Source organism: Phocoena sinus, chromosome 17, assembly GCF_008692025.1.
Source record: "Phocoena sinus isolate mPhoSin1 chromosome 17, mPhoSin1.pri, whole genome shotgun sequence".
NCBI lineage: Eukaryota > Metazoa > Chordata > Mammalia > Artiodactyla > Phocoenidae > Phocoena > Phocoena sinus.
In genome coordinates this window covers 46,097,047-46,385,404 of record NC_045779.1, presented here as the reverse complement: position 1 = coordinate 46,385,404, position 288,358 = coordinate 46,097,047, and the positions used below count along the sequence as shown (strand labels likewise).

Sequence of the window (288,358 nt, the reverse complement as noted above, 5' to 3'; positions counted from 1 at the left end):
GTAAGATGAATTCTTTTGAGTTCTCAAAAGAGGCGCAAATAAATACTAATTCAGAAACATAATCTTGTAGATTAATGCTTCCCAACAAGGTTCTGTGGAACTTGAACATTCTGAAAGATGTTAATGGGTATTTCCCCAAAGCAGATTCCACAGTCAAGCACATCTGGGAAACTTAGGTTAAACGAAGCTAATCGGGTCTCTTCACTTTAAGTGTTCTCAGAGCATATAATAAATAGTCTAATGTAAGATGGTATGCGCAGCATTTCCCAAACATCTTTGGTCTTGAACTGCTCTTTGCCAAATGCCATTTTGCAAAACATAGAGCTCTGAACATTGACGACAGTTACTTTCTTCTCTCAGGACGTCCTTCATAATCCATCCCTACCTGTGCTCCAGGTCTCAACTCTTCCATGAAGCCCCTCTGCAGCCCACAATAATCTCTATTCTGATCTTATTGCTGCAACTCTCTGGCCTTTGGACAAAGGCCAATAAGCAATAAGACCAGAATACTTTACTGTTGCTGCAAAATGCTTATTACTACAGCAGTCAGATCAGATACAGCAGGCAAACTTTACTGATGCTTCTGCACAGACTGCTTTCTTATGGACGGGTGTGACATTTTATTTTATCTATATCTAGATATTGGTTAAGTTGAATAAATTACATGAACGTTCCTTTCAGCCAATCATTTCACAGCATCTATTCAAATCGGGTTAATCTTTACAGTCTGCCTCTCTTCCTGAGAGGTGAAGGTGGATGAGTCATATTTACAAAGCATCCCAACAGTCACAGAAAAGAAGCTTTCTTCACAAAGTTTTGATGCTTTACAGGCAAGCACTCTGTCTTGAAGGATAAGAAGAATCTTGCAGGCAAAGAGTAGGAGATGATCATGACATATTGGTAAATGTGTAAAACCGGCACGCCAGGAAGGGGAAAAGCACTGATGTGAAGCATTTGCTAATTTCCATGGTGTAAATTCTCCTGCTGCAGCAGAATTCAAGGTACCAACGTGATGTCACTGAACAGAGTTGGGACTAGATGTGCATGAGCTAGTAAGAGCCAGATCCAGCCAGCACACCACTGGAGGCACCAGATGAAAGCAAGAGCACAGGCAAAGGCATGGAGTCTGGAAATGTCTGGTGATTAGTTGGCTATTGTGTGGAGTGTGAGACAGTAAAATCGAGCAGGACCCTGTGAGGTCTTCCTGAGGACAGACTCTCTCCCCCCACTCCCCACCCACTCTTCCCCCTCTGCCTCTTGTTTGTAGAAAAGCTTTAGCCTCCCAGGCCTTCCCTGAGTTCCAAAAAGAAAAATTTAATCAGAGAAGTAAAAAAAAATACAGAAACAAAAGAAAACGGTCAAGCAAGACAAAATAATAATAGTTTAGCCATAAAATAGTCAAGGACCTTTAGTTCCTTTTCAAGGGCTGTAGATAACATCCTGAGCCATATCCTTGAGCTGTTCGGCAAATTCTAAACTCCCCACCAGGTGGAAGAAGTTAACTGCGTGCTGCCCACCAGTGCGAGACCCCAGACTGGTTGGAAGTAGAAGGTTGATGATTGAGATTCCTGAAACATCACCCTGTTACTTCACCATCAACCAGAGAACTGTGCACGAGCTGATCACACACCCTGTGACCCTCTCCCTCACACTGTCTTTTAAAACCTTTCCCTGAAATCCACTGGGGAGTTTGGGTCATTTGAACATGAGCTGCCTGTTTTCCTGCTTGGCCCTGCAATAAACACTGTACTTCCCTTCACCACGACCCCAGTGTCAGTAGATTGGCATTTCTGCGCATCAGGTGAGTGGACCCAAGTTTGGTTCAGTAAAAATAAGGGCTGGAATATAGATGGAAATGGAGAAGCTTGCACCATCTAAACCAGGTAATTCCCAAAGAGAAGACAGGTGTAGCCTGGGATAGTTAAAACAGATCATGAAAGAAGAATTTGGAAAACAGTTTAGGAAGAGATTGCAAATAGCATTGAAAACTTTTGCAATTTTCTCTTTTATACAGTTGATAGTGATCTAAACCGTCCAGATCTTAGAAGAATAACTCTAGTGGCAGTATGGAGGAATTACTGCAGGACAGGGAGACTGGGAGTAAGGCAACTGGTTGACAAAATTTCAAAATAATCTTGAAAAGAGATCTAAACTGCCAATGCTTGGCATCTTTGAGCCACAACGCAGCCATTTCAGTACTACTCATGTATATTCTACCTGAAGGGGTTGTTTAACTCAGGTCTCTGGAAAACAACAAAAGGAAATAAAATAATTTTTAAAACTACTAAATATAAACTATACAATATAGTTCATAGCTTAATCAAACGCAACTGTGTGTATATGTTTTTACATATTATGAATTCTTTTATGAATACCCTGCTCTTCCACAGCAGGGAATACACTGTAGTTTATCTGCTTTTGCTTATCTTCTTATGGCTAATTCTTATTGCCTCTTCCTGAGTACCACACTGGTCCCATTAAGCTCTCAAATTTGTTCTATATTTGCTTGATGTTCAATTATACAAGAGCTCACCCCCTTTAACTACAGCAAAGTTTGTTTCTGCAGCTGCAGTGCCCCTGCTGCTTGTTATGCTGAGCCAGGTTTCCTTGGCATTAGTGCTGGAGCTGAACTCAACACCTACCCTGGAGATGTCACACTTTCTCAGGCCTCCTGGACTAAGCCACATGGCCCAGGAGCTGATGGCCCTGGGTCTATGTCAGCTGACTGGTTGGAAGGCTCCCTGATGAGTTCTAGTTCCCTTGTCAATAGTGGTCCATGAGATGGTGACATAACTGCAGCGTCTGTGCTTTTGCCACAGGCTATTATGATTGTTTTCTAGGCACAAATATTTACCCCCATGGGTGGTCCTGTGATCTATAAAGGGAGGTGTGAGTGTGACAATGTCTGCAGAATCTCATACCAACTGTCTCTGTCTCTCTCGAGCTCTTATTCTTTCCTGTTCTTCCTATATTTGGCATCAGAAGGAAGCATTTGTTACCAGGGCTGGGACCACCATTGCCCAGCTCCTTTAACTCTTGTACCACCAGCAGGTGGGGACAGCAGCAGCAGCAGGAGAGCACGGGAGGTGAGGGAGGGGTGGGAAAGTCCGCTGCTGCTTCTCATACCCGCTCAACCAAATCCTTGGAGCCAAGAAGGCAATCTGCTCACTTCCTCCCAAACATGCTGGTATTAATGCCGACACACGTCTCCGGCCACACTGGAATGTGCTGGTTAAGAGTGTGGGCCCTAGAGTCCCACTACCTGATTCAAACCTTGCTCTATCACCTGCCAACAGGATAACCTCAGTAGGCTTGCCAGATTTAGCAAGAACAAACAAATGCAAACAGGACACCTAATTTAACTTGTCAGGTAAATGATGAATAACTTTCAGTATAGGTATGTCCCATGCAATATATATACTAACCTATTTTTTGTTATTTATCAAATTTAACTGTATTTTATCTGGCAACCCTAGACTTCAGGCAAGTTACTTAACTTCTCTGTGCTCAAATTCTCTTACCCGGAACTTGAGAATAATGGAACTGTCCACCAGAAAGCATTGTCTTGAGGATTAAATGAGATAATATATGTAAAATGTTAGGAACCTGCTTGTTGGCACACACTAATAAATGTTATGTGGCTGGGACTTGTTGGCACACACTAATAAGTGTTATGTGGCTGGGACTTCCCTGGTGGCGCAGTGGTTAAGAATCCACCTGCCAATACAGGGGACACGGGTTCAAGCCCTGGTCCGGGAAGATCCCACATGCCACGGAGCAACTAAGCCCGTGCGCCACAACTACTGAGCCTGCGCTCTAGAGCCCGTGAGGCCACAACTACTGAGCCCGCGTGCCACAACTACTGAAGACTGCATGCCTAGAGCCCGTGCTCTGCAACCAGAGAAGCCACCACAAGGAGAAGCCCGCACACCACAACAAAGAGTAGCCCCTGGTCGCCGCGACTAGAGAAAGCCCGCGTGCAGCAGTGAAGACACAACACAGCCCCCAAAATAAACAAATTTATATTAAAAAAATGTTATGTGGCTATTAGTCAATATATTATGATGGAGTGCATGGACTCGGGAGCCATACAGACCAAGTTCAAGGTGAACTTGGGCAAGTTATATAATTTCTTTGTGTCTCAGTCTCATCATCTACAGAATGGGGATAATTATGGTTCTTACCTTATGCTGTTGAGAGGAGTAAATAAGACAATACATGGCAATCATTTAGCACAATTCCTGGCTCACAGCAAATATAACAAATAGTAGTCTCTGTAATAAATAGTCATAAGAACACCCTCCCCCGTCAATCTGTCAGCCCTCTTTGCTGTGCAGTGTCTCCATCCTATTCCAGTGGGCACTGATTTCTCTTCCTCTGAATTTCTGTAGTCCTTGCTGATTTTACCCCAAACGGAACCCTCAACTATACCCTGCCTTGCACTGTTTGCTAACTATTCCATTTATGGACGCCGTATTTCATTGGTCAGAGCCTGGAAACCTTTTCTTCCAGCCCCTCCCTTGGGTGCTGGGCACCATTTTTAGTACATATCTGTTTTTTGTTTATTTTTGGTTTTGTTTTTGTTTTAGCTGCACCGCATGACATGCAGGATCTTGATTCCCTGACCAGGGATCAACCCCATGCCCCCTGCAGTGGAAGCTTGGAGTCTTAACCACTGGACCACCAGGGAAATCCCCAGTACATATCTGTTGACTGATTAACTTTTTAGTGCCATCGTCATGGATGTGAGGCCCAAGAGGAAGAGTCCTATCTGCAATATCCAATGACCTACTTCCTAAAATCGACAGGCAGAGAGGGGAAGTCCTGTTTAAAATGTCAGTGCACTTTCCCCGCCCACGGAACCCTGGAGAAGGATGCAAAGTGGCAGGGCTGCCATTGTCCTGAGCATGCTCAAGCAAGGGGCTGAGGTGCTTACCTTCTCTGAGTGTCTGTCTAGGTCTCTGGATCCTTCTCTCAAATCCTGCAGATGGGGCTTGAGACATGAAGATGTTCAGCACGTGGTTACTGAATAAATCAACCATTATGCATTGGAAACACAGCTCTAGACCTTAGCAAGGCACAAAGTCAGGAGTTTTCCATACATCCCAAACAGGATAACAATAGTAAACCCTGTATACCAGTGATTCTCAGCTTTGACTGAATATTATAATCACCTGGGGAGATTTAAAAGCTGCCAAGGTTCTGGCTTAGTTGATCTGGATGGGGTGGGGCTGGATGTCTGGAGTTTCAAAAGCTCCCCAAGTGATTCTAATGCACAGCTGTGGCCAAGAAACTCTGCTTATACTGCTTTAAATGGAAACTAATGACTTGCCTGATACGCAATTTTTGCAAAGTACAGAATATTTCTAAATTGCCTACAGGTTGACACCTAAACACATACTTTTTTTTTTTGCTTCTGGACAGTAGATAAAACAACTCTAAAATGACTTGATGTTCTTCCAAATTACTGTATAATTAGTTATCACTGAACGAAGTTCTTGTAAAGCTTTGCCAGTAGCCTATTCCTATATCCTGTTTGGCGAGCAAACTGGGAGCCAATTTTCCATTGTGGGGTAAACTCTGGTTTGTGGGAACTGATTACTAAAATCACCTGGTGGCCCATGAAGGCAGGAGCAGGGATCACGAAACTACAGACTGTTAGAGCTGGAGGGGACGTGGGAACAGAGCTTTCCTAACTTCAATGTGCACAAAAATCAACTGGGGTCTTGTTAATGCCCAGATGCTGACTCAGTGGGGGGACCTGGGATCTGCGGTGCTAACAAGCCCTCAGCTGGTCCCAGGACCACATTTTGATAGCAAGACCTTGGAGTAAATCTGCCTTACAGAGCTTTTAAAAATTTCCAGTGCCTAAGTCCCACCCCAGATCTAGTGAATTAGAGTCCTAGGGTTGGGGTGTAGGGCTAAGCATCAGCATTTTTTCAAAGTTCCCTAACTGATTCTTTCTTTCTTCTTTTTTTTTTTGATGTCCCTGAATTTTTTTAAGTGTTTTTTTAAATTGAAGAATAGTTGATTTACAATGCTGTGTTAGTTTCAGGAATACAGCAAAGTGATTCAGTTATACATACATATATATCTTTTTTTTTCAGATTCTTTTACCTTATAGGTTATTACAATATATTGAGTATTTTTCCCTCCCCAACTGATTCGACGGGCAGTTAAGGGGAGCATGATACCTGACTCCAAAATATTCCACTTTGGCATGTGGATTATTTTGAGCTGAAGGGATTCAAGACCAAGCTGACTCAAGAAAAACTTTTATCTCTCCCTTAACTACTTAAAAGTATTCAGATAGGAGTCCTGGCTCAGAGAGAGCTATTACCAGAGATAACTTTTATCTAAATGACTGACCTAGCTCTATGGCAGGCAAACATCTAATTACCAAATATCTGCTCTTCTTATCATCCTGTGAATTCATCCTCCTCCCCTTTGAAGCCACAGGCCCCTATCCCATTCCTTAGCTCAAGATGGCATACAAACCTCAACTGTCCGGCTTGTCTTTGGGTCTCACACTCTTATAGGGCTCCCCTACATATGTAATTACATTTGTTTTTCTCCTATTAACCTATCGTATGTCAATTTAATTAATATAGACCAGCCAAGAGAACCTAGAGGGGTAGAGGAAAATTTTTCCTCCCTACAGCAGCCAAGACTGAGAACCACCCATCTGGCAGCTGAGGAAACTGAGGTCCAGAGAGATGGAGTGAAAGAGGCAGCTGAAAGTCCCACCTTTTAAAACAGCACCCAGGATTCTGCCTATAAAAACCTTCTTCCTCAATTCTACAGAGACAGGAAGTAGATTAGTGGTTGCCAGCGGCGAGAGAGAGAAGGGAAGTGAGGGGTGACTGCTAATGGACACAAGGTTGCTTTTGGGGGTGATAAAAATGTTATAAAGTTGTATAGTAGTGATGGTTGCACAACTCTGTAAATATACGAAATGCCACTGGGTGGTACACTCTAAAGCGTGAATTTTATGGTATGTGAATTATATCTCAACAAAGCTATATAAAATTTTTTTAAATTTCTGCTTCTCCTCACCCTATCGTTTTCCTTCATCTGATTAAAGAGATTCTAAGAGCAGTTGATGGGGGTGGGGGAAGGAGAGGGTGCACAGGTGTGTATAAATCGACTCCTGATTGGTTGCCAGCTAACTCAGGGGTGTTTCCAGTTGCGCTTCCTTATCCCTTAAAAGCCACCTTCCTTCCCATATTCCATTAACTGCCATAGTTTCATGGTATCCTGGGGTCTCCGTTCTGTACGGGCTTTCAGTTGCAGGGTGAAATTTGGGGTTAAGTCATAAATGGTTCAATCACTGTTAGGTCACCTGCATCTCAAAGGCGACCCCCTACACTTAGGGACAGAAGATTTTTCTCCTATGCAAATTGGGACTATAATAAAATAATTTCCTTGAGATGGCTTTTCTCTTCAGAGACAAGGAAATAGGAAGTGAAACTTTTTTCCGTAGAACCCATCACTATCATCGTAATATATTTAAGGTTCACACATATTTATATTTCAGAAGATTAAGTAGATCTCAATAATAAATAGGTTTAAGGTGATAAACGCTCAGCAACCTGTAGGTAATTGGCAGGCAAAAGTGTTTAAAAGGATATATCCGGGCTTCCCTGGTGGCGCAGTGGTTGGGAGTCTGCCTGCCGTTGCAGGGGACACGGGTTCGTGCCCCGGTCCGGGAAGATCCCACATGCCGCGGAGCGGCTGGGCCCGTGAGCCATGGCCGCTGAGCCTGTGCGTCTGGAGCCTGTGCTCCGCAATGGGAGAGGCCACAATAGTGAGAGGCCCGTGTACCGCAAAAAAAAAAAAAAAAAAAAAGAATGAATTATATTGACTTGGAAAGACTTTCATGTTGGTTGTTGCTGAATGAGATCTAGAGAGGTGAATATAATTTCATTTTTAAAATATCATGAACATTTTCCAGTACAAATATGTAAATATATCTATATCAGATTTCATGAGCACTGAGAAATAAGTGATAACACAAAACTGTTAACACTGATTTGTGGGGAAATAGGGAGGGGATAAACTTGATTCTTATATCCAAAATGAAGCAAGAGTCATAATGGAATTTTTTGAAGATAGATGTTATTTTTTTAAATGGTAGCTTACAAAAAATCTTTACTTTTTTCTTTTGGCCACGCCGTGGCATGTGGGATCTTAGCTCCCCGACCAGGGATCGAACCCATGCCCACCCCCTAACAGTGGAAGTGCGGAGTCTTAACCACTGGACCACCAGGAGAGTCCCGAAAGGCACTTTTTTCCTGCATTGGAAAGTCACATTTGTGTTTGGGTAAAGGATCTACATAATTAGATTCATTACTGCTCCTGGAGTTTTTAGAGTTACTCACTGCTATTTACATTTATATTTGAGAAAATCAGATCTTCTGTGATTATACGTGGTTTTCTCTCCCACGTCTCATGATCACATTCCTTGGGGCTAGTGGAAGAGGATTAATCCAAACCATGAGGTGCTCTTGAGACACTGCCAGCTCCTAACATTGGCCCTAGCACCAGGCCCTGATATACCCTTTTTATTTTTTAGGAGAATCCTCAATTTGTGAAAAGACTAGATGGGAAGCAGGACACCTCCTGCCACTACAGAAGCTGGAGGGTGGACATGTGACCCAAATCAGCCAATCAGATGCTTATTTCAGGATGACATCTCAAAGGACTGACACAATAGTGCAGGGACATTATTCAATATGGCAGCAGCAGGGTTGAGAGTCCACGGGGTGGTGAAAATAGGTTTTGGTATCTGCAGCAGCAACCCAGCACTTCAGGTTTTTCCTGTGGTGTGGCCTCAGCATGTTTTTCCTGCCGCTCGGCTCTCGTGGCTATTTCCTGAGCCTGATTCTCTAGCCCTCCAGTTGATTTTGTGAACACAATATTCTTCCAGTACATTCCAGTAAAGAAGTTATCGAGAGTCTGTTTCTGTAGTAGACACTGTGATGGGCTCTCTAATTTCCCTTTCAAGTCTGAAGGATTTATTTTGTCAGCTGTTGAGTGGGTTGCTGGCAGCCCGTGCTCAGCTGTCAGCCTGCCTCAGAACTGCCTCAGCTGAAGAGAGTCTCATAACCCAAGGTCACACCCCTTTCACTGGGGCAGTCTGAATCCAGAGATTGGTCAACATAGGGCAGAAAGACCTGGCCCCTCGTCCCGACTCAAGTGGGATTGCCAGATAAAATACACAATGCTCAGATAATTTCAGATAAACAATGAATAATTTTTTCAGTATAAGTATGTTGCAAGTACTGTAGGAGCCACACTTATATTAAAAAAATATATTCACTGTTTATCTGAAATTCAAGTTTAACTAGCCATCCTCTATTATTATATGCTAAATATGGCAACACTAAACTCAGGGCAAGTCTGAAGGACCATCCCAGCCTCAGAGCACTCTGTGGGGTTGGCTGAGGATTACACTGAGACTGCATTTCAGCCCAGCTCCTCCCCCTGCCCCCTCCTGCTTCCATCTCTTCTCTTCCTTAGGTGGTGATCCCAAGACCACTTCCTGATACAGCTGCTGCAAGATGATCTCTGTCTCAGAGTCTCCCCTCAGGCAACCCAAGCTGTCACAGTTTCTCTTCCTTGCAGTAGGGTCACCAACTGTCCTGTTTGCCCAGGACTGAGGGAGGTCCTGAGATGAGTTGATCACCCTAGGTTTGGAATTCTAACAGATATAACTGTCAATAGCTTGGGCGACCAGAAAGTGTCACTGCTCCTTCCCCTTTGAGGTGCCTAACAGTCTATGGGCCTGGGCTTTTGCCTTATTGTCTGAGCCCAGTGCTCCCATGCCCTGTCAGGACCAAACGTTTGTTCTGAATCCAAGCCTGTTCCACCGAGGCCCTGAGGTCCTGCGTGAGATCATATCCTGTGCTGCTAGAACCCGAAGCTGTTACTTCCTGACTTGGGCAATTGTCTGGCAGCTAGGCTTTCCTTGCTCTAACTGCAGGATTGGTCCATCCATCCCCTGCCACACCACTATTACATGCCTCCAACTGCACTTGAGATTTCTATTATTAATAGCTCAGATGTTCAGACTTCCCTGGTGGTGCACTGGTTAAGAATCTGCCTGCTAATGCAGGGGACAAGGGTTCGATCCCTGGTCTGGGAAGATCCCACATGCCACGGAGCAGCTAAGCCCATGTGCCACAACTACTGAGCCCGCGCGCCTAGAGCCCATGAGCCACAACTACTGAGCCTGCGTGCTGCAACTACTGAAGCCTGCACGTCTAGAGCCTGTGCTCCGCAACTAGAGAAGCCACCACAATGAGGATCCCACGCAACGCAAGGAAGAGAAGTCCCCGCTCACCACAACTAGAGAAAGCCTGTGTGCAGCAAGGAAGACCCAATGCAGCCAATAAATAAATAAATCTTTTTAAAAAAATAGCTCAGATGTTTTCTCCAGGGCCAGTCTCTCTCTTTCCAGAGCTGACTTTTTTCTCTCTTTTGATAGCCCATGTTTCTGAAGCCATATGCCTAAGCATCCCTCTCTATTGATCGGAAACCTAAGAGCAAGCTGAAAAAGCATATAGATTCATGTTGTTTCCAATAATATTAATTGAACATTCCCTATATGCCACACTGTACCAGGAACTTCATTCATTCATTCACTCATTTGAAAAATGTAATGATTACCAGCCATGTGGCCGGTACTATGCAAATGACATTAGGGATATAACAGTAAACAGGAAGATGAGGTATCTGCTCTGGGGCTTCCTTTCTAGCGTGGGATGCAGTCAATAAGCAAGTGCAGCCAGTACTATCCCAGCCTTGCTCCCTGGGATCCCTTACAGTATTTCTGGGTGCCTCTGCCCTGGCTCCTGTGTGCATTCGCTGTGATGGTCACGCCTGCCACTCTCCAGCAGCCTGCTCTTGGGCAACTGGAGGGAGTTAAAAGTGATTGGGAGTTGACCCCGCCCCTAGTCACCCTTAGCCAATGACTGATTGGAGCAGGAATGCGAACATGCTGCTCATTTGCTTCAAGGTGGGATAAGCTCAGAGGCAGGATTTGCACTGCAGAACTCCCCTATAGGACCAGGTTGAGGCTGGGACTCTCCCTTATTTGAAATTTTTGGGACTTTACCTTATGGAATCTCACCTTTATTTGCCTTCTTCCCCATCCCCGTTCTGCTTCCCCCACACCCTTACTCATTTCCCCTGGGAGAATTTCCTAAATCACTGCACTTGAATCCTCTTCTCAGGATCTATTCCAAGTGAGCCTGATCTAAGAAAGCAAGTAAGTAAATAAGTAATGATAAGCTGTGATCAGTCTATGAGGAAAGGAGTACTGTTCTAGAGAAAAATGGAGGGACTTATTCTAGACAAGAAGACAGGACAGGCCACCCAAAGAGGGGACATTCCAGCCAAGAAGGAACCAGATACGTGAAAAACAAGGGAACGTGTATTTCAGGCAGAGGGAAGGGCAAGAACAGAGTTCTTAAGGAGTGAAAGAACTTGGCACTGACCACGTTCTAGGAATTGTCCAAAGACTAGTGGGGATGGATGGCAAGGAGCAAGGGGGACGGGGCACAGGAAGGCAGAGGCCAACTCACATGCTGCCTTGTAGGCCATGATAAGGACTTTGGAGTTTACTGTAAGTGACATGGATACCGCTGGAGGGTCTTCAGCTGCGGTGTGATACATGTGATTACCTTTTAACTTTTTTTTTTTGTGGCTTGTGGGATCTTAGTCCCAACCAGGGATGGAACCCGTGCCCCCTACCCTGGAAGCATGGAGTCCTAACCACTGGACCACCAGGGAATTAACCCGAATAACATTTTAAAACAATTGCTCTGGCTATCTGGTATAGATGATGGGTGGAAGTCAGAAAAGCAGTTGGGAGACTATAGCAACAGTCCAGTACTCAAATGAGAGCTGGTGTCGACTGGGACTAAGGAGGAGGTAGAAGTGGAGACAGAAAGGGTATATTTTGGAGGCAGAATTCTTTAAGATTTTTTTTTTTTGACATGGACCAATTTTAAAGTCTGTATTGAATTTGTTACAATATTGCTTCTGCTTTATGTTTTGGTTTTTTGGCCTCGAGGCATGTGGGATCTTAGCTTCCCAACCAGGGATTGAACCCACACCCCCTGCATTGGAAGGCAAAGTCTTAACCACTGGACCACCAGGGAAGTCCTTTGGAAGCAGAATTGACAGGGCCTGTTGATGGGTATTAGCAAGAAGGATTGGTTAAGAACAACCCTCAGGTTTCTGTCTTAATAATCGAGTGAATGGTGATGTCTTTCATTAAGATAAGGATCACTGGGAAAGAATCAGGATGTGGGGACAGAGAATCCCACACATGATCTAATTCTCGCAAAAGCCCTTTAACCAATGTGGAAACTGAGGCAGGGAGAAGTAGCTGTCTCCAGTTTACAGCTAGTACATAGTAGTGGAGGACTTGAAACCCTGATCTGAACACTGGCCATGGTAACTCTGGGCTGTCACAGCAGGCCACCAGAGTCTTATTTGCATAGGAGGCCCTCTGTCCCCAGAGAGTAAGACTACAGGAGGGCTCATGCTAGATGCTGAGGTTACGAGATGCAGGAGGGACTCCCCTGGTGGTCTAGTGGTTAAGATGCCGTGCTCCCAAAGCAGGGGGCCTGGATTCCATCCCTGGTCAGGGAACTAGATCCCACATGCTGCAACTGAAAATCACACACGTGGCAACAAAGGTCCCACATGCCACAACTAAGACCCAGCACAGCCATATAAATAAATACATACATAAATAAATATATATTTTTTAAAAATAAAAGAGATGGGGGAGATGAATCTACCCTAATGCCTCAAAAGACTGATCAGGGACCTCACCTTGAAAGGTTTTTTAACTCCTATCAAAGGCTTGGCTGAAAGAGCATCAAATAAAATCACCTATTATTTGGGACAGAAAAGTGATGCCTCTTCCCAGTGTCAGGGGCAGCTATGGGGCTGGAGGGGTTGCAGGCAGGCCTGGCTGGGATTCCAGTGGACCTCTCCTCGGCCATCAGCTTTAGCATTACAAGGTCCTTCCTCGCTCCACCCCATGCAGCTCTCGCTCCAGCCAGGATCAGCTACCTACTGCTTTCTGAAGGCAGCAAGCTCCTTCATGCCTTTGTCAAATGGATCACTGGTCCCTCTATGGGGTGCTGGGAATGCGGTTCCTTCCCAAACCTATACCTGGTGGTAACACCTCCTTCACCTCTAGGATTTAGCTCTAAAATTAGCTTCCTTGTGAAGTTGTCTCCACTTCCCCAGGCTGTGTTAGTCACCTGTCTGTGTTCCCGCAGTGTCCTGTCGAGGCCTGTGCTATGGATTTAACTATCCGCATTTTGCAGGCGGGGAAAATCTGAGCCTATATAACAACTGAACAGAGGGGAGAGGGGTGGGGCTGGAGGTGGGCACTAGAAAATTCTGTATCACTTGAGCCACATGGGGAAAGAGAGTTTCCAGATGACCCCACCAGGCCCGGCTGGGCGAGGATGGGGATCCAGGAATGATGGCAGAAAAAGTGGAATTAGGGAAGGCCTGTTGGAGAGGCTGTGACATGGGTTATTTTATGCTCTTTCTAAAACCTTTTCCCACAGCGGTCCACAAATTGAAATTATTCCTTGTTGTGTCTTTTCTCTGGAACTTCTAAGAGGACTGTGGACGTGAGCACTTCAGGAAGACCCTAAGTGTGGCTCTTCACCAAAGTGAGCCCAATTCATCCTGTCTGCACACAGCACTGTGCAAAGCAAATTAAAGAGAACTATCCCCTGCTTTATATGTCGCGAGTTCTTGCCAACATTTGCATTAATAGAATCTCCCATTTATGCAGCACCTTGTAATTCACAAGCTGCCAAATTGTTTCATTTCAACTTTCACAAGAAGTCAGGGTAATTCTGCTGTAAACTCATGTTACACGTGAGGAAATTGAGGCTCCCATAGTTCAGGTACCCCAACAGGAGGTCACAGAGCCAGGACTAGAACCCAGGTGCCACCAATTATAAGTCCAGGACTTACCTAAAGAATGACCAACATATGTTCCCTGGGCTTCCCTGGTGGCACAGTGGTTGAGAATCTGCCTGCCAATGCAGGGGACACGGGTTTGAGACCTGGTCTGGGAGGACCCCACATGCCACGTAGCAACTGGGCCCGTGAGCCATAACTACTGAGCCTGCGCGTCTGGAGCCTGTGCTCCGCGACAAGAGAGGCCGCGATAGTGAGAGGCCTGCGCACCGCGATGAAGAGTGGCCCCCGCTCGCCGCAACTAGAGAAAGCCCTCGCACAGAAACGAAGACCCAACATAGCCAAAAATAAATTACTTAATTAATTAATAAAAATTAAAAAAACCCATACGCTCCCTGAGGAAAGGTCTTGCTTCCACTCTTCCAAAAGCCTGAGAAAATTCTAACTGCTTGACCTTCAGAACTCAGGAAGACCTTTTTGACTGTGGTTTGTGTCCTGGCCAAAGAAAGCATTATTACAGGGCTTTGTGATGACAGGGGCAGTTTGCAGCAGGCCCTAACCAAACCAGGAAGAGCTCCATCATAGGTTGATAAATAACCCTGCTTCCATAAAAAAGAGATGATTCCAGAGAAAATAAACACTCAGCAAATTGCTCCTTGTAGTAGGAATGTTCCAGTGTGTGGGTATAATAAGGAGCATTTCATAAGGAAGGAAGAGAATGCTGTTGGGGGATAGGAATAGGAGATATTGTGAAAAAGAACTGAGAAGAAATACCAAAGAGCAAAAAACAGGATTGAACCATTGGCAAAAAGAAAAGGATGTAGAATGTGGTCCAACAGACAGGCCTTGAAATGTCAAAGATAAACATTTATTTAACAATCTGAAAGTAAAAATGAAAGAAATGTGAGGTTCTGGATTGAATCAATATGTACTGAATCCCACAGGGTGATTGTGCCATGACAAAAGAGAAAATGACAAGAGAGAAAAAAGACCATGATAGTTATATTTACTGAGTTCTTTGTTATATGTCAAGTGCTGGCCTAAGCCTTTAAAGATATAACCTCATTTAAAAAAGATATGATCCCATTTAAGGGCACAATGACCCTTTAATTTTGCAATTGTACAGATGAGAAGCTAAGGCACAGACAATTTATCTACCTTACCCAAAGTCACTTAGCTGGTTGATGCTGAAGGTAGGATATGAACGTGAGGATCCTGAGCTGATGCTCTTAACTCTATGCCCTATCATTTGGTATAGGTGGCCTGCCTTGACAACTCAAGGTTTACAAGGTTAGTATTCAGATTAATCTTTAAATCCAATGAATTCTACAAATTGATCCTAGCAAATGTGTGTGGGGAGAGGGGGTGGAGGGGGTGGAGAGAACTCTCTGAAGAAGGAAGTGATAAAACACAACTTAAACTAGGTTAAGCTAAAAGGGAGATTTTTGGCAGTCAACTGAGATTGGCTCCCAGAATGAAGGATGAATTTGACAACTAAGCTGTGGGGCTCAGGAAACAGAGAGTCTCTGAGATTTTAGGTCCTGGAATCAAGGATTTGAAAGGTCTCAGGACTCTTCACCTTCCACCCTGTTTCTCTCCTTGGGTTGATATCATTTCTCCCATTGCAGGAAGTTTCCTTTATGGGGTTGAGGTTGGCCTCTGGTAGCCCTGTGCTCCCAGCCTAGCAAGAAACTCCACAAGTGGAGAAGAAAAAGCCCTCTTCTTTACCTCTTGTTCCCAAGGTAAAAAAAGTTCCCAGGGAAGAACCACGATTGGCCCAGCTTGGGTCATGCATTCAACCCTGGGCCAATCACTGTGGCCTAGGGGCAGGGTTCTATGATTGTCAGCTCCCACCCACTAGGGTCAGATGGGGCTTTGGTGGAGCTTTTCTCAGAAGAAGGGAGCTGCTATTCTGGAGAGTTAAAACAATAAATGTCCATGTGAAATTGGACTACTGCTAAGAAAATTACAAACATCAGAAGAGATGCAAAAACAGCCAAGATCAAACAATTTGATAGCAAGGATAAAATACTCAATAAACTTTGGAAACACTATATAATGAAAGCAGGATTTAGGTATGACGAGCAGAGATTTATCTAACAAAGTAGAGGGTCTAAAAAGCAATTTAAGAGATGAATTAAGATGCCAGCTCTGAGGAATTCCCTGGTGGCACAGTGGTTAAGAATCTGCCTGCCCATGCAGGGGACACAGGTTTGAGCCCTGGTTCAGGAAGATCCCACATGCTGCAGAGCAACTAAGCCCATGCACCACAACTACTGAGCCTGCACACCACAACTACTGAGCCTGCATGCCACAACTACTGAAGCCCACGCACCTAGAGCCCGTGCTCCACAAGAGAAGCCACCGCAATGAGAAGCCTGCGCACCGCAATGAACAGTAGCCCCCACTCACCGCAACTAGAGAAAGCCCGTGTGCAGCAACAAAGACCCAGCGCAGCCAAAAATAAAATGAATAAATAAATAAAAGCAATCATTAAAAAAAAAAAGGGAACAATTCTTTTTTAAAAAATTTATTTTATTTATTTATTTTTGATTGTGTTGGGTCTTCGTTGCTGCACACGGGCTTTCTCTAGCTGAGGTGAGCAGGGGCTACTCTTTGTTGCAGTGCGCGGGCTTCTCTTGTTGTGGAGCACGGGCTCTAGGCACGAGGGCTTCAGTAGTTGTGGCACATGGGCTCAGTAGTTGTGGCTCGTGGGTTCTAGAGCGCAGGCTCAGTAGTTGTGGGCTCAGCACATAGGCTTAGCTGCTCCGTGGCATGTGGGATCTTCCCGGACCAGAGCTCGAACCCGTGTCCCCTGCACTGGCAGGCAGATTCTTAACCACTGCGCCACCAGGGAAGCCCGGGAACAACCCTTTAAAAAAAAAAAAGAAAAAGATGCCAGTTCTGAAACCTTGAAATAGTTCTATTATTAAGGTAAATGCATTCTGGGAAAGTTGATTAATGCAGGATCATGCTCCTAGTTTGTGCCCACTAAATTATTAATTCATTTTGATGACAGGTTTTATTTGAAATTATTGCCTGTAACACTTACATATTTATAACATATTTTTAGCAGAATAATTTGCATATGTAAAGTTACGCATAAGTGCAACCAATAGCAGTTTATTACAGAGTCATTGGGCTTATATTTACTCATTCATGTATGCATTTATTCATTCATCTGCTAGTGACTAATTGAGTGGATACTTTATTTCAAGGACCCTGTTGGGCACACCTGGTTTCTGTCTTCAAGGTGCTTAGAGTACAGGGGAGGAGACGGAGCTGTAGGTAAATTGTGCCTGGATAGGTGTAGAGTGGACACTGGTGCACTGGCAGGTCCCCCTTCAAGACTGAGACACTTTGCTCCCATGTATAGGGAGTGTGTTAATGTTAAAGGTTCATAGATGAGTCCACCCTTGGGAATTGCCCTTGACTGTTGGGAGCTGCTTCCTCCAAGGTTATGTCCTCTAAGGCTGGGGCAGTCCACATCCCATGACTGGGCAATGACTGGTCATTGAGAGGGTACAATGGCCAGCCTCCTTGCCACCACTGGAGCTGGCACTGAAGGGTTGCCCCAGCCCTCAGGTCCTGGTGGGATCAGCTGAGGCCTCTGCTGCAATTGCATCACAGTGCAAGTCCTTACTTTGCCCAGTCTTGCTTTGCTCACTTCCCTAGAGGCATTGCTCCTGAGAACACTCTGTAAAAAACTCTACGTGCAGGTCTCCATTTCTGATCTCTTTTACAGGGAATCCACCTAAGACAAGGTGTAACTTAGAAAACTCTAATCAGGAAAAGTCATGCTCACAAAGTTGCCAGAGCCTGCTTTCCAGTTAGAAGACACCAGTCACCTTGGAGCAAGTCTTTGTTTGGAGAAGAATCACCTGGATGGTTTCTCCACTTTGTGTAAATGTAGGAAAGAAGGTACCCTTTGTTCTGGAGAAAGAAAGTTATAGAATATTCTTTGTAGCATGAGAAAACCTGGCCCTCTCAAGTGTCATGGTGTATAGGGCCGGTTTGCTGGGGAGAAAGGATATTTTGCATAGGAGACCAGGAGCCTCCTGGGAAGGGAGGCATAGAGAATTGGACCCTCTCCCTTGTGAGGTTCAATGTTATTATAACCTCTCTGATAAATGGGATGGTCCCTACTGAGGTCCCCTGGTGAGAGAGGAGGAAAAGGCTTCAGCGAGGAACTTACCAGGAGCAAAGGGGGAGTCCCTGGGAAGCCCCTCATGTCCCAGCCAGCCTGGTGGGGAGGGTAGGCTTTGAGAGAAAGAGAGAACACAAGATTGTAAGTTAAAGAGCCAGAGAAACATTTTAACTGAGGACAACACTGAAGGAATGAAGTCATCTTTTCTCAGAGGACTGCTTGGCCAATGAGGAATATTAACTTGCAAGACCATCATCTCAAACACTGTTTTACAAAGCCAACTTTCACTAGCAACCCTGTAGGGTAGTAACAGAATCAGCCACATGGAAAATAGGGGCATACCAGGACACTGATGAGGATTTCCTGTTGCCTTTCTCAAATGTGGGTGACCGGAGTTCCCAGTAACTGGCTAAGGGAGGCTGTGGGCAATTTAACACTCAGGAGAGACGTGATTGTATTGGTACTTTAATCTGGTGAAAGGGGCCGTGCAGGGCACAAAAAATTCCCAAACATTATGAGTTGTACTTTAAGGAGGAATGACTACTGTCAGGGAGGAAGCCTTCCCAGAGGTGAGCTAAGCGAGGTATTGCAGGCTGAGCGAGAGTCCGAAGGGAGATGATGAGATGCGGACATTGGTCAGAAGAGCATCTGAGACTTCCCAGGACAAAAGCACCAAGGAGAGAAGGCACACTGTCTCCTGTAAACAACCTGCGTAGATCTGGAGCCCAGGAGGCACTAAAGGAGAAACTGCAGGTTGGGTGAGACAGTCAAAGGCCCTAGAAGCCAGGATAAGACATTGAAACTTGCGCAGGTTACCAAATCTTGTCGAGAAGAGCTGGAATTCCTGATTTTTATCAGACAGACCCAGAGTTTTTTCAGTTGGCAATTATTCCAAATTAAAAAAAAAAAAAAACAACAACCATTGTGGGAGCTAAAACAAAACATCCTTAGAGGAGGCCACGGGCCTTTAGTTTGTAACTTCTGCTAAACTGAAGGGAGCTTTTAGACAGAAAATTGGAGAGATCAGACTGGCATATTAAAAGTTCACTCTTGGCAGTATGATTAGAGAGAGTAAGAGACTTGACAGGAAGACTGGTTAACCCAACAACAAATATTTTGAGACTTCTGTGTATGGCGAGAGCTAGAGTCACAACAGTGGGTTGTGGACCTGAGCTTGGTGTGGGAGACAAATCTCAGCAGCAAATACACAAACGTGTAATTAGGCACAGTTACAAATGTGTGATTATTCCAGGGAAGAAAAGGGGAGGGCCTAAATCGTGGGGAAATATGGAAGAGAACACATCAAAGAGATATTTGGAAAGTTTGGTAACAACTTTAGACAGGGAAAAGAGAAAAAGGGAGTTTCAAGGTCTTACTTGGGTGAGTGGGTAGATGCTATTTTAGAAAGAAGCATAAAAACGATCACGGGGAACTTTGCCACTACTGAGAGTTCTATAAACAGAGTAAGTATGGTTTAGACAGACGGGGCAAAAGAATGAGAGCTAAGACCTATATTTTAATTTTTATCCTGAGGCTTCCAAAATGTCATATTTGCTTCTTTCTGAAGATAATACCTGCCCTGCTTATCTCACAAAGCACTTGGATTAGTCTGGGTTCTCCAGAGAAACAAAACCAGTAAGAGTATAGAGAGAGAGAGGAGAGATTCATTGATTTAGTTAGTATAAGGAACTGGCTCATTCAATTATGGAGGCTGACCAGTCCTCAGATCTGCAGTCGGCAAGCTGAGGACCCAGGACAGCGGATGGTGTATTTCTAGTCCCAAAGCCAGCAGGTTCAAAGCCCAAGAAGAGGTGATGTTCAAGTCCAAATGCAGGGGAAAAACTGGCGTTCCATGTCCAAGGCAGTCAGGGAGAGGAGTTCCCTCTTAGTTGAGGGAGAGTCAGCCTTTTTGTTCTATCCAGGCCTTCAAGTGTTAATTTCAACCAGAGACACCCCCACAGAAGCACCCAGAATAACGTTTGACTACATGTCTAGGCACCCTCTGACCTAGTCAAGTTGACACATAAATTAACCGTCACAGAACCTTTGAGTATAAAATGAAATACTTGAAAAGAAACTACCTTAGGTAAGTCAAGGGCCATACATATATAATATAGTAAGTAGAGAAAATGTCTATAATGTATATGTTGCATATTCTCTGTTTGCCCCTCCTGCCCTATGCCTGGCAGGCTGGTCTCCGTCTACTGTAGTATCTGGACTCCCTGACGCTCTGGTTTCTGGTTGGGAGGTACCGCAATAGGTTGAGAGTAAGAGGAAAGAAAGACTGGGTGGGCAGGGCATTTATTTCCCCATTCCCTCTTTGTCCCACTTGTGACTTAGCCCACGCTGGCATCTCCTCTTCCTTTGACTGCAGCTTCCTCCCCTACCCCATCAGGCCTAGGGGTGCTAACAGCTTCTCTCCGCTTGAATCTCTGGGTGCTTCTCCATCCCTTATGGGGCTCTTACCCCTGCCAAAGAGCAAGCATCTAGGTGCTGTATTGATAATGTTAACATTAAATTCATATCTAAGCTCTCAGAGGAAATTCTTGTCAATTCTATTTCTAATCTCAAATCAATTTCTTGCCATCTTTTTTCATTTAACTTAATAATGACGGCTTTAACATGAGCATGTGTTTGACTCTCAAGAAACTGTCATATGTACAGGGAAGAGTGAGCTGCCCACTGAAGGGAATGCATGACGCTTAGGGATGGAGGGAGAGCTGTTTCTGGATCCAGGTGATATTCAAAGACAGCAAAGCAACGGAGAACTGTACTCATTTGAATAATCAGAACTTCTTCAACCACTGGGTCACTTCTTCCTTGGGGTAAGGGCTGAGTACAGGCCCTACCTCAAGGAAGGGCCTTTCCTTCCTTACGGTGACATTCTTGGGCTGCTCCAGCCATAGCATGTGGTCAGGGTCTCAGCCGGCTCCTTTAGGGCCTTGAGGACCACCTTGCGCATGTGCGCCTGATCCCGAGGACAGGCAGCTGCGTGCGGGAGGTGGCAGGAGGTGTGACAAGCCTGAGCTACCGAGGCGCCCACTGGCCAGGAGAACTGAGCCTGTGACAGATCGATAGATCCGTCTGTGACACCAAGTATGGCACCAGGAACTGCAGCTCTGCGCCGAAGGGTGCTGTCTTCTTGCCCTGTTTCTTGCCACCTTCACTGCCAGTGCCCTAGCTCGTGCCACCATCCTCTCCTCACTGGGTGACTGCACTGGCCTCCTAACTGGACTTGATGCTCCTGTGCTGGGTATTTCCCTTGATCTTCGGGATACCCTTCTGAGCTCTTCTCTACGATATGGGGTTGGGATAATGCAAACGAAATCTCCCCACCTCCCAGCTAGCTGGCTTCCTGTTAGGTTCTGCAATGTGAGGCATTAAAAGGAGAAAGAAAAGTGGAGGGAAAGGAGAAGGGACTTCTTTCCTGTTTTTCACTTCCTGCTTTTCGGCATTGCTCCAGTAGCACCATATAACTGGCCCCAGCTCCCAGAGACTTTGAGTGCTCCCAGCATGCCCCAGCTGCCAACAGTCAACAGTCAGGCCCCACTCCCTCACCTATGGAGCTGCTGCCCCGGCAGGGCGGGCGGGGAGGTTCCCTTGGTGGAAGCCCGATAGCCAGCACTTCCTCCTCAGAGGTCTGAGCAGGGCAAGCCTTCCTTCAAAGATCCAAGCACCAGCCCCCTGGGCCCCTCTGCCAAGCTCCTAGTACGGGTAATACCACCTGTTCTCCAGCCTTAGGAGGCAGGAGTTTCTTCTTGCAAGTATTAATCCCTGGGTTACTACCTTCTTCCTTTTTTTCTTTTCCTTCTCCTCTTTCAGCCTTCTAATGCCTGTGAAAGCAATTCTTTATAGTAAAGCCCCTCTATTTGAAGTAACTTGTTTGATTTCTGTTTCTGGCTGGTCGCTGGCTGATACTCCCCTTCTTATCTATTTTCCACTTAGCAGCCAGTTATCTTTTGAAAATGTGCTTCAGAATGCATCACACCCCTGCTGTACTAGTCAAGATGCTTGCTTCCAAACCACAGAAACCAGCACTGGTTGACATTTAAACAGAAGAAGAATTTACTGAAAGTGACTGTGGAACTCAGAGCATCAAGAACAAGGCTTGCACAGTGAAGCTCCTGGAACGGTTTGTTGAGGATGCGGCCCCTGATTCCTTTTCACAGGACACTTACGGGCATCCAGGTGCCAGTAGACATTGGTCACCATGTGCTGGACTCTGCTGCCCTTGCACACTCATCCCCATGCACTCCTGACTGTACCACTGTCACCTTAATAATTTCTAGTTGACCTTGCATCTTTGAGACATGCCCTCACGCTTCAAAGTCCCAGGTAGGAGCATCAGCTGGCCTTGTGTATGCCACAGAAGAGGAGAGAAAATACTTTCTCTTGCCTTCGATTTCTATAAGCCTTGGAACTAGGACCCTGCCTCCCATTAGTTTTGTGATTCCCCAAAATAAGAAGGGCTTTTGAATGCTGGCCAGCCAGTGACAAATGTCTGCCATACTGCCTAAAACCCTCCAATAGCTTCCCCTATCTCTTAGAGTAAAATCCCCAAATCTGGCTTTCACGCCATCAAACTTTCTGACCTCACCTCATGTCACTCTCCTTTGCTTCATGTACCAGTCCCATGGAGTTTCTGTCTGTCCCTTGAACATGCCACACTCATTCCGACCCCAAGGAATCACTGTTCCCTCAGCCTGGAAGACCCTTTCCTGCTCTTCTCAAGGAACTTCCTTCTCACTTCCGAGTCTCGGCTCAAATATCTCTTCCTCAGTGAAACCTTCCTAAAAGAGCCTCCACCGCACACATCTTTCCTTTGTAGAGTTTGTTTGTACCTGATATTTTCTTGTGTGTTTATCTGCCTCCTCTCTCCTTGTCTGTCAATTGCTGCAGTATCCCAGCACCTGGGAGAGCATCTGGCTCAGAGCAGGTGCTGAATGTTTGTTGAATGGATGGATGGACGGATGGCCCAATTTTGTTTACTATAGGATTCTACCTGATTAAAAAAAAAGCAAAACAATTTTGTGATGGAAGAAACAGCAAATAGGATTACATGAAAGCTTTTTAAAATAATTAACTTTTTGACATTTCTTATGGAGGTTTTACTAAGGAGTTAGGGCTCTGAGGTGAGCCCTAAGGAGGCTGTTTTGATCTTCTGGAGAAGCTGTAGGTTTCCTTCTAATGGCTGCCAGCTGGGAGTCCTCCATTTTGTGAATTAAAGCAGAAGGTAAAGTTTAGGTAAGGAAAACCACAAAGCACACCACATCTTACTGAGCATGAAAGAAGCCATATAGTATAATTGTTATAGTCTTGGGTGTAAGATAGACCTGAGTTTTACTCTCACGTCTGATTCCTATTAGCTGTGTGTTTGCTGGCTCTGCCACTTCTAGCTGTGTGACCTTGGCCAAGTCACTGAACTTCTCTTTGCTTCAACCCTATATCATAGGGTTGTTGTGAGGATTGAAATGGGTCAATATATACAAACCACTTAGAAGAGTGTCTGGCATTTAGTTAGCTTTGATAAAGCATACTATAAGCATAAGCTATTATTATAGCTAGAATCGTGTTTGTCTGTGACAAAAGAAATTTTAACAAGATAGAAGTTTATTTATCTTTCATATAAGTCAGAGATAGGCAGCCCAGGGTGGGTACAGCAGTTCTGCGGTCATCAGAGAACAAAGTTCCTTCTTTCTCCACCACCATCTAATACATGCTTTATATCTTCAAAGTCCAAGATGGCTATTGAAGTTCCTGTCACCACATCTGCATTTCAGGCATCAGGAAGAAGGAATGGAGAAGGACCTTATGGCAGAGTCAACACTCTTTACAGAATCTTCCCCAAAGGCCCACATAGTACTCCATTTGCATCTCATTGACCAGAATGTAGGCACATGATCACACCTAGCTGCAAGGGGCACTGGGAAGTGCAGCTTTTTCACTGGATGCATTACCACCCCAAATAAAGTTGGCATTGTGTTACTAAAGAAAGGGAAAATGGATATTGCACCTTGTGCAAATTATTTAACTTCTCCAAATTTTAGTTTTGTCATTTGTAAAATGGGAACAATGGTTCATACCTCATACAACTCTCTGGAAGTTTATATGAAATAAAGTCTAAAAACTTCTAGCACAGTGCCCAACGCATACTAAATAAAGATTAGCTGTTATGAGAAGGAAAAAATATATCTCTGAATACTTTTAAAAATAAGCTAGATAAAACCAAATGGCAACAAAAAGAAGAAAAAAATACCTCTGCCAAAAAAGTACTGATTAACTTCAGAAAGAAACCTACTCCACCTGCAGGTTTCTTCCACCTTTTCATGGCTTTGGCCCTCTTTATCTCAACTGATTCTCAGCTGACAAAGTTCCAGTTTTAAATATCGCACCACGCTGCTTTGCTACTAACAAAGGGCCACTGTGTCTGGGTGGGGACATCCCAAACTCACTCTCCTAAATCTTTCTGGTTTCACCCACCGTCCAACTTCTGTCCATCTGCGTCCAGTATTCTAGACCAGTGGATTGCGAACCTGGCTGATCCTAAATATCATTCACTTGCAGAGTTCTGTAAAAATACAGACTCTCGGTCCCCACCCCAGCAATCAATCCAAAAAACTTCTATATATCTGCCTCACCTGTGTCAAACTGACCCTGGGTTTTTTGGACTAAATGACTCAGCAACTTGAACATTTACATAATACAAGTGAATGTAGTTTGAAACATAAACATGGTTTGAATGCTACTAGGAGCCAGGCACTGTTCTAAGCACTTTGCAGGGACTAACTCATGTAGGTACTATTATTCCCCTTTATACAATCAGGAAACAGTCACAGAGAGGATAAGCAACTTGCTCAAGGTCACACAGCTAATAAATGGGGGAACTGGGAGTGGGGATTCAAGCCCAGGCACTCTGGCTTCTGAGAGTCTGTGCACTTAACCTTTATCCTCCACCACCCTGCCATCTCCCAGGTTCGTATTAAACAGTCATGGCACTTCAATACATATTATTTAAAAATTTGAACAGACTTCCTCCTAGCATCTATCAGTAAATTGCAAGAAATTCTAATTCATGATCATTTATCCTCCCAAGCAAGTGGGTCACAGATAAGCCTGATATAACAGTATTTCGAGGCAGCCATCCATCAAAAATGGTGTTGACAGGGCTTCCCTGGTGGCACAGTGGTTAAGAATCTGCCTGCCAATGCAGGGGACACAGGTTCCAGCCCTGGTCCGGGAAGATCCCACATGCTGTGGAGCAGCTGAGCCTGTGGGCCACAACTACTGAGCCTGCACTCTAGGGCCTGCAAGCCACAACTACTGAAGCCCATGCACCTAGAGCCCGTGCTCCACAACAAGAGAAACTACCACAATGAGAAACCCGCGCACTGCAATGAAGAGTAGCCCCTGCTCGCCACAACTAGAGAAAGCCCACGCACAGCAACAAAGACCCAACACAGCCAAAAATAAATAAATAAAAATTTTTTAAAAATGTTCTTGACAATGTTCACTGCAGCTCTATTTACAATAGCCAGGACATGGAAGTAAGCTAAGTGTCCATTGACAGATGAATGGATAAAGAAGATGTGGCACATATATACAATGGAATATTACTCAGCCATAAAAAGAAACGAAATTGAGTTATTTGTAGTAAGGTGGATGGACCTAGAGGCTGTCATACAGAGTGAAGTAAGTCAGAAAGAGAAAAACAAATACCCATGCTAACACGTATATATGGAATCTAAAAAAAAAAAGTTCTGAAGAACCTAGGGGCAGGACAGGAATAAAGACGCAGATGTAGAGAATGGACTTGAGGATACAGGGAGGGGGAAGGGTAAGCTGGGACAAAGTGAGAGAGTGGCATGGACAAATATACACTACCAAACGTAAAATAGCTAGCTAGTGGGAAGCAGCCGCATAGCACAGGGAGATCAGCTCAGTGCTTTGTGTCCACCTAGAGGGGTGGTACAGGGAGGGTGGGAGGGAGACGCAAGAGGGAGGGGATATGGGGATAGATGTATACATATAGCTGATTCACTTTGTCATACAGCAGAAACTAACACACCATTGTAAAGCAATTATACTCCAATAAAGATGTTTTTTTAAAAAATGGTGTTGAAACTATATTTTTATATGGTATATGTTCACTATGACCGATAATCTTTATGTGAAGAAATATATCCACACACATATATATACACATATTGCATATGACTATAGAAAGTCTGGGAGAAAACACAGCCAGGTGTGACAGTTAATTCTGCGTGGTAACATCACTCTTTAATTTATCTGAAATAAGCATTTGAATTTTATTTAATAGAAAAATTGTGAAAATTTACATATTTGGAAGCAAAAGCTATGGAAGACAATGACTATATCCCGTCTGTTTTCTCAGAGAGTCTTACGAGCTCTTCATTTTAACATTCCTCCTATAAGACCCTTTAAAAGGAAATCTGATGGAAGTATGGGATTACAGGTGTGTTTGCATGGTGGTGGAGCTATTGGTTTCAGAGTCTAGCAGATACAGGTTTAAATCCCAGCTGTAAAGCTTCCTGGCAGAGACACAGATATAAGACAGGTCACCGATTGGTCCATCCTCACTCAGGCATCTGTGTAAAGGTCCAGGGGCCGAGGCATTTCGCAGAGCTGAGCACATATATACAGCGGGTGATATAAGGTAGCAGCTGTGCCGAGCAAGCGGCTGTCATCATCAGAACATAACTCAGAATTGTTAAATGCCAATCACAAACCCAGCACCTTTTTTGGCTCATAATAAAGATTGTAAATAAATTACTACTTAGAGTTGAGAATCCACTTTTGTGAAGAGATCCGAGGAAAGGGAAAGGTCAGGTTGCCCTCGGGTATCCAGCCGAAGTTGGTTTAAGGTATTGTTTCCAGTTCAATGCATGTATGTTACGTGGGACAGGCAATCCCTCTAAGCCTTGGCCTACCAGCTTCTGAACTTTCTGTTTTCCAAAACACAGATTTCTGTGTGGTCATATCCTGTTGTTCCTTTCTGCTGCCTCTGTGGTCGGCTGCTTCCATCGTACCCCTGGCCATGCCCACCTCTTGTGCATCACTGGAGACTCCTAAGCCCTTCCCTCCTCACTCTGCTTCCATCTGGCTGCCTTCCCTCCAGCACTGCTAAACCTGCTGTCTCAGAGGTTAGGGTGACATCCTTATTGCCATATCCAGGGTTCAGCCTAATCTTTCTGGACCTTCTTGATTCATTGTCACTCTCGCCATGGGTCCAGGTACCTTCCTTTTAGTCTACAAACATGCTCCAATCTCCGGTAGCCTTAAAAAATAATAAGAAAATGGGGCTTCCCTGGTGGCACAGTGGTTGAGAGCCGATGCAGGGGACACAGGCTCGTGCCCCAGCCCAGGAAGATCCCACATGCCGCGGAGCGGCTGGGCCCGTGAGCCATGGCCACTGATCCTGCGCGTCTGGAGCCTGTGCTCTGCAACAGGAGAGGCCACAACAGTGAGAGGCCCACGTACCGCAAAAAAAAAAACAAAAAACAAACAAAAAAACATATTACTAAAAATCTTCCAGATACATGTTAACTATTTTTTAAAAACATATTTATTTATTTATTTGGCTGCGCCGGGTCTTAGTTGTGGCATGTGGGATCTTTTAGTTGTGGCATGCAGGATCTAGTTCCCTGACCAGAGATCAAACCCTGGCCCCCTGCACTGGGAACATGGACGGAGTCTTAGCCACTGGACCATCAGGGAAGTCCCAACTATTTGCTTTTATGCTAGAAAAATGAGAAAGAAAAAATGTGTTTTCAAAACCTTAGGAGAAATTCTGAACATTCTCTGCAGGCTGATACAGATTCCCACAGGCACCGTTTATTATCTACTTGTGGGCATCTCCTTTGCAAGCTGACTATTACTTTCAAGCACAGAACCCAAAGAATGTCTGCATTTTTGGTATCTTTGTGATCATTGCTTTTGCCTCTGACATTAGTAATTATTAAGAGAGATTCACCATTCCTAGAACCAGTTATTGCCTAAAAAGTAAGAGGCACTGAGCAGTAGTACCAATAATTAAGTTTTAAAGAATCAGAATCTTCTTCTTTCTTTTTAAATAGATAATGTATTCATATAGTCCAACATTCAAAAGATCAAAGAGTGTACAATAAAAATTTTTCTTCTGCTTTGTCCTTTAAGAGATCTTCTGTTTATACAAAAGAATACATACACATATGCATTTTTTCCTACTGCCTGCTTTTTTCTAGATCCCACTATACACCCTATCTTGCACCTAGCTTTTTTCACCTAACAATCTATTTTCACCTAAAAATCAATACATAAAGAAAATTTCTCACTTTATTTGTTACATTATATAGACATACCACAATTTATTTAACCACTTCCCTACTCATGGACGTATAGGTTGCTTCCAATATTTTGAAATTCAAACAGTGTTGTAAGGAATAACCTTACTTACGTCATTTTGCACATGTGCCAGAATATCTGTAGCATAAATTCCTAGAAGTGGATTAGCTGAGCCAAAGGGTATGTTCACTTGTGATTTTGTTAGCTATGGCCAATGTTCTTTCTAGGGAGGTTGTTGTAGCAATTTGCCCTCCCACCAGCTTCCTTGCATCACCACCAACAGTGTCAGCTGACTTTCTAGGCTTTGCCAATTTGGAACGTGACGAGTAACATCTCTATGGATTCAAGCTTGCATTTTTCTTATCATGAGTATGGTTGCACTTTTTTTTTTTGTCCTCAGTGCTATTTATGCATTCCTCTCTCTCCGTACAAAATAATGATAACAACAACAATAATGATAGCAAACACTTATGGAGTGGCTTACATCTCCCACGTATATTACAGACATCTCATTCATGCCTCTCAGCAGTTCTGTGTTGTAGGGACTGTTACGATCCCCAAATTACAAATGGGGAGACTGAGGCTTGGAGAGTGGAAGGGGCTGGCCCCAGAGTCTCATAGCAGCAAGCAGCAGGGCCAGGGCTTGAACCCAGGCTTCTCTGACCACAAAGCCCCTGTTCTTAAACACAAGGCAGCTTCACCTACTACCCAACAAACACAACAAAAGTAGAGACCTTGGGGTACTGACTCTCAGATTACCTCCCTGAGATTCCAGAGAAGTCAGAGATGAGGCACTGACTGGAGCCTCCCGGAAATGCAGCCACGAGAGCTGAGTAAGTGGGCAACTGCGTGGACACTAGTTCACAAATAGCAACCTCAGGCCTACAGGTAAGGAAGAAGTGAAGTTCATCCAGTCAGCAAATACTTACTGAACATCTACTGTGTGCCTGGCAGTGTTCCAGGCACTCAGACACAGCAGCGAACAAAACAAACCAGGTCCCTGTTCTTATAAAACTTACGTCAGACAATAAATAAACAAGAAAAAAAAATGGATAGTAATAAGTACTATGCGGTGAGTTAAAACCGTGTGATTTGGTAAAGAGGGGCTATCTTGGATTGGTCAGTTGGTGAAGGCTTCTCTAAAGGAAGTGCCAGTTACACTGAGAAATAACTGGTATGGGGGAAGCAGCTATTGAAGTTCAGGGGAAGAGCATTTCAGACAGAGGAACAGCCAGTGCAAAGGTGCCAGGTTGGGAGCAAGCTGGTGTATCTGCAGACGGGAGAGCCTAGAGGCAGGGAGAGGCGAGGCTCTGGCAGAGGTGAGGGTGACAGGTGTGACCAGACCTCACCTCAGGGCTCTCTGAATCAGGAAAGAAAACTTGGGTTATACTGTGTCCAGTGGGAAGCTATGAGAGGTTTAAACTGGTGGGTGGATGGGGGCTGGGGAGAGGAGGGTGTGTATGTGTGTGACATAATCTGATTTAATTGTTTTTGAAAACAATCACTCTAGCTGCTAGGAGGAGAGCAGATTATGGTGCGGCGAGATAGTAAGGATGGAGACCAGTTGGAGGCTATTGAGGGAGCTTGGACCAGAGATCACAAAGCCTTAGACCACATTAGTACTACTCAAATTTATTTTTTTAAAAAAATGGTTAAGATGGTACATTTATTTTATTTTAATTAATTTTGGGGGGCGCACCGTGCAGCTTGTGGGATCTTAGTTCCCAGGCCAGGGATTGAACCAGGGGCCACGTCAGTGAAAGCGTTGAGCCCTAACCACCGGACCGCCAAGGAAGTCCCAGTACCACTCAAATTTTAGAGGGCATCAGAATTCTCTGGAGGGTCCCATCCTCAGAGTTTCTGATTCCGGAGAAGGCTCCAAGATTTTTGCATTTCTAACAAGCTCCCAGGTGACACTGATGCTGCTGGTCTGCCAATGGCACATTGAGTAGCATTGGACTAGACTGGAGATGGAAGAAGTGGATAGATTTCAGTATATTTTGGAAGCAGAGTCAACAGGATTTACTGATGGATTGATTGCGTCTGGGGGACAAGTGAAAGAGAAGAATCAAGATGACTTGGGGTTTTGGTTAAGCAACGGAGGAAACAATTACAGGCATATACTGAGAGTAGAAAATAGAAGGAGGGGCAGATGGAAGGGGAGAAAAACAAGAGTTCTGTTTTCGGCATGTGAAGTTTGAGAAGCCTGTGAGGCATCCAAACGTTTCCACCAGGTGGTGAGTTCTGGTGTTGGAGCGAAAGGTGAGGACTGGGGAGACCTCAGCATAAAGATGAAATTTAAAGTGATGGGACTGGATGAGATGGGCCAGGGAGAGATCGGACTTGGGGAAGAGAAGGAGCAGGGAACTTAGCTCTGGGCATCCAACACCTAGAGATCAGGAAAAGCAGAGGGATCAGTGGGCAGGAGGACAACCCAGAGACTTAACGTCGTTCACGCCAGGGGCAGAAAGCCTTTTAGGAATAACGGAATGGTCAGCAATGGGGTTGGAAGCAAGGTGTGGTGTGAGAGATCCAGAGAACAGAGGAGAGCACCCTCTGGGCAAAGAAAAGAACCAGCAAAAGTGACTGAGGAACTTCAGAATCTGTAGCTCTTTGTATCCTCAGATGGATCCTTCGAGAGTTGTGATTAACAATCAACTCAAAGCTAAAGGCCCCATGCTTTTATTTTTGGGAAAGTAGAGAAGTGAAGAACCGTCAGATATATTACAGCTGTCTCTCCAGCCAGCCTCCTGTCCTGGAGGGGTGGTGCCTTTGAGGAGGGAAAGAAACAGACTGAGTTCCGGGAACTGGGCCTGGAAAGGAGAATATAAGTAGGAAGATGTCTTGGGATTCAAATATGACCATAGATGGCTTCTCAAACAGACAGGCTGTACCATTCTGGAAACTTCTCTACTTCCACCTCAAAGAAACAAGCATCCCTTCTCCCATCCGAGAGCGGTTCTTCAGCCAGTGTTTGTGAGCCCCGGCTCCAGTGGCTGTCCCCTCCCTCGTCTGTATTTTGATGGCTTCCTCTAGCCTGGCTCCTTCCCCTCAGACTACAATAATGCCACTCCAACCTAAAAGAAAGCTCTGTTCCTCCACCCTTCCTCCCCTGCAGCTACTGCTTTCATTGCTTTTACCCCAAACTTCCTACACCAATGCTCATGCTTCCTCACTTTCTTTCTCGTCTGCAGCCACTGGAATTTGGCTTGGGTCCCTGCCACTGTCTCCAAAGCCATGGCCACGTCCTAGTCATCCAACCTAGGGCCTGCTCCCCCAGGCCCTTACCTCAGGCCATCTCCCTGCTGCATTCGCACAATGGCCACACACTCCTTCTGGAAACTCTGGCATCCTCCTCTCGCCAGCCCACACAGTGCTCTCCCTTCCCTCAGTGTGGCCTCGGGGGGCCACTACTCTGCGTTCTGTAACTGGTGGCCTCATCTCCTTCCCTGCCCTCTCCCGGATGATCTCCTCCAGACCCTTCCACCATCACCTGGCTGTGATCTGATGACTGATGACAACTTACACTGATATTTCCAGCTGCCCATGTGAGATTTTCTTCAGGCATGTCAAAGATGTCCAAAACAAAACCTAGATCCACAGTTTGCACTTAATAAATGGATATTAAGTACACGTTTACTGAACAAACTGTTTTCTCCTTGCCCACTCCTGCCTCCTACATGTTAAAGAAAGAACAATAAACAACAAACCAAACACAGATACGTCTTCCTCTTCTGTCTGGACTAGTGGAATCACCTCACACCCTCCTCTCTCATACATCTAATTGCTCACATGATCTTGATTCTATCTCCAAAATGTTTCTGGGATCATTCCTCTTTTCTCCTTTCCGTTCCTACTATATTGCAATTATCCTCTTCTCAGCTGCCTAACAGTAGCCTAACTCAGTGGTTCTCAAAGCTGGCTACACATTAGAATCACCTGGGAGATTTTGAAAATCCTCACACCCAGCCTCCACCCCAGATTAATTCAATCGGAATGTCTGAAGGTGAAGCTGGAGCACTGGTATTTCTAAAAAGCTCTAAAGATAATCATAACATGCAGTCAGATAAGAGAACCACAGATAGTTTCCTTCGCCAGTATCCAGTATTTCCCTCCCTACCACCACCCCCCAATCAGATCTGATCTTAACATTCTTCTGCTGTAAAACTTCAGATGACTTCCTATGTCTTACAGCAGGATTCTTAACTTGGAATCCAGTTTTAAAGGATCTGTAAACCCCATTAAATTATATGCAAAATCTCGTATGTATGGAGAAGACTCCTCCGTTCTCAAAGGACTGTGATTCAAGAAAGGTAAAGGACTATTAGCTGGGTAGTAGTTAATAGTGATTCAACACTTACTGTGTGCCAGGCACTGTGCTAAGCACTTTACATATACCAGCTTGTTAACATTCAAAACTAACCCGTCAGTATGAGCATTACCCCCATTTTACAGATGATGGTTAAGTAACGTCCCCAAGTCAACAAACCCTTGGAGTCTGGACTTACTTGCAACCGGAGCTACTCTTTACCACCTCCCTGGTTTGCAGGACCAACCCACACCCTTTAGTGGAGCAAAAAAGTCCTCCTCTATCTGCCTAATTAGAGGCACCCCTTGTCCCCCAGCAGGCTCCAGCCGCCCACTCCTCTCCACTCTCTCGCCCATGCCTCTGTCCCCCTTCGGGCTGTAACCACTCCCTGGAGTGTCCTCCCTGCACTTCCCTGCCATGTAGAATCCTAGTCACACTTCAGGGCACAGTACAAATGTCCCCTGCAATTCTCTGAAACCCTCTCTCCTCTCTGACACTTTCCTAGAAGACACTGATTATGGTGCTTTCAGCATCGGATGATAGATAGTGGTGTTCACGTCTCTCCCCTGCCAGGCAGTTCTTTGGGGGAAAGGACTGCTTCTTGTCCACCTGCAGCTCCCCAACATCTTGCAGTGCCCTGGCCCACGGCCGGGGGGGGGGGTTCAATGAACATTTGCTGAAAAATAACACAATTTAAGTGTCCTTTCTACTTACTAGGGAGTACCCAGGTTCTAAATACAGGGAGTAGGCCTTTGTCTTGTGAGAATGACGTTGGGGAGGTTCTTATGTTGCCAGGATGTCCCTACCGATCTCATCGGGTTATTGTTAAGATTAGATGAAATAATTCTTTAGAAGCACTTGCATTGTTAAACACACTATGAAAAAGAAGGCCTGATTATTAACTAATTCTCTGCTCACGTCCAGGGGCTAACGGACCATTATGAATGCCAGGAAATACAGATTTAACAGCCACCAGCTATATGCCTTAAAAAAAATGTCTGTCATCACATTGGCATCTCCTGCTCCGAAAAAAACAATTTCCTCATTGCTGTGGCATTCTGCACAGCTGAAAGAGCCACACCAGTAATGCCCGATTGAATTAATACTTACTATAAATTAGTTTTATAAAACATGTCTCAAGTGTCTTGAGAGGTTCAAACAAAATTGCTTTTTACAGGGGTGAGAGAAAAAGGCATCAGAAGTGCAGTTCTGCATATGTGGACTGTTATGAAGTTTCCTGATTTTGGTGGTATCCTACTGAGGGAACCCTAAAATAGAGCACTTGGGAATGAATGAGATAAAATTGGTCTTTTAATGAAAATTATCAAATTGTGTCAAATTCATGAGGTTTGATCCTAATTTTGAATGTTCTCATACTTTCTAAGCACTCTTAAAGGTTACCCTAGCTTGCCCCACTTGCTAATGAAAGACTGGGATATTTCATTTGTGGGGAGTGATTTCCAAGCCCAATTCTACAGGCTGGTGGCAGAGAAAATTGTTAAACTGATGTTAGCATAATATACCAAGCATAATAAAGTGTGAGTCATTTGGCAACTCACCAAAAAAAGAAAGAAAGAAAGAAAGAGGAAAGAAAATTAAAAATTTTAAAGTCTACAAGGAAAGGATGAAAGGAGACCTCACCTGAGTCCCCATCAATGGACAGCTATATCTAAAGACTTTATACTGTGTCTATAAGTCTGTGCTCACATGCATGTACTCAAAGTAGAATATTAAAAGAAAGCCTCAAACTGTAGGCAAGGATCGGAAAGACCCTACCAACTCCTGACCTCATCTAATTCTCCTTAGACAAGAGTATGATGAATGTAATAGTTAAGAGTTCTGGCTTGGATGAACCGGTTTGCAGGGCAGAAATAGAGACACAGATGTAGAGAACAAACGTATGGACACCAAGGGGGGAAAGCGGGGGAAGGGGTGGTGGTGGTGGGATGAACTGGGAGATTGGGATTGACATGTATACACTGATGTATATAAAATTAATGACTAATAAGGACCTGCTGTATAAAAAAATTAAATTAAATAAAATTCAAAAATTCAAAAAAATAAAATTAAAAAGATCATTATTACTGGAAATAATAAAATTTTTTAAAATAAATTTATTTGTTTATCTTTGGCTGTGTTGGGTCTTCATTGCTACATGCAGGCTTTCTCTAGTTGTGGCGAGCAGGGGCTTCTCTTGTTGCGGAGCACGAGCTCTAGGCATGCGAGCTTCAGTAGTTGTGGCACGTGGGCTCAGTAGTTGTGGCTTGCAGGCTCTAGAGCGCAGGCTCAGTAGTTGTGGTGCACAGGCTTAGTTGCTCTGTGGCATGTGGGATCTATCCTGGGCCAGGGCTCGAACCTGTGTCCCCTGCATTGGCAGGCAGATTCTTAACCACTGTGCCACCAGGGAAGCCCTCCACTTCTACTTCTGATGGCAGTAGAGATCTCTATTTTTCCTGTAGTAACCATTCTCCCTTTCTTCCCTGAATTTTTAATGGACATGTGGCCAAGGTGAAGACTACATTTCCTAGCGTCCTTTGCAATAAGGTATAGCTATGTGGCCACATTCTGGCCAATGGACTGTGAACATAACTTCCAAGTCATCCCCTTAAAAGGGGCAGGTTTCCCCTCCATTTACTTTCTTCCTCTGTTGAAATACAGAAGTAACATTGCTCCTTGCTCCATCTTTGACATGGAGGAATAGGGTACCCCCTCTGATAAGGCAGAGCAACATGAAAGAGGCCTGATCCCCAACAAGGTTGAGCTACCTTATCAGCCCCAGCCAGCTCAGGATGAGACTGACATGAGAGAGAATTAAACATCTCTCTTGTCTAAGTCATTGTTACTTTGGGCTTTGTAGTAGCAAAATTGATATCCTACTAGAGTAACTGTGATTAAAAAGCAAGTTACTTGGGGCTTCCCTGATGGCGCAGTGGTTAGGAATCCACCTGCCGGTGCAGGGGACACGGGTTCGAGCCCTGGTCCGGGAAGATCCCACATGCTGTGGAGCAACTAAGCCCGTGCACCACAACTGCTGAGCCTGTGCTCTAGAGCCCGCGAGCCACAACTACTGAGCCCGTGCGCCACAACTACTGAAGCCCACGTGCCTAGAGCCCATGCTCTGCAACAAACGAGGCCACCGCAATGAGAGGGCTGCACGCACTGCAGCAAAGAGCAGCCCCTGCTCCCTGCAACTAGAGAATGCCCGCGGGCAGTAACGAAGACCCAATGCAGCCAATAAATAAATAAATAAATAAAATACGTTTTTTAAAAAAAGCAAGTTACTTAACCTCTATGGACTTCAGTTTTCTCATCTGTAAAATATGGAAAATACAATGACAATAAGAAAAACAATAATAAAAATACCTTCCTCATAGGGATAGGGCATGTCAATTGATTAGATGAGTTTCTGGCTCATGGTGAGTACTCATAATTGTTAGCTATTATTACTAAAGTAAAATTATCGAATGCCTATTATATGCACGGCATGATCGTAGCCTCTGGTAGTTGTAAGTTCATCCTCTATACAGCCTTCCTCTTCTCATTGGTATATGAATATCTTTGTTCAACTACTAAACACTATTATAATTATATTTGGTGTGTATCAATTGTATCCCCTAAGTATCACATGGTATATTTTTTTAAACAGCTATCCTGTGTAGATTTCAGAGTATGACTTTCATTAGTTAAGATCCAGAAGCAGCTTAAAGTTAATCATGAAGGGTGGTATGTATAGACTCGAGGGAATTCAGTGATAGGCAGCTTTGAGATTCCATTAAAATCAGGATTTATGTTTATAATAGGAAGCTGAGAGGTCACACGGATAAGCTCAATATATTCAGAGCTGATTTCCTCTCCCAGGCCCTCCCCAAACTCAATCCTCCTCCTTTATTATTACAATCCACCTTACCCACCAAAAAGAACTCAGCCCTAAGCACTGAAATCAAAAACCTGTATGTGTCCCCAAGCCCTCGGGGCTGAGCTGCTTCTGGTGTGTGAAGTGATGCAATGCTCCTCCCAAAGGCACTCATGTTTGCAACCTGCAAAGAACTTTCTGGAAGGAAACAGTGAGACCTAGGGCCTCTCTTTATAATATAAAAGTTAATATAATATCCCGGCTGGACTTGGGCTGAGGTTGGCTGGCGGGAAAGAACAGAAGTGTCCCCCAGGGGGCTCAGGGTCAGAGTGGGGTTCTGTTCTGGAGAGCTGACTCTGGGAGCAGTACCAGAGCTGGTGCCCTGTGGTCCAGCCACTTGACTCCATGGGTGAGCCCAGGGAAAATGGCTAAGAGTGTGAGTCCTCTTGGCTGTGGAGTGGTCACATCTAAGCATCTCACAGGGCATCGCCCTCCTCAGCCTGAGACTGGGAGCCTCAGCGATGCCTCATTTTCTACTGTGTTCAGGGTCTGGCCTAGACTGCTGTGGCTAGCTGGCATTCGTGCCTCAGTTACTGCAGTAGGTCCAGGGATGGATGGAGCCTCCTGAGGAGATGAGGCCTCCCCACTAGATGACTTTCTGCTTGGGGCCCTTATACCTTTAGCCACTGCAGAGGAGAAGGGCTTATCAGTAGACATAATGGTAACCAGGACTGACTCCTTAAGACCCAATGAGCTCCCCTGGGGTTTTGTAAACGTATTCTAAGAAGGACCCCCAAAAAGGAAAGGAAATAAAAGGAGGAAGGGAAGAATGTATCATCATATTTGCCTGAATGCACATTTTTAAATATCTCTGGAAGGATACATAAGAAACTAGAAACAGTGGTTACCCTTTGCAGGTCCGGGTGGGAATTGAGCAGATGGGAGAGAAGTGAGAGGAACACTCTTCACTGTCTTCCTATCCTGTCTTGAATTTTGAAGCATCTGTGAAACTGAAGTCAAAAAATAAAATAGAATAAATTAAAATAATAGTAAAGTAAAACGAGGTCTTCAGATAATGTAGGGAGGCTGAGCAAGGATGCCTAGAGAAGAGAAAGGAGGGGGGAAGCAGCTACAGACCCCACTCCCATTGCAAGTCTGGGGTTCCCACAGCTTTGTCACAAGAAGGGGGCGTGGGAGGACCGGCTGTCTTTCAGCTCTGCAGAGCCAAAAAGAGAGGTGACCTCATTTTGGACCTCGAGCTAGTAAAATAGCTACAATTATTATCTTGTCTCTGCTGCCTCTGAAATGGCCCTTGCGTCTGGGCTTTCTTCATCTCTCACCTTGGTTTCTCTGACAACCTTCCAGCTGGCTTCCTTGTGCCAAGTTTCTAATCCCTCAAATCCAACCACCAATCTTTAAATTTTTTTGCGGAAACGAAAACCTGATTGTGCCCCTCCAGGAGCCCTCCGTGGTTAACATCCTCCCGCAGTTGCCCATGGAGCACATGATAACACCTAAATTCCTTCTATATTCTTGCAGGATCTTGCCACTCTCCCACTCGCCCTGCTCTACCCACACCTGGCTGCTTGTGGATTTCTGGATGGCCCATCATGTCATGCTTTGTGGCTTTCCATATGCCGTCCCTTCCCCCTGAAGTCCCTCTTTGTGTTTTGTCGCCCTGGAAAACTCCATTCTTCCGTCAGGATTTGGTTGAAATGTCATCCTGTCTCTGTGACCCACGATGGCCCCTCTTCTTGCCCCCAATCCTGACCCCGGTCACCCCAGAACACATTGAACACATGACTATTAACATTTACTTTAATCTATTTGAATTATTTCTACATTTTTATCAGACTCTCAGCCTCCTGAGAGCAGGAGTTATGCCTTATTCTTCTTTGTATTTCCAGTAGATGGAAGAAACTGGGGTTATAAATGGATGAAAGTTTTGTTCTGAATTAAATCCTCAGGATTGGCCACAGAGAACAACTGTTAAGGTACCCTGAGGTTAAGCTTGCCTTCCAGAATTCTGTAAAGTTGGCTCTGTCCCTGTCTAAATGATGAAGCTTAAACACTGCAATTGGCTCTGTCCCTGACTAAACAATGATTGGAGTTTAAACTCTAACCAAATAAATCCTTAGCTCACTTTTTTTTTTAATGCTTAAGTATTGAAGGAGATGTGGCCTTATATCAAGGAACAGAGTGGTTTTATGTACTGTGTGAATGCTCTGAAAGTCAGGACATGTCTCATTCCTTAGTAACAGCACAGTGATACTGTAGCAACAGGTAGGGTCCAATAGCAACCATGTGCGGACAGATTCACTTTGGGGGAACTCCAAGGAGTAGACTAGTGGTGTTTTCAGTTCCAGCTTGGAGAGCCAAGTGTGGTTCTCACATGGTACTCCTCTCTGTAGCGTAGTTATGGTGACTGTCAATGGAATTATAAACTGCTGAGATGAAACCCCACAGAACTTTTTATATACTTTTTTTTTGGTGATTTTTTTAAATGGTACTAAAATATACATAACAAAATTTATCATTTTAACCATTTAAAAGGTATAGTTCAATGGCGTTAAGTACATTTGCAATGTTGTGTAACCACTATCCATTTCCAGAACTTGTTCATCACCCCAAACAGAAACTCTGTCCTCATTGAACTTTCCATTCATCTCCCCCTCCAGCTCCCAATAACCTTCATTCTACTTTCTGTCTCTATGAATTGGCCGATGCTAGGTACCTCATACAGGTAGAATCATATAATATTTGTCCTTTTGTGTTTGACTTATTTCACTTAGCATAACGTTTCCAATGTTCATCCATGTTTTATCATGTGTCAGAACTTCATTCCTTTTTATGGCTGAATAATATTCCATCATATGGGTATACCACAATTTGTTCATCCATTCATGCATTGATAGACATTGTTTCCACGTTTTAGCTATTGTGAACAATGCTGCTATGAAAATGGTGTACAAGTATTTGAGTCCTTGCTGTCAATTCTTTGGGGTATATACCTAGAAGTGCAATTGCTGTACAATATGGTAATTCTATGTTTACCTTTTTGAGGAGCTGCCAAACTATTTCCCACAGCAGCTGCACCAGTTTACATTCCCACAAACAATGCACAAGTGTTCTTTCTTTCTTTCTTTTTTTTTTTTTTTTTGCGGTATGCGGGCCTCTCACTGTTGTGGCCTCTCCTGTTGCGGAGCACAGGCTCTGGACGCGCAGGCTCAGCGGCCATGGCTCACGGGCCCAGCCGCTCTGCAGCGTGTGGGATCTTCCTGGACCGGGACACGAACCCATGTCCCCTGCATTGGCAGGCGGACTCTCAACCACTGCGCCACCAGGGAAGCCCAAGTGTTCTTTCTTTATATCCTTGCCAAGGCTTGTTATTTTTTTTTTTTTTTTTTTTTTGGTTATAGCCATCCTAATGGGTTTGGTAGTTTTGATTTGCATTTCCCTAATGACGGGTGATGCTGAGCACCTTTTCATGTGCTCATTGGCTCCTTGCATATCTTTTTTGAAGAAATATCTATTCAAATCCTTTGCTCATTTTTTTAATTGGGTGTTTATTTTTTTCTTGTTGAGTTGTAGGAGTCCCTTATACATTCTGGATATTAATCCCTTTCAGATATATGATATGCAAATATCTTTGTAAAATTTTAAGATTTCATCCAAAAGAAAGTAGTAGTGTTATACTTAGTAGCCATCAAAGTGGTGATGCCCAGGCTTTCCAATGCTAAAATGAAAGCTCTGTTACCAGCCGGGCAATACATTTCCCTCCTGTCAGCACCTCAGAAATGGGGGCAAGCAACCAACAGCAACAGGTGGCGAGAATGAGAGCTCAGCAAGGTCAGGGTGGGAGGGGAAGGATGACCGGAGCTGGAGTCTTGTTTTAGGAACTCAGAGGGTCAAGGGAACAACCTGGGTTCTCCCTCCCTGTGCCCCCTGCTGCCATGGATGTTGACTGGGAAGTCTCTTCTGACTCCTTCTAGAGCCTAGTCAGAAACATCCCTTACTGAATTTGCCACCTGGAGGCACCCCCCTCCCCTGCCTCACCTCCCCACCTTGTTCCCCAGTCAGGAGTCATGCAGTTATTTTAGGCCAAGCTTTCTTTTCACTTTGTTTCTGGGGCCTCATTCATTCAAGGCTGACAATGGAGCTGGTAATGAGACAGCTGAAAGTCCCTGTCTCCCCCAAATAGAGTTGCAGTTAAGAACAAGGACTCAGGTGTCAGGTGTAGTATCATTTTTTTTTTGGCTGCACTGTGTGGATTGCAGAATCTTAGTTCTCCGACCAGGGATTGAACCCCAGGTCATGGCAGTGAAAGTGCCAAGTCATAACCACTGAAATGCCAGGGAATTCCCAGTAGCAGCATGTTTGAGCTCAGTTTTTGAAGAAACTGGCTGCATTTGAATCCTGGATCCTCTGTTTACGAGCCCTGTGATCTTGGGAAATCACATCTCTGTGCCTCATTTTTTTCATCTGGCAAAGGGGGATAATAATAGGATCTACATCAGAGGGCCAAGGTGAGGATTAAATGACAAAGTTCCTGGAATGTGCTTAGACCAGGGATGGCACATTGTGAGGGCTTAATAAGCATTAATTATTATTATCTTCACTCCCTTCAAGGTTCCTCTTAAGCTCTGGAATTGGCACTTTCCTGTGAGTGACACTAAATGTTGTTCCTCCTGTGAATTTCTGCTCTGCACCTGTCCCGGAGGGCTGACTGCATGTTCTACGAATAGGTGATGATGCTGCCAAAGGGGTCCGGGACTCACCACCGATGACAGTAGAAACTGAGTCACAGTGCCCAGGTACAAAGCGAAAGAGGGTGTCCCAGGGAAGGTGAATCACTCAGCGCCGCCCTCTGCAGAGCATCCACAACACTCTGTGACATTTTCCTTGACCACCGACGATAACACCGTCCTCACCTGGGAACCTGATATAATTTCAGTGTGCTAGCCCAGAGCCAGTTACGGCAGCAGCAACCCAGCCACGAATAGGTCTGGCATGCCCGGGAAGAGATATTTGAATGGATACCCTGACTCAGCCCAGAATCACTATGGCAGAGCAGCTAAGAGTGTGGGTACTGGGCTCAGGCGGCCTAGATTCTTACCTGGGCTCTGCTATTCATCAGCTGGGTAACGTGGGCAAGTAGCTTAACCTCTCTGGACCCCAAGTGTTATTATCTGTAAAATGGGGATTAGGGTACTAATCACTTCATGTTCTTTTATGAGGATAAAAAGAGTCAATACATGTACAGGACTTAGAACAGTGTCTGGTGTATAGTAAGCACTCTCTTAAAAATGTATGTGATGCTCTGAATTCATCAACCACTAAATGCACAGTAATGGAAGAAAAATGGAACTATCAAAGAGAGACAGATGGAGAGGGTGACCCCAGATCCACCAAGCAGCATGTCTGGCTGTGCGGTGAGGGAGAAGATAGCGTGGTGCCACGCCTTGGTGCTGGCACTCAGTGGAGAGGTTGGCCCTCACTATTACAGGGAGACACCTGAACAGCTGGGTACAGGGAGGAAGCCGAGGTTAGGAAGGATAGAGAAGCCTCACAGGGGCTCTTTAGGGGCTAGGTATTGGGAGGTACCCCCGGATGGGGCATTCATTCCATTCAAAACATCTTGGAAGAAGACCAGTTTATATTTGCATATGACTTAAGCAACATCAACTTCATTGTTTCCACCAGCCTTTAGCTGGGAGATGACATTAACACAAATTCAGAAACTCTTCTCTGGCTCTCCACACCTCTGCCACTTCCAAACTGGGTTAGCATAAGGCAGTGGCCAAGGGTGCTGCCTTTTATGCTCCTCAACAGGCGCACGGGGTCTGCTCTTCTTGCCTCCACTTGGTGTCCCAGGAACACCTCCTCTTGGCCCCGTGCTTTCCAGCTACTGGACTGCCACTTCTCAGGTCTCAGACCCCTTCTGGTTTTGACACTTTGGCAATGACTGCCTTCCTGGCTCAACTGGCATCTCCTGGCACCCACCCTTGTTAAATCTATCTGCCTGAAGCAGCAGTACACCCTGATGCTGCAAAGCTCAGGGCTTGAGAATCAGGTGAGAGTTCAAAGTTGCTTTCAGTTCCTACTGGCCATGTGAGTTTCTACTGGCCACGTGGCAAACGACTCCATTTCTCAGAGCCTTAGTTTCCCCGTCAGCAAAATGGGAATCACCAGCACCTTCCAGCACTGTGGTGAGGTTTACAGGAAATAAAGAAGTGTTTAGTGCATACCTGGCAGAGTGAGTGCTGGATAAATGCGAGCTCTTCTTAGCAGGCCTTGGATGGCACATCTAGGCCCTGTTTTATTTTTGTTGTTGTTTTGCGGTACGCGGGCCTCTCACTGTTGTGGGCTCTCCCGTTGGAGAGCACAGGCTCCGGACGCGCAGGCTCAGCGGCCATGGCTCACAGGCCCAGCCACTCCGCCGGCATGTGGGATCTCCCCGGACCGGGGCACGCACCCGCGTCCCCTGCATCAGCAGGTGGACTCTCAACCACTGCGCCACCAGGGAAGCCCTGCAGCTGCTCTTTTGAATCCCCACTCCTCCTTCTTCCTTTCTGCCAAGCACCAGGTTTTAGGATTAGGGTAATTACTAAGGTGTTGACAACTGGGTGGGGCACAGGTACATTTGGAATTACAAATCAGTTTGGGACAGACTACTTCAGCAATGAAGATTGTGGGGAGCCATTGGCCCCAGGCAACTAATTGCTGCTGTCTTGGGAAGTAAGTTGAGTTGGGGCCCCAAACACTGGGCTCTGTTTCTGGCAGCGGAAGTGCGCTGACCTGGGCAAGAACTCTAAAGGAACCCACCCACAGGAAGGGGCGGATCCGGTCCCTTTCTGTTCTCCACGTTCCAGCTGGATTACTTGCGAGGGCTGGGGACACCTGAGCCAGAAGCCGGAGGTACTAGGATTTGTTATTTGGCACCAGGGGAACCAGACCTTAACTGACTGTTGTACCCACTCTTGCAGGGCAAAACAAAACAAAATCCACCACCACCACCCCAGGAGTCTTTGGCCCACACTGAGCACGGCTACTCTGACAAGGGATGCTGGTATTTGGTGACCTTTGACAGCACTGGAATGAGCTCTACTTGTCTTCCAGGCAGAAACAAAATAGAGCTTGGGTCCTCTAGCCCAAAGGGAAACAGTCTGTATCTCTTTGAGGTCAACCTTCTCCCTTTTTGCCTAGCACAAAAGGGTCAAAGGTGCCCACGCTTATCGCTCAGCCAAATACAGCTTTTCTTTTCCGAAAGCAAGCTTTCAGAACTGGCCACTCTCCACTTGTTACAGGTGAACCAGATCATTCTTCCTGGAGTCCCCTGGGGCTACTGCCCTTGGGGCCCAAGAGCCCCCAGAGGTCCTTCCCACCAGGAAGTATCAAGCTCTGGCCTCCCAGTTTCCTGAAAGTTGGTGTAACGTGGCCGTGTGCACTACATCACACTTCCTGTGTGAAATGCAAACTGGAGCTTTCTGTTGCATGGGAGGAGGCAGAGGAAAAGGAAAATTCCCTGTAGCATTTCTAAGTGGGGCTGTAATTATATACACAGATGTATTATATCCTCTAAAAACAAAACTTGTGACTTTTTTTTTTTTTTTGCTTCCGGTTAACCTTCCCTGAAAAATCTCCTAAGAGAGTCCTTGATACTGGTTTCCCCTCTTTCCCTTTCCCTCATCTTTCCTTAGTGCCTTCTCCTTTGCTCCCCTCCACAGACAGTTTTGGAGGCTGGCAAATCATCCCTATCAGGCAATTGCAGAGATCGGATATGGAAGTAAAGATGGTTGGACATACAAACATTGCCACAGCTTCAAATTTCCCACAGTATTTTCTATCAGCCAATGCCTCTCTATGGGAACAGCAAGAGAAATCTGAGCCACTGGCTTATGACTCTTTTCAGGTCTTTAATCCTCAAGCCCACCAGCTCTCTGCAGGTCTCTTGGGGCAATCTCAGAAGCAGCCCATTTGACCCACGCCTCTCTGCTCTGTCCCTCCCACAGTGGTCCAGCAGGACCTGGAGTGACCTAGAGTGCTGACATCAGGACTGGAGCAGTTACAACACTATGGATAAGGATGAGTATACAAGGGCCCTGGGCTGGCAGGTCCCTAATGACCAGGCAGCACACAGCTGAGCCCAAGAGAACTGGAAAAGGAACAAAAACATGAATCCAGAATCTCCCCATCCACAAGTCCTTAGGCATGTGAAATAAAATTTATATTTTAAGGCAAGACAAGAAAAATCTAAACATAAAAATTCTTCTCTGGGGAATTTCCTGTCGGTCCAGTGGATAGGACTCTGCGAGTCCACTGCAGGGGCCATGGGTTCAATCCCTGGTGGGGGAACTGCGATCCCGCATGCCACGCAGTGAGGCAAAAAAAAAAAAAAATTCATCTCTGCCCTTTGGTCTCCCCTTCTCCTCACTGTGCATTGTGTATCTGCATTATACTTCAACCAGACCTCCCGCATGAGCAGCAATACCTGCTCAGCCATAAAGAGCTACAAGACAACTCCTTAAAAGATAACATTCTTTCTTGATCTTATAAGGGGTCACATGACCCACCACGATGCTGCTTAGATCTGGATTACGTAAACTGTCAATAATACGTCATTTATGTACAGCCCTCTGTCTCAAAAAACTTATATAACTGTGCCTTGACTTCTAACCGGCGGAACAGTTCTCAGAGCTTTCTGATGTGCTCTTCCCACGTTATAATCCTCAAATTTGGCTCCAATAAAGTTTTCCATTTCTTTCTTAGATCGACTGATTAATTTTTCATCGACAGGTACCTTCTTTAAGAGGTGGGTGAGTAGAAACTTCTCTCCATAGAGGGGCTGGGCTGCATCTGAGGGGCTCCCTGCCTCGAGGGGAGACTCAAGAATCCTCTTGGCATGCAGGGAAGCAAGACCTAGAATTTCCCTGGGGCTTCTCCTGAGTCACTCATTCTGCCTCAGCTTTGGCATTGGAGGGGAGGCACCAGAATGGTGTGAAACCCCTCCCTCGCCTCCACGTATCTGCCCCTACCCAAGAAGGAGAAAGCTTTCTTTCTCTTACCTATGGGAACCTTGGACATAAGTGGTTTTAATTTATCTGTTTTCTTTTTCTGTGAGTGCTGGGAGCCACAAAAAACAAAACAAAACCAGGAGGTTTGTTGTTATTACTATGGAGAATTTTTTTTTTTTTTTTTTACAGTTAAACAAAGGCAGAGAAGAACCTCTCCAAACTTTTTGCTCAGAGGACTAAACTTGAACTTCCATCCTTGAAGGATTCTTGGAATACTGTTCAGGTAAGCACAGAATCCCCACTTACCCCACAGGGTTTTTAAACTTTACTGCCCAGCCCCTCCATGCATGCCAAATAGATGCTGTGTCCCAACCCAAGAAGCTGAAATGCTCATGAAGCTTAATCAAAAATTTATCTGAGGGCTTCCCTGGTGGCGCAGTGGTTGGGAGTCCGCCTACAGATGCAGGGGACATGGGTTTGTGCCCCGGTCCGGGAAGATCCCACATGCCGCGGAGTGGCTGGGCCCGTGAGCCATGGCCGCTGAGCCTGCGCGTCCGGAGCCTGTGCTCCGCAACGGGAGAGGCCACAACAGTGAGAGGCCCGCGTACCGCAAAAAAGAAAGTTATCTGAGAAGAAACAGAAAGAGTAGCAAGGCCTCAGAGGGCTATGATAAATCACACCAACAGCAGCTCACACTGTTTTGCATGCAGGCACTGTGCCCACGCTGCTATCCAGGTTATCCCACTTGACTACCACCACACACTAGGAAGGAAGCATTCTGTTTAGCCTATTTTACAATTCTGGAGAATCAGAGGCAGGGTAAGAAAGCAGCCCAACGCTCTGTTCCTAGAGTCACACAGCCAGGTTCAAATCCTGACTCCATCAGTACCTGGCAGTGTGACCTTGGGCAAACTAGCTAACTATCCCTTGCCTCAGTCTCCTCATCTGCAGAAGGGGGATAATAATAGTACCCAGAGTTGCTTCGAAGAGTAAGTGAGGGGGGCTTCCCTGGCGGCACAGTGGTTAAGAATCTGCCTGCCAATGCAGGGGACACAGGTTCGAGCCCTGGTCTGGGAAGATTCCCACATGCTGTGGAGCAACTAAGCCCGTGCACAACTACTGAGCCTGCACACCACAACTACTGAGACCGTGTGCCACAACTACTGAGCCTGCACTCTAGAGCCTGCGAGCCACAACTACTGAAGCCTGAGCACCTAGAGCCCGTGCTCCGCAACAAGAGAAGCCACTGCAATGAGAAGCCCGCGCACCACAACGAAGAGTAGCCCCCGCTCCCCGCACCTAGAGAAAACCCGCGTGCAGCAACAAAGAACCAAAGCAGCCAAAAGTAAATAAATAAATTTTATTTAAAAAAAAAAGAAGAAGAGTAAGTGAGGTAAGAGACACAAAGTGCTTAGGGCAGTGTTTGCACACAGTAAATACACAGTAAATAATGTTTTATCATTATGGCCTTGTTCGTTCAGGCCAGAATTAGACCCAAGTTATCTGGCCATCAAGGCCTCTCGCTCCTGACCGTGCAGGTACCTTCTAGGAAGCAAGAAGCCAGGGCCCGCTGACAAAGCCCCAGGGCATAGCCTGACTTGTCCAGCTTCAGGCGCCTCCTGCTCAGGCAGGTCCAGGTCTCCCCTTTCACGCGAAGGTGGAGCCACAGCTCAGACACATCTGATGTCAGCAGTGAACCTCAACACACAGGCAAAACCTGCGAGTGCCCATCTTTCCCCTCAGTGGCCAGCTTGTGACGCAAAACCCTGCTCCAAGAACTGATTTTGGGAGTCCTTCGCTGTACCTTTCACCCTGGTGTCCTGCCAAGCCCTGTGCTTGAGGCGGCCTCATTCTCCAGCTCTGGCCTCTCAGGCACCACTCTTTTCCATGAACAATTCAATGAGTTCTTTCTTCAGCCCAGCCATGCGTCAGCGAGGCCCGACACGGGCTTGGCTCACCATCTCCAATCAGTGGGATTGCTGGACTCCAATCACCAGTAAGGGTGGCCCCCTCTCTGCTGGGGCTGCTCTTTCCTGGGTGTTCCCTTGGCTGTTACCCTCACCCTGGTAACTATTCTTTATTTATTTATTTTTTTTGCGGTACGCGGGCCTCTCACTGTGTGGCCTCTCCCGTTGCGGAGCACAGGCCCCGGACGCGCAGGCTCAGCGGCCATGGCTCACGGGCCCAGCCGCTCCGCAGCATGTGGGATCTTCCCGGACCGGGGCACGAACCCGTGTCCCCCGCATCAGCAGGCGGACTCTCAACCACTGCGCCACCAGGGAAGCCCTGGTAACTATTCTTGAGGGATTTCTGTGATTGCTTTTAAAGCAATCTCTCCTCCCCCTCCTCCATCCCCACACCCCACTGTCAGGTTGGGCTTCCCTGATCTCAGGGAAATAGACCTAGAATTCAAGCTCATGTTGCTGCTTCATGGAGAGGCTCAAGGGACACCAAGGAAAACCCAGCCTTTCATGGTGGTTGTGAGGCCTGGAGATATTTATGCAAACTGTTTAGCACATGCCCAGCAAATTATAGACTTTCATTAAATAACCTAGATGCTATTGTTATTATTCGCTGTGCAATCAACCTAAAAGCAGTCCCACTAAAACGGAGCGGGAAGACTGCAACTGTACCTCCCAGAGTGTTGCCCTCTTACTGTGATGGACTTTTCCTTCTCTAGGCTGCCTCTGAAGTTCAATGCCAGTTGGGTTCCCCTACAGGAACTTCTTGTCATGGGAGGGGAAACATACAGGTGATTTGTTCTACAACTTGTTTAGGGTCATCCTTTCTTAGAAAATAAGGCAAATAAATTGAATGGGTGAGAGGAAGCACTACGTGTTTGGGAAGCGTCTATGACATTGTTGGTTGCAGAAAGTAGGGGTGAGGTAGAGAGGGGGCAGAGCAAATATGAAAAATGGGAAGGGTGTTCCAAGGGCGCCTTCATCTGCTTTGCAGTACTGTGTAGGACCAAGATGACAGCTCCATTCCCTCTTTCATCCTCGGAAAGTCCTATGAGGTGGGATATTATTACCCCATTTTCACTTGAGAACACTGAGGGGAGTGGTCAGATAACTTACCTGAGGTTCAACAGCTGTTGAGAAGCAGCATTGAGTACTGAGATTCACCCCAGGTCAGCCTGAGCCAGAGCTTACGTGCATCCTTCCCAGATTGCTGTCTTCTCCATAGTGGTCCTGGGGTAGGGAAAGCAAGAAAGATCTGGAGTGAAGTAGCCTGATTTCCATTTCCTGACCCAAGCTACAAGAGGTGGGACAGCACTGCACTCACCCCCAGCACGGGGCCTGGCTACGGTAGGCTCCCAGCAAACACTGAGTGGGGCAAACAATGAGAACTGAGTTCAGGTGAACTCTAGCCAGGCCACGGAAAAAGGGCAGACAAATACCCATACTAGAAGTGCCATTTGCATCTTTTCTAAATGCTCTTTATTTGCTTCTCCCACAAGGATCTTGAATCAGGAACCCAGAGAAAAATGCAGTTATATAGTTTGTTTGGGAACCATTACTTTTCATTTATTTATTTATTTTAAATAGACAAAATAACAGTGCCCATGAGATGCCTATAAAAACGGCGTTGACCTAAATAATGTATATGTAATTTACAATGATTTCTCTTTCATTCTAAGATTCTTAGAATTAATACTTACATTTGGGGGCTGGAAAGGATCTTGGCATTTTTCTGATCAAAAAACCCCATTTCTCAGATGGGAAAGTTGACACAATATCATGCGGCTTGTCTAAGGCCAGCCTCCATGGAGCAGCAGAGCTGGTTAAAAGGCCAGGGCACTTCCTACAGGTCACACGTTTTTAAATTGTGGAGAAGAAGCCACCAGCAGGTAGTAAAATTAATTTTATAAATTACAACCAACTTTTATCTTTATTTTTTAAGATATTTTTTAATAGATTTCATTTTTTAGAGCAGTTTTAGGTTAACACAAAAATTGCACAGAAGGGACATTTTTAATTGATGAACTGATATTGATACACGATAATTAACTAAAGTCCATTGTTTATGTTAGGGTTCACTGTTCGTGATACTCTATGGGTTTTGACAGATGCATGTCATGTGTCCATCATTACCATATCATACAGAATAGTCTTGCTGCCCTAGAAATGTCCTGTGCTCCACCTATTCATCTCTCCCCCACTCCTCCTGGACCTGTAATTCAATTTTTTATACACAAGATAGAATAGAATAAAAAAATCATAGTGCATACCTCATGGTATGGATATTAGTTCATGAAACTTTTAGATATTTGTAAATACATGTGTATTTGGGTTAAAATGTAAAATATATTTTTTACTGTGGATTGAAGAGAAGAAATGTTTGAGAAACACTGCTCTAAGCTATCTTTTACTTAAAATTCTAGGGAATAAATCCAGAAAATGAATACACAGATGGAACATTTCTTATATGAAACCGAAGCAAGAAAAACACATAACCAAGAGACATTACCAAAATAAACAAGCATAAAAAATACTCTGAAGAGTGAGTACAAAGAGGTCAGAAAATTACTGTTTTTCCCCAAATCAGTTTTGATTTTAGTTTTCACTGGGCCTGCAAATCATTCAGATTTGAAGACTTTAAAGTTCTCAGAATATAAGCTACAGTTAAGTGTGTAGTGGGGAAGGGGTAGGAGCAAGGGCTGCCTCCTTGCAAACTGATTCTGTTCAAAGTTTCCAAAACTGTTAGGTCCGTATGGTAATCAACAAAGAAAAATTTCTTTTCCAGAGGGTTTTTGAGGTTTGTTTGGCTCTACAGCTTCACATTTCTTCCTTTTTCATCAGAAAAATCACAGAACAGGGATGCCGTTGTATTTAACTTCATGTAATATCAGGTGTCTGAAGATTTCTAAAAAATTTGAATTTATGCCTGAGTTAGATTCTTCTATTTTTAAAAATCTCCTTTCCATGTATATCGATGCTTCATGTGTCCAGGAGACATGTGGAATCTAGATATACCAGGGTGTCTAAGAGAAAATCCTGATTTCAAACTCAGAATCGCATTGGCTCATTATGTGGCCTGCAGGTAGACTAGGGTTTGAGTCCCAGGTTCTACTAGTGATCCCTGCGTGAGCTTGAAAAGGAATTCTCTCCTAGGGTTCTTTTTTAAAAATTTTTTATATATATATTTATTTATTTATTTGGCTGCGCCGGGTCTTAGTTGTGGTATGCAGGATCTTTTTAGTTGTGGCATGCGGGATCTAGTTCCCTGACCAGGGATTGAACCCAGGCCCCTTGCCTTGGGAGCACAGAGTCTTAACCACTGGACCACCAGGGAAATCCCAGGATTCTTTTTTAAGAGTGACATATAAAAATTCCATAGTAAATGATGCTAAGATTATATTAAGTGCTTCTCCTTGTATGAGTAATGTGCTGGGCTAAGCCCTTCGCATGTGCTTCTAATCCCATCAAGAATCCTATGACACAGAAATTATTGTACTCATTTAACAGTTGAATAAACTTAATCTCAGAAAGCTTAAGGAGCATGCCCAACACCACCCAGAAAGATAGTGGTTAAGCTAGATTGGAACCCATGCCTGAAAGAGCATGGGCCTATCCTTCTGTGTGCCCCCAGGGCCTAATACAGTGCTCCGTAGAACATGCTCAGTAGATGTTTCCTGAAGGGATGACTGATGGATAAGCAAAAGCTCAGCAAAGATTTGGGGGTGGGATAAGTAAGATACTACTACTAGTACTGCAATAATAATATATTATGCAATATAATAACATAATATACTACCACTACTTCTATATCTGTCATTCATTGAACACTTATTTGTGACAGGCACTATGTTAAAGGCTTTACATGCATTCTATTATGTACAGAATGTACCTACAGGAATTAACATAGCATATGATGTCAATGTTACTAACATTATTACATATGACTATAATGGGAGCTATCAACATTATAGCAAAAGAGCTGAAAGTTATGATCTCTTCCAACACACACACTTGGTGCTTCTCTTGGAGCAGTATTGAACAGGTCCAACTGAGGGTCAGCTCTTTCAGCAGTGAACCAACCCCAAACCTGGTTTCTCCTTCTGTCTCTTTTTCAGGTGGGTGCAATTATAACACGCTGTGTTGGTTAATCCCTACATCATATAAGGAGGCGCTTTTTGGTGTGAGGGAGGAAGGGGGTTGCGTTTTTGTGCTCGCGCCTAGTTTGCATAAGGTACTCTTCTCGTTTGGGCTGAAATGAGAAAGAAGCCATGTGGTCTGATGGTGGCAGCTGGGAGGAGAAGGTGGTGACTCCGCAGGATTCTGCGTGGAACAGTGCAGGGCAGCTCTGGGGAGCAGCACGATTGGCCTCCCCCTAAGCCATGTGTGGGCTGCGAGCTCTGAGCAGAATCAGCCTGTCAGGCAGCCCTGGCAGGTAGGAAGGAGAGGAAGAAAGTTGCCTGTGGTGGGACCTGGTCAGGTTGTGTCAGTGGCCTTGGGGACACCATGAGCAAGTTCTGGGACACAGGACTGTGTGGCATCATGCTAGTACTGAAAGTTCTTTGCAACCCAAGATAGCATATTTTTTTTTTTTTTTTTTTTTTTTTTTTTGCGGTACGCAGGCCTCTTACTGCTGTGGCCCCTCCCATCGCGGAGCACAGGCTCCAGACGCGCAGGCTCAGCGACCATGGTTCACGGGCCCAGCCGCTCCGCATCATGCGGGATCCTCCCGGACCGGGGCACGAACCCGTGTCCCCTGCATCGGCAGGTGGACTCCCTACCACTGTGCCACCAGGGAAGCCCAAGATAGCATATTTTTAAAGTGGGAAAGTACCAGGTATTGCTCACAGGTCTAGGTAAGGTCTTGAGCCTGTAGCCTTGAAATTAAACTTCAGGCAGGAATATTATGCATATTTTTAGAAATATAGCATTTTATCATAACCGGAGGTCTTCAATCTAGTGGTCCTACTATTGAACTCAGTATCAATATATTTTGAAACAGGACTTATATAAATAGAATATGAAGTCACTGTTACCTCTAACGACTTGAAAGTTTTTCAACAAAAATTCTCATGGAAGAGATCTTAGAGTGTATTCATTCATTCATTCATTCAAGCTACAGTTTATTATCCTTTTAAAAAAATATTTACATTCTCTGAGGTAGGCTGATGGTGACCTGAGTATACAGAGATCTTGGGAAGTCTGTAAAATATGAATAAAATTTCTTTGCCATATTCTAAGAACTTAAAAAAAAATTCATGTGAGATAATGTATGGAAAGTAATTAGTAAGTGGTAAAACATGATATGAAATTATTGTGTTTTACCTATTAAAGAAACGAGACATGGAGTGAGCAAAAATTTTGCTGAAAGTCATCATTAGCTAGTAAAGGAGGGACAAAGATGAAGTATAAATTCAGGTAACTGGACACATTACATGCTGGAGTTGATTCAGCAAAACAGTTTCCGGGCTTCGCTGGTGGCGCAGTGGTTGAGAGTCCGCCTGCTGATGCGGGGCACGCGGGTTTGTGCCCTGGTCCGGGAGAGTCCCGCGTGCCGCGGAGCGGCTGGGCCCGTGGGCCGTGGCCGGTGGGCCTATGCGTCCGGAGCCTGTGCCCCGCGGCGGGAGAGGCCGCAGCGGTGGGGGGCCCGCGTACCGCTAAAAACAAACAAACAAACAAAAAAAAACAGTTTCCTTTTTGTAGCCAGGATGTGCGTGACTGTAAGAAACATCAGTCCAACTAAGGTAAAACGGGGTACTTACTGAGAGTACACAGAGATCTCACAGGATCCAAGGACAGAAAACGAAGTGTTGCTGGGCTCCATTCAAATTGGCCAGAGAACTGGGGAGCCCTCAGGAGCAGGGTGACTCTTCCCTGTGTCAATCTGTCTCTGCTTCTGCGCCAGCCTTTCCTCCATTTTGCCTCCCTTTCTCTGCTTCTTCACCCTGCCAGAGGCACAGCTTGGCCGTTCCTCCTGGACTTACACCATGGCTGGTAAGCTCCAGGACCCACCCTCAATTGACTACACACACTGAAGTCCTTCAGAGAGGAAGGAACTAGCCTGGCTCTTCTGAGAAAACCTGGGCCACTCAAGTCGTTTCTGAGCAAATGATTGGTTCTTGCTGGGTCAGGTGTGTGCTCACCCCTGGTCCAATCAGCTGTGCGTTTCCCCACCCCCATCACCTCCACCGCCCATCCCTAGAAGTCACATTACCTTACACTGTCTTGTGTAGCTATATCTTCCAGAGAGCTGTGGCTGGCAAGGGTGCTAAATTGCCAGGCTGGATGTTATCACATAAAGAGAGAAGCTATTTATAGGGAGACTGTACTTGGAAAGCCTTTATGATGTATTTCATTTATGAAATCTAAGCCCCAAATTTCCTGGTCAAAAAAATTCAATTCAAGGGAACTCCCTGGCAGTCCAGTGGCTAGGACTCCATGCTTCCACGCTGAGGGCCCAGGGTTCAATTCCTGGTCAGGGAACTAATATCCCACAAGCCTTGAAGCACGGCCAAAATAAAAAAAATCAATTCAATTTAATAAATATTGTGTTGGGCTCTGAAGATAAGACATATATGCCCATAAGATATGTCCACAAATATTATAATACAAGACAATTCTATGAAAGTTTCTTAGAAAACTTTTAAGAAACTGGGGCTTCCCTGGTGGCACAGTGGTTAAGAATCTGCCTGCCAATGCAGGGGACAGGGCTTCGAGCCCTGGTCCAGGAAGATCCCACATGCCGTGGAGCAACTAAGCCCGTGAGCCACAGCTACTGAGCCTGAGCTCTAGAGCCCACGAGCCACAACTACTGAGACCACGCTCCACAACTACTGAAGCCTGCGTGCCTAGAGCCCGTGCTCGGCAACAAGAGAAGCCACTGCAACGAGAAGCCTGCGCACCGCAACAAAGAGTAGCCCCCGCTCGCTGCAACTAGAGAAAGCCTGTGCTCAGCAACGCAGACCCGATGCAGCCAAAAATAAATAAATAAATGAATACATTTTTTTAAAAAAGAAAACTTTTAAGAAACTTACAAAATTACATGAAAGCTTTATAAAGGATTGTAAGGGTTAAGAACAGGCCTCCCTAAGGTGTGCTAATTTGGCATGTGGATTATTTTGTGCTAAAGGCAATGGAGACCCTGTATGCTCAAGAGAAACTACTGCCCCTCCCTTAACTACCTGGAAGAGTTAAAATTGGGGATTTTTCCCAGAAAAAGTTATTACCAGAAATAAATTTTATCTAAGCAGCGCCATCTATATGGCAGAGTAAACATCTAATTCCCAGCCATCTGCTCTTCTTATTCTGAAATTGCCTTCCTGTCCTTGGAAATTCCAGGCCCCGATCCCATTCCTTAGCTCAGGATGGCATATATGCCTCATTTTATCTTTCTGTCTCTGAACCTCTCATGTATGTAGGGTTTCCATATGCACAGATTAAAATTTGATTTTCTCCTGTTCATCAGTCTTACATCAATTTCATTCTTAGACCAGCCAGAAGAACCTAGAAGGGTAGAGGTAAGCTTTTCTTCCTCCCAGACAGCTTTTTTTTAAATACATAAATTTATTTTATTTATTTATTTACTGGCTGCGTTGGGTCTTCGTTGCTGTGCATGGTCTTTCTCTAGTTGCGGCGAGCGGGGGCCGCTCTTCATTGAGGTGCGCCGGCTTCTCATTGCCGTGGCTTCTCTTGTTGCAGAGCATGGGCTCTAGGCACGCGGGCTTCAGTAGTTGTGGCACACAGGCTCAGTAGTTGTGGCGCACAGGCTTAGTTGCTCCGTGGCATGTGAGATCCTCCCGGACCAGGGCTTGAACCGATATCGCCTACATTGGCAGGCAGACTCTTAACCACTGTGCCACCAGGGAAGCCCCCAGACAATTTTAAATCTCCTGGGGGAGTCAGAAAACTTTCACTGAGTAAATGCACTTTGAGATACATCTTGAAGTGTTCATTAAATTTTTATAGAGTGACCAGGAGGACATATGTGAAGCAGTGGGAAAAGGATAAGCAAAAACTTGGAGAAGGGAAACTATGTGTGTGCTCTGTGACAGCAAAAACTACAATGTGGCTAAAGAGCAGGGTGCAGGAGGGAGAAAAAGAAACCAGCACGAATTGACTGGTCTCAAGTATATGCTGGACATTTTCAGATGTCACCTCATTTAATCGTTTCAGCAATCCTTGAGGTGGTGTCTATTGCCCCTATTTTACCAAGTGCACAAAGGCCGAAGCCATTCCCTCCATTGTACCGTGGTGAGGATGAGGTGGAGAGGATGCAGAGAGCAGAGGGAGGGAGGTTGCCTGCCAGGTAACGAGCCCACACTCGACTCCGGAGGCACTGGGAGGGAAGTCATGCAAGAATTCAGAGCCAAAAATGGCCTGATTGCCTCTGAATTTTAGAAAAATAATGCTGGTGGTAATGGAAGAATTAAACAGAGTATTCTTTCTCTCTCCTTCATTCATTTAATTCAAAATATATATTGAAAACTTCCTTTGGGACAAGACTGTGGTGTACCAGACCTGTGGGAAAAAATGTCTGGGGCAAGATACAGCTCCAAATCTCACGAAGTTTACAGTTTCTGTGTGTGTGCATATAATGCATAGCTCATATATACTATTTTATTTTATTTTATTTTATTTGGCTGTGCAACGTGGCTTGCAGGATCTTAGTTCCCTGACCAGGGGTTGAACCCGGGACCCCGCAGTGAAAGCACTGTATCCTAACCACTGGACCTCTGGGGAATTCCCATTTGAGCTAATTTTTCTTTGTTTGTTTGGGTTTATTTTTGGCCAAAGAATTTTTATTACTTTTATGTACAGAAAATGCAATAGTGTACACTCACCTGGCCAGTTTGGTAGGCAGCTCTTTGGCCTTTGCCTTTTCCAGCTTGGCAATGTGAGCCCCTGATTTTGGACCAAGGATGTTGCTTCCCCAGTGAAGGCAGAGGTTGTCATATCATCATCGTAATCAGTCCTGATGGCTCCCACTAGCTTAGCCAGAGCCCCTTTGTCTTCCGAGTTGACTTGTGTGAAGGCAATGGTGGTGCAGGTCTTCCTGTGGACCACATGTCCCGCCTGGCCATCCCCTTGATGATGCAGTAGGGATCCCCCATCTTACAGCACAGGGCAGGCAGGAAGACCACCAGCTCAATGGGATCCATGTCATGTACAATTACCACCAGCTGAGCCTTCTTGTTCTCCACCAAGGTGGGGACAGTATTAACCCGTGCTTGAAGGACAGGTGGCCTCTTGGTGGGGACATCCCCTTTGCCCTCAGCTTTCTTCTCAGCTCAGGCCAGCAACCTCTGCTTCTTCTCTTGCTTCATCTCTGGTCTGTACTTGTGGGCCAGCTTAAGCAGGTGAGTAGCTGTTTGGCGGTCCAAGGCCTGGGTGAATTGGTTAAAAGCAGGAGGCACTTTCAGCTGCTTATAGAGGATTTGCCACTGCAGCTGGATATAGCGGGGCCATTTGACGAAGTAGGTGAGGTCCCTTTTGGGCTGGATGTCCTTTCCAATGCCAAAATTCTTGGGCCTTTTTTCAAACAGGAGATTGATCACCTTCTTGGCCTGCTGCTTCTTCACGGCAGCAGAGGCTGGGGCCACCTTCTTCCCCTGGGCCTTCTTTCCCTTCGGCATCTTGAACGGCTGGCAGAGAGAACTTGAGCTGATTTTTATATATGACGTAAAGTAAGGTCCAACTTCATTCTTTGCATGTGGCTATACAGCTTTCCCAGCACTGTTTGTTAAAAAGACTGTCTTTTCCTCATTGAACGGTCTTAGCACCTTTGTTAAAAAGCGTTTGACCGTATATTCAGGGTTTATTTCTGGGCTCTCTATTAGCTTCCATTGGTCTATATGTCTGTCCTATGACAGTACCATATTGTTTTGATTACTACACCTTTGTAGTAAGTTTTGAAATTAAGAAGTGTGAGTCTTCCGATTTTGTTCTTTTTCAAGGCTGTTTTGGCTCTTCTCTTGAGATTCCATTTGAATTTTAGGACGGGTTTTTCTATTTCTGCAAAAAAAGCCATTGAGATTTTGATAGCAATCACGTTTGAATCTGCAGATTGGGTAGTATTTACACAACATTTTGAATGCACTAAATGTCACAGAATTTATACTTTAAAATGGTTAATTATACATTTTGTGAATTTCAGCTTGATTTAAAAAAAAAAAATTGGGCAATTTTACCTGAAGAGCAGGTATGGGGATGGCATGAGGCTGCTGGAAGGTAAAGGAGGTTGCGATCAGAGGGAGGAATGTTGGGATTGAAGACCCCAATACTGAATAGTTTAGGGCAGGTGAGGGCCCCTGGAGTTGAGCAGTAAAAATGGCTAAGGTGACCCAAACCTTATCTCCAAAGACACTGACTTCACAAGGAGATTCAAGACTGCAACTTCAGAAGGATACATCTCCAGTTAGGGATGGTGGCCATCACTGGAGTGGGGTGGGGATAGCTGAGATTATAGGGGAATTTTATTACTATAGTATCTTTATAAGGAGAAAGAAAAATGAAAGTTGTTTTAAAGCTATAATACAGGAACTTTACTTTAGGAAAGGAGGACAATGACCTAAGTGCCTTTTTTTTTAATCGTCGTGGGAGTGGCAGCAAGGTGTCAGATGATACAGGCATGGATAGGGCGTGGGCAGGCCAGCTGACTTAATCTCCTATTTATTTTCAGAGTAATGGTCTGGCAGTAATATTGTGGAGCTGGGAAATGGCCAATCCTGCCTTCCAACCCTGAAGTATGTGAGGCTTGTTAGAGTAAACATCCCTCAATTCAAGATGATAGCCAGGTTTCAGTTAAGGCAAGGAATGGGAGACAGACTGGGGGTGTGGAAGGATTTGTTCACCATGAAATGGGGGTTCCAGAGAAAAGTGTGAGAAGGAAAGGAGCAGCTGGGGAATGCGTGTGGGAAGGCACAGGGCAGTTTGGGGACCAGTGTACAGGATAAGATGGATGACCAGAGGCATTCACATTTTGGCACTTATATGGAATGGGAATAGGGTAGTTCAGTGAGTCACAGTGGCCTTAAAGGCCCAGAAAGACCTGTGATGTCAAGTTGAGTAACAGTGGGACAGGCCTCCTGGGATTCAAACAGGATACTGGACTTCAGCTGGGACTTCGGACAGTAGAATTTGGGTAGACAATAAAACAACTGTACAAAGTTCCTGAGGCAGACACAATCATGGATAACTCGAGGGCCCACGAGCAAACCAGACAAACCGAAGCTGAAGGTTTGTATGGGGGTTTAGAAGGCTGGCTCCCAAGGGTGGGGCTGGGGTCTGAAGAGCCTTATAAGCCAGCAGAGGAGTCAAGACATGCTTTGTGGGCGGACTCTGGGAGGCTTCACGCCAAGGAGTACTTCCCAGAACTTCTGCTGCCAGTGTCCTTGTCCCCACAGTGAGCCACAGCCACCCCCCGCCTCTGCAGGAGACCCTCCAACACTGGCAGCCGTATGGCTGACAGGGTCTTGGTGCTCTGGCCAGGTGTCAGGCCTAAGCCTCTGAGGTGGGAGAGCCGAGTGCAGGACATTGGTCCACCAGAGACCTCCCGGCTCCATGTAAGATCAAATGGTGAAAGCTCTCCCATAGATCTCCATCTCAGTGCTAAGACCCAGCTCCACTCAACAACCAGCAAGCTACAGTGCTGGACACCCTATGCCAAATAACTAGCAAGACAGGAACACAACCCCACCCATTAGCAGAGAGGCTGCCTAAAATCATAATAAGGTCATCGACAGCCCAAATCACACCACCGGACGTGGTACTGCCCACCAGAAAGACAAGATCCAGCCTTATCCTCCAGAACACAGGCACTAGTCCCCTCCACCAGGAAGCCTACACAACCCACTGAATCAGCTTTAGCCACTGGGGGTAGACACCAAAAACAATGGGAACTACGAACCTGCAGCCTGTGAAAAGGAGACCCCAAACACAGTAAGTTAAGGAAAATGAGAAGACAAAGAAACACACAGCAGATGAAGGAGGAAGGTAAAAACCCACCAGACCAAACAAATGAAGAGAAAATAGGCAGTCTACTTTTGACCATCTAGAGGGGTGGGGTAGGGAGGGTGGGAGGGAGACACAAGAGGGAGGGGATATGGGGATATGTGTATATGTATAGCTGATTCACTTTGTTATAAAGCAGAAACTAACACACCACTGTAAAGCAATTATATTCCAATAAAGATGTTTAAAAAAAAGATATGATTTGTAAGTAACAAAGCTTCATTATGGGTTTTTACCAGTGGAAGGACATTCCACTGGTAAAACAGCATTTAAGGAAGATTAGTATGAGAAACATCCATGCTAAGTGGATTGGGGCAGGAAAAATTGGGCTTGCCACAGATTTTGCAACTATCCAAACATGATGTGGTATAGGATTGGACTAGGGAGGAGGAAAAATGATAATTTCAAAATAAAAACAAACAGAACTCGGTTTATATGTGGGAGAGATAAAGAAAAGAAGGGATTAAAATTTTTCAAAAATTTGAACCTGGCTGAGAGTTATATCAAGCATGGGCAGGGGAGACCTGAAAGAGAAGGACCAGTTTAGGGGGAAGGAGTGGACAGTGATGAATTGAGTTTGGGACCTAGATTCATTTGAATCTTACAGCTAAGTGAGACTTTGCATCTAACCATGTGGAACAACTAAGTATCATGTTATATAGATAAAGAAATCTTGAATTTGAGATAACACAGGACATCCTAGAAGAGATGTCCTAGAGGCAGTTGGCCATTCAGAGCTGTACTTTAACGACAGATCAAAACTAGTGATATCCATTTTGGAGTCACAGGAATCGTCTTGTCAAATAACTGTAGGAATGGATGAATTATCCAAGGGACAGGAAACAGTGAGAAGAGGAGAAAAGCCATAGGAGGAGACAGCAGAGAATTGAATCAAGAGGCAGAAAAGAGACAGGAATTTTGGCTTTGCTATTTGTTAGCTATAGGAACTTGACAATTTATTGACCTTCTCTGGGTCTCAAACTGCAGTCATATCAAGGCTTTCCAGAGTCGGGGTGGGGTGTGGTTGGGGAATTTGCTTCCAAGCTTTGAGTGAGCTTGGAAGCAGCCTCCGCTCCCTGGCTGTTGGCTGGAGACATTGGTATCTAACCATGTAAGCTTCTCCATAAGGGCACTTAGAACATGGCAGCTGTCTTCTCTCTGAAAGTGAGTGAATGAGAGAGGGCCCGGTCTCATACAACCAAATCTCAGAGGTAACATCTCATCACTTTTGCCAAATTCTATTCATTAGAAACAAGTCAAGGGGAAAGGGTTACATAAGGGTGTGAATACTAGGGGGCAGGATTATTGGAGGCCATTTTAGCAACTGCCTGCCATAATATCTAACAGTTATATTCTTAGACACTCATACTCATTACTTTTGTAGCTAGTTCACTTAAATTGGCAATTTAATAAATATTGAATCCACTGAGGTGGACACAGGCACAGGTGGGGCACAAAGAAGGCAATTTTACTTAGAGGGAAATTATGCTTGCACTGATTTTTTTTTTTTTTTTTTTGGCTGTGTTGGTCTTAATTGCCTCACATGGGATCTTTCCTTTCGGTGCGTGGGCTCCAGAGCAGGTGGGCTCTGTAGTTGCGGTGCGTGGGCTCAGTAGACCTGTGGCACGTGGGATCTTAGTTCCCTGACCAGGGATGGAACCCGAGTCCCCTGCATTGGAAGGCAGATTCTTAACCACTGGACCACCAAGGAAGTCCCGCTTGCACTGATTCTTAACGGATAAAAAGGAGTTTATCAGGAGACAAGATGGCCAAGTTAAAAGTTTATCCAACGATTATAATTTGGACTGTGGAGTTCTTAGGAACTGATTTTAAAGTTGAGTGGAAATATGGCAGGCATGAAGAAAATATTTCCTAATTTGAGAAGTCTCCAATCTTATCAAAATGTGAAACATTGAGCGATTCACAGGATTTTATCATTTGGTTTCAAATATATCTTTAGAAATCCTAATAGTTTAACACAATCTACAAGATCTTGAAACCCATTTTACTAAATTAGCACTCCTAAGTTTCATCTGTTTTCTAAAAATATTTTATGAGCACACTGATCAACTAAAAACTTGCATGAAATAATTCAGAAATTTAAGATTACAATTTAGAATGTACTTAGGAAAAACACAAAGGCTATTCTCCCATTTTCAGTGCTATTACTCTAGTACGATAAAGCTGAAATTCTAGTTTTATTTTTCATTGTTGATTTTACTAATTCTGTGGGCTTTGTAGGCCCCCATAGTTGACACACATTCTAGAACCTTCTTGCTTTCCTCACCCATACATTCAGTATTCTGGATGCGTAGGATTATGAGTATGGCTGAACTTCAAGTAAGCTGGTTTGGCAGTTTCCCAAAGTGTCAAAAATGACAGAACAGGGCTTCCCTGGTGGCGCAGTGGTTGAGAGTCCACCTGCCAATGCAGGGGACACGAGTTCGTGCCCTGGTCTGGGAAGATCCCACATGCCGCGGAGCGGCTGGGCCCGTGAGCCATGACCGCTGAGCCTGCGCGTCCGGAGCCTGTGCTCCACAACGGGAGAGGCCACAACAGTGAGAGGCCCGCGTACCACCAAAAAAAAAAAAAAAAAGACAGAACATTAAGGAGCTTCTCTAAGGGCTTCTCTCCTCATGACTAGGGCTATCACTGTAGAATGGGTAGTCCCATTTCTTCCCTGTAAGTCTGAATTACTCTTTGGGGCTGTCTGATCACTCAGGCTTTGGCCCAGTCTAATCTAACTCCCCCAGATCTAAGCAACCAGAAGGCATAACAAGAAGTGACGGGAGGCCCTGAGTAATGCCAGCTCATCACATTTGGAAGAATATTGATTTTGATTTTCTGACCATTGTTCTCTAACAACTAAAAGGTTTGGTTCATCATTTTACTGTGGTATTAGCAACCAAATGTTGGATCCCAGTGCTTGATGGTCATGTAACTCTGCTGCCAGTGGGTACGGTGCCTGGGAAGTAAGAGGCATGCCACAACACAGACCCTCTGTGTTAAATCATCTCCCACTCAAGGGCTGCTGCTGGCAGCTGGAAATTTGACTTAGGAATCAAATATGTTGTTAAGCACCATTGTTTTTGTGTACAAAGAACAATGACTGAGACTTTTTTCTTTTAAAGCATTCTTAATGTTATACTATTATAGTGTCCCTCATTTTCTATTTCTTCACTTTCTTTGAAAAGCAAACACTCTTTTCTTGGTAATTAGGCACACAAGTAAACATAAAACACCCCAGTTTTTCTTGGATAGCTTATCTCCATTTTTATGACTACCATTTAAAATTAAAACAAACAAACAAACAAACAAGCACTATTCAGTTCTCTCAAATTAGAGGCATTTTCTTTTCTTGCTTTTTCTTTTTCCTTTTTTTTTTTCCTACTGTAGGCTATTGATTTCCTTGGGGAGGAGGAGGAATCAATAATAGCTAATCACAGATAAAATGCATCCTAATTTTAGTATGAGTAAATAATGCATTATAAAGAAATAGAACTTCACATGTTAATATGCAATCATCACATTTAAAGTTAAAATAGTGCTAAATTTTGCTGGTTTTTAAAAAATAATATTTAATGAGTAGTAATGAATATGTTTCACCTTTACTTTGTGACTAAGTAAGGAAAGTGTCTAAGAGGTCCCTCTTCTCCAACATCCTCCCAGGGCAGAAATCCCCTCTGTATCTCTGAGTGAGTCCAGTGACAAGATATTGATAGCTTTCTGCTCCACAAGACATCCTAGGGCACTGCCAGTTACTATGCTGTTAGGAAGTAATCAGAGGTCTATGTGCAAGGCACTGTGCTGAATGTTCCATCAGATTAAAAAAATAAGAATAAAATCCTTGCCATAAAGAAGCTTTGTGAACTTTTCACAAAGTTCAGACAATAATTACAATAACATAAGACAAGAAATTAAAGGGGCTATAGAAAGGCACAAACCAAACCTTGTGGAAACTCAAGGGGAGGAATGAGATAGCACATCTAGCCAAGGAAACCCACTGGTCCTAGCTCTGCTGTCTGGACTGACACTGTAGTTTCTCTTGTCTACTTGTAGAGCTTGACATAGTCTATAGACGAGTCCAAAGAGGCAATATAGTTGAGGGGCTTGAAGCTGGGTCTTGGGCATTAGACATCTTTGGACATGAATCTGGACCTTTTCTTTTTTAGCTGGGTGACCTTGAGCAAGTTACATAACCTCACTGTACTTCTGTTTTTTCATTTGTAAAATGGGCATAGTAAGACCTACCTGACAAGCTTACTGAAGAATTAAATAATAATATAAGGGGCTTTAGCATTAGTGCCTGGCACTTGGTGTATAAAAACTCGTAGCTTTTGCTTTTACCTCTTTTTTATTTTCCCTGTTTTTTTCTCCCCAATTTATCTCTAATATTTTTATCACTCCTAATAATATGTTGTTTCTAGATCTCCTCACCTTTATGGCTATCCTCCTCCAAACTATCTCGTTTTCATTCTCCTGTACAATGTGCTACCTAGAACTTTACAACAATAAAAATTTCCCCCCAAAATGTTAACTTTTCCTGTTGGTTGGTTTCTGACCAAAACAGTAAACCAAACCACTACTTCCCTTCTAACCTGTACTTCTATTAATGCATTAATTTATTGAATGTTCAAAATTATTGCATTCAAGTTTTTTTTGTTTTGGTTTTGTTTTTTAGCAATTCCATACATGCCTTATCAGTTCATGGCAAGCTTGTGGCCAACTACCTTCTCTAGGTACTATTTAGATAATTAATGAACAATAGGTCTCTCCTGTCTTGTACTTGTGCTATTGATTTTTTTTTGGCTGGTCAGACGGTTTGTGGGGTCTTAGTTCCCCTAACAGGGATTGAACCAGGACCATGGCAGTGAAAGCACTAACCACTAGACCGCCCGAGAATTCCCGTGCAATTGATTTTTTTAACCTAAGTGAAGGTCTTTTCCTTTCACTCTCTTGTGTAGGCTTTGATTCTTAGTAGCAAGTAACAGAAAGCTAGTTGGAACTAAAAACTTAAGAAAGACAAATTTTTCTGTTGGCATAACTGAAGAGCAAGAAAAATGGGACAACTAGAATGCTGACTATCCCTTCTTCATCATGAGCAGTGGCTTCATTTTCTCACATTGCTTTCTACTGGGACCCTTATGGCAGCGGCTCCTGGCTCATTACTGTCATGACTTGAGCCATAGAAAAAATGATTCCCTCGAGAAAAAATGATTCCCTCGTCCATTCCTCCTCCCTCCAACCAAGGTCTGAATCAAATATATGCCAATCGTTATTGAGCTGCCTCTGCCCCCAAGAGAGGGTGAGAAGTTGTCAACCCTTAAACTGGTTACTTTGTCCCAGCAAGGCAGAAGGTTGAGAAGGTAGCAGTTCCTAGCAGAACTCAGGGTATGGCAGGGGAGATGTTCTCCCAAAGGGATGAGGAGTACATTTTCTAAAAGCAATGGAGGGGAATTCCCTGGCGGTCCACTGGTTAGGACTCTGAGCTTCCACTGCCAGGGTCACAGTTTCGATCCTTGGTCAGGGAACTAGTATCCTGCATGCTGCGTGGCCAAAAAAATTAAATAAATAAATAAATAAAAACAATGGAGGTGGCTTAGAATTAAGTGATTTAGACAAGTAGGACCTAGATGAAATGAAGATTCTCAAACTACTGTTGTTACAGACGGTTGAATGACCCAAAAATATTACTTTTGTGAAATCAAGTCATTTATGTTTCTTCTCCCTATTTAAGTAAAGAAGGAACTAATCTTTTATTGTCTTTACTGCATGGTCTTTCCTCCTTTTAGTTAGTATTAGGTAAAGCAAATTTAGATTGATATAAATGTTTATCCAAGAACTTTCAAAACTTCAAGTTAAATGACAAAGTAACAAAAAATTCTCATTAAATAAAATGTAGCCCACAGTTACTTATTAATAATCATTTAGGTGCTCAGATGACAGCACCTAGGCTAGGTTATTTATTTTAAAAAATAGAGTAAATCATAATTCAGACTGGACAAGAATAGATTTCAGAGCTCCGATCTTCTATATGCCCTGAACCAAAAAGTTTAGGATGTCTGCCAGGAAGTTGTTTTGAGACAGAGAGATACAAGCTTATCTTGCTATGTACTACCCAACAAACAAAACACTTATCAGATAATGCCTGACAGCAAAGTGAAAATGAGATTAATTTTCCAAGGATTTCCTAACTTCCAAGGATTAGAGAAAGATATGAGGGAGTAAACTCATGGGTCACGTCCATTGATTATTCTAGTCATGTATGTTACATTTCTTTTTTAAATTTTTATTTATTTATTTAATTATTGGCCAAGCTGTGTGGCATGTGGGATCTTAGTTCCCTGACCAGGGATCGAACTCATGCCCCCTGCAGTGGAAGCTTGGAGTCCTAATCACTGGAGCACCAGGGAATACTTGTATGTTACATTTAATTTGTAAAACTGGATTATTGCTTTGCCCTTTTACAGAGGTTTCAAAAACAGTCTTCTTAAATTAACAGTGAGTAATTTGTTATTTCTTGAAGTAATAAAAGACGTCAGTGTATTGCTTATGACGTGCTTATCTTAGAAACCATCCAAATCACTTGGGAGATATGCTGACCCATATCTAATGACATACGCAACAATTGCAATGAAAATAGAAAAAAATTCTTTTCCCTCAAACTGGGTTTGTATCTGGGCTCTCTCACCCTTTGCCTGCCAGGCATACCATTCTATAGTTCAAATTGTCCTGTGGACAAAGATATGGGTGATGGACATGAGCGATTTCAAATCAGTGCTGGGATGCAGGACACCTGGACTGGAATGCCACATAACCCCTGCTGACCTGATCCCTACATCTTGTGAGAAAAAGAAATTAAATATGACAATAAAAAGTCTCCTTCCAAATTAAGTGATTCCTCATCTGAGGTGAAAATCAACCTAGGTAAAGGAATTACAACTCTAAAAGATTATAACAACAGATTCTTAGCAAATAAAGGATAGCACCTTATATCAATTCTGTTCAAAGAGAGAATGGTGTATAATCTGAACTCTGTGCTCAGCAAAGTAATTTACAGAGCAAGTGAGTAATAACTCATTTTTACCTGTCCGTAAAAGACATAGCACCAGATTCTTGATAAGCAAGTTAGCTTTTTCGAATATTATCAGTGCACAAAAAGATGTGGTAGACAACTGAAATATCATAACATATTAAAGTGTGAATGTTTTAACTATTCGAAATCTATATATTTTGCTTTTCTACATAATAAGGCATACTCTAAGAATGTACCTTAGCAATAGAAATTCTTATTAAGCTCTCTTTAAACATTCCCATTAAATTAGGATTTTCACTCTCAGTTATCACTGGACTCTTTATTTTGTCACATTTATATATGTGACTACAAGATATTTCTATTACAGGCTAGTAATTTTAGGTTTACCTATTGTTTTTTGAGTGACTTGTCTTTATCAACAATCTAATTCACTCAGTCTTTTATATCTACTGGCACAAAGGCAAACAACTTTGAATCAACAGACCAGTATGATCTAAGTGTGAATGGTATTATATCATTTTATCTTAAGGCTCTCTACTTAATGATAATACTTTCTCTGGCACAACCTGTGTTTTTGTGTATGTGTAACCTGACTTGGCAAAAAAACCCCAAACCTCAAACCCGAAACACAATTAAATATCCTGTTCTCATTAGGCAGCTATCATTCTGTTAAAGTTACATACTATGTTGTCTAGTTCATTGAAATACAGTTTTTAAGGCTCTATTGTATTCATTAAAAGCTAGCATTATTTAGATTTGAATACACAAATACTAATTGTGAGGGCACATAGTTTGAATGATAAATTGTTCAGTTGCTTCATTGTATAAATGATGTTGGATTAGGGTCTAATCCAGTTGAAAGGGTGGACATTCACTGACTTCACTTCAGCTGCTCCCCACTGGAACCTCTGCCATGTGTCTGTGCCTCCCACTCCACTGAAATTCAGTTAAAGGTCACACATAACTTGTTTTCAGGCCCTTATCATTCTCCTTACTGGATCCTTATAATAGCTTTCCAAGTGTTCTCCCTGCCACACATGTATAGTCCTTTTTCTTCTCACCCCTACACTCTCCCCTTTTCTAAAATTCAAATCACTCCCATGATTGAAACGTTTTTGTGTTAAAAATCCAGACTTCTTAACCTGAGTTTGGAGTTGACCAATGACTTGCCATTTTCCTAAATCAGAACCCCTTTTCAGCCGTTTCAGGGATATGACATCCTGATCATTCGTTCTATCTTGAAACACCTTCCTTGAATGGCTTGACATCGTACTACTGTGATTCTCCTCCAACTCCTCTGGCTGGTCCTCTTTACTGGCCTATCTTCTCTCTGGCATTTCTCTAAGTCCTGTGCTTATATCCCTTTTCCTGTAGACCTTAACATTTCCTTAATTATCATGTCTGTAGGAGAGGCTCCTCAATTCACAGCCAAAAGGGCTCCAGATCTCCCTATTTCCAGGGGCTTTTGGACCTTTTTTTTTTTGCGGTACGCGGCCCTCTCACTGCCGTGGCCTCTCCCGCCGCGGTGCACAGGCTCCGGACGCACAGGCCCAGCGGCCATGGCCCATGGGCCCAGCCGCTCTGCAGCATGTGGGATCTTCCCGGACCGGGGCACGAACCCGTGTCCCCTGCATCGGCAGGCGGACTCTCAACCACTGCGCCACCAGGGAAGCCCTGGACCATTTTTACACGGATATCTCATCAACAGCTCAAACTATGCTCAAGGAAGGCTCATAGTCTTCCCTCCGAACTAGGTCATTCTATTTCTATCTCTGTTCATGATTCCAGAATTCTCCCTGTTGATTAGTTTCATATCTCCAAATCATTTGACAACTTCTTTCCCTTGACATTCAAGATTACCTCTACACTTTATTTGACTTTTCCCTCCCATCTATTCTGAACCTCCTGATACTCTTCTTAACTGCTATAAGAGTATCCTTCACTGTTTCCCTCTTCCACATTTTCTGTTTTCAATTCCACTGATGCCAGAGTAATCTTTTAAAAATATCTTTGAGTATATCATGCCCCTGATTAAATGGTTCCAGAATGAAGTCCAAGCTCTGATCCCTTCTTGATCTCACCCTAACCCACCTTTTCCATCTCATTTGCAACACGATGCCCTAAGTTGGAGTCACAAAGGTCACTCACAGTTCTCTGAACTGGCCCATTTCTGTGCCTTCTCTCACATAGTTCCCTTGCCTGGAATATCGGCTCTCAAAATCACTTATTTCCCATGTCTGGAATGTCTGCTATCAAAATTTATCTCTACCTTTCCCCACCAGCCTTTCTCTCACTTAGCTGCAATCATTTCCCACTTCCACTAGGTTCCATGCAACATTTTATCTATCTGTCAACAATTTAGTTATTTTGTGTAGTTGTTTTATTTCCCCTGCTAGATTGTAAGCAAGATTTCAAGTGGGGTATTCATTTCTAGCCCTCCTCCCTCCACCAGGGAGGGGGTCTAGTAAAGTGCTGTGCTTATAAATGTTCTGAAGCGAAAAGAATTTTTATGGAATTAAAGAGAAAATCAAGAGGCAGCAGAGTGAAATACGGAGATATGAAAACAGGAAAAGAGTCCACAGCTCCTGATTTCTACCTAATACTTTCATCCCAGAGCCTACATTTCAGCGTTGCTACCGTGAACGTTCTCTCTCTTACTTTCGTACCTCATGATTTAGTAATCAACCACAGTGCAGCTCACAAAGTAAACAGACGGTCGGCAAGTACCAGAGGAAAAAAGTCTGGGTCTTTATGTCAAAGATTTTGGAGGGGTGTGTCAGTACATATTGAGTCTCAGTTGCAAGGCAATAGCACGGGAGGACTCAGGGTTTCTGATGAGTAGCGCGAAGACATGTTAAAAAGATGAGAATAAACTAAAAGACATGCAGGTCGTCCTAGGTTCGCCAGTAAAAATAAGTTTGTTATGGAGTAGTAAAATTCAAATGACCGCGCAACGAGACGTAGGGGGTTAAAGTAATGTGCCCTTGTAACGTCGGTAATGCCCTCTCCGACACTGGTCCTTCATTAATAAGGACTGGGTCTGACTGCACCAACTCTTTTAAAAAGGAAGACATAAATGCCACTCCTTAAAATAAAAAAAAATTCCTACTGCACCACACTGCAACGTGCGAGCATGGGGACATTTCCACGCGGTCACGAGCCTCTGCAACCACCCGAACACTGGGCCGAGCCTTCCTGGCCATTAGGAACTCGCTCCCAAAAAGGAGCGCTGCATCCCGCGGGGACTGGAGCTTCACCCTGGGAGGGCAGTCCCCAGGCGCAGCCTACAGAGCCCTCCAAAGCGGAGGCTCTCGATGGGGGGAGTCTCCGGGGTGGCTGGCACGGACCTCTCTTTCACCCTTTCCAGGCAGTGCTCGCGTCGCGCAGCCCACGGCCCCGGACTGCGCTCGGCGCTGCGGCCGCCCGGCCCAGTTCCTAAAGCGCCCGGGCCCGCCTCGGGCGTGAGCGCAGGCGCCCAGGCGGCAGGGGCGCGGGCGATGCAGCGTTCTGCCGGAGCCACTCCCTTATCCCCCGCCCGCCCACGTCCGCGCGACGGTCTTCCACGGGCGGGGAAGCTGCCGAGGGCGGGAAGCTACCGGACGACCGGCACCTGCATCGCGGGGTCGCCCGGCCCCACCCCCTTTCTCTCCCTCCGCGCCGTACCCCTTTCTCTTCCGCCCCCTCCCTTCTCTCCGGGCTGCAGCCCCGCTCCGCCCGGCTCCCGCGGCGACCCTGCCGCTGCGACGTCACTAGACCCCGCCCCCTTTATATAAATAATGGCGTTTCTGGCGCCGCCTTCTCACACTCTCTGGCTCTTCGCTCGATTGGAGTGTTTCGTTTTTTCGCCTTCTCTGCTCTTCTCATCCTTTCTCGCTCTCTGCTCTGCGGTGTGACGAGGCTGAATCCTCTCCGCACCCAGCCCTCGCCTTTCTTCTTCTGCCCGCGCTGTTGTTCTATTTCTCTCCTTCGGCCGCCGCCGCCACTGCTGCACAGCTGGTGTCGGTGCCGCGCTTTTCCCCCCACGTCGTCCCCGCAGCCTATGGCCCAGGCCGCCTTGGGTATTTCTGCTCAAGGTAACCACATCCCTCTTTAAAAATTCCGCCTAAAAAGAGAAGACGCTTTACCCGACTCTTTGGGCCGTTATCTCACGTGAGTACCGACCCGAGGGGCGCGGCCGGGGCCGGGGCGCGGGGCGGCCTTGGGGTGCTGCCGGGTGCCTCCGGCTGGGCCCCGCCGCCCGGCCGGCGTCCCCGCAGCGCCCCGCGGCCGGCCGCCTCGAACATGGCGGATGGCGGCGTGTGTGGCGGCTGCCGGTGCTTTCCGCGGTGGCGGCGGCGCGGCGGACTGGGGCGGCGGGAGGCCGCTGGCCGCCGGGCCGAGCCCGAGCAGCTGCTGTTGGGGCGAGGGGGCGTGTGTGTGGGGGCGCGCGCGGGGGTCTCGCCGCCGGGGGTCGGCGGCGCCTCCGGGCGGCGTGCGGCCCCCACCCCGCTCCCGTGGTGCATTGCTGTTTCCGGGGAGGGGGACTGGTTGCAGTCCTGAGGGGCCTTGGTCCCGCCGCCCGACCCTGAGCGGCGCCGCGCCTTAGCCTCCGGGAGCCTGGCGGGAGCGCGACCGGTTGCAACCGCCGCGGCCTTAGGTTATGAATGGAGCGGGGCGGGCCCGGCGCCGGCCTCCTGTGACAGCTGCCGGAGGAGGACGGGTGCTCGAGGGTGCGGGGAGTGCGGCCCCCCTCTGCTGGAGGAAAGTTGACGCCGCAAGGGGCCAGGCGGCGGGGAAGCCCCGGTGTCAGGTAGCGAGCGAGAGGCCTTTGGCCTCTTCTGGAAGCCTCGGGGCTGCTGCTCCGCCCCCTGCGGCGCTCCTGATTGGGCCGAGTCGCCTTCACTCACCCCAGCCACCTCCTGGAGCCCGAGGATTAGTCACCATGGCTTCGTTTTCCCGGCCGCGCCACGATTCCAGGGCAGAGAGAGGGAGAGCGGTAGGCTTGGGTGGCTTATCAAGCACTGTTTTGGCAGTTAATGATGCTGTTTTAACCCTTCCCCAGTGTATATCCTGAACGTGTGTTTCTTAGGCTAAGCTGCTGGTTCGGCGACCTGAAACGGTCGGGAACAGTTTACGGCCCCATGATGTTTCAGCAGATTTAACTGGCTTTTGTGGTTGCCTCGTGGATACATTAAGATGTTTTGTGTCCCGTCTGGTTTCCACCGTTGAACCCCCTGCTTGGATGGGAACCGGAGAACACTTCAGGATGTGTGATCAAGGAAAGGTTGATGTGGACGAGCCTGGCAGAAATACAGCTAATGATTATAGGGCAAGGCTCTAACAATCCTTTGATTTCTTTTGCAACCATAGGAGAGTACAGATGCTGGTTATGAAGGCAAATAAGCCCAGAAGAGTTAGAAGGAAAGATAGGCTCCTGATGATTATAGGTGATATGGTAGGTGCTGGAATCAAGTAATAATCAGTGCCGTCCCTCCTGCCACCCAGGTTTAACTTATAAATTGTCAAACATACAGAGGGAATGAAAGAATTGTACCCTCACCTACGTTCAAGTAAACACTTAACATTTTCCTTTATTTGCCATTCCACTGTGCATTCATCAGTCTTATTTTTCTTTGTATTTCAAAGTAAGTTGGAGACACCAGAACACTTCACCACCCCTCCAACTTCAGTATGCACATATCATTAAGTAGAGTTTAATAGGGTAAAATTCACAAAACAGCGGAATGCACAAATCTTAAGTATATCATTTGACGAGTTTTGACAGAAATACAGCTGTGTAATCCAAACCTTTAACAAAGATGAGAACATTGCCATCAAACCCAGAAAATTCTCTTTTGCCCCTTCAAACTCCATCCCTCACTACCCACAGAGGCAACCACTGTTCTGACTTTTTACTAACCATATAGATTAGTTATTATGTAAACCTATTCTAGAACTTCCATAGGCATATATAATGTATGCATTGTATTTTGTGAAAGGCTTCTTTAACTCAGAATGTTTTTGATATTCATCCATTCATCAGTAAATTGTTACTTTTAACTGCCGAGTAGTAGTCCATTATATGAATACCTTGCCTGATTTTTTTTTAAACAACTTTATTTTGGAATAATTTTAGATTTATGGAAAAGTTACAAAGATAACATGGAGTAACTTTGTACTTCTCACCTAGTTTACCTTATTATAAGAGGTATCCATAGTACATTTGTCAAAATTAAGAAACTGACTTTGATACATTACTGCCACTTAAACTCCAGACTTTCTTTGGATTTCACCAGTTTGTAATGTGCTTTCTGTCTAGGGGCCAATCCAAGATACCACACTACATTTAGTTGTCATGTCTTCCCCAGTCATCTCTGATTTGTGACAGTTTCTCATGTCTTTGACAGTCTAGAGAAGTACTGGCCAGATAACCCAGTAAAGTGTCCCCAATTTGGGTTTGTTTGATATTTTTCTCATGATTGGACTAGGGCTTGGGGTTTTTGGAAAGAATACCCAGAACAACTTGAAAAGTCATTGGTAAAGGCAATGTAAGTTGTTCAGAGAAATACTGATAGTTCGGGGGATACTAAGTTTCTGGGTAGTTACTGTCAAAGTGATGGGAGGTTTTTGGTGATTTATTGGCCAGTTGCTGACTCGGTTAACTCTAGTTTTCCCTGTGCTGTCTGCCAAGATAGTGTAGCAACGGACATTCTCTTCAAACAGTTAAGGAATTTGATTGCAGTGTTGTACACGATCCAACTGATAGAAACACCATTCTAAATGTGAAAAATTTACCTTTCCCTATACCTTCTATTTTTCCATATCTTTATTTTTTTTTTATTTTTATTTTTTTTAAAGGTAGATGCTATAGGGCCAGAGTCCTGAACACTTTTATTTTTATTTATTTATTTTTTGTGGTACGCGGGCCTCTCACTGTTGTGGCCTCTCCCGTGGTGGAGCACAGGCTCCGGACGTGCAGGCTCAGCGGCCATGGCTCACGGGCCCAGCCGCTCCGCGGCATGTGGGATCTTCCCGGACCGGGGCACGAACCTTCGTCCCCTGCATCGGCAGGCGGACTCTCAACCACTGCGCCACCAGGGAAGCCCCATATCTTTATTTTTTTATAAATTTATTTATTTATTTTTGGCTGTGTTGGGTCGTCGTCACTGCGCACGGGCTTCTCAGTGCGGTGGCTTCTCTTCTTGTGGAGCACGGACTCTAGGCGTGCAGGCTTCAGTAGTTGTGGCAGGCGGGCTCAGTAGTTGTGGCTCGCGGGCTCTAGAGCGCAGGCTCAGTAGTTACGGTGCACGGGCCTAGTTGCTCTGCGGCAGGTGGGATCTTCCCGGGCCAAACTCACGTCCCCTGCGCTGGTAGGCAGACTCCCAACCACTGAGCCACCAGGGAAACCTTCCATATTTTTATTTAACCTCCTCTTATGGTTTATCTTGACTGTACGGATGAACATTCAGTTCATCCTGTATGTAAATGGCCCTGTACCCCTTTTATTTATATTAAAGGGTACCTTTCAAAGTTTAGAGTCTTCATTTCCTACTAGTATCTTTTTCATTAGGTGGAAATATTTTGAGATCCTGCTGAAGAACATTCTTGAATGTCTGAAGTGTAATGTTCTCAACATTTCACAGTACTGCTCCTGGGTTGCATTAAGCAGCAAAATAGCTATTGATCTATAGCGGGTCGGGGTGGGGGGGGGAATGGATGAAAATGTCTCAGCCAGGATAATTATCCTATTCCTTAGAACAGTTAAGAGTAAACTCTGTCTCTGTCTCTAGCGTGAGTCGGCTTTTAATTTACTTTTAAAATTACCTTGGTTTGGGAAGAATTGGAACATTTGTTTTGGAGTACTTAGTTGGAATCTAACGTGATGATATAGTCACTGTTGCATATTAGTATGGATTTTTGCCTCATTGTCCATAAGTGTCATTGAGCATGTGAGCAGGATACCCCTAGTAGATTGAAAGAACATTTTACCTCCCCTAAGGGTGCCTCTATGCTTAAGATGTGTCTAGAGTGCTTCTGAAATCTCAGATTCTTCTAATTCCTAAATTTCATTATTTTTCTGGTTCCCTTCTTACCACCTATCTTCTAGCAGATACTGTCAGGTTGTATTACTTTAAGGTAGCAATCACTGAGTTACGAATAGAAGTATAGATGTAGCTGTTTAGGTTAGAGGTGATAAGTCTATCCTGTCAAATCATAATAGGTAAAAACCATTTCTAAAACTTATTTAGCATTTTGTAGCGTGCCAAGCACGTTCACATTCATATGTTGTTCTTAGTGATAGTTGAGTGACTTAGGTTGGGAATGAGGAGGAGGTAAACCTTAAGAGGTTACTTGTCGGATACGTAAGGCAAGTCTCAAAAGTTATTTCACATGTGTACTTAGTGTATTAGCTAAGTCACAAAATGTTTTTCTTTTGGATATGTAGTAGGATTTTATACTTAAGCAAAGAAGAACTTAAAATTTGGAGAGTAGAAAAAGGCTTGTGGGTAGTTTCACACTATTAGATATACATATAAAATCTTGCACACAGACCAGGTTAGTGAGGGCACTTGGACATCTTAAAATTTGAGGCCACTTAGAAGTTTGGGTTTTGGAGGACAAATAAAAGCAAAAATGAAATTTGGTGAAGGCTGGAAATTGAGTAGGTAGATAGAGTAACTTGATAAGATGACCATGACCTCAAATTCTGTCAGTTCTGTACTCTAGCAGCTTGGAAATGCTTACTACATAAAAAAGTACTTGGTACTGTGATAAACCCTTTGAAAACATCATTTTGTGTAATGTGCTTTAATGAAACACTTCAAACTAAAACTTCTTCCCGCACTTAATCTTTACATCAGTTTAACCTTCTTGAAGCGCCACCTAACATTTTTTACCACTGGACTTATATATTTTTATTTTCTTCTTTAGGGCGAACTTTCTGACCAAGTATACAACTACCCAGAGGGCCTAGGAGAAGTGCTGTATAGAGAGCAGTTCGACTTCAACGCTGAGCCACCTTGGGAACCTAGCTGATGATAGGGGGGTTCCATCTCCTAACTTGTCCATGTAAGTATTTTCACATCTGCAGAGTGTGAGGGAGGGTCTTGTAAAGTAGAAGTAAAGGAGAGTTCTTGTTGCTCAGTCTTTTTCAAAACTTGAAATTGTATTTACCACTTAACACCCCACCCCGCCCCCCACCTTTTTTTTTGGCCCAACTGGGTGGCTTGAGGGATCTCAGCTCCCCCACCAGGGCTTGAACCCAGGCCATGGCAGTGAGAGAGCCTGAAATCATAACCACTAGGCCACCAGGGAACTCCCCCACTTCCCTTAAAGTTGATTCAGTTGTATGCATTGTTTACTAGTGGCTGGATCCTTATTTACTATATCTAAGTACATACTGCAGGGTAAGTTTTAGGAAATCTTACTATTCCAGATTTTAATATAAGTTGGAGAGGTGGTTTTTTGTTTGTGTTTTAATGAGGTGTGGGTAGTAGTTTAGCACACCATTCAATCATTTAACTTGTTAGATTCAAGTATTTGGAGTATTCAAGTATTCAATACTTGAATTCTAGTATTCAGGCAAAAAATTCTGCTCTCCATTCCACTCAAACCTCTACCACAGAGCATGAGATATAAGAGGTGAATCTTAGTTCTTATTTTTCTAGTTATGAGCATCTTGCCAAACACAATGTAATTTCTAAGAGTTTATGTTCTTTTTCACAAAATGACTTTGTATAATACTCACCTGGTAGAAAAACTGGTTGTTTTTAGAGGTATTACTGAGAGATGATACATGTTTATCTCTCAACCGGCTACCTTCCCAAGATATTTTCAGGGATAGTTTTTGACTATACTTGATTATCTGTGTATGGATTTAACTTTGAATTTAAACCTCTGTGCCCAATGCAGTTCCACAGTAAACTGTTGTTCGAACTTGTGCTGCTAGATTTGTGTGGTTCATTTAAAATTTTTTATTATTGGTAGATTTCTTGCAATTGAAATTTGGGTTTTGGTGTTGAGGTTTGGATGTCTTTAAGTGGGCTAGAGACTTGGAGGGAGTAACATTAGAAAATTTCAGGAAAGAGATCTAATTGGAGGGTGTATGTTAAAGCAGACCTTTTCAACACATTTACTGTTAACCTCAAATTACAATTTTAGACTTCTTTTTTTAAGTCTAAAGAGAAAGGGGGGAAACAGTTTAAATAATATGAATTCTTGAAAGTTCTGCTGACTTGGAACCCAGGCTGGAGGGTTTCCTGTACTCCCATACTGGCTTTCTCCTAGCTGTGTGAATTTGAGCATATTGCTTGTTTTTTAAATCACAGCTGTAAAATAAAGTTGAACTAGAACAGTTCCTTTAACTGTAAATTGATACAATGATTTATCTTTTTTTGAGGGTTTTAATCGCCCTTTGTTAATGCAGTGTGTGTGGTCTTTGGAACAGTAGCATTAGCATAACCTAGAATAGAACTGCAGACTCTCAGCTCCACCCAAACCTGAATCAGAAATCTGCATTTTAACCAAGTGGCTTGTATGCATATTAAAGAGAAGTACAGTTGCCACCAGTTCACTGCCAAGCCAGTTATCTCTTTAATTTTTGTTAGTCATCTATTCTCCTTCCAGCATATCTGATGTTTTCTCCCAAGTTGGCTTAGAGATATAAAACTTTTCTGAGTGGGGTGTAGTTGACTCCATAGTTGAGAGGGGAATAGATTCTAAGTTGGAAGTTTCATAACAAGGTTCATGTTTTAAGCGCGACCATATTAAAGGATAAGATTTTTATTTCAAGTCTCTTTTTTTTTTTTTTTTTTTTTTTTTTGCGGTACGCGGGCCTCTCACTGTTGTGGCCTCTCCCGTTGCGGAGCACAGGCTCCGGATGTGCAGGCTCAGCGGCCATGGCTCACGGGCCCAGGCGCTCCGCAGCATGTGGGATCTTCCCAGACTGGGGCATGAACCCGCGTCCCCTGCATCGGCAGGCGGCCTCTCAACCACTGCGCCACCAGGGAAGCCCCAAGTCTCTTTAATGGAAACCTAACTTTGCATTATATTTTATATTTCTACTGGTGTTTCCTCTTAGACTTGAGAAACATATTAGCTCATACATTTATAAATGATTCTGCCAACTCAGGGAAAAGTCTTTAAGGTAAATAATATTGTAGAACTCAAAAAGTCTATAATTTCCGTGTCTTTTTTTGATTGTGGAGGCGTAGTGTATATAGGCACAGATAGAAAATGCTAACACTTCATTCTGAAGGTTCCGGCAGCCAAAGTGACTGACTTATTTATTATGCCCAGGTACAGTGTATATTATGTTAAGTGAAACTTTAGTTCTTGGTGCTTTGCTATAAAGCTACAGCCACAATCCCTTATTCATGTAATTCCAAAATCTAAAAGTTAAAAAAAAATTATATAGCTTCCTTGATGTGACCTAACCTGATTTGGGAACAAAAAGTTGACCTGAATCTGAGCTAATTTGAGGCTACTTTTATTTTGACTTATCCCGTTTAGTGCTAATATTCCTAATTCTGCTGCCTCCTGGAGAGCGTTAAATAATATATTAAACTTATATGTACTAAATTGCCATTCTAAAATCTGAGAAATTTTGAATCCAAAAAGATATCTTGCCCCAAAGGTTTCTTGACTAGAATTAGTAAAGGTGGCAAGAGAAATTGTACATTCCAGAAATGTCCTTAGATATCAATATCTGTTTGCAATACTAGACATTGAAATCCTGGTATTTCCTGTGGAGCAACAATACTGTTTGGAAAATTAGAAGTTAAAGGATTTAACACACTGGCCTTCATGGAAAACACTTAGCACATAGCACTACAAAATGTATAATTCCATGACCCATGTTATGCTTCCAGCACTCCAGTAGGATTTCTGTGCAGGTGGTCTAAGCTCTAGGATTTGGCTTCAGAGTTAGGTTTTCAAATCCAGGTAACCATCTGAATTTTTAGGTAGTTCATTTCATTAAGTATATTGAAACTATAAGCTGCTTGCATAGTAAAATTTTTTCTTTGGATATGTGTGCGGTGTAATGTGTGAGCACTGTAAAGATATCGTCACAAATGCTTAAGCTTAATAATATCTCAGATTACTGAAGGGCTCTAATTGTGGAAAAGTTTTTGTGTACGTTTTAAATTTCTTAGGCTCTGTGCTGCAGTAGTATTTTCAGTGGGCTATATTTTCAAGTTATTTTAGCTAGAGCTCCAATTATAATTAATAGATCAGCCTAATGGAAAAATTTTAAAGGCTGTTTCAGGAAACTAAATTCTCTTGTAACCAGCTGCTTTTATTAGCAGATCTAGTGATGATGTCAGATTGAGTTAATTATTAACATATAACTTTTAATGTTTTGTTTCTAAGAATAGAAAAGGGATTCAATTAATTGATTTGTCTAAATGGACAAATTTTGTCTAAAATTTTAAATATTTAAATTACCAATATTTGGTAATTTAAAGATTGTGTGATGTAAGCAAATTCACAGAACTTTTATTAATGGTTTTTGGTGCTCTTTGACCACGAAGACAAATAAAACTATCATTGAAAATACACAGATTTAGGGACCAGTTTTTAAAGTATGTGTATCCCCTTGGCATGCAAAAAGTAGTATTTAGTGGTGCCTCATTGCTTGTGTAAAGTAGCAAAAAAGCATTCTATTGAAGTCCAATGGGAATAATAGGATGTTAATGGATAAAACGGTTTGGGGGACATGGTATTCTTTCTTCAGGCAAATTTAGGCTCTTCTGGGCGGCCAAATAGATTAGAAAGCAGTGTAGACCATTTTTAAAGGGAATAAAATTGTTCTTGCATTTATTACAGAAGATAGTGAGCTGAGAAAGTTAATAGTCACTACCAATCTGTGTATTCCATTACACTCCCTTTGGTCTTAAATTCAGAGTTTTTGAGTTTGGGGTTTTTCTTCTCTGCCCTCAAAAAAGCATTTAGAGACACTTAATTCTTCTGATTAGGAGTAAATAAGATATTGTGTAAACTGTACGTCATAAGCTATAAAATCTAGGTAAGTGGTAGGCTGCAGGTTTAGGCTGGCTATTATTCAGACCGGCCTAAGGAGGCCGTTGCAAGTGCAATGCTGTCGTGTTGGTAAGGCCTAGAAGACACAGATGCTTTTGTCCTTCACCTCCATTCCAGGGCCATCCATGCACACTGAAGCAGTTTGTCACAACCTAACCGAAACAAAGATTTGGCCATCCTTTTTTCTAATCTAGGGAATAATGTGAAGAACATGATGGCATAAGTAGAAAATATTTGTGCAGCGTACTGAGTTGCAAGGATTAGGCTGATGAAGTTCAGCCTGCCCAAACCATACCCAGCCACCATGAGGTCTTAAATGCCTGTAACTGAGTGAGTTGCAGCAGGAGTCAAGATGATAAAACCCTTTTGGGATGCTCTGCTCTAAACTTTTCCACCTTTCTTCATTATCTTATGTAAGCACACATTTCATTTCTCTAGGATTTACTTGGTGTGGAGTTTTGACCTTTCTTTCCTTTACTGTCTAGTTTTGTAAACGTGTGAATTGATCTTTGTTACCTTGAGCAAAATTATTTGGGGGTACGATGGTTTTCTTGTTTTTTTATCTGTGATGTGTGTGGACTTGATCCTTAGAAGTTTAAAATTTTTTATGAAGACAGCATTCTCTAGAACTGCTCTGTTCAGTACAGTAGCCACTAGCCAGGTAGCTATATAAATTTAAAGAATTCCAATCAAATAACATTAAAAATTCAGCTGTTCAGTTGCTTGGGCACATTTTGAATGCTTGGGAATTATATGTGGCTAATGGCTATTGTTTTGGACATTGACAAAGAATGTTTCAATCATCATAGAAAGTTCTGTTGGACAGCATCACTCTAGGATAATTGTTACTGTGAATGTGAATGGTATTAGCCATATTAATCTTAAAATATCTATTAATAAGAATCATAAGAATTACACATTCTCTTCTTTCTCCTTAGGTTTGTCTAATAAACTGTTCTTGACTGTAGGGGCTTTTCAGTTTTATATTCTAGTTGAATTCTTTAGTTGCCCAGCATGTTCTTAAGATCCAGCTCCCTGCTATACTTCATGTGCTCATACAGACTGAACTTAATATTAGGTTTACGTTGAATATATGACTTCAGATTATTTTTGATCTATTTCTTTCTTTTGGCGGGGGGTGGCTTGTGGGATCTTTGTTCCCCAACCAGGAACGAACCCTGGCCCCCTGCAGTGGAGGCATGGAGTCCTAACCACTGGACCGCCCGGGAATTCCCTATTTTTTGTTTTTTACTGCAAAGATACTGTGGTGCCCAGTTTATAAAGAGCTCCTAAATAAGTATAGTCTCTCCTTAGTTCATCATCTAGGTTCAGCACGGTTGGCATGTTATATTTGGCATGACCAAGAGTAGGATGGGATATCCTAGTATGTTGAACATGGATACTATAGCAAAATAAATAAAACTCAAAATGAGAGAGATTTGCTATCCCGAATTCATGAAGAGCTCTTATAGGTCAATAAGAAAAAGCAAAAAACATGTAGGGAAATGAGCAAAAGGCTTAAAAACAATTTTTTTTTTTTTTTGCGGTACGCAGGCCTCTCACTGTTGTGGCCTCTACCGTTGCGGAGCACAGGCTCTGGACGCGCAGGCTCAGCGGCCATGGCCCATGGGCCCAGCCGTTCCACAGCACGTGGGATCCTCCCGGACCGGGGCACGAACCCATGTCCCCTGCATCGGCCGGCGGACTCCCAACCACTGCACCACCAGGGAAGCCCTTAAAAACAATTTTTCACTAATAGCAGTTTCACTCCCAGGTATGTGGCCCTAGACTGTAGCACACTGCTTGGTTCTTCATTTGTGGATCAGCTAGTTTGCAGACCACAACTTGAGCAGTGTTCCCCTTGGGTACATAAATAACAGCAAGAAATTATATTATGGTGTTTATAAACAATATAGCAAAAAAATGGGACAACCTATAGGTCCTCTTTGGATAAATAAATGTTGTACATCTACAAAGAATAGTACACAGCAATGAAAATTAATAGATGGGACTCCAGTCCCATCTATCTGTGTGAAGGAATTGAAATTATAAAGTTGAGCAAAAGACGTCATAGTAGGAAAACAACAGTGACTCCATTCATGGTTCAAAACCAGTAAAGCCGATGTTTTAGAGGGCAGATAGAGGAATAAAAAGATTAAATAACACGGGAATGATGATTGGAAAAGTCTGAACATGCTTATTCTAGAGGAGATGCAACCACTGCTACCTGTAAAGATGTTTAGGGGCTTCTGAGGTATTCAGTCTTCCTTAACCTGGTGTTTCCTGCAGTCATTGTAATGGACACATGCTTTATATAATAAAAATAAATTTTCCTCTTGGTGAGGTGGCAATGAGATCTGCCGTAGGGTAATCAAAATAGTAGTTAAGTGCATTTATTTAAAAGGTTATTTCCTGTGCTGCACCAGGAAAACTAGAAAGCTTGAAATAATATGGTTATGTATTTGCTGCTATTCATGTTGCATTATAATAGTTATCTGTAATGTTATTACATTTTAATCACCATAGGGATTTATATATTTCACTTATGTACAGGTACATACTTGCTCCAGAAGAAATTTAGTCTTCACATCAGATAGTCAAGACACATTTTTTAAGAGAGCCTGATCTTGTCAATTTCACTTGCAAAAGTATATTGCTATGAAAATCCTGTATTTCCATTTTCTCATTTAGATGTATTTTAGAGTTTAATGTGAGGCATTTCATTGGGCAGCCTTTACCCAAGCATTTCAAACTTAGCCTGTTGGGCTCATTTCCTTTAGAATTCCCCCCACCTTTATGTATTTCCTATTCATCCTTGTTCTTGTCTGTTTTTTTTTAAAGTAATTTGTCAGCAGTCACCTTTAGTGTTCTTCCTCTAGAGTTAGTTTTTTTCAACCTTATCAGCTGAAAAATAAACTTAAGGGTGTTTATTGCCATTATTGGCTTTCCTCTTGCTGTCAATTAAAGCAACCCCTGTCCTGATGATCCTAAGTACTCAGTGTAGGCTGTTGTTGTTATCCATCACTTTTGGTCCAACGTGGCAAAAGTTCATATGGTCTTATGATCACACAATTTATTGGAACTTCTACCTACTAGTTCTGATATGTAGCTTCCTGGAACTGCCTTCCTGGAGGCCTGCTCCAGACCTCATGTTTGTAGTACCAGTGTCATCCCTTCTGGCCGATTATTTCCAAAGGTATTCTCTGTGGTAAGTAACATTTTTCTGTGGGATGTAGAATGCAGAGGTGACTTTGACAGCATTGTGTCTGTCTATTTTTTTTTTCCCATTGTGTCTATTTTTAAAGCTGTGAGCTGAGTGCTAAGTCATCAAATGCCTATGTAAAAGTAATAATAAAAGTAGATTAGAAAACTACAGGTGGAACTACCATGTGGCCCAGCAGTCCCACTGCTGGGCATGTACCCTGGGAAAGCCATAATTCAGGGAGAGTCATGTACCAAAGTGTTCATTGCAGCTCTATTTACAATAGCCCAGAGATGGAAACAACCTAAGTGTCCATCATCAGATGAATGGATAAAGAAGATGTGGCGTATATATACAATGGAATGTTTCTCAGCCATAAAAAGGAACGAAATTGAGCTATTTGTAATGAGGTGGATAGACCTAGAGTCTGTCATACAGAGTGAAGTAAGTCAGAAAGAGAAAGACAAATACCATATGCTAACACATATATATGGAATTTAAGAAAAAAATGTCACGAGGAACCTAGGGGTAAGACAGGAACAAAGACACAGACCTACTAGGGAATGGACTTGAGGATATGGGGAGGGGGAAGGGTAAGCTGTGACAAAGCGAGAGAGAGGCATGGACATATATACACTACCAAACGTAAGGTAGATAGCTAGTGGGAAGCAGCCGCATAGCACAGGGAGATCAGCTCGTTTGTGATCGCCTGGAGGGGTGGGATAGGGAAGGAGATGCAAGAGGGAAGAGATGCGGGAACACATGTATATGTATAACTGATTCACTTTGTTATAAAGCAGAAACTAACACACCATTGTAAAGCAATTATACTCCAATAAAGATGTAAAAAAAATATAATAATAAAGGTAGAAATACCCTTAGGCTTCTTCAGAATAATAGTAGTAGTGTGAATTTCAAAATATCTTAAGTTCTCATTTTTAATGAGTAAAAGTCCTTTTAGAAAACTGGTCATGTGTTAAGGTTGGGTTTCCTGCTTAGATGTCTCTGAAACAGTACTCTCAAACTTTCAGCTCTCCCTGTTCTACTTCCAGGGAGGTCTTCACTTCAGAAATCCAAGACTCATATTCATCCAGCTTGGTGTCAAGTGGGCTGTTGCTGCCAGAATTATCTTGTGATTATTTGAGAGATGTATCAGTTTCTTCTGAAGTACAATCAACTGTAGAAGCCTTTGTAGCAGGTGTGTAACAAGGCAAGTGCCCAGCTGCTGCAATCACTCCTCTTGGAGCTACCCTGTCGATGACTTGAGGACTCACGACCTCATGAAAGACTCCAGGGAGCAGTGTGTGGTTCTTGGGAGCCTTTTCTTTCCTTGGCAGCTCTTCCTGAAAAATGTATTATAAAAAAACACCAATATGAAGGTGTAAATAAGGAATGTTAAACATGCTCTTTTCTTCCCAGCTATGATGTCCAAGAGGAAATTATTTCGTTTATAAACATAGTATTGTGATTGCAGCAGTTGTATTAGTGTAAAATAAGCTGAGCTTTCTTTCACCATATATTTAGGTGTTTGGTTGTGAAAATAGCTCAAAGGCTCTTGTGAGTAGAGAACACATTTTAGTGTCTATTGATAAAAATAAACTTGGGAGCTTTTATTAAAAATGGATTTGCTCTTTTAAGTTTAATTTAAATAAGTCAATGTCCAGCAACACTAGACTGTAGTATGTAGTGGTCTATAACATGTTGGAACCAATAAATCAGTCCTGTTTCTGATTTATACACCTTTAAAAAAAAAATGGTACAGTGTCCGTTGGGAATTATAACCAGGATTAGATTGGAACATGGGGGAAGTTTGGCATCATCTGGGTTTGAGTCTGCTGCATTCCTTTTTTTTGGCCGGAGCACTTTGCAGGATCTTAGTTCCCCAGCCAGGGATTGAACATGGGCCCCCTACAGTGGAAGTGCAGAGTCCTAACCAGTGGACCACCAGGTGAATTCCCTGAGTCTGCATTCTTAATGGAGAGATCCCTGGAAATTCCCTGTGATGTGGATTAACTTGGTGGATCTGGCATACAGTATAAACTCTGCTCACCCCCAACACATGCACAGTTATTTTCATTCTGACTCCCTAGGACATGCTGTGTGTCAGATTTTTGGTTTAACAATACCACCAAGTAACTTTAAATGCCTCTTGAAAATATTTTACTCAAATATTTCTTTACTTTAGTGCCTTGTAAAGCAGAAATGTAGAACATGAACCTTTCTGCAACAGTGAAACTTTAAAGTATTTTTGCTCACATGTTAAGAAAATTGCAAGCATAGGCTTCTGAGGGTATGGTTATGAACTGCTTTTAGGACTCTTTCAGTGAGATCGGGCATAGGAAAGACTCAAGAATAGTCTGTGCTTAGCCACCAACTTAAGCCTTTTCAATTGTTGGAAATACTGGGCTTCCAAGTGAACATTTCATTTAAGCACAGGGTTTGTGGCTCAAAATGTGTTAGAAACCCTCTTTCCTGAAGGTCTTTGTGTTTTGTGGATTCTTTTGAGGAATTAGTTTTTCCTGGGCATAGCTTTTAGTTTTTAACTGACAGTTGAGCTTTGCAGTTACATGTGGGTCACTTGTATATCAAGGTTTTGGGCTCCTTTTAAGGATGTGAAAGATGGACCTCTTTTTCAACACACTTCAGGGAGTTCTTTCCTGTCATCACCACAACGCTTAAGTTTCAGAACTCCCCATTCTTAGAATTGTCCTTTGTCCATCTTTTCTCAGCACCTACTCTGGGCTAGGAAATTATGGAAATCTTAAGACCTTCCTAGGGAGTATCTGAGAAGATAAACCAAGATAGAGCTCACTTATCTCAACATTTACCGTCTTTTATGTATAGACGTTATTAGTATTGGTTTTAATCAACTATTATTGCAGTGCTTGGTGTAATCACGGAAGTAAAAAAATACTACGTTTACATCTGTCTTAGTTGTTTCAGGTGTGTTGGTCCCAAAATCCTTTTTGTCAGGTCCTGCCAATATAGCAAATTTTATTTTATTTTTTCTGTCACAGTCCTTTTGTGAGTAAGCTAAGGATTGGTAAACTAACCCTATGGTTACTTCAGAAGTCAGAGTTCCATTTCAGTGATGGTAATAGAGCCACTCTAATGTACTCTCAATCTTTCCTTTAGAGCAGGGCATGCTTTAACATATCTTTATTCATGTTGGTAGTACATTTATTTGTCAGATGTTTTAGTTTGGCCTTTACTGTTTAAAATTATTCCACTTCACAAAAGTCTGTAGTGACAGAAAGCAGATAAAAATGGTTGCCTGAGGTGGACAAAAGGGACATGAAGAAATTTATCTTTATGGTAGTGCTGGTTACAATGGTGTATACATTAGTCAAAGCGTGGGTGTACATTGTTGCATGTAAACTGTTGATAAGATGGATGGAAAAGAAAAAAATTCAAATTTAGAGTTTACCTGAGAGTTTTAGACAAAAGATATAGAAGGAGCAAGGTTGAAATGTAGAAACTAGTCATAAAGAAAGGTTTGAAAGGCTATGAGAAGGCATGATAGGATGTTTTGGTACCACATGTGAATAAACTTTATTATACAGAGGTTTAGGAACTATGGGAGTTTATATGTCTGAGAAATGGTTAATTGATTATGGGGGTGTCATTTAGTCTATCAGAGAGACTGAGAGTTGTGTTTGGTTTCCAAAAGAGGGATCCCGTGTTTTCTAGGAACGGGACTGCTGGGGAGACAGAGTTTTCCTTTTAACAGACAGGCATACCTTGTTTTATTGCGCTTGGCAAATACTGCATTTTTCACAGACTAAAGGTTTGTGGTGACCTTGCTTTGAGCAAGTCTATTGGTGCCATTTTTCCAACAGCATTATTTTTTAGTTAAGGTATATACATTGTTTGTGTTTTTTCGGTGTGTGTGGGGTTTTGGGGTTTTTTTTTTCACACTTAATAGACTAGAGGATAGTGTAAGCATAACTTTTATAGGAACTGGGAAACTGAAAAGTTTGTGTGACTCGCTTTAATGCAATCCTCACTTTATTACAGTGGTTTGGAACTGAACCTCCAAGGTATGCCTGTTAATTTGATCATCAGCATCTCTAGAGCTAGCCTAATTAGTTCTGTGCCTCAGTGTCTTCATCTGTAAAACAGAATAATACTGTCATAGTGGGGTTTTTAAAATATTTATTCATTTATTTTTGGCTGCATTGGGTCTTCGTTGCTGCGCGCAGGCTTTGCGCAGGCTTTCTCGAGAGTTGCGAGTTGCGGCAAGCTGGGGGCTTCTCAGTGGGGATGGCTTCTCTCGCTGCGGGGCACGAGCTCTAGGTGCGTGGGCTTAGTTGCTCCGCGGCGTGTGGGATCTTCCCGGACCACGCTTCGAACCCGTGTCGCCTGCATGGGCAGGCGGATTCTTAACCACTGCGCCACCAGCTAAGTCCCTGTTATAGTGGTTTTAAAGGTTAAGAGAATATTGTATAAGTACTTGGCACACTTATAAAAAATGTCTGCTTTTAGATTTAAGCTAGTTTAGCAGGCAGTGAGAGTTGAACCTGTAGATTTTATAGTTTGATAGTTTGAAAATAGTTGGAGCAGCTGCTGGCTCCATCTCCAGAGCGCCCTTCAACTGTCCCCTGACCTGCTTCCGAGTGCCAGTGCAGCTCGAGCCCGCCAACCATGCCTGCGGGCGTGTCCTGGACGTCCTACCTGAAAATGTTCCCCGCCAGCCTCCTGGCCATGTGCGCCGGCGCAGAGGTGGTGCACCGGTACTACTGGCCAGACCTGACAATACCTGAAATTCCACCAAAGCCTGGAGAACTCAAAACAGAGCTTTTGGGACTGAAAGAGAGACAACATGAACCTCAAAATTCATCTGCCAAGAACTCTGTGAATAATATTATGAGAATTAAATACATATTTTTAGGAAAAAAAAGAAAAAGAAAAAATAGTTGGAAAAAATTTCCTATCCCTATGACCATAACCTTACTTAATCTAGAAAAATTTCTGAAGAATGTGGGCATTCAGCAGGTAAGACTGGATTGAATGGGCCTGATGTTTGTGCAGCTGTTTAGGATCCTGATGTTAGAGGAAAATTAGCCTTCTTGTAAACACTAGATGTAGGAAATTGAGGTTCATCTTGTCCTGGCTTTAAAAGATAGACTTTACATTTGGTAGCAGTTGCCTGTGATGGTCAGTAATTGATAACTCAAGGTTCCCAGGTAAATACTGCATAGAGTCTCATGAGTGGAAATACTAGGCTAAAGATCTTGATTAAGTATTTTTCATCATTAATAGAATAATTGATCTTTTTGAATGAGTAGGTTTTATCTGTTGCTTTAGTGCATAGTTGAATATCCCTCTAAAATTGATGTTCCAGCTGGTCTTACATTGCTTAAAATAAACATGTATCCTCAAACCTAAAATGTGTACTTTCTGGGTACAGATTTAAATCATTTCTGGTATCATAATCTAAGAGATTTGCTCAGCTAAACTGAATGTAGTTGAGTTCTTGGAAATAAAATTGTCATTTTTTAAATACTGCTTGTATTTTATGAAATTTGACTAATGCTCTGGCTTATTGATGAGTTTGTTTTGGTACAACCAAAAAGCCGACACTTTTTTTAAAAATTTATTTATTTAGTTTATTTATTTTGGGCTGCATTGGCTCTTTGTTGCTGCACGTGGGCTTTTCTCTAGTGCGGTGAGGGGGAGCTACTCTGTTGTGATGCGCGGGCTTCTCATTGCGGTGGCTTCTCTTGTGGAGCATGGGCTCTAGGCACATGGGCTTCAGTAGTTGTAGTTCGTGGGCTCTAGAGCGCAGGCTCAGTAGTTGTGGCGCACGGGCTTAGTTGCTCCGTGAAAGCCGACACTTTTGAGAACCACTGAAATGGAGTATATTTTTAGGACAAGGGCCGTCACCCATGGTGAACTCTTGCATAGAGCAGGGAGAGGGGAAAGGAAAGGGGGCAATCAAGGATGTAGGAAAAGCTGTGCAGGTTTTAAAATAGGTTGCCAAGAGCTGGTCTATGTCTGTTATAGTTAATGTGGCAACCAGAAATCAGTCCCAGGCAATGAGTAGCATCCTGTCTAGAGGACTTGTTTTGTTTATGGACTTTATATTAAAATAAATCTTTGCCTAAAGTAATGTAAGGACCAGTGAATTCAGCAAAGAACATAAACTTATTGTGTGTGCTGCTCCAGAGGACAGTGGGTAATTTGGAGAAAGGGAAACGTTATTTGATTGGGGAGGGGTTGGATTTAGTCTGATGCCCTTTTAAAAATCAGAGTTCTTAGTAAATAAATGGTTTAGGATGTATAATAGGTTCCTAGCTTATGCCTAGTTTCAAATTATGATGGCATTTTTGTATTTCTGGCAGTTGGTGACTTAATTTTAGCTCTTCCGAGTCAACACTTAAACAAGCGATTTTAATTTTGTTTTTCACAACCATCTTTTGAGGAAGTAGTTAAGGTAGTTAACTGAAGTTGACCTCAGATTGCGCAGCTATTAAATGACACAGCCAGGACTAGGTCTGCTGACTTGTAGTCCAGTAACATTTTCACCAAATCAGCTCACCTCATAAGAGACTTAACATTGTTAACTTGATTTAACTAGTCCATTTTAGCTTGTGGTGGGATCTAGATAGTGTGTATCAAAACTACGGATTGTCCCCTAAAGTTGGCCTCCACTTTCACTCATTCCTATTGTTGATATTTACACATCACCTACTCTAGAATTTTACTTAGAAGACATTAATCTGCAGTTACCTGGTAGCACACTGTTATGTGGCTGGCAGTGTACTGAAGTTCAGACTGTTTTGATTTCTTAGCTGCAGACATTTATTCCGCTAGCTTTCTTTACTTAAAATGAGTAAAATTGTGTGTGTGATGGAGGAATCACGAAACAAGATGAATAAAACAGACTGGCTCTGCAACTCTGTAAGTAAGGTGACCATGTTTACTTGTAATATTTTGTGCATATGTGTCAATTACCTTCTCAAGAAATTGTCATATTAAGCTTATTTTTTTAATGTATAAATTCACATTTATTTGCTTTAAAATGGGCACTAAAGGAAAGGATATTAGTGATCTAGTATTTCTGAAAGTGTTAAGTGATTACAGATTCTTCACTGAATTGGGTACTTCTTATTAACACACTCTCATTGACAACTCATACATTAGGTTTGACTAATGAAATAATACAGACCTGGAAATAACTTCTATTTTGACAGTTTGTTGCATATTCTAAGGACCCAGACGTAAGGCTTGGTGGCCCGTCTCTTGTTTTTCCTGGTTTATGACTTTCGGCTTTGTGGAATACGGCTGAGATGAAAGGATTTATTGACGATGCAAACTACTCCGTTGGCCTGTTGGATGAAGGAACAAACCTTGGAAATGTTATTGATAACTATGTTTATGAACATACCCTGGTAAGTGTGTCATCTCACATTTCTGAAAACAGTGTTATAAATTTCTGAAATATGAAGCATCAATGCTTTGTTTCCAAGGTCTTAATATAATAAAAGTACTTTGTTCCAGGTTGTCTTGACTTGACAACCCCAGTTCCCCTTGAGAAGTGATGAGATTTTCTTTCTAGCTCACATTAAAAAAAAAAAATGCTTCCGGACAGCCCTTTCTCTTCTGTGCTTTATAGCACCTGTTTTGTTGGGGTTTTTTTGCGGTACACGGGCTTCTCCCATTGCGCAGCACAGGCTCCGGACGCGCAGGCTCAGCGGCCATGGCTCACAGGCCCAGCCGCTCCGCGGCATGTGGGATCTTCCCCCTGCATCGGCAGGCAGACTCTCAACCACTGTGCCACCAGGGAAGCCCTGTATGTTCTTTTATTTTCTTGATATGTTGCCAGCTATCCACTTAATCAGTACATGGCTTCTTACCCATTTTTCTCAACTGTGTACTTCCGTAGATTTTAATTTATATTTCAGATAATCTTGGTTGTGTATGTTGAATGAGAATTTATACTGAATGCTTACTCTCCACTGCCCAAGTGTCAATTTCTATAGAATCATATTTATTGCTACTTAAGATCATTTTTGTTTCGTACTTACTGATAGAAAAATTTTGTTTACTGCCTTACTGATAGAATTTTTGTTGAAGCTAATTTCCCATATTCCCCAAATTCGAAGAATTGTTTTTGTGTTACTGGTGTTCAGTAATAGGATATCCAAAAAACTTTCTTCTTCTCTTGACCTTTACAAATGTGCTTAAGTCTTCTCACACACCAGCAAAATCCTGTTATTTCTCTCTTCTGCCATCAGAATTCTTTTTGGGGGGTGAGGAAGAGTGACACTTGTCCTACCGTTCAGTCTGTTCTATAGCTAAGTCATTCTACAGTTAATTCTCTGATGTCACTAGTCTTAGTCACTTTTACAACACACTTCCTGGGGATGGCAGCTTTTTTTTTTTTTTTTTTTGGGCAGCATGTTTTTTAAGGATGGGGTAACTTCAGTACAACTGTCCTATATGTGCCACCCGTAACCCATAATTTCTGGTCGTGTCTGTTTCTTGGTCAGTATGTTCCAGTAATGTATATCTTCAAATAATGTGGACTATAGAAAACAGTAATATCTTCATGGCTTTTCAAACAATATTTGGATGTTGTATGATTTTAATATTATTTTGTCTGCCATCTAACATTGGGTAATTTATGCTCTGGATGACATGCATAGTCATCTCTCTACCCCTAGAGTAGCCCCAACTTTGAAATCATTACACATCTCTCCCAATCCCTAATTAAAATCTGTTTGTTTGTTTGTGTCACACTGTGTGGTTTGTGGGATCTTAGTTCTCCAACCAGGGATTGAACCCAGGCCACAACAGTGAAAGCGCAAGTCCGAACCACTGGATCTCCCAGGAAATCCCCCAGTTTTCTTTCTTTTGAGGGAAGAATATCCTTACTCAGATTTATCTGACATTTGGTGTACTTCTGTATTTTTAAATTCAAGTTTGCCACCTATATGCACACAAACTACCAACTTTATCTCCTTAAACATTGGTTTCGTTTCCTTGTTTTACTGTCTTTAAGTGAAATTCATAATGGAGATACAGCTTTTTGTTTAGTTTCCTCATTCTACTCACCGTATTAGGAAATTAGATTCTATACTGCTAAAGTAGGTTTATTTTAAACGGTTAAGGAAAGCATGGAAGGAAATAGGTAGTCTTCTTCCCCTCCACTCCCCAAAAGTAAAGTTGAGGCAATTCTGAAGTAGAAAGTCACTATAATTGATATATATATTTTATCGAAGAGAATATTTTCTATACCAGCATAGCATAGCACAGCACAGAGTCAGATTTAAAAAGAAACAAGCCTTAAGTGTGGTAGTATGTAAATGTTTATTTTGGCTCATTTGTGGAGGAAAAAGGAGTTATTTTCTATTTATGATACTCTGTTTTCTATAGTTTTTTATGTTTTTCTTTTTCATAACCATAATAGACAGGGAAAAATGCATTTTTTGTGGGAGATCTTGGAAAGATTGTGAAGAAACACAGTCAGTGGCAGAACATAGTGGCTCAGATAAAGCCATTCTACACAGTAAAGTGCAACTCCACTCCAGCTGTACTTGAGATTCTGGCAGCTCTTGGAACTGGATTTGCTTGTTCCAATAAAGTAAGTCATTTTCATTACTTTATTACTAAACTGCAACATTTTAAAATTGACTAATTTTTGGTGACCCACAGCAGTAGGAGAACAGTTGCAAGGAAGTTTTGACTTTTGAATGTGTTTCCTAACTCTTGTTTAAATTTGCAGTTTAATATTGGAAATTTACAAACTTTCAAGTGTACCTTTCAAGGAACGTTTCAGTGAGATGAGATTTTATAAGCTTTATTTTTCTTTAATCAAAAACTGTTATTCCTCATTTTTAGCCTAGAGCTAGCTTGACCAAATTACTTCTTATGACAGCAAGATAATATCCTAAACTATGAGATTTCTCTGATGGTAATTACAGGCGTACCTCAGAGGTACTGCAGATTGTATTCTAGACCACTGCAATAAAGCGAGTCCCATGAATATTTTGGTTTCTCAGTCCATATAAAAGTTATGTTTATACTATATTGTGGTCTATTAAGTGTGCAATAGCATTATGTCTAAAATATAATGTACATACATCAAATAAAATAATGCTGTTGAAAAAATGGTGCCAGTAGACTTGCTCAACACAAGGTTGCCACAAATCTTCAATTGTAAAAATGCAGTATCTGCAAAGTGCAATAAAATGAGATATGCCTGTATACCTTTTTTTAAAAAAATAGGATCAGTATTTAATTTTAATTTTATTTTTTGGCTGCTTTGGGTCTTTGTTGCTGCGTGTGGGCTTTCTCTAGTGCAAGCAGGGGCTGCTCTTTGTTGTGGTGTGCAGGCTTCTCATGGTGGTGTCTTCTCTTCATTGCGGAGCATGGGCCTAGGCGCACAGGCTTCAGTAGTTGTAGTTGTGGCTTGCGGGCTCTAGAGTGCAGGCTCAGTAGTGGTGGTGCACAGGCTTAGTTGCTCCGCAGCTTGTGGGATCTTCCCGGACCAAGGCTCGAACCTGTGTCCCCTGCATTGGCAGGTGGATTCTTAACTGCTGCACCACCAGGGAAGTCCCTGTATACCTTTTTAAAAGGTTTTTAACAGAGTACAGTATAGTAAGCATTACCGGCATCTAAACTATGACATACATAATCCTAATTTAACCTTATATAATTTGAATTTAACCAAAAAATAAAGGTATGGGGTAGTGATTGAAAAGTAATAGAAAGCTTGCCTTTTAGATGACACTGTTTAAAATCTGTTTTTAGACTGAAATGGCTTTAGTGCAAGAATTGGGTGTATCTCCAGAAAACATCATTTACATAAGTCCTTGCAAGCAAGTGTCTCAAATAAAGTATGCAGCAAAAGTTGGAGTGAATATCATGACATGTGACAATGAAGTCGAATTGAAGAAAATAGCACGTAATCACCCAAATGCCAAGTAAGTGTAAAACTAGGCACATGGGAATATTATTACCTAGGGTTTGGGGTTGTCTTTAGCCTGGGAAAATGGGGCATTTATGTAGAGCAGTGGTATATGTTGTGATTACTGTGACTTATTTCAAGTTCCTTTATGGAAAATGCTACTAGCATTTTATTGGCTACTTCTGATCCTTACTGTGGAGCTGGAATGAGATAAGGGCATTTTGGGATATGAATTTATAATCTTTAATACAAGGAAGAGAATCTGGTTGGTAGGATAATCAAATTAGAGCCACAGCTATATTTTCACAATTACATTAACCATGCTAGTTATTTGTCATATTGGGAACAGGATGTGTTTTGGTCAGCTTTTTTTCCTGGTTAGCTGAGGGTTTAATCTGCCCTTAGATGTGGTTTCTTGAATGGTTGTCCTTTGTGTCAGTGTCTCAGGAACCTAGTCCATAGATTCCTGGGATTTCTTGAAGGCCCTTCTCCTCAAACAGGAAGTTTAATGTTTTTACTTGTACCTACATGCATCCCAAGAGTTACTTTTTTAACTAAAAACTTCACTTTTTAAAAGCAAAAAAATTTAAGGCAAAATTAATATTGCCATGAATTGGTATATCAAGAGGATTTTACAATATACTGAAAGTATATTAGTACAAAATTGTTTCCTTTTTAATAAGTTATTGTGTATGTTATATGTTGCCGAAAATGTGTATCATATCCATATTTCCCTTGTATTCATAATTTTCTTACTGACTTTAATGGTATTCTTAGAAAGGTATCCTGACAGGATTTATTACCCTGAAAACCTTTGTTTTGATAAAGGCCAGTTTTTTGATAAAGTGGTTCTAGGGAACCGCTTGTCTCTCTTAAAAGTCTTCTGGGGGCGGTGGTGGGGGAGTCTTCCTTTTCTGTGACCTGATTTGGGGTGTTTACTGTATTAGATTATAAATGGAATGGTATATTCTTGATAGAGCTGGTTCTAATGGTAGGTAGAATAATTGTGCTTTTACAAACAGCATTTTTGTATAATTGCATTTTTTTAGTGGTTTGTAATTACTTGGAGATTGCCTGATAGTCATGATCATTTTGCCTTGGTAGGCGTGGTTTGGAAGGAGATACCAAATAGATTTGAATCAGCAGTCTAAAAGGCTGCTGTTGAGATACGTAAAATAACTTAGGACTTCCTAATTTTTTTGTTAGATGTACAAAATTAATGGGAGGAATGTTCAGAATAAGTGGTAGAAGGTTCGCTAACTAGAACAATTTAGGAAATTTGGAATTTTTAAGTCCTGATCGTTTTTACTGAAAGACAACGGTGGCATTGCTACTCAATTTAGTCTTTCTAGGTGGATTTATGGACTGATGGACTTGATTTGAAAGTAATGTCTTTCATTACAGAGCCCAACCGACTCTTGATGCTACAACAGAGTCTTAACTTCCTGCATTTTCCAAATTCCCATCCTTGTAAGCTTCATGCTTTAGGCCCTAATTGCTAGTTTTTTCTCTATACAGGATTGTTTTTCATTAGGTTCACTTGATTCATCCGACGCTGGATTTTGGAGCGCTGACAACATAATCAACACACTTCCTACAATCTTCAGGCTTCACATGTGCTGATGATGATGTAAACCAACTCTGCCCCAATCATCTTCCCCTTCTCTTAGGGTCTTACTACATATTGCAACAGAAGATAATATTGGAGGTGAAGAGGGTAACATGAAGTTTGGCACTACCCTGAAGAACTGTAGGCATCTTTTGGAATGTGCTAAGGAACTTGATGTCCAAATTATTGGGGTTAAGTGAGTATTTGTTTTAAACTTCATTTTGTGATGATAATCTTTGTCTTTATGTTACTGATTTAGAATTTCATTTGCATGAACTCTAATAGATTCAACTTTGGGTTTAATATACACATTTCCCTTAGTTCAGGAAAGCAACTAAATATGCTTATCCTTCATACTATTTTGTACCTGTACCTTCCCCTCACCCAGTAAAGAGAGAAAATAGTAAATAACAATTCAGTTAGTAATGTAAATCACCTCTTTTTAAATTGAATGGAGGGATTTACTAGAATTCTAATGAATACCAAAATGGCATTCAGCTTCTAAGTTGTTGGAGATGTCATTTCATTTTTTCTTTTTCCTATCCTAAGACTTTTTCTCTTCTTTTTAATTCCTCAGGAGCACTTCAAAAAATCAGTAGACTTTATTTTACCCTCTCTGTTTTCTGTGTGAGGAAACTAAGACCCAGAGAGTTAATGATTTTGATCATAGTTTCAGAACCATGATCTGAATCAAATTTGGAGCAGCTTAATGCTCCAAATTTTAAAATTGCTCATAAAGATGGATAAAGAATCACCACTGTTAAGCTTAAATCTACCATACTTGATAATATTAACAGTATTGGAGAGTTTTCATAGTTCAGCTAAATTTTATTGTTAACACACAGGAAAATTGATTTGGGGTATATTCTTCTATGAATTTTAACATATTTTTGTAACCACTGCCACAGTCAGGGTACAGAAAGAACCATATTTCAATTCATTTTATTTTATTTTTTGGCTGCACCATGCAGTTTGTGGGATCTTAGTTCCTCAACCAGGGATTGAACCTGGGCCGCCTGCAGTGGAAGCATGGAGTCCTAACCACTGGACCGCTAGGGAATTCCCTATTTAAATAGTCTGAATCATTGATAAGTATCACTGTTAATGAATACTAACCAGTATCAGTACTACTCAGCTGAATTAATGTTCACTTGTATTTATTTCACAGTAGATACATTTTTATATTTTTAGATAAAATTGTGCGTTCAAATTAAAGGTTTTGTAGGGTGATGCTTGTTACTTTACCATATATGCATAAAAAGCATGTCCCTATCTGATAGTCATGAAGCATAACTGATAACTTATAAAAAATTGTTTATAAAATTATAGTATTATCCTAATATTGGATAATACTTTTCTAAAAGGCTGGTATTGTAACTTGGATGATTAGAGGCTCGTGCTTCTAATGCTTTAAATATTTGGTAAGGTTAATGTGAATATTTTTTGTGTCAGTATGGTGAATGAGAAAGGACTTACAGGAAAGGCCTCTAAAACTTGGAGCAGCTTCAAATTTATTACTCATTTCTTTCAGATTTCATGTTTCAAGTGCTTGCAAAGAATCTCAAGTATATGTACATGCTTTATCTGATGCTCGATGTGTATTTGACATGGCTGTAAGTTTTTCCCTTAAATTATTTTGATATTTTAAGCCAGGATGTTATCTAAGATTCAGTGGTTTTCTACCTCTGAAGTACGCTCATTCATTCTTTTTTATGACATGCACATTTTAAAAAATGGGTGTGAAGGGATTAAATAGTAATTTACTTGCATATGTCTAAAGATAATACAGAAACATCAGGAAGACAATATATATAACATTGAATGAATCTGCTTCTGTTAGTAGAAAGCAAGAAGTTTACTGTACTAAAGGTTAGAACAGAGATTATTTACCTCCTTTTTTTTTTTGAAATGTCCCTATATGCATTACAATTTGGAAAAGCATTTAAAGATTTTCCCCCCTCCACATCTCTAGGGAGAATTTGGCTTCACAATGAACATGTTAGACATTGGTGGAGGCTTCACAGGAACCGAATTTCAATTGGAAGAGGTAAACCTTGTTCAGTGGGTAGACATACTGGAATAATCTCTCATTCTTTACTACTTACCTGGTAGATTTGTAGACGAGAGTTTTTACAGCAGCAACTAAAGGTGTAACATTGTTTAAAATTTTATTCTAAGAAAATGAATAGGCAATGAGAAGATAGCTTAACTTTGAAAAGTTTAAACTCTATAGCATAATTTTATCACAGAAAGTTTCTATTTTCAGTACTTGATGGCACAGATGAATTCATAACTTGGAGAGCTTGCGCTATTTTATCCAGATACACACCACTCCTCACCTTCCTAATATATAGAAACTGATTTGAAATTTTGTTCCTTCATTGATAGTGATTGAATATAGAGACATGACTTTAAACAATCACCAGTAGCCATTTGCCATTGGAGTTAAGAAAAATTTTTTTATGCCATTATGATAGTTAGAAAATAAACTTTGATGACTTGAAAGCCTGCTTTATCACAAAGCTTCATGGTCTATAATTCAAATACTTAATTTTCCTAGAAAATTTAATAGCTATCAGTCTCTTAATATTGTGAATTATCTAATCCAATATTAAAACCATAATGTGGGGTTTTAAATCCATAGGTTAATCATGTTATCAGCCCTTTGTTGGATGTCTACTTTCCTGAAGGATCCGGCATTAAGATAATTTCTGAACCCGGAAGCTACTATGTGTCTTCTGCATTTACACTTGCAGTTAATATCATTGCAAAGAAAGTTGTTGAAAATAAGTTTTCCTCTGGAGGTAAGTTAAAAAGTTTATAGTTTTGTTTCTGTTAGTAGGTAATTCCAGTTAGTTCGAAGACGAGTTTATCAGATACTACTCAGGTATAAATTTACTGTAGGACATTTCATGGATTATAAAGTTGTGGGTGGTCTTCATCCATCAGTAGGCAGCAGCTAGGGAGCTTTTCAAAATGCCCTAGCCAAGGTCCCATTCCATAATAAGACTTTCTGAATCCAACTCTTCTTGATACTGATGTTGAGATAGGCTTATTTTAGATAAACTTACCCACGTGATTGATTCCCCTTAAGAACCAGTACAGTCTTAAATGTATGATTTGACAAGTTAATGAAGGCTTACACTGTCATCTCTATCAAGCTACAAATAGTTTTCGTATCTTAAAGTTTTTTCTCAGTTTTGTTCCTTTGCCAGATAATCACTCTGATTATTTTTCCACCACAGATTAGTTTGGGCTGCTCTTGAACTTCAAATAAATGAGGTCATATAACATATATTCTTCTGTTTAAGACAGCTCAGTATAATGTCTGAACCATTTTGTTTTACATTTATTGCCAATTAATATTCCATTTTCTGAATGAATATACATTGTATATTCATTGTATCCATTCTCTTGCTGATGATTATTTGATTGTTCCCAGTTTTTGGCTATTAAGAATAAAACTAGGGCTTCCCTGGTGGCGCAGTGGTTGAGAGTCCGCCTGCCGATGCAGGGGACACAGGTTCGTGCCCTGGTCCAGGAAGATCCCACGTGCCGCGGAGTGGCTGGGCCCGTGAGCCATGGCCGCTGAGCCTGCGCATCCGGAGCCTGTGCTCCGCAACGGGAGAGGCCACAACAGTGAGAGGCCCGCGTACCACAAAAAAAAAAAAAGAATAAAACTATTACTACATTCTTGTACTACTGGAATTGTGGACATTTTTCATTTCTCTTAGGTAAATGATTAAGAATAGAATTGCTGGGTCACAGAGTAGGTGTCTGCAAAGATTTCAGAATGGTGTTACTATTTTGCCCCTCCAATGACAATGTATATATGCAAGTTCTGGTTGCTCCCCACCTTCACTGACTTTTTGTGGGGGGGGTGTCAATGTTTTAAATTTTATCCATTCAGTAGGCGTATGGTGGTGGTATTTCAGTGTGTAGTTTTAATTTGCATTTACCTGGTGACAAATGATGTAGAGCACTTTTTTCATGTCTTCATTGGTTATCCTCCTTTGTGAAGTGTGTTCAGTATTTTAGGCTAACAGTTTTAAGGTATGTCAGTATATATATATCGGTGTTTATGTTTTGAGGAATGTGAAACCTACGAGTCAGTTCTGTAAATACTAATTCAGACTTTAATACACCTTTTAGATGTTTTACTCTAAACTCATCATTACTTCTCCTGTTTCATTTCAGTAGGAAAAACCGGAAGTGATGAACCAACCTTCATGTATTATATGAACGATGGTGTTTATGGTTCTTTTGCAAGTAAACTGTCTGAGGACTTAAATACCATTCCAGAGGTTCACAAGGCAAGTTTTATTACATATAATATAAAAACTGCTTATATGGCAGTTTATGAACGAGCTGTTATTTTTAAGATACATCCCAATTTTTGGAGAAATATTTTAGGATGGGGGAAGGTTGCCCCTTTTTTGAGGATTTGCATATCTCTGGCTGAGTTCCTTTAGTTGCTTCCTTAGATAGAGTTAAGGAGCATCACTGCCGCTGGTTCTAGGCCTTTCTTCCAGGGGCACATTTGATCTGAGATAGTGAAAAAATGCTCTTATCCACCTTCAAATTCAGTGCCTGCCTGAGTAAAAACCTAACAAAACAACACCTTTTTTTTCCCTACAGAAATACAAGGAAGATGAGCCTCTGTTTACAAGCAGCCTTTGGGGTCCATCCTGTGATGAGCTTGATCAAATTGTGGAAAACTGTCTTCTTCCTGAGCTGAATGTGGGAGATTGGCTTATCTTTGATAACATGGGAGCAGATTCTTTCCATGAACCATCTGCTTTTAATGATTTTCAGAGGCCAGCTATTTATTATATGATGTCATACAGTGATTGGTAAGATGTTTTTGTTTTAAAGCAGATTGGGTATTTGAGGTGACAGAACGTTTGCTAATTTTAATTCTGTAATGAACGCACAACTTAAAAGTAATAGCAAAATGATCTTTTAAGAGTAATCGGGGGACTTGCCTGGTGACGCAGTGGTTAAGAGTCCGCCTGCCAATGCAGGGGACACGGGTTTGAGCCCTGGTCCAGGAAGATCCCACATTACTGCGGAGCAACTAAGCCCGTGCACCACAGCTACTGAGCCCGTGAGCCACAACTACTGAAGCCCGCACACCTAAAGCCTGAACTCCGCAACAAGAGAAACCACTGCAATGAGAAGCCCGCGCACCGCAATGAAGAGTAGCCCCTGCTTGATGTAATTAGAGAAAGCCCGCGTGCGGCAATGAAGACCCAACACAACCAAATAAATAAATGAAAATTTAAAAAAAAAAGAGTAATTGGAAGACCACTTATTTTACAGTCCTATTTCATTGTCCATTTGTTACGTGGTTGTGTGCTCTTTATCCTTAAATTCAAATTTTCTTTTTCCTTATGTAGGTATGAGATGCAAGATGCTGGAATTACTTCAGACACAATGATGAAGAACTTCTTCTTTGTGCCTTCTTGCATTCAGTTGAGCCAGGAAGACAACTTTTCCACTGAAGCTTAAGCAGGCATTAACGCTTTTTTAGATATGAAGTTGCAGGTTAAGCTTGTCTGGTCTACATTCCAGTGTGGAAAAAATTTGAACAATCTTATTCTGTTAATTCTCTTGGAAACAAAAACTACTAGTAATAGCTGTTTGGGACCAGACAAAATTAGCTCTCACCTATAATTCACTGGGGGTAATTGGGAGATTAAGATAATGTATCCACATTTAAACTTACCAGTTTGCCCCACCCCTTAAGCGTTTAAAATAAAATATGCAACAAAATGGATGACTTAGTGGAGATGGAAGCCCATTAATTGGGTTCCCCATTAAACCGTTTACATACAAGTACACAGTTTTTATACTAAGGATTCGTGTTTAAAAAGTCTTGTAAAGTTAATGTCTTTCACCCAGATATATCAAATGTCAGTGGAAGACCAGTGTGATTTCATTAGATACGTTTAGTGTATTTAGAATGTGTAAATTTGTGCTTTGAACTGTAGTTTAATAAATGTACAATTGCATCATAGTATTTGTTGTATTTGACCTAATGTAACCCTTGTATGATTGCAATAAAATTTTGTGTAGATTTTACTGTTCTTTCAGGCTAAAACTTTGGGAAAGGGGCTAGCTAGCAAAAGTAGTTTCGAAATAGATGTGTATATGGACTGTTTAGAAGGTTATTTTCCTTTATAGCCCATTTAAGTTTAGTTTGGCTCAGTACATTTTTCAGTTATTTAATTAGTAATTTAAGTAAAATGGTAAATCATTGTGAAGTTGAGATTCATTATGGAGAGTTGATGTGCAGTAAGCATGTTTAACAATTTTAACACCAAAAATGTTAATCCTTCATAAACCAATTGTAATAATTAATAGGTGTTTCTGTACAGATAGAATGCATAGAGTACCTTAGTAAATCTTTGAATCACAAATCTTTTGGCTGAAATGGAACATTCTCTTAAGTACCTTGAAAAAACTTTGGGAGAGGGAAATAAAATTGCAGAAAACTGCAGCGCACTAAATCTTAAAGAAGGGCTACATCTATATCCAGAAACCTGATGCTCCTTTGCACGGAATATTATTTAAATTGAAAATTGTGAGGTGGAGTGGGGAGAAGCACACCTATTTTCAGTTTCTCAATTGCAGTGATTTCAGACTTAGGGTTTGTTTTGTTTTAGCTGTTCACTTAGCTTCTTGTTATTTCCCATTTGTTCAGCTTAGTGTAGTTTTAATTCTTTTCATACTAAAATTTTATGGTGATTGGGGGAAGTGAGTTAGAGTCACTAACATGACAGTTGTTGCCAGGAATTCGCATTGTTCACTGCTAGTATATTAGTTATCCTAGATCTCAGAATCACAATAGTAATAAGCAACAGGGGTCATTTTTTCCTAACTTACTCTATGTTCAGATGTGGAATTTCTGTCTACCAAGAGGAAATGTGACTTCACTTTGGTGCCAATGGACAGAAAATTCTACCTGTGCTACATAGGAGAAGTTTGGAATGCACTTAATAGCTGGTTTTTACACCTTGATTTCAAGGTGGAAGGAAATTGATCATGAATCTCTAATAAATTTCAATCTCTTAAACCAGTAGGTGCTTAATATTTTTGATTTGATTAATTCCCATTTGAATTTTGTGGGTCCTATTAAAAAAAAAGACCCCAATCTGTTGTCATCTAAATTACCCTTGGGCTTTTCCAAGATGTAATGTGGGGTTTTATGCAAAATTCCAAGCTACCATGCAACTTTTTTTAACTGTAATGAGGAGGAATTGTTCCTAACCTTCTTTACTTGTGCTTTTTGGTCCAGAAATGCCAAATCTTTTAAGAGATGGTACAACTTTGAGTCATTGGCCTGACTATACAACTTTGAGTTTCATGGCGTGTCGATTTTGCCATATTTATAGGAGAGCTATTCTGTGTATAAACAGCTCAGAGTTGCAAGTAAGACATGAATGATACGGTAACTTTAAGAAATACCTGTGTTGTATTTGAAGACTGTTTGCCATAAATCTGAAGTTTGAACTTATGTATTTCAATTTGGTTTGCTTAAAATAATGTTAACAATTTTTTTAAACTATTGTAATCTCAGTTCAGAATTTAACTGAAACTATAAAACCCAAATGATTTCTATATAGTAAATTGAACTGTAAAGGTAACTTGTGTGTGATTCTGAATACACAGATAAAATGTTTTTATTCCTCCTTACCTTTTAGTTTTGCTTTGCTTTGGCTTCTGTCGTGAAAGAGTTGTAATTTTACATATCAGCTTTGTGTGTTAACTTGTAAGCATTCTTTCAGAATCTTGCTTTATCACATAGTAACAAATTGAATCTGGTAAAATGATTCTGGATATTACATTCGGAATACTGAAGGCTTTGATAAAGTCCAATATATATGTGAGCCCAAAGATTTTTCTTTGGGTCACATATTCACCAGCTTCCTAACAGGTTTAAACTTACACTTAAATAGTTCTGTATAAATTAAGCTAGATATTCCTTCCAAGTAAATGTGGGCGCTGATATTGAATGCAAATTCGGGTTGAAAAAGCCACACCAGTTTTTTGTTTTGTTTTTTTTGTCTCTTTTTGGGGAGTTACTCTTGATTTCCTCACAGTAGTTATTAGCAACTTGAGCAGTAATGTAGTAAAGGATGCTTGCTTAATTGGCTTGAAAGTATGAAATCAGAAAAAAAAATCTTAATCTTGCATATTCAAGTTGTGAATAAGTCTTACAAATACTTTAATCCCTGCCTCATCCATCCTGAAGTAGGGATAGAAGTATGGTATAAAGTGTTTGCAGATGGCAGGCTTTCAGGGGAAGAAACCTGGCCTAGGGGGGTAAGAAACAAAAACTAGTTCTAGTCTAGCTTTTGCTGGAGGCTGATCTTTACCTACTTAAAGGGATAAGCTACCAGCTTTTGTGTGTTGTCTTGGAGCAGGTAAGCACCATCTTTCTTACTCCTGAATTCCATGACCTATATTGGCTTCAGTTTCAAAAGCAGTTCCATTTTAATCTTTGAAATCCTGATTCTACCATAATACCGCTTACGCCTGTCAAAACCCTTTGTAGTTGATGGATTAGGAAGAAATTTAGCACTGGGTCAATTATGGGAAAGTGCAAAGTTAATCCACAGCTGGCTAACAGACGAAGTGATCATGTATTGGCAATAGAAAAAAGGGGTTGGGGCTTCCCTGGTGGCGCAGTGGTTGAGAGTACGCCTGCCGATGCAGGGGACACAGGTTTGTGCCCTGGTCCGGGAAGATCCCACGTGCCGCGAAGCGGCTGGGCCCGTGAGCCATGGCCGCTGAGCCTGCGCATCCGGAGCCTGCTCCGCAACGGGAGAGGCCACAATAGTGAGAGGCCTGCGCACCGCAAAAAAAAAAGGGGTTGCATGAGAGTGCAAGAGAAGAAAGATCCTTTGGTTAAACCAGCAGGGTCTTACTGTGATTAGATTCAGCCCCAGATTCCAGTTAGAGTTTTTCCTAAATGACGGTGCCAGACTTCATCCTGTTCGCCTGTGCTTAGAATTCTGTCACCACTTTTTTTTTTCTGTCACCACCACTCAACTTGAGTGGCCCCTTTTTATTGTCAACACTAACCTCTCTCTTCCCGCAACTCAGCCCCCAGACGGCCATCACCCACTTCGCTGTAGCTCACCTCTCCCGCCTTCCGCCTGCTGACAGACCACCCACACCACGTGACCCTGAAGATCAGCAGCCCCAAACTACCCCAACGCCACGGCAGGGCCAGAGTCAGGCTAGAGACCTGGTTCTAGAGCCTTGCCTCCTCTCTCTGACCTGGACTATTTCAATGGTTTCTAACTAGTCTCTCTGCTACTAGGATCTCCCCTCGAGCCACCATCCTTATGGCTGCAGAGTGAGCTCCTGAACCGGGTCTGATGAAATCACTAATCTGCTTTGAAGTCTCCCTTTGTAGTCCTGTCTGGGATCTGTGCTTTTTGGGCCCTGGTCTGCCTTCAAACGGAAGGTGTAGGGACTTCCTTGGTGGCGCAGTGGTTAAGACTTTGTGCTCCCAAAGCAGGGGGCTGGCGTTCGATCCCTGGTCAGGGAACTAGATCCCACACACATGCCGCAATTAAGAGCCCGCATACCACAACTAAGGAGCCCACATGCTGCAACTAAGACCTAGCACAACCCAAATATTTTTTTTAAAATCCCCAAAGGTGCCATCTTGCTACTCATCCAGTGAGATCCCGCAGCACCTCTCAGACAGCGTGGCTTCTTCACAGCAATGCCCGAGGGTGAGTTCAACCTTAATTAATTCATTTCTTTGCTTGTTCATTTATTCTCCAACAAATACCTTTTGATATTTCCAGGCCAGGGACTATTCTAACACTGGGACAGCAGTAAACAAAATACCCCTAAATCCTGGCCCACGTGGCACTTCCATCTCAGGAGGCCTCTTAGAGGCTTTCAGCTCATTTCTGGATTCTGAGGGATGGACCTGCCCCCACTTTATCTTTCGGCCTGCTACAGTAAGTGGTCTGACCCTTCAGGGTCCCCCGCATCCCTCATCCAGGATGCTGGGCTGGACAAGAGTCAGCAACTGTGTAATATCCACACAACCTCAATTACACACCAACAACTGCAGGTGGTTCTGTGCCACACAGCTCAGCTTGTGAGTTCCTCTTTCAGTCTGCGACCCTGAAACAAAGCTTTTCTCCATTCTGGCCTCGGCTGCTGCCTGACTCAGAGTTCATGAAGCAGCAGTAGAGCCTAGTGGTTAAGAACGTGGACTTGGGGCATCGTAACTCCATTTCTACCACTTACTGGCTGTGTGACCTTGGACAAGTTAACTTCTCTGATCCTCAGTTACCTCTTCCATGTATTGATGTATAACAAATTGCCCCCAAAATTTGAGTTTCATTTCTTCATCTATAAAAAATAGGATTGTAAGAATTCAATGAGTTTTTACATTTAAAGTGCTCAGAAAAGTGCTCAGCATGTAGTAAAATTTCAGTATGTGTTTGCCATTATATCTCCTGGGTTCCTGCTCATTGAATCTCCCTGGGGCTTAGAACCCTCTTGCTCCTGATGACTCCTGAATAAGATGCTTTGGTAATGGAGACTGTGTGGAATTACTGGTGACTCTATCTTCTTCCAACAATTCTTTGAAATATCCTTCATATAAGATAGAAACTAGAGGGGACTTCCCTGGTAGTCCAGTGGTTAAGAATCCACCTTGTAATGCAGGGGACACAGATTCGATCCCTGGTGGGGGAACTAAGATCCCACATGCTGACGAGCAACTAAGCCCACAACTACTGAGCCTGTGTGTTCTAGAGCCCGTGCACCACAAGGAAAGATCCCATGTGCTGCAACTAAGATCCAATGCAGCCAAAAAAAAAAAGAAACTAGATAAGAATATGGCAGTTGGGCTTCCCTGGTGGCGCAGTGGTTGAGAGTCCGCTTGCCGATGCAGGGGACGCGGGTTCGTGCCCCGGTCTGGGAAGATCCCACATGCCGTGGAGCGGCTGGGCCCGTGAGCCATGGCCGCTGAGCCTGCGTGTCCGGAGCCTGTGCTCTGCAACGGGAGAGGCCACAACAGTGAGAGGTTTTAAATTTTGCTTACCGCAAAATTAAAAAAAATATATATATATATATATGGCAGTAAAGTGGAAAACAACTTTAAATATTAGGTAAAACTGAGGCAAGGTTAGTCCAAAAGTGACCATCACAAGGTGCTGCTAAAGTCTGACCATGCTTTGTCTCTGAGGTTCCTAGCAGCCAGAGTTAAAAGGGAAACACTTTAAATTCAAATTTTAAAAATGTTAACAAAATTCAAAGCATCCATAGAATATGAGTGAAGCTTTCTTTCCACAGTGCAGAGCACAGTGCCAGGGGCAATTAAGCTCAAAATGCTCTTTCTAGCAAGGGCCCAGATGCAGATGGCTGGCCTTCCCTGTTGGTGGAAACAGAAGACATCGCTGCCACTCAAGGGCTCAGGGATTGGGCGGCAATGGCCGATCTTCCCACTAGATGGCGCTCGTGGATTATCTTTGCTCATAGTGCCTCCTCGAAGTTGCAGCAAGCAATTTCGGTTTTCTTAGTTGATTTCACGTAGTATTAAATTCTTATGTTCTAGCATGTTTCTGAACGTCACACAAGCCTCCGCCTCTCTGTCCCAATCCATTGTTACAGTGGGTTTCGAGGTGGGTCGGAGCCAGGAGGAAGAGGGGATTCTGCCTCCAACTGCTGGAGCTGAGCCCACTGACAAGTTACCGTGACAACTCTGAGCCCAAGGGGGACCCTTGTTCCTGGGTGTGAGACAATATAACCAAAGGCTAGAAGACCTGGGCACTCAAGGAATGTGGTGGTTAAACTTTGTGGCTTTTTCCAGGTGCATTTTGAATTCCAAGTTGGGATGTCAGGTCCACCAATGACATACCTATGGCCACACAAAACCAAGTTTACATAGCTTGATGCATCCAAGGAACCCAAACACCAGGCAAGCCTTTGGACCCTCTCAGTCTGAAGGTCAGGTTGGGCTTTTTGTAGGATCAAGTGGTTGAGGCCAGCTCAAAAAGCAGGGAATGATTAGCGCTGGTGGGTTGGGAGAAAAGGGACTCTTGCTGATTGGATCTGTGGGGAATGTTTTCTATGTGACTATGGCTTTGCTAGATCCATGAATCAGTTTTTGTGATTTAGAAGTTAAGATTTTGAAGGCAGTCAGTCAGCTGGTTTCTCAGTCTGCCATCTTCCAGTAGCTCTTGAGGTCATGGCTGTATCTTTTTCATATCCCCAAAGCCCGGCACATAACAGATGCTCTTTGTTGGGTAGGTGAATGAACTCACAAACACCACCTCCTTTCCGGGGTTGTCCCAAGATGGGTGAGCAGACAAGATAGCGGATTCATGGAATACATATTCAAGAAGTACTGACTTTATGCCAGGCACTGGGCCAGGTGCTGGGAACACCATGATGGGCAAACCAGACAGGACCATGTCCCGAGGGAATCAACAAATACATGCAAGACTACAAAAGAGTCTCAGCTTTGAAGGAACAGCACTGATGCTAAAGAGCAGATGATGGGGCACTTGGCTTGGTCAGGAAGATTTCCTGGTGAAATGATAGTTGCACTGAGATGTGAATGAAGAGTGGAGTTAAGTAGGTGAAGAGATGGAGAGAGAATGTTCCAGGCAAGGAGTACGGCCAGTGTAAAGGCCAGGAGATGGAAATTCAAGGGCCTGAGGAAGAAGGTCAGTGCTCCTGGAGGATGGAGACTCATAGCACAAGCATTGTGTAGGATGCCCCAGCCCAGGCAGGGCTCTACCGGCCTTTTGATGGATTTCTATTTTTATCCTAAGAAAGATGGGGGTGGTGTTACTCTTTTTATACCTCGAGGTGGGCTGTGTTTCAGAGCTGTCAAACGATTCTGCAGAAATCCTAGGTGAAGCCATAAACATTGGAGCCTCTCCTGGTGGTCCTGCAGTGTATGTGAAGTAATTGAGCTTATGTTTGAAGGGATTTGTCTGGCTTCATTGTGGAGAAAGGACCTGAGGAGGGCAAGAATTGGGCATGGCAGCCTGGTTAGGCTCTGGCATTGGGACCAGATGGTGGTGGTGCAGTGAAGGGCTGCTTCAGAGGTAAATGGGCAAGACGTGGTGAGTTGGATATAAGGATGGAGGAGACGGAGGGGGAGGATGCCTCTGAGTTTCTAGCTTGTGTAACTGGATAATGGGCTCGGTCACTGACACATTGGCCACAAGAGAAGAGGACCAGGTTTTGAGGGGAGGCTTGTGAGTGTGGTCTTGGACATGTTTGCATTTGAGGTGACTTTGGGGTGGGGATATCAGTGGGAGGCTGGGTACTCAGTTTGGAGTTCAGAGAGAGGCCCAGCCCAGAGGCTGCGTATGGTTCTGTGCATGTGGTAACAGCACAACCAAAGAATGTCAGCCGAATGACATGCCCTTTTGGAGAAGTTACTGTTGTGCCCCTTTGGTCACAGGTGGGTGTGGGTGTTTTGGGGGACTTCGGCTCTCTTCCAAAATCCCCAGGTGGGGTCCACTGGGACAAGCGTAGCCCTAGAAGTGAATCCAGGAGGAAACAAAGGCAACTACACAAGTGGTGACGTCCATTGGTTTGAAGGTGGCAGCCTGGAGTAGAGAAGGAGGTGTGGCCACATCCAAAAGTCTAATCCAACCATATCCTACCCTTTCACATGGCACCCCACATTCACTCACATCTCATCAGCTGGCGCCTCAATTACCTGTGATTACCGAGCACAGACTGAGGCAAATGGGAAAACAAGTGCACACAGCAGAGACTCACGTCTTCAGACCCTTGTACCTGAGGTTAGTGCAGTCTCTTCAAATTCAAAATGTTCTGGAAACTCAAGTTTTTTGTTTAGTTCGGTGCAAACTCATTTGGCCTCAAAACCTGCCTGAAGGGACATGAAGCTGTTTATAGTGTTTATTTATCCTAGTTGGTGCGAATAGTCACACATTTTGCTGCAGGAGTGTGGTGTGTTTGATTACGGGGTGTTGTGCTGTTCCAGAGCCCGCAGCTGGTGGTGATGGCGTGTGGGGGGTGGTCACCTTATACAGATACTGTGAATAATTCTAAATTCCAAACACATTCCTTCAAATTCTAGAAGGGGGCTAGTGGACCATTTTATCATCAATCTTTTACTACTCAGGGGAGCATACAAGAAAATTTAAGCATGCTAAAAATGATGATCTTGAAAGTGTGAAAAGCATGATCCCATGTTGGTAGAAACAATTGTTTTTTGAGCACTCAGAACACTGCTAAACAGTGTTCTAGACACTGAGGATGGTGCAGTGAACAAAACAAGGCCTATGAGTTCACAAAGCTGACAAAATTGTACTTTTAAAATTCTATAAAAGATGCACACACAGATTTGCAGATATGAAGTACTGAAGGGCAGACAGTAAAATTCTAAAACAGGCATTATGAGTAATTTGTTTTCTTTTTTTCTTCTCCACATTTCCAAATTTTCCTCTAATGCTCAGCACTCGTTTTGGAATTATTATTATTATTATTTTTTCAGTACGCGGGCTTCTCACTGCTGTGGCCTCTCCCGTTGCAGAGCACAGGCTCCGGACGCTCAGGCTCAGCGGCCATGGCTCACCGGCCCAGCTGCTCCGCGGCATGTGGGATCCTCCCGGACCGGGGCACGAACCTGTGTCCCCTGCATCGGCAGGTGGACTCTCAACCACCGCGCCACCAGGGAAGCCCTATTATTATTATTTTTAAAAGAGAATGGAGATCTTTAATTAACTAGGAATTTCTACGAACCTACAGCAGGACCGGAGCCCTCCTCTGCCTCTGCAGTCGGGTAGTTGCTGTAGATGCGAGGGGAGTCTCCGTGCACTTCTGAGGCCGCACCAGCAGAGAGCGCCGCGCTCACGGGGCTCGGGGCGGGGCCGCGGCCGCGCTTTTCTCCCCAGCAACACCCGCCCGCGCGGCGCTCGGGAGGCGCGGCCCCCGGCTTTCCCCGCCGGGCCTCCCCACCCGCCCCGCCCCCCGCCCGCAGAGCACCCAGCCGGGGCGGCGGCCTCGCTGCTCGGACCTAGCCAGCGCCTCGCCCCTAGGTCCGGGCCAACCCTGGCGCGGTGGGCGGTACCCGGCTCCTCGCAGACCCGCCCGCGCAGCGCGGGAGGGAGGAGGGGGTGCAGCGCGCGGCCCCGCCCGCCCGGGCCGTCTGCCCCCACTCCGCACCCGGCGCCGCCCTCCCTCTCCCTGCCTCCGCCCTTCCGCGGGGTTGGCCAGGCCGTGGCTGACTCGTACTTTGGAGCCGGATGGGGAGACGTGACTGCCGAGATACGGGCTGCGCCGGGAACAGGCGCGGGGGGAGGGGGCGGAGGCCGAGTTTCTGGGCACCTGGCGGCCGGGGCGGATGGGGAGGGCAGAGGCTGCCCCCTCCCCCCGCTCCGGGTTCCCAGGGGAGCGGGAAGGGAAATGCGCTCCTCCCTGGCGCTCGAGGGCCCCCGCCCTGGGCCTCGGCGTGTGCGCGTCGCGCCGGTTCTGTTCCTTCTGCTCTTCTGCTCCGCCGCGCCCCGGGCCGCCCTGCAGCGGGGAGAGTCTGGCCTGGGAGGGCGGCCAGGTTAGCAGTCGTGTCCGCCGTAGGTGGTCAGTCCTCTCTCAGGAACGAGGGAAGGAATTTATGCAGTCAGATCCAACCAACATTGAATCCCAGCCTCGGTCCAGCTTAGTTTCCTAATCTGTGAAATGGGAAAAGGAATACCTAACCTCCCAGTAGGCCCGCAGGTTTCACACCAGGAACCTTGTGACGCCACGAGATGTGCCGGGGAGAATTCTAAGGGAGGGAAGAATTATCCATTCCTAAATCCAAGAAAGGGCCATCTCGTGGCGTCTCTACTGCATTTCCCAAGGCCTTCGACAATCTCTTGTTCGCCCTCATTTTGCCCAAGAAAGACCTTCCAATACACACTAGTTACCCTTCATAGAGTTTCCTCCTCCGTAATGGGGATTCAAAGGGAGAGGAGTGCACAAGTATTTCAGTGACACACTTTCTCTTTGGGTTAAATGCGTCAGCCCTAGGATTAAGTTTGGCTTTTCTAGGGCTCTGATTGCAAACAAGGCTTGAGATGAAAAACTCAAAATCCCAAGATCTTAGAGTCAAAAAGCGGGGTCGGGGGAGGTCTTGCCCCACTATGCTTAACTGCTGGTCTTTCACATTTCAGTCACTGCTCTGCCACTTGCTGGTTGTGCCTGCTTCACCAAGGTACTGAATGTCACTGTCTCAGTTTTCTCAGCTGTCAAATGGGAACACAACACTGCTTGGTGGTGACAGGCTCAGGTATCCAGGATGGATCTCTGACTTTCACAAACTCTCATGAGTCCTTTAGGCAGCATTGCCATTTGTCAGGAAATTCTTCCTAGTTGTAGATCCTCCCCAAGTTCAAGACCATATTTCTGCTTCTCAGTCCTGGGAGAGGACCGTTGGTTCCCCCCTTGTTAATGTCATTTCCCTTGCAGCAGACAGGCCACTGCCAAGCTCCTCAGCCTGACCTTCCTTTACCCCTGGCTTCAGATATGGTTTCGGGGTCCTCCCCAAATCCTGTAGATTGGGGAGGTGCGGGTGGACAAATGCTGAGAGAGCTGAGAGGCCCAGACATGGACATTTTTCCTAAATTTGTGAGTTACTAGCAAAACAGGAAGAAAAGAATGCTTACTGAAAATTACCTCCACGCTGGGGTGATTTATCTCAGGGCCCTCATAAGAACCTTTGAGGCAGGAAGCATCACCTCCTTTTTGCCCGTAAGAAAGCAGAGGACTTGTTGCCCAGGTCCCCAATCTGTCCTTAGCTGGGTCCTCCTCCACCTCTGAGGACAGAGTGTTACAGGTGGTGCCACCTCCACCTAGGGCCACTTCCAGGTATGCCTTGTCGACAGGAAATGGCTGCAGTTCCTACTGATGCCTGGTTCTCCTGCCAGTGAGGTTCATGGTCGTTATCACTGGCTTGAAAGGCCAGTTGGCTCTTGGGAAACAAACAGAAGCCTCACCCTCCCTTCCTGTTGGAAACTTTGGCCTCAGCTGCAGAGTGGATGCCTGGGAAACACGTTTCAACTCCAGCCTTGGGGAGCCCAACTGCTCCTGGAGATCTGCCAAGGCTGCTCTCGGGGGAGGTGGGGGGTTGTTGGAGTTGGGAAGTCTGAAGGCCAGGGGGCCCCTGCTCTGGGAGTGTGGGCCTCATCTGGACACTCTTGACGGTGACCATCTGCATCAGTGGTTCTCATTCCTGGCTGCCCAGTGAAAGAATGCTGACGCCTGGGCTCCACCCCAGACCAGTGAAATTACCTTTCTGGGAGGGGGCCCATGTGTCAACATTTGTGATTTCTAAAGCACCCCCAGGTAATTCCAGAGTGCTGTCGCGGTTGAGAAACACTGAGGGAGATCAGTACAAACAGACAGTGGTCAAAGGACAGAATGGGAAAGCATTTGATATCTGAACAAAGGAGGATCTGCGTTAGAGACCAACTAATAAAAGCTGTCCAAGGCAGGAAGGCTCCTTCGGCTGTGGCTGAGCAGGACTGTGGAACACTTGGAAAGAGTCCACCCGTCTGGGAACTGGCATGACTCGGTGTCCAGGGACAGAGGGAGGAACCCAGCGTGACTCCAGGTCCCTCTGGGCCACTGTGCCTGCTTCTGAGATCCACGTTCGTGTTGCCGGGAGAGGCCCCTGATGCTCCCGTGCGCCTCAGTTCTTCCAGTCCAACTGGATTGCTTGCCGTTCCCAGAACTCCCCCTGATCTTTCCCCTTCTAGGTTTTGGTTCCCGGCATTTGATTCCATCTGGAATGTCCTTTCCCCATCTGTTGAAATCCTTCCTCTTCAAGGTCCCTGCCCTAATGCCAGCTCCACCAGGAAGCCTCCACCTTCTGGAAGCGCCTTCTGGAAGCGCCTGTACCCCCTTCCCAGACTGTCACTGCCCGGGTGTGCGCAAGGTTGTCTCCCTGGCCAGGCTGTAGATGCAGGAAGGGCGGGGACGATCACACTCCTCTGTGCCTCTTCCTCCCCCGCCTGTCTCTGGGGGTGGGGTGGAGGCGTCTTGTGTGGAGGAGCCCCACGCTTTTCCTGAATGCTACAGAATTTGTCCCTGTTCCAGGACAGGGTGGACAGCCACAAAGAGAAATCCTCTCTGCTCATGCCCCTTCCTGATAGCTCTCTGGACCGTCCGCTCCATTTCCGGAGTGTCAGGGGGGCTTGTGGTTAGCAGGCAGCGACAGGAAAGAGCTGAGGCCAGGTCTTGACCCAGCACGTGGTGTCCGCAGCACCAGAGTAGCTTCCCCTGGGGAGGGACGGGTAGAAAGACTGAGGCAGGGGATGAGAGCGTCGAGTCCCTGGATGCTGGCGCAGTCTCTTCCCATAGACAGACCCAAAGTCTTAAAGGGAGGGGTAGGACCCCGTGACCTCGGGCGCCGCCGAGGCCAGTGCTGGAGCCACGGAACCGCCTCCTCCCGACAGCGGGGCGTCCGCCAGCCCGCGCCGCAGGTGACCCCGGTCGCTGCCAGTCGTCCCCGCTCCCCGCCGAGCACCCCCAGCGCCCCCGCCGCAGCCGCCTTCTTGGGGTTTTCCGGCTCGTAGTGCCTCAAACGACCTCGGCAGCCGCCGGCCCGGGCCGCTCCCCCGCCCCGCCCCCCGCCTCCCTGGCCGCGGAGCAGGGCTTTCTGATGAGTCAGCGGGAGCCGGGGAGCCTCCAGCCTCCCCGGGCATCTGCTCCGGTGACGCACCGTGACTCACGGGCGCCTGGGCAGCCGCAGCCGCCGAGCGCGCAGCGCGGAGCCGGGAGCCCGAGCGCAGGCCCCCGCCGCGGCCGAGCAGCCCCCGGGAGGGCCCGGCTCCGCGCCCCGCGACCGGCGTCTGGCTCCTCCCGCGCGCCCAGCGCCTCCCGCCTCCCGCGCCTCCCGCTCCCGCCCGCCTCCGGCACCCTCCTCCCCCGGCCCCTCGGCTCCCCTGGCCCCAATCCAAGCTGACATCAGACGCTGGCCGCCCGGCCACCCTCTGAGTCAACAGTTTCCGAAGCGGAGCCCGCTGCCAGGGGCTGGGAGAGAGCGCTGCCTCCGGGGGAGGCGGTGCGGGGCTGGCCGGGGCTGGCAGCCGCGGGAGGGTGGAGGTGGGTGGGGACCAGCGGAGCTTTTTACAAGAAGTCACGGGGGGTAGGGGAACCGAGAGGGTGAAAAACGCCCTGCGGAGCTGCCTGGGCGGGGAGGGAACCTGCGCTGGGAGCCACGTGCTGGAGCCGGCGCTGGGTGGGTGGCTTGGGGAGGCGTGGGGGAGGGAGAGGCCCTTGCTGGGAAAGGCCCCAGGCCACGTTTCTGGGGGAGGAGAAGAACCGCGGGTGGACACGCTCGGCCCCAGGCCACCAGGGAATGTTCGTGTCTGGAGAACGCGGCCCAGATCCCTTTGATGGGAGCAGCTCTGGCCAAGCCTGAAGGGCTGGCGCTGCCTGCTTAGGGTTGGACCTGAAGAAATGCACTGGCCTAACCCAGTGGCCTCCTCTGACCTCGGTGGGATGGGGTTAGGGCTGGAGGCACCTCCACCTCCCACCCCTCAAAGAGGATGTCTGTCCAAGGGTCAAAGAATTGGAGAGGCTGAGTAAGTTGACGGTGGGTGGCTGCCCGGTGAAGGCGGGGGGAGTAGTAAGAAGGAAGGAGGCGTAAAAAGAAGGAAGAAGAATTTTAAGAACATGCCAAGGACATAACTGCAGTCCTTGGAAAGGTGAGTTTCCTACTACCTGAGGAATCAGGCCAGAATCCTCAGAGGAAAGAAAATGGATTCGCTGCAGGAAGGAATGTGGAGACTGGGCTTCTTCCTCTGAGTAAGAGGCTGGAGCCTCTGGGTGCTCTGGTCTGCCACTGTCCGTGTTGAGCACCCACTTTGAGAGGCTGCCTCCTGTGGCTCTAGGATGCTCAAGAAGGGCAAAAGACCCTTTAAAACGTACCCACCTGCAGTGGCCTAAGCGGCACCTAGAAGCTTCCTTAACCCTGACAGTTTTCTCTGCCCTTGTCAGAAGGGAGAGGAGCCAGGAAGACAGGCAGCAAAGCTCCACAGGCACCTGGCTTTCCTAGTCTCCCACTCCATCCCACCTCACCCCACCCTCCCTTGACCCCCAGGATGAGCAAGACACAACTGCCGTTAGTGGGCCTCCAGCTGCAATTTATTCTCAGTCTCTTTCCGGGATTTGACTTGCCGTTCTTTCCAAAGCCACGGCTCGACAAGTGATGCCAGCCCATGGAGGGGCTGTTGTGTCTCATCTTGCAGGCAGAAGTAGCACAACAGCTGGGTGAACCAAACCCATCCAGATCTGTCCAGAGCTGTTTGTCAGTATGGCCTCACAGGACCACGTGAGCTGCCTCTTGCCCCATGTGACCCCCATTCAAACTCAGGCAAAGCAAGAGCTCCCGGCCCCCTTCTCCTTGGGCAGCCTTCTCCCAAGTGTGTGAATGGGTGGCTCATTCCTGCCAGGTCAAAATAACATTGAGCCAGACTTCTGGGAAGCTCTGTATTCCAGGCCTCTGTAGAAGAGTTAAAAATAACAGCTCTTGGGAAGCCAGGGGGTCTAGTTTGCTGAGGTGGGACAAGATGCAGAGCCCTGTGACATCAAAGGGCAGAAATACTGGCTGGGGATCTGTATGGAAAGTGTTAGTAGCAGGAGGTCCTGGGCCCTGTGTGGTTGCCCTTCGGGGAAGTTGGTGGGCTGGACCAGTGGGGGTTATCCTAGGAGGCTAAGGCCAGGTGCAGAATGGGGGCTGTGGCCGGATACTTAAGCCACAAACACTGCAACCCCCAACTTCCACTTTTTTTTCATGCTGAGAACTCTCTTGGTAGAGGCTGCTTCCTCCAGTGTTTTAAATTCTGATTTCTCATGTATCTGTCAGAGAGACAGTTATCACGATCTGCGTGAAGCTCTTTTCTGCCATTCCACAATCTGTGGACTTGCAGCCCTCCGCACCTGCATGTAACCCTTACCATGCTTTGCCTGGCCTGAGAGGTTTTGCTGTCTTCAACTTCCCTCTCTACCCGGAGGCCTACTGGGAGGCCCAGAGTTTCATCTTTGCAACTCCCTCTTGGTGGAACTCATGGGGAAGTGAATTAGCTGTCAACTCTGCCCTCCTCTGCCCCACGCTTGGCCCGATAGCCTCCTTTGTGTCTGAGGGCACTTCCTGTTTGCTGTGTCTGCTGCTTCCACAAGAGCTTCATCCTGGGTTTTGACCCAACCTGCTCTTTGCCTGACAGTTCCGCTCAGCCTTTGGGACCCTGTGCGGCGAGCCGCTTCTGACCAGCAGAATGACGAGTCACCACACGCTAGATTCTTCTCGTATCACACTTTATTGGAGTACAGCTTGGTTTCAGACAGATGGAAGGAAGACCCCGAGCCTTGTTCACACTGGCTTTTTATAATGCACTATACCCTGTGGCAACCTGTGGTTGGCTGGTTAACTCAACAAGATATGTGCTGTTCACAATTTATTGGTTGCAATTCTGATCCTTCATTAGCATATTGGCTCGTCGTGGCGCATGTGTGGCACATAGCCTTTGGGCTACTCCCTGATAACCGTTATCTGCGACATGGCAGAACAACGGCTTCCCACAACCCTGGCTTGTTATCCTGACTGACACCTGGCAGCTGTTCAGCAGGGAGAGCTTATGCATCTTCCCTTAGCAGTTGGAACTAGGGCAAAGGGTCGATGGAGCCTAAGTGTACTTCACTAAAGCCAGCCAACCTGTTGCGTGTGCCTGCACATCCAGGAATGCAGGTGGACCTAACCGAAGCTAACATGTCGTGTAAATCCACAGTCATACAAAAAATAAGGGCTGCAACCCTTCACAAAACTTTTTTCAAAGCATACCATTAAATATGAGATTCCTGGTATGTATTTAGAGGGCTCATTTTCCTTGCAACTTCTGAGGAATAGATATATTGAAAGTGAGATACAAAATTAGGAGATGAATTAGCAGAGATTAGACTATTTTCAGGGGTCGTGTAACAAAGTCCTGTATTACTGCAGATGCCAGAAAAGTTGGAGATGAAACTGAGCCGAATGAGGAATATCTTGCCTCAAAAGATTTGGCGTAACTCCTCAAAACATCTGGCATCCCTTGGTAGCATTTATCACTCCATTGAAAAGTTGACCTTCTTCAGCCATCCTTGACCACACGATGCAGCAGAGAGTGGGGCACTGTGTGTCAGAAAATCTGGTTCCGTCTCTGGCTCTGCTGTGTCTGAGCTCTGCTACCTTGGGCCACCTGCTGATCTGTCTGTGCCTTGGTTTCTTCTCCTGTAAAATAGAGATCCTTATACCTACCTCTTAGGGCTCTTGTGGGGACCAGAGGAGGTAATTGACACTTGGTGGGTGCTCAGTAAAGGGTAGCTTACAATGTTTTAGACTTTCTAACTGTTGGGATAACAACTTCTTTAAGTGTATAATCTTCTCCATTGGGATTCTTTAGGTTTAGGGTCAAGAAGAATTGGGATTCTTCTGTCCAAGGTCAAGAAGGTCAAACAGAGAGCATTGAGCTCTTTTTCAGAAGCCACTGGAGCAAAGACCAACATCTCTAGGAGAGGTAAGGAATTTAAGAGCAGCACAATCTGCTAGCCAATCGTGGGTTTCAGGCCTGAGAGAAACCTGATAATGAATCATTCTGAGACCTAATCAGTGACAAAGATGACCTTTGCCCAGACACTGGCATGTCTGAGCTGCTGAATGAGCCTTTAGTGTAGGAGGTGTTGAAAGAGCCTTTATTAGGCTTATACTTACTCATTGAGTCAAATCCAAGAGTTTGAAGACAAATGCAAAGTTTATATTTTGTGTGCCCCTTGACCGTGTGAGATGTTACCCTGAGGGAAAACACTAAATCAGGCCCTGCTCTAGTGTGTGATGGGTCCCAGAGCCACATTATCGGGGCCCTGGACTCTTGCTCCTGTGAATGGGGGGAGCAGGTAATGTTCCCAGGAAGGACAGATTAATGGGCTGCATTGGACATCCTTTGGAGAGGGAGTAAGAACTGTCCTTTGCACCTCACCTCAGCTCTTTTTGACCCATCTGACACCAATCCAGGGAACATATGGTATATTAGTCTCCTAGGACTGCATAACCAAGCACCACAAACTGGGTATCTCGAAGCAACAGAAATGTATTTGCTCAGAGTCCTGGAGGCTGGAGGTTTGAAATCAAGGTATCAGCAGGGCCCTGCTCCCTCTGAGACTCTGGGTGGACTCCTTCCTTGGCTCTTCTTCCTAGCTTCAGATAGCTGGCAGTCCTTGGCATTCCTTGGCCTGCAGCTACATCACTCCAATCTCTGCCTCTGTTAGCCTGTGGTGTTCTGTGTGCGTCTTCATATGGCAATCTCCTTTTTATTAGAACCCCAGTTATACTGGGTAAGGGCCCACCCTAATAGCCTCTTCTTAACTTGTTACACCTGCAAAGACCCTGTTTCCAAATAAGGTCACATCCACAGGTACTGGGGGATTAGGATTTTATAATATGTTTTTTAGGGAAAACAATTCAACCCATAACATATGGTAAGAGCGATACCTTTGATAAACAGGCTGCCGCACAGGCTGAGAAGGTCGTCAACATGGGCATTCTGCCCTGTGCCAGCAAGGGGGCAAATTGGGACAGTAAGTTGGCAGTCCATCTATCAGGAGCCTCAGAAACATTCATATCCTTTAATCCAGTGATTCACAATTAGGAATCCAGCTGTAGGAAGTCATCAAAAATGTTGATAAAGGACTTCCCTGGTGGCACAGTGGTTGAGAGTCCGCCTGCTGATGCAGGGGACACGGGTTCGTGCCCCGGTCCGGGAAGATCCCACATGCCGCGGAGCGGCTGGGCCCGTGAGCCATGGCTGCTGAGCCTGCGCATCTGGAGCCTGTGCTCCGCAACGGGAGAGGCCACAACAGTGAGGGGCCTGCGTACCACACACACAAAAAAAATGTTGATAAAACCTTATGCACAGAGGTATTCATCTCAATGTTGTTTATAATAATTATTAGAAACAACTTCAATGTCCAGCAGTTAGGGATGGTTATTAAAATAAGCCACATCTACATGAGGGGGGTGTTATATAGCCTTTAGAAATGATATTTCCAGAAAAAAATTTGTAACATGGGAAAAAATGAAATAAAATGATATATTCTATATGTTGTCAACTTTATAAAAAATATACAAGGAAGAAAACATCAACATAATGTTAGAAGTCTCCCCCCTTCTTGTGAGAGATTATGAGTGATTTTTAAAAATTGTTATTATGGCATTATATATATTCTCTGCATTAGCTTTATAACCAAGGAAAAAAAACCCTAATGTTATTTTTAAAATAGACATATAAATAGTTTCCTGGAATATACATTCCAGGGAAGTTCTGGCTGGGAGGAGAGTAGCAGCTGCTGGGTGTCCAGCTGATTTCTGTGTTTATAAGCCATAGCCGTAACCCTCTAGAGTTTCTCAACATGTAGTTGGATGGCTCCTTGCCTCAGAATTACCCATGATGCTTATTTAAAAATGCAGAATTCTAGGCCGAACCCTAGGCCTACTAATTCAGGATCTCTGGGCGCAGGGCCCAGGAATTTGCATTCTTATAGGCTCTGCACACTTGAGTTTGAATTCCCCTTGCCTTAGAGGCTGTGGACAACCCACTCATCAGTAATCCAGCATGGTTTCTCACATCAGTCACTTTTGCTTTGAAGAGAAATTATTCTTTTTATAAAGTTCATTCTTGGTTGTGCCTAAGACAGGAAGCTGCAAAACATATACAAAAGAATAGAAAATTCATAATTGTATTTTATTTTGGAACTCAGTAACAGCAAGTTGTGTTTCCTAATTTACATTAGGCTAATAATTAAAACGAGTTAACATTCCCAGACTCTACCCTAGGTTGGAATTGAGTAGCTGCAGGAGGACATCAGCCCACAGGGAAAGCTTTAGCCTATTAACAAGTGGGTATTCCACATGCCGTTAGTTGAGAACCGTAATTATAGACATGATTACTTTTAACTCACAACCTGAGGTGTCCTTTATTGATTGGTTTAGGGGAGCGCTATCAGAGGACAGTAGAAAGTTCTCCACTTTGAGGTGTGTGCTGGCTCAGGGCAGGTGCTGGCTGAGAAAGCCCTCCCAGCCCTCTGGGGCTGTGACTTGTCCAGACCCAGGGGAGCTGTAACTGCTGGGTTGGGGGAGGGACAGCAGCTGTGCAATTTCAGCCATCTCTTCAGTAGGTGAAACTCAACACCGCAAAGAGGCAATAATTCAGGGTATTAGTCCACACTTGTTGCTTCCAGAGTTGGTCACAGCCTCCTAGGAGAAAAGATGAGCCATCCTGAGAATGAAGACAGCTCCAGGTGGGAGCTGTAAGAAAAAAGGGCATCTTGCCTCCTGGCAGGGACCATATCCCCCCTCTGTGCCCTCTCACCCTCTCGTAGAACAGATGGCTTCAGGCTGCAGGACCCCGCACCTGATCCGCGCTGTTTGGGCGGGAAGAGGGCCACAGGAGGTGGGTGAAGTGCGTGGCCCCTTTTAATAACACCTTCCATTTGTGCTGTGTCATAATCCCCAGCGCTCTGGCAGTACTGGATCGCCCCACGGTGGGAAATGAGACCTGGATGGGCAGGGCTGTCGTTAGCTCACCAACTCAGGGAGGCCCCGAGCAGTGGGGCTGAGAGCCGGGCTCTGGGGAGCACAGGGCAGGAGGTCAGGCCAGTTGTGCCTTTTTCCCTGCGGCATGGGGCGGGAGGGAGCAGAGGAAGGCAGCCAAAAGGGTTAGGACCCATCAAGGAGAAAAAACTGTAAAAGGAAGCCCTGTAACTTTCATACAACATGTAATTAACTCTCAGCAGAAGATGCCATGGATTCATAATGGAAGCCGACAGCGGGGGAGGAAGGCTCTGACAAGCATGAGATTTCTTGGGGTTTTTTTTAAATTTAATTTTTAAAGGAACACGAACAGTTGCAATTATAATCATGGACCTTCCGTGATAGTGTCTCCCCAGCAGCAAGCCAGCTCATGCTGTCTCCCACCCTACCCAGGCAGGATGAGCAGGAAGGGCTTTTCTGCCTGGAGCTCTCTCCGGGCTCCTGGTGCCCCAGGGTGGGTCTGTCAGCAGCCCCTGCTCTGTCAGCCTGCCCGGCATGTGAGTCCATCCCAGAGCCCTCTCTTCTCCGTGACAGCTGTCCTTGGAGTCACCCTGGTCTCCAGCCAGGGGCTCCCAATGTCGCCCTTCTGGCAAAGCCCAGGCCTCCTCCCTAGTGCCCTGCCCTCAGTAGGGTGGCCGCACCCCATGAGGAAGGGAAGTGCAGCTGGAGAGGAAAGGCAGGGAGCCCCGGGGTGGGATGGCTGCAGGTGGGCAGTGCCTGGACATCCGCCAGAACAAACGGGGCCAACGTTCTCCCAGGCACAAAGGGCACTCTGTGCGGGACACACCCAGCTGCGTGTGCAATCTGGGAGGCTCACGTTTCCTAACACAAAGGAGGCCCATTCCCAGACAGTCCTGGGTGTGGCCCGTAGGCTGAACCCTGCTGGGCAGAGCCCCGTGACCCATCTGGTTGGGTGACTTCAGTCCTCATCATGCCCTGGTCTGCACATGAGGATGGAGAGAGGCCGCTTAACTCCACAGGACGTTGGGCAACTGCCTTTTCTTCCTCTGGGAAAGAGGCTGTGAACTATGAAGAGGACATTCATTTTTTTTTTCCTTAAAATTTATTTATTTATTTTTGGCTGCGTTGGGTCTTCGTTGCCGTGCGTGGGCTTTCTCTAGTTGGGGCGAGTGGGGGGCTACTCTTCGTTGCAGTGCACGGGCTTCTCATTGCGGTGGCTTCTCTTGTTGCGGAGCACGGGCTCTAGGTGCGTCGGCGTCAGTAGTTGCGGCACGCGGGCTCCAGAGCGCAGGCGTCAGTAGTTGTGGCTCGTGGGCTCTAGAGCGCAGGTTCAGTAGTTGTGGCGCACAGGCCTATTGGCTCCGCGGCATGTGGGACCTTCCTGGACCAGGGCTCGAACCCGTGTCCCCTGCATTGGCAGGCAGATTCTTAACCATTGCACCACTAGGAAAGTCCCGAGGACATTCATTTATTGAACATATATTTCTTGGGCACCATCTAGGTGCCAGCAAATAAAACAGACAAACTTTCCTGCTCTTAAGAGCTTACGTTTGACACAGAAGCATAGGCGCTTCTCCTCTGCATTCGTGTCCTAGGGCTGCTGTAACAAAGTACCACAAATTGGGTGGCTTAAGCAACAGAAATGTATTTTCTCACAGTTCTAGAGATTAGAAATCCAGGATCGAGGTCTGGGCAGGGTTGGTTCCCTCTGAGAGGCTGTGAGGCCTGTAAGGGCAAGTCTGTTCCAGGCCTTTCCCCTCACTTCTGGTGGGTGCTGGCAATCTTTGGTGTTCCTTGGTGTACAGCTACAGCACCCCAACTTCTGCCTGCATCTTCACATGGTGTTCTCCCTGTGTGTCTCTTTATCCAAATTTCCCCTTTTTATAAAGACACCAATGGTGCTAAATTAGAGCCCACCCGAATGGCCTCATTAACTTGATCATCTTTGGAAAGACTTTATCAACAAAGGTCACATTCTGAGCTACTAAGGGTTAGGACTCCGACATGTCTTCTTTTTTTGAGGGTGGACATAATTCAAGCCATAACAGCCTCTATGGAGAAGTGCAGGAAGGTATGGAGGAGAGTCATTTGCCTTTGGGGTGCCTGCAGGCTCCTGCTTCCTCAAAATCTCTCGTGAATACATCTGATTGGTGGAACCTGGGTCATGAATCTGTGCCCCACTGCAAGGCAGGCTGGGAAATCGAGTTTCTGGCTTCTTACCTTGGGGAGGATGGACATCTAATGTGGGATCTTACCCAAACACGGGAAGCACATTCAAAGGATTCATGCAAAGGTGGCCACAAAGCACAAGAGAAATCTACTATGCAGGTGCTTTCAGATTTTCTCCAAGGGGACCCAAAAGCATAGAATGAGAACAACAGCATCAATGTCTCATCTGCCCTTTAATGCCTGGTATTGTGTGCTGCCCACTGCAGAGACCAAATGTGGGTGACCACAGAGGACATCTGGCCAGTCTACATAATAGTGAACAACTAACATTTAGTAAGCATTTACTATGTGCTAGGAAATTTTCTAAGCTCCTTACATGCATTGCCTCATTTAATCCTCACAACAGCCTTATGAAATAGCGATGATGATTAGCCCCTTTCACAGATGAGAAAACTGAGGTACAGAGAAGTTAAGTAACTTAGCCTACTAGGTGAGAGGGCCAGTATTAGAGCCCAGCCATTTCAGTCTGAGACTGAGAGCTTAGCCACCGTGCTCTCTAAGGGCACAGTGATGGAAGAGGATGATGAGAGATGGAAGCCAGGCTTTAGGGCAGGTGGGTGAGTGCTATTAAGCCATTGCCCAGATATCAACCTGGGAGCTCACTGGAGCCACCCCTGGGTGGCATATACATTGTCTCACACTGTCTGAGCCAAGGTGGGTGTGATGGCCTGAGGCACCCTGACAAAGTCCTCAGGAATCCTGGGAGAGAGGCGTAGAGAGAGGCAGGAGGGAGGGGGAGGGGGGAGCCTGCAGCTGGGGTGCTGCAGGACCGGCCCAGGAGGCCCTGCTTGGCGTGGCTGAGGATGGCCTACATCCAGGATGCAGGGGGCTGGGCAGGGGCTGGCTCTCCTGAGAGGCAGGGAGAGCCCAAACTGGGCCCTTGCCAACGTACTGCCTGGAAAGGGCCAGATGTTCCCAAAGGTTCTTCCCCAGTGACCTGAAGGAACAGCTGGGCCTTGGAGGGGCCGGGTGGCTGCCAGGGCCAACCCTCCGTGTTGAGGTGCATTTGGAAAGTGGTTCAGGTCCCTGACACACAGCCAGAGGCAGAGACCTGGGACCTCTGTGCCTGCCCTGGGGGAAGCCTTGGCCACGCCCTACTCCTGTGACTCTGGATGTTGGAACATTGCTGTTTCTAATACTTTGCGGGGGGGGGGGGGGGGGGGGGGGGGCGGAAATGTGGGAAAGCGGGCAGGAGGAGACAAAAGTGAAGGGGACATATTTCCGCAGCCCCAAGCATGTTCAGCTGGTGACCTTCTGAGGCCCTGTCCCTTAGGATTGGGCCTTGAACCTCATACACTCCAATCCAGAGTATAATTTCAAGGGTGTCCGTACACCAGGGGTATCTGTCATTCACCAGTCAGCCCTCCTCTCGAGAAAGCTGGGACCAGCCTAGCAGCTTCCCTTTCCAAAGGGAAACAGGGGACAAGGTGGTAGCTGGGCTTTTCTTAAAAGGAACAGAAGACAAAGGTAGAGTATTTTCCTCAACAAACGTGAAGGAAAAGAAATTTTCCACTAGAGGTTTTTATTTTCATTTTTTTTGGAGGTTTTCATTACAGTAGGTCACTGTGAAATACAGAGTTAATAAGATAGATCAGCTTCAGAAATGTATGCAAACATCAGTAGTGTTCCAGAGTTTTAAAACCAGGTTAATATCTACAATAACATGAAAAATACCAGTGCCCTGCATGTGCCCTGATGTTCAGTTATCTTCCCATAGATAAGAAGCAGAGAAGAGGGACATTCTTAGAATTTAAAGAATGAAGTGAGGCCAGGGTTGCCAGATAAAATACAAGATGGCCTGTTACACTTGAATTCCAGATAAAACAACGAATATTTTGTTAGTATAAAACCATGTTCTGAATATTGCATGGGACATGCCTCTACTAAACAATTATTTGTCATTTATCTGAGATTCCAATTGAACTGGCCATCATGTATTTTCATTGGCTCAATCTGGCAACCTTGTGTGGGCCTCCATCCACCCGAGTAGGGGAAGGCAGAGAAGTGACTTCTGGGAGAGTCTGGCAGGCATACGCCTCATGTCGGGGACTCCAGGGAGACCAGGCCTACAGCTCCAGGGCTACCGTGTAGGGCCCTGGGAAAAAGCCCTGAGCCTCTTCTCAGAGATCTCCCTGGAGGGAACAGGCAGGGCCCAACAGCTGCAGAAGGAAGCCTTGAAAACAACCTGGAAACAATTCAGCCTTCTCCTGGCAGCTGCCAACACATCTACAAGTGCACCAGGGCTCCCAGACCACACGCCGGGCCACCTCTCATAGTCTTGAGAGGTCACCCTGACCCCCCTGGGGTATAGTAACACTGAGCCACACCTGAGCTGACCCCGTGAACGCCCCAGCCTGCACTGACCTCTCCTTCAGGTCTGCCTGTGTCAGCCCTGCTCACGCTGGCTGAATTTCCCCACATTCTCTGGGGTTGAGGTCATCGAATACCCATGGGCCTTTCCTGCAAGGAAAGGCCAATCCCTGGGCATTAGCTGGGTGACTAGTTATTTGTGTGCTGTCCACAGGTAACCTAGGGAGGGGAAGTGTGGGCACCTGCTGCCCAGGAGCCCTGGGAAATCACTGGGTGAGAGAGTCCAGCAGTCTCTCCCCAGAAGGTGAGTGGAGCCTGCCTGCCTGAGGGCTCTGGGCGAGCTGCAGACCCTCCAGCCTCGCAGGCCCCCTGCTATGCTAGCTCTGCTGAGGGGCAGGTCTCCTCGTGGCTTTCCTCCCAGGGCTGTGTGGCAGCTGTGCTCCTGTCCTTTCCCAGAGAACAGGGAGGGAAGAGGGAAGGAGAAAAAGGGGCAGGCCTGTCCTGGGAAGTTTCAGCTTGAATGTTGGACCAGAGCACTCACTGGAGTGCTGAGAAAGGAAGGAAGGAAGGACAGCCTGTGAGCAGAGCATGGCTTTGATAAGCATCTCTTGTGAGGTGTGTTTAGTCCCATTTTCACAGAAGATGAAACTGAGGCCCAGGGAGTTTGTGGAACTTTCCTCAGGTCACACAGAAAATGCTAGAGTCAGAACTCACAGCCAGACCTCTCTGATTCTTTTTTTAAAAAATAGTTATGTATTTATTTATTTGGCTGTATCGGGTCTTAGTTGCGGCACGTGGGATCTTTCGTTGAGCAGTGCGGCTTCTCTCTATTTGTGGTGTGTGGGATCTAGAGCGCGTAGGCTTAGTTGCCCCGCGGCATGTGGGATCTTAGTTCCCTGACCGGGGATTGAACCTGCGTTCCCTGCATTGGAAGGCAGATTCTTAACCATTGGACTGCCAGGTAAGTCCTCAGACCACTCTGATTCTTAAACCTGGGCCCATTCTATTGCACTTTGCTACCCAGGAGAGTCCTGATCTAGCTCAGGAGGAAACAGCTACTGTCAACTCTGTTATTCTACTATGTCAGGTTCCAGCCCCCTCCACTACCCCCAAGCTTGGCTCATGACTGTGAGATTTCCACTAGAAAATGCTGAAAGGAAACAGCTGTACTTCTCTGTGACACGCCAGGACCCCCATCTCCTGGGCTTGTAACCTTCCTGTCACGAAGCTGAGTGAACGCGCTGGGTGAGGCTGTGGTGCTCTCGGCAGCACGTTGGGAATTGCCCCCAGTCCCCACTCTCCTGGGGCTCATTTGGTAATTCGTGACAGGCTGAAAACCAACCTCTTAAACCCAGCCTGTGTGCTTGGTTGAGCCTGGTGAAACTGGAACATATAGGCCCCCATGATGCTCCCACCCTTATCCCCAGGGGTTAGTCTGAGTTGTCCCTGCCCCCTTAGCCCTACTCTGATGTCTCCCACAGAGGGCTCAAGCCTTCCTTATCTTGGGCATTTCTCATGTCTCTGGCACTCCTGTCACCTTGGGTCACTATTCCTCCCCCTCAACACCTCACAGAAATGTCTGCGTGTGGTAGGGAGAGTGGGGGCTGGGAGGGAAGAGAGAGAGCTCTGTTTCTTCTGATCATGAACTTCCTTTTTTTATAATTTAATTTTAATTTTATTTTATTTTTTAATAAATTTATTTATTTATTTTTGGCTGCTGTTGGGCGTTCATTGCTGTGCACAGGCTTTCTCTAGTTGGGGCGAGCGGGGGCTACTCTTCGTTGCGGTGCGCGGGCTTCTCATTGCGGTGGCTTCTCGTTGCAGAGCACCGGCTCTAGGTGCGCAGGCGTCAGTCGTTGCGGCACGCGGGCTCCAGAGCGCAGGCGTCAGTCGTTGGCGGCACGTGGGCTCCAGAGCGCAGGCATCACTAGTTGCGGCACGCGGGCTCTAGAGCGCAGGCTCTAGTTGTGGCTCGCGGGCTCCAGAGCGCAGGTTCGGTAGTTGGCTCAGTAGCGCACAGGCTTAGTTGCTCTGCGGCATGTGGGATGTTCCCGGTAGGGCTCGAACCCATGTTCCCTGCATTGGCAGACGGATTATGAACCCCTGCGCCACCAGGGAAGTCCCGAACTTCTTCACTGACTCATGCGTGTGTACTGGCTGGATGCGGAAACACAGGAGGAGATGGAGACTGGATGTGGTAGTACGGGCCAGGTCCCCACACGGCCCAGGCTCTTCGCTCAAAGCCTGTTCCCAGACATTCGTTAACCAAATGACGTTAAAAAGGACTTCCAAGCTCTACTTGCACCTCCCCTGCTGAGGATTGACTCAGTAGCATTTCTCAGAAGCACCTTTCTTCTGTCACATCTTGCAGCTCCTCTTAAGACTCCAGAAACGTCCAGCCTACGCAGTGTCTTCTCTTGTTGGAGTGTGGCTCTTGGAGCCCGACTGCCTGGGTTCACGTCCTGGCTCTGAACCGGCTCATACTTGGGCGCCTTCCTTAATCTCTCTCTGCCTCAGATCCCTCACCTCTGATGTGGGGATTAGAACATCTACAGCCTAGAGTTGTTGGGATTACAGTGTCTACAGCCATACAAGACTTAAAATAGTAGCTGGTACACGATGAGTACTATATAAGTGCTAGCAGCCGTCATTACTTTTACTATTATGATGATGATTCATCTCGTCCCTTTCCTTTGACATCTCCAGTCCCATATTTATCAATGCACTCTCCTCCTGAAGCCTCGGTGGCTGAACAGAGCCATCCTCATAGGGTGGTGTGAGAGGACTTGGAAGGCTGCAGACTCTCACATGGAGATGAACCTGTGCCTGATGTCTGAGAAGCTGTAGGGACCCCTACAGATGGTTCTGAGGTGGGAAGGAGCAAGTCGCCCTCCACTGTACTGAACGAAGGGGGACCCACCCGCTTGCAGCAGGGGCCGTATCTCCTGGTGGGGACGGAGCTTTGGCTTTGGGTCCAAACAGTTTAACTCAGGGGAAAACTCGTCAGTCAGAGGAGTGCTGAACATGTCCAGATGGAGGTGAAACCGCACCACTGGTCTCAGATGGGATGAAACCTCACAACTCAGATGGGACTTGAACCCAGCCAAAATTCTGATTGGGACTTGAACCCACTGTCTTTTAATTGAAATCAGACACATGGTCTCAGGACTTAATGAAGCTCAGGTTCTTTGTGTCTCACCTCAGAAGGAATTCAGCTAGAGGCAAAGTGAAAGGTAAGTAGATTTATTGAGAGAGATACACATTCCATAGACAGAATGCAGTCTGTCTCAAAAGGCAAAAGTGGCCCTGAAATATGGTGTGGATAGTTTTTATGGGCTGGGTAATTTCATAGGCTAATGAGTGGGAGAATTATTCCAACTATTTTGGAGAAGGGGTGTGGATTTCCAGGAACTGGGCACTGCCCAGTTTTTGGCCTTTTATGGTTGGCCTCAGAGCTGTCATGGTGCCGGTGGGTGTGTCGTTGATCATGCTAATGCATTACAATGAGCGTATAATGAGGCTCAAGGTCCACTGGGAGTCACATCTTCCACCACCTTGGACCTAGTTGGTTCTAACCAGTTTATGTTGTATCTTCAACCTGTTATGTCATTCTTTTTTTCTTTTCTTCTTTTTTTTTTGGTATCTTACTGTAGTTTGTTTATTTTTAACATCTTTATTGGAGTATAATTGCTTTACAATGGTGTGTTAGTTTCTGCTGTATAACTAAGTGAATCAGCTATACATATACATATATCCCCATATCTCCTCCCTCTTGCGTCTCCCTCCCACCCTCCCTATCCCACCCCTCTAGGTAGACACACAAAGCACGGAGCTGATCTCCCTGTGCTATGTGGCTGCTTCCCACTACGTATCTATTTTACATGTGGTAGTGTATATATGTCCATGCAACCGGCTGTGTCATTCTTTTAAAGGTTGTGCCCTGCTCCCTTCCCTCCTGTTTCAGAGGTTGCAATTAAGACACTCATACGGAGGACTCTAGTGGGTTGATGGGTGGCTCCCCCAAAAGATATGTCCATGTCCTAGCCCCAAAAACCTGTGAATGTGACCTTGTTTTGAAAAACGGTCTTTGCAGATATAATTAAGAATCCCGAGATGAGGTCATCCTGGATTATCCAGGTGTGTCCCAAATCCAATGACAAGTGTCCTTATAAAGAGCAGAAGAAGAGAATTCACAAATACAGAGGAGAAGGTCATGTGAAGACAGAGGCAGAGATTGAAGTTATAAAGCCAAAGAAAGCCTGGAGCCACCAGAAGCTGGAAGGGAAACTTTGGAAAGAGTGCAGCCCCGAGGACACCTTCACCTTGGATTTTTCGCTCCCAGAACTATGGAAGAATTAATTTCTGTTGTTTTAAGCCACCCAGTTTGTGGTAATTTGTTTCAGTAGCTACAGGAAATTAATAACAAGGACCAATTGCAAGCCACAGCCCATCCCCACCCTGAAAGGAAAAGATAAGGGGCCATGGTCTGAAGTGGTGAAGGCAGAGATAAGTGAAACTCAAAGGGTCAATGAAGGACTTTCATAGTTTGCTGCATACAATGGAGTGGTTTGTGCACTGCACAACGGTGGGCGCCATATACAGCATGGTTGTAGATCTGAATATTTATTGCTTGTTTTCTTTCTGCAGGGGTCAATAAGGTATCTTGAGGAAGGGATGCCTCTTCCTAAAACACACAAAACTACCCTATGACCTTGTTGGTTTTTGGTGAGAAACATCTAGATAGCCCTGTCCAATAGAACTTTCTGCAAGTATGGAAATGTTATAATTGCGCCATCCAATAGAGTAGCCATGAGTCACATGTGACTCTTGAGCACTTAGAATGTGGTTTGTGCAACTGAGGAGCTGAATTTTTGGCTGTGTTGGGTCTTCGTTGCAGCACGCGGGCTTTCGTTGGCGGCGAGCGGGGTCTACCCTTCTTTGCAGTGCGCGGGCATCTCATTGCAGTGGCTTCTCTTGTTGCAGAGCACGGGCTCTAGGCCCGTGGGCTTCAGTAGTTGTGGTTCGTGGGCTCTAAAGCACAGGCTCAGTAGTTGTGGTATACGGGTTTAGTTGCTCCACGGCATGTGGGACCTTCCCGGACCAGGGCTCGAACCAGTGTCCCCTGCGTTGGCAGGCGGATTCTTAACCACTGTGCCACCAGGGAAGCCCCGAATTTTATTTTAATTAATGTAAATTTAAAAAGCCACTAGGTCAAGAAAATGGAAGCTCAGGACTGCTTGGTGTAGAATTTAGTCACCAGAAGCCTGGCCAATATTCACTAGATATTGTTCATGGGCCCCTCTGCAACTGTAGTCCTTATTGAGTTGAGGGGGGGTCAGTCAGGGACCAAGGTGGAGGTAGAGGTGGTGGCAGGGAGCGAGGAGTGCCCGGAAGTATGAGAAATGCCCAGCTGGACTGGAGCAAGGGTCCAACAGCAGAAGGAGGAAGAGAGAAAGGCTTGCCCAAGGAGGTAAGAGCTTTCTCTCCAAATTGCTGGCTTTCCCTACTCTTAGTAAACTTTCATGAATCTGTCAATCATGAAGTTAGCTATACTCTTTAGGAACCCTCCCTCCCTTTTTTTCTGGCTGCACTGTGCTACTTGCAGGATCTTAGTTCCCTGACCAGGTATTGAACCTGGGCCCTGTCAGTGAAAGAGTCGCGTCCTAACCACTGGACCACCAGGGAATTCCCTCTTTGAGAGCCTATTTTTGCTTTCAGCTTTCAGTTTGGAATAATGAATTTGTGTGTGTGTGTGTGTGTGTGTGTGTGTGTGTGTGTGTGTGTGTGTGTGGTACGCCGGCCTCTCACTGCTGCGGCCTCTCCCGTTGCGGAGCACAGGCTCCGGACGTGCAGGCCCAGCGGCCATGGCTCACAGGCCCAGCCGCTCCTTGGCATGTGGGATCTTCCCGGACGGGGGCACGAACCCGTGTCCCCTGCATTGGCAGGCGGACTCTCAACCACTGCGCCACCAGGGGAGCCCTGGAATAATGAATTTTTATTTGGAGATAATCATAGAGATGGGCAGGGGGTGCCAGTCTGGGGGCTCCTGGGCCTCGGGGTCATTCACTCCTTGAAAGGGGGCTCTTTGGGAGCAGGTCTGTTTAAGCTCCCAATCAAGCCTGCTATGGGAAGGTGGGAGCTCTCCCTGTCTATGCCACCCCACATCGCCCATGTATAGTGTCTAAACTCCTGTCTGGAGAGCAAGACATTTGCCCAGCTGCACCTTCATTCCTTGAAGGGACCTGAAGACTCCTCCAAGGTGGGAAGAAAGGTCTAATATGTCATTTGGTGATCATCACACTCTCCCCACATGTTGGTAAGCAATGAGTGTGAATTTACTGAAGACTTTTAGGGGTAAGTGCTAGACAGACAGTGAAGGCCTGGCTATTCCAGCAACATCAGCATCACCTGGGAGCTTGTTAGTGATGCAGACTCTCAGACCCACCTGATGGAATCAAGACTAGGTTGTAAGGCTCCCCATGTGATTGGGGATGCACAGTAAAGTTTGAAACACTGCTCTAGAACAAGGCCCATTCCCTGACATTGATTTAATGGACTTGTTTTGAATTAATTAATGGAGCCGAACTGACCTTGCTGTTTCAGAATTTTGTTGATTTCACCACCCTGGAGAACCTTCCAGTAAAACATAAATCTGCCAAAATAGTTTCCAAGCTCGATTATCCCAGACGGAATCCCCTCCAAGGGCGTGGATGTTCTGAAAGCTCAGGATAAAATGTATTCCACATCCCTGATCTTTGTGAGGGAGACACTTTGGGAGTGTGGTGGAGAGCGAGAACCTCCTTTCAGGGCCAGCTCTGAAGCTCGGCTCTGCATTGGTGGCAACTTTTCCTGCCACACCTGAGAGGACCTGGGCTCTGCCCCCGTGGAGAACAGTTACAGTATCTCCATCCTCACCTGTGGTTTCCCTTCACCAAAGCCTGGCAAAGAGGTGGCCCTTCTCAGGATTTTCTGAACAGAGCCAGCGGCCCATGGCTATCAAAAGAGTACATGAGCCTACTATCAAAGGGCTTAAAGAGACACAGAATCACCCAATTAGAAAGTGGTATTAAGCAACCTATTTTTCCATCGACAGATGAATGGATAAAGAAGATGTGGTACATATATACAATGGAATATTACTCGGCCATAAAAAGGAACGAAATTGGGTCATTTTAGCAATGTGGTTGGACCTAGAGTCTGTCACACAGAGTGAAGTAAGTCAGAAAGAGAAAAACAAATACCGTATATTAACGCATATATACGGAATCTAGAAAAATGGTACTGATGAACCTATTTGCAGGGCAGGAATAGAGACAGAGACGTAGACCATGCACTTGTGGACATGGCAAGGGTGGGCAAGGGGACGGTGGGATGAATTGAGAGAGTAGCATTGACATATATACCCTACCATGTGTAAAACAGATAGCTAGTGGGAAGCTATCTGATCTCCCTGCTATATAGCACAGGGATATCAGCTCAGTGCTCTGTGATGACCTAGAGGGGTGGGATAGGGAGGGTGGGAGGGAGGGGATATGGAGATATATGTATACATATATATGATTCACTTTGTTGTACAGCAGAAACTAACACAACATTATTAAGCAATTATACTCCAATAAAAAAAAAAGAAAGTGGTATTAGCAGATCTACAACATCCCATACAGCAGGAGATGCAGCTGTTGAAAATAATTTTTTTAAGAGGTTGTTAATTTTACAAAAAGCAGATCGTAAAATAGAATTATAGTCTTTTCATTTTCATTTTATTATATTATTATTATTATTTGACTGCACCATGTGGCTGGCAGGATCTTAGCTGCCTGACCAGGGATCGAACCTGGGGCCCCGGCAGTGAAAGCGTTAGTCTAACCACTGGACCTCCAGGGAATTCCCCTTTTCATTCTTAAATAAAAATATATCTCTAGTCAGAGAAAAAAATGCCTGGAAGGATATATCCCAAAATCTGTGGTGTCAACGCTCATTAGCCATAGGACACCAAGAACATATGTGTAGTAGGGCTTATGGGCAGTGTGGGGCATCTGGGTAAGAAGATGCTAGAAAGGAATTAGTATCAGGTTTGAGCTTGTGGTCGGTGCTTTGGGGGTGGTTCAAGCAAGCAGGGCTCTGCTTTGAATTGGATGCTGCTGGGAAGCAGGGTAATTTTATGATTGGATATCTTAATAATTCACATCAAGATGAATGGAACGAGGCTATAATTGGTAATAACTAAACAAAAACAACAGTTACCCATTAGCCAGAATAGGGAGATGTCTGGTTAGTTTTGTGGTTTGGACGATCCTCTTGTTATTGTCTTGTGTAGATGCGATTACAGAATGGTCGTGTCTTTGTCTTGATCTCCACGATGGCAGTGGCCTTGGGTGATGTGGGGGTTCTGTGGAGCTGGTTATGCTCAATGGGAGAATGGCAGGCAACATGCTTTGTCCACAAGACCAAGGCCCGGCTGTGAGTGTTGCCAGCTCTGGCCATCAGGGGCTGTTTTGCTCTTTCTTAGTGGGGGCACCTCTGTGTGTTGGGATTAAGAGTGATTTTCACTTTCTACTTCATATTCTGGAAAAAAAAATTTTTTTAGTCATGTATTACATTTATCTTTAGAAAAATAGCTATTTCCTTTCTGAGAAAAAAAAAAAAAACACCTATATAAGAAAATGCTAAACTGGATAAACCATATGCCAGTGCATTTGGTTTGGTGGGAGGGGCAGACAGCCCAGCTGAGTGCCCGGAACAAGAGTCACAAACGGTGTCAGCTCCACATCCTGCAGAGCAGCTCCACTTGAACACTTCCCCAGGAGGGAGGCTGGGCGTGCCAGCATTCGAGTGTAGACTGGATGGAGATTGGGGTTGCTCAAGACCTCACTCCAGGGTCCAGGTGGTTAGAAACATGGCTGGCTTGTCAATACTGGGCGGAGGCCACCTGGACACCTTGGACACCCACTTGGTGGGGCTGCCAGGTAAGAGGCAGGGACATGGCCTAGAGCTGTGGCTCTCAGCTTGGCCTGCCCACTAGAATGAGCTGGGTCGGTTGTCACCCTCCCACACCTCCAGGGCTCAGCAACCCTGACCAATTCCATCAGGATCCCTGGGGGGCAGGGCCCAAGCATGAGCATTTCTTGGCACCCCAGGAGATTCCTCCAACTAAACCCTGCTCCTCCGGCCCTTGTTCATTCTACTTCTGTAATCGCTACCCTCGTCTTTTCCACTCCCGTCACCTCTAGTGCAGGTCAGAGCTTCACTTCTCTCAATCATCCCTGTCCTCCACACTCCCTGACTGATCTTTGTGAAAAAATAATCGAGGTTACTGATTCTCAGCTCTGGCAGGGTACTTGAATCTCCAGGGGAGACTGAAAAAGCATTCCCAGTGCCTGGCTCCACCCTTCGAGTTTCTGATTCCATTGGTCTGGGGTGGAGCCCAGGCACTGGTATTTTTTTTAAAGTTTCGCAAGGGATCCTGTTGGGCAGCCAGGGATGAGAACCACTGCTTTAGGCTTTTACTGCCCAGCCCAGCAGGGAACAAGCAAAGGAGCTAACCCTGGAAACTGAGGCTCGGGAGTTCTTCAGGGCTCCTCTAGGGGAGCATGTCACAAAGGGGAGGGGCCCTTCTCCCCCACTTTGCCAGAGAAGACCACAGAGCTCTGTCTGTTCATGTCCGGGCAGCCAGGAGGGGTGGCGGGGGAGAAATTCAGCAGCTACAGTGATAGTACCTGGTGATGAGATGGTCCCTGGCAGAGGAGGACTGGACAAGGAGAGGGGTGAAAAGATGGGAATTATGTCCTAGCTGATGTCCTGAATCACTTGAGGGGAACTTCGCGGAGGGCTGGCTCTCACAGCAGCACATGGGGGCAGGAGCTGGGGAAACAGCATGCATCTCAGTGAACACTTGGTTGTGAAGAGCTCTGAGCCTGGGAGGCCCACAGTGGATGCTGTGGGGTCCTGCCCCGATCCCCTTTCAGGGCCCAGGCGCTCCACCCCCACGGAGGGGAGCTTGCCTGCTGACTGCTCACAGCCCAGTCCTCCCCCAGGCATTGCACTCTGATGAAGGGAGCTGCCAGCTTCAAGGCAGTGCCCCTCCCCAGGGGCAGCCTGCATACAATGACTAGTCGACAAGGAGGGGGACGAAGACCCAGCTTCAGAGCTCCCCGCGGGATCAGCTGAGGTATCTGGGGCAAGTGCATCCCAGTGCTTCCTCTGCCTCTGCCCTAATCCTGCTTCCCTCACTCCCCTGCAGGTGCTGCTCTGGCTTTCTCCCCAGTAAGCCTCCCCATGTGCAAATCTCTGCCCTGGGTCTGTTTCCAGGGTGCCCGACCTATGAGAAAGGCCCTTAATTTATGTGTGTGGGTGAAGGATGAACAGGGCTAGAGGGGTATGAAGGAGGGCTGCATTACAGCTGCTTTGGGGGCCTCATGGAACATTTGTAGGTTCAAAGGACATGAAAACTGCAAATCTGATCATATACCTTCCCTGCTTAGAATTCCTCGGTGCCTCCCTACCACCTCTGGGATAACTTCTGAGCCCCTCAGCATGGCTTCTGAGCTCTCTCGTAATCTAGCATGACTACCAGCTCCCCCTCGCCCTTGCTCTCCAGGCAGTCAAAACTGTCTGCAGTTTTCCAAACCACCTCTGCCTCTACACAAGCTGCTCACTGTTTCTAGAAGCCCTTCTTCATCTGGGTCACCTGCATTCCCTCTGCACTGAAATCATCTGTCTCCTTGCTCCCCTTCTGGCCTGGATATTCTGTGAGGCGCAGGCCAGCTCTTATCTGACTGCCTCTCTAGGGCCCAGCACAGTGGTACATTAGGCTGCACAATAATACCATGGCAGAGGCCCATTCATTCATTCAACATTTTTTTTTATTGTAAAATGCATGTAAGATAAAATTTGAAAGTGTACAATTCAGTGGCATTTAGTATATTCACAGTATTTTGTAATGATCACTCCGTCTACTTCCAGAACATTTTCATCACTCCCCCAAAAAACCCCCTATCCATTAAGCAGTCACTCTTCATTACCCTCCCCTCCCAGCCCCTGGCAACCATTAATTTACTTTCTGCCTCTACGGATTTGCCTATTCTGGATATTTTATATAAATGGAATCATACAATGTGTGGCCTTTTGTGTCTGGCTTCTTTCACTTATAATGTTCATCCATGTTATAGCATGGATCAGTACTTCATCCCTTTTTACGATGGAATAATATTCCATTGTATGGATATATCACGTTTTGTTTATCCATTCATCAATCGATGGACACTGGAGTTGTTTCCACCTTTTGGCTATAGTGCTGCTATGAACATTTGTGTACAAGTTTTTGTTTGAACACCTGTATTCAATTCTCTTGGATATATATCTATATATATATTAGAACTGCTGGGTTATATGGTAACTGTCTGTTTAACTTTTTGAGGAACTGCTAGACTTTTCCACAGTGGCTGCCCCATTTTACATTCCCACCAGCAATGTAGGAGGGTTCCAGTTTCTCCACATTCTTGCCCACCCTTGCTACTTTCTGTTTTTTTTTTCTTTGGATTATAGCCATACTAGTGGGTGTGAAGTGGTATCTCATGGTGGTTTTGATTTGCTCAATACGTGTTTTTGACCCCCTACTGTGTGCCAGGCACTGGGCTAGGCACTGGACTAGAACAAAACTGACAAAGGCTCTGCTTTGGTGGAATTTCCATCCTAGTTGGGGGATGACACAGGAGAATGAAGTTAGGAGACTTAACAGTGTTAATTAGCAGGCACTTTAGTACCACTGGGCTGCAGCTGGGAGAGCAGAGAAGCGAGCTCTTTGGGCCTCTTCTACCTCTCCTCGCCCTGGTGGGTGGAGCAGAGTTTGCAAACTCAAAGGCTTACCGGGCACCGGGCACCACTAGAGGAGAGAGCTAGAGGGTGAGTGCACATGCACGTGTGTGTGTATCTTGGGGGGTTGGCGCTATGGCAAACTAGGGGGCGCCAGCCCTGCTTCTAGGGGCAGATTCCACTTAGCACTGGTTTCTTACTGCCAAGTGGTAGATAGACCTGGGTCTGGCCAAGCTCTGGATTGAAATAAGATTTTTATGGGAAATCTTCCAACTTTTACATGATGGCACAGACACTTTTTTTTTTTTTTTTTTTTTTTTTTTGCGGTACGCGGGCCTCTCACTGTTGTGGCCTCTCCCATTGCGGAGCACAGGCTCCAGACGCGCAGGCTCAGCGGCCATGGCTCACGGCCCCAGCTGCGCCGCGGCATGTGGGATCTTCCCAGACCGGGACCCGAACCCGTGTCCCCTGCATTGGCAGGCGGCCTCTCAACCACTGCGCCACCAGGGACGCCCGGCACATACACTTTTAAAACATTGTCTGGGGCCCATTTTGGTGAACTGTGTACCAGTTTGTGATTCTGTCATGGATATGTTTCTGAGGCAGAGCCTCATTCATAGAGGCAGCATCTCTATTCCCAGGTGGACCTGGGAATCTGCCTTCTTAACAAGCCTCCTCTCTGCCCGCCTCCTTCCCCAGGCAGTCTGATGCCGCTGGAGCTGGAGAAGCACCAGACAGGTGTTGTAGGGAAGGCAGCCTCCCACGCAGCAGAGGGCTGGGCGGGCGGGATCACGTTCCCTGGTTGTGCAGGCACTGGAGCGCGCGTGGCCTGGTCCCAGTTTCTCAGGGCCAGCAGCCATCCAGAGTACATACCTCTGTGTGCCAGGAACAGGGGAGGGGTGGAGAGGGCCCTGCAGGGAGAGCCTCCCCAGCCTCCCTCTGGCTCTCCACAGCACCACGTGGTTAGATGCCTGTGCCGGTGGCTTTTACCCTAGTGGGCAGTGCTGCCGCCCCATGCCTGTGGCTTCCTGGTGCACTTTCTCTGGATTGAAAGCCTTTGGGGAGATGGCTCAAATAGAGGTGTCAAGTTCTAAGAGAAGGCAGCTGCAGGCCTACGGACAGATAGATGGGTATTAAGCAATATGTTTGTCAGTCTCTTGCTTAATTGTCACAACTGCAATTAAAACTAGCAGTTCTCTGACAGGGGTGTTGGTTTCACAAATCCACAGGCTCCTCTTTAATAGCTGTGAACTACCTGGCCTCTGTAAGGTGTTTATTCTGAAGCCGCCATGACACTTCGCGGGGTCTGTCTGGTGACTTGGGGTGCTCTGTGGGGTTACTATTCTAATCCAATATTTATAGGTTCAAGAACTACAGAAGCGTTCTCTCCCCCTCTGTGTTCCCTGTCAGCTCACTAGTGATGAGGCATATGGAAGGAGCAGATATGTTTGTTGGCAAAGAGAGACATGGAAGAAAAGATAAATCTGGGGTTCGCCTGTTATGGGGATAATCATCAAAGGGACCCATTCCACTCACCCCACCAACCCCCAAACACTTGTTTACATATTGTAGCTAAAGAAGGAACTTTGGTTGATTTCCCCAACAGGAAATAGCAAAGAATAAATTAATAAGCTATGTTTCTATGTACATTTCTATCCCTAAAGGGTCCATTTAAACAGCATCTTCTACCTAGATTACTCTCAGTAAATAATTTTAGTTGTTAAGAACCATAATCAACATAAAATATAACTGCTGTAAAACGGTATAGTAGTCTTTATACCTGTAATAAAATATCACACTTAGTAGAGATTACGGGTGATAAGAACGGAGGGCTAATGTTTACGGAGCTCTTACCGCAGACTGGGCTCAGTACTACGTGATTTACTTGGATTATCTCACTTAATCTTTACAACCCTGTGAGATTTAATCCTCAGAACCACTCAACCAGGGAGGTAATATCACCATTTTACAGATGGGGAAACTGAGTCTTAGAGGTTGAATGTGTTAGGTGCTTAACATGGTTCCTATCATGTAATCCTTAGGCTGATCCTGTGAGATTCCCCTCCCAACAGCCCTATGGAAAAGTATTATTACCTTTTCAGTGGATGAGGGAACTGAAGTGTCAAGGTGTTAAGTATGTGCATGGTTGCATAGCGGGTATATTAGGTAGAGGAGATTGTATTTGAACCCAGGGATGTAGCTCCAGAACCCGCCCTTTAACCTCTAAGTTACATCAGCCAGTGAAACACAGTTTAGACAGCCAAACACATGTGAATGTGTTCATTGTGTCAGTGTTTGTAATGGGGAAAAAGCTGGAAACCACCTAAATGTCCCTCAGCGGGGGAAGGTCACACCACACATCCTGGTCACACCAGGATGCACACATTCTAGATGGTACAGGTAGATATTAAAAGGAGCAGGTGGCTTTTGTATGTGCTGATGTGGAACGGTATACATGATTTATTAAGTGAAAAAGGCTAGTTGCTAAATAATATGCATAGCATAATACCACTGAAAAATATGGGGGTGTGTTATATTGCATCAATCAGGGGCACACTCATATTGGATAATGTGAGGAGAATTCAATAAAAGGAATACTTACAGAGCTGTGGGCAGGATACAGGGAGACCACCAGGCATGGCACTGCAGTACCCTGGGGAGTATAACACTGGGGGCTCTACTGACTGCTGGAACCCAGAGGTAGAACGGTGTGGAGGGGTCACTCCCCAGGAATTGAGACCCTCCTCCCTAGAGGGATGCAGTCACCCCACTGTGACAGCCAGGGAGGGAGATGGGAAATCAGTCCCCTGACCTCAGTCTCTTCCTGCCAGTCTCCAGCTGGTGTGGCAAATGTGGAAACCAGAAGGTGAAGGAGATCATTGCTGGGGGTCAGCCTCCTAGGGCGCGTGAGGATGCATGTGTAGAAGCGTGGAGAGTGGACCTGGAGTGGCCAGTGAAAAGTTCCCGGCACATTAAGACTTGTGTACATATTTGCAAATGCTAAGAAAAAGGACCTGAGAGGGTGAATACCAAATTGTTTAGGGAGGTTTCCTCTGGGTAGCAGGATAAGGATTTCTACCTTTTGCTTTATGGTCTATATTGTTTGAGTTACAACAAAAGAGGCACAGCTTGGGTGAGACAACAGCATCAGCCCTGGTTCTTTTCCTGTTTCTGAATCATGCCACTGCTGAGGACTGGTGGGTGGAATGTAATTTCCAAAGACGGTCGCGCCGTTATGTATCCCATCCCATGAGCTCATCTTACACCGTGACACTGACCCTCCTCCATGGAGAGGTGGGATATGTTTCATCCCCATGGACCTGGGTAGACCTTTGAAATTGTCTTGACCAACTGAGTGTTGAAGAGGTGATGCTGTGTGACCTCCGAGACTAGATCATAGAAGGTGATACGGCTTCTCGGAATGTGTACCCGAGAGCCCTGAGCCAGCGTGGAAGAAGTCCGGGTCCCCTGCCGCTGCCAGGCTGGGGAGGCCACGTGGAGAGGCACAGAGCAGTGCCGAGGGGCCCCAGCTGTGGCAGCCCCTGCCCAGGCAGTAGACTTGTGAGCATGAAGGCCTTAGAGGTGACCCAGCCCCAGCCGTGGTGGGACCGCAAGCCCCTGAAAGACCCCCAAGTTAGAATCACCGGGTCCAGCAGTCCCCAAATTCCTGACTCTTATAAACTGAGAGAGGGAGAATAAACAAATACCATTGTTTTAAGCTAAGTTTTGGGGTGATTTTTCGTTCAGGAATAGGTCCCATGCAAGCTGGGAGGAAGCGTGAGGACTAATTTCCAGCAGGCCTCCTGACATCGTGGAGCCTGTCAGGGAAGAATAAACAGCAGAGCAAAAGGATCCCCACTGGCTGCTCACCCTTGACTTGGGAACCTGAGCATTTATAGCTTCACGCTCACATGTCTTCTCCAGCCTGTCTCAGGCACCTTGTCCAGTGTCCATTCTTGACTTCCCCTTCCCTTCTCTGTTCCCCTTCATTTCCTTCCAGAGCAACCAGTCTAAGTCATCCGAGCTCCTCTCTGCCCCACCCTGCTGCCCTGGGAGCCCCCAGAGGAGCCTGGCCCATGGTATTTTGGGGGCCGGATTAGGAGACCTTTCTCACTCCCATCGACTGGGCTGTGGATGTGGCACACTTAGGTCCAGAAAGGACTCTACCCACTTCTTCGTAGAACTGGCACCTCCTGCGCCTCTGATCACGAACTGGAATGGGAGTGACCACCTTCTTACAGATCGCCCCCCGGCCCCTTGCCTGGAGCAAGCACTGACCAACAGGCCAGTGAGAACCCTTTCTGGAAGTTTCCAGCTTGGGAGCGCAGAGAGAGGACACTGAAGGTAGCTTTCCTTTGTGTGTGTGGGAAACCGGACTGCAGTAGATGAGAGTCAGTCCAGCCCACAGGAAAAGAGGGACTAAAGACCAAGAAGGGTAGTCTGAAGGCACCCTTGTTCCTGTCACCTGTCTTCTGAGACCCACCTGCGTCCCACCTCTGTATGACAGATGGGTGGGGCGGGTGACACAAGGTAGCACAGACCTCTTTTTGCCCATGTGATCTGAAGAGGCAGGAAAAGTATAGAGGAGGAACCACATCACTGAGGGTTTTGTTTTGTTTTTTTTTCTTCACATCATTGAGTTTTAATCCTGGCTTGCCAAGCTCTATGACTCTGGGCAGGTTATTCAGTAACTTTGTGTGTAAAGTGGGGACAATAATAATTCCTTCCTCATAGAGTTGTTGAGAGGAATAGCAGCTAAGGTATACAGGGCTTAGACACGGCCTGATGACAGTAAATGCGGTACAATATTACCTATTATTACTTTTACTTGAGTTGGATTTTCTGTCACTTAGCTGGAAGAGTCTTGATCAAGACAAAACCTTCCCTACTTGCCTCTGGGTTAAAATGTTCCCAAGCACCCATATGTCTCAGGAACAGGAAATTACCAAGCCACATGGGTGTGCCAGGAAATGCCAATCAAGCGTTTGCCCTCTGCCTTGCTGTGCTACCTACCGTCCATCGCTGAACTGTCCTGTTCCCACACCTGGAGAGGGTGAAGTCGGCATAGCTCTTCTTCCTGCCCTATGGCCTATTCAGACTGTTTACAGACTTCTTCCCTCTGATTTGGGCTGCATTCTGGTCCTGCCTGGGTGTAGGTACCCACAGGAAACCAGATGTGAAGCTGGCTTATGGAGGAGTGAACAGAAAACACAATCTCAGGATGTTTGTTCCAGTTTCTTTCTAACTCTGTCAGCTTATCCGGTTGCTTGTCTCTGTTAAATACTTGTGCTTGCCACCACTCAGGTAACTGGGTTGCAGGAAGGAGGGGACATCTGGGAAGAGAGAAAATGAAAGGAAATTCAATTCAGTGGGGATTTGCTAGGCACCTACTGTGCGCACATCATTGCATGGAGAGGTTGGAACTGAAGGAGGCCCTCATAAAGGCAGTGACTAATCAACAACTCCCCATAGGATGACCTTCCTCTACTCCCGGCCTCACCTCTGCCGCCCCCCTGACTTCTGGGAGGGGCTGGGGGGTTCTCCGCTGGGCTTGGGCACGCTGGGAGCAAAAATGAGGGGCAAACACCGAGGCCCAAGTGGCAAACCAGGAGAAGGGCTAGACAATTTTGCTCAAATCCGAATTGTGGCCTGGAGCTCTGGGCCAGCTCCAGGAGAAGGTCTGAATTGAAAGAGCAGAACAGGGTCTGAGCTTTCCGTGTGTGCCAGCAAGTGCCAGCAGGCTAACCTAGGGGCCGGGCCCAAGGGACCCTAGCAGAAGAGGCTGTCCAGGCAGCCTGGCCTCTCCTTGAGATATTCTGGAATGGCTAGAATACAGAGAGACTCATGACTCTCGAGAAACAATAGCCCCTGGGAATCTAGTGTCAAAAGCCAATCTTCAAACCCCATTAGACAGTGGAAAGAGGAAGACTCATGCTCGCCTTTGCTGTTTCAGTGATGCCGGGGATGGGTAGGGCTGTCTGTAGGGATCTGAGCACTTTTGTGGGCTACAGGCCTGGGCTGGGGCAAGGTTTGATATTTGCTTAGCACACTCCAAAATCTGGCTCATAACCAAAAGGAGGGTGAAATGAGTAAAGGCCACTTTGCTTACTTACTTCGCTGAACACTTACTTCGCTGCTGTCTTCAGTCAAATATTTGGTTTGGGCTAGTTTATCTTGCAGGTCCCTTTCATCATTCATTTATTCATCATGAATCATGATAATTCAATCATCATTTATTCAACTGTCAGTTCATTTCTATAAGGTAGGGATGCAATTCTGCTCTGACAATCTGTGAGTCTATGTGATCACTTATTTTTCAAAAAAAGGCTTCTTGTGTGCCCACTACGTGCCAGGCACTGTTCTAGGTGCTGAGAAGAGGACTAAGTCCCTGCTCCTGTGGTGCTTGCTCACCGGAGAGGGATGAAATTAGCAGGAAACCAAGACATAAGTGAGATCATTTCAAGTAGTGTTAAGCGCTCTGAAGAAAGTCTCAGGGGATGTGCGGGGGGGTGGGTGGGTAGTGGCTGATGACAGCCATATCTCCTGTACCTCTGCCCGTCTTCCTGGATGAGTAAGAAGGAGGCTAGAACACCCAGGCCTCTGCTAAGTGGAACTTTCAGGCTAGTCAAAGTGTGAACTGGGCCAGGAGATGCGAGAACCCATTTGCGCCGCTCCACCAGGGTGGTGACAGGTTATTATTTATCACAATAAATCCCTGAAGCATGAAGCGCTTGGCTGGTTCTGGAGGCTGGCAGGTGTCACAAGGGCTTGTGCTACAAAAAGCGTGTATTGTGGGTGAGTTTGGGGTCATAACCCCTTCTGAATATATTTGGGTAACTTTTTAAAAAACATCCGTTTTACTTTTAAAAAGGCAAGATATACATACGATACTAGATTTGAAGAACATAAAGCAGTACACACTGCAAAGTAAGTCTCCCTTGGGCCCCAGGCCCGGCCCCCTAAGTACACCACCCAGCCTAGGTTCAGGTAACCCCGAGGGGTCTGTGTGCCTCCCGTGCTGGTCCATGGGCTTCTTACACACTTGCTTGTGGATTGATACTCCTCAAAATTTACAGCCCTTGACCTTCTCCTTCTGCCAAAATATATGCCTGTACTTGGGGAGAAGGCCCAGAGGAGATTCCCAGAGGTCTTTGTGAGGCTCTTAGAGGGGGAAATAGAAGCAGGTCCTGTCTAATGGGGGCAGACCCCAGTGTGGCTGAGAGCCTGGGTTTGGAGCCAGTAGACCTGGGCACAAACCCTGGCTCTGCCTCTTTCTCACTGAATGACTTGGGCAGGTGAAGGAATCTCCCCAAGCCCAGGCTCCTCCTTCATAAGCTGGAGATAATCATTATTCCACTGAGACGTTGTGAGGATTACATGAGCTAAGGCAGATAGGCATTTGGCCCCATACTTGGCACATAGCTGAGCGTTAAAATAGTGGCTGCTGTAATTATCATGGAGTGGGTTCCGGGCACCCCTTGAGCCCACATTTGTATGCAGACAGACTCAGGTCGAGGTACTCTCTTTAGGATGTGGAAGTCACAGAAGGGTCACCTGCAGTGTGCGTGCGTGCGTGCGTGTGTGTGTGTTGGGGGTGGAAGTTGAAGACCAGTTCTACTGGTTTTGCTTTGGTGGGTCCCAGGTTCTAACCCTAGTCCTGCCGCCCACTCACTGTCTGATTTTGTGCGTGTCATTTGGCATCTCTGGGCCTGCCTATTAGATGACGGGATTGGTCTTGGGCATCTTTTTTTTATTTTTTAATTTTTAAAATTTATTTATTTTTGGCTGCGTTGGGTCTTCATTTCTGTGCGAGGGCTTTCTCCAGTTGTGGCAAGCGGGGGCCACTCTTCATCGCGGTGCGCGGGCCTCACTGTCACGGCCTCTGTTGTTGCGGAGCACAGGCTCCAGACGCGCAGGCTCAGTAGTTGTAGCTCACGGGCCTAGTTGCTCCGTGGCATGTGGGATCTTCCCAGACCAGGGCTCGAACCCGTGTCCCCTGCATTGGCAGGCAGATTCTCAACCACTGCGCCACCAGGGAAGCCCGGTCTTGGGCATCTTTAGGTAGCTCCATGCCAGGACTCTTTGCTCAGGAGGGTAAGCTGGGTAAGTGCCCTCCTCACAGCTCTGGCCTTCAGGGACAGAACCCAAACTGGTTGGAGCCTTGCCCACTGGCGTGAGGAAGGTCAGCTCTGATAGCCTTCTCAGTGGTCTCTCTCTTCCCCTGTGTTTTCTGTAACCCCTTCTCTTCCCTGACTCAGTTCCTGGGGACCGGCCTACATTCCCCAGCCCCTTGCTTAGCGAGGGGAAGGTTCTGGAAGTTCAGGCAAGGCTGGGTTCTGAAGAAAGTGGAGTCGGGGGTGTGGTGATCAACCGGATTCCAACTCACGAGGGGCCAGGAACAAACATAACTCGCTGGCACCCGTGGGCAAATCATCGACCGGAGCTGGGCCTCAGGCTGCCGTTATCAAGAACGGGGAGGGTTGCTAGGAAAACAAACCCTCTGCAGCTGGCAGCTGTGTGCCACCGGCCCAGCTGTGCTCACAGGCAGACAGCGTGCAGACCTGAACTCTTGTTTGACAGAGTTCGTGCGCAGCAGGGCGGTGAAGAGGAAACTTCCTGGCAGGCACGAAGAGCTCCGCACGTACTGCTTCCGGGAGAAAGAGTACCCTGGGGAATACCTGTTTCAGCTGGTGTGACAGGAAGCCTCTGGAAAGAGCTTTATTGGGACTGCTCCTGCAGGATGAGATTCACGGGGGGATCGGGGGACGCGCTCTGCACAGAGCAACCAACTTCATTGTTCTTCGTGATTTCCACGTACAAGTGAGAGTCCTCAGTGGCCTGTCGTACGTGCTGTGGACGTTCTGTGTTCACGCCTTGTCTCCTTGCATAGACGGGAAGCCACAGAGGGCAGGACACAAAAAAACGTATCTCTTGGTAGCAACATTCGCCCCACCCCCATCCCAGCCCACGTGCCTTACTCACGGTCCCAGGCCTCATGTAAGAGATGTGGATAAACGTTTGTTGTTAGGGACTCTGGGGATGCTGGAGCGTGACCCACGGCCATGCCAATGCTGAGCTTCTCCAGGGGAGAGGCAGCAGGAGCCCCCCGTCTGCCCCGCTGCACCCCAACACTCCACCCACTGACCGGACCATGCTGACCACGCATCTGCCCAGACTCCCTCAGCCCACTCCCCAAATCCTCAAGGAAGACACAGTGAAGCTGCACCCGCCCAGGCTCTCGTGGCAGGTTTTCCCTGCACCCCCTTCCCTGGACCACACTGTGCATCCCGCAGCTGCTGAAATCTGAGCGACCCTCCTGAGAGATGCAAAGCCCACCTGGATGTCTTTAGAGCTTTCACTTTCACTAGTTCTTGTTTTGGGGCCGCTGTCCCTCCATAAATTTCCTTGTGGGAAACAAGGCTCTCCTGGAAAGGCCCCTCAAAGCTGGCCCCACCAAGTCGAGCCAAGGGCAGGGGCACTCTGGGAGACTGGCTGCTGTGCCCCTCAGGGTTTGCTCCCCTTCTCTGCTCAGAACCCAGGAGTTCACCAGCTCCACCAGCTACAAGTGAGAAGGAGTTAGGGAAGGGCTTAGGCCTTCAAAGGATGACCTCTGCTGCCTCCCATTCGTACGATGGACTCATTGTGTTAGCAGAGGTCTCTTTCGCCTTTTCCAGGGGTAGGATCTCTTTATGACATTACAGTAGTGTGAATAATGGCCCCTCAAAGATAGTGATGTCCAGATCTCTGGAACCTGGGAATATGTAATCTCACTATAAAAGGACTTTATAGATATGATTTAGTCAAGGATCTTGGGATGGAAAGCTTCTCCTGGATTACCTGGTGGGCCCAATGTAATCCCAAAGGTTCTTAGAAGAGGGAGGCAGGAGGACAGAGAGCAGAGAAGACGCTATATTCCTGGCTTTGAAGATGGAAGAACGGCCATGATCGAAGGAATGCAAGCGACCTCTGGAACCTGGAAAAGGCAAAGAAACAGATTCTCCCCTGGAGGTTCCAGGAGAGATGCATCTGTGTTGATTTTACATTTCTGACCTCCAGAGCTGTGAAAGAGTACATTTTTGTTGTTTAAAACTGCTAAATTTGTGGTAATTTTTAGAAAAATACTTATTTATGTATTTGGCTGTGCTGGATCTTAGTTGTGGCTTGTGGGCTCTTAGTTGCAGCATGCGTGTAGGATCTAGTTCCCTGACCAGGGGTCGAACCTGGGCCCTCTGCATTGGGAGTGTGGAGTCTTAACCACTGGACCACCAGGGAAGTCCCAAATTTGTGGTAATTTGTTACAGCAGCAACTGGAAACGAATACAAACATGAAAAAATGCCATGGCTCCTCCTGTAATTGTTTTTTATTTAGCATCTATTGATGAATAAAATATATAATGACAAAAAGCCACCTTGAATTCAGTAATGCACTTATAGCTTGTTAACCACACAGCAGCTACAAACATTCAAGAAGCAGTATAGCTCACACCCAGCTCATACCATGGGGTGGATTCATTCACTCATTCATTTGTTCTGAATGTGACCTCTGACCCAGACTGCCTGGGTTCAGATCTCTGCTCTATCACATAAAGCTGTGTGACCTTGAGTACATATATTATTGGGGGGATTGACCTTATATTATTGGGAGGATTAAACGATTTAATGTGCAGAAAGCATTTAGAAAAATGCTTGGCACACTGTAAATGCTATGAAAGTGATTATTATTTTTTTAAATTAAAACATAGGATAGCTGTGAGAGACATTATTCAGTCTTTCAATGAATAACGTATGAATAATTTTCAGTTCTGTTTTATTTCTCTGTACTTTTATTTTTTAATATGTCCCAAGAATGCCTAGCCTTGCAGAGAAGAAAATATAAATGCTCACCTCAAATCAATACAAACACATTGATTCTTTTTTAATGGGTTCTCAGCTTGATCGTGAAGCCCAGTTCCTAAGACATTCATTACTACCATCAGCCAGACCTGAAAGATAAACCCCACTCCCAGTCCAACTTTCTTATTAGGACCTTCCAAATAAGACTGGGGTCTCCAAAACACCGAGGAGCAGGAACTACAGGTGCCTGCACGGTAGCCCTTTACCTCTTCTTTGTTGAGGTGTGAGGCAGCAATATGCCCAGCCCTGGGGTGGGTGGGGGAGGGGTGACTCATGACTGGGTTAGGCCTGTTATGGTAATCCTTGGCTAACTGGCTGGGGTTTATGACCACTTCCAGCCAATTAGACATGAGTAAAAGTCTCATGGTGGATTTCTGGGAAAGTTTTTCTTTCCTAATAAAAAGGAAATGTTTAGTTATGGTTCAGTCAGGAAGACAGACACCACTCAGGTTTTTCAAGCAGGAAGGGGCTTAATACAGGGACTTAAATGGAACATAACTGCTGAAAGGGCTGGAGGAACAAAAGTAAAGGCAAACCAGCCCTAAAGATCAGCTGTTAGCTTTCAGATAGTCAGGAAGCTATAAGAATCATAGGAGACTGCAGTGATAATAACAGCTCTCTGCAGACCATAGTAGGTGAGTTTCAGGCAAATTCCTAGAGGCCACTACAAAATCTCATGTTAGCTCTTCTCTTCCTCCTTCCAGATCTTGCACAGGTACCTCTCATTAGTGCCATCTAACCCAAATCCCTGCTAGCAAGGGATTCTGGGATCTGTAGTTCCCAGGCTCTTAGACTCCATGGTGAAGAGGATGCAAAGAAGGTGGAAAATGGTGCAAAGATGCTCTGGTACAGAGAGAACCTTTCTCTTCCTACTTTTGCACTTAAAACAATCAGGATCAGAAACATGGAACTGATATAGGTAATCTTATGACTATAAGGTAAAAGATTAATTCACCCACTCACTCCTTCATTCACTTGTTCAACACACATGTATAGAGGAACATCGTGGGCAGAAGCTCTGGCCATTTGGCTACACTGCTGCACTGATGAGGACAACGATTGGCATTTTTTGAAAACTTTTTTTGCTGAACACCATACTAAGTATTTTATATGCATTATCTTATTTCATCCCCATCCATACCGAGTGGTTATAAACATACACATCTCACACTTGGAGCACTAATAGGAGGACATGTACTTTGTATTCATTATGTGCTAGGCATCGTTCTGAGCTCTTTATACATTTTAACTCTTCCAACAATCCTGGAAGTAGGTCCTATTGTCATCACCCTCTTCATGTGATTGAGGAAACTAAGGTACAGCCAAGTTAAGCTACTTGCCCAAGGTGACCATCTAGCAAGTGGTGGAGCTGAGATCTGAAGCCAGGCGGGTTGGTACCAGAATCTGTGAATTTCATCACTGTTCTGTGCTAGAAACTAATGATTGTGGCTGCTTTTTCAGGAGGAGGGCACTGCGGGCCAACTTGTATTGGAGAATTACTGCATGTCCCTTTGTACTGCTTGACTTTTTTGTATGTGTTTCTAGAGATAAATAAAAGCTTTTTTATTTTGGCTGTGTTGGGTCTTTCTTGCTGCGTGTGGGCTTTCTCTAGTTGCAGCGAGCGGGGGCTACTCTTCGCTGTGGAGCTTGGGCTTCTCATTGTGGTGGCTTCTCTTGTTGCAGAGCACAGGCTCTAGGCACGAGGGCTTCAGTAGTTGCGGCACACGGGCTCAGTAGTTGCGGCACGTGGGCTCAGTAGTTGCGGCACGCGGGTTCTAAGGCACGTGGGCTTCAGTAGTTGTGGCGCATGGGCTTAGTTGCTCTGCGGCATGTGGGATCTTCCCGGACCAGGGATCGAACCAGTGTCCCCTGCATTAGCAGGCGGCTTCTTAACCACTGCGCCATCAGACAAGGCTCAAGAAAGGCATTTTTAAGCAGTCAAGATTTTAAGTGGCAAATTCCATTTATCCTGCAAAACCCAGCTTCCCTGGAAAGCCTTTCTTAATTCTTCTCCCAGATCTTTGTTCTTCTCTTCATCTCTGTGGCTATACCTAGTATCTGGTATGTACTTGGTTCCCAGGAAATGTTTGCTAAATGAACATCCCCAAAAAGCCACCTCTGTACTTCCCAGCTTTCTGTCTCTCCTACCTGGCATTGACAATTCCTCCCAGAATGCCACCTTCTCAGTGCTATTCCTTTGCTCATAAACCTTCAAGGATCCCTGCTTCTGATCCCTGTTAGGTCTGAATGGGGCCTGAGTTTCCAGGTTGTCCTCAGGCTGGCCTCGCCCTACCTCACTAATCTTGCTCCCAGTGCTTCAAATCCCTCAACCTTTAGAAGGCTACGCATGATTACTCTAAGCCTCAGTGAGAGCTTTCTCCTCGGGTTCCAATCCATGGGGTCAGGATCACCACAATTTAGATCTGTCTGGGACTGCCCGTTACTATTCCCTGTATGAGGAGTGAGCAGGTACCATGGTGGCTCTCTTTCTTCTCCTGGCCCCCTTTCCTCAGGACAGTGTAATAAACTCAACCAGTCTGCAGCAGTGAGACAAAAGCTTTACAACAAAAGTTGGCCATCATATGAGTACTCACCTTTTATAGATTGTCATTGGTGAGTCAGCTGATGGATTTCCTTGCTTCATCTAAAAATCCTTACTTCTTGGTAATACATATTTGGCTGCTTCGTAAGGATTCAGTCTCCCTGCTCTATTCCCCAGCAATTAATGGTCCTTTTTTTCCTTTCAAATTTATTTTTCTGATTCCCTCCTTCCCTTTTGGCCTGCCCCTTTTTTACCACTTCACCTTTCCTCAGGAAAGAGCTTATGCTGACCTCTAGGCCTGTGTATCTAACTACTTACTGGGGGACTCAACAAGCTCCTCCAATCCAAAGAGAACTCGTAGTTCACCGCCCGCCAACCTGTTTCTCCTGATTTGCCCTGTCAAGATGGAGACAGCACCTCCACCCCACAAGTTGCTCAAGCCAGAAACCTGGAAGTCAGCCTCAGCACCTCCTTCTCTCGTCCTCCCCACGACCACCCATCACTACTCATGCTCTGTCTCTTCTCCTGAACTCCAGTTCTGGAAATTTTCATCTGGTGCTCCTCCACCTGGGTACCACCTCCACTGTGATCTACAGTATCCCAAACTCTACTCATCATCACATTCAGCATCTTTCCTCTTAAAACCGGCTTAAAAGATCAACTTTCCGGACTTGCAGTCCAGCATGACTGCTGGGTTCACTGTTGAAGTGACCTTCCCTTTTCCCTCCAGCCAGTCACTGAATTTTGTTAAACTTTCCTTGCCCCCTCTGTGAGAGGCAGGTTATGCTGAATACAGTATAGACTTGGTTTCCAAACCTGGGTTCAATTGCTAGCTCCCTATGCAACTTCAAACAAGTTACATAATCTCTTTGAGATTCTGTTTTCTTACTTGTGAAATGGAGATAAAATACATCCAATTTTAGTGTATGAAAAAGTTGGTATTTAAAGCCAAATGAGGAAAGTGGACAGTTCACTAGATATTATTGAGACAGCTAGATAGCCAATTGAATAAATAAACATTTATTCCTACCTCAGTCCAAATATAAAATTACAGATGGATCAAAGCTTAAATGTGAAACTTTTAAAGTATTAGAAGAAAATATTGATGAGCATTGTTATTATTTTGAAATTGGGAAAGACTTTCTAAGCCTGATATTCATATGAAACCCAGCTCCCATAAAGGAAATGATTGATAAATCTTATTACATGAAGAGTTAAGTTCCTAAATAATAAAAGAAAAAGAGAAACATACACACGTGTGCGCGCGCGCACACACACACACGGGGGTGGGGGAGGGAGAATGAGTCAACTTGGGAAAAAATGTTTGCAATATATATGACAGTCAAAGGTGCTAATTTCTATAATATGTGAAGGGCTTATAGAATTCAATAACAGACAAGACTGCTGGGACTTCCCTGATGGTCCCATGGTTAAGACTCCATGCTCCCAATGCAGGGGGCCTGGGTTTGATCCCTGGTCAGGGAGCTAGATCCCGCACGCTGCAACTAAAAGATCTCACATGCCACAACTAAGACCCGCGCAGCCAAATAAATAAATATTTTTTAAAAAGACTGCCATTAGAAAAATAGATAAAGAATATGCATGGACAATTTTTTTTCTTTTCTTTTCTTTCTTTTTTTTTTTAAACCAGGGATCAAACCCATGCCCCCTGAAGTGGAAGTGTTGAGTCTCAACCACTAGACCTCCAGGGAAGTCCTGACAATTTTCAAAAGAAAAAATGTAAATGTTCAATAAACAGATGAAAAGATGGTCAACCTCACTAATAGTCAAAGGAATGCAAATTAAAAGAACAAAGAAATAGCATAGTGACAAGGATTTTAGATGGTTTTTGATACCCAGTGTTGGTAAGAAAACAGGCACTTTCATATACTGTTGTTGGGACTATGAATTAGTACATCCTTTCTGGAGAGGAATTAGGCAATATCTACTATACCAAAATGTGCAAACCATTTGACAATTACTAGAATAAAACTTGCATACGTTCTGGCATATATATTCAAGTGCCTGTGTTCCAGAATGCTTATTGAAGCATAATTTTTAATAGGAAAAATTAGAAATAATTCAAGGAATAATTAGATAAATTAGGCAAAATCCATTGGAAAATATTATATAGCTATTAAAAATGATGCAATAAGTGTACATATACCAAAACTGAAAAGATATTTAAGAAATGTTTTTAAAAGGGTCAGTTACAATACAGTAAGTAGAGGTTACTAAATAATGAATGTTAGTATATGCGTGGAAGCATCCAGAAGCACATACACCACACTCATACTGGTGATTATACCTCAAGGGTGGCATTCCCAGGGCCTTTAGATTTCTGTGTTATATATCTGTATCATTTAATTTATTTTTAATAAGTGTGTTTACTTCTTTGGTAATAAGGAGAAACAAAGATTGATCAGTTAATTTTTTAAAGAAATTAATTCTATAAGTATTTAATGGAGTAATTTTGTAAATATCTAGCCCAGTGCCACACACATAGAACATAATAAACACTCATTTCCATTCATTCTCCCCTCATTCTGCTCCAGGACCCACCCTGGGTGATTTTTAACACTCCCCTGGTTGTTCTCTCTCCCTTCCCTCTTTTCTCCACCTGGCCTTCTTCTCTTTCACTCTCTTCCCTTCACTCCATGACCCTACTTTTTCCTCTCTGCTTCTCCTGGCCTTCTACCTCCTTCTCAGACCAAGTTTTCTCTCTCTTTCCCTTGATCCTCTTCCTCCCTCCTCCCATTTTGAAAATTTTTATCCTCCCAACATTTTCATCCTTGATCTTTTACCCATTTATTACCTTTACTGTCCTTGGACAAGATATATCCATAATGCCATGCTGCATCAAATTGCATTGATGACTCCCAGTTATACCTCCCCCCCCACGCCTTTCCTGTGAGTTCCATGCTCATGCTTCCTGATGCCCACGGGACATCTCCATTTGACTGTTCTGCAGCACCTCAAACTCAACCTGTCCAAATGCGGCTCATTATTTCACTTCCCAAATCAGCTCTTGCTCCAGGTTCCCTGACTCAGTAAATGGCATCACCATTTGGTCAGTACCCAAGTCAGAAACCTCAGTCAACTTGATTCTTTTTCTCAGATATCGAGCCCTTTCTAGGAGATTTCCTTTATAACTTTGCGGTAGAGAAGCCTTTCTAACTATAATCCCCCAATCTGAAAGTCATAAAAGAAAAGATTGATAAATTCAACTACCTAAAAATAAAAAAGTTCTGTTAGGGCATGAAACCAAAACAAACAAGCAAACAAACAAATAAAAGAAAGCATCATTAGCAAACAACTAACTGGGAAAAGCCAACTACAACTTATATCACAGACATAGAACAGGCCTCCCTAATATACAGACTGGTGATGATCTCTGGAAACATGAATTATATTATTTTACTTTTTATAGATTGAACATCTTTGATTACTGCTTTTTTGTTAAATAAGGGTCTTTTATATTCGCTCACATATCTACTATTTCCTGTGCTCTTTATTCTTTGTAGATCCAAATTTCCATCTGGTTATCATTATTCTTCTGCTCAAGGACTTTTTTTTTTTTTTTAATTTTTTGCAGTGCAGGTCTGCTGGTAGTGAATTCTTTCAGCTCTTGTCTGAAAAAGTCTATTTCATTTTTGTTTTTGAAGTAGATTTTCTCTGAGTATAGGTTGACAGTTATTTTCCCTTTCACTGTCTTCCGCATCCTCAGCTGCTCTTGACTTGTTCTTTATTTCAAGTATGTTGTTCCTTGGTGTTTCTTCACGCTTCTTCTGATTGGGGTTTGTGAAGCTTCTTGAATCTTTAGGTTTATAGTTTTCATCAAATCCAGAAAAATATTGGCCGTTATTCCTTCAGATATTTTCTGCCCCAATTTTTTCTCTACTCTCCTTTTGGGACTCCAATTATACATATATTAGTTTGCTAGTTGTTGCCTCACAGGTCACTGAGATGCCCTGTTCATTTTTTTTTTCTGTAGTTTTTTTCTCTGCCTTCTATTTTCATTAGTTTCTATTGCTATATTTTCAAGTTCACTGATTATTTTCCCGCAGTATCTAAATGCTGTTAACTGTATCCAGTGTATTTTTCATTTTAGATTTTATATTTTTCATCTCTAGAAGTTTGATTTGGATCTTTTTTATAGATTCCCTATTTCTCTTTAATATGCTCATGCTTCTACTTTCTTGAACATATGACATATATGTATAATAGCTGTTTTACCATGCTGTCTGTTGATTCTGTCATCTCTGTCATTTCCAGGTCTGTTGATTTTCTTCCCCCTGCATATTTTGCATCACGTTCTCCTGCTTCCTTGCATGTATAGGATTTTTCTTTTAGATGCTAGACATTGTAAATTTTACATTGCTGGGTGCTAGAGCTTTTAGATATTCCTTTAAGTAATTTTAGATTTTGTTTTGGGATGCAGTCAAGTTCCTTGAAAATATTTGATCCTCTTGATGCTTGATTTTAAGCTGTGTTAGATGGACCTAGAAGAGCCTTAAGTCTAGGGCTGACTTTGCCCACTGCTAAGGAAATACCCTTCTGAGGACTCTACTTAATGCCTTTGGTATTAGGAAGGCTTTCCATTCTGGCTGTTTGGAAATGGCTGGCTAGTAGGAACATGAACTATTCCTGGTCCTGTGTGAGCTCTGCAGTTGTTCTGACTGATCCATTTTAGTGGTTTTTCCCTGACCTTAGTTTTCATACCTGCCTGCACGGATCAGTACTCAGCTAAAGACTTGAGGGGAACCCTCCTCAGAGCTCCAGAGTGTTCCCTCTGTGTAAAGCTCTCTTTTCCAGTATTCTGCCCCACAAATTCCAGACACATTGGCCTCCCCAAACCTGAACTCTGTTTTCTTAGCTCAGAAAGACTCCCAGGCTCTGTTTGGGTACCTGCTCTGTGTTTTGTAGACTGAAAATTCTCTTTAGGCAGTAAGCTAAGAAAGTCACAGGGCTTACCTTGTTTGTTTCCTTTCTCTATGCTAGCTGTTGTCCATTGTCTTAATACTATTGTTTCATATGTTTTGTTCAGGTGTTTAGTCATTTAAGGCAGGAGGATAAATCTGCCCATTACTCCATCACAGCTGGAAGTGGAAGTCCTTGATATGTTTCTTTGGGGTGTGCTAGAGGTATAGATTTATTCTGTGAAAGTAAGAGATGCAAAAAATCTGTGGTAGTGCATCAGAGAGGCATGTGCCTATATGGAATTGATAGAGATGTGACATTTATGTACCACAACCATTGCCATTTTGCACAGCAGTTGCTAATGAGGGATAACACATGGAACATATCACGAAATGTCACTGAATATAATATGTATTGTAATATATTAATAAACTATTTATAATGTATATTCACTTTTGTTTCCACATCTTATGGCCACCCTGGTTCAGAAACTCCTAGAAATTGATTGTAGAAGAAAAAGGCCACAACCCAAGTGAAAACTAGGCAAAGAATATGAACAAATAGTTCACAGAAAGGAAATGCAAATGACTTACAAATATATGAAAACATTTCTCAATCACATTCATAATAAGAGAATGCAGTTGAAAATTATGAAATACCATTTTCACCCATTAGACTGGCAAAAATCCAAAGTCTGATAATATACTTTACTAACAAGTCTGGGGAAACAGGCATTCTCACATACTGCTATTGGTTGTATACATTTGTACAACCCCTATAGAGGGTAATTTGCAACTTTATCAAAGCATATGTCCTCTGATGCAGCCATCCCACCTTCAGAGTCTATCCTACAGAAATCTCTGCACACATGGGAAATAATGAAGGCTATTCTTTGGGATGGTGTCTGTGATAGAAATAGATTGGGAAAAACTCAAGTGTCCATCAACAGGGGATTGGTTAAATAAATTCTGCTTTATTCACACAAGGAAATATTACACAAATGCTGTTTTCTGTGTGTTATAAAGATCTCAAAGATATTAAGTGGGAAAAAAAGCAAAGTAGAAAACAGTGTTTATAGAATTGAGTAAAAATTATAGAAGTAATAACAGATATTCATTTTGTTTATTTATGTTGTAAAAAAAAACTGGGAAAACATGCCAAATCTAATAATAAAGGTTAGCTGTTGGGGTGGGAACCAGGCTTTCCCCTGAATACTTTCTAATATTTTTTATTTTTAACCGTGAGAACGTATTTTCTATTAAAATTTAAATTAAAATATGCTTCTGGGCTATCTCCTCCCCTTTATACCTACCACCACTGTCCTAGATCGTTATCAACTCTTGCCTAAACTAGGAAAAGAGCCTCCTGCTGTTTACTCTGCTCCTGTCCAGTTCAGGCCCCTTTAAGTGGACCTGGGGGCTCCTGCAGTTCCCTCTGAGAGGGCATGAAGAGCCAGAGGGAGCCCACCCTAGCTCCAGAATTTTTTCTCACTTCCTATTTGCCAGCTCTGCCACTCCTTGCTTTTGGCTTTTCCTTCTTTCCAACCTCTACTCCCTTCCCAGCTTCCCCTTTGCGCCTCCACTCCTTGACAACTAGCCCTCTGGACTGATGACCCAGTTTGGGAGCTGCTGGCCTGACCCTCAGCACATCTCCAGACACTGCCCATGGCGTCAGCACTCTGGCTGCCGAGACCCCTTGGCGCCCGAGCTCGCATTAGCTCTGGGGTTCTCCTCCTGCCCACCTGACAGGGGAGGGGGCTTGATCACCAGAGCACGGCTTCTCCCCAACACTGTACGCATCTCCACATCACTGCTGCGTGCTGTTCATAAAGCACAGCTCCCTACCTGGCTCTCCATTCCTCCCCACGTCTAAGAATGAAGTCCAAACCTGAACGATGCGAGTGACACTCGCCTCCTCTCTGGCTGCTTCCTGTCATGTACGCTATACTCCGGTCACGCTGGACTAAATCCTCCAAAACTGACAAGTCCTTTCCTACTTCCACTCTTTGCTCAAGCTATTCTCTCTCCTGGAATGCCCTTCTTCTGCTATGAAGTTTCATCTGTTTCCAGTACCTTTGTACACGAATGCATGTATATGACTTGTAAGTATTTACCTGTGTGCTCACTGTGCAAGTCTATGGGATAGGCATATTTACATTGTTTTCTAGCTACGTTTCTAATTGTTGTCTCTCTTGCTTTACTTTGAGCTCCCTGAGAGCAGGAACTGTGCAAAAGATAGGACCCTAAATCTAGGCAACTACCAGGGGCAGAAATCTAATTCAAACTCCCTTAGAGACCTACTAGGAAGGATTTGGGGTGAAGGGCTGATTACCATGGTTGGCTCAAGTGGGGTCCGCTGCCAGCCCTGATTGATCCACTAGGACAGGATGTCACATAGCCTTCCACGGGAACCACGGAGATGTGGGTGGCGGCAGGGAAGGGGAGAGAAAGTTCTCAGAAGGAGGGGAGGGGTGTGAGGTGTGGCTTCTGGGCCAACGAAAGGATAGGTGTCCACTACTCCTACACTGGCACTGGGCTCCCACCAGGTGTGTCTCCTCCCTGCCTGAGTCTCATCCGTGACTCATTCCAACTCTTTCCTTCGTCATTCAACCTCCTGAATTTCAAACCCTCTCCTCTCCTGCACAGGGTGTTAGCTGTCTTGCCTGCCTAGAATCCCTTGCTTTTCCACCTGGTTCTGGTGAATTGTCCCCTCTTCTTTTCCTTTGGAGAACTAGTGCCTTTGACCTGAGCTGCCCATCACAGGCCCCACCCCCAGGGGGTAAGCCCATGGCCCAAGCTAAGCCAATCAGTTCTCTCCTGAGAATTGGCGTCCTGGGGGAGACACTCAGAGATGCCACATCGATGGCCACCCTCTAGAGACTTCCAGAGTTCCCATTCCACTCCCCAGAGCTGCCCATTCTTATCCTTCCTGAGGGCAGCCATTCCTTCCATTCGGGAGCTTCCCTCCAGAGACGGTTCTGGATACCTCCAACAGATGTGGTCATATCCTGCCTTGTAGCATTTTGTTCAGATCTTTCTTTTAGTATTTGTCACTGACGTGCATATAATTATTTGCCAACTCATCTCCATTCATTCAACCTTTATTCGTCATTATTCACACACTGATTATATATGCCCGATAAATGCCTCTTTTTGCTCAAGTTAGAATTGTATTTTGTAGCTCGGAAGCCTAAAAGGCCTGAGCATCTGAGCTGATGAGCCACCCCAGGCCCAAACGAGCCAGCAGGAGGGCTGCTGCTGCCATGCACCCCGCTCTGCTCTAGCCGTAGTCATGCACTACTCTCTCCCAATGCTGGATCACCGGGAGGCCATACTTGAGCTGTGCTGCTCACCACTGTCCCTGCATGTTTGTCCTGCCCCTCAGCTCCACTGTAAGCAGTGAAGTGCAGACGCAGTAACTTTTACTCACAGCACCTGCTTGAGAGCTGAGCCCATGCTGTGCAATCCATTAATAGCTTCCTTCAGCCTGTTTCCATGCTGGCTACCACTGACCTTTCCACCTAGAGAATCCTCTACTCTCATCAGGGTAGAACACACCGGCAAATATCCAAAGGGGACCATTCCTTCCCAGAAGCCTTCACTGACTTCCCACTGGCTGCCAAGGACCAAACCCCCGGCTGGCCAGGGGAGACCCTCCCCAGCTGTACTAGTCTCCCAGGGCTGCCACAACAAAGCGCCACAAACTGGGAGGCTTAACAGAAATGTATTCTCTTACAGTTCTAGAGGCTAGAAGTCAGAGATCAAGGTGTGCGCAGGGTGGTTCCTTCTGGGGGCTGTGAGGGAGAATCTGTTCCAGGACTCACACCTTGCTTCTGGCAGTTTGCAGGCAGTCTTCGGTGTTCCTCGGCTTGTGGATGCATCACTCCAATCTCTACCTTCCTTTTCACATGGTGTTCTTCCTGTGTGCTACTCTATCTCTGTCCAAATCTCCTTTTTTTTTGTAAGGACACCAATCATATTGGACAGACCTCATCTTAACTTGATCTCCTGCACAGATCCTATTTCCAAATAAGGTCACATTCACAGATACTGGGGGTTAGGACTTCAACATCTTTGGGGGGACACAATTCAACCCATAACACCAGCATATTCCACTTACCCTCTTGTCCCACTGCTGCCCAGCACGCTGCTGTGTTCCCCCTAACCCCCAGCTGTGAGCACGCCCTGTACTTGGGCCCTAGGCCTTCGCTTCTCTGTTCCCTCATCTGACTCCCTCCCTCTCTTCTCACTATGCTGAAACCCAACCAGGCCTAAGGTTCAGATCAAGCACCACCTCCCTTTCCCTCAGAAAAGCTTTCCTGATTCCCCACCCAGATGTGACCACTTCCTGCTCCAAACTCCTCATGTTTTTGTTCAGATCCCTCTTCTAGTATTTGTCATAATCTGTCTACTGTTATTTGCCTATTTATCTTTATTCATTCACTCAACATTTATTCAATATTAGTCAACATTTTTTGGAGTATGTTATGCATACCAGGCACTCTGCTAGGCTCTGGAAATTCAAAGATCAAACAGAACACTGACTCTGCAGAGGTTCCTACACGGGGCAACAGTCATGAACAGTAGTTACACCAGAATGAGGTATGGACCAGCACTGCCGTATGTGCAAAGGGCAGAGGGGACTCTGAGTTTGAGTCCATTCATTACCTGCATCTTGGGGTGCAGTGAGCCTTTCACTTCCTGGGTGATATTAGGGGCTGTTTGGCTGGGTTTTGAACCTAGCCCTGCCACCTGTAACTACCTGTAACTAGCTGTGCCAGCTTCCATGACCTCACCCTTAAAATGGGGTGCTAACAATACCAACCTCACAGGGTTGTTTTGAGCACTCAGAGGATGATGGACATAAAATGCTTAGAGTAGTGCCTGGTACTTAGTAGGTCCTCAATAAATATGAATTATTCATGATGTTCAGTCTTGAAGGTTGGGTACTTTTGGAGGTAGGGGTAGGGATGGAGGAAGAACATGTAAGCAGCTGGAACAGCATGTGCAAAGGCATCAGGGCAGGCAGTAGTATGGCATCCTTGGTGGCACGGGGTGGCGTAGGGAACACATGGAGAAGAAGATGGAAAGAGGGCAGGGCAAAGTAGAGACCCTGGTCTCCCTCAGTGCAAAGGTAGAGTCTCTCACGCTGTACCCTGTACCCTGAGCAAGCTTATAACCCCTCAATCAATCTCTCAGTGTTTAGTAAAATGAATTCAGTGGCTGGATCCAACCCTCTCCAGGGCCACACTCACTTGTAAACTGGGAAAATGTGAGCCAGCAAAAAAAAATCTTCAACAAGTTTAGATCAGAGAGATGCATACAGAGGCAACATCCAAGGACTACCCTCCAGGAGTGGGCAAGACTGGGCATCTGGTCCCCTGGCTTCCTAGACCCTCCACCTGCCCTCATGTCCCTGTTCCTGCCCTCATGGGATCCAAGCAGCTTCGGCTAGGAATGGGAAGCTGCATTAGAAACCAGCTGTGCCACTGGACCCTCTTCTAGAATTCAGGCTCCTGCTCTGGCTGGGTCAGCTGAGGACATATGGGAATCTGTCTCCTGGTTTTCAAACTCTGTGCTCTTTACATTTCCTCCTTCTCAGGCCTCTTAACAATGCCATTTAGCCAAGACAGGTGAGTCAAAAGTCCCCAGGACCTGTGGCAAACAGCAATTATCCTCCAAGTCATGTGCTGCTGACACCCGCAAACGCAGAGCTCTCACCCTGTAACACCCAAGCTGGTTTCTAACCCCACCCCTTCCAACAGGACAGACTCACCTCTGCCAAGGTCACAGGATTTGCAAGAGGTCAGAGAAGCACATCCTCCACCAGGCAGGAAGGCTCTGAGATCAAGCCACTTGGGCCCTGCCCTTGGTGGCCTGGTGACCTTTGAGAGGCTTGCTTCAAAACAAAGATACATACAGGCCTCCAATTCAATCCTGATATTAAAAAGAAAAAAGTTCCGACTAAAACTTGAACTTGCCGGATAGTGTTTCCTGGTTTTTGATTCAACACGGCCCAGAACACTTTTGTGCCACATAATAATAATAATAATAACTAACACTTTTCGTAAGTACATAGATGCCAGCACTTTTCTGAGTGCCATTCTCTAGGCCATTCAAGGGCAGCTCTGTGCCCCTGACCGCGCTAAGCTGGGCTGCCTGCTCTGTTACCAGTTGTGCTTTCCTCTAGCAAAGCCAGTTTGTCCAAACCCCGACTCAGGAATAAGGTAGGGAAAAAAACTCTGCTCTTAGAGACAAAGAAGCTGGATTCTAGTCTCCTTTGGGCCAATTAATAAGCTCTGTGACCTTGGCCAAATCGTTTAGCTGCTCAGAACTTTAGTTGCTTCTACTCTAGAGTGGACTTAATGATCACTCCTGCTGGGCTCACCTCGTGGTGTAGGTATGAGGACTAAACTGGATAATGTGTGGGAAAAGCTCTGTGAATGGGAAGAGCTTACAAATGGCAGCTTTGTCATTAGTAGCGCGAACTCTCGCCAGCCACCCTGGCTAAGGAGGGGGGTGCACCGTAGACCCGAGAGTGAGCTGGGGGACTTGAAGCCAAGGCGGCAGCCTTCTAGAACAAAACCCAGGGCAATCCCAGTCAGGGCCCATCCCAAATGGATGGGCTTTTGTGTGCTGGATGGGGAAGCTGGCGTTTTGAGGTCAGATCTGAATTCCCATCACACCTCTGCCCTTTAGCAGTGACAACTGTGAGGCCCTTAATCTCACAGAAACTCGGTTTGTCACCTGTAATAGGGGCATAAGGATGCCTACCTTGTCGGGCAGTGGGCAGCGCCTCTTAGGGGGCAGTTGTACATGGTACATTGGGCTTGCGATGGTTCTCAATTCTGGCTACACACTGGAGCCACTTGGGAGACTTTTAATAAATTTTGCTGTCTGGGACCCAACCCAGACCAATTAACACAGACCTCTGGGGATGGAGCCCAAGATGCTATTGTTTTCACAGCTCCCCAGGTGATTTCTGAGGGCAGCCAGTGGGGAGAGCCTGTGGGCTGGAGGGTAGAATGTACCCACTGCTATTGCCGGGTCTAGTGCCCCAGGCTGGCCCCTACTCAACTGTGCCTCCCTCCCTCCCTCCCACGCAGTCCCTGCCAGGCTCTGCGGAAGAGCTGAGCAGTGCAAGAGAAAACCTGCAGCGGAGGCCGCAGTTTTGCCCACCCAGCCAGGTGGCGGCACAAGCATAGCCCCATAGTAATGGGGCTCCTGCCTGGGTCAGCTCTGCTGTTCTGTCCTTCCCTCCCCATCTTAGCAGCAGTGCAGTAGCTCTCCCCTCTCCACCTGCCCCCCATCCTCTCTTCTCTCGTTCATTGCACATTTCTTGAGGACCTGCTGCCTCTCAGGCGCCGTAGGAAGCATTAAGAGTTTCTGGGTACCAGAAGCAATCTGGTACCCATTTAAGGTACCAGGATGCAATCTGGATCCATTGTGTAGCCTTGTCCACGTCACAAAGCCTCTCTAGGAGCCTTAGCTATTTCATCTACAAAATCGGGCTAATCTTACTCCCCTTCCAGGTTTGTTGTGAAAGTCAAAATAAGTGATGGAAGTAAAGAGCCTGCACACAGTAGGTGCTCTGTTATTACAAGAAAGGAGGCCAGTGCATGGTGCCCCAGGTACGAGCAAAGCCCAGCGGGCTTCCTCCGTGTTCTGATTTTGTCTCATCTCACTGCCACCCCGTCTTTCCCCTCTTCTTTGCTTTTTCTCCCCTTGAATCCTCTCTTCCCTTTCCTTGAGCTATGTGGGACACGACTGCCGCCTCTATTCTGCTAACACTTGTATCGTGCAATTGGCAAACCTTTATTGAATAGCTATTGTGTCTCTGCTTTCTCTTTTTAAAGCGCACGACTAGAAGGTACTACCCTCAACTCAGTCTCCGGCGTGTGTGCGTGTGACTGCGCGGCGTGCGTGCGTGTGACTGCGCGCTTGCGTATGCGCACAGGCGGGGTTTTGCCCTCTCCTAGTGCTGCGGCCTGATGAGAGATCATGGTTTTCTCCCCTGGGGGCGGAGCAGCTGCTAGGCATCCAGAGTCGGAGCCAATGAGTCTCTTGGCTGCTGGGCCCCTGGGGAGGCCAGGCGGGTGGTGTCATCCTGAGAAGGGAGGACAGAGGGGCTGGTCAGGGCGAAGGCCAGAGGCGCGGGATTTGGAGCTCTGACTCAGCTCGCTGTCCCCCCTCTAAGGCCTCTGCTTCTCTGTTCCTGGAGTGAGGCCATCACACAGGCCTGGCGCTGGCTCCCATCTGAGGGCCCACCAGCCCATTTTCCCTGATCACAAGGGAGCTTGTCCTTGGGGCTGAAGGCTGGGGTCCGCTTCCCAGTGACTCTGTATGGAGTATAGATGGTTACTTGGGACGCTCCCAAGTAGGCCTCACTCTACGTCGTTCCCACAGTCACTGTCCCTTCCCAGCTTCCTGACTTTGCTCCCTCCTGGCCCTACGATACCACCCACACAGGCCCGGAAAGGCCTGCTTGCTCTGCACACACCCCTGCCCCCTGCCCCACCCCACTGGAGGCCCAGATTTCTGTGGAGGAGAAAAAGTAGCAGTGCTCACTCACCAAGAAACCATAAGGGGAGCCTTACGTGCAGCCTCCCAGGCCCCAGTATAAATCCAATCTGGGTGGAAGCTGATCCCTATATAGAGGTTCAAACCCAAGGGCCGGACAGAGAATTATTAGACATAAAAAGTTCCCTGCAGCTGGCAGCTCAATCCAGAACTGCTAACTGGATGAACAGATCTGTGCTCATTTACTCTTTAAGCTGCTAATCCTTCCATAAAATATACCCCCACACACACCTTGTCTACTCCCTTGATAAACTGGAGGACTGCAAAAACACATAGAGTAACCCCAGGAAATGACAACTTGCCAGGCCTCGGGACTTAGGTGTATTGGTGGGAGACTCCCAGGCAAATCCATCCCTAAATGATAAAGCAGACATGCTTCCAGAAACTTCTCAGCCTTGGACAGGCACAAAGAGAAAGGGGTCCAGCTCACAGTTCTGGCTCTTTTAATTGCTTGTCAAATGGGTTCTGAGTTCTTCAACCACAAAAAGCTACCTTTTTAGTAAGAAGGTGTTGGAATTTTTTATTGTTGTTGTTAGTAGCTGAAGTAAGAGCTCTTTCTTTTTAAGACACATTTTGAAAATAATCATCTTGAGTAAAACCAAGTAGGTATGAGGGAGCCCTTATCTCAGATTTTTAGGACCCAGGAAACAGATTCTTAGGACTGTTCTGTGCAGAGGTTCCATGCTCATAGGTTGGCATGATAAACATGCAGACGGCCTTCTTGTATCGGTGGGATGCCTAAGTGCCCATGTTGGGGAAATCAATTCATTTGCTATCTATCCAAGCTCCCAGAGGTCCAGCCCACATCCTAGTCACTGTGTCTTCCATACCTGGCTCCTTATGCCCTGCCTGAAACTTCTCGGTGACCTTGTCCCAGTAGCCTTTCCCTTCCTCACCTTCATGCCCACTGTAATTACTTATCTCTTGCATGATTTTCTGTTTAGCCTGGGTCTCGCCCACAGGGGTAGCAAGCTTCAGGAGGGCAGGTGCTAGTCGACTTGCTCACCGCTGTGCCCCTAGTGCCCAGCTCAGAGCCTGGCAAACAGTCGGCACACGATAGTTAGCTGCTGAATGAGTGAGTTGAACGGCCTTCGCTCTGCATCCCAGTGCTAGTTTTCTATGGATGTTCTGCCCCACAGCCACCCTGCTTCCAGGTGCTTTTGATTTGGTTCCCCATCAGAGAAAGGGTAGAACTTGGGAGAAGCCCAGGGAATGGGTAACAGGCCCTCCCCGTCTCAGAGGGCTATTGCGAGGATTGTTTCTGGCGTATTAGTGCTTAAAGGATGTTGGAAGATTGTATTTATTTATTGTATTGTATTTAGAAGTCAGAAACCCACTGAGATCTATTGCCACTGCTCATTTCAGTGGTAGGATCCAGGCTAGGCTACTGTGAAAAAAACAACCTCTAGATACAGTGGCTTAGACAAAATAGTTTACTCGCCTGCAGGTCAGCAATCCAGAACTTTTAGGGAGACTCTACCATTCTCCTTGCACAGATTCCATCTCTGGCTCCTAAGCTGCTTTAGTTCTTGCGATCTTCCAGCTGATGGGAAGGAGTAAAGGAGACAGGGGAGCACTCAGCCCATCAAAAGGACAGAAGTCATTTCTGCTTATATCCCATTGGCCAAAACTCAGTCACATGACTACACCTAGCTGCAAGGGAAGTGGGGAAAACATAGTCTTTAGCTGAGCAACCATGTTCCCATGTAAAACTTTATTATTATGGAAGGAGGGAAGAATGGATATTGGAGAACACCTAGGAGACTCTGCCACTGCAAGGTTATAAACCTGGTGAAGTCAGAGATTCCGTGTGTCTTCTGCAGCTGCTCATGATATCCTGGGTACCGGTGATGCTGAACCTCCCTGGCCTCACACACAGCTGTTTCCACCATTCAGTCAACAAGCCCAGTTCATGGTCCAGTGAAACCTGAAATTGCAAGAGGGGGAAGAGAAAAGTCAGTTTTCAAATAGTAATCACATGAACAAAAGTGGACTATGGAAAAGTCCACAACCATTTGTGGGGAGCCTCGTAAATCCGTGCTACTCAAAGTGTGGTCCAGGGAATCATACTGGTCTGGGAAATGTTTGTTACCAGTTTGCACATGAGAGAAGTACAGAGATTGAGACTTTAGAAACTTTTATAGCTATGTGACAGAATAATTTCATATTGGTTGAATATAATAGGAAAAAATGGAGCTTGTATATCTTTTTAAAGTTAACTTTCCTAGTAATTCATTTTTTTTATGTTTTACACAAATACTGGTCCACTACAGATAGTCTGAGACACACTGGCTTAAGCCCCAGGAACTCTGTTAAACTTTCACATGTTATTTCATTTAGCTCTGAGGGAGGTGTTACTAACCCCATTTTGTAGATGAGAAAACGGAGGCTCAGAGCTTAGTGACTAGTCCCACAGCTAGAGATGGCAGAACTGGCCTGTGCAGTCCTGTTGGCTGAAGGCCAGGAGCCTGCTCGGAGCTCTTGATGACTGAGGGGCTGGCTTTCAGGCCACTTGGGACCCAGGCTGCCCATGCAGTGGCAGCCAGACCCAGTGCTCTCTGGAGCACACCCTGGGAACACAGCAGTGCCAGGCATGGAACTAGGTTCACGTGTGATGTTATAAAGTGCTGCCCATCTGCGCACACAGAGCCCCTCAGAGAACAGGCTGCAGCTGAGGGCATTGCCAGCAGGAGCCTGCACGTGGGTAGGGAAGGGACAATGAACTATAGCCCTCACCTTGCCTCTGGCCTTGGCTTCCCGAACAGAGGAAAGCACAGTTCAGGACCACCGAGGGGGTTCACGAGAAGCAGTTGCTTCAGTGGGAAGCAATGGCCTCATTGCCCTTTTTCTGGCACGTGCAACGATTTTGCTATGGGGGTGAGATCCGGGCTTTGGTTTCCCCGCTGCATGATTTGTTCAGGGAGGAGCAAATGACCCAGTCCAAGCCAGGGAGACACAGTGAAGGTGGAGCTGAGGTTTTCCCCCTGCGTTTAACACCGGGAGGGTGTCACGCTGGAGCTGGTGTGGCCAGCTTGCCAACCCAGGAGAGGAGCGCTTTGAGAGTGTAAGGAACCCTGAGGAAGGCAGCTAAGAGCAGGAAAAAGGGATGCTAGGCCTTGACGATATCATTTGAAACCCTAGATCCAGGATGAGAAAAAGTGAGTGGAAGAGTGAAATGAGATGTGGCCTATAGTCTTTTCTGTGCTTCCATGGGGTTGGGTTTCCTGTAATTTACAACCAAAAGCCTTCAGGCTGACACCAACCCCCCATATGTCCTTCTTCTCATTCCTGGCCTAGCCAAGGCTATACATCAAGCCTTGACAAGAAAAGGGATGTGTGGTGAGCCGATAGGCTGGTGGGATTTGGAGATCTGAGTTCTCCCCTCCTCCCTTCCAGGACCCCTCCAAATGCATGCCAGAAAGCTTTCGTGTTGAGGGCTGCAGCCCAACTATTCACCCATGCAAAGATACCCATCATACTTATGCATAGCCCCTTAGGCAACAGTTTCAAACACACCCCACCTAATCTTCACCATGTGCCCAAGAAGGCAGGTATTATAACCCTGTACTACAGATGGGGAAACTGAGGCCAAGGGAATCCAAGATCTTGGCCCAAGCAAACGAAGCAGGACTCCTCATCTACTGCTCCTCCTCCCACGTCCCTGCCATCTCTGTGACTTCCTGATGAGCTTATCATGCTAAGCATGGGTCCCTCCCCCCCACCCCCCACCCCCACCCTGTCAATTCATTCGTCATAGAAGCCAATCGCAGCAAGGCATTGCCCTGCTGAAATCCACTGCCCGCAAGCTAAAGCCCAGCCTCCCTGTCCCAGCCGCACAGAACCACTCTTAGTCTTCCAGGTGTGGACATGAACATGCCGTCCCTTCCACCTGCTCTTTCCCCCAAGGGGCTCCCCTTTCTCTTGAGCCTCCCAGCCTGGATGCTTCGCTCCACCTATGTGCTGCCTCAGGCCCCTTCCCCAGGCAGGCTCTTAAACTCCAGGCTATTGTGTATACCTACCCACTGGGTCGTCTCCACTTGGGAGTCCCACAGGCACCTTAAATCCAAGTCCCAAGTGGGCTCATCGCTTCTGCCCAAGCCTGCTCGCCTCCTGGACCCCTGAGACTAAACGCCCTGCCCACCCCGCATCCATCCACCCAGCAGCCCGAGGCAGAAGCCTGGGTGTCACTTTCTCTCCTCCCTCTCCCTCAATCCCACACCCTCTCAACCATCCAGTCCCACCCGCAGCTCCTAGCCTGTACGCTTAGCACCAATACCTTGGCCCCAGCCACCACCGCCAGCACGTGGACTCCTGCAGCAGCCCCCGCTGGGTCCCAGTCTTGTCCTCCGGGTCCGTCCTTCACACTGCAGGTGGATGTTGGTTCTGAAAGATGGGTTCAACCAGTTTCTTCCCTTGTGAAACCCTTCAGCGGTTCCCCCTTGGCCTGGTTCCTGCTTTCCCGTCCACCTTCATCTCTCCTTGCCGGTCTTTATAAAGTGATGCCAGGCTCCCTCTAACAATCTCCTCGTGTTGTTCTGTGCTTCGCCCCAGGGTATTGGGCTGGCCAAAAGAAGCCTGTTCGGTTTTAATTAAAAATAAAAGACATTTTTCATTTTCATGAAGAACTTTATAGAACAATGCACTCACTAACTGAACGAACTTTTTGGCCACCCCAATCCCTCCCATGTTTGCCTGGCCAAGCTCTGGGGCTTGGCTCTGGGCCTTCCCTGAGCTCCCAGAGGAGGGCAGACCCCCCGCTCGCACACCCCACTATGTTCTCCGCCCGGCGACTGTGGGAAGCGGATGACTGTGTGTTTCCTTGTCCATCTCAGTTTAAACAGAGGGCTCCTTAAGGGCTGGATTATTCACTGGTGGTGCGTTCTGCTCCTAGCTCAGTGTCCAATTCATAGAAGATGTGCTCCACAAACACTCTGTTGAATGAATGAATCTCCCTGCTGCTGGGGTTCCCAAGCTGCCTGGCCACCTGAGGGTGCTGTGGATGGGGGAGATTTGGGGACCTCCACCCTGATTCCTTCACTGGTTTTCTTCACGGCTCTGGGCTGCCTCACCTTAGGACCGGCTTGTGCCACGGGATAGCAGGACCCTGCTTAGGGAGAGGCCTTGGTCGGGGAGGGCTGTGGGCAGACCTGGGCAGCAGGGGGGAGAGCAGTGGACAGTAGGACACTGCAGCTTGTGGAGGAGACAGCAGGTTCAGAGCAGGCTTGGGGGGACCCGGTAGAGGGGAAGCGAGGTAAAGAGGGGGCGTCCAGCTCACACGCTCCCGGGGGCTTCACTCCTTGAACACACGCGCAAGGCATAGCCTTAGAGGTGGGGAAGAAGCCCTGGGGAGTGGGCGCAAGGCTAGAGCAGGCCTCTCTGTGTTGCTTGTCCTGGAGCCACATGGGTCCCCAGCCTGGTTGGAGCGGCCCCGCCCTGGAGCTCAGTGGCGGCACTTAGGTCTGCTTGCCAGGGAGCCAGGCAGCTCCATCTGGCGGTCAGCTTCCCGCCTTCCCCCTGAGCCTTCCCCCACTTCTCAGGACACGCGGCTGCCGCACCACGACCTGTCTTCACCCAGAGCTTCAGGACAGAACTTAGGGCGACCGCGTAGTGGACGCTGTGTGCCAAGCAATCTCCTCAGCGTCTGGGTGTTTTATAACAGAGTTCGTGTGATCTCAATCATCGAGCTCCCACAGAGGCTGTGAATGTCCTTCGTAGGTGAAGAAACGTGCTCATCCAAGGCCACATGTCTGGGACGGGCGGGGTCTGACCCCACAGCGCATGCTCTTTCTCTGGCCCAGGGCTGCTCCTCTAGCTCTACCCTTCCCCAGAGATCAGGGCCTCTCTACAAAATCTGGGGCCAGCCTGTTCCCTTCCTCAGGCCCTTGGAATTCCACAGCCCACCCTCTGTGGCTTTTTGCCAAGACAGAGCTCCTGTCCAGCCTGTCCTGTACAGGGCATGGATGGACAGACTGGCTATCCTATAGCTCGACGTGGCTACCATGTGCTGTCCCTACGACCCCAGGACACAGAGCAGTTTCCCTAGAGATTCCAGCTTTGCCTTTTTCTGTGAAGACCACATATTTTCCCAGAACAGCAGGAATTTCTGAACTGAGGGCTGGACCTCCTTTTTCCTACGAAAGAAAGAGGCCCCTTATGCTTAGTTCCGGTCCTTGTTGTTAAGAAGAAGTTTGAATCCTTATGAGTTTGAGGTCTGTGTGACCCCAGGCAGGTGGCTCAAACTCTCTGAGCCTCAGTTTTCAGAGTTGTAAAGATGTAAAATTGTCAAGATGTAAAGTTGTAAAAATACAACTCGGGGCTCTTATGAGGGTTAAAAGAGGCAGTGTGTGGATAGCACCTAACAGTCCTGGCTGTTAGTAGGTGCTTAATCCATGGTGGCCCTCATCGTTCTGATTGTTGGCTTCATTTCCTCTGCCTGCCTCTTGAGAGTTACATGCTCCTCCTGGTACAGGCATTAGTTCTCTCCTTGGCATCTCTCCTTTCCCTTTTTAAGGGCATTTCTGCTGCTGCCGGCTGTGCAGGCAACTCCCGTTCAGACCTCTTGGAGTCCTGAGATCCTGCCAGCAGTCATGGCCCCAACCAACCCGAGTTCTCTGCTAACATTCCTGTGAACTGTAGTCAGGGATCTGCCCAAGGTCTGTCTGGGTGTGTCTGCGCCTGGGAGGGAGGGGGTGGAGGGAGGGGAGCGGCAGCTGCTCTTTTGTTAGCCAGCCACCACGCGGTGAGGCCAGGGCACAGCCTGTCCAGGCCAAGAACAGGAAACAGGTGGACTTTGCTGAGGCCCAGACAGGGGGTGGGATGTGAGGAGGCCCACGTCTGGGTAGCAGGAGGCGGAAAGAAAAGGGCTCACTTCTGAGTTCCCAGGCTGCAGAATCTCGAGGCCCTCAGCTGGGTTTCAGGTTGCTGTGGGGCAAGGCAATCAGCTGACTCATGCAGTTGTATCTTAAAAATTGTTTAGTCACTGTCTGCCTCTCTGTTAGGATACAGGATAAGTTGCTATAACAAAAAGACCCTAAAAGACAATAGTATATATAAGGCAGGATTGTAATGTTCCCTCATGGGACAGTTTAGCCGCTCCACAAGGTGGCTTTGCTACCTTTGTGGTTATTGGGGGAATGCAGTTTTCTTCCATCTTGTGGTTCTACCATCTCCAAAAAACAGATGTTCTAAACCTGGGATCTGAACAGGGCTGGTTAGAAATCAGGGGCTCTCTGAACGTGCATGGGATAAAAACTGCATCCTGACTTATACCAAGATCTACTTGAAAATTAGCATTGCCTCTCATTCTGACGGGAAGCCTAATGGGGGTATTGGCAGGTATAGTATCTGCAACAACTAATGTAACAGGAAAATATCTGTCATTTCTATTGTGAAATACTGTGTATGCTCATGACTTTCGTGACTATTACTTTGAGAGCACAGTAGTTATTAGATCCATTGTTAGATTGTGCTTTAATGCGTTAATAAGAAGTATATACATACTACTGGAGTGTAAAATTTTAATATTTTTGTAATAGTTCAGCCTAGTTGTTTTCCTTGGTAATCCTCTGATTTTATTGCATGAATTTAAGAACACTATTCAGAGAAGGGTCCACAGGCTTCACCAGACAGCGAAAGGGGGTCCAAGGCACACACAAAACCAAGAAGCCCTGTCCCACGGGTCGCTCCCTGTGCTGGTTGAAGCTGAATTGCTGCATGTCGACATTCCAGAAGGGGGAAAGGGTACAGGTGCAGGGCAGATAAATTCCTTCCAGGCCAGTGATGTGGAACTTGCACACCTCACTTCTGTCACCTGCCACTTCCAGAACTCAGTCACGTGGCTGCCCCTAGCTGCTAGGGGGGCTGAGACATGGGGTGTTGTCTGGGCAAGGATGTACCCAGCCAGACTCTATAGTTATGGAAGAAGGAGAGGATGGATTTGGGGGGGTCAATCAGTGGTCCGCCACAATCTCCAACAATTCTTCTTCCCTACCAGGACTGAGAACCCTTGAACCCAGCGCCTTCCCACTGTCCCTCCTTCCGCCTCACAGCTCCACCTCTTACCAGCCCTCGTCAGCTTCTTCCTGCTTCCTCGACTCCCCTATCTCCTCTCACTTTGTATAAGGCCCAGGACCTCATCCTTCTTTGCCGCCGTTATGGGTGCTCCTGCCTGAGGCTCATGCTGCTGTGTGCCCCAGATCCTAACCCCTTTCACTGACTCAAGCTCACCGCTTCCCCGATTCTCTTGTTTCCCTCCTGCATCATGGATTCCCCCTCTCTACTGAATCATTCCCACCAACATGGAAACATGCTGTATTTCCCCATCATCAGAACCCTTGTCTTGACCCAAATTCCCTCACCAGCCCTTGCCTCTTTCTTGTTTCCCCCTCAAACTCCTCAGGACAGTGGTCTGTGCTTGCTGTCCACAGTTCCTCTCTTCTGCTGCCCTCTTAGACCAGTCCAGGCAGCCTTCCAGGAAACTGTTATGGGCAAGGCCACCGAAGATCTTCATGTCAGTAACCCAGTCATCACTGCTCTCATCTACCTGACCCACCGGCAGCTTCGGACCCAGAGGATCACTCCCTTGTCCTGGAAACACCAGCTCTCCTGGGTCCCCTCGGCCTCCCTGGTTGCTCCTACTCAGTTCTGTCTCCTCCACCTAAGCACGGGCAGGCCCCCTGAGGTCATGCCTTGGCCGTCCTGTCTGCAGTCTCTTGGTGAGCCCATTCAGTCTCATGACCTTGACTACCAGCCACGTGTGGACGACTCCCAATTTTTCTCCTCCAGCCTGGATCTTTCCCCTGACTCCACTCTCCTGCATCCAACCACCTACTCAACTTCAAGAAACATCTCAAACTTAACATGTCCAAACCCCAAATCCAGAACGTACCCCCCAAAGCTTCTCCTCCCCTAGGCTTTCCCATCTTTCCAGGTACCTAGACCAGAGACCTTGGAATCATTCCTACTCTAGACTTCCCCTCACATCATGCTCCTTCTCATTGTCTTTGTCTTCAGAATCACTTGGAAATGGGCCACTTCTCACCCCTCCACAGCCACCAACCTAGTCCACATTGTAGCCACCTCCCACTGGATTCTTGAAATAGTCTCTAACTGGTCTCCCTGATTCCGGTCTTGCCTTCTACAGTTTATTCTCAACCTGGCAGATGGCGGGATCCTTCTAAAATGAAAGTCAGATCCGATCACTCTGCTCGCCACCCTCCAGTGGCTTGGCTCCCTTTTCTCTGTGAGGAGAGTCCACATTCTTCACAACGGCCCCCAGAGCCTATCTCTCTGGCCCCTGTCACTTCGCTGACCCCCTCTCCTGCCATTCTCTCCTCACTTGGAGTAAGCAAGAGTTGCCGTCCCTCCCACCTCAGGGCCTTTGCATTCTTCTACCTCAGGGCCTTTGCACTTGCAGTTTCTTCTGCCTGGAAGGCCCTTCCGCAGATGGCCACATGGCTCACTCTCTTACCTCCTTCTGGGCTTTCTCAAACGTCACCTTCTCCACGGGGCCCTCCCACTCACCGTACTTGCCCCAGCAGACCTGATTTCCCTTTCCTGCTTTATTTTTCTCCACAGCAGTTATCACCCTCTGACAGGCTATGATATTATTTATTTTGTCACGGTCTATTTCCCCTCAGTAGTATGCAGGCTTCTTGGGGGCAGGGCTATCTGTCTGTTTTGTTCACTTCTGGCTCCTCATACAGAAGTACCTGACAAACAGTTGCTGGATGTCTGAACTGACTATCCTCTCCTGCAGCCCTGTTTAGGTCTTACAGGAAGGTTTCTTTTTTCCCCTTCTCTGCTCCCTAGAAACCTTCTCCAAAACATTAAGCTACAGCTGGGAACCCCTGAGCAGGAGCGTGAAATATCAGTAGATTCGTTGGTGGAGACCTAGGGCACAAAACAGAGAAGGTGAGGGTGTACATTTCCTCAACATGTGTTTATTCAGTGCCTTCTGTGGGCCACCCCAGATGCAGAGATGAATGAAATCAGCCTCTGAGCTTGAGAGAAGCTGACATTGCAGTAGAGACAGATGGGTGGCCGGTGATTACAGCGCCCTGCTTTCACAGGGGATGCCCCAAAGTACAGGGATCAGCCCAAACATGGTCTCTACCAATCAGGGACAGCAGAAAGGCCAGTGCAATGCAGTGGTCAAGGGCACCATCTTGGGCAAGTGACTTCTTGTCTCTGAGTCTCACTCTGCCTGTCTGTACATGGAGACGCTTACGGGGACAGTACTTACCAACTACGACGGCGACCGTGGGGATTACATGAGACCAGAGATGTGTTTGCCGTGAGGCTGATGAAGCTTAAGTACCAATCAAGGCCCCTCACTTGCTCAGGCTCCTTCCAAGGCTCTAGCTATGCTCACAAGGCCATTTTTGTTTTACAAATGTTATAAAACCAGATAGTTTGTTTGTTTGTTTTTTAAAAGAAGTCCTCCTAAATTGTAAAAGTCTCTGAGGCCCCACGAAAGCGGAATCTGCCCCTGCACGAGATAAAACTTGGACTCAGCACAGATCCTGGCATAAGGCGTTCAGTTAATAATGAGTAACATGAAAAAAGAGCTTCACAGGGGAGCTGTCATTTGAGCTGGGTCTTTATGGAGAAGTAGAAGTTCACTAGGTTCCAAACAGACATCAGATATTGCAGGTACGTCTCCATGGGCCTCATTAGAGACTGCAGGGGATGCTCCTGATGGGATAAGAAGAACGGCCATTTTTCATGCACTTGTGATGTACTGCTGTGGTATAATAACATCTATTTGGTCTTTGTCCCTGGTGTCTGGCACAAAATTCCTCAAATCCTCGTAGTTTCCCAAGTGATAGGGGTGATAGGAGTCTCTTACAAAGAGCTTCTAAGTCCCTTGGAATAAGACTTGGATAAGAGTGTCTTTTGGTGGGGAGGGGTGGTGGTGGTGGGATGAATTGAGAGATTGGGATTGACATATATACACTAATAAGTATAAAATAGGTAACTAATAAGAACTTGCTGTATAAAAAATAAATAAAATTAAATTTAAAAAAAGGAAAGAAAAGAAGTGTCTTTTGGGGAATTCCCTGGCGGTTCAGTGGTTAGGACTCCGAGCTTTCACTGCTGAGGGCACGGGTTCAGTCGGCCCTCATGGGCTCCTGGGTGAGGGCTGGTTACCAGAAGATCAAGCATGAATAAAAGCTTGGAACTTTCAGCCCCACTGCCCATGCTCTGGGGGTAGGGCAGGGGCTGGAGACTGAGTTAACTGATCATGCCTGTGTGATGAAGGCTCCATAAAAACCCCTAAAGTATGGGATTTGGAGAGTTTCTGGGTTGGTGAACACACCCCTTTCCCCATACCTCACCCTGTGCTATGCTCATACGTCTTCATCTGACTGTTCATCTGTATCCTTTGTTATATAATAAACTGGGAAATGTCAATAAGTGTTTCCCTGCATTCTCTGAGCCAGTATAGCAAGTTATTGAACCCGAGGAGGGGGTTGTAGGAGTCCCCACTTTATAGGCAGTTGGTCAGAAGTACAGGTGACAACTTGGGCCTTGGGACTGGCATCTGAAGTGGGGGGCAGTTTCATGGGCCTGAGGCCACAACCTGTGTCGTCTGTGCTAACGGCGGGCAGTAAGTGTCGGGACAGGATTGTAGGATATGCAGTTGGCGTCTGGACAGTTGGAGAATCGCCAGACCTTTGGAAAACCCCCAGGCGTTGGTGTCAGAAGTATTCTGTGATGGAAGAAACATTCTGTGTAGAAGAAACATTGTTTTTTCCTTTGAGCTGTTCTAAAAGCTTTCCCCGTGTCAACTTCGCAATAAAGCACAAGGCAGATAGATACTCAGAGGTACAGAGAGATCTCAGTATCAGCTGAAAGGACACAGCTGGGACTCCAACCCAGCAGCCCTGCTTCTGAACGTGGGCCTTCAGCCTCTACTGGATCTGCCTCTGTGTGTGACTCTTGGAAGTTTCATTTGCCAACACAGATCCTGGTTTTCCTCTGTGCACCCAGGATGAATTTTTCCCCTGGGGCTCCCACTTCCCCGTGGCCCTAATTCATTCTCAGGCCGCCTGAGGAAGGAGGTTGGAGCTCCCGCACCCGTGTCCCCGGCAGCCCGCCCACTCAGCTGATTGCAGGGAAGGAGGCGGTCACCACCCCCCAGTCGCAGCGCCTGCCACAGCCCGGCTCACAGAGGGCGGGGGCGAGGCAATTACCCGGAAAACGCAGGCAAAACTCCCACGGAGCCACGGGGAGTTAAAAAAAAAAAAAGAGCTCTGATGTGACAGTGTGGTGGCAGGAATCTTATCCAGTCTCATTTCCCAGCTCCCATAACAACCCACCCCTGAGAACCTGCTGCCGGGCAGCTGAGAGCACGGTTTGCACCATGTGAAGATGAGAGTGAAACCCCCCCGGAGGGGGGGGAGGGGCGGGGCGGCCTAACCACGGAGTGTGCAAAATGAAAGCAACCGCCCGGGGGGCCTGCAGCGTTCCTCCCTTCCCCTCTAAAATCTGCACAACACCGGATTTCATTGCCGCCTGAAAAAAAAAAACGGAGGTCACTGTCCAGTCCCTGGACCCTTCCAAGGTGATCATTTCAATGAGTCACAGTTGCCTTGCACACCCTCTTGCATTTTACAGATGTTGTCCAGGATGTGGCATCTGGGAACAAACATGGTTTCCCTTGTGTCTTAAACCCTCACCCCACAGGGACCCAGCTGACCAGACCAGAGGACAAAAAGAAACCAGGTGGAAATAATCAGAACTCCTTGCATGCGGACTGCATCCTGCAACTTACAAGTCCCATTATCCCATTAAACCATTTTTGTAGACAGCCCCTATAGGGGGTGAGAGAGAGTCATGACTTCTCAAGGTCACTGGGCTGATAAGTGGCATAGCTAAGACAAACTCAGGGCTTCTGGCTCCAGATCCAGCTACCTTCACAGAGTAATGCACGTGAGACATATACCCTTATCCCATCAGCATCCCTGCCCCCACCGGGCGGCGGGTAGTTGGGGGGTAAGGAAGCAGAGCCGCCTGAGGTGGCATAGTTGACAATTGCTAGGTTTGATGTGGTAATTTACTGTGGATTGGGATTATTGCCTAGTACATTTTTAGCCTGGAGCTGTGGGCTACGTGTGATCCAACAGGCCTATCTGTGGAAAGACTGGAGACCTGGAGGGTGATGCCCACACCCCACTAAGGACCCAATCCAGCAGGAATCCCAAGTCTGGTGTTTCCAGGCTGCATCTGGCCAGCATGTGTGTAATATTTGGCCCCAGAGTACCCTTTAAAATGTAAAATTTGGGCTAACATTTAAAATTAGGAGAATTCACATATGAATTGGTGTTTCTGGCATCTCTTAAAAAGGTGAAGATTAGGCAGTATTAGGCTTACTGTCCCAGGCAGTGCTGCCACCCCTAGAAGAGGTGTGTGCTCTCCAGGGTACCAGGCCTACAGCCATGCCCTGCTCCTCACCTCCGTGATGCCACCTGTCTACACCCTGTAGGCACTGGGTGTTTTGACTCTTGCTACAGAACTGAAGCTCTTAACATTTTGAAGGTCATGGATATAATTAAGGGGACCCAAGGACTTGGATGGGTAAAAATTACATCTTGATTTTCAGTAACCCCTGCCTAATGCTGAGCATTTCCTTCCATTATAACTGTAGGCAGAGGCCATGGTAGTGTTGGAATCTGTGACTTTGTCACCAGAAGAAATCACAGACATTTTCATATCCCATTAGAGTTTCATAGATATCTCCAAATGTCGTTTATGCTCATCACTACTCTAAAATCATGACTTATTGCTAGATGTTTTTCTTTACCACATTTGGTAAAGAAGCATATATATTATGATATTAGAGGTTTGGTTTTAAATATATATTTTGGTAACTTTTTTTCAATATAATTGGTTTCACTGGTATTTTATTTTATGCATTTATTCTGAGAAAAGGTCCATCGGCTTCACCAGCTTATCAAAGGGCTCCAAAGCACAAAATTGGACTCACATCTTCAAAAGATGATTGTCAGGTCCCTTGGGGTTGGGAAGGCAGTTCTACAACCATTTGGAGAAGTGGGGCAGGAGGGGGACTAAGCTCCTCCATCCAGCCCCTCCAGGGTGGCTTCACACTGGACTCCCCCACCCAGGGCAGGGGGCCCTCTGAGGTCTCCCAGAGCCCCCGGAGCGCTTGGCCTCCAGGCAGGAGGCTGTGCTGTGGTTCTGCATTCAGTGGCCTGAGCCCCGGGTCTCCAGGGTCCCCTCCAAAACAATCCCGGGAGGGAACTTGGAGGGAGAAAGCTTAGCTCCCAGGCCCTAGTGGCCATGCCAGCGTGAGGAGGGCCCAGAGCCAGGAGCTACGTGGGAGCTGACTCATCCTCGGTCTCTCCCTGTCCAGGGGTGCACGCCCACGACGTGCCCTCCCCCTGGCTTCTCCACGCTAACTCCCAGGCTCTGCCCAGGTGTCTGCAAACCCACGCGGGCTCGCCTTGTCCGCATCGCCGCTCCTAGCAACCACCCTCCGCTCGCTCTGCCAGATCCGGAAATGTGTGGTCTCGGCCGTTTCCTCCTGAATCCTTGAAGCGCCCACTCAGCCTCCGCCCGGTGCTCCAGCATCCATGCAGTTTGCTGAAGTCACCCTGCTGAAGGGCGTCAAGAGCTGGAGGACAGGTGGCACTGGGCCTCCCACTCCCGCTCCCACCCTGTGGCGGCACCTGATGCTTCGACAGCCGCCTCTTCCAGAACCAATGGACACGCTCGCTCCCCCCCCACCCCCCCCACCCCGGTTTCCATGACACTGCACTTTCCCACGTCTCCTCCGGATTTCTGACAGCTCGTTTCCTCGCTGGCTGGCGTCGCCTCCTCCTGGCTTCTCACCATGGGCGTGACAGAGGCGCTGCCCTCGGCTCTTCCCTCAGCGGGTGCCCACCACCTCACCACCACCCTCCACTGCTGCTCCTCCGCCCTTGACCACCCATGTTCCCTAATCCTACGTGACCAAGTTATACAGAGCTTCTTGCCCCACCCCATAAAAAACAAGTCCTAAATCAGACTGTCAGACTGGCGGGGCCTGGAGAGGTTCCTGTGTGGGCTGGGAAGCCCACCACGCACCTGGTGGGATGTTGCTGGGGAGACTTAACAATACCCCCTGAGCCTGGGCTACTACAGGTCTGTGAGAGGCAAGCCAGTGTAAGGCTAAGGGTATAGGACTCTGTGAGCCGACTGCCCAAGTTCAAACCCTGCCTCTGCTACTTGCTGCTTCTATCTCAGGCAAGTTCATTTATTTGTTCATCGATTTATGTAACAAATGTTAATTGAGCCCCAGTTTGTGTGCCAGACTGCTGAAAATACAAACGGAAACACAAAGTGACTCCCCACACTTGTGATATTTAGGAAGAGTCACGGCATTAATCAAATAATAACCAAACAAATGCTCAGCTGTGACTGTGACAATGTGAGGGAGAGGTCCAGGGTGCTATGAGAACCCAGCACAAGATGGTCTTATCAGGGAGGTCAGCGACAGCTTCCTCAAGGACATGACCTTTAAGCTCAGATCAGAAGGATGAGTGGGGTTATGAGGTGTGACGGGCTGAATAATGGCCCTGAAGATGTCCACATTCTGATCCCCAGAATCTATGAATATGTTACCTTACATGACAAAAAAGATGTGATTCAGTTAAGGATTTTTTTTTTTTTTTGGCCACGCTGCATGGCTTGTGGGATCTTAGTTCCCCTACCAGGGGTTGAACCCAGGCCCTGGCAGTGAAAGCCCACAGTCCTAACCACTGGACCACCAGGGAATTCCGCCCAGTTAAGGATCTTGAGATGGGAGATTCTCCTGGATTATCTGAGTGGACCCAGTGTAATCACAGGTGTCCTTATAAGAAAGAGGCAGAGGGTCAGAGAAGATATGACAATAAAAGCAGAGGTGGGAGGGATGGCATTGCTGGAAGGGGGGGCCATGAGCCAAGGAAGCCTCTAGAAGCTAGAAAAGGAAAGGCAATGGATTCTACCCTAGAGCCTCTAGAAGGAAGGAAGCCTGGCCGACCCATTTTGGACTTCTAACCCCAGAACCGTAAGATAATAACTTTGTGTTGCTTTAAGTCACTAGTTTGAGATAATTTGATACGACAGCACTAGGGATCTAACACCATAGGAGAAGAATGGAAAAGTGTGTGTGAAGGCCAGGGATGAGAAGTGGGTACCTATGATCTAAAAAACGAAAATGTGTATGTGTGGGTGTGTATGGGGTTTCAGGGGCGGGAGCCATGAGGCTGGACAGCTGGGCAAGAGCCAGACCATGATCAACAAGCAGCCATTTCAAGCAGCTCCTGATTGATTGATTCACACTGTTAACCCCTCTAAGCCTCAGATTCCTCACTGGTAAAATGACAACTTCACAGGTCTGTTGAGAGGATTACATGAGATTGCATACGTGTTGAGTGTACCTCTTACTTAGTAAGTGCCTGTTTAGTGTCAAGCATGATTATGGTCCTGTGGTTTTCCAGCTGGGCTCCATGGAGCCCTGGGAATTCCGCGAGACTCCTCTGGGGCTGCTGAGGATCGGGAGGGAAAGAGGGCCAAGGTGGGACAGGGCAGTTCTGCCCGCAGTCAGAGCAGCTGACCTTGTATTTGTTTGCACGTTGGACTTGGCTTCTGCTTAAGATGATGTTTGCTTATTTTTTTTAATTAATTAATTTTTGGCTGTGTTGGGTCTTTGTTGCCGCGCGTGGGCTTTCTCTAGTTGTGGCGGCTGCTCTTTGTTGTGGTGCGTGGGCTTCTTGCAGTGGCTTCTCTTGTTGCAGAGCATGGGCCCTAGGTGTTCAGGCTTCAGTAGTTGCGGCACACGGGCTCAGTAGTCGTGGCTCGTGGGCTCTAGAGTGCAGGCTCAGTAATTGTGGCGCACAGGTTTAGTTGCTCCATGGCACGTGGGATCTTCCTGGACCAGGGGTTGAACCTGTGTCCCCTGCATCGGCAGGTGGATTCTTAACCACTGCGCCACCAGGGAAGTTCTTAAGATGATGTTTGAATAAGAGGTTCCTCAGCTAAGACACAGTTTGAACGCCACTGCTCTAGCCTGCCTCTGCTTCTTCCAGTGAGGAAACCCTGGCCTGGAGGTGCCACCACGGCTTGTGCTGCCTTGGAGCCAGCTGGAGAACCCAGCCCCCAATCTCTGATGCCTTGATCAACCCTTTGTGGTCCAGGGTTCTGGGCCGTGGCGTCAGGCCGGGGCTTTGTAACTTGGAGTCCGTTTTCCTTCCTGGCCCTTCCTGTGGTCTGCATTCTATGTTTACTTGCATCTTCTTTGTTTCATGTCAGTCTCCCTCAAAGGACGCTAGAGTCCATGGGGGCAGGTTCTGTTAACCACAGTATCTCCAGGGCCTGACGCTGTGTCTGACATGTGATAATGACAGGAAACACTTGGAAAGTGCTCACTCTGTCCCAAGCACTGTCCCATGTCGTCTACACACATTCACGGTTCATAGTTACCCCTAACTCACACAGTCAGCTCTCAAGACGTGTTGGCTTAATGTTTCACATCACTTGTGCACCTGGGTGAGTTTCTTAGCCTCATCTGTAAAATGGGGGTCAACAACATGGACAGTGGTGATGGTGAGGATGAAGTGGCTTCATGACATCTGCCTGTCGCCTGGCTTGGGGCCTGGCTGCACAGCCACTCAGGAAGGGTAGCCATTAAAATGACCTCATTGCACTGGGTGCCAGATTGCTCTGGTTCCAGCCACCCAGTCTTGATAGGGTCACTGCTGCAATCTGGTCCCCTGAGCTGCAAAGGATTGCTTCCGTCCATCGGGCAAGTCACTTCCTGCAAAGTTTCTCTTACTCACTCCTCCTCTTCCTCCTCTGGGCCCAGACCAGCACATCTGCCTTTCTGGGCTCCAGCTCCCTCCCATTGCAATCAACTCTGCAGAAGGCTGCTTTCTCCTACACTCTGCTTTGCTGCTTCCTTCTCTCTCGGGGCCCCAAGAAGATCCATACAACCTGTATCATCAAAAATGACCCTCCTGGGATCCTGAGGACAGTGTAAATCCATGCCGTGCCCCATGGCTCCCAGGTCACCACTAAGAGCCCCAGCAGGAGCCTCTACCTGTGGCCTGGCCCCCCGACAGCCTTTGCTGAGCCCCCTCCTCTGCACTCCTGCAGCACCCCTTGCTCCATTGCTACCCGTCTCGCATGATCTACAGGTGTCTTTCACATATCTAATGGAAACGCGGTGAACATGTAAGATCCCTGAGGATCCTGAGATTCCTCTTCAGGAGTTCTGGAATCTGTGCCTTTGACACCATTCCCACCACCTAGGTGAGGCCACCCCGGTCTCTCACCTGGATGATCACAGAATGTCATGGTCTGTCTCCTCTGCCCTTGCCCCCTCCCATTGGGCATTGGGGTGACCTTTGAAAGCACAGATGAGTTTATGGCACTCTCTTTTGGGGCTCCCCGTTGTCCTCAGAGGAGCTCTTAAGACCAGTTCCCGCTCCCTCCCCATCTCACTGGATCCAGACAAGCAGAATTGACTTACAGTGGCTTGAATGAAGGCTTGAATGGACTGGGTTCTCCAGGTGGTGAAAGGTTCTTCCTTCTGCCTGAGACACTCCCCTTCCTCTCCCCTCCACACCTTCTACCCATTGGCTAATTCCTGCTCACACCCAGATCTCAGCTGAGATGCACCTCCCAGGAAAGGGCTCTCGGGCGACCTGCAGCCTTGGCCTCTTCCATGAGCCTAGAGCATGGTACACATTCCCTGCTTTTTTGTAATTGCCTGTTTATTGCTCATAGCCCCACCTGCCTGTCTGCACTCTTGAGGGTAGGGCCCCTGTCTCCACCGCCTTGAGCCAAGCACAGTGCCTGGCACATAGTAGGTACTTAATAAACACTAGTTCAATTGAACTGAACTACTCCCAAAGCTCGACCAGGCTCCTCAACCTTCCCATCTCTCCAAATCCTACCAGGCTCTTCAGATAACAACAACAGCTGACATTTTTTTTTTTTTTGCGGTACGCGGGCCTCTCACTGTTGTGGCCTCTCCCGTTGCGGAGCACAGGCTCCGGACACGCAGGCTCAGCGGCCATGACTCACGGGCCCAGCCGCTCCGCGGCATGTGGGATCTTCCCGGACCAGGGCACGAACCCGCGTCCCCTGCATCGGCAGGCGGACTCTCAACCACTGCACCACCAGGGAAGCCCCTAGCTGACATTTTTTGAGTGCTTGTTATGAGCCTGGCACTCATGCATATCGCCTCTGTTTACTCTTCAACAGCCTTGTGATGTAGGAACTATTTTACAGAAGCCCAGGCTTAGAGAGGCAAACTAACTAGCCTAAGGTCACACAGCTAGAAAGGGGTAGTGCTGGATTGGCACCCAGCTTGCTGACTTCTCGAGTCTTCCTTCTCGACACTGCCGATGTGCCCACTTGTTCTCCCACCTTCTCCACAAAGCCCTCTTCTTCCTCTGACCCCTCAGGGTCTCTGCCTTCCCAGATCCTCCCCACCACATCATCTATGCCTGTAGCTTCCTGACTGCGCGCTGCCTTCAACGGCTCTCTAGCACAGAGGTATTTAACCGGTTCATCTCTCTAACTAGTGAGAAGCTCCCCGAGGTCGAGGACTATGATCTCTGTTTTCTAGGAGGCCCCAGGATACCCAGCCCAGTGGTGGGCACCCAGTGAATATCCTCCAATTCACCAGTAAAACAAAGGCCGTGTCCTCAGGCTGCATGCATCTGAGGAGGTGGCTCGGGAGGGTCTGTGCCCTCTTCTCTCTTCCGGTTAAATAATGAAGTGTTGATGGAGAACTCTGGCTACTTTCTAATCCCTGATGTTTTGGGACATTACGAATTGCAGAGACCCATGGAATTCAGGGGAAGGGAGTGCCAAGATTCCTTGAGGCCAAATCTGTGATCTGCATCTCTGACTTCATTTTTCTGTCCAGGGAGTCCCATTTTTTATCATAATATGTTTCTGGAAACTATGTCATAAATCAGATTATCAAAAAAGAGATTGTATTTAGTCAGCACAAATATAGTGTACTGAGCAACCTACGAATATGCCAGGCCATGAGCTAGGTGAAGCGGGCTGAACTTAAATGTGACAGGGTTCTGCTCTCAGGGGTCTCACTGTCTTGCTAGAGTCATAAAACAACTCATCACAGTAAAAGGCCCCTGAGTTTCACATGTTCTGGCTCCCATCTGCCTCTGCAAGGTCTCCCCAGGTGTTTCTAGAAGTTTCCCATGGTGTCTCACGTGGGCTCATGCCTAAGTCCAGGCATTGCCCCGAACACGTGATTTCCATGGTTGTTTTCCTCCTCTTCCCTGCTCCGGTCCATGCCCTGTGGACTACACCCCTGCAGGGCATCCATGGCAGATGGTGAAGCAGGTCGTGGACCAGGGGTGACGTCGCAGGACACTCTTCTCCCCGTCAGTGTCACACTGGGAGTCATAAACCTGGGCTGGCTGAGCCCCTGTCTTACAGCGCTTTTAGTGAAATGGCTCTGCAGTGTCTGATGTGGCTGCCTAGGACGATCTGTCTACACACACACACACACACACACACACACACACACACACGCACACACACTTGGCTCAGACTGGAGTCCACAGGTTCTGAGCTCAGGTGCATCCCCTTTCCAATAACAAAGCTCTGTCACTGCCTGATGGGCTTCCCCCTGGGATTTACTCTCCTGCAGAAGGTTCCTCACTCCCTCTGCAGCATCAGCTCCTGGCAGGCTGCCTCACAATTTCCCTACACAAGCCTAGGCATGTCCCAGTTTTGCCACAGCACAGCACTCTAGTCCCACCTGTTTCTCTTACACGTGTGCTACTTACTCATGCTCAGATGTAGAAAAAAGACAAGAAAGAAATACTCCAAGAGGTGTTGATGCTGGGAGGTTTTATTTTCTTTTTCATACTCTGCTGTCTTTCCCAAAATTTAGAAAATAAGCACGCCTCCCTCTTACAATCTCCTCACCCCACCGCATTCCCCAATAAAAGCTTTTATTATGGTGGATGTTTTTGTTAAAATACAAAATTAACAACACAAACTGTAGAAGCAAAGAGGAAAAAAAAGATGAACTCTAGGGTGTCAAGGGGAAGTAGAAAATCTTCCCAAAGGAATACTGTTACAATTGGAAGTTCTTAAACAAATGAATCATAGATACAGCAAAGCATATACCATAAGACCAATGCCATAGTAACTGTAAATCTCCCCAATCATTCAAAGAAGTAAAATTTATTTCCAAGCCCTACAAAATATACATATCACATTGATTATATAAGGGACTGCAATGAACTTTTAAGTGTATGTATCGCATATTAAAACGCACACACAACTTTTATAACACACCAAGGCATAGTAGGTTGGCTACAGTAAATAGTACACATCTAATTGACAACAGTATTGTTCACCTTTGACTTCAGAAGTGCACGATGCTTGATCTTCATGCCTTCCTTTTCTCTGAAGCACACCAGGATGTTCAGAATCACTCCTTGGAGCCCCATGCTGGGGTAGTTGAGGATGAGGCATAGGATTTAGGTGTCTGTTGCTGATGATAATGACGCTGTGTCTTTGACTGCAAATTGTTTTAAATATCCGGAAGGGCTGACGCAGCATCCTCTTCTTCCTCCACATCTGTGTTTAAAAGCTACTAGGCAGGGGGCTTCCCTGGTGGTGGAGTGGTTGAGAGTCCGCCTGCCGATGCAGGGGACGCGGGTTTGTGCCCGGGTCCGGGAGGATCCCACGTGCCGCGGAGCGGCTGGGCCCGTGAGCCATGGCCGCTGAGCCTGCGCTCCGCGACGGGAGGGGCCACAGCAGTGTGAGGCCCGCGTACCGAAAAAAAAAAAAAAAAAATGCTACTAGGCAGGGATTCAGGGTCAGGGTTAATACAGGCTCCAGGAAGGCTGCTGCAGGCTCTGAAGACAGCCGTCCCCATCCTTCCCTCCGCATGGACCACTGAACAGCTGTAACTTTAACTGACAGCCCTCAGAATACAAAACTGCTGTTGGATGGTTCTCTTCATCTGGGACAACAGTGGTGAGAAACAGATGGGTGGGGATTGAGGTGCAGGAACTCGCCAAACTCCATCTGTGGATCACAGAATTAAAGTGCGTGCAGGATGGAAAAGACCTCTGCTATGTGCTTCTCCTGCCTCTAAGAGCCACCACCACTGACCTGAGAAGGCACATACTCTGTGCCTGAAATTACTACAGAGATGGTTTAATTTCATGTAATTGACACAATTCTGTGAAGTAAATAATATCACCCCCATTTTACAGATGAGAAAACAGAGGCTCAGTGAACTTAAGAAACTTAGCAGTGTATTAGTTTGCTAGGGCTGCAGTAACAAAGTGCTGCAAACTGGGTGCCTAAAACAACAGAAATTTATTGCCTCACAGTTCTAGAGGCTAGAAGTCCAAAGTCACAGCATCAGAAGGGTTGGTTCTAGGGACCAGGAGGAAGAATCTATTCCATGCATGCCTTTCTCCTCGCGTCTTGTGGTTGCCGGCAACCTTTGGCATTCTTCAGCTTGTAGATATACCTCGCCCCAATCTCTCCCTTCATCTTTACATGCCATTCTCCATGTGTGTGTCTGTGTCTCCGTCTCCAAATTTTCCCTTTTTTAAGGCCAGCAGTCAGAGTAGGGCCCACTCTAACGAGCTCATTTTAACTTGATTATCTCTATGAAGACTCTGTTTACAAATAAGGCCACATTCTGAGGTACTGGGGGTCAGGACTTCAAATATTTTGGGAGGAACTTTGGGGACTTCAACGATTCAGTCTATACTATAAAGATATCACTTCTGGTAAGTGATGGAGCCAATATTCAAAACCTAGACAATCTGATACCAGCTCTTAACCAAACCCTATCCTGTCTCCTATCTGGCTCTTCCTGGCCACCTGGCTCTCTCCTGTAGAACATATCTGTGGCAAGGAGATTGGCGACCACAGAGGCTGGAGCCCACCTACCACGTCGGAAGACTTCCTAAATATAATCTCTTATTTTCTATGCTTTCCTCTGGAGGGATATACTAATAGTTCAAGTCTTTTCTCCATGCAGATGTTGACAGACGTTTGCTCTGATAAGGGAATGTTCCCATCTTCATTGACCGCTTTTGCAGGAACCACAATTTCCGGGGCCAGTGCCCCGCCGACCCGTACAACCCTTTCTCCAGAGAAGAAAAAGGGCACCTCTGTTTTCGTGCTAATGAGCGTGAGATCCCTTACTTTCTGGTTCTCACAGCGACATCGGACACCCGTCGTTCCGTGTGCCAAGGGTGAGAGACCTGCAGATGCCACAGAGACGTGGGTGGAGATGCTGGAGGAGGGAAGGTCGGCAAATGCTCAACAATTCATCGTGATTTGAGTCCTGCACCTTCATGGTCTCCCCACCCCTTTTTTTTTAAATTTAAAAAGCACCGTTTGTATGACTCTAAATTAGTCAGGCTTTGTCTTGGTTCTCTCACTGGGAGCTGGTCATCTCTGAACGAGTGTGTTGAACCTGACCTGGGTAACCCCAGGATCCAGTTCCTCCCTTCCTGGGTCTCAGGGACCCCACGGGTGGATCAAGCTGTCACTGGATAAGGCAGACCCACTGAGGGTCTTGTGGTAGTGTGGCTGAGAACCCCCGAAAAAGGACTTGCTACCCCAGCTGTGGGAGGGTGCCTCACTGCACCCCACCCAAGGGCCGGCCCCCAGCCAGTGAGGCTTGAGGCCGGGATGTCAAGGCCCGCAGTTCAGCCTCGTGTGGGCAGTTCTGAGGGGCTGCTTCAGCTCCAAAGCGCTCCGTGGGCTCAGCCGAGGTTGTCCTTGGGCCTAAACCGCAGCTTGACGTCCACCCCTGCCCCTTCCCTCCTTTCCTCAGTGTTGCTCCTAAGAGACCTCACACAGCCCTCCTCCACTCTCCACTCAGCTCAGAGTCTGCCTCCCAGGAACCCACCCTGACTGGCTTCTCCAGAGACTCAAGTCAACACTTGGTCCTGAAGCCGCAGAAGAGGCATCAGAGGTCAAAGGCCACTTCTGCCTGGAAGGGGCCCCAAACTTCAGCTTTCCCAAGGCCTGGCCAGGATGCTCACAGGCCTGCCCACACACTCACTCCCTTCTGTTTGGCACCATCTGAAATTAGCTGACCAACATCTTCCTTCCTCCCTCCCACAAAGATTTATTAAGCATCTGCTATGTGCAAAGTACTATTCTAGACTCTAGAAATACAGCAGTGAAAAAGACAAAAAAAAAAAACACCCCAAAACACACAGAAAAATCTTTATCCTCATGAAGCTTGCATTCTACCAGGGGGAGGAAACGATTACCTAATAAAACAGTAAAATACTATCACTCGGTGATAGTACTCTGGGGAGGCCAAAAAGCAGGGAGTGGAGAGGGTTTGGTAGCAAGATGGAAGGAATAAAGGGAACTGGGAAAGACTCACTGAAAAGTTGACATTTGAGCAAAACCTGAAGGAGATAAGGGACTGAGTCATGAAGCTATTGGGGGAAGAGCCTTTCAGACAGCAGGGACAGCAAGTGCAAAGACCCTGAGGCAGCAGCTTGCTGTGTGTTTTCAAGGACTAGCAAGGAGACCAGTGTAACTGGGTCAGAGTGGGAGAACAATAAGAAGTGAAATCAGAGATCACAGTGGGAGGTGGGAGGGAGGACAATAGGATTGCGGGTGTGGAGGGCCTCTTGGGCCAATGTAGGGACTTCGACTTTAACTCTGGGTGAGATGGGAGCCAGAGAGGGCTCTGAGCACAGTAGAGCGAGAATCAGATGGGCTGTTTTAAAGGACCACTCGAGCTGCTGTGTGGAGAGAGGGCAGAAGCAGGAGACCTCCTAGACTCTTTCAGTAAATCCAGTTGGAAGACAGTGCTGGCTCAGTCAAGGGGCTGCAGTAGAAGTGGTAAGATTCCGGAGATATTTGGAAGGTAGAGCTAATGGGATTTGTTGTTGATCCTTCCGGGAGAGCCAGCACTGTGGCTGGCAGGATCACACACGTGGGTGCAGCCAGCAGCATTTCTCAATGCAGCAAATACCATGTGGTGGCTTTGGAGCCAGACACACCTGGGTCTGGATCCAGACTCCATCCATAGGAGCTGCTCATCGTGAGCAGGTTACATCAACTCTCTAAGACTCTTGTTTCTTCATCTGTCAACTGGGGATAACAATCTTTATATCATGGGATTATTATGAAGATTAAGTGAGATAAGGTAAAAGAAGAGCTGATAAAGAGTGATGTGATTATTTTAAATAATGCAGTGTCCTGTGAATCTTGGTGCAGAGGCCCGTGGAGGGGAGGGGCAGAATCTGAGGGTGGAGGGAACATGCAGGAGGGGTTGGCCAAAGCTGGGGGGCAGCCAAGATTGCCCAGGAACACTGCTGTGGAAAGAGAACAAGACTCTTGGGCACACACTGGCCTTCCCAAGGGAGTCTGGGGGATTCCAAAGCTCAGACAGGTTGGGGTGGGGTGGCCTTCAGAGAAAAGATGGCCAGAAGGGAACTCCTTGGATGAAGATGGAGCCATGGAAAATGGGAACATCCCCCAGTTCTAGAGAGGATTAGGTCATCCCAGCTGAAGCCAATCAAAACTCTCCCTTGGGGAGGCAAAAAAAGGTTTTACTAGGCCAAAACTGCAGCGATCTCTAGCAGCGGCCAGGAAAGGAGGCGAGGCAAGGCGAGCCTTGGGCCCGAGGCCATGAGCCCTGGAGGTCCCACCCTGGCTAGAAAAGGAGACTAGGGGAGAGCTGGGGGGCAGCCCAGAAGCTGGGGGAGGGCGGAGCTGTCTGAGTTGTATGGTGGTGGTGGGATGCCCTTCTGGAAAAACAATTAGGTCCTCATCAGAGGCAGCCAACAAAAGCTTCGCACACTGGGGCTCTGCGATTCTTTTCCCTTAAGGAAGACAAAAAGCAGGATTAGCATTCCTTCCATCAGAGATGTTCTACTGATTTATACGTATGGCGGTTTTCCCCGCAATAAACCAGAAGTTTAAACTGGGGATCCTGCGCTTCCCTCCTAATTAGAGAGAGCCTTGGCAGTGAATGAATGTGGGTTCAAGTTCCAGGGCAGCGGTTGACCTTGGGCAGGATGCTTGACCTCTGAGTCTTGTAAAATGGGGATCACAGTATCTCGCAGGTGTCTGTGGGCAGCCATCTTCTCCCCTCCCGCAAGCCCTGGGTTCGGAGAATGAAAGGAAACATACTAACTGTGAAGGTAGACAGTCAAGCGTACAGAAGGATATTTCCTATGTGGGGAAAGCCACGGGGGCTGGTTTCTAGGGGCCAGATGGGAGAGTGCAGTGCCAGAGCGGTGCCCCTGGTCCCAGGGTGGGGACCTGGTCCTTAGTCACTGTCTCCCAGTTCAAACTCCCTTCCTCCTAGGCACCACCACCTTTTCCCACTTCTCTCAGGCCCTAAAGAAATGGTACAGAGCCCTTGGGAGAGGAAGCATCCTTTTCCCAGACACTCTTGGGGCTAGAAATCCCCCAAACCCAAAGTCCTCCCAAGGCACTGACGTCAGCCTGAGACGGCGGCTGCTGAGCTTTTCTGGTAACCTCTTCCTGCCAGCGGCCACCTCCGGGAAGGACAAGTTTGGGCCCCGGGCCAAATCCTGCAGCTGCTCCACACCTGCCTGGCCTACTCGGACCATCTCGCAATCCTGGGGCCTTGAGGGGCAGGGGTGGCTGGTGGGCCGTTCCCCTCCCTGTTGCCACCCTCTCCAAGAAGCCAACCGCAGATTCCTAGTGCCTCCTCTTGCCGGTGGGAATGGAAGCAGAAGTACCTCCCCTCCCCTGTCCTCCACTCCTTCCCTCCCCCCTCCCCCCATCCCCCACGACTGCTCTTTTCCTGGTCCAGTCACAGGCTTCGACAGGCATTTGAGTCTTGTGTCCACAGAAGCTCTGACCCCTGGTCCCCCGTTAGGGAATTTTAGGCCAACGAGTTATAGAATTTTAGAGCAGACATAAGGATCTCTCAAAACCAGGCTGGTGTCCTTCAGTGAGTGGCTTCTGGGTGCCAGGCACAGCACTCAAGGCTTCACAGGCATTAGTTAACCCTGACAACAACTGCACAAGGGAGACGTTATGATTGAGCTCCTGTTTGCAGATGGGAAAATGGACGCAACGAAAATGGACTTAAGCAACTTGCCTAAGGCCACATGGCGGAGCAAGCCAGGTCTTGTGACTTCAAAGCTGAACTTTGCTACCACGTTATACTTCTCAAAGCATATTCCGTGGATCATTTGTTCCCGTAGGTCTTCCAGGAATGAGAGAAACCTGTGGTTAAGCATGCCAGGGAAGTACTCTAGATTGAGCTCTACTTTGTGGAATGTCTCGGAGCATATTGACAGATTAAAGGCTCTGAGAAGTCCTGCAGTGAGTTAAATCTGTTAAACTCTCTCTAACCCAGTGTTTCCCAAACTTATTTGCACCTGGGAACCCCACCGCTTTTTACAAACGGGACACTGTTACCATCCTGGAGAATGTGCTGTGGGAGATGCCACACAAGATCACATTACCTGTCTTGTTCAGATAGCGCCTGGCACATATTAGGAGCTCAATAAACACGGGCGGGATAAAAATTAACACACATTTCCCCCATTTCTGGTCATCCTAGCCCTTTCCCTGAAGAGTCCCTCAGCCGTGGAAGATACTTCACATCCTACAGATGACCCACTCCTGATGGCACCCCTGTGTGGGTCTTCTTGGCTGTGCTGGGGTCACATGGAGAGGAAATTCCATTTAGACAGCTCCTGAGGCCTCCCCTATTTTAGCCCCTCAGAGGTCTCTATTCTAAGGACAAAGGGAAAGTTCTGAGACACTTCCGTTCAGTTTTGGCCAGCAGGAATATGGGTGTGGATGAGGGTGTGAAAACCTCCCACCATTCATCCTCCCCCAGCCCCTCAAGCCCTCCTAGCAGTACAGTGCAGACCCTGAGGCATCCTCCCACCCCTGCCAGCACTCACACCTCCGTTTTCACCTTCCTTGGCACCCTGCCCCAAAACCCCTCGCTCCCTCCCTCTACTTTTTATACCCTATCAGCCCCTCTTGCTTCCTACCTTCTTGGACTCGCTTGAACTCCAGGCTAGGCTGGAATCAGATCCTCACTGGGGACCATGAACACACAGCAGGCCAGACCCCTGCTCAGAGATTCAGGTGTAACTGCTGTGGGATGGGGCTCAGACCATCTGTACCTTCAAATACAGTGAGGTCAGGAAGGACGGATGCTCGCCAGTACCCATTGCCCTTTTTCCTGTCCTTTGGTAACACACCCCTTGGCAAGCCTCCCAGCCCGGAGCAGGTGCCAGGGTGCCCCAGCTGTCTGCTCCTGGCTCCTGAGCACTGCTGGGAAAAGGCCCCCACCACAGCACTGGCACTGCTATGGACTCAGACTCCCATCTCGGTGCCACCTGCCAGCACATGTAGCAGTCCTGGGTCTAAACCACTTACTATTCTGGGTCTTCGTCACTCTCCCCGTGCTCCTTTCCGACCCCAAGTCTAATGCTTAGCCTCTTGTCTCCTACTACTGGAAAAAAAAATGAAGCCACTGGGATCACATGATTTCCATCAAATTCTTGCTCCCTACCAATTCTGCTACTGCCACCCCACTGCTTTCCTGTTAATTTTAGAAGCAGACCAAAATCCAGGTCAAATCCCCCAGCCTATGGAGTCAGGCTGCCAGGGTTCCAATCCCATATACATCCCTTACTGGCTATGTGATCTTGAGCAGATTTCTTAATCTCCTCAGTGCCTCAGTTCCTCATCAGTGAAATGGGATGACGCTCGCCTTTACCTCACAGAGTTAATGAAGGATTAAACGAGATAGGCCACACAGAGAGCTTGGCACAGGCAAATGCTAACAAAGGCTAGTTATTGTCATTGCCCTCTCTGCCTCCTCCAAACTTTGTTCCATCATTATGAACCTCTCCCTGTTTCTAGCTCATTCCTCTCAGCCTATAAAGACACTCCTGTCTCTCCTGTCCTAAAAAAATCTCTTCTTGATTCTATGTTCTTGATTTCTCTTGTCCCTTCTCATCCAAACTTCTCAGAAGCATCCTTTATCAGCTTGTTCCTTTCCTTATCTCCCTTCTGTTCCTCAGGGACGTGGCTTCTGGCTCTACCATAGTTCTGACATTTGTCGGGGTCACCAAGGACCTGGCTAAGACCAGTGGGCACGTCTCAGTCCCTGACCTCTGCCTCCTGCCCTTGACTTTGTTAATCATGTCCTGCTTTGTGAAACTGTGGATGGCTTGGCTTCTGTGCTTCCTTATCAGTCCCTTGGTTCTCCTTGTACTTCCTCTGCCTTCCCCTCTCTGTCTCCGGGCTTCTCATCTGCCACTGGCCCCAGGAAAGCTGTGGGGACCCTGAGTCTGTCCTTGGTTCATGGATCTCCTCTGCCCTTGCATTCCTGTCAGGTGATCTTAGCAGCTCTCATGGCTTCTACTTCCACTTGATGGTTGATACCTGCTATGAGCTGAATTGTGTGCCCCCAAATTCATATGTTGAAGCCCTAACTCCCAATGCTATCGTATATGGAGACAGGGACTCTACGGAGGTAATTAAGATCAAATGAGGTTATAAGTTCGGGGCCCTAATCTGATGGGACTGATATCCTTATACAAAGAGGAAGAGACACCAGAGATCTCTCTTTCTAGGCTCACACAGAGAAAAGGTCACATGAGGACACAGCGAGAAAGTGCCATCTGTAAGCCAGAAATAGAGGTCTACACCAGAAACTAACTCTGCTGGCACCTTGATGTTGGACCTCTAGCCTCTAGAACTATGAGAAAATAAATTTCTGTTACTCAAGTCACCTGGTCTGCAGCATCTTTTTTTTTTTTTTTTTTTTTTTTGTGGTACGCGGGCCTCTCACTGCTGTGGCTTCTCCCGTTGCAGAGCACAGGCTCCAGACGCGCGGGCTCAGTGGCCATGGCTCCACAGGCCCAGCTGCTCCGCGGCATGTGGGATCCTCCCAGACCGGGTCACGAACCCACGTCCCCTGCATCGGCAGGAGGACTCTCAACCTCTGCGCCACCAGGGAAGCCCCTACAGCATCTTGTTATGGCAGCCTCTGCCAACTAATACAGTATCTAAGTATACCAGTTAGCTTTTCCTGCATAACAGACTATTCCAAAATTTAGTGGTCAAAAACAAAAACCATTTATTTAGCTTACCTTTCTTCAGGTCAGCAGTTTGGTCTGGACTCAGCTAGGCGGCTCCTCTGGTCTTGGGTCTGTGGTCAGCTCCTGGTTTGGCTGGGCACTGGTTGGTCAGGGTGGCCTCAGCTGGGATGGCTCATCTCTGCTCCATAGCATCTCTCATCCTCCAGCAGGCAGGCCCAGGCTTGTTTTCATAGCAATGGGGCAAGGTTCTAAGAAAGCAAACAGAATGGAGGTTTGGAAGGAAAACCTCAAACTATGCAGACATCTGGGCCTTTCCATTCATACCTGGTACTCTGGTAGCTGACTTCTCAAATATCAAGACGTCTTGAACAATGAACTAAGAATATAGAATAATAATTAAATAAGAAAAAGAATATATATATATATCTCTCTGAATCACTTTGCTATACAGCAGAAACTAACAAAACATTGTAAACCAACTATACTTCAATAAAATAAATTTTAAAAAAGAATTATAAATAAGTAAACTCTGGGAAAACACATAGCATTTTAAGGTATAGTTGACCGGACTTGACAGATGTAGAGTGAGGATGGATGAGGAAAACAGGCCTCCTCCTGAGTAGACAGCTTGCTGGACTGGATGGAGGGTGGAAATAATTTTCCAAACACTTATTACTTGTTGGATACTGTTCCAAGCACTTGGTACACACAGAACACCGAGGTGATTGAGAAAATGTCTCTAGAACCAGACTTGCCTGAATTTGAACTCCAATTCAGCCACTGACACAGAGAAAGTCACTTAAACTTTCCGGGCCTCTGGTTCCTCATCCGTAAAATAGGCATAATAACGGCACTTGCCTCACTGAGCTGTCATGAGGATGAAATGAAGTGATACATGTGAGCCACATAGAAGTGCCTGGCTCATATGGTGCCCTCTAAATATCTGTCATTGTCATTATTGTCTCATTGTCATTATTTGTCTCAACCCATGACGTCGGCGATTTTGTCTCTATTTTACAGGTGAAGAAACTGAGGCTTGGAGAGGTTAAATAAATACCGTAATATGCAAGGTTAGGACGTGGCTTTGGACCCAGGTGGTCATAACTCCAGAAGCTATGTTCTTTTTTTTTTATTGAAGTATAGTTGATTTACAATGTAGTGTTAGTTTCAGGTGTACAGCAAAGTGATTCATTTATACATATACATAAATATACTTTTTCAGATTCTTTTCCTTTATAGGTTATTATAAGTTATTGAATACAGTTCCTTGTGCTATATAGTAGGTTCTTGTTGTTTATCTGTTTTATATATAGTAGTATGTATCTGCTAATCCCAAACTAATTTATCCCTCCCTCCCCTTCCCCTTTGGTAACCATAGGATTGTTTTCTATGTCTGTGAGTCTGTTTCTGTTTTATAAATAAGTTCATTTGTATCCTTTTTTAGATTCCACAAATAAGTGATATCATATGATATTTGTCTGTCTCTGACTTACTTCACTTAGTATGATAATCTCTGGTTCCATCCATGTTACTGCAAATGGCATTATTTCATTCTTCTTTATAGTTGAGTAATATTCCACTGTGTATATATACTCCATCTTCTCTATCCATTCATCTGTCAATGGACACTTGGGTTGCAGAAGCTATGTTATTAATCACCGCTTCCTTCATATTCCTCCCTCTACCATTCATCCACAGGAAGGGAGCATGTTTGGGCTTAAAGATAATGAGTATGGTTTTAGATATAGATGTGGAGTTGCCTCTAGGACAACCAGGTAGAGACTTCTATTCAGCAGTTGGGTTTGTATGTGGAGTATAGAAATCAAGATATTGTAGACAGATAGGGATTGAGCCACGGGCGGATAACATCATACAGGGAGATGGTAGCATGAGAACGGACGCGTGTCCGGGGCACATTTAAGGAGAGGATGGAGGAAAAGGATCCCCTAAAGGAGCTTGAGGATGAGCATCCAGAGAAGAGAGAGGGAGGTTTTGGCGGAAGGGAGACCATAAGTCTGAGTTTGCCTGGGGGAGTCTTGGTTTAGGACAGCCTGGCATAATAATTAATGAGTGCCCTTTTTCACTTTAAACAGTGGCCCAGTTTGGAAGATGAATTATATATTCACCCTCCTTAGAACGTCAAGGAGGAGGAAATGTAGATGTGAAATACTGCAAAGGGGACAAGTAAGGTAAGTTTGGAAAGTGGGTTCCGTTGGAATTGGATTTGGCAAACTGATGACCTTGGAGAGAGGTTTCTGAGGAAAAAGATGGAAAACAGATTGGATCAGGCTGAAATCTGAATAAGAGACAAGTAGAGATAACAAATGTTCACAAGTCTTTCCAGAAGCTTGTCTGGGAAGGGAAGAAAGAGACAGCTATAGGGAACGATAGAGAAGGACTCCCCCTCCCAGCCACACTCCATGGGGAAGGGATTTGAGCATGTCAGGCCCAACAGGGAGGAAGCCAATGGATAGAGAAACTGACAGGCAATCAAGAAGATTGCTGATGGATCGAGGTCCCTGGGGAGCCAGAAAGTACTAGAATCCAGAAAAATGAGAAAGAGCCTTTTTCTCAGGCTGCACCGCATGACATTTGGGATCTTAGTTCTCCGACCAGGGATCAAACCCGAGCCCCCTCTGCAGTGGAAGTGCAGAGTCCTAACTACTGGACCGCCAGGAAATTCCCAGGAAAGAGCCTTGAAGAAATAAAGTGGGAGATTTAAGAAATGGTGGGGAAAATTGTCCCAAGAAGGTGGGTCTCTGGGCACGGAACTGATGAAGGGGACAGCATCATCTTGCAGACTCGTTCGGCGGTGGCAGAGCATGGTCAGTGATGCCTGGGTCTTTCCTTCGCCATAGACTCTTCAGCCCCCCACCCCAAATGCACATAGCTACACATGCATGATTTCTACACATGAGTCAGGAGGCTCACAGCAAACTGATGCCCAAAGAGGAGTCCAGACCACAGTGAGGAAGCTCTGCTCCCTAGAGCACTTTCCCGGGGCTTGGGTGTCCTCACCCCAAAAATCTGTTCTTTCCATCTCCCCCAGCTGATCCATAAATGCTCTCAACAGCCATGAAGGCAGCTCCTTCTCCATTTTAAAAGATTTTCATAACATGCTACAACTCCCAAGTTTGTAGGTTACTTTTCGCCAGTTACAGTCAAGCCCAGCTGTGTCCAGGTACCTCAAGGGGAGAGGTTCCTTAATCCCATCGGTGTGGTTACTGGAAGTCTCTTCCTAGGGAGGGTTCTGCTGAGGGTCCTTCCTGGAAACCCATAGGCCCATTCCTGGGGTCTGGGCTCCCCTCCTTGACCAGAGAGGAATGCCCTTTCCAGCTGCCGCCTCCAGACCCCAGGCTGCGTAGCCTTCTGGGTGCTGAGCCTCTGATTGAGGATGTCCCTTCCCTCCCAACCCATGGAAAGACTATGTCTGTAAGAATTCTCTTCATCTCTTACACTTTATCATTTAATGAATATTAATGTGATAGAGAACAGCGCCTTTTATTTATTCAGCAAATGTTTGTCAAGCTCCATGGCATTCCAGGTGGAGTGCTGGGAAGGCAGAGGGGGTTAGTGCGTGCTCCCAGCGCTAGAGGCGTCCTTCTGAGGCCACGCCTGCTTTGTCCTATAAGAGCCCACCCAGCCACCCAAAGAATTCTGAAGAGTTGACAGCATTTAGGAGCAGTGTCATATGAATCGCCACAGAATTTTGGCTTAAGGTGGCGAAAGTCTTTACTGCTATTAAACAGTAGTTTATTTCTATAGAAAGAGAGGCCTGTGTAAAGGTGGTATGACAGGGGAAGGTAGGTCTTATTATACACTGCAGATGATGGATTGGAGACACAGAGAGGTGAGCAGTGCCTTGAAACCCTGCAGGTGATCAGTGAGGGGCCAGCGGACAGCCCAGGCCCTCTGTCTTCTGAACTGGAGGATGAAGAATCCAAGAGGAGACAGGAGAATACAGGGAGAGAAAAAAATAACCTGGAGAAGAGTTGATGAAGAAGTGGGGAAATAGTCAATGAAGTGACGTGGATAGAATAGACAGCAAACAGAGGTGAAAGGGCAGGCAACTAAAATCCTCTGACAGAAGGAGAGATTCCCAGATCTCTTAATTCCCGGTGCATGGGTGCCATGGCCTCAGGCAGACTTGAGTCCCTTGCAGAAAGGGCAGCCCCCTGACCCCACCACAATTCCACCCTGACCCCTTTCTTTTGTCACCACCCTGCACCAGCCCCTGTTTCAGCGGGCATGCTCTCTCACCCAGGACTTGCTGCCATGACCCCTCTCCGACCTGCATGCCCCGCCACCCGCTGGACACCTCCCCTGGTGGCCTCACACCCACCTCAGTGACAATGTTTCATTCATTTATTAAATTCCATCTTGCAACCTGCATTGTGTGCCAGGAACCACTTGTGCCAGGCTCAGAGGAGACAATAGACAGCAAGCAGACATGGGCCTGCCCTTACTGGGTAGATAGAGATAAGTCAAATGAGCAACAGCTTGTTATAATACTTTGTGAGGACACCCTACTCACCCTATCCCACCTTCAAGCCTGGATACTAGCATCATCATCAAGCAGCAGTTGGAGCCTCCCAGAATCCTGGGTCCTCCGGGCTTTTCCACCTCCTGCATGCCCGCATGTCCAGGTGATTCTTTGTGCCAGTATGTCACCTCCTTTTCTTTCTCCATGACCTCTGCCTGGACTCCTAGTCTGCCACCTCCAATCTCCACCCAAAACCCTCCTCCACATTGCTGCCCAAGTTTCCTTTTCTTTTTTTTTCGCGGTACGCAGGCCTCTCACTGTTGTGGCCTCTCCCGTTGCGGAGCACAGGCTCCGGACGTGCAGGCCCAGCGGCCATGGCTCACGGGCCCAGCCGCTCCGCGGCATGTGGGGTCTTCCCGGACCGGGGCACGAACCCATGTCCCCTGCATCGGCAGGTGGACTCTCAACCACTGCACCGCCAGGGAAGCCCCCAAGTTTCCTTTTCTAAATTACTAATGTGATCACAGTATTCCCAAGATTAAGAACTTCTTTACAGGAACTTCAAAGAGAAATAGAAAGTCATTGGAGATAGAATTTAATTCAAGACTCTTGGTCCATAAGAGAATAAGTAGATGTGGATACACACACACACACACACACACACAACATGTAAAAGAACGAAATAACATAAATAATAAGGTAGAACTAATTTATATGGGGTTTTTTCCTCTAAAGATAGATAATAGAAGAGCCTGAGGAAAATTCACCAAAATTGACCATATTTTAGGAAATAAAGAAAACCTTAATAGATTTCAAAAAGCAGAGTACAATCTTCTGATTGTAATACAGTAAGACTAGAATTTAGTAATCAACAGAAGATAAAAAGTCACTACCACCTGGAAATATGTTTTTAAAATTTATCCTAAACAGCTTGAGTTAAAGAGGAAATACAAATCAAGGAAGGAAGATTACCTAGAAAGTAGTGATAAACTCTTCGGAAACATTCAAAATGATGAATGCACAAAACTTCTATCCATGCTCTTTTTTCCCTACCACATTTGAAAACCCCCTCTATAGTTTGTACCCCGTGACACCCTACCCACCTTTCTCTGTTCTCCCCATATTTCCGTGGCTCTTGCCACTGAATTTCTCAACCGTTCTAGAAGCTGCCACCTTCTTTTACCCCTCCACACCTTTGCACCTTTATGCCATTTGCCTGGAATGTCCTTTCCCTTCTTACCTACCTAGCAAACTACCTACCTGTTTACTCATTAAGACTCAGCTTTGTGGTCCCTTCCTTTGTCATGCCTCACACAGAATCGTCTACCCCTTCCCCCTGTCCCCAGAGGCCTTGGCACCATCCTCTGGAGAAGATGGTGAGTGAAAAGAGAACCCGGGTCAGGTCTCAGCTCCCCAGGCCAGCAATTTCAACACTGTGTCACTAACACCCAACTCCCTCGTCCCTGTCACCTTCCACCCTCTTGGAAGCTGGCTGCATTTCTAGGGGCTCTTTGCTCTAGGTCAGTTAATATCGATAGATAAAACAAAACAAAAACAGGAAATAGTGTTAATTCTGCACACAAACAGACTCATCTGTCCTTAGCTGACCCCCACCCCGTTTAGGCTGGCTCACAAATAGCCTCCTCTTGGGGCCCTCACACAGTGGTTCCCAGAATGTGTCCCAGAGATTACATGTGTCCTTTGAGATATGAACGGGGTTTTCTGTGTTTTGTTTTGGAAGAAGTTAAGGAAGGAAAGTGTTCCCCCATAAATTTGGGAAATGCTAGGTTGAACAAAAAGTTATATCAAATCACCACGATGTACACTTCAAGCATCTTACAATTTTATATGTCTATTGTACCTCAGTAAAGCTGAAATTTCCAAAAAGTGTTAAAATGGTCTCACCTTGAACAGTTTATCAGGGGACTGCCCTGGTGGCCCAATGATTAAGAATCTGCCTTCCAATGCAGGAGACGTGGGTTTGATCCCTGATTGGGGAACTAAGATGCCACACACCACGGGGCAGCTAAGCCCGCGTGCCACAACTAGAGAGCCTGTGTACCACAACTAGAGAGCCTGCGCGCCTCAGTGAAGAGCCCGCGCGCCGCAATGAAAGATCCTGCATGCCGCAACTAAGACCCGATGCAGTCAAATAAATTAATTAATCAATTTAAAAAAACAGTTTATCAGAACTTTTAATCACTGATAAACATTATGAAGCACCAAATAGTATGCAAATTTCCCCAGAGTACTTGAATTTGGAACCTTTTAGTTAACCATGCCCTATTACATCGTGAAGAACAGTAACATTTTCTTCTTCTTCCTTTTTTTTTTAAAAAAGATTTAATTTTACTTATTTTTGGCTGCATTGGGTCTTCATTGCTGCGTGGGCTTTCTCTAGTTGTGGCGAGCGGGGGCTACTCTTCGTTGTGGTGCATGGGCTTCTCCTTGCAGTGGCTTCTCTTATTGGGGAGCATGGGCTCTAGGTGTGCAGGCTTCAGTAGTTGTGATATGCGGGCTCAGTAGTTGTGGCACACGGGCTTAGTTGCTCCGCGGCATGTGGGATCTTCCTGGACCAGGGACTGAATCCGTGTCCCCTGCATTGGCCGATGGATTCTTATCCACTGTGCCACCAGGGAAGTCCCAAGAACAGTAACTTTTTTTGAAACAGAGTGGAAAGTGCTACACTCCTTTTCCTCACCATTAGCGGCTGACCTGATCTTTTGTTTTACTGGAGAATTTGAAGCCATACAGAAACTGCTCCCTGATCCACCTTCCTCCCTGACACAAACCCTCTCTTTCACATTTTCTCTTCCTTTCCATAGAACATCATAGAACTCAGAGAATCATTCTTTCCTTATTCTTTCCTTATATTCTCGATGCAGTACATTCCCTTGCTCCATTTGTCTCCTTATTCATCTCTTTCTCTTTCCTGATATCACTTCTCCACTTTCAGTCATTCTTGTCTTAGTGCGGATCACCCTAGAAGCAGACCCTGAGGTGGGAGGGACTGGGTAGGTGAAGGGGGTGGGGTGGGGAAGGAGTGATATGGAAAAAGAAAGTCACCAAAAGCAATGGCAAGCCAAGTACCACAGTGAGCACTGGAGCTGAATCCCGCAGGGCAAACTGGAAAACATTACAGAACACGTGCCTCCGAAGTATTCCTGCGAAGGGGTGAGGGAGCTGGGGCATTCATGCCCCGTATGTCAGGCATCGGTCAAGGGCTATACAGGATGAGGGGTTGTTATTTCCCAGACACTCCCCCTCAGCCGTGTGTTTGCCAAAGTGGGTTCCCACACCTTTAAACCAGTGGTTCTCAACTGGGGGTGATATTGTCCCCCCAGGGGACACTTGGCAATGTCTGGAGACAATTTTTTTTTTTTTTTTTTTTTTTTTTGCGGTACGCAGGCCTCTCACTGTTGTGGCCTTTCTCGTTGCGGAGCACAGGCTCCGGACGCACAGGCTCAGCGGCCATGGCTCACGGGCCCAGCCGCTCCGCGGCATGTGGGATCCTCCCGAACCGGGGCACGAACCCGTGTCCCCTGCATCGGCAGGCGGACGCTCAACCACTGCGCCACCAGGGAAGCCCTGGAGACAATTTTGATTGTCACACTGGTTGTGGAGGTACTAATAGCATCCAGTGGATAGAAACCAGGGATACTGCCAAACATCACAATACATAGAACAGATACCCTTCTCTCCAGCCCTCCACCCCAAGCCTAACAAAGAATTTTCTGGCCCAAAATGTCAATAGAGCTGCGGCTGAGAAACCCTCACCTTTAACAGTGACACAGGTACTGGCAGAGGGCATGCCAGAAATGGTAAAGGGATCCTTGAGGATATGAGTAGAGTCTGCTATGGTGCTCGAGGCACTCTAGTCTAACATCAACCACAAAATTCTCTCAACCTTGCTACCCTTAAGCAGCCATTCCATCTGTTGTGGACTGAATGTTGTCCCCCCAAGATTCACTGTCCCCAGATGTGATGGCATTAGGAAGTGTGTCTTTGAGAGCTAATTAGCATTAGATGCGGTCATGAGGTTAGAGCCCTCCTGAATGGGATTAGTAACCTTGTAAGCGTCATAGGAGCACTTGCTCCCTCTCTCTGCTCTCTGCCACGCGAGGACACAATGAGAAGTCAGCAGTCTACAACCCAGAAGAGAGTTCTCATCAGAACCAGATGATGCTGGCATCCTGATCTCGGACTTCCAACCTCCAGAGCGCTAAGAAATAAATTTCTGTTGTCTATAAGCCACCCAGTCTGTGGTGTTTTGTTAGAGCAGCCTGAACGGATTCAGACACTACCCCTCTCTCTCCTTCTACTCTCACACAGCTGAAGAGCACCCACCCCTCTGCTCCCACGTCTTCACACCCGGTCGGTCTCCTGCTGGCCACCTGTGATCTGGCCTCTCTCATCACGACTCTGAATATCTTTCCTCCGGAGATCACTAGTGAAGTCATGATTGCTAAATTGACACTTCTTGGAACTTACTTTGCTGCACTTCTCTGCATTCTTTGAAACTCATCTTCCTGGCTTTGGGATACCCTGTGACCCTGGTTCAGAGTCTATTGCTCCAACTAAGTGAAGACTAGTCACTGGCAGCAGGTCAAGGGGAGCTGGCAAGGACCTGGAATCCATGGAACCTGAGCCCACGTAAATGCAGGGGAATAAGGCCATCTGGGTGAGTCAGAAGCCAGACAAGCAGTTCTAGAAAACAAGGTGCCCCAAAGGCAATGCCAGGAGGCATTCCAGAGGCAAACAGCAGCCTGATGAAGCTCCCAGGAGCATGTAGCGTGAGGTCCCAGAGCTGAGACGGCAGCAGGAGGCCTGCAGGGTCGGAGGAAGTAGAAAGGGATGCTGGTCCAGAGCAGTCACAGTGCTAGTGCTGGACATGAGCACTGGCCGTTATCCTCAGGAAGTCAGGCCAAACAGAGAAGCAGCAAAGAAAGCAAGTGATACAATCGTATGAAAATGCAACAGTAAAAACATGGTACCAGGATGGCAGAGGGGAAAAGTCAGAAAAGCCTTTGTGGAGTCGGTGACACAGGAACTGGGTTTTGAGTGAAGAATCAGAGTCAGACCCCAAGCTGAAAGAAGAGGATGACACCAGAGAGGAGACATCGGGTGCAAAGGCACAGCACCAGAGCCATGAAATGGTCCTTAAGTGTGACTGGAGGGCAAGTTTGAGGAAGTGTTTGGGGTACACTGGCAAGTTCACTGGGGGCCTTGAATGCCAAGCCAAGGACCCAGAACAATCCTGTGGGAAATGGTGAATGATCTTTAAGCCCAGGAGAAGTGTGATCAGATTTGACCTGAGACAGTTAAAAGGTCACGTGGCTGTTTGAACAGACAAAGGAGATAAAGGCAAGCACTGAAGCATCAATCATTTATTCAGTAGCTTTTTATTATTCAGTAGCTTTTTATTAAACACTCCATGTCAGGCACTAGTCTCAAGACTAGGGATACAGACCTGAACACATAGACAAGGCTCTCTGGCCTCAAGTAGGTGTGTGTGTGTCTGTGTCTGTGTGTGTGTGTGTGTGTGTGTGTATGTGTGTGTGTGTGGTGAGGGAGACAGAAAAGAACAAATCTACAAATATGGTTCAAAGGAGTTTGGGAAGAATAAAGCCGTGAGATGTGACGGAGTCACTGGAAGGCTATTTGAGGCAGATCAGGAGGGGAAGCCCTCTCAGAAGTGATGATACTTGAGCTCAGTGCTCTGTGAAAAGAGCCAACCTGTCTGTGAAGCTTGAGGGACAGAGCCTTCCAGAGAGGCAAGAGTTCAAGCAAAGTCCCTGAGGTGGGAGTTTGAAACACAGAGAGAAGGCCAGCGAGGGTGGCAGTGGAAACCAGTGGAAACCAAAGGGGATGGATTCCAGAGCTATGAGGAGTTGATTGACAGCCCTTGGTGACTGTCTGGATGGGAGGGAAAAGGAGGGAATGGGTCAGGGATGACTTCCCATGTCCACTTTGGGAACATGGGTACCACCCCTCCCCCAGACAGAGACGGCAGAAGGAACTGTGGGTTTTTGTTTTTAAATTAATTAATTAATTAATTTGGCTGTGTCGGGTCTTAGCTGCTGCACATGGGCTCTTTTTTGCGGCATGCGGGCTTCTCTCTAGTTGTGGTGTGTGGGCACCAGAGCATGTGGGCTCAGTAGTTGCCCCGCGACATGTGGGATCTTAGTTCCCCAACCAGGGATTGAACCCGCGTCCCCTGTATTGGAAAGCAGATTCTTAACCACTGGACCACCAGGGAAGTCCCAGGAACTGGTTTTGATGAAATGCAATGGATTATGTAGTGAGCTGAACAGTGGTTTGTCCACTTGGACGGATTTTATGTCCAGGTTCTAATCCCTGGGACTGTGAAGGTGACCTTATTTGGAAGAAGGGTCTTTGTAGATGTAATTAAGTCAAGGATCTTGAGATGAGACCATCCTGGATTTAGGGTGGGCACTAAGTCCTATGACAGGCATTCTAGGAGAAAGGCAGAAAGAGATTTGAGATGCAGAGACACTGAAGGGAGGGAAGAAGTCTCAGTGAAGATGGATACCCAGATTGGATTCATTGTAGCCACAAGCCAAGGAACACCTGGGGCTACCAGAAGCTGGAAGAGGCGAGGAAGGATTCTCCCCTAGAGCCTTCAGAGGGAGCATGGCCTTGCTGACACACTGACTTCAGATTTCTGGCCTCCACAGCTGTAGGAGACAAAATTTCTGCTGTTTTAAGCCACCAAGTATGCGATAATTTGTTATGTCAGCCACAGGAAATGAACACAGGCCTCTCCATGTTGAGTGTGGGGAGGGAGATGGAGAAGTTGACTGGGCGGGTGGATACATGGAGCTCCCCTCAGGAGAGAGGCCAGGGCTGGAGGTAAAGCTTTGAAAGGCGGTTGAGCTTACAGATGACGGTTTAAACCCATGTCAACACAGAACCTGGAACACGGTCCCAGAAGCTCTTTCGCGGAAGTACAAAACAAAAAGCTTCCAGATTTTTTGGAACAGATTTCACTCACTGTTGTAACCAAACACCCACACTATATATCAATGAAATATAATGTTCATTCAAAGAATATGTTTATAAACATTTTAATATCTTCTAATAAATTAAAGAACCGTTTTGTCAGATTATTTTCTTAAGTCAAGAAGGCTGTACTTCCTTGAACTTCTTGGAATCTGATGTGAGGCCAGCCCGTTTTACATCGGACACCACTGAGAACATAGGAGAGAAAGGCTGCAGTGGAGGAAGTGCCAGAAACGGTATTTACTAGTTGATGGTATCGCCTAGCAAAAATTCCTCCCGATGCTTCTGATGGGCTGCGGAAGCGCTTCCATTACACAAACTGTATTTGTACCTCCTCCTTTTTATCTCTTCTCTCTAAGGTGTCTACTCACTGGTATTGCAAAAGTGACTTTCCTCTCTTAGTGTCAGGTGGGTCTCAAACGTTTGCAGGGTCCAGGGCAAGAGTACAAGTAGAGGCCCTTATTCTGCATGTCAAGGCTTTACAAATGATTAAACCCACAAAATGTTAAATAGAATAGGGTTTGTCTACCTACCTTGACAAACGACTGCCTAATGCCCTGGGAGGTCAGGATCAAATTCAGAACTCTCAGACTTCTTGGAGTACTGCCCTGGAACGTGGGGTGTGGGCGGGGCTCCCTCCTCACACCTGGCCCCCACCACCTGCTCCCCAGCACACCCAGAGAGGCTCTCCGGATGCAGACAGACGCCCAGTGCCCAGGGCCCAGCCCCAGCTGCATGCACACCCCCGCAAACAGCGCTGCTCAGCCTGCCTGGGGCCTGAGCTCCACCAAGGGCTTCCAGAGGACCGGCCCAGAGAAGAGGCCCTGCACGGGCCCTGGAGTTGGTTTGGGGCCATCTGGGCAGGGAGTGCTGGCATCTAGGGAGAAGGCGTGGACTGAATAGCTTTGACCCCTGCGGACTCCTCAACCAGTGAGGGGGGCAGGGGCTCCCCTTTCCTGGGTAGATGGGGGACAGGGGTGGTTTTCAAGAAGCAGCAGAGTAGACCAAGACACGGCCATGCTCAATGTGTGCATTATCTTGTACACTTTTTCGTTAAGAAATGAAATGCTATAGATATGTTGCGCCCTGATTAATAAACATTATTAGGATGCCAGTATTGCACTGAGTTTTAGAAATCAAAGATCAAGTCCCTATAAAGTTTGAAAACAGTAAAACAAGACTGATACTAATGAAGCAGCATCTTGGGTGGCAGTGCTTTCCAGAAATTTTTTCACTCCTTTTTTTTTTTTTTTTTTTTTTTAACATTTATTTATTTATTTGACGGCGCCAGGTCTTAGTTGCGGCATGCGGATCTTTGTTGGGGCATGCAGGATCTTTTAGTTGTGGTATGTGAGATCTAGTTCCCTGACCAGGGATGGAGCCTGGGCCCCTTGCATTGGAAGTGCAGAGTCTTAACCACTGGACCACTGGAGAAGTCCCAATATTTTTCATTTCATATCTTCACCGTCTCCTCTCCCCCACCAAAACTGGGCTGGTAGGGAAAGTGTACTTTACCCAGTGTTAGAAGCCAAATTTCAGGGCCCCAAATTTGTAGAGCATAGTAACACTCTCTTACAGAAGTTTATTTCAAAACTCAAATTTAATGGAGTAATGAGGGAAGATTTTGTTCAAGAATTCTCCAATCCTTGTTAGTTTTTTTTTTTTTTTCTTTCTCCCGCCCTTCAGGGGTCAACTCCTCTGGTTGGATCCAGGTTTTAGAAGGGTAATCCACTGTTTCCTACTCTGGATTGAATGTGAGTCTATTTTATTTTTTAAATTAATTAATGAGTTAAATTTATTTTTGGCTGCGTTGAGTCTTTGTTGCTGTGTGCAGGCTTTCTCTAGTTGTGGTGAGCAGGGGCTACTCTTCGTCATGGTGTGTGGGCTTCTCATTGCGGTGGCTTCTCTTGTTGTAGGGCACGGGCTCTAGGCATGTGGGCTTCAGTAGTTGTGGCGCGTGGGCTTCAGTAGTTGTGGCGTGTGGGCTTCAGTAGTTGTGGCGCATGGGCTTAGTTGCTCCGCGGCATGTGGGATCTTCCCAGACCAGGGCTTGAACCCATGTCCCCTGCACTGGCAGGCGGATTCTTAACCACTGCACCACCAGGGAAGTCCCAAGTCTATTTTATATATGTATTATAATTTCTACTTCATTATAGGAATAAGCTCTTAGATGTTCTGCAAGTATCTGACATTTAAAAATTTTTAAACTGAGCCCCTTCCCCAGTATCTGTGGGCTTGCTCCCTCATCTCCAAATTTTGTCCACATGTTACCTCTTCAGGGAGGCCTTTCTTAGTCACGCTATTGAAACTTGCAGCCCTCTCCTCCCCAGTCAATACATCCAACCTCTTCCCTGCTTTATTTTTCTCCATAGCACATATCACTGTCTGCTATACTCATATTTTATTAATGTTCTGTTAATTATCTATCTCTCGCCAGTAGAAGGTCAAGGTTTGCTCATCGCTGCATCCCAGTGCCTAGAGCATTGCCTGGCACAGAGTAGATCTTTACTAATTATTTATTGAATGGTGAATGATTGGCTTATTGGATACCTACCCTTGGCTCCCACCTTAGACTCACCCTGTCTAGAAACAATTCTGACACCTCTTTATGCCAATACCAGGTTTAAAAAAATCAGCATCATCTTTCCTCCCCATTTCTTGGGTCTCAGCCACCAAGTTCTCAAGGCTTGGCAGTTCTTGGGTTTTGTCTCTCACTGATACCCTGCCCTTAATAGGTGCTCAGTAAAACACCATTGCAAGGTTGCTTCTGGCTACCTTGGGATGGAGGAAAAAGACAAAAATTCCTATTTCCTTTTAACCCTCTGAACTATTAGATATTGTAAAAATCAATAGTGCTGTAATAGACAGCGTTGGTTTCCTATCCACCTCCCATTCTCCACCCTCGCTTCTTCACTGCAGGTGTTCAGCAGCCTCTGCCTGGCCCACTACATGTTCAGGAGATGCTGACTCTAACCCTTCAACTTGGCTGTCAGAGAAAGAGTGGATCCAGATGAGTTTTAGCCATTCTCCATATATATATCAACACCCTCCCAACCCTGACTAAGGGCACAGACCCAGGTTGACCCAATCAAATGCTTTCTCTCTCCTCATAGCTGTGAACAAGATAATTCCAGCTGTCTCTGTGACCCCAAAGGAACCAACCCAGGAGAAAGCTCTCACTGAGGATGGCAGAGCTGAGAGGTAAAAAGAGTCTGGGTCCTTGATGCTGTCTCTGTGCTGCTGGTCACAGGGTTCATTCAGGAACCCACCTTATGCTTGCACTGCTCGTTCATTCATGCCCTCGTTCTACAAGTACTCATTAAGCACCTGCTATGTGCCAGACAGTGTTTTGCAGGCTGGGGATACAGCTGTAAATCTAAACAGACAAAAATCCCTACCTCATGGAGCTTTTATTCCTGTGGGGGAAGAGATGAGTGACAGACCACAAAAAAAAACTATAATAAACAAGAAAATAATATGTTAGAAAGCTATAAGTGCTATGGAAAAAAGTAGAGCCATTTGTTACAGTGGATTCTCAAACACTGAATCCCTGTATGTATTGTAATGTGTTCTTTTCAGTAATAAATCAAAACATCTCTTTTGGAAGTTGACCATCTTTTAGTTTGCATTGTATAAGAATGTATAATTGTGTGCTGGAGTTGAGATTCTGATCTGATTTTTTAAAAAGTTCATTTGAACCCATTGTGGATCAGTGGTTGCAAAGAGGTGAAAATTGTGTTGGAAATGGGAGCTTTCCTGGGGACTGTGGTTTTAAAAGGTATTTGTCTTTGGACAAGTGTAATAACCACATGAATAAATCTCATGAACTGCCTGTTAGTGTTGCAAAGGTATCAGATGCAAACCAGGCAAATGACGACAAAACAGAATAAAACACAAACACATACACAGAGGCAATAATTTGCAATATGGATTGCCACCGGACTGGCCATGAAAATGAATCGATGCCATCACATGTCACATATGTTAGAGATGCTCCTAAATTCTGGCATAAATTTATCCAACATCCAGCATCATTTTGAAATGTACACAGAGCACTATATAAAAGCTATCAAAATAGTCTAACGTTAGGAGCAGAACACAGTGTATCAGGGGATTAAAATGTGAAATCTGTGGAAACCAAATGTATAGAATTGTATTTAATTACAAAACCTGGAACTGCTAAGTTTATTGACAAACTGTCAGTCCTGATGCCAAAAAAAAAAAAAAGTAACAAATAATGATCAGAGCAAAGTAAGCATAGTGATTGACAGGGTACCTCTGTCCAGTAACATAAATGACAGAAATGGCAGCTGATATAAAGCAGCCATTTTTGTTAGCACAATGAAGTGAAATGAGTCAATGCAAATTGGTGAACCCAGTGACATTCTGAATGCTGGTGTTATTTTAGGGTTGTCAGTATGGCAACCTATGAGCTGAGTAAAGAAGTCTATGAAGATATTTTATGCTGCTAACCTTGGCCAACTGGTATGGACAACTCACTTACCCTCATGGCATAGACTAGAAGAGAGGATTTGGGATGGATGGGGAATGGGCTGGAGCTCTAGCTGGTAGTATCAGAAGACCTGTCTACGTAGTCAAGTAGATGCACCAAAGCTATAGCTCCTCACTGATACAAGGATACCATTACCTTCCAGAATATGTATGAAAATTTAAGACAAGTACTTAATAAAGCTGATAAAATTGTCAGTCATGTCACAAGCAGGCAATTGAATACCCGACCTTTTTTCTTGGCTTGTGAAGAAATGGGCAGTTACTACAAAGAGCTACTGTTTTAAATGAAAGCTCGTTGTCTTTTGATTAGAAAAGTTTTTGCTTGTTCATTTAAGTTATAAGAGGAACTTAAGTTTTTCACTTTCCCTTTGTGAGATATTATACCTGGATGGGCCTGGCTTTACAAATTAATCTATGTGCTCATCTAAACACCTATATATACTGTTATGAGGCAGATGTGTGAGTTCCACAATCCAGACCAAGGAGTTGCAGTGAAGGCAAATCTGGCACCACAGGGCCAAGACTCTAATTTTTTTCTATTGCCTAAAAGACTTAGTATTAACTCATCTGAAAATATGTTAGGAAGAGACACTTAAAAGACTTAATAAGAAGGCTTTATTTATTTATTTTCCCCACACTGCAAGTGGCTTAGCAGACAAGGAAACCTTTACTCTACCACTTTAGGGCATCACCTAATAACTTTAGACCTTCTTAAGAAGAACAGATTCTGGAGATAACCTTCAGACAGTTTCTTAAAATACAAGTTTTTAGTTTGTTTGATTTTTTATTTTGAATACAATTCACATCATTTTGTTCCACTTACATCATTTTAAGTGGGAATTATTTCTCAGCATCTGACCCAATCAGAGAAGACAGTTAATCACAGCAGGAGTGAACAGTTACTAGCACTTCCTTTATGTAAGGCACTATTGGAAGTGCACATATTAACTCATTTCATCCTCTCATTGATGCTATGAGGTAGGTATTACCCCACAAAGAAGTAAATGTTATTGTCTTTATTTTATAAATGATGCAGCTTAGGCACAAAAGGTTAAGCATCTTGTCCAAAGTTTCCACAGCTAGGAAAGCCAGGATTAAAGCCCAGACAATTCTGGCACACAAGGCCAAACTTTTAACCATTATGCTATATAGGAACACCTTGCATTATTGTATTTCCCTTTATGGGCTTTGCAGATATTGCATTTTTTTACAAATTGAAGGTTTGTGGTAACCCTGGGTTGAGCAAGCCTCTTGGCACCATTTTTTCAACAGTATTTGCTCATTTCAAGTCTCTGTGTCACATTTTGGTAATTCTCGTGATATTTCAAACTTCTTCTTCTTCTTCTTCTTATATTTGTTATGGTGATCTGTGATCAGTAATCTTTTTTTTTTTTTTTTTTTTTTGCGGTACGCGGGCCTCTCACTGCTGTGGCCTCTCCCGCTGCGGAGCACAGGCTCCGGATGCGCAGGCTCAGTGGCCATGGCTCACGGGCCCAGCTGCTCCGTGGCATGTGGGATCTTCCCGGACCGGGGCACGAACCCGTGTCCCCTGCATCGGCAGGTGGACTCTCAACCACTGCGCCACCAGGGAAGCTCTTGTTGATGTTTTTTTACATAACAAAGAATCATGTCAGCAAGAAGATCCTTAAGAGAGAGGGAGAAAAGTGGCAAAGCAGCAACTCTGCCGAAGCAGCCTTCTTCAGGAGCAGATCATTGTTTGCCTTTATGCTATTCTCGAATGTTTTTAGCTCATATCTCATGGATGGAAGCCAGAAACTCAGGCACCCAACAGAGAAAAAGTCAATTCCAAATAGATAAATTGAAATAATTAAAACCAGACAGCCCTAGAACATTAGGAGGTCTAGCCTTGATCCATGTGCTATAAACATACTCATCTTTTTTCATCCTTTGCTATAAACACTTGGCTGTCTCTCTTACCTACTTTATAGGTTGCGGATGGCAAACTTTCATCAGGGCTATTTCCTAGGGCCTCCCCTGTTTGTGACTGAGCATATCACATTCCTCAGAGGAGAAATGAGGTGATACAAACTAGCTTTAAAACTTGCCTACACCAGCATTCCCCAAAGGTGGTCTACAGAAAGTAATTTTGTTGGACTTCAAAGAGTATTACTTGGAAAAGGGGCTCCATGATTTATTTATGAGGCTCTTTGGCCAGAACCATGATTAACCATCTCAAGGGACTAGTGTTCCATGGACTGACTGGGCTTTCAGTGTCACTAGCCTAGACAAAATATAATTAGGGAAGTAAAACTTTGCCTACTTTGCCTAAGTCAGATAAGGCACTCCCAAAGCTAAATATAAGGATATTTGGGATTATCTGGTTTTTTTGATTATTCATATGATGACAGTTTTTACTTACCAAGCAAAAATCTTTTTTTAATCTCCTTTTTTTTTTTTTTTACATCTTTATTGGAGTATAATTGTTTTACAATGGTGTGCTAGTTTCTGCTTCATAACAAGGTGAATCAGTCACACATACACATATGTTCCCATATCCCTTCTCCCTCGCGTCTCCCTCCCTCCCACCCTCCCTATCCCACCCCTCTAGGTGGTCACAAAGCACCGAGCTGATCTCCCCGTGCTATGTGGCTGCTTCCCACTAGCTATCTATTTTACGTTTGGTAGTGTATATATGTCCATCAGAACGACTAAGTAATTCATTCAACAAATTTTCATTATTAAGAGCATGCTAAGTACTGGCCACTCTGCCTGACTCATTGGCTCCACAGCCCTGCTGACCTCCAGATTGGACCCTATGACCAAGAGTGGATATTCTTGGAAAACAGGTGAACAAAACCTGACAGAGCTCCCCACATATCTTTAGGAGACATTGTGACGTGGTGGCTAGGAGCAGGGGCTCTGTCTGAATCTCTCAGAATCTCAGCTTTCCATCTGAAAAGTGGGGCTAGAGAGAATACCTGACATCACAAGGATGTCATGGGGATCGAGCAAGATCACAGAACATGTTTTGCACGAAGCAGGCACTTGGACATGCTTAACAAATGTCAACACGACCTATGGGGTCAAGACGTGAGAAACTGAAGTATTCGTATTTCCATGAGAATACTTTGCCTCATCTATCTAAAACCACCAAGAGGGGGAAGAAGGGAAGGGAAAAGGAAATCAAACAATCAAAACTGCTGATATTCTAGTTGAATTACTTTATGGTTCGTGGTGGGGCCCTGGAGTTCCTTTCGATGTAGAGTGAGACTCCCCACATGGCGATCCCAGCTCACCAGGGCCAGAGAACTCGGGAGGTCAGAGCTGCTCTCCTGAGGGAAAACTATTCTGGACAGGATCACAGAGCATTCAGAATGATACACAGAATTATAAAGAAAAGAAATCTGGTGCTACAGTTGGAAAATCACAACTAACGGAAACTGAGTTTATTCTTTAAAGGTTAATAAGTCTGGTTGACTGAGCCACACCTAATAAAAGAACAGACTTAGGCGATGATGGAGACTTTATAATGGATGGATCAGGCCAATATCACCGGAAGCCCCTGATCAATGTGAATTTCACTAAGACTGAGTCTACCAGTCCCTAGGTGCCTCCAGAGGTTGACACAATAGGGAGAGCCCAGAACTACCTATGAAGAATTCTTGCAAAAAAATGAAAATAAAAAATTGAACCTGACTCCAATCACGTCTCTAGATTTCATTTTATAAGGAAACAGAAGATGTTAGATGACAGCAGAAAGATGCAATCATCCAAACTCAGAGCAAGGGAAACTCTATAGGACAAATGGCTCGGGTTTTGAACAAATAAATGGCATGAAAAAGGGAGTGGGGTTGGGAGGGGAATTGTTAGAGATTTATAGAGATTTTAAAAATGCAGAGTGTGGAACTTGTTTGGATTCTCTTCAAATAAACCAACTGTAAAAAGGCATTTTTGAAGACAGTTGGGGAAAATTGAACCAATTAGACAACAATTGAATCCAAATATGTTGTTGTTATATCTTATCAGCAGGATATTAAATGATATTAAGGAGTTCTTGGTAATGATAGGTGTGATAACAGCAGCAAATAATGTTTTTATTAAAGTACTTATTGCTTAGACATAAATCCTGAAGTATTTACAAGTGAAATGATATGTCGTCTAGAATTCACTTTAAAATATTCCAGCAAAAATGAACAAACAAATAAATAAAACTGTTTGATTGGAGGAGGCTCAATGAAAAGACAGTGGGACAATGGTTCAAGCTGAATGTTGAGTCAATGGGGTTCATACCCTTCTTTCTACATTTGTGTCTGTTTTTAAAATTCCAGAAAAAGTATCAAATGAATAAAATTTTAATTTTTAAAATCTTGAGAGCTTAACAAAGAGTTTTCCGAATTTCAGTCAAAGGGAAAACAGGTACCTGGTGAGATTCTAAGAGGATTTTCTGGTGGCAGCCCTGGGGAGCCAGCCTCTCAACAGCACAAGACGTCAGCTACCATGAACACGGACTGTGAAGCCTCCCTGCACGACCATTGTAAAACTGTCTATTTGACGTGCTGCACTGGCTACCATAACATCTGACTATCTATGGAGCTAATTAAATGATCAGCCTCAGAGCTGTGAGATGGCCCAGTTTACGTGGGAAGAATCCTTCACGCAATGTGGCAGCCACTAAGCGAATTCCCCTCAAAGCCATAATTAGTCATCCCGAGTTGTTCCCAATCAAGTCCTATCTCAGATAAAGAATTCCCAATTGGCTCCTAACACCTCCCTGGTGGTGAAGTTATTTATTTGATCTCGGCACAAACAGACGGAGGTGGGGCAGACCAGGAGAAAACCCCCTGGGTCTGACCTGGAAAGGCCTAGTTTTTGAGTTAAGGTGTCCAGTTAGTGGGGCTTCTATTGGGCTAACAGGGACTGGGTTGATTCCTCTTTAAAGGCGCAGGCAAGGCCTGTTGACTGTGGCCCGGAAACGCCAGTCTCTGTGACGAGGCAACTGTGCCCTTGATCTTCTCTGCCAGCATCCGTCAAGGCCAGAGAAGGGCCCTGAGTACCACTCAGGGCCCGGGCCTCACCCCCTTGAAAAGAAGTGATGGAGACAAAAAGCATGTTGGGCAGAAAAGCTCCTGTGCCGGGAATAAAGACCTGGACTCAGGCGAAGTCCCCAGATTTGCTGGGGTCTCAGGGTCCTCATCTGTAAAATGGGGGCCAAAGTGATTTCAAAGACTCCTTTTCAACTAAGAAATGAGTTTAAGGGGCTGGAGTTCTTCTGGGAAATGGTGCAAAAACTCAAGGTGAAATGTTTGTGGTTTCCGTCCTCAGCAGAGAGGCTGTATGGCTTAGTGGTCAAGAAAGGATCTGAAACCAGTTCACCCTGGCTCTAGTGCAGCTCCCACACTCACCAGCCTGTGGCCTTGGGCATGCCACTTAACCTCTTGAGTGTCAGTTTCCCCTCTGTCAAATGAGGATAACAGCAATACCTTCCTCATAACGTTTTATGAGGATCAAGGTAATGAATGCATGTGAGACGGGCAGAACTTAAAGAATAAGCACCATGTAAGTGTTGCTATTATTTTTATCAAGAAAGGTAACACTACACATTTTCACAGCCTTAGGAATCTAGCACGATGCTGTTGTTTTCTGAATTAATCAGACCCTCTCCAATAATCTTAGACTTTAGAAGATGGGCATTTTTATTAAAACCCTGGCCTTGACAATGATAACAATGACAACTATTAAAAGTGATAAATTTTAAAATACGATAGCAATGACAAACATACATGACAATGATTATGACACAGAGAAGCATTTATTGTACACTTTCTGACCTTGTTTTTTAAGTCAGAAGGTTGGAAGGACATAGGGTGGAATGGACCTCTAGGGTTTCTCAGCTTAAGCCTCGGTCAGAAGTTCAAGGCCCTCTACAACATCACGACGGAGTGACGCTTGACGTTCTGCTTGAATTCCTCCAGGGACACGGGACTCACTACCCCTGACAGAGCTGCTGTTTGAACCTTGCCCCAGGAGAAAATGTTTAAAGAACTGAGGATCTTTAAGCTGGAAAAAAAGTTTAGTGGAAACATAGCTGCCTTATATATTTGATGAACCATAATTATAATTATTATTAACATTGATAAGATTAACATTAAGCACTGTCACTAATATTTTGTTATTATGGCGATCATTTATTCGGCTCACACCATATACCAGACACTGTGCCAAATGCTTTACACGCCTTCTCATTCAATCCTTCAACAACCCCCTAAGACGGTATTATTATTATGATTGTATAGTTGAAAAAATTGAGGTAGAGAACAGTTAGGTAAAACTCTGCTCAAGGATATAATTAGTGAGGGCAGAAACAGGATTCAAACCTAGATTGGTCTGACTTTGGAACATAGAATTAGAAGAGTTTGTAGAAGTTACTGAGACCCCAAGACATAGGCTATCTGGGAAGCAGGGTTTGAATCAACATGATGAAAACTTTCACATGAGACTGAACTCATTTCAGGCAATGAAGTGTTGACAGGGCTTTTATAAGAGACACACACACACACACACCCTGCTCAGTCTGGTGCCGGTTCCTGAAGGGGCAGCAGGTAGATAGGAAGGGCCAGGACCAGGTGATGCTGGGAAGGAGACATCTGACTCGTCGAGTCAAGTGGGGTATCCACAGCAGTCTCACTGCTGGAGAGACCCCCCAAATGGGGCAACTGGTGCTGCTGCACACGTGTGGGCCTCCCCACTGCTTCGTCACCCCTGTCGGTCCTGCCCCACTCCCCTCCACAATCCAGCCTATCCCGGCCCCATCTCTCTTAGCAGACGACCACTCTCGCTACTTCCTGGGGGAAGCAGAGGTCACTGGGCCGTCAGCCTCTGTGTGATGAACAGGCTGCAGCATCTTCACTCCCTCCCTCCCTATCTCCAGAACTGGGCACCTAGAACTGTTCCATCTCTCTCCACTCTCTTTCCTGAACCTTTATTCCCGGTCATGTCCTGGCTTCTTTCCACCAGTGCATCACCACACTCAGCAACACAGGAAATGTAACCCACTTGATCCCGCATCCAGCTCCCTGCAGGTGGCCTTGACCCCCTTTCAGAGCCAAACGTCAGTTGACATGCTCTCCTGACTACTCCCTGCATCTGGCCTCAGCCCACTCCACCTGGTTCCCAACCACACCAGCGCGGGAACGGCTCCCACCACGGACATTACCGCTGTTTCCAACATCCCGGGACACGGTTAGGCTGTGTCTTTTTTTTTTTTTTTTAAAGATGTTGGGGGTAGGAGTTTATTAATTTATTTTATTTTTATTTTTTGCTGTGTTGGGTCTTCGTTTCTGTGCAAGGGCTTTCTCTAGTTGTGGCAAGCCGGGGCCACTCTTCATCGCGGTGCGCGGGCCTCTCACTATGGCGGCCTCTCTTGTTGAGGAGCACAGGCTCCAGACGCGCAGGCTCAGTAGTTGTGGCTCACGGGCCTAGTTGCTCCGCGGCATGTGGGATCCTCCCAGACCAGGGCTCGAACCCATGTCCCCTGCATTAGCAGGCAGATTCTCAACCACTGCACCACCAGGGAAGCCCTAGGCTCTGTCTTAAAGTGACTGGATCTGTTCTTCACTCCCTCTTCATGAAACTCCTATTTCTTTTGGTTACTATCAAACACTCTTTCTGGTTTTATTCCCCACCTTTCTGGCTCTTTCTGGATCCTCTTTCTCTCAGGCCTCATATTTGTTTATCAGAGGCCATCTCAGTCCAGGCCCACCCAGGACCATCTGCTCACACGTGGCTTCCCCACAATCGCCCTGCTGATCAGAACCGGGGGGCCGTTCTTCATCTGGAGCATTTCTGACACTGTGGATCCCTTCTCCTTTTTCTTCTCCTGAGGCTCCACCCCTGCCTATTCACTGGGCCCATTTCAGCCTCCAGCACCGGCCCCTGTCCTGGGCTGTCCCCGGCAGGCCCTCCCTGCTCTTCCTTCCTTCTCCTCCTCACTGCTGCCTGTACTGGGACTCACTCTGTGGCTACCCCAGGAAGCCCAGGATGACTTTCATGCTCCTCACGGTGTTTAATGCCCCTCCGATGTTCTCAGACACACAAAAACAAGCTGTAGATAATAGAGTGGTCACAGATCCCCAGTGCACACTGGGGTCTCCTATGGCTGCTTTCTGATAACCAGACACTTAGCTCAGGGTGGAGATGAGAGAGATTCTTACACTGCACGGGGGACTTGAATTGCCTCTGTGGACAATAATTTTTTTTTTTTTTTTTGGCGGTACGCAGGCCTCTCGCTGCTGTGGCCTCTCCCGTTGCGGAGCTCAGGCTCCAGACGCGCAGGCTCAGCGGCCATGGCTCACGGGCCTAGCCGCTCCGTGGCATGTGGGATCTTCCTGGGCCGGGGCAAGAACCTGCGTCCCTTGCAGTGGCAGGTGGACTCTCAACCACTGTGCCACCAGGGAAGCCCGTGGACAATAATTTTGTTTAGCTACCCAATAACTTTATCTCAGCTTGGGCCACTCTTAAATTCTCAGTAGATCAAAAAAGCTTAACAAAGAATGTCAGAAAACAAGTATTTTGCAAATTAACAAGAAAATTAATAAACTATTCAAAAGAAAAAATCCAAAACACCAGGGGAACTATATTAGAGATTTCAATTGGACAACCCTCACCTAAGCAGTTCTTCCTGTAAAATGCATGTAGATCATGTATCTTGTATACATTGCCTGGGTCTCCACAGACGAGATCATAAAAATGTGTTTAAAATCTATTTTTCCTACAATAAGAATGTACAAAATGCAGCTGCAATGTCGATGCTGGAGAAATGGTAAACACCGTGAACCTGAGCTTCAGCACAGTAATCCTCACCACCGCCCCTCCCCCCATTTCTCGTGTACTCACTGCATGCGAGGCCCTGTGCTAAGTGCTTCAGACACATTAATTTCCTCCCCATTTCAGCACCAGGAGGCAAGTATTATCACCCCATTTGCAGGCCCTCCCTAGAGGGCTTACTTGGTGAGCCAGGATTTCAACTTGATTCTTCCAAACTCCAGTCTTTACGCTTAGCCTCTGTATTCTCCTGCCCCATGCTTTATTTCAAGTATCTTGCAAACCCATTCAATCCATTCATTCCCATCACCTTCAGCAAAAATCCCAGAATCCTTCCCAAATCAAACAAGGGCAGATAATGTAAATATGGAGTTCATTAACATTTTAAAAGAAATTGCAGTGCCGTCTAGATCAGAGTTTCTCAACCTTGATAACTACTCGTATTTGGCTGGGATAATTCTTTGTTGTGGGAACTGTCCTGTGCATTGTAGGATGCTTAGTAGCGTCTCTGGCCTCTACCTTTACTAGATGCTAGCAACATTTCTCCTCTGTCCCCAGTTGTGGCAACAAAAATGTCGCCAAACATTGCCAAATGTCCGCTGGGTGGGCAGGTGGGTGGAGGAAACTGCCCTCAGTTGAGGACCACCCCTCTAGATGTCCAGACCATCAGCATGCACTAAACATCTCGTACCTGCCCCACTAACTTTGCATTCTCTGCTTTGCAGACTCCTGCCTGGAAGCAACAGATCTGAAATCCCACAGTAGGACAGACAGCAAGATCATGGCCATAAAGAATTCAGGAATACGTGATCCTTGGCAGGTTGGTTGGCAGCTGGCATCAGATTTAGGAATTTTTTCATATAGGTCAGTATTTTCTTGCAAAAGTGTCTACTTTACCTCCCTTCACGCCAAGTCTGTTTATTTTATAGAAAGTACTTTCTTGTTATGTTGCTATTAAAGATCATGCTTGTGAAGACTCTGAGCACTTAAAAATGCTCGTGACAATGAAAAAAGCAGATTAAAAAGTTGTATGAACATTGTGATGGCAACTAAAGTGACAAGAGAATGATGGAACTAAGGTAGTGGGATTATGGGCAGTATTTTCCTCCTCTTTCTAAGTTTCCTGTAATGTAACTTCCATAATACCTTTCAGAATTAGAAAGTGAAATTTCAGGTGGTGTCCCCAGACATGGGTTTCCTCCCACCAACTACAGGTAGAGTCACCAGAACAGTTAACCCCACACCACACAACTACTACCTGGACTCCCTGAATTACCACCTAGATCCACAGTTTGATCTTAGATGACATCACCTGGATGACCTGTTCTATATCTGAATTACTGAGTTCATATAATGAAATTTATTATAACTCAAAAATAACTAAGTTATTTTTGATAAAAAATTAAGATTTATTCTTCCATTGCCTGATCCCATTTTTGAATCTTGCTGAAACCTACAGTACCTTGGATCCCTCTGGGGGAGGTGTGGGTCCCTGCTCCACGCCCCACCCTTGAACCCCGTTCTTCTGAGCCAGTCCTGATGCATGGGGTGGGCCCTCAGCAGCCATGTTTGTATTTTAGGTCCTGCCCCTAGACCCAGCTGGGGGCATGGGAACCTGGCCTGAGCTGGGCAAGTCAGGTTCTCTTTCTTAGAAATTCAGAATTTTGAATGAAGAGACCCAGGTCCTAGGAGTTGCTGTAGCTGAGTTATGTAGGGGGCAGTTCTCTAGAAAGTCCATAATAAACTCCTGCTACTTGGATCCCCAATTTCTGTTCCTTCTGAGATTTGGTTGGTCAACTTTCCCTGGAATCCTCCCCCTCCAAAAATAATAATATTATTTTATCTATCATTTATCTATTTATTTATTTATAAGCTGGCTCTAATTGATTTTTCTTTCTTTTTTTTTTTTTTTTTTTTCGCGGTACACGGGCCTCTCACTGTTGTGGCCTCTCCCGTTGTGGAGCACAGGCTCTGGACACGCAGGCTTAGCAGCCATGGCTCATGGGCCCAGCCGCTCCGCGGCATGTGGGATCTTCCCGGACTGGGGCACGAACCCGTGTCCCCTGCATCGGCAGGCGGACTCTCAACCACTGCGCCACCAGGGAAGCCCCGATTTTTCTTTCTTATAACTAAAAGAATCTTAACTCCTAGAGATTATATTTGAGATCTCTTTATTATTCATATAAATATTAGGCCGTAAGTATTATTCTGATTCTCTTCCCAGTGATAATGTCCTGAAAATCTCACGTACCGTCTGCCGTGGTTGCATCTTAAAAGCGGGAATGTTGGCTTCGGTCAGACTTATTTCAAGGCTCACCTCTGCCTCTTTGAGCCTGAGTTTCCTTATGGGTTAAGTGGACATGTAACACTCAGCTGCAGGGCTACTTTGGGGTTTAAATGAGGGCATGCGCAGGGCATGGCACACAGGATGTTTCTGTACACACCACACGCCCTGCCCCTTATGTTCTGTCTCACGCCAGAAGATATTGGTTCTTCTTTATTAACTCATGGTCCAAAAAACTAAATCCTATTTTGCAAAACAGTCTATATCTCTATATGCACACTTCTCACATCGCTTTTCTCTCCCCAAATCCCAACACTTGATTTGAAGCATGTCCTCAAGGCTTTCTGTTCCCTAACCAGGATTTCCTGAGCCTTAGACGTGCTTGTCAGGTTTCTTCTGACATAGAATTAGTGTCCTCACACAAGTCCCTAACAATACGTAGTGGTTAATGGGCTTGAAACATCTTTGGAAATGCTTTACCAGTATCCCATACATTTGGCCCAGGAATAATAATAATTTACTGAGGGCTTACTCTGTGCTTTGCTTGCATTATCTCATTTAATCTTCATGCAACTCTGTGAGGGAGGTAATACCATCACCCCCATTTTACAGAAGAGGAAACTAAGGCTCAGAGTAGTTAAGTAACCTGCCAGTGTCACATAACTAGTAACTGGTAGAGCTGAGTTCAGAGCCCTGCTTAACTGTTAACTATGCTAAATTACTCTGCTAATTTACTGCCTTTACATCACCTATGGTAAACTTGCTGGCCTGTTCTCAGTGTGTGATGAGCCAAGCACCAGGATGCACCTCTTCATCCTGGATCCATAGCAAAGATCTCTGTATCTATGGGCCCGAGGGTCCTAACTTACAGCTCCTGGGGGCACAATATGCTGCTCTTTCCCCCAGAAAGTCCCCATTTGTGCTGCCAACCTAAGAGTTACTGCTCCTTCTTTTCCTCGTCTCATTCACCTACATGCCATCTACACCTTCAGCTTCTTTGACTTCTGTTTATTGAGCACTTACTTTGTACCACAAAAATGTCCAGAACCTAATTCACAATAAGTATTAGCTCTTGATTCCATCATTAAGATTCACACACACACTAAGCAGAAACTAACACACCATTGTAAAGCAATTATACTCCAATAAAGATGTTAAAAAAAAAAAAGATTCACACACACACACACACACACACAAAACCCCTCATGACGGCTCCCAGGGCCCTGTGTGAGCCAACCCCAGGCCATATCCCTGGACCACCTCCAACCCCTTCCCTCTCCCTCATGGGCTCTAGCCCTACTGGTTGCTCTGTTCTTGCAAGAATACTCTCAAGCACGTTCTTCCTTCAGAGACTTTGCACTTATCATTCCTAGCTTGCTTACCTACTTCCTTCGGTCGAATATTCCTTAAAAATTGTGCTGTGCCCTTTTCACAAATGATGTCATTTTATCCTCAGCAATCCTAGGAGGTAGGTACCACATTAGGTTGAAACTGACAATATTTGACTGCTTGACTCACACGAAAGCAATTTCATATTGTTCAACCTGGTATAATCCTTACTTTATAGATGTAGGAATTGGAGCTTAAATAATTTGCCAAAGGTCACACAGTTATAAAGTGGCAGAGCCAGGATTCAGTCTCAGACCGTTCTTATCCTGAAGTCCATGCTCTTAATGTCTAAAATGTACCATGTGCCTCCGAGACCTTCCCTGTTTCTTTCTTGGATTTTTGTCCTTCCATTTCATCCAGGAACACCTCTATTAAGCTGAGATACAGAGAGACTGAAACACTGATACTTCCACTTTAAGAGCCCAGAGCCTTTCAGTCAACACGAGTGCTGCCTACCTGGATATCCTGAGTCTCTGCTACCATCCAGCCCCAGGTGACCCCAGGCTGCCGAAAAATGTGCTCTACTAGATTTGCTCTTTCTGAAAAGTGAAGAGGAATTATGAGCTGTTAGGTATTGGGCACCTGACCTAAAAACAGACAAGTGACTCAGAAACTGTGGAAGGGAAAAGGAAGCCTGAGAGTTCAAAAACACTTAGAAGGCAAATAACTCTGTAATTCTCTCACCTGTTCAGCAGAAGCCTCCTTAAGAAGTAGGCATAGGGCCAGGGGTTTGGGCCCGTCTCTGAGAGTCACTATCAACACACAAACACCAACCACATCACATCTTCCCCCCAACCTCCCTGCAGTCTGCAGGCCAGATCTGGCCTAGGCTTGATTTTGTTGATGTCGTTTTGAATATCATTCCTAGATAATAATGTATGTTACAGACTTTACTAGTTATGGAACACCTCCTCAGAAAAAAGTGGCTCCCATGCTCCATTTATCTCTCTGGGTTTCCAGTTTTTCTTGGATTTGGGCTTTTGTGACAATTTAGTATCCTGCCGGGTCTTTAAGATTTTTAGAGTATGTCTTGTACACGGAGGGTAATTCCAGAGCCTCTCCCACCATATTATGAAAATGGAAGTCCATTCAGTGTTCTCAAGTAGAGGAGTCACTCACTATCAGACCTTTTGATTTGTTTTTTAAAGGATGACCCTGACAGTTGTCTGCAGAATGGTCTAATTAAGGGGCAGAATCTAGAGAAGGGAGACCATTTGAGAGGCCATCGCAGTGGTCCTGGTGAGAAGCAGTGTCCACTTGGTCTGGCCTGGGGAGGTGGCAGTGGAGGGACACAGAAAAGAACCAATTCAATAGGTATTGTTGAGGCATCTGTGCAAATAGTGCTGGCAACCTGCCTCTGTGGGTGAACTGAGCAGGTGCTCTGAGAGGACCGTCCTACCATCTTGACCATACAGCTAACGGACCAAATGACCTCTGAACCCTTCCCAACTGGATGATTCTCACACCTGATATGGAACAACAGTGACACCTATGCAGTGTTTAATAGTTGTGACCTGCTTCCACATACAGGGTCGTATTTGATCCTCATAGCAACCCCGGGAGGTACATATTATTTTTCCTATTTTAAAAATTAGAAAATTCAGGCTTGGAGAGTTTAAATGATTGATTCAAATACTAATCAGACCCAATAGATCTGGGGTTCAAATGCAGGTCTTCTAACTCCAGATCCCATCCAATCTTCTCTATTGAGCAAAAATGCCAAGGAGACCATAATATTGAGAGGAACAAAATCAATGCTGTTATTTTAAAATAAATAAACATTCCATGTTATTAAATTGATACAAATAGAATTATAGCAACAGCTGTATCTTAGTTCATACTATGTGCCAAGAACTGATCAAAGCACCAACTATATGATCACGTTTGGTTCTCACAAGAACCCAGAGAGGTAGGTACTATTATTATCTCCATATTATACATGGAGAAACTGTAGGACAGAGGGAAGATCCCACGTGCCGCGGAGCGGCTAGGCCCGTGAGCCATGGCCGCTGAGCCTGTGCGTCCGGAGCCTGTGCTCCACAACGGGAGAGGCCACAACAGTGAGAGGCTGGTGTACTGCAAAAAAAAAAAAAAAAGAAAAAAGAAAAAGAAATGCTATATCCATGGTCTGAATTCTTCTCTTTGTTTAACACTAATTTTTATTGGAGTATAGTTGATTTACAATGTTGTGTTAGTTTCTACTGTACAGCAAAGTGAATCAGTTACACATATACATATATTCACTCCTTTTTAGATTCTTTTCCCATATAGGTCATTACAGAGTATTGAGTAGAGTTCCCTGTGCTATACAGTAGGTCCTTTTTAGTTATCTATTTTATATATAGTAGTGTGTATATGTCAATACCAATCTCCCAATTTATCCCTCCCCTGCCCCGGAATTCTTCTTTTACTTAAAACAATCCTCCACACCTAGAGGTTGCTTTATTTATTTATTTTTGGCTGCGTTGGGTCTTCGTTGCTGCACGCAGGCTTTCTCTAGTTGCAGTGAGCGGGGGCTACTCTTCATGGCGGCAGGCGGGTTTTTCACTGCGGTGGCTTCTCTTGTTGCAGAGCACAGGCTCTAGGTGCACGGGCTTCAGTAGTTGTGGCACATGGGCTCAGTAGTTGTGGCTCACAGGCTCTAGAGCGTAGGCTCAGTAGTTGTGGTGCACGGGCTTAGTTGCTCTGCGGCATGTGAGATCTTCCCGGACCAGGGCTTGAACCCATGTCCCTTGCTTTGGCAGGCGGATTCTTAGCCACTGTGCCACCAGGGAAGTCCCTAGAGGTTGCTTTATTTAGGCCTGAATCAGTATTTAATCCACGGCTCTGACAACAAGGTCTAGTTAGGACAGAATTCAAGCATCGACTGAGATCCACATGGACAAATGAACTCAGGGTCACTGTTGCATCTAGAAGGGTAGGAACCACTTCTCTCTGTAGGAGCCCCATGGAAAGGAAAGGACAAGCACAGAATCCCAGGCTGTCTTGCTACTGGTGTCTGGTCGTGGTAGGGGTCACCAGTGGCCCTGAGTAAGTCCACCTGCCAGATGGTTGGATAGCCTACAGGGCTGTCCTGGGTTTATCTTCTTGGCTGCAAGCCTCCGAGCTCCTGCCCAGACTTGCATCAGGAGCTGTGGGGTGTTGTCTGAGTTGCCAGATTCCATCCACAAGCAGAGACTGCTCACCACTGGTAACATCCAACCATTCAGCAATGAGCTTCCGGGCAATTCTTTCAAGAGACGAGATGGATACCTGCAGCCAGACTTTATCAAACTTACCAAAGTTTGACCTTATAAACAGTTCAGTTTTCCAGAGTTCTCTGGCTTGAGTGTGGTTGACAGCTGCACCCTGCCAAGTTCTGAGTCCAACTTTGAAATGTTTATCCTCCGCTACCTGCTCCAGAGCATGAGGTGAGTAAGTGGCCGAGGTGAGTAAGTGGCCTAGGCTCGTGGGCCAGGTGCGTGTGGGGCTGCCTGACACACAGGGTCACATGATAGCACAGATGGCCACCAGCCATGCTTCTGGGCTTTTAGCTCCTTTATGGCTCTTCTGACAGGCTGTGACTTCGGATGGTACTGGGGGACCGTGTCTTCTTGTACCTGTTGCCACCAGGAAAGCACTACATATTTCGTGCCTCTAAAACACTCTTCTTCAGTTCCCTGGGACTAAAGTGCAAGGACAATGATAAAACAAACTTGAAGTACAAATAGTTTTCCTGAACTCTAGTCAACAAAAAAATTACCAGTGCCTTCTAACTGTAAGGCATTCTTCCAGGAAGTGTGACGTGGCAGGGGGCGGGGGGTGCTACAAAGAAGTAAAAGTGGGTACAAATACGAAGTAAAAAATACAGTCTTGAGCTTCCCTGGTGGCGCAGTGGTTGAGAGTCCGCCTGCCGATGCAGGGGACACGGGTTTGTGCCCCGGTCTGGGAAGATCCCACATGCTGCGGAGTGGCTGGGCCCGTGAGCCATGGCTGTTGGGAGAGGCCCGCGTACCACAAAAAAAAAATACGGTCCCTTTCTCATGCAGCAGAGGAGGCAGGCTGTGAAATACGTGCTTCCTGCGTCTCTCCTTCCCTGTGAAGTCTGCTCATTGCCCCCAACTCTGTCAAAAGTATTTACGGTAAACCACACTTGTGAGTGAGCCGTATATCATTGCTGTTTTTCTAGTCAAAAAAGTAGAATGTCAGCGACTTCATTTGGTTCTACCTAATAATCAGTTCTCCCAAAGCACTTTACGTGTTCCTCTATTATGACCCTGTTTTCGATCTGTCTTGGGAATGATTAGGTATTTACCTGACCTTGTCCTCCACTTGACTACAAAACTCCTTGAGAGCATCTCCAGCTAGTACTGCACCTTACACAGAGTAGGGGAACAAATGAATAGGAAAGTAAATGTGTGTGTGTGTGTGTGTGTGTGTTTCTAAGCAGTGTGCTGGTGTTGGGGATAAAAGGCTGAATCAGCAAGGGCCCTGCCCAGGATGAGCTCAGGTCTCAGTGAGACAGAAGGAAAATTTCATTCCATCAAGCAGGGTTTCTCAACAGCGGCATTATGGACATTTGGGATCAGGGAACCCTTTGTCGTGAGGGTGACTGTTCTGTGTGTTGTAGGATGCACGGCAGCATCCTTAGCCTCTACCCACGATATGCCAATGGTATACCCTCCACCCCACCCCCATCCAGCCTTGACAATAACATATCTCTAAACAGGGCCAAATGTCCCCTGAGGAACAAAATCAGCCCTATTGAGAACCACTGCCACAGATGAGCTAAGGTGGCAGGATGCCAGTGTAGCAGCTCAGAGGAAGTACCTGGGGTAAGTCTTGAATGACAAGTATGAACCAGCAAGGTGAAACAAGGTAGAGGCCACTGTACAAGCCAAGACACGACAGCTTACCCGTACTTTACCTTGACTAGGCTCAAGTATGGCCCGCATGTAAGTGAAAGGCAGTGACTTCAAACAAAAAAAAGCAGCCTACGTACTCTCTCATTAAAAAGTAGATCCCATCAAGTCTTGGTTTCTGATATAACTTTCTTTCTATAAATTCCTCTGCTTTCAGCAATGCTTGGCCCAAACATAGGACCTTGATGAATTAAGTGAGGTCACTCAGAAGTTTCACTGCTTGTGTGGAAGCAACGTCAGGAGTTACAATACTGTCTTCTTCTGGCAAAGGTACTTTACCGCATGTTTTCCTCTCTACTTTTTTCTTTTTTGCATTATATTTTTTAAGTGCCTTAATGAGATGTTGAACACATACAGAAGAATATTTAACATGCAAGCACACAGAGTACCAATGAAGCATGTAACCTCCATGCAGCCATAGACATAGACTATCACAACCATCTCTGAAGCTCACTGTGTGCTGCTGATATCATTCCCCTCTCTACCCCACAGAGGGGAAAGATTTTTGTGTTTACAGTTATTTATTCAACAAACATTTTACTGAATACCTCACTAGGCTATGGGCCAGGCTCTGTGCTATAGAGCAGTGAACAGAACAAAACCTTCTCCCTTACTTAAAGCACTTTCACATCAACCATTCAATTTAATTTGATGTTCTCAATATCCCAATGAGATACCTATAAGCAATGAATAACTACTCTTTCCGCCACGTCCTTCACACATGAGGAAATAGAGGCTCAGACTGTTGACTTGTCCCAGGTCACATGGTTACTAAGTGGCAGAACTGGAGCAGGAAGCCAAATGGTTGTCTCCTTCCCATCCTCCTTCCATTACTCCACAGAGCCTGCCCCTCCCCTCCCCTCCCCTCCCCTCCCCTCCACACCTGACAGCAGATTCACTCCTACCAAATGCCAAGCTCTGCAACTAAAGCGAGGCAACTGCAGAGCCAGGAGATGCGCAGGGTTCAGAGACCCCTAATGGCCCTGCTGGATTCAAGATGAACCAGACTGTGTGTTGGGGCAGGGAGAGAAGTCTCTGCAGTGAAACAGATTCCAGTGGGGGCAGACTTGTCCCCAGGCATTTGGGTCCATATCAAACCCCCATTTTGTTTTTTAATTTTTCTTAAATTTTAATTGAAATATAGTTGGTTTACAATGTTGTGAATTTCAGGTATACAGCAAAGTGGTTCTTTTCCATTATAGGTTATTACAAAATATCGAGTATAGTGTCCTGTGCTATACAGTAGGTCCTTGTTTATCTATTTTATATATAGTAGTGTGTATATATTTTTTATAAGATTTATTTTACTATTTATTTATTTTTGGCTGCATCGGGTCTTAGTTGCGGCACGCGGGATCTTTGTTGCGGCACGCGGGATCTTTGTTGAGGCACGCAGGATCTTTCGTTGTGGCGCGCGGGCTTCTTTCTTTAGCTGTGGTGTGCGGGCTTAGTTGCCCCATGGCATGTGGGATCTTAGTTCCCTGACCAGGGATCGAACCCGTGTCCCCTGCATTGTAAGGCAGATTCTTTACCACGGGACCACCAGGGAAGTCCCATAGTGTGTATATTTTAATCCCATACTACTAATTTTTCCCTCCCCACCCTTTCCCCTTTCGTAACCAACCATAAGTTTGTTTTCTATGTCTGTGAGTCTATTTCTGTTCTGTAAATATGTTCATTTGTATCACTTTTAACGATTCCACACATAAGTGACATCATATGATATTTGCCTTTCTCTGAATTACTTCACTTAGTATGATAATCTCTAGGTCCATCCATGTTGCTGCAAATGGCATTATTTCATTCTTTTTTATGGCTGAGTAACATTCCATTGTGTATATATATACCACATCTTCTGTATCCATTCCTTTGTTGATGGACATTTAGGTTGCTTCCAAGTCTTAGCTATTGTAAATAGTGCTGCTATGAACATTGTGATGCATGTATCTTTTCAAATTAGAGTTTTCTCCAGATATATGCCCAGGAGTGGGATCGCTGGATCATACAGTAACTCTATTTTTAGTTTCTAACCTCCATTTTAAAGTTGCACCATATCAGACAAACAAAGCCATCTTTTTGCCTTTTACATTTGATTGAAAAAAAAAAGGTTATTTGTGGTTGGTTTAATGGTTACTTATGTTGGATAAAGTTGGGGCCATTTATTTAGGACTCAATTTCTACTTTACTTGTTGGTATTCTTTGGCAAAGGCCTTCCTGCAAACAAAAATATGGATGCCTCTGATGGCCCAGATGGCAGTAAGACAGCTCTCAGAGGCTGCTCAAGGCAAGACATGGCTTCCATCTAGTGTAGCAACTCTGAGCAGTTGGTAGTAACTATCCAGGGTGTTGTCTTGAGAAGACTTGAGGGCCAAAATAGAGTAGTGATCACGGGCACTGGAGAATGGATTGGGGGCCCTTATGTCACATATTTACTAACCTGGATATAGCTTGTGATCAGCCAAGACTGACCAAGCACGAGTGAAGACCTCAGACCAGAAGGGTCCATGGTGCCCAGTATCTGGCCTCTTGGTGTGTGAATCACATACTCTATAAGGGAGGCAAAGATCTGGTCCCTGGTTCCTGACCCTTTCAATCAAGGACATAGCCTGATAGGAAAGACTCAGCTCCAGAACCAGATGTGACCTCTAGTGATCTAAAAAGAACTATGTATAAAAAAAATAAATAAATAAATAAATAAAATTAAAAAAAAAAAATAAAAAGAACTATGTATTTGGTCTCTGCCCCCAGTTCCTGACACAGAGCTCCTAAATCCCTAGGAATTTCCTGGGTGACAGGAGCATCATTTGTTCTAATGAGGTGACTCTTGGTGGGCTTCTGGATGGCTCAGGATGGGGGCTGGTCACTAGAAAGACCAAGTCACGATTAGAAGCTTGGACTTTTCAGTCCCATCCCCACCATTCCTCTAGGGAGGGGAGAGGGACTGGAGATGAGTTAATAATGGATCATGCCTACATGATATAGTCTCCATAAAAGATCTTCCGGGTTGGTGAACACATCCATGTGCCGGGAGGGTGTTGCACTCCAACTCCATGGGGGCAAAAGCTCCTGCACTTGGGACCGTCCAGACCTCAACCTATGTACCACTTCATCTGGCTGTTCACCTGTATCCTTTATTATATCCTTTACAGTAAACCAGTAAATATAAGGAGGTCCTATGAGCCATTCTAACAAATATTCGAAGCTGAGGAGAGGGTCATGGGAACCTGATCCATAGCTGGTTGGTCAGCAGTACAGGTGACAACTTGGGACTTGGGGCTGGCATCTGAAGTGGGGGACAGTCTTATGGGACTGAGCCCTTCACCTGTGGGGTCTGTGCTAGCTCCAGGCAGTTAGTGTTAGAATTGAGTTAAATTATAAGGTACCCAGTTGGTGTGCACTGATGATTGGAGAGTTGTCGGGTATAGAAAAACCTACCCGTCTGATATCAGAAGTCTGAGGAGTTGAGGAAAACAGGGGTTTTCCTTTAGTTCTGCTTGATCCATTCACTCATTCCACAAACATTTATTGCATGCTTTTCTGTGCCAGGTACTATACTGGTCACTGGGGATCCAAAGGCAACCACATCAGAGCCCCTGTCCTCAGGGAGCTCACTGTCTAGGGGTGAGACAGATATCAAACAAATAGTAACACTACAGTGTAGTGCGGGCTGCGGTAATCTTGCTAGAGCTTATTGACATGAATGATCAGGGAAGGATGGCTGCCCATGGCACTGGGGACAGAAAAGTTGTTCAAGGACCAAGGAAGTTCTATTCTCCCCTGAAACATTTTGGTGAGACTGTTTTGTGGCCTGTCTATGCTTGATGATACTAGGAAAGCAATTAGAGGCCGGACTCAGGGCCCCTTGGCATTAATGGACAGAATAGGTACCCAGGGCAGCTATATATATCCAGTTATGCAGGTTGTGGCCTGCACAAGGGCACCCAGATTAAAAGGGAAAGCGGGAGGAAGGAAGGGATGATTTTTACTAATGCTACCCAAAAGAGGCACCTTTTTTGAATTTGCCCAAGGTGCTGTTATTTGCCAGCAGAGAATCTGGGGAATCATCTTTTTCAATTACCCTGTGATCATGGATGGTAGGACTAACTGAGTTACCTTGTAACTGATGTCAACACATCTTAATAGCCCACGAACATTTCTTGGATCTAAATGGAAGGCCAATTCCCAAGTCTTGCTTTATTTTGGACACGGGAAGTGTTTCTTGACTGGTCAGTCAGGGTTCACCCAGGGGAAGCGGAAGCCCCTGTGAGTTCTGAGGTAAGGGATTTGTTATAGGAGTGAGACCTGACTTCCCTGTGGGAGGAGCTGGGGAGGTGAAGGCCTGGAAGGGACTGGAGGGTCAGAGAAGGAGCCACCAAGCATCCAGTCGGATAAGTTAAGTAGACCCCACCACTGCAGAGGGACCTCAAAAAAAGCCTTCAGGGAGGTTTTGCAGGGGGACTCTGCCCTGTGTGGGTCCCTCCTCCAGGGCTCTGCCACCAAGCATCTGAGGGAGGGTCTGGGGCTGCTGTTAGGAGGAGCTGGATGTGGAGTGGAGGAGAGTGAGGACAAGTGGGACCTGGCACCTCCGTGTCTGCCTGTCACCCAACTTAACCCTGACCACCTTCCAAGAGTAATGGCCACCACCCCACATTCATCTTCCAGATCTTTTACGAGTTCCTCCTTTGTCCATCTCTAACTCAGCGTTACGGGGAAGGGGAGCTGGGAGAGGTAGTTTCATTTTAGTCAAGTTCAGGGTACAAACCACCATGCTGAAGGAAAGTGGGGGAGGGGTGTGCAGAATAAAGACACAAACACTGCAGAGTCCTTAGTTCAAAGCACCTGAGGTTCTGAGATGTGTGTGTAGCAGAATTGCTTGGGGAGATGTTGAAAGACAAATTCCCAAGCTCCAACTCGCAAGATTCCGAGGTCGCATCTGGGCACCTGTTTTAACAAGCTCTATAGGTGATACTGATGCACATAAAGCTTGAAAACCACTGTCACCAACCTTACAAGCAAATAAATAGGTTATTAATCAGTTCAACTCTCATGGCCTGCTGTTGAAAGCCCTCAATAACCTGCCATTTAGGGACCCTGGGACCGTGTCCAAATGTTGACACTACCCCAAATTCCCTCCTCAGCTGGACTTTGATAGGTCCTCCATCTGCATACCTGCACCCTTTCAAAAGCAGATGAGACCTACTCTCCTGAGCTCTTCTCTGAGGGAGCTCGGTGTGGGGTGTGGTGGATCGGCAGAGGAATCTCACCTGATACTGCCAAGGTGTTGATGGATTGGGAAAGCTGACGTATGCTCCACCCTGCAAACTGGGTTTACTGGTAACTCACACAACGGATTTATTTCATTCAGATGATTACCATTAAACAGTATGCACCTGACAGCCCAAAGTGCATGGGCATCTGTGCAGGGCACTATGTGAAGCAAGTGAAAATGGTGGGTACCTGCCTTAGAGGTCAGGGAGGACCAGATTCACAGACCCTCCCACGTTCCTTATTTGCCCTGGGGCTCTCAGGCTCTCCCCCCAGCCACCTACGTACACACCGCTTCCACTGGCTCCATGGAAACTTTTGACCCAAAGCTACGGGAAATGCCAGCCTCTAGCTGCCTGGGGAGGTAAGGCAGGCAACCTGATAAATCTCCAGGGGTGATGGGGCAGGGCCTGGAGTGGCCCAGCTAAGGTGCAAGGCTGAGCTGAGAGATCTCCCTGCAGAGCCCCATAGGGTCAGAGTCAAGGCCATCATGTAGCTCTCCAGACCATCCCTTTCCCACACCTGTGTCTTCTGACTTTGTGAACAGAATCACAAAGAAACTGAAGCACATTCAAAATGCCACTTTCCCCTGTCTTCTCCTAGTATTAGTCAGCAGTACTGACTGAGCAAATCGGCAGGCTGGGGATCCTCACACGTTAAACCTGCCTTGACAACCCAGGGACCTTGATGCGGAATCCAGAGTTTCACCCTCAAAGGACCTGACTCAAAAGGTAAGACTGGGACGCTGCATTTTAAACGATGCCACGAGGAAGTCCCATGCAGATGGTCAAGGACAAGATTCTGGAAAACATTGTCTAGGCAGAATGCTTGTGGAGGTGGGGTGGGAAGAGGAAGGGGCAGACCAGAATAAGACTTCACAGTCTAGGTGGGAAGGCAGATGGCACACAAATGAAAGACACTTAAGGACAGGCAACATGCAGAGCCCCACAAAGACGCTGGGAGAAGGGAGAGTTTACTTAGGTGCATTGATCTCTGTCTGTTTTGTTCATGGCTGTGTCCCCAGCACCTAGCAGGGCTGGGACTAGAGTGAGACAAGCGAGGCACCTAGGGCACAAAATTTCAGGAGGCGCTCACTCTCAGGTGACAGCCCTGCTCTTGCTGCTGCTAGAGGGAGCTGCTGCTTAAATTCTGCATCCTAGATATCTCGCCCTCCCTCATAGCCCTGAAACCTACAATTATGCCTAGCGCATAGTAGGCACTCTGTAAATATTGGTTGGGTGAATGAATGAATCTCTTTAACAAACATTTACTGGGTGAAAACCATAACACTAGGTGTGCGCAATGGGGGAAGGGGTGGGTCCAGGAGAAAATGACAGCCTAGAAATGAACTGGACACAGATTGAGCTCTGAAAGAATTTGTAAAACTTGATCTAGTAAGGTGAGCAGGCTGGGAAATAGAAAATGCAAGGGAGTGAAGGCTGCTGGAAAGGGAAGGGGCAGGGGCAGGGGTGAGGGGGTCTAATCGATCTCTGCTGGACGACATGCTCTGTGAGAGCTGAGACCCTGCCTCTTCTGACATAGCCCCATTCCCGGCACAGGGTGGGCACTTAATATACATTCATCAAATGACTGAATGGCAAGCAACAGCCTGAAGGATCCAGAGACATGCCCCACCGTGCTGTGCACCTCTACAGTTGAGTCTAAGTCCAAAAGAAGCAAGCGCCTGGAATTCGCTGAGGTTAATAACAAAGGCTCCCCAAAGATCCAGCCCAGCAGATCCCACACTTGGTTGATTATCAAAACCATCTGAGGCGTGTTTGGAAAATACTGACTCCCAGGCCCTACCCTAGAGGTGCCAAATCAGGGTCTTTATGGCGGGGCTCAGGAATCTGTATCTGAAACTCCCCAGTGCAGTTCATGAGCACCCGGCCTGGGGACCATCGCTCTTATCAGGAGACCAGACCCCAGCTTCTCGAGCGCACTTGGTGGGCTCAGCCTCCAGGAGTGGCCACAGCCCTCCCGCATACCCCCAAGTTTGTACTGTGGTAACATACACATGACATAAAATTTACCATCTTGACCATGTCAGTGGTATTAGTACATTCATAACATTGTACAACCATCATCACCATCCAACTCCTTTTCAGCTTGCAGAACTGAAACTCCCACTCTGCTCCCACAGCTGGCGTACCTGGGAAGTTTAGGTGTGTCCCACAGGGGGATGGGACATGTGATTGTGGGAAGGTCTGAAGGTGTGGGCCCACGGGGGCAACCTCAGCAGGCCTTGATTCCCTTCACTAGAAGAGGGCGCCGTGCTTCACGTTGCTCTTTCAGGCCGATTCCTTCCCCCAGATAATGATGAGAAATCAGCTGGGCAAAGAAAACCCTGGAACTCCCAAACTCAGAAGCATCCTTCAACTTAAAAAACAAGGGAACTGATGGGAATTCCCTGGTGGTCCAGTGGTTAGGACTCTGCAGTTTTACTGCCGAGTGTGCACATTCAATCCTGGTCGGGGAACTAGGATCCTGCAAGCCATGTGGTGTGGCCAAAAAAACAACAACAAAAAAACAAGGTAACTGAAAGATTACCTCCTCCCTTCTAACACTGTCCACCTGCCTCCCTCATCTTTGCCCAAGGAGGTGAAATGAGGCTGTTTCTTCAACTGCATCCAGCTTCTTATACTCCTAAAAGGCAGGAGTTGGCCAGAAGGTGGCTACTGAAACGCAAGGGCCATCTCATAGAGAACCTCTGCTTTAAAAAGAGGTCAGTTGTCAAAATGAACCAATTCAGAAGCATAGCCCCTGGAGGATCTCAAGCTGTAAGCAGTGGTAGGAAGGATGCCTGGGTCAGGTCCAGGAGGTGGATTAACAACCTTGTGACCTTTTTTTTTTCCCCCTTGGCCTTGTGGTTTGCGGGATCTTAGTTCCCCAACCAAGGATTGAACCTGCTGGACCGCCAGGGAATTCCCCCTTGTGACCTTTCTTTATCACATTCTTGTTAGTGGGTTTAGGCCTCCTTTACACAGTTGTCTGGGGGAAAAAATACCCTTTGTTTTGGAGGATTATGCAAACATTTTATAAGTGATTTACTGGCCTGTGTTTAACCTTTATTTAGTTGGTCCTGATTTACTTTACTAATTGATGCTCAATTCCAGGAAAAGCTCTGGTTCAAGGTTTACGGCCTGCCGAAAAAATGATTAAGATGTGTAAACACACAGCAGGAAGATTCTCTTCACTGTTCAGGTGATAAGGGGCTTCAAATACATGAATGGCATCCACACAGAAAAGGAATTAGATTTGGTTGGGGTGGAACTCCACAATGGCAGAACTGGGATTAGTGGGATGGAAGCTGTAGGAAGAAGTATCCACTTGGTACGAGGAAAAAACTTTTGAACAATTATAATTATGTTAAAATAAAAATGAAGTGCCCCAGGAGGTGGTGAGCAGCTGAGCACTGGAACCATTGAATCAGGGGGTGGAGGGGTCACCTGTCAGGATGCTGGGAAGGGTTTGAGCTGATGTCAAAGGAGATCCAACTCAGGTCTAGGATTCTGTGATGAATGTTGGGGCTAGAAAGTTATACACACAGAGTTACTCCCTGTCCAGGGCCAGGGAAATGCTTTTCAGACAGGACTAAGGAGAAAGGATTTCCACATGGGAAGACTTGTTACAGAAAACATTATTTCAATGGGTAGTTAACAAAATAGAGCATGCATGTGAACTTATTTACAAAATGGAGATGGTGTTATTCACGTTGGTCACAGGGCTGCTGTAAATACTGAGACAATATAGGGATGTGCTTGGAACAGAGCCTTAGCTCAGTAAGTGTTTGAGATTATTAATAGATTATTTACAATGTGTAAAAGTTAGCTGGTCAATATCTTTCTGAGGACATAGTCATTAGATGGCTACTGAAATAACTAGGAATCTATAAAAATTGACTGTGGTATATTGCCCATGGTAGAGTAGGAGGAGATAGGTTTTGGGGTTTAGAAACTAAAACTTGGTTAATATACCCACTTCTCCAATCACAGGAGATAGTAACTATCTGTAATGCCATATTCAAATACAGAATACAGTAACTTGCATTACCTAGCATACAGTTTACAGTGTACATTTACCTCTTTTGCATATAGATGGAGACATATGGCATAAGTATTTACATGCATATTTATAATTACTCTAATTCCTTGAAGTTAGGAGTTAAGCAGTGAAAATATTCTTATAAAGTTATAAAATTGGTCCCTACTAAAACATCACTTCTCAGGTAATACTACTACCCCCTACTTTTTCTGTGATAGGGCTTTAAAAGTCCAAGTAAAGTGAAAGATGTTATGATTTATAATTTTGTCAGAAAATGTATGCTGAGAAAAATAACATATAATTCATTCTCTAAGAATGAGTGCATGTTTGGGACTTCCCTGGTGGCGCAGTGGTTAAGACTCCGCACTCCCAATGCAGGGGGCCCGGGGTTCGATCCCTGGTCAGGGAACTAGATCCCACATGCATGCCACAACTAAGGAGCCTGCCTGCCGCAACTAAGACCCGGCACTACCGAATTAATTAATTTATTAATTAAAAAAAAGAATGATGCTTGTAAAAAAAGAGAATTAGTGCACATTTGCAGTGATAACCTAGACTTATTAAACCTAAGAAAACATATTTTAATATCATTTAGTTTCATTTTTCAATATGAAGTTCCAATCAAACTTTTCCCCCCACTGATTACAAAACTGTGATTCTCTAAGTGAATTCATATTAAATGCTCTTGCCTGGTAGCAATTATCCTCAGATGTGGGAAGAGAAAGAGAGGGAGTGTGAGCAAGCACCAGTGACCTTTCTCAACTGTTGCCTCATTCTCTAGCTAAGTAGCAATGCGAGACAAACAGATCCACGGTCCTTTCTTCAAAGTCTTGTGAAATAGAAGCAGAATGACATTTCCTTTACTAGAGGAGGCCCTAAAAAGTAACCCGGGTTCTTTTACCAGAATTTTGCTGGAAGAGTTTGTGCGATGAGTTTGAAGTAGACAGCAACATTCAGATCAGATACTTTAAGACACTTCAGAGTTCAAACCTCACCGTGACTTTTGTTTTTTTTTTCGGTACACGGGCCTCTCACTGTTGTGGCCTCTCCCGTTGCGGAGTGCAGTCTCCGGACGTGCAGGCTCAGCGGCCATGGCTCACGGGCCCAGCCGCTCTGCGGCATGTGGGATCTTCTGGGACCGGGACACGAACCCGTGTCCCCTGCATCGGCAGGCGGACTCTCAACCACTACGCCACCAGGGAAGCCCTCACCATGACTTCTGATTGCCATTTGAATGCATTCTTAGAATTTCAGAGCTAGAAAAACATTCTAGAAAATGATCCCTGGGGGTCAAACTTGTGTTGCTTTTGGTCAAATACATTTGGAGGCAGTCCTCCCATTTAATAGGTAAGAAAACTGAGGAGAAAGTGGATAAGTGATTTTCCCTAGACAACAGGAGATTAGTGGCTTGATTGGAACCATGACCCAAGTCTCCTGGAATCACCTGAGGATCTACAAAAACTGATACTCCCTGATCCTACTGATGTCTCAGTCCCACCTCCAGAGTTGCTGACTTAATTGGTCCTGGGGGCAGCTGAACTGGGCATTTTGAAGAGCTCCCCAGGTGATTCTAGCATGCAAGAGATTCACTGATCTTTCCTAATTTTTGCTCTTACAAAGGGACCTATATCACTTTCCACTACAGTCTTTCTTCCTATCCTTCTACTTTTTCCTCACAGTTAATCCTAGTGTTGCCATATCCCAACAATTATTAAAGCCCACTGCCTGAAAAGGTGAGGCTGTGTGACCTCCAATGGGCAGAAGAGGATGGGAGGGCTGGGGACAGTGTGGGGGTGATTAAGAAGGTGTATGAAACCACAGAACAGCGGGCACCTAGTCCGCCCGGCCTTCTTATACTGAACAGATGGTGAATTTCAAAGCCGAATGTACGAGGGAACCAATGCCATACACCCAAATTTAAGTTTAAATATTCTCCATATGCTCAGGTTTTGAATTCTCTCTGGGAGCAGCAGGCAGCAGAAGCTAACCACCCCGAGTCCTAGCAGAGAGCAAATGTCTCTTGGAGCTGAAAACTGCCAACTGCTGTGGTGATGGGAGCATGAAGCCAGGCCCTGGACCAATCCATTTCACTACCTGCTTGCTTGTCCCTCAGCTGTGAGAGGGTCTTTTCATTGCATTTAGTTGGGTGTGTAACAATGAGTGTTGGACCCTGTCCTAGAAGGGCAGTGGTGAAAAATTAAATTTAGAAATTACTCTTTCCTTTTGAGAAAAGTGATCAGTACAAGGAGAAAAACCTGTTCTGGAAGCCCGTGCCCTTGTGCTGGGCTTGTGGCCACAGTGATCAAAACGACACAGAAGTTCTCCACCCCACCTTCAGGGCCACCAACTTCAGGCCCTCAGATCTCGCAAGAAGTTCTGCCCCCGCCTCCTGGAGAATGCACCAATCAGAACTGGCCGCTGTAGTCCCCGCTAAGGCTGGAGGATTCCCCTGATGCTGTGTTATGCTGCAGACTTCCTCAGAGGGGAGCTTCGTGTTCTCACCACGTGGGAAACGGAAGTGCTGGCTTTCCCATAAACAACCAACCCGGCAAATACCTGACCCTTCTGGTCATGTGTATGCCAGATCTGGCTGCACAGAAGGTAGCTTCCATCTTTCTGAAGGATACGAGGCTGCAGTGATGAATACCCACTCCTTTCTTGTAAAGGCTTTCACCCCAGTGTTTCATATGATTCTGCTTTCCTTTTCAAACCATGGGAACCCAAGAGTTCACTTTAACTATGTCCAAACTCTCTTTTTAGTTTTATCCAATCATTTCTGGGACATACATTACACTGTTTCTTGAAGGGAAGGAAAATAGAGATGGTACTTTATACCTTTGGACACAAGAACTGGAGCAACTCTCTCCTTGTTATCATGTATTAATTTTGTGGCATATTCTAGGACCATAACACAAGGCACTTTGAAACTACTACCAGTTAAAGTTTTGAATTAGATATAAAATAGTTAGAGGCCAGGTTGCTCCACCGTTTGGCTTAGGGGGCTGGGGAATCCATTTCTAAAACATTATTAGAGAGGGGCTTCTTATGTGATTAATTCTGGGCAGTGGACATAGGCAAATAAGGTTCCCATACTCTACGACCTCACAGTCTAGTGAAGAACAGAAATACTTGAATTAAAGATGACCATCCTGGGTTGTCCTACAGGAGAGAGATGCACAATTACGTGACTTCCTTAGATTCTCTATCAAATCAGTAGTGTCACCAAAGCTGGGGAAGCAAACCCCTGATCTAACATATTCTGATGCACCTTTGGACAATGATATCCACATTACCTTGGAGCCCAGGTTCTGTCTGCTAGGGACCTATTGAAAGTGAGTGTAGCAAGAAACCAAGATGAGAAGACTCTGACTGCAGCCAAAAAGATGTCAAAGAGAGAAAGTCCATGATCTGTGGTGAGGCAACAGTGAGGAAGATGGCACCCGAAATGGGGAGTTACATGTGGGATAGGTCACATAGGACTGGATTGTGAAGGCTGTTATAGAGGGAGTTACATGTGGGATAGGTCACGTAGGACTGGATTGTGAAGGCTGTTATAGAGGAAAATTTTAGGAGGGTTGTTTTGCTTTTATCTTTTTTTCACCCCAGGTGAAGAAATTTGAATTAAAAATTCAGTTTTTTAAGCACTTCATCATTAATCCATGTAAGGTTCTCTTACTTTACTTTTACTTTTTACCTCCAAACCCTAATTATATTCCCTTTGCCCCCATTGTACCTACTCTCGTGTTTACTATATCTTTAGATGTGCATGCATACCTTCTTCAAAAGGCATATTACTTTTATGTGAATGTGTCTTTACAGAAATGATAATGTGCTATAAATCCTGTTCTGTTTCCTGTTTTCCCCTCAGCACTAGGTTTCTAAGATCCATCAGTGTTGCTATGTACATCTGGTTGACATTTCTTAACTGCTATTTAGTTTTTAAGTGTACATCTGCCAGATTTACTAATAATCCCTTTCTCTAATGATAAGCACCTAGGCTATCTCCAACATCCAGCTACCCCAAGAAGTCCCATGATGAACATCCTTATGGACCCGTGGGGGAATTTCCTTGGAGTATATTCCAGATTTTTTCCACAGGTCATAGGGCATGTGCATGCTTAATCTCAACAGCTGCCAGATTGCTCTTCTGAATGATGGTACCAGTTGACACTCCCTCCAACAGTGCCCTAGTGTTCCATCTTCCACATTCTCAGCTGCACCGTTATCACCCTTCTGATATTGGTCATTCTTAGGCATTCTAAGACAGAAGCTTAGAGTAGATACAATAGGTCATAGGGAGCTATCTAAAGCTCTGCACCTGTGAGTACCACGAGAAAGGGGATGCTTTAGAAGCATTGTGCAGGGATGAATGATCTGACTTGCAAAACCAAAAGATGCAACTGTATTCTCTGGGACGTTTGGGAGGTGTTTAGCATTACAAGTGCAAAACGTTTTCTACATATACTTCTTTCTTTGCACAAATATCCCATTCGGTGTTTGTTCCCACTCCCATGATTGGTTAGTTTGTGCTGATCTGGCCTGAAACATGATTTGACTTGGTTATGGCCATTGTTCACTATGGCTGGTAGTGGAAGGCAGGGAGGGGAGGTGGGGCTGCAAGACCAGAGTATCTTGCTGAGCAGAAGCCAGGCCTCACTTGATGAGCTGTGCCTCCCTCCCTATCTTCAGCTGTCATCCTCCTTGTGTGAGAGAATTAGATGGAATATTAAAGTGACACTAAGTGATAACAAGGAACATTCGTAGAGTACTTGCTACTCAAAGTGTGGTCCTCAGACCAACAGCTTAGGTAACACCTGGGATGCTGCTTGTTAGAAATGCACAATCTTGGTGCCCACCCCAGACCTGCAGAATCAGAATCTGCCTTTAGCAAGGTCGCCAAGGGATTCTATGCACATTAGAGTTTGACAAGCACTGCTTCAGTCTTTGCCAAACATTTTTTACATAGACTGTCATATTTCCACTCTTCCCAACACCCTGATTTCTTTGGGTATCAGTTATTTAACTCCCATGTTACAGGTGAGAAAACCGAGGCTGGGCAGGTTAAAGTGACAATTCCAAGAATACCCAGAAGAGCCAATGCAGCCAGATTTTCAGACTCTGCAACTGCCTCTCAAGGTCGTGCTTTACTTACATCCCCTTCTCCCCAGGCCCCACGTTTCTTCATTCCAAAAGAAAGACACCCAGGAAGAGCTCATTTCAGAGCCAAACAAAAATGGATTGGTGGTGAGGCTGTCCAGTCTGGTGGTCCTCTGGGATGCAAATTGCATTCACTGCTATTCAGACTCAATCCTCCTGCTTCACTGCAACTTAGTTAAGAGGGGCAGTCAGATCTTCACTGAGTGTGAGGTGGGTGGAGATACTAGTGGGTCCCTCCCTTGATTGAAGAGTACCAGGGTCCATTTTTCCTTCTTAAAAGCAGGTTAAGCAGGGGTGCTTAATCTGGGGTTCCTCAGGCCCCCAAGACATTTGTGAATAGAGTTCAGGAGTCTTCAACCTTAGCATTTTCTTAAACGCAACTACATATAGAAAACAAACCACAGTAGCATCAGCAGGACCTGTGATTTTGTCACTAATAGAAATCACAGGTATTTCTATACCGAGTTGCAACTATTGCACATTTCAAAATCATGTTTATGTTCATCACAACTTCAATATTACTTAAGTTATTAGACCCACACTAGATCTTGTTTTTGAATGTGTTCATGAACGTGCACTATATTTCTAAATTACAATTTTTTAAATATTTTGATAACTATATCAGTATAATGGTTTCCTTTGTATCTGACAAATTGCATTTTATGAGCTTCAAAACATTATTCTGAGAAGGAGCTCATAGGCTTCATTAAACTGTAGAAGGACCATGTCAGATTCTGGAAGTTTTATCACATCTTCCAGTCTGTTTTTGGTCAGTTAGGTCATCCCTATATTTGTTTTATATCTGTTATCGGTAGTAACATAGCACTTAAAACCAAAAAGGCTTATGTGCTTGTCTTCAGGGGTGAAATGAAGGATTTTCTGAGAAGACTTCACACCATTGCAGTCAGGCTTGGTGGGATTGGAGGTTGAAGAACCCCAAGGGAGAACATTTATGACCCTTGCCCTTCTTCTAGAAGATCTTCTCAACATTCAGAAGATTTCAATTAAAATTGCTGGTGCATGGGGCTTCCCTGGTGGTGCAGTGGTTGAGGGTCCGCCTGCCGATGCAGGGGACACGGGTTCGTGCCCTGGTCCGGGAAGATCCCACATGCCGTGGAGCGGGTGGGCCTGTGAGCCATGGCCGCTGAGACTGCGCGTCCGGAGCCTGTGCTCCGCAACGGGAGAGGCCACAGCGGTGAGAGGCCCGCGTACCGCAAAAAAAAAAAAAAAAAAAAAGAGAGAGAGAAAGAAAAAATTGCTGGTGCCACATGCTGGACAGAGACCATTAACCATAGCTTTTTCTGTTATTTACCCTGCTGCAGGTGTGTGTTATAATCTCGATTATAATCCACAAAGAAGCTGGAAGATGTTCAGCCTTTGAAAAGGAACATCCCTTCTTTTTATTTTTTGCATTGTTATTGGAGTATAATTGCTTTACAATGGTGTGTTAGTTTCTGCTTATGACAAAGTGAATCAGCTATATGTATACATATATCCCCAAACCCCCTCCCTCTTGTGTCTGCCTCACACCCTCCCTATCCCACCCCTCTAGGTGGTCACAAATCACTGAGCTGATCTCCCTGTGCTATGTGGCTACTTCCCACTAGCTATCTCTTTTACATTTGGTAGTGTGTATATGTCCATGCCACTCTCTCACTTCGTCCCAGTTTACCCTTCCTCCTCCCCGTGTCCTCAAGTCCATTCTCTACGTCTGTGTCTTTATTCCTGTCCTGCCCCTAGGTTCTTCAGAACCATTTTTTTTAATTTTTAAAATTTTTTAATTTTTTAAAACATCTTTATTGGAGTATAATTGCTTTACAATGGTGTGTTAGTTTCTGCTTTATAACAAAGTGAATCAGTTATACATATACACATGTTCCCATATCTCCTCCCCCTTGCGTCTCCCTGCCTCCCACCCTCCCTATCCCAGCCCTCTAGGTGGTCACAAAGCACCAAGCTGATCTCCCTGTGCTATGCGGCTGCTTCCCACTAGCTATCTGTTTTACGTTTGGTAGTGTATATATGTCCATGCCACTCTCTCACTTTGTCACGGCTTTCCCTTCCCCCTCCCCATATCCTCAAGTCCATTCTCTAGTAGGTCTGTGTCTTTATTCCCATCTTACCCCTATGTTCTTCATGACCTTTTTTTTTTCTTAGATTCCATATATATGTGTTAGCATACGGTACTTGTTTTTCTCTTTTCACTCTGTATGACAGACTCTAGGTCCATCCACCTCACTACAAATAACTCTATTCCATTTCTTTTTATGGCTGAGTAATATTCCATTGTATATATGTGCCACATCTTCTTTATCCATTCATCTGTCAATGGACATTTAGGTTGCTTCCATGTCCTGGCTATTGTAAATAGAGCTGCAGTGAACATTGTGGTATATGACTCTTTTTGAATTTTGGTTTTCTCAGGTTATATGCCCAGTAGTGGGATTGTTGGGTCATATGGTAGTTCTATTTTTAGTTTTTTAAGGAGCCTGCATACTGTTCTCTATAGTATCAATTTACATTCCCACCAACAGTACAAGAGGGTTCCCTTTTCTCCACACCCTCTCCAGAATTTATTATTCTTTTTAATTTTTATATTTATTTGTTTGTTTGTTTTTGGCAGTGTTGAGCCTTCGTTGCTGTGCACAGGCTTTCTCTAGTTGTGGGGAGTAGGGGCTACTCTTCTTTGCGGTGTGCAGGCTTCTCATTGCAGTGGCTTCTCGTTGCAGAGCACAGGTTCTGGGCACGTGGGCTTCAGTAGTTGTGGAGCGTGGTCTCAGTAGTTGTGGCTCATGGGCTCTAGAGCTCAGGCTCAGTAGTTGTGGTGCACGGGCTTAGTTGCTCCACGGCATGTGGGATCTTCCCGGACTAGGACTTGAACCCGTGTCCCCTGCATTGGCAGGCGGATTCTTAACCAGTGCGCCACCGGGGAAGTCCTCCAGCATTTATTGTTTGTAGATTTTTTGATGATGGCCATTCTGACTGGTGTGAGGTGATACCTCACTGAAGTTTTGATTTGCATTTCTCTAATGATTAATGATGTTGAGCATTTTTTCATGTGTTTGTTGGCAATCTGTATATCTTCTTTGGAGAAATGTCTATTTAGGTCTTTGGCCATTTTTGGATTGGGTTGTTTAATATTGAGCTGCATGAGCTGCTTGTAAAGTTTGGAGATTAATCCTTTGTCAGTTCCTTCATTTGCAAATATTTTCTCCCATTCTGAGGGTTGTCTTTTCATTTGTTTATGGTTTCCTTTGCTTTGCAAAAGCTTTTAAGATTCATTAGGTCCCATTTGTTTATTTTTGTTTTTATTTCCATTCCTCTAGGAGGTGGGTCACAAAGGATCTTGCTGTGATTTGTGTCATAGTGTTCTGCTATGTTTTCCTCTAAGAGTTTTATAGTGTCCAGTCTTACATTTAGGTCTCTAATCCATTTTGAGTTTATTTTTGTGTATGGTGTTAGGGAGTGTTCTAATTTCATTCTTTTACATGTAGCTGTTCAGTTTTCCCAGCACCACTTATTGAAAAGGCTGTCTTTTCTCCATTGTATATTCTTGCCTCCTTTGTCAAAAATAAGGTGACCATATGTGCGTGGGTTTATCTCTGGGCTTTCTATCCTATTCCATTGATCTATATTTCTGTTTTTGTGCCAGTACCATACTGTTTGGTTTTTTTTTAACATCTTTATTGGAGTATAATTGCTTACAATGGTGTGTTAGTTTCTGCTTTATAACAAAGTGAATCAGTTATACATATACACATGTTCCCGTATCTCTTCCCTCTTGCGTCTCCCTGCCTCCCACCCTCCCTATCCCAGCCCTCTAGGTGGTCACAAAGCACCAAGCTGATCTCCCTGTGCTATGCGGCTGCTTCCCACTAGCTATCTATTTACATTTGGTAGTGTATATATGTCCATGCCACTCTCTCACTTTGTCACAGCTTACCCTTCCCCCTCCCCACATCCTCAAGTCCATTTTCTAGTAGATCTGTGTCTTTATTCCCATCTTACCCCGAGGTTCTTCATGACCTTTTTTTTTTTCTTTCTTAGATTCCATATATATGTTAGCATACGGTATTTGTTTTTCTCTTTCTGACTTACGTCACTCTGTATGACAGACTCTAGGTCCATCCACCTCATTACAAATAACTCAATTTCGTTTCTTTTTATGGCTCAGTAATATTCCATTGTATATAAGTGCCACATCTTCTTTATCCATTAATCCGATGATGGACACTTAGGTTGCTTCCATCTCCTGGCTATTGTAAATAGAGCTGCAATGAACATTTTGGTACATGACTCTTTTTGAATTATGGTTTTCTCAGGGTATATGCCCAGTAGTGGGATTGCTGGGTTGTATGGTAGTTCTATTTGTAGTTTTTTAAGGAACCTCCATACTGTTCTCCATAGTGGCTGTATCAATTTACATTCCCACCAGCAGTGCAAAGTGTTCCCTTTTCTCCACACCCTCTCCAGCATTTATTGTTTCTAGATTTTTTTCATGATGGCCATTCTGACCGGTGTGAGATGATATCTCATTGTAGTTTTGATTTGCATTTCTCTAATGATTAATGATGTTGAGCATTCTTTCATGTGTCCTTGGCAATCTGTATATCTTCTTTGGAGAAATGTCTATTTAGGTCTTCTCCCCATTTTTGGATTGGGTTGTTTAATATTGAGCTGCATGAGCTGCTTGTAAAGTTTGGAGATTAATCCTTTGTCAGTTGCTTCATTTGCAAATATTTTCTCCCATTCTGAGGGTTGTCTTTTGGTCTTGTTTATGGTTTCCTTTGCTGTGCAAAAGCTTTGAAGTTTCATTAGGTCCCATTTGTTTATTTTTGTTTTTATTTCCATTTCTCTAGGAGGTGGGTCACAAAGGATCTTGCTGTGATTTATGTCATAGAGTGTTCTGCCTATGTTTAGCTCTAAGAGTTTGATAGTTTCTGGCCTTACATTTAGGTCTTTAATCCATTTTGAGCTTATTTTTGTGTATGGTGTTAGGGGGTGTTCTAATCTCATACTTTTACATGTACCTGTCCAGTTTTCCCAGCACCACTTCTTGAAGAGGCTGTTTTTTCCCCACTGTATATTCTTGCCTTCTTTATCAAAGATAAGGTGACCATATGTGTGTGGGTTTATCTCTGGGCTTTCTATCCTGTTCCATTGATCTATATTTCTGTCTTTGTGCCAGTACCATACTGTCTTGATTACTCTAGCTTTGTAGTGTAGTCTGAAGTCAGGGAGCCTGATTCCTCCAGTTCCGTTTGTCTTTCTCAAGATTGCTTTGGCTATTCGGGGTCTTTTATGTTTCCATACAAATTGTGAAATTTTTTGTTCTAGTTCTGTGAAAAATGCCAGTGGTAGTTTGATAGGCATTGCACTGAATCTGTAGATTGCTTTGGGTAGTAGAGTCATTTTCACAATGTTGATTTTTCCAATCCAAGAACATGATATATCTCTCCATCTGTTTGTATCATCTTTAATGTTTTTCGTCAGTGTCTTATAGTTTTCTGCATACAGGTCTTTTGTCTCCTTAGGTAGGTTTATTCCTAGATATTTTATTCTTTTTGTTGCAGTGGTAAATGGGAGTGTTTCCTTAATTTCTCTTTCAGATTTTTCATCATTAGTGTATAGGAATGCAAGAGATTTCTGTGCATTAATTTTGTATCCTGCTACTTTACCAAATTCATTGATTAGCTCTAGTAGTTTTCTGGTAAAGTCTTTAGGTTTCTCTATGTATAGTATCATGTCATCTGCAAACAGTGACAGCTTTACTTCTTCTTTTCCAGTTTGGATTCCTTTTATTTTCTTTTTCTTCTCTGATTGCTGTGGCTAAAACTTCCAAAAGTATGTTGAATAATAGTGGTGCGAGTGGGCAACCTTGTATTGTTCCTGATCTTAGTGGAAATGGTTTCAGTTTTTCACCATTGAGAACGATGTTGGCTGTGGGTTTGTCATATATGGCCTTTATTATGTTGAAGTAAGTTACCTCTTTGCCTACTTTCTGTGGGGGGTGGTTATCATAAATGGGCGTTGAATTTTGTTGAAAGCTTTTTCTGCATCTATTGAGCAAGATGACCATATGGCTTTTATCCTTCAATCTGTTAATATGGTGTATCACATTGATTGATTGGCATATATTGAAGAATCCTTGCATTCCTGGGATAAACCCCACTTGATCATGGTGTATGATCCTTCTAATGTGCTGTTGGATTCTGTTTGCTAGTATTTTGTTGAGGATTTTTGCATCTATGTTCATCAGTGATATTGGCCTGTAGTTTTCTGTCTTTGTGACATCTTTGTCTGGTTTTGGTATCAGGGTGATGGTGGCCTCGTAGAATGAGTTTGGGAGTGTTCCTCCCTCTGCTATATTTTGGAAGAGTTTGAGAAGGATAGGTGTTAGCTCTTCTCTAAATGTTTGATAGAATTCACCTGTGAAGCCATCTGGTCCTGGGCTTTTGTTTGTTGGAAGATTTTTAATCACAGTCTCAGTTTCAGTGCTTGTGATTGTTCTGTTTATATTTTCTATTTCTTCTTGGTTCACTCTCAGAAAGCTGTGCTTTTCTAAGAAATTGTCCATTTCTTCCAGGTTGTCCATTTTATTGGCATATAGTTGCTTGTAGTAATCTCTCAATATCCCTTGTATTTCTGCAGTGTCTGTTGTTACTTCTCCTTTTTCATTTCTAATTCTATTGATTCAAGTCTTCCCCCTTTTTTTCTTGATGAGTCTGGGTAATGGTTTATCAATTTTGTTTATCTTCTCGAAGAACCAGCTTTTAGTTTTATTGATCTTTGCTATTGTTTCCTTCATTTCTTTTTCATTTATTTCTGTTCTGATCTTTATGTTTTCTTCCCTGCTGCTAACTTTGGGGTTTTTTTGTTCTTTCTCTAATTGATTTAGGTGTAAGGTTAGGTTATTTATTTGAGTTGTTTCTTGTTTCTTGAGGTAGGATTGTATAGCTATAAACTTCCCTCTTAGAACTGCTTTTGCTGTGTCCCGTAGGTTTTGGGTTGTCCTGTTTTCACTGTCATTTATTTCTAGGTATTTTTTGATTTCCTCTTTGATTTCTTCAGTCATCTCTTGGTTATTAAGTAGTGTATTGTTTAGCCTCCATGTGTTTGTATTTTTTACAGATTTTTTCCTGTAATTGGTATCCAGTCTCATAGCATTGTGGTCAGAAAAGATACCTGATACGATTTCAATTTTCTTAAATTTACCAAGGCTTGATTTGTGACCCAAGATATGATCTGTCCTGGAGAATGTTCCATGAGCACTTGAGAAGAAAGCGTATTCTGTTGTTTTTGGATGGAATGTCCTATAAATATCAATTAAGTCCATCTTGTTTAATGTGTCATTTAAAGCTTGTGTTTCCTTATTTATTTTCATTTTGGATGATCTGTCCATTGGTGAAAGTAGGGTGTTAAAGTCCCCTATACTATGGTTGTGTTACTGTCGATTTCCCCTCTTATGGCTGTTAGTATTTGCCTTATGTATTGAGGTGCTCCTCTGTTGGGTGCATAAATATTTACAATTGTTATATCTTCTTCTTGGATTGATCCCTTGAGCATTATGTAGTATCCTTCTTTGTGTCTTGTAATAGTCTTTGTTTAAAAGTCTATTTTGTCTGATATGAATATTGCTACTCCAGCTTTCTTCAGATTTCCATTTGCATGGAATATCTTTTTCCATCCCCTTACTTTCAGTCTGTATGTGTCCCTAGGTCTGAAGTGGGTCTATTGTGGACAGCATATATATGAGTCTTGTTTTTGTATCCATTCAGCCAGTCTGTGTCTTTTGGTTGAAGCATTTAATCTATTTCCATTTAAGGTGGTTATCAATATGTATGTTCCTATTACCATTTTCTTAATTGTTTTGGGTTTGTTGTTGTAGGTCTTTTCCTTCTCTGTGTTTCCTGCCTAGAGAAGTTCCTTTAGCATTTGTTGTAAAGCTGGTTTGGTGGTGCTGAATTCTCTTAGCTTTTGCTTGTCCGTAAAGGTTTTAATTTCTCCATCGAATCTGAATGAGATCCTAGCTGGGTAGAGTAATCTTGGTTGTAGGTTTTTCCCTTTCATCGCTTTAAATATGTCTTGCCACTCCCTTCTGGCTTGCAGAGTTTCTGCTGAAAGATCAACTGTTAACCATATGGGGATTCCCTTGTATGTTATTTTTTGTTTTTCCCTTGCTGCTTTTAATATGTTTTCTTTGTATTTAATTTTTGATAGTTTGATTAATATGTGTCTTGGAGTGTTTCTCCGTGGATTTATCCGGTATGGGACTCTCTGTGCTTCCTGGACTTGACTGACTATTTCCTTTCCCATATTAGGGAAGTGTTCAACTATAATCTCTTCAAATATTTTCTCAGTCCCTTTATTTTTCTCTTCTTCTTCTGGGACCCCTATAATTCGAGAGTTGGTGTGTTTAATGTCCCAGAGGTCTCTGAGACTGTCCTCAATTCTTTTCATTCTTTTTTCTTTTTTCTGCTCTGCAGTAGTTATTTCCACTATTTTATCTTCCAGGTCACATATCCGTTCTTCTGCCTCAGTTATTCTACTATTGATTATTTCTAGAGAATTTTTAGTTTCATTTATTGTGTTGTTCATCACTGTTTGCTCTTTATTTCTTCTAGGTCCTTGTTAAACACTTCTTGTATTTTCTCCATTCTATTTCCAAGATTTTGGATCATCTTTACTATCATTACTGTGAATTCTTTTTCAGGTAGACTGCCTATTTTCTCTTCATTTGTTTGGTCTGGTAGGTTTTTAACTTGCTCCTTCATCTGCTGTGTGTTTCTATGTCTTCTCATTTTCCTTAACTTACTGTGTTTGGGGTCTCCTTTTTGTAGGCTACAGGTTTATAGTTCCTGTTGTTTTTGGTGTCTGCCCCCAGTGGCTAAGTTTGGTTCAGTGGGTTGTGTAGGCTTCCTGGTGGAGGGGGACTGGTGCCTGTATTCTGGAGGATGAGGCTGGATCTTGTCTTTCTGGTGGGCAGTACCATGTCCGGTGGTGTGGTTTGGGGTGTCTGTGACGTTATTATGATTTTAGGCAGCCTCGCTGCTAATGGGTGGCATTGTGTTCCTGTCTTGCTAGTTGTTTGGCATAGGGTGTCCAGCACTGTAGCTTGCTGGTCGTTAAGTGGAGCTGGGTCTTAGCGTTGAGATGGAGATCTATGGGAGAGCTTTCGCTATTTGATATCACGTGGAGCCGGGAGGTCTCTGGTGGACCAATGTCCTGAACTCAGCTCTCCCACCTCAGAGGCACTGGCCTGACACCCGGCTGGAGCACCAAGACCCTGTCAGCCACATGGCTCCTGTGGGTTGTCAGTGAGCCAGGAGACCGTGGTCATCTGAGCGCATCCAAACCAGAAACCAGACTTTTTTCTTCCTTTGTGCTTAGTCTAGTTTCACTTGGTCGTAGGGTACCACATGTGGAGGTTCTGCACCGGGCACTTCAGACGAGAGTTTCTAGTGCAAAACGACTGCGCCAGTGCCTCAGCTTAGACGCTGTGATGACTCTGTGAAGGAACATCCCTCCTTTCATACCCATGATACTAGACAAGATTTGCAGGATTCTGAAGTCTCAATAGGAAAAAGGTTGTAACTAAGACTCTCCAGAGAAAATGGAAACTCATACTTTTAAATAGGCTGTAAGAACTCTATAATTATTGATGTGCAGAGTGATAGATTAAGTTAATAAACAAAAAGCAGGTTACAAAGTAGCATACCTTATTATAGGGTGGGGTGGGGGGTAGCGAGAAGGCAGGGCAGAGAAAAAGAGTGGAAAATGTATATCAAAATGTTAATAGTGGTTAATTCTGGGTAGCAGGATTACAGGAGATTTTCATCTTTTTATTCCTTTTTGTATTTTTTTATGATCAGCATATAGTATTTTGTTTAAAAAAAAAACCCCAAGGCAATAAGGCTGTTTTCATTTTGTAACCTTGCAGTACCACTTAACCAGTTAACTAGCTTCACACTTCCTGGGGAGATAAAAAAGAGCGGAATGGAGAGTGGAAAAATTGAATTCTTTACCAAAAAAATCCTAAAGTGTTATAATAAACCATGGACTTTATATAATGGGTGAAATTAGGTCCCCCGTATACCTAGTGAACCAGGCAGCAACTGGTGCATCGCAGGCGCTGGATCAAGGTGAACTCCCTTCCTTCCTATTACACGTTTATTTCCATTTCCGAGCCTCAGTAGAGTGCTGGGGTGGGGGGAGCGGGAGTGGGGCTGCTGGGGGTAGGGTTCTTCCAGATCTACATACTTCCCCCTTCTCCAAGTTAAAAAAAAAAACTTACTTCTTGCTCCAATTATTCTTCCTTTTCTTTTTTTTTTTTTTTTTTATTCTTCCTTTTCTAATTCATCAGTTTTTTTAGTTCTCCTTCCTGAAACCTTCTTCCAGCCATTTTAGATTCTTTGAAAAAAAAAAAAAAGTATTCTTATAAAATGAGTATTTTGAAAACGGTGGCTGTCTCTCCAGAGCTGAAACAAACACACAGCCACTATTTCAGTTATCCCTTGCGGCATATCAAACCACCCCAAAACCTAGGGATATCCCTGCAGACAGAAGTGGGGGTAAGGGGCTACTGGGTGGAGAGGAGGCAGGAAATGCTGCCTGGGTTACTCTTCCATTTATTGTTCATGATTCTGTGGGTCAGAAATTCAAGTAGAGCTTATCTCTCCTCCAGGCTGTGTCAGCTAGACCTGCTTGACTGGGGCTGGAGGACATCCAGTCGCCCTGTCAGGCATCTGGAGTCTTGTTCCTGGCTGGTGGTTGGGATGCCTTGGTCTCCACGTGGCCATTCTCCCTTCAAATGTTCTCTCTTTATTCAGTAAGTTAGCCTAGCCTAAGCTCCTCTGCCTAGTGGCTGATTTCCAAGAGGGTAAAAATAGGAAATTCAAACCCTTCTTAAAACCTAGGCATGAAGTCCCATAGTACCATCCAGGTCCCTACTGGTCAAAGCCAGCCCAGAATCAAGGGTTGGGGGAATTAAACTTCACCTCTTGATGCAGGAATGGCAAAGTCACATTGGAAAAGATTATGCAGAATGGGAGGGGTTTTGTGACCATCTTTAGAAACAATCTACTCAACATATCAATATTTTAAAAAAATTTTAAAGAGCTTAATAACTATGGTAACTAGTATAATGAAAATAACGAATGATATTCACCAATCAGAGGGGATAATTATTTTTTCTAATTTGTTTGACCCTTTCAATTTCTGAATCATCCCGTTTGCCTTTCATCTCCACTTTGTGTCACATTAGGCCAAGAAATCCTAAGTGCTGCATGTATGAAAGAAGTCCTCACTGTGTCACTCTTTGCCAGTATTTCACCATGTGGCTGTTTCCTCTTAGTCTCCGTCCTGTGCTTGTAGTTCACCAGAAGACCACCCTCAGTTCTCTTACCTCTCATTCCTTACTCTTCCTAGAGGATTTCATTCACCCCCTGGTTTCCAATGCCACCTACACCCTGATGACAACAAATTTTAATCTCCAGCCCAGATCGTTCTCTTCTGGGCTCCAGACCTGAAATTCCAGCTGCCTCCTGGACATCTCTATTTGGATGTCCCACAGGTAACCTCACGTTTATATGTCCTAAATCAAATTTGGCATTTTCTTCCTCTCCACCCTAACTTACTACCTCCCTACAGTCCCTTTCTGGGCAATAGTGTCCTGTTTTTGTCCTGTTTCATCCAGTGAATCAAGCCAAAAATCAGCAGTCCTCCTCCACACCTCCCTCTTCCTCACGCCCACATCCAATCAATTACCAAATCCTCCTGGTTCTTGGTGTCTCTATTCCAGCTTTTCCATGCCTGCCACCATTTCCATAGTTTAAGCTACCATCATCTTTGTTGCTTACATTACTACGAAACCTTCTCACTGGTGTTAGACCCTAGCCTCTGTGGTCCATTATCAAACTGGGCCAGAATGAATTTTCTATACTATCATTGCTAAAACCTGTCAGTAGGTCCCCCCTGTCCCCAAGATAAAAGTCCCACATCTACATTTCTTAGCAGGGCACACAAAGGCCCTTTATGTTTGGGGCTGCTTCCCTTAATATCCTAAGTGCCTCATCCTAACTCTCAAATTTGTAATCCAGACAGTTCAGAGCATCCTGAATCCCCACCACTCTCTCTACTCTTCACCTCCACCTCTCCTCTCCTCCAGCTTAGAAGTCAACCAGAGGAACCTTCCCTTACCCCTTCCTTCCTCGCCTACCTAGGACACTGTGCATACTCTTTTCTTAGCATTTACCACACCACAGTAATGGCTGGCTCACTTAGTTACTTCTTCCACTGTACTGGAAGCTCCTGAAACACAAGAGCTGTGTCTTTTTTTATGGTTGTTCCTTAGTGTTCAGCTAGTGCCTGGCATATGGTGGGGCAATGAATGAATGAATGAATGGTGATAATATCCACTGGCTGTAAGGAGCAAAGAGAAGATGGCTGGTGGGTACAATGTGTTTTAATATCCATATAACTGAACTGAGGAATCTTTACATGTCACCCCCCCCGCCCCCCCCTTCCCCTTCCTTCACTGTTCTGATTGAAGGAGAAACCAGCACCATTAGCAGGAGGGGGTCAGCACTTTATTGAAGTAATGCTTACTATTGCCTACGACTTTTTTTACTCATTTTTAAGATGACAGTTTTCCGTGCCTGGTCCTGTAATGATGTAAGCTAAGGGAAAGGCTTAGAAGGAACCATACTTCTGCCTAGGCACTTGTCCACATTCTGTCTATAACCTCAGTGAATCTTCACAGACAACCTACAATTTTATTTCCTCCATTAAAGAGTCTTGACTGCCTAAAATGTCTGCACTGGACCACAAAGATGATTATGACATGGCTACCATCTTGAAGGAGCTTTCATTTATACATATAGTCTACTTGTCTTTGTCTTGCCGTTCAAGCCTTCTGAGAGCAGGGACCTGGCCTGTCTTATTCATTGCTGTTGTCCCAGTGCCTACAACACACAGTAGGTGCTCAACAAATGTTTGTTGAATGGAGTGGATAAACGAGCAACACAATGTTTATTGAATGAGGATGTAGCCATAGGCAAGGGTATATTTGGGTGGGAGATGAGGTTTATCTCCTAGGCAACAGGAGCAAAGGATCATTTCTTATGTAGGGATTGGATCATGACTTTCAAAAAACCCACTCTGGTTTCAGTGTGGAGAGTTTGCCACTGGGGTGCCAGCTGGGCTGGGGTGGGGGGTTGGGTGGAGAGAGTGTAAATTGTTTAACCCAAGCAAGAATTGATGACAGACTGACCTAGAGTGACAGTTGAGGAGTACAAATGGAAAGTGAGGGAAGAGAGACATTTCTGAGGCAAAACTGCTCAGACCTGGGGACCAACTGGATCCAGCGCTTTAGGGGAGATGGTGAAGGCTGGATGGGAGACGAGAAGCCCATACGGGAAGAAGTAAAAACAAGGACTTTAGTTTTGGTTACTTTGGGTCTGAGATGCCTGGGTAACATCTTTCTCTGAATCTCTAGGAATTGTGCCACCACCACACTGTTCCTCCTACCCCTTTTCTCTTTTCTTTCCTGTTTTGAATCACTCCCACAAGCCATAAATGCTCCCTGCTTCTTGGCGTGCTGGGGCACCATGCCAGCAGGGCCCACATTCAGTTCAGACCTGGAGGGCCGACTGTGGCCTCTGAGGATGGCAGCTCCCTGACAGGAAGGAAGGCTGGCTTGCCGGCTGGGCACAGACAGGAGCTTGCTTTGCTGCAGCAGGTGCCCAGGGCCAGCTGCTCCAGTACCCTCAGGCTCACATCAACAGGATGGGACAGCCCAGGCGGAAGGAAGCCTGCAGGGAGGGACACCGATGCAGACAGAAGCCGGGGCAGGGGATGGAGGGGAGACAGGAAGAGCTGCCTGAGCTGTTGAGCTGGCGCCCCGCCAGCAGATTCAGGAGCGGCAGTGACAGGGGGCCAATGAGTCCTCTTTCCCTCTGTCGATGGGCATCTCTGGCCCTGGTTGATTGTATTGTTATTACTACTACTGTTGTTGGCCAGCCTGGGCCTATTTCTAAAATAGTTAATTGCCTTTTTTTCCTTTCTTTCTTTCTTTTTTTTTTTTTTTGGCTGTGCCGCACAGCTTTTGGGGTCTTAGTTCTCCAAGGAGGGGTTGAACCCTGGCCATGGCAGTGAAAGCGCCCAGTACTAACCACTGGACCTTCAGGGAATTCCCTAGCTAATTCCTTGTCTATACTCATTTTGTGATTATTGGGAAAGAAAGGACACTTCCATGAGCCTTTCAGTTACACAGAGCGGTGAGAAAGCTCGAGGGAGGGGCAGTGGTTTCTGCCCCGTGTTCAGCCTGTCCACAGGAGATAAAATCTCCAGTTTGCTTTAAGCCGCGTTATCACCACCCTCCCCTCCAACAACAGCAGCTGCGAACGGGCACCAAATGGCCAAAAAGGGGCCAATAGGGAGCCATAACAGACCCATGGGCTCGCAATCCGGAGGCCGCAGACCGCTTCAGAGCGGGGTCGGAAGTCGGGATTGCACCGGGGGGGGGGGGGGGGGCGGGCTGGTGCTTTCGCGGGCCCGGGGGCGGGGCGTTCCGTGTCGGGCGTGGTGAGCATTCCCACTTCTACCCACTCGCAGGCTGGCCCCGGCTGGCGCCTGGTGACCGCGGGAGACCCGGCCCCGCCCCATCCCCACCAGCAGTTTCCTGGCAGGGCGTTTCCGGAGGCCCTGGCCCGGGGTGGGGGCGTGGGGAGGGGTAGGGTCTGCCTTTGAGACAGCTTTTAGAGTGCACTTTAAACTTCACACCGAGCTCAAAACTCGATTCTGCAGCCGAGCTTCGGCTCCCGGGAAAGATAAAAACTCTGGTCTACGGCCCCCCATCATCCCATTGGTCTAGTTCTCGGGGCTTCCTGCAGTCCCCACACCATTCTCTCCACAGCCTGGGAGGAAGGATGGGCGGGGCAGACGGGGGCGGGCAGTGCTGCCGGCAGTGCAGCTGAGGAGGTCGAGCCAGCTCCCGCGGCCCGGGCGTGGGCGGGGGGCGCAGGAGCAGGTGTCCGCTCAATGACAGGATACCCTTCCCTCTCCGCCCCTCCCTCGTGCTACCCACGGCTCAGCGAGGCAAAACCCAGCATATGCTCCAGAAATGCAGCTCAGTCGGTCACCGGGCTCCGCTTTCTCGCCAGACGCGCAAGAGATCGGCGCTTCCAAATGCAAATCTCTTGGCTCCGGACCCTTGGCTTGCAGCCGCCGCCTCCCCCGCTCGGCTACCCCGCGTCCTGCCTATCCCGCAGCGGCCCGAGATGGGACCTCGCGCCGAGGGGACTGGGCGGAGCGGGCATCCCACCCCACCTCCCACGTGGGGCCGGCCCTCCGCAGTGCCTGGGCGCGCCGCCGCTGCCGCGCCTCCGGTCTAGGTCCTCCGCGCCGCCCCCCCAGGCCAGGGAAGGGGACCGCAGGCGGGGGTGGGTGAGGGGTAGGGGCGGTGTCACTGAGTCAGGTGGTGGCGGGAGTTCCCTCGGGCTGGGCCGAGGGAACACGCTGCCGGAGATTGTGTACACGCTCCACTGACACAAGCTTCACGCTGCCGGGCAGCCGCTGATCACGCGTGGCCCCGCGAGCCCATTGGCCGGCGCCTCACACACCTTTGTCACTGATTGGCCGGCGGAAGGCTCCGCCCCTACCCCCGCCCGCGGCGCGGGGCAGGCGGAGCGGCTACCTGAATGGGGAGGGGGCAGACGGCGCGGAGCGCGGCGGTGGCGGGAGCGGCGTCGAGTGTCTCCGGGCGCCCGTCTGTGGCCAGGCAGCCAAGCAGCCTAGCAGCCAGTCAGCTCGCAGCCGGCGGCCAGGCAGCCAACCATGCTCAACTTCGGCGCTTCTCTCCAGCAGGCTGCAGTAAGTGACCTGGGGATGCCCCTGCCCTACTCCGCCTCGCTGAGTCTGAGGGGCCCCCGGGGGCGCGAACCCCGAGCCCCTGACATTAGCCTCGCCTGAGGACTGAGGCTGCAGCGGAGTCGTGGGAGAGGAAGGGGCTTCCCGCCTGCAGACTGGGCATTAGTGAGGGCGTGTGCGTCGCGGAGGGGCGCAGGAGAAGCAGGCGGGTAGCTAGAGACGAAAGGAGAGAGGGTCTTGCTCAAGGTGTAATGAGGGGAAGGGGCAGCTCCGCTGGGAGACTTGAAGCAGGTGAGGGGGAGGATGACTGGAGGGGCGGGAAGAATGAGGAGGGGGCTGCTGCCCTGTCAGTGAGAATAGGAGGTGTGGAAGGAGAAGGGGGACAAGGGGCCACCCTGCACCTGGCGCCGGGGAGAGAAGCCTCCGTCTGGATAAGGAATGCGACCCAGGGTGGGAGGGGGCTGCCCAGAAGCTTTTGAGGGGCGGGGTGTCCGCTGGAGAGGAGAGGGGGCTCCCCATCTCGGGCTCTGAAAGGAGGCTTGCAGGACGGGGCTGCTCAGCAGATAGCGGGGGCTGGGGGAGGGGCGCCCGGCGTGGGTGCGGGGGATGGCACGTGGGCCCGGGACCGCCGAGGGGGACCGGGGAGTTGCCCCCCCTAATACGGCTGGAGGAGACTCCCCATCTTGGGAGCGGGCAGGTGGCCGACTTCTGAGGACGCCTTGGAGGGGGGAGGGAGCCGCCTCGGCGACAGGAGATGGGAGGGTGGGAAGCGGGACCCAGCAGCGGGGCGGGGAAGGTGGGCGGGGGGAAGCGGGCTGCGAGACGCGGGGGCAGCGTGTCGGGGCGGGAGCCGCAGGCCGTGGAGCCGAGCGTCTGGAGCGGGGCCTGTTGGGGCTGCACGTCTGGGAACTCGTGGAGACGCGCGGCTGGCGGGGGCCGGTGCTGCCGGAAACCGCGGGGAGGGGACGCGCATCTTCGGGGACAGTCAGGGTGGTCTGAGGTCCCGCGGGAGGCGTAGGCGGGAAGCGCCGAGGGCTCGGCCGGGTCCCCGGGGGCTGCAGCCGGAGGAGGGCGGGGGCCGGGTTTCCGCGGGGACCCGGCTCCTCCTCCGGCAGCTGAGGCGGAGGCTGGGGGTGGGCCGGGAGCGGATGCGCCCGGGGAGCTTCTCGTCCCTGAGTGACCCAGCCCCGGCCTCCGCCAGGGGCGGGAGTGAGGCCCGGCCCCGCTGTCGGTTCCTAAGGGAACGGCGGCTCGCGGGGAGCTGGAAGGGGCGGGCGCTCCTGGAGCCCGGCGCCCGCGGCTCCGCCCCTCCCCGCGGGCTCGGGCGCGCACTGCCGGGCGGTTGGCGGCGGCGCCCGCGGCCCCTCCCCCAGGCCGTCGCGAGGGCGGGGGCCCGCGGGCTCAGGAAGTAGGTGAAAGGTGACGGCGCGGCAATTCCCAGTTCAGGTTTTCCTGCGCCGCCCGGAGCAGCCGCTGATCACGCTTTGTTCACATGCCTCGCCCCCTCCTTCTCCTCCTCCGCGCCCCCGCCCTTCGCGGCCCAGCCAATCCCAGCCCGGGCCGCCCGGCCTGCTGGCCAATGGCGGGGGCAGGGACGCGGGGACGTGCGAGCGGCGAGGAATGTTCCCAATGACTCACCCGCGAGCCTCAATGAGACTAGGGCGGCCCCATCCGTCTGTCCCAGCCAGCGAGGATCTCCCCCGCCGTCCGCCCCCGCCCCTCGTCTGCCTTCCCCTCCCGCGCCTCCGCCCGCGCTTCCCTTTCCTGCCTCTCTCGCGGCCCACTCCCTTTCCTCCCCTCCCGACTTCTCCTTGCCCTTCCCAGCTCACACTGTTCTTCCCTGCTGCCTGCCTTTTCTCTTTTTTCCTTTGCATTGGCGTCTTGAGGCTTTTACACAACATGCGTTGTCCGTTGCAGCTTACATAAAGGACCCGCGATTATGCAATTGCATTGTTAGCGATGTTTCAAGAGCGGTGGCTTCTTAAGACTTCAGTACGAAGGGTTTATGCGTTTTTTTCAGCAAGTGTTGAGATTAATACCTTGCCACGTAAAGACAATTCTTCTGTGTGTTTACACAATCTCTACTTTGACCAATGAATGGGATCACATTGGTGGAAAATTGGAGAGATGGAGGGTAGTAACTTTTAGTGCACTTTAAGGAACTTTAATATGAAGCATTAAATACCTGATAGAAGGAGTTGTTCAAATAAATATAAAGCATGTGCTGTTATTTTTGTCAAGGAGCAGTTCTTTAAAAAATTAAAATAAGATTCTATTTTGACTATTGAAGATTCCTTACAATCAGAGTTCTTGCAAATTTAAGTCGCATATTAAATTTTTTGATTATCTCTTTTTTGTGCTATTGCATTAGCTGGTCATAGTTACGCATAGCAAACCATTGTGTTAAGTATAAGATCCAGTGAATGAGAACACAAACATGAAGAAGTTGAAATTATTCTTTCCAAAGGTCACACCCAAATCAACAGACCACAGCTCTGTCCACTATACTTTGCCTTTTTAAAAGAAAGTTTTGGCCCTTTATTTTTTCTGGTAGGAACTCATACCTGAAAAGATCTCATACCATACCTGTAGTATTTCTTTTGATTTTTAAAAAATATTTATTTATTTGGCTGCCCCGGTCTTAGTTGCCGCACGCAGGATCTTTAGTTGAGGCGTGCATGTGGGATCTAGTTCCCTGACCAGAGATCAAACCGGGCCCCCTGCATTGGGAGCCTGTTGCCTTAGCCACTGGACCACCAGGTCCCCATACCTGTAGTATTGAAAGAAGATGACTTTTTTGCAGAGCCTTCCCTCAGTTATTTTGTCTGACTCCTGTTGCAGTTGACTACTCTGGAAAGAATATAAAATGTTTTTTTTTTTTCCTAAGCCAAGCAGTTCTTTTTTGGATTACAAGTACATTGGTACCTTTGGTCTTGGTCCTCATAATGGTAATAAGTTCCTCTTTACTTTGCAAGGGTATCAGTGTTCAGGCCTAAGTGTGAGAGGAAGAATGAGGAAGACTTTTATCAGTATTACTATCAGAGTAGGGATGAGAAAAATTATTTCAAGTTTTATTTTGAAAAATTGTGCAGATAGTAAAAAGAATTGCACATTGCTCTGCGTGTCATGTGGATGACAATATGCTTATAGCATTTAATTTTTTGTATTTATAGGAGGAACGAATGGAAATGATTTCTGAAAGATCAAAAGAGAGTATGTATTCCTGGAACAAAACTGCAGAGAAAAGTGACTTTGAAGCCGTAGAAGCACTTATGTCAATGAGCTGCAGTTGGAAGTCTGATTTTAAGAAATACATTGAAAGCAGACCCGTTACTCCAGTGTCTGATATGTCAGAGGAAGAGAATCTGCTTCCGGGTACACCTGATTTTCATACAGTCCCAGCATTTGTAAGTATTGTTGCTTTAAAGATGAGTGTAAGTGAGAATTTCTTATAATTTATGTAATGAACTCTACTGTTCTTCACGCTGTTGCCTGTATTTCTCTGCTCTAGTGTTTGACTCCACCTTACAGTCCCTCTGACTTTGAACCCTCTCAAGTGTCAAATCTGATGGCACCAGCGCCATCTACTGGACACTTCAAATCGTCAGATACTGCCAAGCCTCACATTGCTGCTGCACCTTTCAAAGAGGAGAAGAGCCCAGTACCTGCCCCCAAACTCCCCAAGGCTCAGGCAACAAGTGTGATTCGTCATACAGCTGATGCCCAGCTGTGTAACCACCGATCTTGCCCAGTGAAAGCAGCCAGCATCCTTAACTATCAGGACAATTCTTTTCGAAGAAGAACCCACCTAAATGCTGAGACTGCAAGAAAAAACATACCTTGTGCAGCTGTGTCACCAAACAGATCCAAACGTGAGAGAGACACAGTGGCAGGTGTTGAAGAGAAAGCAAGTGCTGCACTTTATGACTTTTCTGTGCCTTCCTCAGAGACAGTAATCTGTAGATCTCAGCCGGTCCCCATGTCCTCACAACAAAAGTCGGTCTTAGTCTCTCCACCTGCAGTATCAACAGGGGGAGTGCCACCTATGCCCGTCATCTGCCAGATGGTTCCCCTCCCTGCAAACAACCCAGTTGTGACAACAGTCGTCCCCAGCACTCCACCCAGTCAGCCGCCAGCCGTCTGCCCACCTGTTGTATTCATGGGCACTCAGGTGCCCAAAGGCGCCGTCATGTTTGTTGTACCCCAGCCCGTTGTTCAGAACCCCAAGCCTCCAGTGGTGAGCCCAAATGGCACCAGACTCTCTCCCATTGCCCCTGCTCCAGGGTTTTCTCCTTCAGCAGCAAAAGTCACTCCTCAGATTGACTCATCAAGGATAAGAAGTCACATCTGTAGCCATCCAGGATGTGGCAAGACGTACTTTAAAAGTTCTCATCTGAAGGCCCACATGAGAACGCATACAGGTACCAACCATTTCTTATTTCATATTTAAGTCTTAGAAATTTGGATGAAGGTTTTTTGGCAATGATCACAAATGTAAACCAGGCATGTTAAGGAAGAACTTGCCTTATTAGCCAATTCAGTGGATGGTATTTACCAGTGCAAGGTCTTCTAAAAGATTTCGTCAAGGTGTTTTTAATTTCTCAAATGATGATTCTTTAAATGTCTAATAAAGTATCTTAAATATGATTTAATATGTAACTTACAGCGACTTTATAAATGCATAATAATAATAATATGACTTTTTTTGTTTCAGGAGAAAAACCTTTTAGCTGTAGCTGGAAAGGTTGTGAAAGGAGGTTTGCTCGTTCAGATGAACTGTCCAGACACCGACGAACCCACACAGGTGAGAAGAAATTCGCTTGTCCCATGTGTGACCGGCGGTTCATGAGGAGCGACCATTTGACCAAACATGCCCGGCGCCATCTGTCAGCCAAGAAGCTACCAAACTGGCAGATGGAAGTGAGCAAGTTAAATGACATTACCCTACCTCCAACCCCTGCTCCCACACAGTGACAGACGGATGGTAAAGAATCAGACTAACTTTGGTCACAGCCAGAAGCCAGTGGTGATATAAAAATGCTTCCACTGCAAGTCTGTGGCCCTCCAGTGCGGGCTGCAAGCAGAAGCCCCACGGCCTGGGGAGAAGGCCCAGCCTGGGTTAGATGGTAAGAAGTGCTACGGCCACAGGCAGCTCAAAGAGTGGCAGGACTCATTTCTTACCACGTAAGAGAAATGAGAAAGTTTATTCCTTTCAGTATTCTTTGAAGGTTTCAGGTGAGGTCAGCCCAACCACAGGTAGCACAGATTTTGAATTTGTGTGCACAATTTGTTACTTTACTTTCACCATTTATACTTGAGACCAACTTTTCAATGTGATTCTTCAGAAGCACTGGTTTCAAGAGTGTAGAGACTGGAAGTAAACATTACGGTACAGAGATGGAGATGTAAAATTGATTTGTATTATCGCGAATATCATTATCCTTTCCTAGAGTTATCTTGTTTACTATTCTTAGTCTTTCCATTCAACTTCGTGGACATAGTTGTTAAATATATCTAGAACTAGCATTTTTACACTAGTTGCTGACGTTTGGAATTGAGCAACTGTATATTGCTGAAGAGGTCCCAAAGAATTGGAATCCTCATTAATTTAATTGCTTTGAAGTGTAGCTTCAGGGTTTTTTTTTGCGTTTTTGTTTTAAAAGTCTAACAAATGACTATAACTAGGCATTTTATTATGCTTTGAACCTTAGTTGGCTGCAATTCCCTGTGTAGATTTGAAAATTGTATACCAATGTGTTTTCCGTAGATTCTAAAATACACTGCACTTTGTTTCAAAAAAAAATTGAAGATGAAAACACATATTGTAAAGAAGGGATATTAAGAATTTTAGATAACTCCTTCAAAAAGATGGCTTGGGACATCAGTAAAGTACCCTTATGTTATGAGGATATAACATGTGCTTTATTGAATTAGAAAGTGAGTGAACATTATTCACAAGTGGACAAATGTCCTGTTAATTTATAGGAGTTTTTATTGGGGGGGGGAATGTGGAAGTAGATAGGTAGAAAAATAATTAGGACATTCACTTTTGTTAACAGTATTTCTGTTATATTCTGTTTTGTATAGTGGATGATATATACAGTGGTAAAACAAAAGTCAGTTGTTTAAAATATATAGTGAAAAATGTCATTATGTCTTTCCATTTAACATTTTTCTCTATATTGGGTGTAGATTTCTGCCATCAAAACTTTGGACCCTTGGAAAACAAAAAAGAATTTTCTTTTAATAAAAAAAATCCTTGTGATTTACAATTTGCACAATATTTCTTTTGTTGTACTTTATATCTTGTTTACAATAAAGAATTTCCTTTGGTATATATATAATTGGTTGATTGTATTTGTTGAAACCATTCTCACTCTGACCTTGACATTGATCACTGTGGTGCTCTCCAAAGACTTATGGTCTGAATTTCTCGAAGGGCCTCATTCAAATTTAGAACTGCAGGAGTATATATTTAACATGAGTAATCAATTTAGACAGTATGCAAAGCGAGGCCAGGGAATTCCTTGGTGGTCCAGTGGTTAGGACTTGGCACTCTCATTGCCAGGGGCCCAGGTTCGATCCCTGGTCCAGGAAATAATATCCTGCAAGCCATGTGGCACAGCCAAAAATAATAATAATAAAATAAAATCTAATTAAAATACACACACACACAAAGCAAGGCCAGATATCTACCATTTTAAAACATTTTTGTATGTTTTGATGATGTGGGGTTGAAATATAGTTCTGGCTCCCAGCAAAACCTTAAGTAGCACTGAGTTAAAGGGAACACCACATGAGTAATTACAGTAATGACTGCTGTGAAATGAAAAGAAGCCTGACCTGTTAAAGAGTAAATTACTTCTAGAAGTTAGATTAACTCAGACCATTCAGTGATACCTTAAATGCAATAAACATACTAGTACTTCAGCTGCATGAAAGCTAATCCACCTCTGAAGAGAAATACTTGCCAGTCACTTGCCAGTAGAACTAGGAGCTGTAAATGCTACTTAGTGTATGGCATATAATTTTGGAGATTAGTATTTTAATTTGCTCTGAGACTACCTTGTCATGAGAGAACATCTTCAACGGTGCCCAGCTGTTGAGTGCCATGGTGAGGGGCAGTGTGCTCGCTTGGCACCAGCTGTAGGACAGGCATCCTGAGCCATCCATGTAGCTGCTGATCCTTTTCTTGGAAACTTACACCCACTAAGCACAGCACAGCTGCTGGAGGGGACCTTGCCATTCTGTAGTTTCTGTGTTGGGACCTGGACCATCCTAACCCCTAGAGTTCCTCATGGTGGCAGGTCTTCAGAAGTGGGAATGAAGGAAGGTGGCTGAAGTAATCTCTGCCTGTTCCAAAGCCCAGTCCCTTGTAATGACAAAGCCAGTGGAACTGTGCCACCCATTGCTGTGTTCTTCCCAGTCCTAGTTGACACCTGACACTTTTCCTTAGAAATATTGTAAATCATTTGAATAGAGTATTATATATGAGTTGAATGTTGATGCAGGCTCTGATCTTGATGCAAAAGTTGTCCCCCAAACAAGTACATTTGTAGCATGTTATGATAATGTGGTTTTAGTGTAGCTTTAGCATGTCAGTTTTGGTTGTTTCTTGTCTGATTTATATATTAAGTTGAACTATATGAAATTGCTGATATTCAGCTCTCTTAACAGTTAATTCTTCTTAGATAATTGTAGACTTAGAGAAAGTTGCAAAAATAGTTACCATATACCCTTCATCTAGCTTCCCCTTTAGATAACATCTTCCATAGCCATAGAACATTTAAGAAAATGAAGAAATTAACTTCAGTACAATATTACTAGCTAAAGTACAGACCTTATTTGGGTTTCACTGGTTTTTCTACTCATGTCTTCTTGCTATTACGGGACCTAATCCAGGGTCTCAAATTGCATTTAGTTGTCAATCTCCGCAGTCTCCTCCAATCTGTGGTTATGCGTCAGTCTTCTCTCATCTCTTGGAAGAGTACTTGTCAGTTATTTCTGCCCCTCAGTTTGGGTTTGTCTGATGTTTTTTCACGATCAGATTGAGGTTATGCATTAATTGGGAAGATACCACAGAGTGGTAATGTCCTCAGTGCATGATATCAAGGAATATGGGATGTCATTCTGTATTATGGGAGATGTTAACTTGCATCACATGGCTAAGGTGGTGATATCTGCTGGAATTTTCCACTGTAAATTGACTCTTTCTTGCTTTATGAAATATTTGGATGGAGATACTTTAAGACTACACAAATAACCTATGTCAGCTTTTTCCCGCTCATTTTAGTATCCTTAAGTGGATCTTGTCTGAGGCAGTTATTACTGTGATATACTAATGGTGATTTCCTATTTCCTCCATTATTTATTCATTGGAATTTTCTATAAGAAAGAGTTGTTACTTCTCTCCCATTTATTTATTTATTCCGTTTTTTATGTCAGTATGGACTCATGGACATTTATGTCATTATTTGGGTTATAATACAATACTATTCTTATTTCGTGACTCAACTATTCCAACTTTAGCCCTTATTAGCTCCTTCAATATTCAACCATTTTTGATTGACAAAGATGGAAATTTCATACAGTTCAACCTGTCATTTCTCCCTGGAATGAGAGCTGTTTGGTATTAGTAAGCAGACTTTTAAAACGTTGTCTCTACCTGCATTGCTACTACCCTGTCTAATCCACCCTCTCCTGCTTGGACAACTGCAGCAGCCCCTAAACTGTCTCTCTGCCTCGGGTCTTGTCTCCCCACCATCCTCTCTCCTTACCACAGAGTCTTTTGAAAATGCAGATCTGACCATGTCACTTCCCTGTTTAAAATGCTTCAGACCCTTCCCAATGCTCTCAAGGCTGTCGGAGAGAAATAGAATGTGAGCCACATAGGGAATTTGAAATTTTCTAGGAGCTACATCAGAAAATAAAAACAGAAAAAAGCAATTTAAATGTTTTTATTTAACCCATAATATTATCATTTCAGCATATAATCAATATAAAACTGTTAATGAGATACATCACATCTTTTTTTTGTACTAATCTTTGAAATCCAGTATATATCCTATGCTTATAGCACCTCTCAATTGGGACTCACCACATTTCAGGTGTGGCCAGTGGCTGCTGAAGTGTCCCAAGCAGACCTAGAAGACCCTGCACCATTCAGCTGCTCCCAATCTCCCAACCCACTCCCACCTTATTCTCTACATCCTGTCCAAGCTCTGAGCTGTCACATATGCTGTTTTGACTGCTGGAAATGTTTCCCTGCCCTTTTACCTTGACATTTCTGCTATCATAATAATCATTACCCTTCACTGAAATTGCTTAATGTCTGTAAAACTCCCCAAGGATAAGCACCCTGTGTATCTTGCTCGCTGCTGTATCTTCTGGAGATGTCCAACTGACTTCCCCCCCACCACAGTGGAAGGAATAAAACTAAATAGGGCCAGATAAATGAGGTTGTTTTAAGCTTCCCCTGCCAGTTGGCATCCTAATCTTGACAGAGATTTAGAAATTCACGGTGCTCTACTCAATGGATGCCAACAATCCCAGTTTGAACTTGATTGACCAGCTTGGCAGTGGGATGCTAAAAGGGGGGGGGAGTACCCCAAAATATAAGAAAGTGACACCTTATCTTTCTTTGATTTCTTTGAAATAATTTAATTTTTAATTCTAAGTTTAGCCGCTAGTCAGTGGAGGCACTGCTTGGGTTGGGAAAAAATGAGATTCAAGGAAGAAAATGAAAAGCTAAGAAATAACATGAAGTGTAGGGTAGGCTGGGGTAGAAGCAGTTTTCTATTTCTATGATTAGATTATCTGGACCTTGAATATCAGTTTCCAAAAGGCATCCTTTTAGTTTGAACAGATAAGTATTGAATGTTTTTTGTTTTGTTCTGTTTTAAATATATATATATACATTTTATTTATTTATTTATTTATGCATGCATGCTGCGCCAGGTCTTAGTTGCTGCATGTGGACTCCTAGGTGTGGCATGCAGGATCTAGTTCCCCGACCAGGGATCAAACCCGGGCCCCCTGCATTGGGAGAGTGGAGTCTTACCCACTGGACCACCAGGAAAGTCCCAGTATTGTTTACTGGGGAATTCCCTGGTGATTCAGTGGTTAGGACTCTGAGCTTCCACTGCAGGGGGCCTGGGTTCAACCCCTGGTCGGGCAACTAAGATCCGGCATGCCTGGCAGTGCGGCCACACACACACAAAATAAAGTATTGAGTGTTTATTACCCAGGGACAAAGTAAAACAGTGTGGCCTTGGGAAAGGAAACTTCTGGGGTCAAGGAGCCTGTGCACTGCACTGACTAATTATGAGCTAAACAATTTGACTATTTCATGGTTCAGTTTCATTATGTATAAAATGGGGATTATAATGCTTTATCTGACTTGCTTCCCAAGGTAGAATTAGATCTGAAAACTGAGAAAAACAAGCAAACAAATGCTAGGTGGACCACTGCAATAGCAGTGATGGGGATTGCACTATCACGCTGAGATCAGTCATTGACAGAAAAGGCCCCTGGAGGTGGGGCTAGCAATCTGATGTCAGTTAGAAATGGTCATAATGTGGTTCCTGTTAGGGACGAAGGTCAAATTGCAAACGTTCACAAAATTGTTTACAGTTCTGGGGGCTAGAGGTCCGAGATCAACGTGTTGGCAGGGTTGATTTCTTCTGAGGTCCCGCTCCTTGGCTGGTAGATGGCCCCCTTCTCCTTGTGTCTTCACATGGTCTTCCCTCTATGTCTGTGTCCTAATCTCCTCTCCTTTTAAGGACACCAGTCAGATTAGGGCCCACTCCAATGACCTCATTTAACCTTAATTCACTCTTTAAAGTTTCTATTTTCAAGTACAGTCACATTCTGAGGAGGTACTGGGAATTAGGACTTCCATGTATGAATTTTGAAGCGATACAATAATATTGCCTATGTATTATATATATATACAAATAGTATTGCCCATAATATTGGTCAACATATGTCAGTCTCTATTGGTCCATCTTAATACACTTACAGCAGTATTTTCTAAACTAGTCTTAAGTTTCTATTTCTAGTATCTGGTAAATTTCCTATGAGAGCTAAATACTTTTAAGGCCTACCGCATGTCACACGGTGCAGTGACATCATGCCCAGTGCAGTGTGTGATTCCGAGCCATTCAGGAGACATATTTTTTCAATTGTGCACTCAGGTATTTCTTAGTCATGGAATACCCTTTATCCTAAAGAAAGTTTTCCTTCATTACATACCTGAAAGCATTCTTTTTGACAATGGACATAGATCAGATTCAGAATCCTCTCTCTGATCCCAACAATAATGTGAACAGAATAGGCATCACGATGGTCTTTTGTTATCCATGTTTAGATTTGTTCAATTTGATTTTTTCTAAGGGATTATATATTCTCATCTCCAATTTAAATTTAGTTCAACCAGGAAAACTTAGTCAAGGCTGTAGTCAGCCTTGCTGGTTGTGGATATAACCTAGCCATGAGGCCTCCTATGCTATTCATCACCTCCATTCTATTCGTTGTCAGCGTGGTTCAAATCACAATGGTTTTCAAACAGAAAGGGAATCTGGTCCCCATCTCTGTAGTTCATCCAATAGTTCAGGCTCTCCGCTTTTTAGACACACGGTAGCATTGGACTTCTCCCTTGTGGCAGGGTGGGGTCCAGCCTGCTCAATGGCTTGGAATGGCAATGACGTGTCACTTCTGGTCCAGAGTATTTAACTGACAGTGTTCAGCCCTCTAGAGCTCTCTTTCCCTCTAGTGTGGGGACCAGCAATATTTCAGCTAGTCAACCTTAGCTCTGGAAAGAGTATGACAAGGAGCATGAGTAAGAACTAAACCTCTGTAGTTTTAAGACATTGTGATTTGGGGGATTGTTTGTTGCTGTGGCATAACCTTGACTTATAAAGGTAGACTGGCTGATACTATCACTTTTGTTTCCTGAGACTGCTTTGCGCCAAGTGCATTTATTCACCTCTCTCCAGGGGCCACTTCTGTATATCATGTTAAGGGGGATGACCTTAAAGGACCAAAAGACCTGAGACACTTCTTCCCCCATAACAATGAGTGTCTTATATTTGCATAACTAAGAGCAGCCAAGTCCCAGGTCCTGGATCCTGAACAAGGAGGCATTGCTGCACGGTGCTTGGTGGTGTCTACGTTGTCTACCTGGACAGAGTAGCAAACCCCTCAGCCCTCTCCCTTCACATACCACCATCATCCTGGTTGCACTGGTGGAAAACAGGCAAAGGTGATGAGCCACTGTGATGATGCTGTCTTAGATAACTCACTAGACCTTCTGGAAGTAATTCCTTAATTTTGAGATTCACAAGTGTTTAATGGGGGTAAACTACTCCTTTCACCTGAAGCATCATGTGTGTAGGAAGGGAGGCTGAGGCTAGAATCCTCTGGGAGATGCTGAAGGAATCAGGGAAGGGTGGGCAGGTATCTCCCAGCATTTTGTCCTTAACGGCTCTAAGGACTAGGAAAGAAAGAGCATGGGGCTGGCAACAGCTGCCTTATGCCTGGTTTTGATGGTGAGGATATCACAAATGCTCAAAGGGTAAAATGTTGATCTCCTTCCCTAAATATTTTCAGAAGGCAGTGTGGTATGGTGGTTAAAAGCATAAGCTCTGGACTGTTAGTTTTCAGATCCTAATTCCACCATTTACTGGCTATGTGGTTTAAAGAAAGTTAGGATTAAGTATGGGGATGAAATGAATCGGCATATATAAAGCACTAGGAATGCCTGGCACATCGTGAATTTAAGTGTTTATGTTTTAAGTGACATTTAAGTGTTTATGAGAGTGATGATATCTGCATTTCAAATGCCCCAGCCACAAGGATCCTGTCTGGGTATAAGATTAACCTGTTTGGGAATTCTGCCTTAAGGGACCAAAAAGGGGGTTCTAATGAAGGATGTCATAGGCAGTTTTTGGAGTGACACCTGTGCTGTTTGATCATAAAGACTTCAAGGTTTGACAAGACAGCTGAGTCCCTGACTATCGCATACGATGAACTAAACCTAGCCAACTTCTTCTCCCTAGGCCTGTGGGTTGGGTAAAGAGGTCTTTGACCATTTTTTCTGAACATGAATGTTTTGGATTGTTTGTGTTTGTTTTCAGGCTTTCTTTGGCAACTGTGAAGTAAATCCTTTTCAACGGGTGTCAGTGTGGCCATGCTCAAACCACCCCGCGTTTCTTGGCCAGTGTTGTAGGCACTCTGGGTGGCCTCTGCAGCAACCACCAGTCACTGCAGGAGAGACATGGTGTAAGAACTTGGCCCTGGCCCTGGATCCTCTCTTCCGGTTTGGCTGGTTTAACACTGAATCTGCCCAGTGGCCATGTGTGGGATAGGTTTAACAGGCAGGAACTGCTTCAGGTCAGACTGGTCCTAGGAGGCTCAGCCCAGCGCCGCCGCCCCCCCCCCCCCGCCCCCCACTCCGGCTAAACTACCAGAGGGATCCCAGGCCAACTAGACGATCAGGGTGAGCCTTAAGGTATCAATTCCTTTTGCCTCTGCTTGGAAAAGTTACAAACAAGCTATTCTGATTCTAGGTTCAAATCATGGCTTTCCCCCCTTACCAGATCTTGGGCATACTGTTTAACTTCTCTGAGCCACAATTTTCTCACATGTAAAATGAGCATGATACTAATACTTACCTCAAACCAACTTGTTTTAAGGATGTTTGACACAGGAGGTGCTGGAGAAAAGTTAGTCAGCATTATTATCTTAACTCCCACCTCCCTCCCCGTCGCAATAGCCTCCTGTCAATGCCTGTTTCTGCTCGCGTTACTTCTCTTGTCTAGAAATATCTCTTTCCTCTCCACTGAACATAGACCATCTTGTTCACTTTTAAAGGTCATTTCAGGGCAGGAAAGGGGAAGGGCCCATCCCAGAACTACTTGGGATCAGTCTGTATTTGTTTGCCAGGGCTGCTGTAACAAAGTACCATAGACTGGGTGGCTGAAACAACAGAAATGTATTGTCTCATAGTTCTGGAGACCAGATATCTGAGGTCAAGGTGTTGGCAGGATTTGTTCCTAACAAAGGCTGTGAAGGAGAATCAGTTCCAGGCCTCTCCCCTCGCTTCTGGTGGTTTGCTAGCCATCTTTGCCATTCCTTGGGTTATAGAAGCATCTCCCCATTTCTGCCTTCATCGTCACCTGGCATTCTCCCTGTGTGTGTGTCTCTGTGTCCAAATTTCCCCCTTTTATAAGTACATCAGTCATAGTGGAATAGGGCCTACCGGAATGACCTATCTTAACTATTACCTCCCCGACAACCCTATTTCCAAATAAGGTCACGTTCACAAGTCCTAGGGGTTAGGACATGTGAACTGGGTTTGTGTGGGAGAGGGTTACAATTCAACCCAGAACAGGGTCCAATTACTAAACCTGGGTTTCCTCCCCAGGATTCCCACTGCCAGCCTCTGGGCGCTGGGGACCCCACCTTCTTTCCTCTCCCGCACGTCCCGCACCCCTCTCTCCCTGCTCGTTTTGGTCTGACCACTGCCTGGGACTCCTGGTCTTTGCTGTCTCCTGAGACAGACTCAAAGGACAGGCTTTCCATGCAATTGACTAGTGAGCAGCTGATGGATGCCCACATAAGGAAAGACCTGAGCCCATGGAGAGGTCAGGGATCCAAGGAAGGCTGCTGGATCCCTGCATTCCTGACATCCAGGCTCTCTTCCCCGGGGAGGAGGTAACATATAGGGAGGGTGTGCCGGCCACCCTGGAAACCATACTTTCTTTAACCTTAAGATTCTTTTGGAAGAGTCCAGGGTCTCAAACCCAAATGTCTACACGAAGAGTTGGGCAGATCCTATAAAGGAAACAAGTCTCGTGTATAGGGAATGAGCAGAGATGGCCAAGGTGCTAATGTTGCTGTGTGGGAAGACAATTTTGTGGAATAGTTTTTGGGTTTTTTTTTTTTACATTTTTTAATCGAAATGTTTCTTGAGATAATTATAGATTCACATACAATTATAGGAAATAATACAAAGAGATTCCTCATGTACTTTGCCCAGTATTCTAATTTTTCAAAGAAGCAGGAAATCTAGACCTTTTATACATTTTTTTATTGTGGTAAAATATACATAAAATTTTACCATTTAACCATTTTAAGTATACAATTCAGTGGCATTAAGTACACTCACAATGTGATATAATATCATCACTCTCCATGGAAATCTAGATTTCTGTATCCAATGTCCTGATTTTTAACTTTTGACATCTAATTCACAGGACCATAAACCCTTTATGTTGGCTGGTTGCCAGTTTGGAACTTCTAAGCCCATTAAGTGATGATGTGTTATTTTGTCTTGGGATGGTCGAGGTTGTGGGATTGCTGGGAAAGACAGGCCCCCAAACTGGAGTTTTGATGCTCGAGGCCAATGGGCCAAAGTTTCTAGGGTGTGGGGCGGATGTCCCCTTGGAGGAACTGGGACCCTCCAGGAGCGACTGCCGAGTTCGCTGACCAGCACTCAGCATAGGCATCACATAGACGGCTCATCTGTTTTCCTCTGAACTAAGTGCGTGCCAAGGTTTCTTGCACAGAATGAGTGAAGGGAGCCTCCAAAAGCATTGACTTCAGGCTTTTCCCCACCTCAGTAAGAAGCTTGATAGATTGGATTTGATTAATAAAATGTGACCTCCTGGGACTTCCCTGGTGGTCCAGTGGTTAAGACTTCGCCTTCCGATGCAGGGGGAGTGAGTTCGATCCCTGGTCAGGGAGCTAAGATCCCACATGCCTCGTGGCCAAAAAACCAAAACATAAAACAGAAGCAATATTGCAACAAATTCAATAAAGACTTTAAAAATGGTGCACATCAAAGTCTTTAAAAAAAAAAAAAAAAAAAACGACCTCCTGGCATGCTTAGTATCCTGGAGTGGTTTGTGGCAGTTACCAGTGAGATCTGTTACTGGTTTTCCTGTCCCATGCTCCTGACTCCAGCCCAGTGTCCACTCCCAGGGTAGTCCCTGGGGGCCATTTGAACCCCTGTCCTCCTTGTTTATTTCCAGGAACCGGGCTCATCAAAGTCCCCTTCTGCTTTTTGTTTTTTTTTTTTTTTTTTTTTTTTTGCGGTACACAGGCCTCTCACCGCTGTGGCCTCGCCCGTTGCGGAGCACAGGCTCCGGACGCGCAGGCTCAGCGGCCATGGCTCACGGGCCCAGCCACTCCGCGGCATGTGGGATCTTCCCGTACCGGGGCACGAACCCGTGTCCCCTGCATCGGCAGGCGGACTCTCAACCACTGCGCCACCAGGGAAGCCCTCCCCTTCTGCTTTTGATCTGCCTGGAGAAAAGGCCCTGAAGACCTGCTCCCCTGGGGATGGACTGCCTTAGGAGCAGAAGTTGAGGTGTGGACGCTGCTGGCACACACTGTCTGAAGGCCCAGCCAGGCGGCGGGAGAGGGTTCCTCCCAGAGGGTGTCAGAGGATGGAGGGGAGGCAACGGAGCAACCGAGGCAGAGCAGAGGTAGGAATGAGGCCTGTAAGGCCTGCAGAGAGGGCGGCAGAAGGTCGGGAAAGGTTGATGGGGCCAGAGTCTGAGCCTCGGCCAGGGGAAGGAGTTGGAATTTGAGGAACTCTGGGTTTCTGTTGGGTGGATTTTTGTCCCCATTTGGTTCATTCTGACCCCTCCTCTAGTTGGACCATGGGCAGCTTGGATGTCACCGTTCTTTTTTTTTTTAAGATGTTGGGTAGGAGTTTATTACTTTATTTATTTATTTTTGCTGTGTTGGGTCTTCGTTTCTGTGCGAGGGCTTTCTCTAGTTGTGGCAAGCGGGGGCTGCTCTTCATCACGGTGCGCGGGCCTCTCACTATCGCAGCCTCTCTTGTTGCAGAGCACAGGCTCCAGACGCGCAGGCTCAGTAGTTGTGGCTCACGGGCCTAGTTGCTCCGCGGCACGTGGGATCCTCCCAGACCAGGGCTCGAACCGGTGTCCCCTGCATTAGCAGGCAGATTCTCAACCACTGTCCCACCAGGGAAGCCCCACCACCCGTTCTTAAGATGCTTACCTGGAGCCCCATCCTTTCCATTACATTTTCTCAGGCTTCTCTGCCCTCCCGGCCAGTCTCTCTATTTCCTCATGGTCCACTGTCCTAAGTTTCTCAGGCCCTAAGCTAAATCCTGTCCTGACCTGTTGTCACGTTGACCCATAACCCATTGTCGCCTTCTCTGGGAACTGTCACCTCTCTGGGCAGGGACAGTATCTGCTGCTATTTTTGTCTCACTCCCTGGGCAGATCTTTGGGCTGGGCCAATAGGAATGGACTCAACCCAGTGAACTACCCAGGACTCTCCCTCGACTTCCCTGCAGGAATGGAGGGATTTATTGCTGGCACAAATGACCCTCCAAGACTTCTCTGGACCACAGGCTCCCAAGAACATTCTCAGAGCCAGAAAAAAAAAGGAAGGAAAGGAAGTAAAATGGATAGCGGGCTTGGGGTGGGGGGAGCCCCACACCTGGATTCCAGGGAAACGTCACTGGGCTGAAACCTCCTCCACATTAGCTGGTAGGCAGTGCCCCTGGCTGGGACCCCTGCCCACAGGTGGGTGCCTACATTCATGGAGCACAAACTGAGGATGACGTGGCCTTATCTGTGTGGTTGCAGTAACCTTTTTCTGACAGCAGAGGGGGCACTTCAATCCTTACCTGTGAGCTCTGTCTTCACTGGCGAATTCTATGACAGCAGAACGCTGCATCCAGCCCGCTGTCTAGGGAGCCCATTGGAAACCAGACATCCACATAACGTCCTGGCTTTTAGGGTCGGACAGGGGCGGGGACACGTGCGTGTGTAAGAGAGAGAGACTGAAACATGTTACGTGATGAGCATTAATATCGAATTTTGCTTTCCTTTGGCTACACACAAGTGTTTATTGTGGTCTTACTCTGTGCAGTCACCGTCCCCAGGGATAATATTCTAAAACGCAGATCTTAAAACCCACTACTAAGAGTCACCCCCACTGTCCACAGGGCGGGGCCCAAACGTCTCATGGCATCCAGGGCATTTCACAATCTGACCTTAGCCTCCTGTTCCAGAATCATCCACCACCACAGCTCCCACGATCTACAGAGGCCAGGGGCAGAGTGTCCACAGAATGCATTCCTGCCTCCAAGGAGCTCAGTGCTGGGATGGGCAGGGGCCTTGTCACACCACCACAGATCAAGTCTACCTGGCCAGGCTCCCTAGAGAGGGCCACTTATACTGTGCATGGTGACAAGAGCTGAGGCAGCTGGAGCCCTGGGCAGTGGAGCCCAGCCTGCCTCTCGGATACTCCAGCTCCGGGCCCATCCTCCCTGGCTTCATGCTTCCTCTCCTGTCCTCCGGACCAGCCTGCTGCCACTTTCCCTGCCCAGCCCCACAGCGGGCAAGGGGTTTCCTCTTGGACTGGAGGACGCCTCTCAGCCACATGTTGTGTGCTTCCACCCAGGAGGGGCAGAAATGGGGAACTCGCCCTGGGTTTACGTATCCTTCCTGCTTCAGGCCTCTACTGGTGCAACCAGGAGAGACAAGCGCTGATGGGCGTACCCGCAAGGTGCTGGCAGAGTGCAGGTTGGGCCCCTGGCCCCCAGGTTTGTTTTGTTTTGTTTATCTGGAGGGAGAGGGTCTGATTCTCAGCTTCCCAGTTCTGACAACAGGGCTTATCAGCGTGTTCAGTGAGTGACTAGAATGATAAATTCTGCAGGACCACCGTGCAAACTAGCATGTCAGTTTATTGCTTTATGCGTGGTGGTGATGGTGGCGATGGACGGAGGGTATTGAAGATCGCTTTGACCAGCCGCTATAACAGTTAAATCCAGAAAACAGAGGTTTACCACAGTTAACGTGGCCTGTGCCCCACAGGTGTTCCTGCCCCTTCTTAGCAGTGATTCAGGAATCTAGGCTCATTCCATCTTGAGGCTCCTTTGGCCTCAGCAAGATGACCCGAGCAATTGTCTTCACGCCAGCCATCCTGACGGGGAAAGAGCAGGAAAGTTGTACGTGGGAGGAGCTTATCCTAGAGCTGCTGTAACAAATTACCACAACCTGGGCGGCTTAAAAGAAGAAAAATGTGTTCTCTCACGGTTCTGGAGACCTGAAATCCAAAATCAGGGGGTCAGCAGAGTTGATTCCTTCCGGAAGCTCTGCAGAAAAATCTTTTCCATGCCCCTCTCCTAGTTTTGGGGGGCGTCTACCAATCCTTAGCATTCCTTGACTTACAGAGGCATCACTTCAATCTCTGCCTGTGTTTACACGCCCTTCTCCCCTGTGTGTCTGTCTTCTCCTGTGCTGTCTTACAAGGATACTTGTCATTAGATTTAGGACTCACTCTAATCCAGGAGGATCTCATCTCAAGATCCTTGCCTTAATTACATCTGTAAAGATGTTTCTTCCAAATAAGGTCACAGTGACATAAGAACTAAATATTTGGTCTCTGCCCCCAGTTCCTGACACAGAGCTCCTAACTCTCTAGGAATTTCCTGGGTGACAGGAGCATCGTTTGTTCTAATGAGGTGACTCTTGTTGGGCAACTGGATGATTCCGAATGGGGGCTGGTCACCAGAAAGTCCAAGTCATGATTAGAAGCTTGGAGTTTTCAGTCCCATCCCCATTCCTCTGGGCAGGGGAGAGGGACTGGAGATGAGGTGATGATGGATCATGCCTACATGATGAAGTCTCCATCAAAATCCCTAAAATACAGGGTTTGGAGAGCTTCCGGGTTGGTGAACACATCCATGTGCCGGGAGGGTGTTGCACTCCAACTCCATGGGGGCAAAAGCTCCTGCACTTGGGACCGTCCAGACCTCAACCTATGTACCACTTCATCTGGCTGTTCACCTGTATCCTTTATTATATCCTTTACAGTAAACCAGTAGATATAAGTAGGTCCTATGAGCCATTCTAACAAATATTCGAAGCTGAGGAGAGGGTCATGGGAGCCCCTGATTCATAGCTGGTTGGTCAGCAGTACAGGTGACAACCTGGGACTTGAAATTGGTATCTGAAGTGGGGGACAGTATTGGGGGACTGAGCCCTTAAGCTGTGGCATCTGTGCTCAGTCCAGGTAGTTAGTATTAGAATTGAGTTAACTTAGAGGACACCCAGTTGGTGTCCACTGAGAACTGGAGAATTTGTTGGTTTGGGAACCACCATCCCACACACATTTGGTATCAAAAGTATTCTGTGGGCATAGAAAAAGTTTTCTTTTAATTACATTCTGAGGTTCTGGGTGGACATGAATTCTGGGGGACACTGCATTCCACTACAGGGACATACCTGGGTATGGTGCCCTTCTCGTGCCCACTTTCCAGAAAGTAGTCACATGGCCTAATTACGCTGGAAAATGTCATCTGGTTGTGCCCAGGATGACTAGAAAACTGGTTTGGGGAAGAGCTACCAGTTTCTGCCACGTGGGGGAGGGTCCTTGTCCAGGACCAGGAAGCTCAGGCTTCCAGGGGGAGGAACGACTCTCCCTTCGGCAGAACCAGATATATACTTACTAATCCTTCTAGGTCCCACCGCACCTGCCATGGCCTTGCAGGCCCAGCTTCTGCTCCCAGAACTTGCCAGGCTCTGGGAAGAATCTGGGCTGCAGAGATGGTCCCTGGGGGCTCTTAAGAAGTGCTGCCCCCTGGGGTTCCAGGAGGGAGGAAGGGTGAATGGTGTAATGGGGTGGAGCAGAGAGAGGTGAGTGCCCTGGGAGACTTTGAGAGAGAAATATCCCTTACCCCCGCCCCTACCCTCTCTCCCTGCAACTGACCCATTGATGCCTTAGGATTTCAGTGCCTTTGGGGAGAAGATGCCTCTGCTTCGTTATCGTGTCTCCAAAACTATGCAAAACCAGCTCTTTATCCTCTTTAGCCTTTGCCAGGATTTTTTAAAGAAATGTTGTTCTTGGCTCACTTGGTTTTCAGTTCCCTAAACAGCACTTCTGAGCTGTCCAAGCTTTTTAAAAGTGTTCTTAAGCTGAGACTAAACCCTACTTTTCTGGAAAAGCTACCTTGACTTCAGAGGAGATATTCTTTTCTCCCCATTCCTTTTTTTCTACTGCCCTCTTAACAATCCTTGTTCTCAAAGACGTTTGTGTTTTATCTTTTGCTTTCTGTCAAGACAAACTTCCCCCTGCCCACCCCTGCCCCCTGCCAAAAAAACCTTTCCTAGAACATAGGTGTTTCAAACCCATGCCAATATTTTGTAGTTGGTATACACGGGTTAAACTACATAGAAATCCCCCCAAGAGCCAGAGGTAAGCAACAACTTCACTTATTTGATTGGATGCCCTTCAAGTTTAGGAACATCCCATTTTTATTACCCAGCAGATAAGACAGAGCCCTGAATGGCTGTGGCTGTGATTAGATAACTTCTGATGTTTTCATTTCCCTTGCTGATCTGCTGCTTCTAGGTTAAATTCATTTTGTTGCCTGTCCATTTTGAAAGAAAGGCTGACAGAGTCACTCTAACAGATCAGGGGTCTGAGCTCAGAGTAGGTCAAAAGTAGTCACATGTAGGGAGATGGATAAAAATAGAAGGAGGGTTGGCAAGTAACAGCCAGGACACCTGTGTTCATCACACATACTGATAAAGGCCAGAATCTCCTCATTTATCTCTGGTGGGAAGTTCTGATGGTTTCACAGGATCAAACTCAAACCACATCAAAACCAGGTGATTTCCTCTGAGCATTCCATAAAAGGAAGCATCTGTCCATGGTAGGAGTGGCTGTTGAATCCTGGGCAGTTTTCAATGGTCTGATGAGAAGAGCTTGCCTAGAATGGAACCAAATGTCTGCTCACTCACGTGTTACTGTGTGAAAACACTCAGACATCAAACCTATACCGTTCCTGTGTGTGCTCAGTCTCATGTTTGTTCTTCCAGACACAATCCCAGCATTATTTATTGGAAGCAGGAGCTGATGGGGTCCAGTGAGCTTCCCAGCAGGAGACAAGCGCTTTCCTAGAGCTTCTAAATATTTCTTTAAAATAGTTGCTCTGAGGTTTGTGAGTTGTTTTTCCATTGTACTTAAAAGACTTCCTGTTTCTCTCCAGGTCTCTGGTAGCAACATGATATTTTGCTTGAACCCTTGGTTTGTCTTAAGGAGATCCTGCTTTTACAGGTTTGGATTAAAAAGTGTCTTGTATCATAGGGTTTCTTGATACGCATGTGGACTTCTGACTTTAAAATACCACATTCCAGTTAGTAGGAAGCAGAGATATTATGTTTCCAGAGAAGTTTTATGTAGTATTCCAGGAAATAGAGGCTTTGATTCTTCCCATCATCAGATGATTGGAGTCCACCATAATGAGTGAAAACCTCTAGATTACACTGACTCTAAGGAATAATCACAGAGAAAAAAATAGATCAATGGTGGAATATTTATTCTCATCTGCATCTGAATCTTTTGGAATCAAACTGAATGTATGGTTTGCACCATGCGTTTCTCTGTCTTCTCTTCACAAGTTCCCTGAAAGAGAACACTCTGGGCCTCCATGGTCACCTTTATTCACATAAAGAAAGGATTTTTCCATTTGGAAGTAAACATGTTGGAGGTGAGAAGTTAATATTGTTTATATTTGTTTCCACTGCAGGGGGCACAGGTTCAATCCCTGGTAAGAAAGAAAGAGAGAAAGAGAGAGAGAGAGAGAGAGAGAGAGAGGGAGGGAGAGAGGGAGAGAGGGAGAGAAGGAGAGAGGGAGAGAGGGAGGGAGGGAGGGAGGGAGGAAGGAAGGAAGGGAGGAAGGAGGAAGGAAGGAAGGAAGGAAGGAAGGAAAGAAGGAAGGGGCATCATAAACAGAACTGACAGGAGTCACAGGTACTTGTTATTAATAATAAAGTATCGACACCTGCCAATGATTTGCAATACTTGCAGTGATATTAATAAATCAGAGCAGATAACATCCTTGCATTCTCTAGAATTCTCTGGAGTTTTAAGCTGCCTTCCTTAGTAGGAGAGAAAGAGGTGGTTTTACTTCTAGCCTTCCCAGCACTATTTTTACCTTTTAAACACTATGTACACATACGTGAGGTGACATGATCTCTTAAGTGTGCCTCCTCAGGACAAAAAGGCAGAGAATGGTGGGTTTGTGTTGGAGCTTAGTAAACCCAGGAGGCCCTGAGATGTTTGATTTCTCCAAACACTGTCTCTCAGGTACCTCTTGAGTGTTCTTCTTGGAGTTTTCCAGGGATTGTCTACATGTATCCAGACCTCTATCTGGCTGGGGCCCCGTGGGTGGGTACTGGAGTGCTTTACACCTTCTTCTTGTTCACAAAATGCATGTAGGCTCCCGCCACCACTAGCTTTTCACACAGTTCATGACAAAAAGGCCCTTCACCTGTTGTCTTCCTCTCTTTTTTCCAGTGGATTGGCTTTCACTTTCAGGATAAAAATCTGTCTCAGAAGATATTGTGTCTCACTTGTTATAAAGAGCTGTTTATTCAAGACATTTCTTCTCTCCTAAATTGCTGTCGTTGTCTCCTGGTTAGTCTCCCTGCCTCCAGGCCAAATCCCCTCATTCTTTATAGGAATAAAACATACCCGTGAGATGTCTGGATATGCTGGTCACAGACTTACTCATTCTCTTGGGTGTATAGTGATACCATGGAGAAGTAAAGTCTTTGAAACCATGTGGACTTGGGTTTAAACCCAGCTGCATCCCCTTTGACCTCGTGATTTTCATCACCTTTGGGTATCAGGCTCTTCATTAATGAAAAGGAATAACAATCTCTACCTTGCAGAGTTTTCATGAAAATGAAATAACACAGTGCTTATAAAGCAGTCAGCACAGGTGTCTGACACACAGTAGGGTTTTAACAGAGGTTACCCCTCCCTTCTTCCCTTTGTTGTCCAAAGTAAGAGCGTCTAAGGGTTGGGGAAATACTGTACAATTTTTCTTCACATGACCTTTCCTTTTGAAACACTTAGTACTAGCATTTTATCAGTTTGTACTACCTTGTTGAAAACATCTGGAGATTCTGAAAATAGAATGTGAATCCTGCCTAAATTTATTTTCAACATAGTCCTGTGGAGTGGTAAGGATGAAAAGGGGGAAAACTCAGTGATGAGAAAAAAAAAAACTTTATGAAAGAAAAAAAGAGAGGTTTGTAAGTGAATTACTGTTAGCCTATTGTTTTTTTCTCTTCTAGTTACTTTGGTTTGATTGCAGGCTTACAATATAAGACATGGCATTTTTTTTCCATCAACGTTGCTCTTAGCATCAGGTCCCTCAGAAGCAGACACAGAGCATGTAGCCCCTTTCCACTGTCCTTCCAGAGCTAACATCCCACCTTAAGTCCAATGGGATATTCCAGTTATTTGTTATAATGGAATTTGGCCAAAAATTATACAAAATAATGTTTCGCATTCAAAAGATCTTAAGAGAAAATAGAGCTCTTCTGTCATCAGTCAGCCAGTGAATGGATTCTGCTGGGCTGGATGCACCATGAACACTCCTTTCTTTCTCTACAACTCCTTTCATTTTAATCCCTCTCTCCCCACTCTCCACCCCAAGCTTATGCATTTCTTTGGAGAGGTGTTTGCTGGGCTAACTTTCACTGAAATGGTGATGATGTTAGAAATCAGAAGAAATGAGCCTTTCCGGTTTAGCCCCACTCCCCAGGCTTAATCATTTTGTCGTTGTTGCTAAGAAGTGTTGGGTGAACTATGGAAAACAATATGGATGTTCCTCAAAAAACTAAAAATAGAGTTGCCACACAATCCAGCAATCCCATTCTTAGGCATTTACCCAGACAAACTATAATTTGAAAAGATACATGCACCTCTATGTTCACAGCAGCACCAATTCACAATAGCCAATGGAAACAACCTAAATGTCTATTGACAGATGAATGGATAAAGAAGATGGGGTACATATGTACAATGGAGTACTACTCAGCCATAAAAAAGAATGAAATAATGCCATTTGCAGCAACATGGATGGACCTAGAGATTTTCATACTAAGTGAAGTAATTCAGAGAGAGAAAGACAAATACCATACGATAGCACGTATATGTGGAATCTAAAATACAATGTAAATCAATGTATCTATGAAAAAAAACAGACTCACAGACATAGAGAACAGACTTGTGGTTGCCAAGGTAGGGGGGAGGGGAGGAAAAGAATGGGAGTTTGGGATTAACAGAGGCAAACTATTGTGTGCAGAATGGATAAACAACAAGATCCTACTTATAGCACAGGGAACTATATTCAATATTCTGTGACAAATCATAATGGAAAAGAATATGAAAAAAGAATATATATGTTAAAAAAAAGAAGTGTTGGGTGAGTCAACTTTTATTTAGATGATGATGATGTTGGGGGTCAGAAAAAATTTAGGAAGTTCAAAGATAATGACAACTTGGTGACCGCTGTCTGCAGAGGTTTCTCTTCTCCACTTGCTGCTAACAATGCCATAGCATTCAGGCATCTTCTCTGGCGTGGGCAGGAGTTTTTACATGAATGGAGCCTTACACAGAGCTTCTTCTGGCAGAAATTTTATTATAACCAATTCAACGCATCTCTTTGCAACTTGCCACTCATGAAAGTAACAATGGCTTTGATGCTTCATCTCAGCCGAAGACCGAAGAGCCGCTGGTGGCCTTGGATCTCGCAGCTGCTCGGGGTTTTTAGAACTTCAGCTATAAAAATGGGCAGGATTTTCCTTGATCATATCGGTGGTACCTATGTGTTTTCCTGTGCAAACTGCGATACAATCCCGACCAACCACTCAGAACTCATCTCCACTCAATTCACAGGCGCCACTGGCAGAGCATTTCTTTTTAACTACCTTTTAACAAGGGTAGTTAACCTGCAGTACAGTGAAGTTCAAGACCGGGTCATGCTCACTGTGCTGCCACATGGTTCGAGATGGGAGCTGCAAAAACTGCAATAGCAAACTGGGATTGGATCCATGAGTTTGCCACTGAGACACCCAGCGTTATAAGAAGGCCGTGTGATCCTAGAAAGTGCTCTAGTTCGAGAAAGTGAGGGCTTTGGGGAGCATGCACCATCTGATAACTCTTGAAGAAAAAGAGATAAATCCATCTTTTTCCCAGGTCTTCTTCACTGAAAACAAAAGTCCACTTACATACATTGTCACCTTAGCATCAGTGTAAGATTCATGAACTGTGGAACAAGAGGTTGTGAGAATCTATAATGGAACTTTTCTTTCTTTCTTTCTTTCTCTTTCTTTCTTCCTTCCTTCCTTCCTTCCTTCCTTCCTTCCTTCCTTCCTTCCTCCCTTCCTTTCTTTCTTTTTTTAATTATCTATTTCCCATCCAACAGCAGTGTGTAGAGAGAATATTACGCAGATGTCGTTAATTTTTTTCCCCCTATGTTTACATCTTGAGGCAGAACAGTCTATCTGCAGCTACATGGTGGGCTATGTGAGGAAAAAACCCTGGGCTATCAGAGTGAAAAAGTGTTTTATGTAAATTCTGAAAGGAAAATGTGTCAAGAGCATGGTTCTTAAATTAATTCGGGCTTCATTTTTTTTTTTTTTTTTTTTTTTTTTGCGGTACGCGGGCCTCCCACAGCTGTGGCCTCTCCCGTTGCGGAGCACAGGCTCCGGACACGCAGGCTCAGCGGCCATGGCTCACGGGCCCAGCCGCTTCGCGGCATGTGGGATCCTCCCATACCGGGGCACGAACCCGTGTCCCCTGCATCGGCAGGCGGACTCTCAACCACTGCGCCACCAGGGAAGCCCGTCGGGCTTCATTTAAAAACTTTTTTTTAACCCAGGTATTTCAGTTGATTTGCTAGCTTCAGAGAAGAGATTCGAATTTGTGACCAGTGCTAAAGGTTCAGTGTTAGTATGGTTTGTGCTGGCCATTGTGCCATATTCTTGTTGGAGATGAGCCCATTCTTCCTTGTCAGTCTTGATCCAAAGATGTCACCATTCCTAGTTATTTGTCACCACATAATTGGTGTTGATTGGAAACTTTTCCTGATATGGGGCAGAACTGCTTGGTTGTCTTTTCCATGTAAATTAAGCATAGTAACATAAACAAAGTAATAGTTGGATGTTAAAAAAAACAAAACAACAACAATGGCTTTGATATACAGACTGCATCTTTAACATCTTTAGTTTGAAGGGAGTTTACCTAGGCCTCAGACATGGAATCATCCTGCCCGGAGAGCACAGAAGACTTTTCTTAGTGAATTATGATATTCCACCCTTGCCCTTGCTGCCTGGTGACGTTGTGGATTAGAGCGGCTGGGCTTTCTGACCTGTACATCAATCTCAAGTTCCATTTTGGACACAGAGAAGAGAGGGCATGGGGGAGAGGGAGACTGAAGACTACAGAAATGGCCTCAACCAAGTTAATCACTAGTTTTTAAAGCTAATGAATTTTTTTCTCTAACTCTGTTTATCAGCAGGGTGTATAACGTACTGCTTTCCTCCCCCTCAGGCCATGTCTCTCTCAGGGCTGATCACAATTCTTACGAGATGTGTTCACTTTATTTTTTTTAAATATTTATTTATTTTATTTATTTATTTTATTTATTTTCTTGGCTGCATCGGGTCTTAGTTGAGGCATGCGGGATCTTTTGTTGCAGCGCGAGGTCTCTTCATTGTGGCATTTGGGCTTCTCTCTAGTTGTGGCACACGGGCTCCAGGGCGCGTGGGCTCTATAGTTTGTGGCACACAGGCTCTCCTTGAGACGCGAGCTCAGTAGTTGTGGCGTGCGGACTTAGTTGCCCTGTGGCATGTGGAATCTTCGTTCCCTGACGAGGGATTGAACTCGCATCCCTTGCATTGGAAGGTGGATTCTTTACCACTGGACCACCAGGGAAGTCCTGAAATGTGTTCACTTTAAATTTACCCATTTGCCTATCTTCTCTTCCAGGTAGCTATAGATTTCACGGCCTCGAACGGGGACCCCAGGAACAGCACTTCCCTGACTACATCCACTCCTACCAACCCAACAAGCACTTGAAGGCCTTGGTGGCTGTGGTGGAGATTTGCCAAGACTCTGACAGGTATGAGACTCCCCATCTCTTTGGGTTCCCGTGGCTCCTGGCTAGCCCAGGGCAGAAGAATGGAAATGAAGTTATGCTGAGGCTCATGAGGGGACAGAATAATGCCTGGCCCCAAATGTGTTATCCTCTCCACACCTAGAGAAACTGAGTTCATGCCAAGCTCACGTTGGGCACCAAAAAAAATCCTTTCTTAGCTTTCTTCTCTTACTTGGCTGGCAGGACCACCGGATAGTGATTTTGGTTTCCCTTTTGTAAAATTTGAGTATGTGCCTCTCTACGCAAAGTTTGGTCCGTGGACCAGAAGCATAACGTCACCTAGGAGCTTAGAACGTCAAGCCCCACTTGAGAATCTGGATCAGCATCTGCATTGTAACAGCATTTCCAGATGGTTCTGTGCACTTGGGAGTTTGAGAAGCACCGGTTTATTAGGCACTCTTCTGCCTGATCCTCACATTAACCCTTCTGTAGTGAGTGTTGTTTAATAGAAGAGGAAAACTGTGCAAGGAGGTGCAGTGATCTGTGCCCTGTCCTACAGCCAGAGGCAGGATTTAAACCCAGAGCCAGCTCATTCCACAGAGTAAACTTGTAAAATTGTGGGGTTTCACTGACGTCAAAAGCTATTGGTAACTTTAGCAGAGGGTGTGTGTCTGCCTGTGTGCACGTGTGCCCACGTCATTTTGTGTGTGTTTGTATGTGCATATAGAGTAAGTCCCCTACATAAGAATGAGTTCTGTTCCAAGAGTGTGTTTGTAAGTCCAATTTGTTTGTAAGTCCAGCAAAGTTAGCCTAGGTGCCCAACTAACACAATCAGCTATATAGTACTGTACTGTAATAGGTTTATAATACTTTCACACAAATAATACATAACAAGCACAAAAAATAAAGAAAACATTTTTAATCTTGCAGTAGAGTACCTTGAAAAGTACAGTAGTACCAGCTACGTCACCACTGCTTTTATGCTCACTTCAGGACATCCTGGGCTTGAAATAAAGATACTGTACTGTATTCTATACAGTACTGTACAGTAACGTACACAAAAGCACAGCTACTTGTAGAGGCTGCATGCACGTGACAATGTACGCCAGACACATGAATTAACTTACGTGATTGGACATGTGAACACACGTATCGGTATTATATTTATTTTTACTTGATGGTAAATATTGACCTTTACCACTAAGGGAATTCCCTGTAATAAACTATTTACATAAATTACATTAAACTGGATTTATTCTACCTTTCCAGTATTTCCAGATTGAGGTGAAGTCGTTCACATGTTTGATCAAGAAGGCTCTTTGAGGTCGAACCAGTGTAAATATAAATATGGGTAAATCTCAGTTGACTGACTGGTGTGATGGTAAAACAGGGCTAGGTGGTAATGAGCAGCAACTAATTGACCTGTTAAACCAGGAGAATAAAGAAAGTGACTCTGTCCTCCAGTTTCAGAGAGATTTCATGGAATGGCCTGATTTCTGTTCTTTCTAGTCTCATAATTGGTGAAAACCATATTAAAAACCTGATACCCAGGTACCATAGGAAGTGACACAGCCTAGTGAACAGAAAGTGCAGAGAAACCAACAGGACAGGTAATAGGAAAGTTGCCATCAGTGTCCTTCCCGCTAGTGAGTCTCTGGATTCGGCTTGGTCATTGCCAGTAACTCAAATAGGTGTGAGGCCAGTTGGGATGAATGAACAGGTCCAGTCAAATCAGATAGCTCTAAACACTAGGCCCCTACCAACACTTCCCCTCTTACTCATTTGGAACAAAGGGCAAAAATAGCATTTTAAATTACCTTGTTGAAATGATACTTATACTCAACCTTGAGATACTGTCTGTGAAGACAACTTGAATCTCAGCTCTGTTGTCTTCAGGCCCCAATTCAGAGAGGATTCTTAGAGAGGCTCAGGTCATATGGAGATTTCTACCAAGGAGGGAAAAGACAGACAGATTGCATCCCCGCTGTCAGAAACTCCTCCAAATGTCCCCAAGTCACCAACACAGTAATTCTCTCCCTTCTCTTTATAACAAACACAATTTATGGAGGAGACTGTCCTTTCCCTGGTGTATGTTCTTGGCAGCTTTGTCATAAATTAACTGACCACATATGTATGGACTTATTCCTGGGCTCTCTGGTCTATTCCTCTGGCCCATGTGCCTCTTTTAGTGCCATTTCTACACTGTTTGGTTCCTGTAGCGCTGTAATATGGTTTCAAGTCAGTGAGTGAGTTTCCTCCAGCTGCTGTTCTCCTTTCTCAGGATCCCCTTGGCTGTTAGGGGTCTTTTGTGGTTCCATACACATGTCAGGATTGTTCAGTTTCTGTGAAAAATGCCGT

The 288,358-nt window shown here is 45.8% G+C and overlaps 2 protein-coding genes, 2 long non-coding RNA genes, 1 other non-coding gene and 2 pseudogenes across 13 annotated transcripts; 6 read left to right on the top strand and 1 right to left on the bottom strand.

The window, feature by feature from the left end:
* Nucleotides 1-53,414: 53,414 nt before the first annotated feature.
* On the bottom strand, nucleotides 53,415-57,228 carry LOC116742237 (annotated as a pseudogene).
* Nucleotides 57,229-70,120: 12,892 nt separating this feature from the next.
* Nucleotides 70,121-103,272, top strand: AZIN1 (antizyme inhibitor 1). Of its 7 annotated transcripts, none has more exons than XM_032609876.1 (13): nucleotides 70,403-70,784; nucleotides 75,546-75,683; nucleotides 83,910-84,055; nucleotides 90,054-90,251; nucleotides 92,273-92,446; nucleotides 93,616-93,788; nucleotides 95,443-95,577; nucleotides 96,913-96,994; nucleotides 97,354-97,428; nucleotides 98,026-98,185; nucleotides 99,582-99,694; nucleotides 100,020-100,234; nucleotides 100,781-103,138. In XM_032609876.1, the coding sequence occupies exons 4-13, from the start codon at nucleotides 90,150-90,152 to the stop codon at nucleotides 100,890-100,892; spliced, it is 1,341 nt and encodes a 446-aa protein (XP_032465767.1). In that variant the 5' UTR covers nucleotides 70,403-70,784; nucleotides 75,546-75,683; nucleotides 83,910-84,055; nucleotides 90,054-90,149; the 3' UTR covers nucleotides 100,893-103,138. The 7 variants fall into 7 exon arrangements, with proteins under 7 accessions (XP_032465762.1, XP_032465767.1, XP_032465769.1 ...); XM_032609878.1 differs by having other exon boundaries at nucleotides 95,291-95,577; nucleotides 99,579-99,694; XM_032609872.1 differs by having other exon boundaries at nucleotides 99,579-99,694; nucleotides 100,781-103,079.
* Nucleotides 103,273-114,702: 11,430 nt separating this feature from the next.
* On the top strand, nucleotides 114,703-224,894 carry LOC116742668. Of its 2 annotated transcripts, XR_004346535.1 has the most exons (6): nucleotides 114,703-115,096; nucleotides 117,830-117,943; nucleotides 196,442-196,537; nucleotides 208,968-209,055; nucleotides 219,873-220,011; nucleotides 223,181-224,894. It is a non-coding gene; the product is annotated as an uncharacterized LOC116742668 (long non-coding RNA). The 2 variants fall into 2 exon arrangements; XR_004346536.1 differs by lacking the exon at nucleotides 208,968-209,055.
* Nucleotides 224,895-225,520: 626 nt separating this feature from the next.
* On the top strand, nucleotides 225,521-234,910 carry LOC116742669. Its single transcript, XR_004346537.1, has 3 exons — nucleotides 225,521-227,991; nucleotides 233,590-233,717; nucleotides 234,546-234,910. It is a non-coding gene; the product is annotated as an uncharacterized LOC116742669 (long non-coding RNA).
* Nucleotides 234,911-257,883: 22,973 nt separating this feature from the next.
* On the top strand, nucleotides 257,884-264,393 carry KLF10 (Kruppel like factor 10). 2 transcript variants are annotated; one of them, XM_032610318.1, is made up of 4 exons: nucleotides 257,884-258,057; nucleotides 261,228-261,461; nucleotides 261,566-262,475; nucleotides 262,769-264,393. In XM_032610318.1, exons 1-4 carry the CDS (start codon nucleotides 258,022-258,024, stop codon nucleotides 263,026-263,028), a joined length of 1,440 nt encoding a protein of 479 aa, XP_032466209.1. In that variant the 5' UTR covers nucleotides 257,884-258,021; the 3' UTR covers nucleotides 263,029-264,393. The 2 variants fall into 2 exon arrangements, with proteins under 2 accessions (XP_032466209.1, XP_032466210.1); XM_032610319.1 differs by lacking the exon at nucleotides 257,884-258,057 and adding an exon at nucleotides 258,793-258,816 and having other exon boundaries at nucleotides 262,769-264,392.
* A 185-nt stretch (nucleotides 264,394-264,578) lies between these two features.
* TRNAE-CUC lies at nucleotides 264,579-264,651 on the top strand. The gene has a single exon. It is a non-coding gene; the product is annotated as a tRNA-Glu (tRNA).
* A 19,037-nt stretch (nucleotides 264,652-283,688) lies between these two features.
* Nucleotides 283,689-284,066, top strand: LOC116742735 (annotated as a pseudogene).
* Nucleotides 284,067-288,358: the final 4,292 nt, after the last annotated feature.

Coding starts and splice junctions, on each gene's coding strand:
- AZIN1 (XM_032609871.1), top strand. CDS start 90,150: ATGAAAGGATTTATTGACGATGCAAACTACTCCGTTGGCCTGTTGGAT. Junction 90,252..92,272: donor ATGTTTATGAACATACCCTG/GTAAGTGTGTCA, acceptor TAACCATAATAG/ACAGGGAAAAATGCATTTTT. Junction 93,789..95,442: donor CGTAATCACCCAAATGCCAA/GTAAGTGTAAAA, acceptor CCCTTCTCTTAG/GGTCTTACTACATATTGCAA.
- KLF10 (XM_032610318.1), top strand. CDS start 258,022: ATGCTCAACTTCGGCGCTTCTCTCCAGCAGGCTGCA. Junction 258,058..261,227: donor CTTCTCTCCAGCAGGCTGCA/GTAAGTGACCTG, acceptor TTGTATTTATAG/GAGGAACGAATGGAAATGAT. Junction 261,462..261,565: donor TTCATACAGTCCCAGCATTT/GTAAGTATTGTT, acceptor TCTCTGCTCTAG/TGTTTGACTCCACCTTACAG.